Here is a 259016-nt window from a genome sequence, read left to right on the forward strand (position 1 = left end):
CGTCAAATTACCAATAGTTACTACCCCTGGGGGATGACGACAAAAGATTTGAGGGGTATAGTCATCACAAGAATCTATAGGTATAAATAGATAGAGGCAGACTGCATTCTCATCGTATTTCTCATCATACTCCAACAAACGTTGATTTATCAAACGAAGAGCCACTAAGTTCGTGAACCAAAATGGTGTACACTCTATTGCGATATCTACAGGAACCCAATCCAAGGCTACGCGTTTTCGAAAGAGCGAGCACCTTCACTCAAGGCGGACAATGGCAGTCTATAGAAAGGATTGAAAACTGGCCGGAGTTTGCTGATCTCAAAAGGAAGTTCCTAGGCCGACTGGATAGACCGATTGAGCCCGATTCCCTCACAAAAGTGGCCGAGCAAAGTGGCTTCAACAGCATTTACGATGAAAATGGTCTGGCGCAACTTCACGGCACAACAATTGTAATACCGGTGGGCAAGGCTCTGCCTGAGGACACTTTCATCAGGCCTGGTGGTGAAATTAGCGTTGACCAACCTGATCTTCGCCCTGATTGGGGTGCAACTATGGAAACCGCATCCGGCGGTCGTCGGCCCATCGTATGTGGAGATACAAAACTTGGTTGGAATGTACACGCAGCTGCGAGAATAGTTGGTAGTAACCGACATGGATACGAGGATGTAGAAGGACGTCACCTCGTCCTCCCATTGGAGCAACTTCAACATTATTGCCTGGGTTTCGACGTACCCTTTGGTTTTATCCTAACGGAAGAGTACATAGTATGTTGTCATTTCATACTGTCGCCTGAATCGAAACGTTCTCCGCGGCCAAAAAGGACTCAAAGGGGTTATCATCAACACGCGCGAATTCAGTCCACTTCAACGGCATCGAGCGGATTAGAGAGTAGCTTTAGTGATATGTCTTTTGAACCCGCATTGACCGATCGCCACGTCGGACGAGTGAAAATTTCGATCGATCCATGGAGCCCATCTGCGAACGATGGAAGCTTCCAGATGAAGCTTTCTCTGTGGCTGCTAGTCATGGAAGCGCGAAATCATAACGGTTTGCGGACAGTTGATGATGACCACAGCGATTATGGCCCAAGTCACGAAGCACCTGAAAGCAAGGGCAAGAGAAGGAGGGAAACTGGAAGAAATATCAGATAATGGTGCGGCCTACAGGGTCAGGTCCAGCTTTCACACTGTAGCCCAAATCAGTGTTGTGTTGGTAGTAGTAGTAGTACTAGTAAATTCATTATGCCCGGAGGCATCAAGCCTAAAGGGCAGCTATACGCTATTTGCTTCTCCATTGCATACATTGTAGTCATGCTCTCATTTCGAAAGGAAAAGCTGCACCAGCTGCAAAGCCCTCTCTAGCCCATACTCGATGTAGTTTCGTGAACCACTTCCCTGAGTAGCGATTTACCAAGATACTTCTCATATTAATGCCGAAGTAGCTGACTTCCTCGCTCGCGGCAACTCCAGATAGCAGACGAAGGACTGGCGAATTGACATGCGATTGAACTGGTAGGGCAGGTGAGTACTGGTGAGCGAAATCCAGCGAGTATCGGTCGGTAATAGATAGGCAGGTCGGTTGTTCGAAGGCTCGTCGATGTTGTAAAGTTGTCAATGTGTTCTTTTGAGAGTTTCCCACCACGTCTTCCTAATCAATAAAGATTTGTCCACCGGATTCGACTTGGAAAGTTCTCAGCTTTAGCCAGACCCTGCAGTCCAACTTACTGACGCCCCTCACCCCGAGGTGACTTTCTACGAGGGAGTCGGAGGGACACTGTCGTAAACCGATGATTCGTAATCGTCTAGATCAGAGTAAACTCGTCACTTACGGCGGTTAAATGGTATTCTGATAACAAAAGGGCAGGTTGCCTAAGTAATAAACAAGAGGGCCTAAGTTAAATAGACCTATGAGTAATAGAATACTCAAGGTTAAACAGTTAATTCAAGACGATAGAGTAAAACTAAATACAAGGTAAATGAGCGTCCTTATATACCCTATCCATCTTATTGCCTTCATACCCTTGGGTATACTTGGTAATAGTCCCATCATACCGTAGGGTATGCCTGGTATCACTCCTATCATACCAATGCCCTGTTGGGTATGATACCCTAACCCTAGCATGCGGGTGCTTCCGGTATTCGGAGCGCTCTGAGCGCCCAGCGTACTCAACGCACTAAGATCATCCCTGTCCGGATAATCTATTTTCCTGCATACTTATTGGCTGTGGTCCAACGATTCTCTGACAGACACCTGCCCAGTTAAAAAGGTGCGTACCACAGAGCGGTGAGTGACTAGTCGTTGCGCTAAACCTAATACAAATCGAGGCCCAACCTCCAGTTCGCGACCTTGTTTAATTAGACTTTCCGCATGTATACATGTTTAAATAGAGCCCTCCACCCACAGATACCTCCTCTAATTTGATCGGATGCCCACACAAACTCTTCCTTTGATAGCATGGAAATGCAGGATTCGCCCGAGACAAGCTCCTGGCGACAGGAGTTTCTCAGTAAATTTACAGCAATACCAGCGTCGGAAACAACATTCTCATTACCAGAGCAAGGAGGCCTTGAATCATATCAGTACAATGCACTTCAATTCAAAGGAGGAATCAGGGTGAATAAAAAGCATCCAATTTCTGTGTGGCGAGCTACAGCAGATAACCGACTATTTGCGATTAAACAAGTGAGTATCGAAAATAACGAACCACGAGAAGAGTACTGAGAATATACTACCTTAGTTCCAGCCAGTCAGTGATCAGGAGGTCATGAGATTGATTAAAACTTATCGTGAAGCTTTCCCGGAGATTCTGAATGAATCTATTTTGGACCGAGTGAGGCAGGATTACGATCCATTCATCTTGGAAAAACGAGCTTATGAGAGAATATATCAAGCCTCAAAAGGCTCCAAGGCATACTTCCCTGAATGTTATGACTGCCCGGATAAGAGAATTCTTGTTATTGAATACTTACGACCGTCTCTCACGTCACGTTGCATTAGCTCCAATTCAGTCCCTGCTTACTTTAGCAAGGATTTAGAACTTTTGCGAAAGGAGAACACACACAATAACCTTTCGACCTTAGAGAAGAGATGGTACGAATCCCTGTTCATTGATCGTCTCAAGCGACTAACGGCACTACATTCGATCGGAATCACACACGGGGACATTAAAGAGGATCATTTCCGCCTACCAGGTGACTTTCATGACACCGTTCTCTTTGATTTTTCTCGTGCATATACGATTACATCAGAAAGGCCGTATCTGGTGCAGGGCTATGTGATCGATAGCAGATATGCATCGAGATGGGCAACATGGCGAAGTATGCAAAGACTCGTTGAGATGGAGAGGGGCTGGCTTCGAGCTCTGATAATCACACGGTAAATCTATCGTAACCTCTTTCTTTCCCGGTTAAAAGAGTATCTGAAATGCTGAATCTTGCGCCTTCTAGTATAAAAGAGAACGCTTTCAAGTCGAGATACGATCTCAATGACGAAGACAGTCTTGCAAAATCCCCATCTGCTGAAAGGGAACTGATCGCGATGAGAATATACCGAGTACCAGCAGGTTAGTATTCTGAAATCAAATCTTGCATGTTACTGACGTCTCGCGTTCAGAATTTGCTTTTCCATCGCTCGCCTCCATTCTACCGTTCTTGGAAGAAGCATCAACCGGCAAGCCGCAAACTTGGCTGATTTCCATGGCAGTTTCTCTTGAGGATTACGTCGCGCTTTGGATCAAGTCACATGGCAGTGGTGGTTCATACTTGATCGCCATGGCTTCCGATTCTGGAGAGAACACATCTTATAATTCGCCACAGGGTACTTTCAAGACCGAGAGCGAGAAATACTATTTGTTTCTTATTCCAAGAAGTTGGCTGGAGGTGTTGAAAGTTTCTCGAGAATTTGCAACGAGAATCTTAATGACGCGGTTTGGAAAGAGGGCATGGACGGTTGATCGAGAGACATCCTTCGGAGAGCATTAGCCAAATCTAACTGACTTCAGCTCGGATCGTAGAAGAAAGCCCAACCTATCATGTCTTTATTCTGGAAATATCAACTATGCATACACTTCCTATTTCCACGTAAGCACCTGACACTTTTGTTTCAGTCAGTTGGAGTCCACAGTATCCTATCAAAAACATTAACGCACTGTTTCACAATTTAAATTTCTGTAAATGCACTTCCATCTTTACTCAATTCATTCTTCATAATTTTGGTTCCTGTCCATAGCTACTGATAGGGCGAGTTCAAATAAGAGAATTCAACTTACTATGTATGTATTTGATATCTCAGGCGATGGTGTGGCACTAGGATAGACTCAAGGAGCAACTACTATGTAAGCGTAATTCTTGGATCAAATAACAATCCCCTTGATATGAGATGAGCTACGTGCTATCTTCCTATGCTTGCGCGTATGCAACACAGGAGGTGAAGCCTGTCGCTTTGTAACAGATGTGATAGTTGCCTGCTGCAAATCAATTGCCATCACTCGCTGTCGTTCAGCGTTCCATACTAGATTGGACTGTCGAATGTCATCATGACGGACGCCAGACTGAGCTAATGTCTGTAGTGTTTTGTCCGTCTCTTTCTTGATGTCAACACCTTCAGGCCAGGTATTGTAGCATAAACTCGTTCCAGCCCACGACATCAACAACATCTTCGTCACTTTTGCCATACTGACAAGGGGATATGGCCGAGTAAGAGCTATGCTGCCAAGACAGACCGGGATATTCTTCCCTTGTAAAGGCACAAGATGTGAGTATACCTTCATTTCATGAGCCAAGTCGCGCTCATTCGCTTTCTGCACGCCTTTGGCAACAAATGTGTATCCATATTCGGTCAGAGTGACTTTAAAAAGCACACCCACATCTCCAAAAAAACCTTTCCTATCTAGACATTCGCAACTTTGATCAAGGCTCCGATCAAGCTGCTTTCGAAGAAGACAACAAAGATCATCTTTGGTAATCGGGTGCTTCCCGCGAGCAGAGCTCCGCTTGTGCATGGAAAAGTTGGGGCAGCTCACGTCCAGCGGCGATTTTTGAACAAGGCCGAGCAAACAAGCCTGTGTGCAATATTCCCCGACGGAACGTTCAGTTCGTTTCCGTGGAGACCGTCGACGCTCGTTCTGTGATCGGGATTGCTGGTCCGGCTGGGACCTAGATTGTCTTTGAGAGGCACCATAATCACTGTCATTCGGGTCATCGTTCTCTCCACTACTTTCACTTGTTTCTCCGCCATATGTTTGAGGCTGCAGGGAGATGTTTTGGTGTAATGCCGGATTAGGAACCAGGGGCCACTGATAAATGCCGCAATTTTCAGCCTGTACAATCCAATCACGGGGCATCTCTCTTGCGCGCAGTGCCAGGAGCGCAAAGGTCGCTAATTGAGTCGCTGGCGCATACTGAGCTTCAGATTCACGAGCTTGTCTAGTTAAATCCACGGGAATGAAATGAAAATATAACCTCTGTTGTGCGAACTCGTCAACTCTAAGGAGAATTAGAGTCCGGCCCGACGTTATGTATCCAAAGAGTAGGCCACTTTGGATCATATAATGAAACGCCTGGCAAAGAATCTGTGCCACAAGCTCCTTCGCTTTATCCTGTTCGGAATTGGTCGTTCCCGACTGCTTTCGCCAGAGCACCTCCAGGAACAGGTTTTTGGATGCAGTGTCAAGAACTTGTCTGATTTCTTCGTCCGGTACCTTGTGCGCTGCTTTATACTCTCCAACACAGACCCGACGCAGACCTCCTTCTTCCTCACAGATACCCCAGCGGTCGGGAATGGGCTGGCTTTTCTTGCGTTCTGGAGATCTCCTTTTGCTAGGAGATCTACGTTCGATCTCTGTCTCAGGATCTCGATACTCCAGGCTATAAGCATTATTCTGGAAACAGAACTTCTCCGGCCGATTCGTCAGGTCGTAATAAGCTCTCACGATACGCTCGGCTGGTTTCTCGATCGCACTTCGGACAAATGGTCGGATATCCTGCTCGTCCTTTCGGCTGGTAGGCGAGAGTTCGCGCTGAACGCCAAGTATGTCTGTTTCGGAAGGAAAAAGAGATCTGCTCGAGAAAACCGAACTGATTTCAATGAAGGTTCGCTCAAGTTGTTTCTCAAAATCGTCCCACCGACATAGCTCCAAAGGGTAAAACTTCTCATTCACGGCCGTCACAGACCCTGATGCTGAATTGACTGGGTTGGACTCGACTAATAAGGTTGTCACAAGGCGCTGTTGGATAAGCCTGAGATATTGTTCAAGAGTTGTAGGGGCCTGTTTTGCCTCTGCTCGATTGGCGCGCTCTCGCTCCTCAGCAAGCATTTGTTCTGCATGTTCTCGTTCCTCAGCAAGCTTTTGTTCTGCATGTTCTCGCTCCTCGGCAAGTTTTCGTTCTGCTCGGTCGGCATGTTCTCGCTCTCGATTGGCACGCTCTCGTTCTCTGTCAGCACGTTCTCTCTCTTCTGCGAGTTGACGAAGTAACTCTTCCACATATGATGAAGCCATGTGTCGTATAGTGATAATGTTCGAAATGAGTTTTGGGAAGCATGCGCCAATTACATCGGGTATGATCATTTCAAATACTGTCAAAGTAACGCTAGACCTAGTTTGGTAAATTTAACTCCGGGTATAGGAAATATAGATTTTCCGTGCCGGTAGAGCTCCATAGTCGTCGCACTGGTGGACATTGAGCTTGACACCCGCCTCCCTAATAAGGATAGCATTCCTAGGACTGGCTAATATACGATATCGCTCTGCTCTGAGATTCCTCACTTAACGGGCTGGAGTTTGTGCGTTTGTCTTGGGTTCACGTTTGCGGCTTCGGTTATACTTCTGCATAGCGTTCCACTCAACAGATGCCTGGAGCCCGCTTACAATATCCATGTTCAACCGTTCCGAGCTCAGCACGGTATCCCATGACCCAATATCTAATCCATTGGCTAGTCGTCTGAAGCTCCAGACCACTCGAGTGCCACAACTCCAGCCATCGCGCTGTTGCGGTGTAGGCTACACAGGTCAGTGGTGAATCTACAAGATAAATGGAAGTGAGACGCTTACCGCTTCGGTATATTTGTATCCTAGATCGCCAAATTCATCCTATGTCATCATCAGCAAATGCATTCACCCACTTACGGAGAGACTAACCTCGACCAGAGCCGCGATTCGTGTCTTCTTCGTGCCATTTATAGCGGTCAGTGGTGCTTGTGAGTCGTAATGTCGAATGGCTTTTTCACTGTCGTTGACCTCGAGCAGCGTGAAATGTGAATTGTCGTGGTTTACGGGACAGTAGAATATGAGAGGTCTACTGTTGTCTCTCCGGAACATTGCGATCTTTCCCGCCCAAACCTGAAAAGGCCGCTTGATCGATCGCATCTGGCCATGTCTTCCGATGCTGTCTAATGGAATGCTCTCGCCAAATCTGACAAAATCCGGTCGGTCCGAAATACGCATGGCTGCCATGATGGCCCAAGAATCGAGCCATTCCCCTGCCCGGAGTCGCGCGAATAAATCGATCGAGAGTTCCACACTTCCATTGATTGTAATCGTGTCATTTACATCCAGTTTCCGCTTGTTGAACAATTGTGTGCTGACCTGACCGGTTAGTCGGTCGACCGCCTTGCTTAGAGTGACTGCGGAAGTTGAGCCCTGTGGAGCATTAGTTCAACCCTAACCCTAGAGGAGCTATATGCGGGAGTCTCACAGATTCTGATTGATGTTTTGCTTTCATCTCTTGCAATTCATCCTCGGAGACAATATCATTCTCTCTCAAAGCTCCGTACAACGCTTCCGGATCCGTGCAGCCTTTGTGGACCAGTTGTTCCACCTGTGGAGTAAGAATCCGAAACAGTGCCAATCGTTGTGTATCTGCCTTGAAGTCTCGGACTAGCTGGTTGAACTGGGGTCCCGTTCTCTTAGTATAATCCCTAAGTGCATGGTAAGCATAGCAAATAAACTGGTTCGTTGAATCTTACCAGATCTTAGAGCTAATCAGGATCCCTAGTCCGATCTTTTCGACAAGCTCGCGCAATCTCTTTCCCCTGGAGCACTGGTTGGTAATGGTCTTTCTACTCAGCAAGCTATGCTCCCGGGTGATGCGGTCCAGCACATGTGTTGCTGCTCCCTTCTCACCCACAGGTTTGTTTTCCATGGTACAGACTGTGCGCTTTGCGTGTTCAATCTGCTCATCGTACCACTTCGAGGCGCCTATATATTCCAGCATGTTAAGTACGGAACATCGCCGATTTGTGGCAGATCCCCTCTCCAGCACCTCCATCCACATCCTCCCGTCCGACCATTGATGGGCAGTTGAGTCCCTGATCGGCTCCTGAGTGGTGTGAAGACTTTGCAGGATCCTTCGATGGACAGTACGTGGCAGATCGGTTTGATACCTGTTGAGCAGGTGGACGATGTTGACCATCTGGTGGACGGTATCCAGAAAGGACATACTCTCAGTAGGATCCTGTTCAGGCACAGGTGGCGACTCTGCTCGCTGCCCGGTGGGATCCATGGACATCGTGTTACAGTGAATGGTGTCGCTTTTGGCGGCATTGTCTTCATCCATGGCAAGCGTCGTCGAGTGAACGTCTGGCTTGCTCTCATGCTTAGACGCGGATCTGAGTTCAGCGGTGTCAACACAAATCATAGAATCCAGTGCATTCTCGGTTTCCGGGCTTTCGCTCTCGGGAATTGGACTCTCCGGAGTCATAGGCCCATCAACTGCGTTTTTATCGTCGGTACGTTGCTTCTTCCTTGGAACTAATTGCACCGCGTGACTCGGCCGATAAGACGGATCTTGTCTCCGTTTTCGTTTCGAAGGTAAGCGAGGAGACGGGTCTGGAATGTTTTCTCGTATTGCCGCAGCGATGGCTTGCGCAACGGCCGGTGCCTCTTGGCAAAGTTGGTGGATAAGGTCGCGAAACTATTCTATCAGCTCGCTTCTCCTGTGATGATGGTCCAAATCATACCTCGGACACGCTCTCTATGTCCTTCGTTTCTGGCTTGACCGGCATGTCGGCCAGCTCTCGGAGCTTTTCAGAAAGCTCAAGGAGCGAACATCTCCTTTGGCTCGGGGGAATTGTTGGTCGTGGGCTGGAGACAACGGAATCCATGATGAACGCTTTGAGAGTGATCAATGGTGGTAAAGAAATCAAGGAAGAGAAGGTAGAAGTGCGGATGGAGGCCTCTTTATAGCTGTACAGCCCAGGATTTCAGCATCCTAGGATGCCGAAACCTAAGTCCTGCCTGCGCAGCCACAGCCCGCCAGTGATTCAACTATTGGCACAATGATATGGATCGGTGAAAGAGAACCAATAGAGACTCACTATCAGGTTATGCCAGCACGCTTTGGGCATGGGGTGATGATGTAGAGGCCAGGGATGTGGTGGGCCAGTCCAATGATTCCAACCATTGAGAGACTTCACCTCCACATCTTTCTGCTTCATCGCCCTGCTGTGATAGGAACTTGAGCTTCATTGTGCCGCGGCTGAGAATGTGTCTGCATATGATACAAACCAGGATTTTGGCATCCTGGGATGCTGAAACCCAAGCCGTGTCTGGAGCTACAACCAATCATAGATCAAGCTAAACCACACGGCAAGGCAGGTCGGTAGAAGTGGCTCGCTATCAGGTTATGCCAGTACGCTTCGGGCTTGGGCTAGTCGTGATTCAAGGACCACTTCAGTGCAGATTCTGCTTACTCAGAGACATGGCGGATCACATATATGATTGTACATACCCAATCATTGATGAAGGAATCAGCTGCGCCCTTCTTCGCCTTTATCGTCCTCCTGTGTTAAATAGAACTCACAACAACTAAGAAACATGGTGAATCCAATGTACAGCGACGGCTATAGAATGCGTCCGCATACGAAGCTGGCAGGCTCCGCATGGGAGTACCAGCAGGAAATGGAGCATGGCGCAGTCGGAGGTTGATGGCGCTATTAGCACAGCAGGTTTACCCATATAAGTATCTGCTCTCGATGTCGCGGCGACAAAAGCGATCGATGAGGATAATTGCCACCTGTCCAAGCTGTTCCTTGGAAGGAGGTATGCCTTTTTGGGGCGCCAACCAGCACAAAGGTACAATTAGAGAAATGAAACAGACGAATTCCAGTTCTAGGACTATGAAATTATCGCCAATCAGGTGAGCGATCCTATTACAAATGGTGACAGCTTTAATTGGAGGTTTAATATCAATTCTAGACACCGCTCTTAGTGCTGAATATAGTATGTCTTCGTTAACTAGCATGCCCTTTGTCGACATGATTTGGATGGCCACATTGTTGAGAAGGTTGGCCTTGCACATGATCGCCCTACATCTGTGAATGTGTGCGATGCCACTCCTCCTCTGCGTCGGTATATGCCAGGCCAAGAATCTTCAGCTGGTCATCATCTGCTTGATCATAACCATACTCCCTGGCAATATCGTCCTCGAGATGGACCCAGTGAAACCGCAGCCAGTCTACAGGAAATTTCCTCATATCCCATATCCTTCACATGGTTTTTGCGCTTGATAGATGTGAAGAATATTATAACCATGCAGCTTCTTATTGTTGGCTTCGTTCTTGACATCGGTAGCCAGACGCCGAACGTCTTCCGGCGAGAAACCTAATACTCGACAGAAGGGGGCTAAGCTGAGTGTTTCTACACTCTCTAAAATCGCGAGGTTATACCATCTGCCCACCTCTTTTTCATGCTCATCTGTATGCCAAGGATTCATGGGTAACCCGACTACTTGATGATTGATGTTGATAAACCCCTGATTTTCTAAGGCAGATACTGTTTCCCTAACGCTATGGCCAATAGGTCGCCACGACATCTCCATAGCCTTTTGAAGCCATCGGTACCACTTATGCATGGATGTATACTCCAAAGAGCCATCCTCACATCGGGGTGTGAAGTCAATCTCGACTTGTTCAAACCAGCCACCCGGTCGTAGATGCATGAATACTCTGCGATATAACGAGGACCAACTGCTGACACTGCCACAACCCATTTGCATATGGATCACATCCCAATGATCTTCACCTAGAGCCCATTGATCCTCAAAGTCACGGGGCGCATAGAAGTCACAATTTCGGGGGCGATTAAATGGTTGAATCTTTGTAAGATCCACTCCGACCACGAAAGCCTCTGGATATTTGTTAGCGACATCGATAGCCCATATTCCAGTGCCGCAGCCAAGATCGAGCACTCGTGCATTGGAAGGGTGAGGAGCATATAGCAACCCATCGCCTATCCTGGCTTCAGTGATGACTTTGTGTAGCAAATCAAGGCGATCCTGTTCTTGCTCGTCGCACGGCCACATATAGATTCCTCTGCGATATCCGTGGTATGTGCGTCCATTCTCTGTATGTGGCGGGTGTTGTTCAGGAAGACTTTTCTCGTGTCATGTTAGCAATCGGCAAAAAACTCTAAGTAACAATTTCGATAGCGGGGTTATGTACATATGGTTGCAAGAGCGACCCGATATTTTATCCTCCATTACAGACGAACTTCCTGTGGAGAAATTCATGCACAACAAGGCGAGAAAAAGTGATGTTCAAGATCGTCTAGGATGATTTATCCGAAATAAGACCAATGAAACAGCAGGCTTATTATACGTATGGCGCATAACAGAGTGCGAGCTACCTTGACCTTGCATGTAACCACGTGAAAATAATAGACCGTGGGAAGTATCGGCATTTCGTTGGTTTAGTTACCGGAGATTATCATCCATTGGTCAGCAGGTCCTTAAACTATAACTACTAGTATGATGGGACCGATTCGGCGAAGAAATGTTGATTGGTTATTTCAAGTTCTAGCCCGTGGACGATCGACTAAGGTTGATTGAAAAAGATGGTATATGACATCGCCGACCAATCGGGTGGGTTTCCAGATGCATCAAGCATGGCTACCAGGGTGACCTTCAGGGATCTAGAAACAAAGAACCAAATTTGAATCTGGGTCCATCAGTCATTATTTATCAATCATGTACGGAGGTGGGCACCAAAAGGGATGGGAATACGCTAAATTCTAGCGTATAAACTAGCCTTTTTTGTAGTAATTTGATGTTTTCTTTTACAGAGCTAAGCTATAGGAGGTTTAGAACAAGATAAATGGACAAATAGGAGAGATTTTGTCTGTAATAAGTTGGAATAAAATATGATACACATTTCTAGTGCCTTTTAGCGCGCTTAGCGTATTCCCGTCACTTTTGGTGCCCACCTCCGTACAATGTACTCTTTTTGCTCCGATTTCTTTGTTGTAAGCTGGCAGTCTAGCCCCACTTTTCACTCCCAACCAGTTCAAATCTTGGCATCATGCAGCGGCTAGTAGAAATAGGGAGCGATGGCTGTGCAATCATAGGTTAGTCGAGGCTAGATTGAGAAGCAATGCATGCAATAGGTGCTATTAACACTGTGAGCGCTATCTTGGCACCGATCCGGATCTGTCAGGATCGAAACAGTTCGGACTGGATCCGTTTGTAAACGAATTAGTCTCCTTCCCAATCATCCGTCTTCTACCAGGCAGATTGGTCGTGTTTCTCCTAGTGCTGTGTGCCGGCAAACCATTTCGTAATGACATATAAAAGGATCAATACCCTCTAACCTGATCTATGAAGTCGCAAATGGTGGCTGCGATCTTCAAAGACAATACACAATGTTTTTCTTGTGGGTCATAACCAGCATTTTGCATATTTCACTAGCATGTGCTACTCACCACAAGCACCGCCATAGAGCGCTTGCACAACCGTCAACTGTAACTTCAACTGTAACCCGTGGAGTCGCGGTTGCCATTCCCACGAACCCCGGTTCCAGTGTTCCCTTTGATATCGGGATCGACGGGTATGCTACTCCACAACTTTGTTTGAGCATGATATTGAATTAGGCAGCCCGATGGGCATCATTGAGATAGGCTCGCCCGCGCAAACAATTGACGTCCAGTTTGATACCACCTTCAATGGAGTGCTCGTTCGGTCTACCCGTGAGAATCCCACTGACATAGATGGCATCCTTGTATATAACAGCAGCGGCTCCAGGTCATGGGGTTATATTTACAATTCTATCCCTGAGAATACATACACGCAGACATTTGAGGATGATGCCTATGCTATAGCGTTCGCTGGCACGGAAACATTCAATATTGGCGGCAAACTCTATTCGGATATCGCATTTGGCCAACTTGAACAATATTATCCGAATACGAGTGGACAGGCTATTCCCTTTGGCGGAACTAGTGGGATCATTGGCCTCAACTACAACTCGATGCAGCAGCCATTGTTTCCAAGTTTCATGTATGCCATTCAAGATCAGCTAATGGGTACGTCTCAAATTAAGGCTTTCGTGAGCATTCATTGACGTTACGCCTAGAATGGAAATGCTCCCTTAACTCATCCCGTGAATGGCAAAACGGTACTTGGATCCTTGGAAGTCTGGAAAGTCTGGATGACCGTGCTGCTATCGCATGGGCGGATCGGAATATTGATCAGCCTACCTGGAGTGTTAATGTTTCAGCAGTATCCGCTGGCAGTCGAAAGAATCCTCCAATCAGCACCTGGTCCGCCACAGTCTCAACGGCAGAGCAGTCCCTTGTTTGGCCGCAAAAGCTCCTAGACTGGTACTTCTCAGGCATTGATTCTACATGGTCTGCTTTTGATAACACGTATCGCTATCCGTGCAACGCGAGCCTACCTGATTTCATATTTAGCATTGGAAATGGGACATTCACCATTCCTGGTACTTATATGCCGTACCAGCGTGATCCAACCAGCACTACTTGCATCTCTATCATCACAGGGGACAACTCTACAGACTCGAGTCATGAGTACACCTTCGGTTCCTGGTGGGCCCAACTAGGTGTGCTGATTCTTGACTACGAACATAGCCAGGTGGGCTTTATGAACAAGTCGACACCATTGCCGAAGTTTACCACAGCCGCCCTTGACATTATTGCAATGAATTAGTTTGTTACAGTGCTTATTAAATAGAAAAACAGGTAGGGTTGAGTCACAATATCATATAACCAATTCAATTTCTCTTGGCTAGCCAGTACATTTCCTCCCTTTGTGTCTCCGATTACCACTTCCAGTTCCAAGCATGATATCCGATCCTACAGATTGTCCTTGCTAATACTCGAGGAGGATTCTCCAAGGCCGAATGGGCCAAGTGTCGCGCGAGGATAGGGGCCGAGAGCATGTCCTGTTTAGCCCGAAAGAAGAGTTCATGTTTCATGGTCAATCAGTTAGAAATTTTCACAATATATATCGTGTAGCCTCCATCCAATCTAACAATATTAACGGATGGGAGACAATCATTGATTCTATAATCGATCTATCCTTACGAAGCCCACATCATGAATGTGGATTTGCGAGAAACCTTCCAGCCGCTTAGTCTCCACCAGACCCAGTGGGTAATGTTGAATTAACCACTGCACCAAAAAGACGTCGGTTACAGGGTAAACCCTCAACCCATCCAACAGGTAACTAAAATCGACTTCATATCAATAACACCTTTCTTGGCGTAGATGGAATGGAATAGCCCGGAAGTGTAATTATTGCCTGGCACTGCATTCGGGATTGTAACTACTTGAAAAGGGAGCGAATATCAATGCTCAGGGTGGATTCTATGGCAATGCTCTCTAGGCTGCCGCTGCTGCTGGATATCCTAAGATCGTCCAACAACTCCTCAAAAATGGAGCCAATATCAATGCTCAGGGTGGAAACTATGGCAATGCTCTCCAGGCATCTGCTGAAGGAGGACATCTTGAAGTTATTCAGCTATTACTGGAAAAGGGAGCGGATGTCAATACTCTAGGTGGGTTCTGTGGTAATGCTATCCAGGCTGTTTCCTAAGGAGGATGTCATAAATTGTACAAGGAAGACGTGGTAATGCTCTCCACGCTGCTGCATCATGATGTTTTGCAATTATCACTACTAGAAAAATAAACAAATGCTCACACTCAAGACTGGTAGAGATCTTTATATACATATATCTATCTAAAAATTTTACTCGGGAACATAACGATCTGGAATTTGTCGTGACTGCCGTAGGCTATATTGGCGACTGGGAGTTGAATTCTCAATATCTTGTCGAGATTTCTCTGCAGCAACCCTTGGTTGGCTAGTTCTCGGCTTCCTGCGACCTTTCGTTTGACTCTTATGCCGCTTATCCTTTAAAGCCGTACAGTATCGTACTTGAAGAGCGCTTTTCGTTCTTCCACGAAAATGCGCCGCAATACGTGACCATGGAAGCTTTTCGACCTCTTTGAGTTGTATTATCAGTTTGTCTTCTTCGGGAGTGTACTCGTTGCCCTTCGACGATACGGGCATTTCCACAAGCTGGGAGACTTCGTTGTCTTCCATAAAGCCGTCTTCATCTGGGGTTAAGCGCTCTTCGTGAGATGATTTGTCAGTTTGTGGTGGTGTATATCTCTCTTTAAATGAACAGCTCCATGTATACCCACAAGGGTTGAGTTCCCGAGTGAATATGCCTTCAATGTTAATAACTTGAAGGTCAGACATGCTGGTCCACTGATCCCGCTCGTTAGCCTGCTTCTGAAATGCGGCCAAACAATCAGACCAGGCAGGGCTAAGGGCGGTCGAGCCTTGAGCCTCTGTGAACCAGCAGCAATACTCAGCTCGGCCCAAGGACACTTTACGGAGAAGACGACCATCAATACGGATTGTCTCTGAACTGGTCGAATTCTGCACCATGGATTCAAGACTTGGCCGACTCTGTAACGATGCTGTTGAATGATCTCGTTCCTGCAGTCTTCCTCGACGCTGGCGACAAGGATGTGTGCCAGCGTCAGCCCGCCTCTGTCTTTTTGCTGGACGAGGTTCCGACTCGAGGTTTGTTATCTGGTCTCCTGCATGACTGTGCTCATGGTAGTCACTATCCTCTGAATCATCGCTTTCTGTACTCTGGGCTGAGGGCGAACCACGCGAGTGCCGACGAGCACGAGATGTGTTGCTGGATCGGGAATTTCGACCAGGGACTGTAACTGATAGACGTTCAGATGTTGCCCTTACTAAAGTGGACTGCGTCGGTTGTGAGTTATTTAGCTGACGCTTTTTTCTTAATGCTGATGTTCGACTATCAGTCTGCTGGAATTGGGTCGGTGGAAAGGCTATCGCCCTATTTCCATGGGCTGGAGAGATTTGGTGTACAGTTGGCTGATAATCCTTGTCCTCCAAAATAGTGATAGTCGGATAAGTAGGGCACATTGGGTCAAGAACTGGAATAGTGTGGATGGGACTGATTGACACTTGATCAAAGGAGTCCGCATCAGACCATTGGGCCGGGAAAGTGGATTTATTTGCAACATCAGGTGGCATTTCCTGTACTGGACTCTCTGGGATGGTGCTACCAGGTTGCTCGCTGTGTGAATGATGATATGGAGCATCCAATTCTGGAGACCATACTGCCGCTAAATCTTCAGCTGTCGGCATTTCCGTGCCATTTGTAAGTCCGGCTATGCCCTGCTCTCCATCGACATAGTAGTTGTTGCAAGATCCCTCATCTTCTAGAGCGACATGTCAGTTTCAGTACACTAGCATTCAAGGAGGCCACGCTTACTATTCTGGGATTCATTCCGAGATCCATTCTGACAAATCATGGTGTCACAGACGCCATGTTCCTTGTAGGTTTCATCAGAATCGATAGGTACGGCTACTGCCGGCTGATGAAAGTCATCGGATTGAGTCTGAGTGTGCGCCGTGTTAAGGTAGATATGAGGAATAGAAGAATGGTTCTCTTTAATAAGAAGGCTTGGGGACGCAGCCTGCACAGTCGATGTGTGGGGGCAAATAGTGAGAGGGTGAGACATAGAAGAAATCATGTGCGATTGAAATGAAGATATTCCATGAGGAATGGCTGGTGACTTGGGCAGCTTTTTAGGCTCACGATGCTGGTACATGACCATATTGTCAAGTGAGATGCCTGCCATAGCTGGAGCTGCAAAGATAGTGAATAACGGAAGAGAAGAGACCGGTTACTTATAATAATAAGGGTTTGTCGCGTTCTCTGGTGGCCTCACTGAGATTTATATAGGCGATCTGGGAAAAGCCTGATATTATGAACGCCAATATATGCCAATTTCGGTAATGCCATAATAGGAAAGAGAGGGAAGAAACAAATCCAACTTGTAAGACTAGCTTCCCTAGGGTCTGTCATCAAATCTGCACAGACAGGCTGGGTAATTCCTTGAATAGGAAGGAGACCGATTTGGATTATTCCATATAAATATATCGCGCAGTTCAGCCCAATCCGGATGTTCTGTTGACCACCCTGTTGTGCCCCAGCAGCGGTGGTGGAAGTCATTTCGGCCAGCAGTCATCAGCGATGTAGTTCTGATTGCGGGATTTTTCTTATTGGTAGAGAGATCCAACTGGGACTGCGCAAAGATCGAGAATGAGGTTCCATAGTCCTAGCATAGCCCCAAACACTGAACCTTCACATTGTAGCTGAAGGGGATGGTGATGGATCTTGAATCAGTGGATCTATGAGCATACTGAATGCAACCGTGGCGCAGTGTAGAAGGCCCTTGACCCAACAAGCTCGTCTTCCACTTCGTAATTTTCCGCCAAAATGACGAGGCAGAGCGCCAGCAAGGTGACTGGCGTGTTCCTCCACCCTTGTAAAGATACCCATCTCATATGTTAATCACGTCCATGCTAATTAAACCAGGATGCTCAGATAAAGCAAACGAGTAGGACACTATCGTTTAGCGCAGTCTCATGGACAGAATTGCCCCGTTGATGACGACATACAGATAGAAATGTCCTAGATGCAACACTGGCGGAATGCCACAGGCTCTTCAAAGCCAGCTTTTCAGCTCAGTGGATGTAAGGAGCCACCATCATGCATAGTTTCATACTTGCATTCGGACATCACCGTCAGAAATCAATTCATGCGCTCTATCCGCCTGAATATTGATCAATTGGATGCCTAATATTAGTTAGTCGTGGAATACCAGTTTGGGTGGGGCTTCAAATCGACCTTCCTTGAATTATGGTTGGTAATACAGCCGGTCTGAGCCCCTCGGAATGGCTTTGGATGGACAGAAAGAGGCAATACTCAATCTAACTCATATGATCCTTGCACCGCTAAAATCGTCATGTAACCAGTTCAATCCTCATTGAGCCACATATGACGAAGCCTGGTGCATACACTGGAATAGGATGACGCTTCCATCCAATCAGCTGGAAACTCGCACTGCTGGGAAAGTGGAATGCACTCGAGAGAATTCAGAATTCCATCTGCGCCGTGGCCTGCTGGACGTTGTGGCTCATCGTATCCTATATTATGCCCGATGAGGAGAAGATACGCGATCTGTAATGGCGTCTTTCCCCACTGCAATACGCGCAAGTCCATAGGGACTACCCAGGACCCAGTGTTTAGCTGAAAGGCAGACACTCAGGATGCGGTGAAATGGATGCGAAGCTCAACACAAGAAGAAACACATCCTCCAACCACTACCTCAGATAGAAATTGTAATGTAGGATAAGCTCACTCAAATTTTGAGACTCTCTATCTTGTGGGTGTACTCTCTGAAGCGTCAATCAAGAGGGAATGGAGAGAAAAGAATCATGAAATGTAACAGTGGCACGATCCACCAGCGCAGCCAAGGACTAATTTTTCAGCTGTGAGACGGCTCACGGGCCGCTAGTGAGGCCCAAGGCTGCGCAAATTATTGAGGTAGAGAAAAATAGGGATGCACACGAGCGGCGGTCGTTGAGCGACGCACTCGAGGTTTATATAGTCGTCGAGACGAGCGTCACACGCGCTATCCTCCATTAGGACGGGCACAATGAGTCTAAACCCAAATTGGATCCGCTAAACCCGAAATTGAAGCGCACTAGTCCCAAGGTGGCGATCCCGAAGAACTAGCCGATTTTGGACGCGCCGGTACAAATTGAAAATCTACTAACCTTTAATATAGAAGATATATTTAATAATATCCTTCTAGGGAGACTCATCTACTGGCTTCGGACACAAGGATGGCTAAATAATCTAATACTCTAGATTGTCTCTTTCATCACAGAAAGAACCATACAGATCTAATTTAATAATGAACTTAACCCTTATATAGATATATTATGTGGCCTTCTCTAAGGCTCCTCTATCTTCCCTATTCTCTTTATGCTCTACATTGCACTACTCTTTCATATAGATAACCCTAGAACTAGATTTGGATATGCAGATGATGGAGCGACCCTAGCAATCTCCCTATCCCTTATAACTAACTACTAGATACTGAGCAAATCTCTATAGGAGGCAATTAAATAGAGCACTGATAAAGAAATTACTTTCACACTAAATAAATATGAACTCATGCATTTCTTCTAATATTAAGCAGACCAAGACCCTACAATAACCCCCCTAGTCTCAATAGGCTCAGTCACAGTCACTAAAGCAACCAACTGTTTATATCTATGCTAGCTAGGGATCCTCTTCAATAAAAAGCTCTCCTTCTACTAGTGTTGGTTTGTGGGAGCAATCGAGTGTGTGTGTGTGTGTATATATTTAACGGCCGTGGTTCGTGACTCGCACGCTTCCCACCGATCCCTACTGGGACATAGGCCGCCGAGGGGTAAGCCTCGGGTTTCGGGTCCTATCAGATTTATGTACAAATAAGAGACTTTTTGGCGCATTTCCATAGCTGCCGTGGTCTTACAGGGAGGTCCACTTTGAGTGGGTTTTAGGTATTTGCCAGCTGCAATGGTCCGTCTACACTCCATGACCTATTACTCCACCACTATTATAACTGAACAGTAAGTTTTGCAGAGAGGGAAAGAAAGAAGAGAAGAGAAAGAAAGAAGGAGGAGAGAAAGAAAGAAGGAGAAGAGAAAGAAAGAAGGAGAAGAGAAAGAAAGAAGGAGAAGAGAAATATAAAGGAAGAGTAGGGCTGTCTTAGCTAGGTGCTAAGGAGAGGTTGGCGAGGGCAGATATCCTCAAAGAAGTGGGTCTCTGCTAGCCATGTGGCTAGCTTTTGTGCTCCTTTAGCAGTGCCTAAGAGAAAAGAGATGACCTTAGAAGGGGGCCCAGGAGGCCGAGGGGCTCGTCTCTTAGCTATATGACAGAAGAAGAAGTACAGAGGTGCTTTTTGTGCTCCGCATCGGCAGAGAAGATAAGTGTTATTATGGTTGAAGCATTCATGGTAGTCTGTAAAGTCTCCATGACCAGTACGGGCCACAATAATATGGCCAAGGTCAAGTCAGTTGAGTTAAAGCTCCCTAGGGCGCTTAGGGGAAGTGGTTATTTCTAGATCTTGATAGCTCTGTGGTGCCATCTTCTCCCATTGTGACTGAGCAGCGGATAGGGATTAAGTCTTGGCGTATCTCTTTAGCGAGGTGTATGAGGATTTGTGAGGAGCAGGAGGGATTGAGGCAGCTCCCTCTTTAGTAGCGAGATCAGCCGCTTTGTTCTCAGGGATTTTAGCGTGTCTAGGGACCCATCGGATTTAGATAGATCCACTTTTAGTGTGAGGAAGCCTTTTGCGAAGTGGCCATGCGGCTACAAGGGTGCGGAAGGATTCAAAGATTTCTTGGGAAGATCCTGTAGAGGGAGATAGAAGACGTATAGTAACTTCCAGGTTATCAAGGCAGATCCATAGGTTGGTAGCAAATTGAGCTGTTGGGTACACTATTGCTGCTTGAGTGCCAGCTAGAGCTGCTTCTGCTTCTGCGTCGAAGACCTCTTTCCTGTGTCCATATAAGAGTGAAGAGCGGAGGAACTGATAGTGTGCTTGGAGTCTAATATAGCCACCCCCTGCACGTCCGTCTGCTAGCCTAGATCTATCTGAAAAGATTACAATATCTGAGCTAGGGATGGTATGTTGAAAAGCCATGAAATTAGCCGCTGCCTGTTCCTTAGTGCGTCCCATGGGAGCTCCTATTCGAGCTTGAGCATTCCCACGAGGCTCGCGAGGGTGCCAGGGAGCGTATTGGAGAGGGTTTATCTGTTCAGAGTTTGGGAGGGCCAGGTAGGAGCAATCGAGATGCCTCACTCCGACGCACTGAGCCGCTGTCGGAACGTTGGTTTACTAGAGCGATGACTAAGCGAAGGCGAGCACTAAACAATACGTATAAGGAACTAGGTCTATTTTCCGGCACTCCTCTAAAACCCCTATCTAGGAGTATTGAACCTGTTTTTATATACAAGATTCCATAGAAGTGATATCACCAAAAGTCGACACTTGTGCAAATCGAACTTTCTAGAGATAGGCTGTAAAGTTGATTTGTAATGTTCAATATCGCGTCGGAATGTGATGCCAATTCTCGAAATTTCTTGATACGCAAATCTTGTCCTATTCCCAAATTGGTTTAGTTCATTCTGAGTTCCAACAGCCGCAGGGCGTCACGTGACCTCGTCTAGGATAGAGGGATGTAAGACCGCGTCGGGGCGTGAGTTAGATAGCAACAATCACACACATTTTGAACCCATACAGAATTGCAGTACCTGCTAACCATTCATGCACGTACGTACATTAACGTGTACACGTGCTTTATGCACCCACAACTAGTATGTTTAAGAAATAATATCTAAAGCGCTCACTATAGCTAGTATCCTCCACTCGCTTGGAAACATGGTCCATAGAATAAGGCCACATCTCCTCCAATAGGCCATATCAGCCTGTGTCCTCCACAAAGCCTACTTCAGTGTAGAGATGTGATAGCCAGGCTGCACCCATCCTCATTCCCGCCCTCAGGCAGACACTCCCCCAATCTTAAACCTAGTAAACAAACATCTAATAGACCTATCTACTGTTATTCTAATGGAAGCAAGGGCGGTTCTATCTATTTTCCGCACTACCCAGTTACTTATCCTACACTAAGAGTTAGGGTTTTACTCTCCTAAGATTAAGCTAGATTAAATTGCCCTCACTGCATCTACACACCTAAGCCACCTAGACCTATATCACCCTCTTCAAAGATGAGCCAGAGCTATAACCCAAATAGGCCACCTAACTAGCCGCTTCGCTCGCTGAGTGCTCGCATGTGACAGAGCCACCTCCGTCCCGGCTCCGTACCAGGTCAAAGGTGAAGCCATTCCCGTCGTAGGGCTGCAGCCCTACGGGTTGCCAGATAGGGAACCGCCAGAGCGGTACTGTATTTAGCAAGGTGCCACGCACAGAGATTATATAGATCTCTGTGGCTGGATCGAGAGCTTGTTTCCTTCCTTTCTTTTTCTCTCCATGTCAAATATTCTCGTGTACGTGTACCTCATTGTATGTAGCTCAGCTCAGCAATACAGTAAGATTGACCCTTTCACACGCACTCCCTAGTATAGAAAAGATCAACCCACTGCTTCACCCACCCTGGAGTACAAAAGAACCTAGAGAAACAGTCTTAATATAGGTGGGTGCTCCATCCAGCCTCACAAGAGAAGAAGCGGCAGATAACTTCTAAATATTCCTGCAATCTATCCTAGATAATAATATTATAATTTACTTAGATAGAACTAAATTAGAAAACAGGGAAATAGGCAGCAGCTTTGTTAGTTTCTAAGCTGGCTCCCAATTCTTATGAGACTCAATACCTCTCAGGTCCAACAAAGAAGTCTTTAACATAGAAGCAGAAGCTGCTCTTGCTAGATTGAAAGCCATAATGGCAAACTCAAGAGCCCAACACGCACCAAATCTATAGATATGCCTTGATAATCTTGAGGTCGCTATTTAACTCCTCTTCTTATCCATTAGCTCCTCCCAAGCTGTCTTCAAGTCATTCAATATACTTGCCACCATCCGGCCATCAAGGAGGAGACTTCCCCAAATTAAGAGTGAGATTGTCTGAATCTACTGGGTTCCTGGACATGCAGATATCCCTAGAAATGAAGTAGTAGACCTCACCACTAAAGAGGGCGTGGAGAGAACTGTCCCCATCTCTTAACTATAGTCATATACAGTACTTAAGCAACATACTAGATTATAAACCACATCAAGAGCACAGGCATATTGGCAGTCAGCTGCTCTGCAGGTCTATCAAGACCTTAAAATTACTAACTTCTCAAGACATCCAGTAGAGCTCCAGCTTCCTCACTATATCTTAGGATGAATCCTCGCAGCACACATAAAGTATAGAGACTTCACAGACTATCACAAATAGTTTAACCACATGGATGTCTACCTCTTGTGCCAATATGGTGTAAGAAAGTCCCTAATCCACTTCATTTTCTACCTGATTGCAAAAAGAAAAGCTCCTAGATTCCCTAGACATCCTTTGGAAGTCATCCTATTCCTCCTAGGCACTCTAAAGGGAGCCATCAGACTAGCCAAATGGCTAACAGAGACCCAATTCTTTAAGGATATCTGCCCTCAACGCTCCCCCCTTAGCACATAGGCTAAGAGACATATAGTTACCTATTTTTCCTTTGTTTTCCTTTGTCTCCTTTTTCTCTCTCTTTCAAGTTGAATTTGTGTTGAACAGGATAGATTCGGTCATGGGAAGTAGGTGGACCACTGCAGCTGGCAGCAGCACCCAGCCTCTACATGTAGAGGTTAACTATCTGACCACGGCAGCCATGTAAGTGCGCCAAAGAGTCACATCTTGTATATAAATCTTGACACCCAGGGCTTACCCCCTGGCGGCCTTTGTCCCACTAGGGAATGGGTAGGCAGTGATTCATCACGACCTACGGCCGTTAAACAATGACACACACACGCTTTTGGGGACTAGTCACAATATTAGGAATCAAGATAGCTTCATATTGTCAGGCTCATTAGGCCGCTTCGCGTTCGCGCCTTACTACCGTCTATGCTTCATGATAAGGACCGTAGTAAAACCAACAGTTAGGGAATTATCACGGGACCACCGCCATACAGGTAGACGTCGGTACCGCATTGGGCCTAGCGTGATCGTAGCAAGGACATCAACCTCGTGTCAGATAATCCGGCTTTCAAACGAGGCAGAAAGATCGACTGTTCAATCTTACAGGTCTAAAAGGCACCTTTAGGCATATATCTGGGCACCTAGATTTCAGCCCAATATTTACCCCTCCTGATAGCTCACAAATCACCCCGCCAAAGGTGTCTATAAAGGACCCGGCTTTGAAACCTGATGGAGAGAGATACAGAACTTAACACATACAATCTTGCTAGTCACTTCTTTTCTTTGATCCTAGTAAAACACTTTGTAGGATTGGCCTGGAATAAACCCACCAATCCGACACCTTGCACGCCACGGATCTCAGATAGTTAGTTAGACTTCTCAATATCACTCTCTCTAGCCCATCATCAGGTTATGCGCCTGGATTTCTTTTGAACAGGTCGTTTCAATACGATTCCTCAACCTCTGATCACGGATCAACACCCTTTTCAAACAACCAAGTCCCTATCAGCATGACTGTGGGAGAAGGTGACCAGAACAATGGCCAACAAGGCTCATCTCGACAGACAGACTGAAACGGCCAAACAGGTCAACAAGGTAATGTCATAAATACAGGAGTGGTGAATCATCCTACAGTAATAGATCAAGCCACAGAGATCCTAAAGGACGGCCAAAGCATCACTTTGACGCCAATCCAAGTCCTACAAGGAGCAGATGATTACAATCGATGGTATCAAGCCGTACGACGCGAGCTCTTAGGAAACAATCTACTTGACCTTATCGATAAGAGCATCCCACGACCTCATGTTGGGTCAGCTTACTACAAAATCTAGAAGAAGCTATCACTTAAAGTGGCAGGTTGGCTTTCTGCAATGCTTAGTCGAGATGTTGGCACAAAAGTCCAAACCATAACTGTCAATGTTGATTATGCAGATGATCTATTGGCAGCAATTCGAACTATTTGTAAGGGAGAAGCTGATTCACAAGCCAGTTGGCGAGCTTGGACAGACTTCAGAAAATGCAACAGACATTAATATGCAACTTGTGAGATATATATCCATGCCCTCCATGCAAAGCATAGCAATACTGAATGCGACAGTTTTGATATTTAGCCATGTCAACTCATTATTACTCTCCTTCATTCCATTGAGATGGATCTCCCTACATGGGTCACACTCAAGATAGAGTAATACAAGGACGTGAAGAGCAAAAATATGGATGATTTTTATCAGTTATATTCTAAGGTATTAGAAAAATGCCAAGGTCTCAAATTCAGTATAGATAACGCTACAAATAACTTCAATCCTCTCACACCAGCAACTCCAAAGTCAACTGATGGGAGAGAGGATAAGAAGAGGAAGGAGTGAGACCCAGATACCCCCAATAAGAAAAAGTGGAATGCCCTAAAGCTAGGAGTGTTAGTGAAGGAGTAGCTTAAGAAGCTATGCAAATGGAGAAATAGAGACGACAACTGCGGATACTATAGTATAAAGGGCCATGGTTGCTCAAAGTACTCTTATCTTGCAGATTCACCTCCACCAAATTAGTATCTAAAATTAGATTTATAGTGTTACAAAGATAGAGCGGCACTAAAATAATAAGAGACTAAAAATGATAAAGACACTGCAATAAAAACATCTATAACTATGAATGTCTCGTCTTTTGCACTTTCATCTAATTTCTTTATGTGTGGGTGCATCTGCACTAGTACTAGTACGATAGGCTTCCTAACTTGGAATATGGGTTCAATTGGGTAGTCTTAAGTTGTCTGTCTTTCCTATCTTTGACCCCGACGCGTAAGGGATTCCTGGTGTAGTGTTGGATATTTGATACGCTAATCCCAATCAGGATGTCATTACTAATCATGATTCCTCGGAATAACGACATATCCGTGAGAACATGAGAGCCAAACTCAAGCCTACATTTTGGAGTCAGGATTGTCATTTATCCCGTAAATCCGTGATACTTTGCCACTATGATGTGTATATAAAGAGGATCAAGATGTGTAGTTAGCTATGTTTTAGAAGACGTGCAAATCAGAGTCAATTATTCCTCACCCAAATTGTACAACTCATATCAGAGCCTAACCCCGTTCGGACTAGTACCCAAAGATTCCAATATGTAGCCTTCATCACGTGATTTCAATCACGTGATGTCAGTTATCCAGATCTCGACTGCATCCTCGCATCCAACATTATGCCACATTCAAGATTTTCGAGTTGATAGGCGACTTCCTTATAATTATTCATATCAAACAGTCGGAGGCTCAAAATCCTCAACCCTCTCTACCACCTAGCTCCCAGGAGTGCAGCCTTTGACGCGTCTCAACGCGCCCGGCAACACCATGGCGCGTAAAGGCCCTGGTACAGACGGCCCTCTACAGACAGCCCTTCTAGAATCCATGTCTGCAGCCATAACAAGAGCTTCTGAAGGACAGAAGATCTTCAGCCCCATAGCTGCATTCCTTGATAAACACCACAGCCAAACCACCAGCCTTGCTCCTCACCTACTAAGAGCCCTCACCGCCCTAAGTGATGACCTCGCCTCGGTAGCTCAACAACATTTCAACGCCTATATTAGCAGTATCTCAATGATCTCTATTCTACCTGCCCTGTCTCCTTCCCCTTCCTCTTCCCCCATCCTAAATCCCTTACCCCCTTCATCCCCTCCCTCACGTCCCCCCTCAGGTCTTAACCAGTCAACTTATGCAACTATTACCCAATATGCCCCGGTCAAATCAACCCCCACTACTCACTCTAAATCCCTAGTTAAAAAGCCTATGCCTCTGGTGAAACAACCCCTTCCTGACAACCGGCTCTTCGTACGCCTCCCAGCTGACCATGCAGCTAGAAAAATAGAAGCCTACGCCATCTACTCTAGCCTACGGTCTCAACTAAACTCAAACAGTGCAGTGCTAAAAGAAGTTCAAGCCACAAAGACTGGCTTCACACTATGCCCCTCATCTCCAGAAGCCCTCCTAGCTCTTGAGGCCTAAAAAGAGACTATCTCTGCATTCTTTGTTAACTGCCAGATAGAACGCAGCTCCCAATGGGTCTCATACCGAGTCACCAATGTGCCAAGGAAAATTGGCCAAATCTTGGATGGCCGATACTCTCTAATCCCTATCAATCCTACACTACTATCCTTAGAAATTAGCGAAACTACTGGGCTCAAGCCTATATCTATTAGCGAGACCACTATAAGTGCCGCCAACCCTAATACTCTTTCCTCAAGCTGGTTTGTCAACTTCCCAGAAGGCACGAAATCATCACTGCCTATCCAACTACGTCTTTTTGGCACTATCACCAATGCCTATCATCTCTCTAAGAGAACAACAGTTATCCAATGCACACAATGCTGGAAATAGCATAACACACGATCCTGTGCCCGCCCCTCTCAATGCCGGCTCTGCGGCTCCTTAGAGCATACTGAAGAGGGCCATGTCAACCGCTGCACAGCCCTAGAGCCTCATCAGTGCCCTCCCAGATGCATACACTACCATAGATCACATCCAGCTAATTTCCCAGAATGCCTCCTGCACCCTAAAGGCAACACTAAACATACTAAAGCTCAATAAGTAGAGATCCGCAAATCCTGCGCTATAAACCTCGCAAAAGCTCGAACTGAAGGAGGATGTAGCTCTCAGCTTTCCATTAGCACACAAGAAACATCTATGGCATTAGATAAGATGCTAACTTAGCCTCCAACCCACAAGATTATCTCTCCTTTCCGTTCAGTAACCCCCCCACCTCGCGCCCCAACTAAAGATCCTCCAATTACAGCTCGCGCAGTCCACTTTATAACACCTCAATTACAAAACTGGTTCGCCTCTCTTCTTGAACAGGAACTATAATCTATCACTATCCAACTTAGAAGGCGCCTCTCAAAATCCTACAGCTAAATGTAGGGCACGCGCTAGATGCACATGAAATAGCTCTCACATTGGCATACACAAGTGATATTAATATTATCCTAATCCAAGAACTATATACTTTCAAAGATCTTAGTCGACAGATCACTAAAAAACACCCATCATATGAATGCTTCTCTCCAACTGACAGTTGGGCGATAAGTGGCCAACCACGAGTCCTCACCTATATTTAAAAGAAGAAAGGTATTCGGACCTCCCAGCTCCGCCCCTTCACAACTGACACTAAAGAGGCCTCGGATCTCCTGTTCCTTCAGATTTTCTCACCCACAGGAAAGTCTGCTCTGATAGTCAACATCTATAACACCCTAGCAGGCTCCATCAGAGCAGGTGAAGCCGCAAAAGCTCTCACAACCCTGCCAGAGGCGTATCTCCCTCAAGCAACAATACTTGCAGGCAATCTCAACCTACTACACAATAGATGGTAGCCCTCGCTACATCACAGCCCCACACCTTTCGCAGAGCCATTTATTAACTGGCTGGATCTCCAGGGTCTAGTACTCATTTCCGACATAGACTGTCCCACACATGAAAGGGGTAACGTGTTAGACCTCAGTTTTGCCTCAAGCCCTCTAGCACTCGCAGGAGCCAAAGCTAGCATAGCGAGCCACTTAGATGCAATCTCAGATCATCAACCACTAATTACCACTGTTCCATGGGATCAGAGATACAAGGAAACAGCTCAGAAACTGAGATTTGACACACTAGATCACACTTCCTTCCTTTCGCTCCTCGCCTCTAATCTTGCTGGCACCGAGAGCTCAGCCGCGACAGAAGAAGATCTTAATGCTTTTGCTGAAAAACTAACATCTGCAATTCAAAGAGCATATAGAGGCTCTGCTAAGAGGACCATGACACAAGGCATAGGATAACTATGGTGGAACGAAGACTGTAAGAAAGCTTTACACAATTACTGCTTAGGCCTCTGCTCAAAGACAGACTTCCGCAGGATAACTAGATGGTCTCAACAACAATTTTGGCGAGAGAAGCTCTCTATGGTAACACAAATGAAGGATGTTTTTGACATGAGCAAATAGCATAAGTCTACAGGCATCTTCTAAAGCCCTCCACTAAAAGATCTGCTAAGGCCTAACAGCCTCCCAGTAGTTACTGTACACGAGAAACAAGACATACTAGTCCGCAATCTTCTCCAGAACTCGGCAGAGGCAGAAGACATACCTCTGGACTCCCCAACAGTGCCTTCCACTAGTCTCTACTTCCCAGATATATCGATGCTACAAGTGGAGGAGTCAGTACTTCAGGCAGGAAACACAGCCCCTGGCGCAGATGAAATCCCAACCTGCATACTCAAAGTAGCCTGGCCTCTGATCAAAGATAAGGTACTAATGCTATATCAAGGGTGCCTAAAGATTGGTCATCATTCTAAATGCTTTTAATATGCAATCTTAGCAATCATCCAGAAACTAAAAAAGACTGATTAGTCTTCACCTAGATTATACAGACCAATTGCTCTCCTATCAGTACTTGGCAAAGGACTGGAGCGCTTGATGGCACGGAATATAGCATGGATCTCTATACATTATAAAGTATTAGCAAGGCAATAATTTGGGGCTCTCCCACTAAGATCTGCAACTGACCTGACCACATGCCTAACACATGATGTTAAACAAGCACTAAATCAAGGCATGACTACCTCACTCCTTACCCTAGATGTCAAAGGCGCCTTTGATTCCGTACTTCCTGGCAGACTGATCCGCAGACTACGCGAGCAGGGCTGGCCTACCAATCTCGTTCTCTGGATTGCCTCCTTCGCTACTGGAAGATCAGTTCAGATCCGACTCGATGGAGAGATCGGCCCCTCAATAGACATTACCTGCGGTCTTCCACAAGGATCCCCAGTATCTAGCATTCTTTTCATGCTCTACATAGCGCCTCTATTCTGTCTAGGAAACCTAAGGAACAGATTTGGTTACGTGGACGACGCAGCCAACCTGGTAATCTCAACTTCTCTTACTACTAATTGCAAAGCCTTATCAGACTCACTTCAAGAAGCCTTTAATTGGGGCGCTACAGAAGGCATTACATTTGCACCAGATAAATATGAGCTTCTTCACTTCTCCCAATATAAAGCAGACCAGGACCCAACCTGCACACCTTCAGTGAAAGCTGGATCTATTACAATATTAGAAAACACTAAACAGCTATATCTACAATAGCTAGGAATTCTCTTTAACAAAAAGCTAACGTTTAAATGGCATATTAGAGAAACAGCATCTAAAGCCCTCACTGTAGCTAACGCTCTTCGCTCTCTAGGGAATACTGTTCGAGGAGTCAAACCTAATTTACTACAGCAGGCTATATCAGCCTGTGTACTCCATAAAGCATACTATGGCGCAGAAACCTGGTGGCCAGGACATACTCGCCCTGGACCTTCCTAGATTTCAAACCGAGTTGGAGAACATCTTGAGAAACTAACTAAAGTAATACTAACAGGCGTAAGAGCAGTCCTTCCAGTCTTCCGCACAACCCCAAAGCCAGTCCTTTATCGAGAGTCTGGATTCTCTCCACCAGAAATCGAACTAGATCGAATAGCCCTCCTTGCAACTGTCCGCCTATAGCGTCTCAACCCTTATCACCCACTTCGAAGACGCGCAGAACAGATCGCTAGTAATGGCCGACAAATCAGCCGATTTGCCCGCCGTATACTGGCCCTCCCAAACTCTGAACAGATAAACCCTCTCTAATACGCTCCCTGGTACCCTCGTGAGCCTCGTGGGAATACTCAAGCTTAAATAGGAGCTCCCATGGGACGCACTAAGGAACAGGCAGTGGCTAATTTCATGGCTTTTCAATGTACCATCCCTAGCTCAGATATTGTAATCTTTTCAGATGGATCTAGGCTAGCAGACGGACGTGCAGGAGGTAGCTATATTAGACTTCAAGCACACCATCAGTTCCTCCGCTCCTCACTCTCATACGGACACGGGAAAGAGATCTTCAATGTAGAAGCAGAAGCAGCTTTAGCTAGCGCTCAAGCAGTAATAGCGTACCCAATAGCTTAATTTGCTATCAACCTATGGATCTGCCTTGACAACCTAGAAGTTGCCATACGCCTTCTATCTCCCTCTACAGGATCTTCCCAAGAAATCTTTAAATCCTTCCGCACCCTTGCAGCTGCCTGGCCACTTCGCAAAAGGCTTCCTCACACTAAAAGCAGATCTATCTAAATCCGATGGGTCCCTAGACACGCTAAAATCCCTGAGAACAAAGTGGCTGATCTCGCTGCCAAAGAGGGAGCTGCCTCAATCCCTCCTGCTCCTTACAAATCCTCATACGCCTCGCTAAAGAGATACGCCAAGACTCAATCCCTATCCGCTGCTCAGTCACAATGGGAGAAGGTGGCACCACAGAGCTATTAAGATCTAGAAATAACCACTTCCCCTAAGCGCTCTGGGGAGCTTCAACTTAACCGACTTGACCTTGGCCATATTATTATAGCCCGTACTGGTTATGGAGACTTTGCAGACTACTATGAATGCTTCAACCATGATAATGCTTATCTTCTCTGCTGATGTGGAGCATAAAAAGCACCTCTGCACTTTTTCTTCTGTCATATAGCTAAGAGATGAGCCCCTTAGCCTTCTGGGCCCCCCTCTGAGGTTATCTCTCTTCTCTTAGGCACTGCTAAAGGAGCACAAAAGCTAGCTACATGGCTAGCAGAGACCCACTTCTTTGAGGATATCTGCCCTCGCCAACCTCTCCTTAGCACCTAGCTAAGACAGTCCTACTCTTCCTTTATATTTCTCCTCCTTCTTTCTTTCTTTCTCTTCTCTTCTTTCTTTCCCTCTCTGCAAAACTTACTGTTCAGTTATAATAGTGGTGGAGTAATAGGTCATGGAGTGTAGGCGGACCATTGCAGCTAGCAAATACCTAAAACCTACTCAAAGTGGACCTTCCTGTAAGACCATGGCAGCTATGGAAATGCGCCAAAGAGTCTCTTATTTGTACATAAATCTGATAGGACCCAAAACCCGAGGCTTACCCCTCGGCGGCCTATGTCCCAGCAGGGATCGGTGGGAAGCGTGCGAGTCACGAACCACGGCCGTTAAATATACACACACACACACACACATCCAACATTATGCCAAGCTTACGCACAAGGAACTCTTGCACAGATAGACGAACTCCCTACAATTGTTTATATCAAACAGTCAGAGGCCCAAACTCCTCACCCCTCTCTACCACCTAGCCACCAGAAGTGCGGCCTTTGACGCGTCTCAACGCGTCCGGCAACACTATGGCGCGTAAAGGCCCTGGTACAGATGGCCCTCTACAGACAGCCCTACTGGAATCGACGTCCGCAGCCACGACAAGAGCTTCTGAAGGACAGAAGATCTTCAGCCCTATAGCTGCATTCCTTGATAAACACCGCAGCCAAACCACTGGCCTGGCCCCTCACCTACTGAGAGCCCTTACCACTCTAAGCGATGACCTCGCCTCAGTAGCTCAATGACATTTTAGTGCCTATATCAGCGGTATCTCGACAACCTCTATTCTACCTGCCCTGTCCCCTTCCCCCTTCCCCTTCCCCTACTCCAAATTCCTTACCCCCTTCACCCCCTCCCTCACGTCCCCTCTCAGGTCTTGAACAGTCGACTTATGCGACTATTACCCAATATGCCCCGGTCAAATCAACTCCTACTACTCACTCCAAAGCCTATATTAAAAAGTCTATGTCTCTAGTGAAACAACCCCCTCCTGACAACCAGCTTTTCATACGCCTCCCAGCTGACCATGCAGCTAGAAAAATAGAAGCCTACGCTATCTACTTTAGCCTACAGTCTCAACTAAACTTAAACAGTTCAGCACTAAAAGAAGTTCAAGCTATAAAGACTGGTTTTGCACTATGTCCCTCATCCCCAGAAGCCCTCTTAACCCTTGAGGCCTAAAAAGAGATTATCTCTGCATTCTTTGTTAACTGCTAGATAGAATGTAGCTCCCGATGGGTCTCGTACTGAGTCACCAATGTGCCAAGGAAAGTTGGCCAAATCTTGGACGGTCAATACTCTCTAATCCCTGTCAATCCTACACTTCTGTCCTCAGAAATAAGCGAAACTACAGGGCTTAAGCCCACATCTATTAGCAAGACCACTTTAAGCGCTGTCAACCCTGATACTCTCTTCTTAAGCTGGTTTGTGAACTTCCTAGAAGGCATGAAAATACCACTATCTATCCAACTATATCTTTTTAGTACTATCACCAATGCTCGTCACTTCCCTAAGAAAATAACAGTTATTTAATGCACATGATGCTAGAAATGGTATAATGCAAGATCCTGTGCCTGCTCCTCTCGATACCAGCTATATAGCTCCTCAGAGCATACTGAAAAGGGCCATGCCAATCGCTGCACAGCCCTGGAACCTTATCAATGCCCTTCTAGATGCATACACTGTTATAGACCACATCTAGCTAATTTCTCAGAATACCTCCTGCGCCCTAGAGGCAATACTAAACATACTAAAGCTCAACAAATAGAGATCCGCAAATCCTGCGCTACAAACCTCGCAAAAGCTCAAACTGAAGGAGGATGTAGCCCTTAGCTCTTCATAGGCATACAAGAAACACCTATGGCAATAGATGAGGTGCCATCTCAGCCTTTAACCCATGAGATTATCTCTCCTTTCCGCTCAGTAACCCCCCCACCTCGCGCCTTAACTAAAGATTCTCCAATTATAGCTCGTGCAGTCCACTTTATAACCTCTTAACCACAAAACCAGTTTGCCTCTCTTCTTGAACAGGAGCTATAATCTATCACTATCCAACTCAAAAGGCGCCTCTTAAAATCCTACAGTTAAATGTAGGGCACGCGCCAGATGCACATGAAATAGCTCTTACATTGGCATACACTAGCAACATTGATATTATCCTAATCCAAGAACCATATACATTCAAAGATCTTAGCCAATAGATTACTAAAAAACACCTATCATATGAATGCTTCTCCCCAACTGACAGTTGGGCGGTAAGTGGCTGACTATAAGTCCTCACCTATATTTGAAAGAAGAAAGGCATTCGGACCTCCCAACTGCACCCTTTCACAACTGATACTAAAGAGGCCTCGGATCTCCTATTCCTATAGATTTTTTCGCCCACAGGAAAGTCTGCTTTGATAGTTAATATCTATAATGCCCTAGCAGGCTCCATCAGAGCAGGCAAAGCCGCGAAAGCTCTTACAACCCTGCCAGAGGTATATTTCCCTCAAGCAACGATACTTGCAGGCAATCTTAACCTACTACATAACAGATGGCAGCCCTTGCTACATCGCAGCCCCACACCTTCTGCAGAGCTGTTCATTAACTGGCTGGACCTCCAGGGTCTAGTACTCATCTCTAACATAGACTGTCCCACACATGAAAGGGGTAACATGTTAGACCTCAGTTTCGCCTCAAGCCCTCTAACACTCGCGGGAGCTAAAACTAGCATAGCGAGCCACTTAGATGCAACCTCAGATCATCAACCACTAATCACCACTGTACCATAGGATCAGAGATACAAGGAAATAGCTCAGAAACTGAGATTTAACACACTAGACCACACCTTCTTCCTCTCGCTCCTCGCCTCTAATCTCGCTGGCACCGAGAGCTCAGCCGCAACAGAAGAAGATCTTAATGCCCTTGCTGAAAAACTGACATCTGCAATTCAAGGAGCATATAGAGGCTCTGCTAAGAGGACCATGACATAAAGTATAGGACAACTATAGTAGAATAAAGACTGCAAGAAAGCTTTACACAATTATTGCTTAGGCCTCTGCTCAAAGACAGACTTCCGCAGGATAACTAGATGGTCTTAACGACAATTTTGGCAAGAGAAGCTCTCTATAGTAACATAAATGAAGGATGTTTTTGACATAAGCAAATGGCATAAGTCTACAGGCATCTTCCAAAGCCCTCCTCTGAAAGATCCGCTAAGGCCCAACAGCCTCCCAGCAGTTACTGTACACGAGAAATAAGACGTACTAGTCCGCAATCTTCTCTAGAACTCGGCAGAGGCAGGAGACATACCTCTAGACTCCCCAACAGTCCCTTCCACTAGTCTCTACTTCCCAGACATATCAATGCTACAAGTGGAGGAGTCAGTACTTCAGGCAGGAAACACAGCCCCTGGCGCAGATGAAATCCCAACCTGCATACTCAAAGTAGTATGGCCTCTGATCAAAGATAAGATACTAATACTATATTAAGGGTGCCTAAAGATTGGTTATCATCCTAAATGCTTTCGACACGCAATCTTAGTAATCATCCAGAAACCAAAAAAGACTGATTGGTCTTCACCTAGTTCATACAGATTAATCGCTCTCCTATCAGTACTTGGCAAAGGACTGGAGCGCTTGGTAGCACGGAATATGATATAGATCTCTATATACTATAAAGTATTAGCAAGGCAACAATTTGGGGCTCTCCCACTAAGATCTGCAACTGACCTAACCACATGCCTAACACATGATGTCGAACAAGCACTAAATCAAGGCATGACTGCCTCACTCCTTACCCTAGATGTCAAAGGCGTCTTTGATTCTGTGCTTCCTAGCAGACTGATCCACAGACTACGCGAGCAGGGCTGGCCTACCAATCTCATTCTCTGGATTGCCTCCTTCGCTACTGGAAGATCAGTTCAGATCCAACTCGATAGAGAGATCGGCCCCTCAACAGACATTGCCTGCGGTCTTCCACAAGGATCCCCAGTATCTGGCATTCTTTTCATACTCTACATAGCGCCTCTATTCCATCTAGGAAACCCAAGGAACAGGTTTGGTTACGCGGATGACGCAGCTAACCTAGCAATCTCAACATCTCTTACTACTAATTGCGAAGCCTTATCAGACTCACTTCAAGAAGCTCTTAATTAGAACACTGCAGAGGGCATTACATTTGCACCAGATAAATATGAGCTTCTTCACTTCTCCCAATATAAAGTAGACCAGGACCCAACCCACACACCTTTAGTGAAAGCTGGATCTATTACAATATCAGAAAACACTAAACGGCTATATCTACAATGGCTAGGAATCCTCTTTGACAAAAAGCTAACGTTTAAATGGCACGTTAGAGAAATAGCATCTAAAGCCCTCACTGTAGCTAATGCTCTTCACTCTCTAGGGAATACTGTTCGAGGAGTTAAACCTGATTTACTACAGCAGGCTATATCAGCCTGTGTACTCCATAAAGCATACTATGGCGCAGAAATCTGGTGGCCAGGACGTACTCGCCCTGGACCTTCCCAGATTTCAAACCGAGTTGGAGAACATCTTGCGAAACTATACTAACAGGCGCAAGAGCAGTCCTTCCAGTCTTCCGCACAACCCCAAAGCCAGTCCTTTATCGAGAATCTGGATTCTCTCCACCAGAAATCGAACTAGATCGAATAGCCCTCCTTGCAACTGTCCGCCTACGGCGCCTCGACCCTTATCACCCACTTCGAAGACGCGCAGAACAGATCACTAGTAACGGCCGACAAACCAGCTAATTTACCCGCTATACACTGGCCCTCTCAAACTCTGAACAGATAAACCCTCTCCAATATGCTCCCTGGCACTCTCGCGAGCCTTGTGGGAATGCTCAAGCTCAAATAGGAGCTCCTATGAGACGCACTAAGGAACAGGCAGCGGCTAATTTCATGGCTTTTCAACATACCATCCCTAGCTCAGATATTGTAATCTTTTCAGATGGATCTAGGCTAGCAGACAGACATGCAGGGGGTGGCTATATTAGACTCCAAGCACACTATCAGTTCCTCCACTCTTCACTCTTATATGGACATGGGAAAGAGGTCTTCAACGCAGAAGCAGAAGCAGCTCTAGCTGGCGCTTAAATAGTAATAGCATACCCAACAGCTCAATTTGCTACTAATCTATGTGTCGGAACGTGAATATCAAACCCTACACGTTTTGGCACCGGATATAGTTAGTCTGACGCGGCACGTGCGTGCCGCGTATATCTAGCTAGCTATCCCCGTCCCCCTCGTTCTTGGGGACAAGTCACAATATTAGGAATCAAGATATCTTCATATTGTCAGGCTCATTAGGCCGCTTCGTGTTCGCGCCTTACTACCGTCTATGCTTCGTGATACGGACCGTAGTTAAACCAACACTATGGATCTATCTTGATAACCTAGAAGTTGCTGTATGCCTTCTATCTTCCTCTACAGGATCTTCCTAAGAAATCTTTGAATCCTTCCGCACTCTTATAGCCACATGGCCACTTCGCAAAAGGCTTCCTCACACCAAAAGCAGATCTATCCAAATCCGATGGGTCCCTGGACACGCTAAAATCCCTGAGAACGAAGCAGCTAATCTCACTGCTAAAGAGGGAGCTGCCTCAATCCCTCCTACTCCTCACAAATCCTCATACGCCTCGCTAAAGAGATACGCCAAGACTCAATCCCTATCCGCTGCTCAGTCACAATGGGAGAAGATGGCACCACAGAGCTATCAAGATCTAGAAATAACCACTTCCCCTAAGCGCCCTGGGGAGCTTCAACTCAACCGACTTAACCTTGGCTATATTATTGCGGCCCATACTAGTCATGGAGACTTTACAGACTACCATGAATGCTTCAACCATGATAACGCTTATTTTCTCTGCCGATGTGGAGCATGAAAAGCATCTCTGCACTTCTTCTTCTGTCATATAGCTAAGAGACAAGCCCCTTAGCCTCCTAGGCCCCCTTCTGAGGTCATCTCTTTTCTTTTAGGCACTGCTAAAGGAGTACAAAAGCTAGCTACATGGCTAGCAGAGACCCACTTCTTTGAGGATATCTGCCCTCGCCAACCTCTCCTTAGCACCTAGCTAAGACAGCCCTACTCTTCCTTTATATTTCTCTTCTCCTTCTTTCTTTCTCTTCTCCTTCTTTCTTTCTCTTCTCCTTCTTTCTTTCTCTTCTCCTTCTTTCTTTCTCTTCTCCTTCTTTCTTTCTCTTCTCTTCTTTCTTTCCCTCTCTGCAAAACTTACTGTTCAGTTATAATAGTGGTGGAGTAATAGGTCATGGAGTGTAGGCGGACCATTGCAGCTGGCAAATACCTAAAACCCACTCAAAGTGGACCTCCCTGTAAGACCACGGCAGCTATGGAAATGCGCCAAAGAGTCTCTTATTTGTACACAAACCTGATAGGACCCGAAACCCGAGGCTTACCCCTCGGCGGCCTATGTCCCAGTAGGGATCGGTGGGAAGCGTGCGAGTCACGAACCACGGCCGTTAAATATACACACACACACACACACACACACACACATCCAACATTATGCCAAATATTGATAGCGCAGCTATTGATACTAAAGCGTTTGTAGAGCATGTTGAATAACCAATCAACAAAGAGAATATGCCTAAATTAAAAGCCTTAGCAATGGCACTCTCAGCGACCACACTAGAAAGCCTTATTAGAAAGTTTGTTACTAACTCTGGCGCTAGACACAGCATGGTTAGAGATTTTGCAAGCTGGGTAGAAATCTATAAATATAAAGACGACAATGAAGCCTATACATACGAATGCAGCAATAGCATGGAGATAAAGGCTACGGGATATAGCACAACACTTATATAATTCGACAACAGTGAGGATAGACCAGCTGAGCTTTTAACTCGCATATACTATGTACCTGGATTAAAATACAACCTTTGGGCATGCGAGCGAGCAAAGGATGAGAGCAAAGTATGGTATTGCAGTAAAGACTACACTATATGAAGAATGAATGATGATTCAGTTATTGGCCATACTATAGTTGTAGAAGGCGTCCCAATTCTCAGAACCATGATAACTGGGAAAGAGCTTCAATTTGGAGCGCTTAATCTATCTATAATCTCAGTAGAGTTGCAACATCAACAACTTGGCCATGCTAGCGACGTGATTTATAAGGGCACAGCTCAGGCTTATAATCTTGAAGCGATCAAAGAAAAGATTAAGCACTGTGAATCCTGTAGACTTGGGAAATTGAAATATATTATGTCCCACGATCTGCTGCCAAAAGCATTAAAAGCTAGATAGATTGTCTATGTCGATGTTTAGCACATAAAGCTAACAGAATTTAATAAGTACAACTACTTCATAGTATTTCTTGACAACAAAATGTGTATACCAGATGTTTGTTTCTATGTCATAAAAGGTGAAGCTTTGGATAAGTGTATTGACTACTGCATAGAGTTCAAAAATCAGACAGGGAGTTGGCCAGTGATTATTACAAAAAATTAAGGGCGAGAATTCTTTAGATTTATTAAATAGTCTAAAGAAAATTAAACTAGCATCCAATTTAGAGAATCTCCAATATGAACCCCTGAACCAAATAGACTAATTAAATGGCTTCAGTTTTACCTTGCTTAAATTACAAAAGTAATAATGATTGATGCAGGGCTACCTAAATATTTATAGCTATTTATAGTGGAGACAGTGTGTTATATAGTGACACGCCTTATCAAGCCAGGATAGGAGAAGGCGTCTATACAATAATAGCGTGAGAAATTGGGATTTCCAAATCCTATTCCCCATCTTGAATATTTGCATGTATGGGGTTACAAAGCCTACATGCACATACCAGAGGAAGATTGTGTAAAGGCACGCAAGATGCTACCAAAAGCTGAGATTAGATATCTCATGGGCTACATGGGCGATCACAGTCATATTTACAAGATTTAATTTCCAGCAACAGGAGACGTCAAATTTTCACAAGACGTCACTTTTTAGGAAGGTCTAGAAGATAGCATAATTAATGAGATCGAGGACCCGACACCTACTACGATAAAGGTTGAGATGTCAAAACTACTCACAATCATCTTCCATAAAGATCCTATCGAGAAGAATCAGAAATATATCATAATCACTAATAAGAATCTCATAATTGAAGATATCTTAAACAGCAATTATTATGACTTCGAACAGAACGCGTACATGACAGGCAGAGCAGAAACTCTGAGCACAACCCCAGAGCAAACTCATGAGTAAGATCACGCGGATGAGAGTAATTAAGAAGAATTTTTTAATGCAGAAGCGGAGGGGTCAGTCGATGCTACAATGGAAGAGGCTCTTGAGATAATTTAGAAGAAAATCTCACAATAAAAAGCTCTCATCAAGGAGCAAGCTCAAATCATGAACAACGAACAAGCCTTGGTTGATGGCATCACGAGTCTGGAAACCGTATATGAGTCGATCGAGCACAATGATACCAAGTGGTCAGCGACGTTGGAGTGAAGATTTTCCTCACTTATTGCATCAAGAACGGCCTCAAAATCTTCCAAGCAGACATTCTTACTACGTATTTACACGCGATGCTGCAGCAATGCTAGGTCCTTATAGAATAACTAAAAAGTGTCGATATTATTGACGGAATGGTTTGCTCTTTACTAAAAGCACTATATAGCCTATGTGGATTGGCAGTCCTATGGTATGACATTATAAGTTCAAAATTAAAAGAATTAAGTTACAAACTAATTAACAAGGAATTATGCATCTTCATATAGGAAAGCGACAGCATGGCCATTGCACTCTATATCAATAATAATCTTATTATAGGTAAGTGCGAGGCACAAATCGATAGAATTCTTGACACTTTCGACAAGGCATGAGGAGTTAAGCAAATTAGTGAACCAAAGCGTTTTCTTGACATCAATGTTCACTACGAGAAGAATATAATTAAATTGGAATAACCAGACTATGTTGATGGCATTCTCAACTATTTTAGCATGGTGGATTCCTATCCCCGCTCCCTATCCTTAGAACCCAAATTTACTCTAGAATCAAATAACCTAAAAGCTACTAATGATAAGAAAGAAAAGTTTATAAAGATCACAGGATTGGCTAACTGGTTAACATCAAAAACTAGACCTAATATCATGTTTACCATATGCTATTTACAGCATAAGTAACACGATCCCACAAAGTACGACTATGTCGCTAGAAAGGGAGTGCTATGCTATTTAAAAGACATCAAAAAGTATAATATCATGTTAAACAAAGACCCTAGCAAAGGACTCAAGGTGTACATCAATTCCTCATACGCTGATTACCCTAATGGTAAATCCACTGAGGGATTTATCATTTTCTATGCTAGATTACCGATCTTATAGAACTCTTCAAAGCAAACCCTCGTCGCCCTGTCATCGACCGTATCTGAATACTTGGGAGTAGGAAGTGGGATAAGACAAGGATTATAGATACAAAATATACTGATAAGCCTAGGATTGGTGAAGAAAGGAGAACCCTTAGTTGTTTACACTGATAGCAATAACGCGATGACGGCGTCACACAAACCCGGTACTGCTTAAGCAGTGAGATGGCTACACATCCATTACCACTTTGTGAAGGATTTAATCGACAAAGGGGAGGTTATTCTTAAGAGAATCGACACAAAGGAAAACCCCGCAGACGGATTTACAAAGGCGCTCACGACGGAGCTATTCGACAAATTCCGGAATCAAATTGGAGTGGAGGCATGTTGATTTTTCATGGTTGTGAGGTTTACGAGATTTTCTCAACACCAAGTTGTGCCTCCCGAGTTTCCTTTCTATGTGTACTTTAACTTCATTTTCATTATGCCGCGTCTACGGGGGGGGGGGTCACGGGACCACCGCCATACAGGTAGACATCGGTACCGCATTGGGCCTAGCGTGATCGTAGCAAGGACATCAACCTCGCACGCCACGGATCTCAGATAGTTAGTTAGACTTCTCAATATCACTCTCTCTAGCCCATCATCAAATTACATATATTTAGATTCACGGGACTGCCCGTCATACAGGTAGACGTCGGTACCGCATTGGGCCTAGCGTGATCGTAGCGAGGACATCAACCTCGCATACCACGGATCTCAGATACCTAGACTTCTCAATATCACCCTCTCTCTCTAGCCCATCATCATAGATCATGGGGAATGACCGGGAATTGAGCACAATTCCCGTGCCGAGCACATATAAGAAAACCATTTTTCTGTGAAAGACAAAACAGAGAGAACGGGATACATACAATCTTGCTAGTCATTTTCTTCTTTACATCCCTGTAAGATACTATTCAGGATTGACCTGGAGCAAACCCAACAATCCGACAGGACTTAGTTCGAGACTCTGTCGGATTAGTAGGTTTATTCCAGGCCAATCCTGAAGAGGGTTTTACTGGGATGAAAAGAAAAGAAGTGACTAGCAAGATAGTATATGTTTTTTTGTTCTCTGTCTCTCTATCCATCAGGTTTCAAAGCCGGGTCTTTTATAGACACTTTTGGCGGGGTGATTTGTGAGTCATCAAGAGGGGTAAATTTTGGGCTGAAATCTAGGTGCGCAGACATATGCCCTAAGGTGCCTTTTTAGACCTGTAAGATCGAACGTCGGATCTCTCTGCCTCGTTTCTAATCTGGATTATTTGACAGACTCCGAGTGACTTGTGTCGTTCGTATTGAGATTCGCAGTATGTCCAAGATTCTTCGTGAACTTCGTATACATTTACCTAGGTAGAAAGGATGTCGGCTATGTTGACGCCAATGCTGACATGATTATGACTATGACAGGTCGACCTATATTTTGTAGGGGACTAGTAATCCTGTGACATTCATATGGCGAACTCTAATTGACGAAATTACTAGATTAAGTAGAAATTCGTCAACGACTGTGGAAACCCTACCAAGTACGATGAAGCAAACCTTCCTACTAGAAATAATGTGGTTTCTTGCGATTATCTAGTTAAACAGTGGTGTCTCGAGAGATAAATCAAAAGTAGTAGTACAACTGTACAGTAGTAGATCGCGAAAGGAAGACCGCTCTACATCCGCTATATCAGCTTGGATCATTGGATGACTTTGATAGGGAACAGAAGAGCATCTGATTTCTTAATACTAAAATAGATCAATGTATTAGAAGTGCCCTTTATCACTAAATCGAACTCACTTCTGGATATATTGTTTTGGGTCCTGAGAGGCCTTCCATTCGTCATAGACAGGCTCTACTGCATACCCATCTACTCGGCTAGAGCACTCTAGACCGATTTAACTAGGCATACTTAATTCAGCTTGCTCCGTCTTTAGAGCGCATCAAGAGCAGACTACTTTGGAATCATGAAAATGTCTCTATTCTCTATTTAATCTGGTTCCACCTCTCCTTTCTCGTTTACACATAGCTCAACGCTTATTGAAGTTCAGGTATCGTGCCTAGCAGTACTGTTAGTTGGTTTGTAATTAAACATATAAGATAGTTTACTCACCCCGAGGGAAAGAATGACGATGTTGCTGACGATGAAACAAGCAAAAATACCCAAATCTCTCCAGCGATTATCATAACTCAAGTCAAAGGCTTCATAAAATTGATCTCCAACCTTGTAAGCACAGTATTGACAAGTGTTTGTTGCATTGTTGACAAGGTAGCCCGGAGCGCCCGCTGCAAAGTAAGGAGCCATGTATTCACCACAAGTTTGACCATCAGGCGCAGAAAAGGTATTGAGTTCCGAATTTTTGCAGACGACTTCACGATCATGTAGCTCCGTCACCACCATACCACCAATTAGTCGGGTGAATGGGTCAAGTTGATACAACCATGCTCTCCAGAACTTGGGAATCTGAGGTTTAGGAATGGCCACACCACAAAACAGCGCAAAGGTGATGATCAGAGGGGGATTGAGTTGGGCGGAGATATATGAACTTGGCGTGATTGCTGCAACCATCTGACCCAATGTGACTGCGAAGAACTCAGTGATAAGAACCATGAGAAACTGATATCCGGCACGGTCTGAAGCACTCTGAAAGCCTGGGATATAGTAAATTGGCAAGAAGAAAGCTACTGTGCAGAGTAGACTGTACGGAACTTCTGCCACTACCATAGCAATTGCAAACGCAAGTGATTTATAGGTCTTCGATGCAGACTCCCGATAAGAAATCAGTCGTGAGAGCTCATACTTGGGCTCCACTTGTTGGATGATGATGGCCGGAATGACGGTTATCTGGAACAAAACGAAAACACGGTACTGAAGAGAAGACCGTGAATCGTCTAACTGGAGAAACATCAGACCGGTGAGAAGTGCAATAACCGCGTGGACAAATAACCTGGTAAATCCGTAATTCGGTGATCGCCAGAAGGACAAGTTCGTCCGTCGAACGACAGTTTTGATCTGATACCAGGTAGGCGTTGCGTACTCAACCTCTTGAGAAGAGCTCTCACTTGATCTATTCTGTGCCGCACGTTCATTCTTCATTTTCGTAATATCTTCCTTGATTTGAGCCAGTTCGGGAGATTCACGCCATATATCATCCCAATCACGATCTCCAATTCGAGGAGTTTGGCCAGCACCGATAGCATCAAGCATCCATTCAGCGGGATTTGCGTTTGGAGGACATTGGGCCCCGTTGCGCCGGAAATAATCGATCAGGACACGACTGTCTTCACCAATGTCGCCAAAGTAAACGCAATTGCCGCCCCTCTGTAATAGAAGCAATCGGTCAAAGCTTGAAAACAAGGCCGAGTTAGGTTGGTGAATTGTGCACAGAATAGCTTGACCAGCTGCGGCTAATTTGCGCAGGAAGCGTACGATATTGAAGGCAGACTGGCTGTCAAGACCTGACGTGGGCTCATCCAAAAACAGCAAAAGCTCAGGTTTGGCGGCGAGTTCCACACCAATGGTCACTCGTTTACGTTCCTCCACAGATAAACCAATTTCTGGAAATCCAATAACCGCATCTGCTAATATCTCTAATTCCAATAGAGATATGATTTCCTCAACGTAAGCATGTTTCTCTTCTAACGGCACGTGATAAGGTTGACGAAGTTCAGCGGAGAAGCGCAACGCTTCCCGTACGGTCTGAGTAGGCTCGTGCACATCTTGCTGTTCTGCGTAAGAGGTACCACGCTGGAAAGATGCTCCAGGCTTGTGGCCATCAACTAGAATATCTCCCGTGATAACGCCAATACTCTTTCGAGCAGCCAACACGTCCAATAGTGTTGTTTTTCCGGCCCCAGATGGTCCCATTAAAGCGGTCAGCTTGCCCGGCTGGACATAGCCATAGACCGAGTTCAGCAATTGACGGGTGCCAGATGGTACTGGTACATCGTAATTAATGCCCTCCCAGGTTAGAACTGCTTTTGAGGTAATATTCAAATTTGAGGAAGAATCGACTGCCTCCTTATTCTGACGTCTCTGCTTTTTAGCAATCAATTCCTCGTTCAGCTTCTTCCGCTCGGCGTTCTCTTTCTGATAGAAGGTAATAGTTCTACCGCCTGCACCCCAGTTCACGGATTCTCCCAAATAAGCATTGGTGAACAAGAAGAAAGCAATCAATACCACAATGATTCCAAAGTTACGCCAAAGATCTCCGGTCTCGTAACTGAAGCCGGCACTGAGATAGGCGGAACCTGAAATGATGTTTGAACCCGGGGAACTTCCTTGGAGAGTACATGTTTGATGAGCGATGTCACCATAAGAGGGTACTAGAGACGAGGTGGAACAAGTCAAAGTAATTCGTTTGAACTCGTTCACCATCAAAGCGGCAAATCCTAAACCGAGGGCGTTGATGTAAAAGATCCAGCGCAACCAGACTTGCTCACTTTGATACTGGATTAGATAGCCAGCGGTAAGAACATACAGTGTAATGATGACGGCTGCAAATTTCATCGCATAGTCAAAATCAGGGCACAGACAACCAATTGTTCGGAAGAACAAAGTCATGGAGAGATATCCGGTTATGATGATGAGGACGAATGTGAAGAAGGCTCCGGCGTCGAGGACTAGACCGCACATGAAGTAGACAATAATACTAAAAACCAATATTTGCACGGCAGCAAAAGCAGTATCGACCAGGATTTGGGCGATCCATAAAGCACTTGGACGGTGGAATGTATAGGCTTTATGCTTGTTCACAATTGGACGGCCAAGCATAGTTGAACCTAGCTCTGCGAAAGCTTGGAAAGCGTTGAAAAGTAGCGATATGAACAACAGTCCACCTCGAGTGAATGCGCCCGAACTGTTAGTTGGCAATTTGTACCAAACGGTTCCTAAAACAATAGCCGTGATAATAGATGTAGACCAAGAGACAGTCAAAGAGAATTTGTCCTGCCACTTTACAAGAAACTGGCGTTTCATCAGGGCCCAAATCTGAAGATAGAAGGGGATCGAGTAGACTGAAGATTTAGGGGTGTGCTTTCGTTTGGCTTCCTGGTGAGCAAGCTCGAATTCTTCGTAAACATGCTTTTCTTCTTGGATTTGTGTACGATATGCTGCAATTTCCTGGTCAAGCAATGCGCGGTACTTGGACCCATCGAAAGCCTTTACCAAAGCATCCGGCGTGGACGGCACATTGTCAGAGTTGCGGCCATCTTGGTATTCCCTTTCAAACGGGTCAGTGCAACTGGTCAAATAATCAGGCGTTGTCTGTCGAGGTTTCAGCATAAAACCAAGTCCTTCAAAATAGGCTCTTGCTTCAGTCGTAGGTCCAAAGAAGACTTGGCGGCCTTCGTCAATGACCATGACTTTGTCAAATTGTTCATAGATATTTTCCGACGCCTGGTACAAAGAGACGAATGTCGTTGTTTTGTAGACGTTGGTCATGATCCGTAGAGATTTTGAGAAATCCAGGGCAGTAGATGCGTCCAAACCTCGAGTTGTATTGTCCCAAGCTAAGACGGTGCCAGAAGTGATCATCATTTCTGCGATACTCACTCGTTTACGCTCGCCTCCAGAGACACCTCGAACGAATGCATTGCCGACAACTGTGTTTACTGTATGTTCAATGTTGAACATCTTCAACAACATCTGTATGACCTTTTCCTTGAACTCCTTTTTCGACACACCGGCAGGTCTCTTGCCCGGCGTTTTGGTGTCGAGGGCGAATGCAAGTGTCTGGCCAACAGTTAGGGTTGGATGGTGGACATCATCTTCTTGGTTGTAAACAGCTTCACCGCGAAACCGTTTTGCAAAGGTGCTGCTATCAAATGGTCCGTATGATACCGCACCATCAAACGATGTGTAACCATAGCGTTGATTCGTAATGACTTTCAAGAACGTAGTACAACCAGAGCCGGGCCGACCTAGAACCAATACCATTTCTCCAGGCTTAAGCACGCCTCGGAAATTGTGAAGAATGTCCACTTCCACGCCTTGCTTTTGCAACCCAAGAAGGGATTTTATTGTAGCATACACGTTGAAAAAGCCGATTACGACATCTGGAAACGTCTGTACGAATGTCTTGACTCCGCCGAATCCTCGTACTGTGAGACCATCCCAGATGACACCTACATTTTCGGTCAGTTTGCGTCGATACATTTCACAACTCCAATGTTGATAACCTACCAATATGCTTTGGTCTGATTCCAGCATCGTTCTCGGCAGCTTTAGATCCATGGAGAGATGTCTCTAAGTCCCAAAGTTCGTCGGATGATGCGTTTGAGATACCAGTCTTCTCAAGGTCGTGCACGGAGGCGCATTTCGAACGCTGCGACGCCTGTTTCGACAATCGCCTCGCTTGCTGGGAGATGTTGGAGAACTGTTGATTGAGCTCTGCAAAATCCCTCTCTGCACGCTCGACATCAACGCCGGATTGGATTCGTGAGAGACCGGTAGGGTTGGAGGTTCTCACTTGTTCACGGCCATCTTCATAGGTAACCTCAGTAAGCACACTCTCATCTTCCTTGGTCCAGAATTCAGTGTGGATAGCGGGTGACGACATTATGCCTGTTGGATGAGATCCCAGCACAGGCGCAAAGTATGGTCTGATTCTGTCTGATATATTAATATCCAGGCGAATCTGCAGATTAGATAATTATGATTATTTCCGGGATCTGAATAAAATCAGGGTAACTGCACAGCACCTAGAACCATTTGCACAGCAGTGAAGAAAAAAAGGAGAAGGAAGAAGAAAAGGGGACGACAGTCGGGGACTACCTGCTTTAGCAACACTTTCCCCAAATGGCAGTATCTACCTCCTTTCTTCTCCGCCAAAACGGCGGCCCCATCAGATAAAGTCTACGGTATCACTGTCAAGGTGTCAGAGGGAATGCACTCTATACAGTGCACTCTAGTCTCTAGCAAGATTCAAATTACTAATCCAATTGCGACGCGCGAGGCGTAATGACCAATTGATTACAAACCAACAAGAGCTGATAATAATGGCTTGATATATACTGCGTGATTAAATCCGTCCCCTAATGCGCTCCATTTGCGGGACAAGCTACCTCGAACTTTTTGTTCTGCCATGTGTAGATGTAGTTTTGCTTCATTTGAGGTCACACCGTGCTGCGCCCTGCAAGTGTATCTTAGAGTATGCTGGGTCACCGAACTACGTAGAAAGAGGATGAACTCCGTGGTGGCATTATCATTTGATGATATCTTATAGACCATCAAAATCAATTTATTACATGTCTGTGTAGCAAAATGGCTCCTTCCGCATCTCCTCTTTTTCAGCTAACTAGAGATGAGCGCCCGAAAATTTTAACTCTGCGCGCAGTAAATATGAAATATACAAATATTGCAAAACACCTATGGGTTTCTATACGTCAGGTCCAACTAGCCTGATACATTGCTCGAAGAAAACCACCACTATCCCCTGAGAATAAACGGAAACGACTTCCCCGGGCACAGTAGCACCTTACCTGGTCTCCTAGTCAATGGGAAGCTATACTACGTATGGCCCGATGAAAAATGGGAAATCTAGGTCGCCATACATGTACGTGGCTTACTCGCCGAAAGGATGAGGTTTCCCATGAAGACTGTATTATTGAGCGGCGCCCACATAAGATAGGATGGATGTTTTGGGGCTCATTTCATGGAACTACTAAAGGCCCTATGGTATTCTTGGAGAAGCAATGGGGTACAATCAATGCCCAAAGCTATATTCAACATATAGTTCCTCTTATAACAGAGTATACCCATCACCATCCTTATCTTCAACTAATACAGGATGGTGCTCCAGACCATGGTGCTCAATGTACTATACAAGAGCTTGAGAAAGGCGGAGTCCATATGGTTAGATGGCCGCCTTTCTCTCCTGATCTCAATCTAATTGAAATGGTGTGGAATTGGATGAAGAATTATCTTCAGGTTAATTTTCCTGAAAATATGACACTATTAGAGCTTAGGGCAGCCATTAGAGAGACCTGGGACGCTATTCCAGCTGATTTTCTGCAAGATCTACTGAAATCTATGCCTGAAAGTTGCTGTGCAATTATTGAGCCAGGTGGTGGTCATACTAAATCCTGATATCAATGTGCGTGGGATTATTATTTAGTGCGTGTATATAAACATCAAATTCATCTCTACCTAATAAAGAAGTGATATCCGGTGGAGCTTACTAACGTTACTTACTCAAGATACCAGTACGGAGTAGTCTCTTGTTCAATCCTGGCTTGGCACATCATGATGCGACAAGGCAGAAACGCAGCTGAATAGGACCGAGGTGACATGTCGTGTACGAATCTACGTGGGAATCCTTTCCGATCTCTGCTTGTCTCTCCCTCTGAATCGGCCCTTTTCAATGTGTCTTAGCACTTTGTTTCGAGATGTACCCATCCGTTTCCTGAGCAATAACTCTGTTTAGTCGGATTTAGGTCGTTAAAGGCGAATTCCATTACTATCTCCTTGGGATCCATCGTTATGCCCGATCAGGCAGGTATTATCACAAATATCCTTCAAATCCCGAACTGAATGATGGCCTTGCTGGGCAGTCCAACACGAAGCAAAATGATGACTGTGGGACTATTAGATGTGCTGTGATTGGTCAGATCGGAAACTACCTCTAGCGTGGTTTTTAGATTCCAGCCATCTGAACTAGGGCCTCGGCACTTTTAACATTATTTCAAACTCAATCTGGACCAGTCGTCTTGTTCGTTCGGCTGAGCGGCATTTCTTCTGCTGCCTGCGCAAGCAATCGACCTAAAAGATCTCGATACCGGGGGATAGATTGCTCCTCCGTCTCGAACCCATCGCATATCCATCTTGGGCAGTAATATTGGAAATACAATCTGGCGTTGATATGACTGTTTCCTCCGAAACATTCAGTAAGAAAGATACGTGCCCACATCATTTTGCCCTCCATTCTTTACTGTACTCCTTACTGAATATATATAAAACCGTGTGACCGAAATAGACCCATCTCTTCTGTCACCCAAGACTCAACTAACAGGCTGGGCCCCCCTAGGTAATATCAAATCACACCTTGGCCAAGGCATTCGAGTTGTTCTTCTTGATCCAGAGGCTTTTTGGGCAAATTAGTAATGATCTTTAGTCCCACTTCGAAGTTTTAAAAAGCAAACTGGTCATCGTCGTGAGGTTGTAACTTATATGATACTGAGCACTTTGTCGGGTGGGCCCGACGATTGATTAATTATCCATGACACGATGGCTTTAGCTTCTCTTCCTGCAGGTGGCATAAGCCATAATTTAGGCCGCTGGACGAAAATATGGACGTACACCGACGAAACAACATAGATACATACCTCAGTAGCGCGTAGAAGCAAACTTTATAAGGATGCACAAAACCCTCCAAGAGTCGAGACAGATTCGTCTACAACCACGAATTACACATATACGCAACGTTTCACAAACTACGCAGTCCCACCGAGTCAATCATGTCTACTACTTTGAAGAGACCTACCGCCCTCCAGCTTGGGGAGCGAGTCCTGGTCACCGGCGCAAACAGCTATCTTGCTTCGAACATCATTGATCTTCTTCTATCCCTAGGATATTTTGTACGAGGCACAATCCGTGCTGAGAAGCCCTGGCTTGATGAGTACTTTACTTCAAAATATGGCGTTGGAAAGTTCGAAAGCGTTATCGTCCCTGATGTAACTCACAAAGAATCCTTGGTGAAGGTATTGGGTGATATTAGTGGGGTGATGCACGTGGTATGGAATAGCCTTAACTTGGACAAATAATAACATCGCTGCAAATACATATGGTAAACTAACGTCTTTCCTCTAGGCTTCGGATTTGTCTTTTAGTGCAGACGCAGACAAGGTCATCAATGGCGTTGTCAAGGCCACTCAGTCTGTTTTAGAAGCAGCTGCCGACCAGAAATCCGTCAAAAGATTCGTTCTTACTTCATCTTCCGCGGCGGCTACACTTCCAAAAGTTAATGTCGAGGGGAACATCGTCGATGAGAGTGAGTCCTATATGTTCTCTCACTACCACACCACGTCGCTTAGATTAATAAATGCAGATTCCTGGAACGACGAAGTTGTCAAACTTGCCTGGGATGAGAAAGCCGACCCTCGCAAACCTGCTTACGTCTACGCCGCTTCCAAGACAGAAGGTGAACGATTCGCTTTCAAATGGGTTAAAGAGCACAATCCTCATTTCACTCTGAACACTGTTCTCCCGAATCTCGCTGTAAGTGCTGCGCTATAGCTACCATATATCTATCTACCCGTGCCCACTCGCACCACCCCTACGCCGGGGCTACACAGTGGTTGGTGCGAGTAAGCATGGGTATCTTTTTTTCTGTTTCTGACAGGAGTAGATGGGACCTTTCCTTTCTCCTGATTTCAACGGCTCCTCCGGACAACTTGTGGTTGATCTACTACGTGGTAATCACACGATAATGATGGCTGCGGGACCTCGTAAATCTCCCAAAAATCTCTCAGCTCTTGGACCTATGTTAACTGACAACCCCCAGAATACTATGTCAACGTCCAAGACGTAGCACGTCTCCACGCCATAGCTCTTCTTGATCCAGAACTCAAATCTGACCGATTATTCGCGTTCGCCGGTACTTTTAACTGGACTGAAATTATTGATATTCTACGTAAACTTCGTCCCAACATCAATCTCCCAACGCCCCCTAAAAACGAAGGCCGGGATCTAAGTGTGATCAAACCTGCAAAAAGAGCAGAGGAGTTGATTAAGACGTGGTTTGACCGACCTGGTTGGGCTTCTTTAGAGCAAACTCTCAAGGAAGCGGTTGATAGTGCCGGTCTTTAAATTTAGCGGTAGCCCTGGAGAATATATTTGCTCTGTATGAAAACCTTTAGTGAGTGGTACAGGTTGGAAGTGTCTTGCTAAACCCTAGATGTTAAGCGCGCTTTTGGTTTAGCCGGGTCCTGGATCACGAAACACAGGATTGCGGCAAGGGCAGTCCAACTGCCCTACGTGGTGAGCCTGGAAATATTGAAGTTATTCCTAATATTACGACCGGTTCTAAAAGGAGGAGGAGAAGGATAATTGCATGCAAGTAAAGGGCATATCCCCAGGCAGGAGAAACGGAATAACTAATATTCCGGTGCTGATACTCAACACCTGGGGATTCCCGTACACAGGCGCCTTTGACGCTGTTCTCCCTAGTAGACGGATCTGCAGATTACGCGAGCAAAGCTGGCCTACAATCTTGTTCTCTGGATTGCCTCCTTTGCCACTGAGCGATTAGTCCAGATCCGACTTAATGGAGAAACTGGCCCCTTAATAGATATTGCGTAAGGTTTACCACAAGGATTTCTAGTCTCTGGTATTCTTTTCATACTCTACATAGCGCCCCTATTCTGTCTAGGACACCCAAGGACCAGATTTGGCTAGGCTGACGATGTAGCTGACCTGGCAATCTCTCTGTCTCTTACTACCAACTGCCAAGCCCAACCAGACTCTTTTCAAGAAGCTCTCGACTGGGGCGCTTTTGAGGGTATCACATTTGCACTAGATAAATATAAGCTTCTTTATTTTTCCTGACATAGAGCAGATTAGAGCCCAAACTGCACGCTCTTAGTGATAGTAAGATCAATTATAATCTTAGAAAATATTGAATGTCCATATCTACGCTGGCTAGGAATTCTCGTTGATAAAAAATTTAACTTTTAAGTGGCATTAATTTGCATGGGAATAGACATTTCTGTTTCAGACCATGACTCACACTCACTCATAGGCAACAACGTTACTATTTTGTGACCTTTGTTGGTGATGTTTAATCTTATCGAATAAAAAGTCTCTGATTTACTATCTCATCCATTCGATGTCCAGCTATCTGACATGATACAAAGTTTAGTTCATTTAGTTCGCTGTCCTCGAGCAGTGAATGGGTCTTCTCGGTATGGGCTTCTTCGTTTATATATTCGGGAATGGTCGTTTGCTCCGCCGTTCTTTTCTTAAGATAGATTAGATATATTCTCCACAACTACGATGAACCTAGATAAGAACAAGCTACGCTGACTCGAAGAGCGCTTAAACACGGAGCTCCCTCGCTATAAGCTACTGCTTTTATATATTCTGGTATGGCCATTTCCAGCAGATGTAAAGAGATGCTGTTTTATGGGATAGGCAAGATACCGTACCTTGAATACTACAAGCTTTAGATAAAAACAAGGACGTCAGTGTGAATGGCTATGAGCGCTCCTTATAAGTAATCTGCAGACTGAAGACTGAGTTGTCCTGTGCTGTTAAATGTTTCTATCTTAATTACTATACAGCTTCATCGTCAGCCGACCATATCCGAAGTTTCGCATCGATATTGGCTCGATGGAAGATGGCAAACGTATAGAAGGACCCGTCGTGCTTAAGCCAGCAAATAATGGCGACAGCGATTGTACCGTGGGCCAAATGGACACACAAAGCGACCGATTTGGCCACGTCGAGAGGAGGTCAGTAATGAGTCTCTAAAGACACCATGGCTCCGCTAATGACCTTTGAACTCCAGGCTTAAAAGCCGCCATATCCAGTTTATGGCTCTCGGTAAGTAAATGAGCAATCAATAGAAGAAACAAGCTAATAGACTTCTCGCTAGGTGGTGCCATTGGAACTAGTCTTTTCCTCGGAATCGGCTCTTCCCTATCGACAGCAGGCCCTGCAAACCCTCTACTAGGCTTCACCATCTCCGGTCTCGCGGTTTGCGGCATGATGCTTTCGCTCGGCGAAATGACTACTTGGCTACCAATACCGGGTGCTATTCCGACATTTTGTTCTCGCTATGTTGACGAGGCTCTGGGATTTGCCGTAGGCTGGAATGTGTGTTCGTCCCGACACTCCTATGTCTCTCATTTGACTGACTAATTGTTCCTCAGAATTGGTACTTTGCTTCGATTGTTGTATGTTTGGAAATCAGTGCTGCCTCTGTCGTGATAGACTACTGGCCTGGTGCCCAAGGAATTTCTGTAAGAAAGTGCTCTCTTCATAGGGGCGAAGGTTCTAGGCTAATAACTTCAGCCGGCTGTGTGGATTACCATCATCATCATATTCATCCTTGTCCTCAATGTCTCTGCTGTTGGAATCTTTGGCGAGGCCGAGTTTGTGTTTACTTCCATCAAGCTGATTGCCATCATTGGTCTCATTATTTTATCGGTAATCGTTATGGCAGGCGGTGCTTCAAATCACGAAGCTATTGGGTTCAAGTATTGGAACAATCCTGGAGGTGAGTCGACTAATATTGAAATAGGGTCGACTTTAGCCAACTAACTGACCTACTAGCTATGAACGAATTATCTCCGGCTACTGGAGCTGAAGGCTGTTTCCTCGCCTTTTTCAGCGTCCTGGTTTATGCATGCTTCACCTACGCCGGGGTTGAAATGCTTGCAGCCGCCGGGGGCGAAACCCAAAACCCTCGAGTTAACATGCCCATCGCATTCCGCAGAGTCGCCTACCGTATAGTGGGATTTTACGTCCTCGGCACGTTGTTTGTTGGCTGCATTGTGGCTAGTAACGACCCCAATCTCCTCACCGCATTAGCTCATAATGCCAGTGGTGCAGCTGAATCGCCCTGGGTAATCGGGATTCAAAACGCGGGAATAACAGTCCTCCCTAGTATTATTAACGCTGTCATTTTGACTTCGGCCGTCTCCTCCGCCAATGCAATGCTATATACTGGTAGCCGATACCTCTATTCTCTTGCCCGGGTCGGTCAGGCACCAAGGGTTCTTCTGTACTGTATTAAGAAGTGAGTTTTATACGCATGGATGTTGGTGTTGCCACTGACCCTCGAATCCAGAGGGTGCCACTGTGGTGTTTACTTGTTACAGCTTCTATCTCACTATTAACGTATATGACTGTTTCAGTCGCTGGTTCAACTGTCTTTCTCTGGGTATGAATAGTACCCATCCAGGAAGAATAGCCCAACAAATCGCGATGCTTGTTACTGACCTCGAAAGTGCTTTCTACATTTCTTGGAAGCTTCTCAAGCGAACAAAAGTGCATCCACTAGAGGATGTAGATTTAGTCACCGGAAAAGCAGAGATAGATGCTCTGGATGGTGATTTGGGAACAGAACATCCCAAAACCCTGGCTGCAAGATTGGTCAAGTTCATATAATGTCAACCGGGAGAGGCATGTGTCTACTAAGTAGTTAAACTAAAAGCAGCGCTGTAACCGCCAAAATAAAACAAGGGCTATTTATGTATAATTAAATATGAGCATGATGTAGTTAGTATTTTTATTTTGGTTGTATGATAGTTTTAATCTATTCTATAAGAAAACAAATAGGATTCAGGCAACGTGTGATTATTTCATTTTCAATTGAAATAAAAGATGGTTATAGCAGGCTCATCCCTAGGTATACATGTTTTGTACTCCCTGGATGGAGCAAAAAACTACGTTGACGTAGTAGTCTTCAACAGATGAAGAAAATACCAGGGGACAGGTTTACGGAAGTTCTCCTAATGAACAATAAACTTCAAGATTCCATCCACCAATTGGTACGTCTTTATTAAAGACTGCGGATTGCATCCGCCATATCTCCCATTGATCTGAACCGAAAGTCTAGTGATAGCTGACCCTGGACTTGTGATAATTCCCCGCCCATCGCATTCGGTTTTCTCTCTATCCAGCAAGTACTCAGCCCTAACTTGTGGGCTGGAGTCAGGTCATGAATCAAAGCGTATGCGGTATGTAATATCTTCTCCTTCGGAACTTGAAGGCCCTTTTCGCAATGTTGTACGAGATACTGAAAGTTGTTTAAATCTGGCTTGTAGGACCCGATTTCTTCGGCAATGTAGATGGCATCGAATTTGAAACCAGCAAGCGGACCAGCAAGCGTCTTGCTGAATGATTCTTTGTCAACATTGGATAAGATGACCAGCTTGAAATGTTTCTGAAGTTCGAGCAGTGCTGCGAGAGTGTCGGGAAATACCGACCAGGACCCAATACTGGCTCCAAAAGCTGCACTCTCCTTGTCGGTGACTGTTTCCCTGAGTCCCCACTCAGACGCCAACTCTTCATATACCTTGGATAATATAGATGCGTATTTCAGGGTTGGGAAAGCTTTCTGAACGCGACCCTCGTGATACATATAACGCCGCAAGATTGTAATCTTGTCATCTCTCAATGAATTTTGATTGCCTAAGCGATCAATTAATGGTTTTAAGCCTTGGAATATCCCGCTCTCCCAGTCGACGAGGGTGCCGTAGCAGTCAAACGAGAGTAAGTCGTATGTATCCAGAGGTCGCGCCATGTCGATTTGTGACTTGTAGATGTGGCTGTAGGTAGTGGCTGTAATTATCCTTGGAACTCTCGTATATATACACTATGCCCATAGATATAGGCATAGAGACAGACATAGACATAGACATGGACGTTGACATAAAGATTTTAGCTATTGCCACTTCCGGACAGCAGGGAAGCGCATGCCGACGGGACTAACCTAATATGAAATGCTGATTGAACAAGCGGGGGTGTGGGACCTAACCAATCACAACTTGCTCCCTTTTTGGCCTGGTTGGTTATTTCAACAACCTCTGCCACTATCATCTCATATAGATATCATCCTTCACCTCTCGTCGGTATAGACTTCCTGTTGCCCTTTATGCCATTTGATCATGCCGCGACGAAGACGGGACCGAACGTTTACTGTAAGATTTCCGTTCACATCATTCGTATTACGTATTGACTGACTTGACCAGGGCTGCTGGAGATGCAGGGCGAGGAAGGTCAAGGCGAGTTGTCACCCTCCCAATTTGCTAATCCTGGCTACTGCAGCTAATACAGACTATAGTGCGATGAGCAGCAGCCAAATTGTCGCGCTTGCCAGCGGCTTGGCCAGCCATGCGATGGTTATGGAGCCAAACTAGTCTGGATAGAAGATGAGGGCCAGCCATACAGGTCCGATGGCCGTCGGTACATTGACTGCGGTTCGTTCTTATCTATCATTTCTTCCTTTCCGTACAGTTGAGTGACTTGCTGACGCGTCTATTACAGATGCCACATGGGCAGGTCATGCAATTCTTGACTCCGGTTTAGTGGACCAACTCATAGATGGCTGCGATCCCGAGTGCGCCGAAAGCAGCAGCAGCCAGCCGACACTGGGACTGCCTAAATCCAGCCCATTCGGCTGCTTTCGCGCGTCGGCGAAGAATGCGGATCATCCATTTGGCTTGCTGTCCAATGCATATAGACTATTGACCATTGATCCTACGGACCCATTCAGCTCGAGCAGCGAGGCTCGATATATTTTCTATCATTACACTAGTCATGTATCCACCATCATGATTCCGCTTTTTCATCCCCGTAATCCCTGGTATTTTTACTATCCAGCAGTAGCGCGTTGCTACGAAACATCCGAGCAAAAGGCGCTTTACAATGCAATGCTGTCACATGCAGCTTACAACTTGGCTGGACTAGCCAGCTTGCCAGACAAGATGTTTTTACTTGCAACTGAATATTACACAAACGCAATTGTACAGCTGAAATCCAGCCTGCAGCGAGAGAATCCGGACTATGGTGGAACACTGGCGACTATTTTAACTTTGTGCATGGCGGAGGTGAGTCATAATTCATAAGATATACGCGTATCAATGACGTACTCATTCACACAAAAAAGGTGTATAGCGGGAGACCTGGAACTTGGAGGCTACACCTCAGTGGTGCCTGGACGCTACTTTGTGAACATAGCGAAAAACAGCCCTGGACTGAGTCGGATTTTGCCTGCTGCTCGACGCAGAGCCTGTGTATCACCAAAGTGATCTCTGATACCGGGAAGGGCCTTAAGGGGACTTCTGGGATTGAAGACTCTTGGACGAGGATACCCTTTTTAGATGAGATACTATTCGGTAGCCCTGACAACTTCAGCACATCCATCATGGACGACGATGATGCCGAGCGTTCCCTGGTTTCCCGTGTCTCCTCTACACCTGAATTCGGATTCACTATTGGGTCTACAAAGTCTCTGCTGGCGTGCATTTCGTCTATCACCATCGCTGGTAGGAAGATGAGGACGAAAGCTTTGCACAGTCAACAAGAAGCCGATTTGCTAGATGAAATACTCTCCAAGATCTTTTCGTGTCTGGACAAATGCAAAGAAGAGATCGCATATAATATCTGTGACTCGGAAATTGGAAGTTTTGATGATGATCAATCTCGGATCCTCTCAAACCACCAACGACAGGCTTTTATTTCTGCAACATACATCTACCTTTACAGAGTTCTATTCGACCTCCCGCCATACAGCGTAAGGCAATACGTGTCTGAAGTTTTGTTACGAATATCGGCTTTTCATTCTGCAAGCCACGGAAATCTCTCAATCTGGCCTGCATTCATTGCTGCAGTTGAAGTTTACGCACCAGAGGACATGGCTCTCGCACGGAATTGGTTGCATCACACCACCATGTTTGGGATTGGTAGTAGAGTCTGTGTCCGTAGGCTGGTGGAAGAGGTCTGGAAGAGGCGAGATGAAGCGGCTGCTGAGTTGGGAATTGACAAGGGCTTGATATCAATTGACTGGCGAGCAGTCATGGAAGAACTGGACATGGATATACTCCTTATATAAATACCTTGCAGAAAAACAAAAAGAAAAAGCCACATGATTCTCACTTTTGCAGGGTGTTTGACATCTCCCGTGCCCACTTCGGCTCTATGAACAGAGCTTCCGCCTCGACAAATACAGTGCTCTCTTCGGGATCCTGTATGGTTGCCTTGACCCACGCTTTGCGACCCTCCACCTTTTCGATCTTTGCAGCAACCAGCACCATACTGTCGACGGGTATCGGTGCCCGATAGCTGATATCCAGTTTGACTGTTACTCCGACACCATTCGCAAATCTGGCGAAGCAGACACGACCCATACACTCATCCAGTAGCACAGCAGAGAGGCCACCATGGCATATACCAGCGTGGCCAGCTAATTGGGACCCGAGATGATAAAATGCTAGCAGTTCTCCCTTCTCGTTAGACGTGGCAACGTAAGGTGGACATGAAATTTTCCCTGGTCCTGCCAGAGTCGTAAACGTGAGTTGGTCTGCCTGGTTTTCGGGCGCAGTGGCGAGGACACCGCGGAACTGCTTGCAATCTGGGAACGCTAGGAGTCTCTGCAAAGCTGGGCTGTTGATGGCCGTTGCAGCCATGCTTGCTTCTAGATCGGTTGTCATGTGTGAAATCCTTCCAAAAGGTCGGTTACTCAGCTGTATGCCTAATATAATGAGAGGTTTCGCAGAAAATTACATTTATACCATGTCGTCCGGCCACTTAAGTAGCATTGGTAGATCGGTATAGCCTGCCGTCGTTTACCTGCATTACAAGCCATTCGCAGGATAGATTGAGTAATTATTAAATATCCAAATATTATTATTATAAACCACCTTAGTTATACAGATTATACTTTGAAAATCACGACTTCTTGATGGTACCGTGGATGACACCGCGAATGGCGTCTGTACTTCGGTATAAGTTGCCATGGAGCCAAAGTAGGCCCACAAATCACAATACAGTGTCAGCGGCAAAACGAGGTAGCCGGATAGATAGTCAACTGTCTACATACTGCAGTCATCAGCACTAAGTGGACCTTTGGAGCGTGGATCATGCTCGGTATAAACTGACTACTTAATATAACTACATAGTATGTCTATCTTGCTTGCTATCATATATAAATACCAACAATGTGACCTTTACGCGAGTCAACGTCCGAAGAAGACACAACATACTCAACATGGACGCAAACCCCGTTCTCGTTTCTCACCCAGCAGTGGGCATAGTGCGACTCACCCTTAATCGCCCCAAAGCCCTAAACGCAATTAGCGTTGACTTGCTAGACGGGCTCACCGCATCTCTGAGGGAACATGGAAGCGCTCGCGTCATCATACTCGAAGGTGCGGGAGACCGTTCGTTCTGTGCCGGGGAGGACCTGAAACAGACACTCGCTCCGAAAACAGGCTCGGCCGAAGAGCTGCGCGAAGCATTCCAAAAGCTGCAGGATATCACACGGCTGACATCATCTGCTTCGGCTATTGTAGTAGCAGCAGTACAAGGATACGCCATCGGTGGTGGTGCCGAGATCGCGCTGGCAGCCGACTTTGTTATTGGCGGTCCTAATGCTCAGTTCAAGTTTCCAGAGGCAACTATCGGCCATGCAGTCACCGGCGGCATCTCCTTGCGGCTTGTTCCTATGGTAGGGCTTCTCAAGGCGAAACAACTCCTTATGTTGGGTAATTTTACTGGCGCCGAAGAAGCCCTGAGTATTGGTCTTCTTACAGAAATTGCAGAAGATCCTAAGCAACGAGCTCTAGAGCTGGCGCTGGAGTTAGCAACGAGGCCTGGAATTGCGGCAACAAATTCCAAAACCTCGCTAGAAAGAGCGGTTTTTCCAAATATGGAAAATGTACTTCATGATGAAGTCAATGTTGCTAGCTACTGCTTTGCACAGAGTGCCGCTGCTGACGCCTTCAGTAATTTTGCTAGCAGGAAAGTAACTCTGACCAAGACAAATGGAGCGCATGAAGCTATCAAGTCTGGCGGATTCTCCCGCAATGCTACCGAGGAGATTGTCGCCAAGCTTCGGGCTGTCAAAGACATCAACACTGCGTTCAAAAACGCCCTTGATACCATGCCCGATCGAACTTTTCTCCGCTTTGGAGGCCACGATTTATCTTTTAAGGAGTTCGATGTATCCGTTTCAGCGTTAGCAGGAGGCCTGCGAGAGCGAGGAGTTGGTCCGGGAGATCGAGTCCTCGTCATGATGAGGAACAGCGTAGAGATGGTTCACACGTGGATAGCAACAAACCGGCTTGGAGCCACCTGGGTGCCTGTGAATGTGGAACTCAAGTCCGTCACACTTCAACATGTTGTACAAGCTGCAGATCCAAAGCTCGCCATCGTTGACGCTGAATTTTTCCAAGATATCCAATTAACCAACGTCCTTAAGCAGGAGGACATCTATGTCCAAGGAGGAACCGACCCTCATAGTCTTACAGATCTCTATGACTTCGACAAGGCCATTTCGGAGGCCGTTGAAGTGGCACCATCTACCACGTCCGCTTTCCTGTACACAAGCGGAACAACAGGCCGCTCCAAGCCATGCGTATTGTCTCATAGCTATTTTATCCATCAAGCCTCGCTTCTCATAGAGAGCTTTGGAATCCACGGAGAGGACGTGCTGTATTGTCCTTTTCCATTATTTCACGCAGACGCAACCGCGCTCACAGTCATACCTGCCATCCTCCTAGGTGCAGTAGCAGCACTCTCGACACGCTTCAGTGCGAGCCGATTCTGGGATGAGATCAGGGCAACAAGGGCTACTGTGTACGATTTCATGGGCGCCACTCTGGCGTTGACATACAAGCAGCCGGCGAGTCCCAAAGACTTGGATCACAGCGTTCGACTTGCCTGGGGAGTGCCAATTCCATCTTTTGCTGAAGATTACGAGCGTCGCTTCGGTCATCCTCTTTATACTCTTTATGGCAGTGTTGAAGCTAGTTTACCCATAACTCAAAGGGGCGCTCGTGTACCAGGATCGTGCGGAACCATTAACAAGGGGTTTCAGATCAGAATCGCAGACGAAAATGATGAGCCGGTACTGAATGGCACGGCGGGCCAGCTGTTACTACGCAGTGACTATCCTGGTGCATTTTTTGATGGCTATTTCAATAACCACGCTGCAAATGAGGCTGCCTTTAAGAATCTTTGGCTTCACTCTGGCGACTTGGCCTCGATTGACGATGATGGTAATGTATATTTTGTCGGCCGCTTAAAGGATGTCATTCGCAGACGTGGAGAGAACATCAACGCGGCGGACCTCGAAGAGGAATTCCTGCGACACCCAGCAGTAAAAACCGCGGCTGCGTTTGCAATTCCCAGTACTTTAGGCTCCGGTACCGAAGACGATGTGAAAGTTGCCATCCAGTTGTGTGAAGGTGCTGAAGTTGATGAGACTGCTTTGTGGGCATGGTCGACTGAGAATATGGCACGCTTCCAAGTCCCAAGTGTCATCGAGATTGTGCAGGAGATCAAGAAGACGCCGACTGGAAAACTGGACAAGTCGACCCTCAGTCCGGAAGGTGGTCAGCGTTTTGATATTCGGAGTATCCGTGGCTAGTGTTTTTCATAGAAAATAATTGTTTGAAGCAAGCAACTCAGTCGTGATACTTTCCTCTGAAGCTCATTACTCACCATTTCGCAGTATCACTCCCTTTCGCGGATATTGTGTAAAGGGCCCCTCATTTCATGTCGTCTTGCAAATAGACCATCGATAAGTTGCTGAAGGAGAAAGTAGTCTTCGCGTGACTATTTTTATATTCAAATCTTGCTGATACCCCTTGTACTTCATATATAGAAGTCGTTCACGAATAAGCTAAATCAAAGACCGTCGCAATTTATACTAGTAGTGATTTACACTAGATGAATGTCTGAGTGTTTATGTATAAGCAATATGTAAGGACTACGCACTAGCAAATAACTGAAGTACACAGCTAACCATGCTTGACACAACGATGGCTGGTGTAAGAGTGGGGCCATACAGAGGTCGTACGGAATTTTAATTACAATATTACTGATTGTTACCATGTCCGCGAGATTTGGTTGGTCTAGGACTTAACTTGATCTACGATTCCCCCGTCGCGGCCGCTGTTCAGCCCGTGTCGCAGTGCCATCAAACCCAGCACGGCCAGCATCCAATCCCGAGCCACACGTTGTTCAAGATCTGCCATGTTACTCTTGTTGTAACTACCCGTTGTCTGAGCTGCAGAGATATCCTATGTCACCGTCTGAGACTACTACACGAGAGCTGTAGATAGGTTAGGGAATTACATATATTAACGTAATCGGCAAGCGAACCGTCATTTTTCCCGGAACCCGCGCTCTATTCTATTTATTAGATCTCAACGCGTCAATATGCCACCAATTCGCAATAAAACAAAAAATATATAGCTGAGCAAGAAGGCCGAATATTATTAGCTATTTCTGATTTACAAAATGGACGAATTTTACGTGTGGCTCAAGCTGCAAGGATTTACAATATACCCCGGACGACTCTACAAGATAGATTAAACGGCATTCAACAAAGATCTCAAGTACGCGCCAACAACCATAAATTAACTCGATTTGAGAAAGAATCACTTGTCAAATGAGTGCTTGATCTAGATAAACGTGGATTACCCCCTCCCCCCCCGGGCACTCTCTCGTACGAGAGATGGCTAATCATCTTCTCTCACAACACGGAAATCAACAGGTTGGAGAGAAATGGGTATCTAATCTTGTTAAACGTCGGCCAGAGATTGAATCAAAATTCTCACGGAAATATAACTATGAACGAGCCAAATGCGAAGATCCGAAGATAATCCGAGAACCTTTTGATCGCGTACGAGAGGTTATCTCAGAGTATGGAATCTTACCAGAAGATATCTATAATTTTGATGAGACTGGCTTTGCTATGGGACTCTGTGCGACTGCAAAGGTTATAACCGGAAGAGATCGATATGCTCGGCCGAAGCTATTACAGCCTGGCAATCGAGAATGGGTGACTGCAATTGAGGCGACTAATTCAACTGGATGGGCCTTGCCTTCGTATACTATTTTCAAGGCAAAGAGATATGCTCAATTAGGCTGGGTTGAGGATCTTCCAGATGATTGGAGAATCAATATCAGTGACAATGGATGGACAACAGATGAGATTGGATTAGAATGGCTTCAAACCCATTTTATTCCTCTTATTAATGGCCGTACTTTGGGAACATATCGAATGCTGATTCTTGATGGCCATGGAAGTCATTTGACTCCTGAATTTGATCGTACATGTACTGAGAATAATATTATTCCAGTCTGTATGCCTCTTCATTCCTCACATCTTTCACGGCCTCTTGATGTTGGCTGTTTTGCTGTTTGAAAGAAACATTATGGACAGCTTGTTGAGCAGCGAATGAGGCTTGGATTCAATCATATAGATTAAATCGACTTTCTTACCGCATTTCCAAAGGCTCGTACGATGGCATACAAAGCTCAAACTATTCGGAATAGCTTCGCAGCAACCGGATTAATACCTTTCAATCCAGATTGTTATGAGCTGACCTCATGAGTATGTTTGGGTGAAGCCCTCACGGATATTGACAACAGCGCTATCTGCCGGATCCCGGCAAACCCGAATATGAAGCTATTCCCAGATCCCGCATGCTTGCGCAACATCACCTATCCGGAGTCGTACGATGTCCGGAGTCATACGATATCAGGCAACCCCGGGTTCCCGGAAGAAGCATGTTGGAAGCCCCTAATTCCCCTTGCCCATATAAAATTGTATGCGTGTGAAGAACCTGTTGTTTCCTTTCTCTTTCCTTTTCTCATGTTATGTTTTCTATTCAAGTATGCCCTTATAGTGAGCATTAGGCGGGACTAGCCCGTAACACAGATCGAGTTATTCAACGGCTTACTATTCAATTGAAGACTCCAACCCCCCCCCCTACAAGTCGACCAAGCAATACACAATCATCTTGCTTACAAACACCTCAAAATATACGTCAATTTACACGTCAATCGACTACAATTAAGAGAGGTATAAGTGAGCTTACAGGAAGCCCAAATCAAGTGATTGATCAAGCCATTATGCGGGTGTCAAATGCCTATGAAATGACTACAAATGATCTTTTACTCCAGGCCATTAAAATCGCGAGATTTATTCTGATGTGTATGTATGAGGGCTGTTAGAGCATGTTACAATAATGGAAAGTCACTCGTCCGCAGTCGAGTGGTTTGTATGGGTGCAGTAATTCACTGAATCCTGTCCTTGATGTAGGGTCAGTTATAAATACATGTAAGCAATGAGAGGTATTAGTTGGACTTGGCGCGAACCTGGAGACCGCAAGGATGGATTATATGTAAGAGTGCATTTGAGCTATAGCATTGTAGACAATGATAAAAATTAGAGGTCTAATAGTATTAGTCTATTGGTTTCTAAAACTTCTCTTGAGTTCAAGACTTACAACATAACAATACCTACGAGCTTGATTAAATTGGCATCAACACTCTTATGAGCGAGTAACCGAGTTTAATGTAACTTACATGGTCACAATGAGATCACAACAATGGCCTCTCTTTATTCTCTTTGCTATTCTATTTTCCAGCTTGTACAGCCTGTGTATCGCGGCTAAATCTTTACACAATGACAATTTCTACCCTAGGCTCTCCCACTCTCTCAGTTCTAGGAGTGTGTTAAGACGGGATGATAGTCATACCTACAACAAGACCTCGCCTTGCGACAATAGGGCCTGCTGCGGCAAGTCTGGCTTCTGTGGGTATAGTTCTACATACTGCGGTACATCTGGAACATCTCCCAATGATCTGTCCTGGAATAATTGCGACGCCCACGCCGAGTGTGGCAAGGATTTAGTCTCTGGCAATAGAACCTGTCCGTTAAATGTCTATTGCAGCCAGTATGGTTTCTGTGGAGCTGGCTGCCAAAATGGGTGCAATATACCCGGCTCGGGGCAACAAACAGCAGCACGCAGAACAGAATTATTGGCTACTATGAGTCTTCGGCAAATAGAAAACAATGCATGGGCATAAATATTAACCAGATCCCAATTGAGAATTTGACTCACCTGAACTGTACGTTGCTTGCGTCTGATGCTCCTGGATTTCTCACCCCCGTATGTTTCTGCCACAGGGACCAACTGAAGGAACTGTGATAAACTATAGATGCATTTGGGTATATCACCCCGGGAACGTACGAGATTGGCGCAATGTCCGGTGTAGATGCCTCGACTTTTTTTGATTTCATAGCCTTGAAGTCCAAGAATAGTGACCTAAAGGTAAGTATATCTCTTGGAGGCTGGACCTTCAGCGACAACGACACCACCACCCAGCCAGTGTTTGGAGATATAGTATCTACGCATGACAAGCGGCAGACGTAGTAGTATACAATCATGCAGAAATCCTTGCCACACAGTAAATACTGCAGGCTGGTTTGCATGGTCCCGGTACGGCTGCGCAACCCATCGTCTTTTCGGATGAACCTTCGGTTGGTTCCCTCTCGCCATCTCCAATCGTGTCCCTTGCTGTTACTTCTATATAGTCGTTGTGGTGGAAATTGGAAGAGTGACAGCCTGGGTGAGGGGCTGGGGTGGGGTAATTTGGCTATCTTAAGCAGTTTATTATTTGCGAATGCTTTCGCAAATTTCGTTTCGCAAATTAGTAGCATCATAGTGACGCTGTAACAAAGTTACGAGGGACTACACACTTAAAGAAGATAGCCTCTGAGCCGGTCTATCAATCTTAACTCACTAGGTGTTGGGAACCCTAGTTCAATGAAGTCTTAAGTGCAAATACCAAGACATTATACCAAGACATTACGCCAAACCAGGAAAAGCATGGGGCTTTTGGGAGGAATGGTCAGAAACACACAAATTGCATGTATCTAGCGCACTAGTGCCCTACGGTATAGGGTTAACCCCTCCAGGCGTAATAAATCATCATCATCATCATAGACAATCTCTATCAAGCAAATAGGGCTCTCTTGATTTGCTGGTACAGCCTCGTAGCGTTACCTCCACCACGCGATATCATTCAGCAGGACGACGTGTGTGTTGGGAGATCACCCTTCATCAAGAGTCAGTTGTTCGTGAAAGATTCCTAGGTAGCTAGGTTAAAGGCGAAGAGGGCCGGAGGCGAGATGGAGGAAGATCCGGCCGTAACGACGTGCGTAGGACGCGTCGTAGTGTCGTCAACTAGAGCTCGAGAAGCTCTGGAAGGCGCTGACGGCACCGACGCCACTGCTGCAACTAGGAAGACGACATTAAAAGCAAAGCCAACTGTAGTGAGGAAGCCTGCTAGTTAGATTGAGGAGAGACAGTGCTCCCAGGACGAAAACCAAGTGATGCTTAGAAAGATGTGTCAGTACTTGGAGGGCACCTATCAGGAGGTTAAAAGTTTAAAAGAAATGCTCAGCAGATAAGAGAAAATCATCCAAGAATATAACGACATAATTAAGGAACTGCAGGCCTAATGGAAGGAATCTAAAGTCAGTATGTGGAAGATTGTAAGTAACCCTAGGTGCAACTAGATACTGTCACGAAAACTCCAATCAATACAGCTCTGATGTAGGCCAAATCACAGCCGTCATTCATAGATATAACCACTAGCCAATCTGGTCACCAGCAGGGTATGTGCACACCTAGGCCCTTTAGGCCCCCTAGTGCCCCCTACATTGGCTAATATACTATTTTGCACAATCGATATGTCTTGTCAGACAAGAAGATAGTGCCAAGGCGTAGATAGCTAATGTTAGGTAGATGATCGAAAAAGAGATATAGGGAAATGAAGGAATGGAGACCTGGCTCTATGTAGTAGTAATTAAGGATATAAAGAACGCTAACCAGTCAAAATTATTTGCAGACAGGAGGATAAGATCTAGCATGTCAAAAAGGCTGCTTAAAAGCTAAATATACTGTTCAATTACAGTGGTGTTGGAATAATAGGTCATGGAGCGTAGGAGGACCATTGCAGCTGGTAAATATCCAAAGCCCACTTAGAAGGGAATCTTCCTGTATGACCATGGCAGCTATGAAAATGCGCCAAAGAGTCTCTTATCTGTATATATAAATCTGAGATAGATCTTGAAGCCCAAGGTTTACCCCTCAGCGGCCTTTTTCCCAACAGGGAACGGTGGGAAACGTGCGTGTCACGAACCACGGCCGTTAAATAGAAACACACACTCTCACACACCCACACCCTCGGTATGGTTAGCTTCTGCGTACATATTTGCATCACTGATGCATGGCATGACAGAGGACTCCGAAACTTGCAGTAGTCTCTGATATGCATACTAAGTACGCCATGCTAGCGTCGAAATTTCAAACTGCTCCTCTCGAAGTAAGTACTCAATCAAGTCTGGTGCTTAATAGAAAATGATCAAAAACTTGCTTATATGGCTGTTGGCTTATATTTAGTACTCTACCAAATATTAGAATGTTGGATTGGGGTATTGTATGACTGCAAATCTCATGTAGCCACAGAGGTTGCTGTCGAGTCTATACAATGTCGATCCCCATTTCTCCTTACAACTTGCAGAGAGCTTTCATTCGAAAATCAACATACCTCGCACACGATGCATATGGCGTTCAATTCAGGCAATGTGGGCATGCGAGACACCAGCACTATTTTATTACTCCGGTCTATTGTGTCATAGTAAGCATCCATGAATTCGGTAGAGAGGGTAGATCTATATCATGTAGATCGAAGCTTCATCTCGTACTCTCGCGGAATTTCCACAAAGTCAGACCAAGGAAACTCTTTTGAGCCAAAATCTACCCCGGCAGCAATCGCAACCCTTTTAGAAGTTTCTGTATCCAGATATATCGGATCATCCTCTTTTTGTTTGAGCCACAAGGAGCTGATGGTAAAGGCCACAAATGGTTTTATCACCGCAGAGAGTTTAATCGGGCATGCTGGATTCTGAGGAAGCGTTTCAGCCACGACAATCGGCAATAAATGAGGAATCCCGCTTTTCTGCTTCTGATTTTCTCGAAGATGCCATTGTGTAATGTTATCATGATAGTGATCATCGTCGCCCTAGTTGTCCCTGTCACCCACTTTCGGTGGTTGCGTGCGAAACCGGATTTGCGTGTGTACGACGTCGTGGCCTCCAGTCTGGACGGCTAGATTTTGATACATGATTGGAACGTCGAGCGCCCATCCTCGACTCTCGCCAGTTGTGGTGGCTTCCCGAATACCTGCACTGGGGTGATAAACGTGACTTGCGGATCATTGACGGGATTGGACGATGTTGGATCTTGCAATGTCGAAGGCAGAACTGGCGGATTTGGAGAGATAATGCTCATTCAAGACTCTTAGCTATTCATTGAAATCAATATCATTCACCTGCAACTCCTTTTCGCTGGCACTTGGTTAGTACCGATGGACGTGGCGCAAGCTGTGACCAATACCAGAATTCGGCCGCTTGAGCAAGCCTTACGGGCCCAGAGACCTAGCTTCGTGGAAGTTTTGTGTTTGAACATCATTGGATCCTTTAATCCAGAATACAGGGACCAGAGCTCTGCAGGCATTTCCGTTCAATATTCCGCTTCACTCCGTATTGAGGACAATGATGCCTCCTTGGCTGCTGCCTTTGACACTTTGTCATGGCAACTCTTGGGTGATTCGAGCAAAGTGCTACATTATATCGAAACGAACATTCCAAGAGAACTTCCTGGCACCTATAGGACTGGGATCAAAATCGCCAAACTGCAGAATTCAGGGGATACCTCCTCAGAAGCAAAGATCACAGAGTGCTTCACCATTCTTCGAGAGTTTTTGGAAATCCAGGATATTACAGGCCAATTAAACACTGTGGACTATGCACTTAATATCGTCAACAATAAACCCTTTCTGGGAGCAGAGATGCTCACAGTGTTGGGCATCTGGGTTATCTCCATCAGAATAGGAACTCCGTTTACATACACGGATTTTAGATCCGCCTTCTCGAGCAGGGTCCTCTCGACGTGAGCTGGCGGATTAGATCTTGGAGGATTGTACAATATGTAAATTATGTATCGGGAGGACTTGTCGTTTTGCGCCCGAACAGTTGTTGGGAGCTGCTTGAGTGCCCCGAACTTGTGTTATATGGACTTTATTATACAACACGTTGATTATTTTCCGATGAATAAAGAGCACTTATTGGATAATGCAAGACGACCAGCTTCCATTCCCGACCATACTGTACTTGTCAATCTTGCGAAACAAAACATGATGCTCTTCAAAGCTCGTATCCCATGTCTCTGTAATAGGCTTCCAGAATGCTCTACTTGCGAGCACGGGGTCGTCCTCTTCGAATTTCGCATCCGATGAGTCCTCGATATCAAGACCATGGATACCGTCTATTTTCTGCAGACGTAGGAGAAAATGTCGATTTTGCCTCGCCTTAAATTCAGTCTCTAGATGTGGTATGTCCCACTGTAGACATGCGATCCAGCGCTTATCGTCATTTTTTTCTGTTGATGATGATCCAGATTCAACCCAGGCACTACTCCAATGCCCCGCAGCAGTGCCAATCCTGTGCGATAAAGGGATTTCATCTTCCGGAGGAGGGATATAATGAGATCCATGGCGAGGGTCACCATGAGCCAAAGCTCGAAACACATCGACTATCCTCTGTTTGATTCCTGGATCAGCTGCGTAAGCGCTGGCTGGAATTCGGAATGAAGTGATTGTAACATGGGCGCCATCGTCTCGAGTCAAATGAAGGCCCGATAGGGACGATTCGAGAACTAGAGACACTGGTGGAATGTCTCCTCTTAGATGGGCATTCAGAGGCGATAGATACCGGAATGCTTTCTCCGGGTTGATGGAGTTGATGCCCCCTTGCCATGCTATTTAAATGAATACTAATCAAATCAACCGACGGAAACTTATTTCTTACTTATCAGAACATCAACGAAGGATTCATCCTCTACCCAACGCCCCCAAGACAACTCCTCGAGTGCTTCGTCCTTGCACAAATTGCGAAAGGCTTCATTCAAGACATGTTCAACGGGCGCGTTCGGAGTTAAGCGATATGTCAATAACTGCGAAAATGACCTCGACATGATTTCGGATATCGGTTAATTCACACAAGATTCGACAAATTCTACGAGATTTGTACGGTCGAGGGATAATGTCGTGGTGGACGTGGAATTAAGTTGAACGAAGGAAAATCGTTGTCTGACAAGGCAACGAAATATGTTAAAAGGAAGACGCTCAGGCACTGCTGACTCCAGGGTTGATCACTGTCAGCAGTGCGTACCGTTCCCCCAAAATTGTGCAAAGATCGAGTCATGTTGTAAAGTTCAGGATAAAAATTCGATCGTCTTCATTTAATTTTCCCAAAGTAAATCCTTTGTTTCACGTTTTATATTAAAGTAGGGACAATGTTTTGGCCCCCATGATGCTATTATTAGGGTTATATTCAGCTTGACAGGGATCACAAACTGCTATGTTCCCCACAATATGCATACCTTACTCATCTTAAGCCCCCCATAGTGAGTGATGTAGAGCAGGAGATTGGTAAAATTTGTTTATGGCGGCGCATAAGGCGTCGATTCAAAGACCAACCTTATTTTTCGCCTGAGCACTCTATCAACTCAGTAACAGACTGGAAGACTCATACCCAACTCTGAATCATACAGGAAAAGGACTTGACTGCATCTCAAGGAGGTAAACCTAATATAACAGGCAATGCCTTCTATTTTTAAATATTGAAGAGTGAATCTCATTTTGCACCTAACCCTCACTGAACCTATCACATACTAATACTACATCAATTCAGTCACAATCAGTGGCATTATACAGTCTACCGCATATGGCGTGACCACTTTTTGGTCCTCAAGTAATCAAACGCTCAAGACTGTTTCGTCCCAGTTTCGCTCCAATCGATATCGCTCAAAGTCACTGCCATAGCGAAATTACGGTAATTATCAGCATTTGATACCGCTTTTCCAGCATAATCTGGGTTGACAGCCATCATGAGTGAGCCGTCAAACCCATAGGCTTTGACTTTACTTCCGTTGTCCATGGTGATGACAACGTCAATGACTAAAACGTTGGTTAGAATTTTCGCCCCTTCGGCATTGAAGATACAAACGTAGACTTACTGTTCTGTCCAATAAAGTGCATCATCTCATGTAGGAAGACTCCTCCCGGAACTTGTTGCGAGTCAAGCGATGTTCCTACAGCGAGCGAAGACTGGCTCGAAATACGATCCGATAGTGTTTTGCCGTTGAATGCACCCGCGCACATCATAATAAGACTGGCCTGCCACCAAGTAATACCATCCGGTCGACTGAGTTGCTGGCCCTTTGAATTGTATGGCGTGCAGATACTTGATCCGTACTGTCCTGAACTGTCGTACTCAATGTCAGGGATCAAAACGGAGAAGTACGGATTCCAGCTGAATCCTGGTTGAGCCGGAGCTGATACGCAGATCAAGTCAGCCTTGATAACTGAAAATTAAGAGGCTTCTTACTGATTCCTGGAAGAGGGTCATCGGGAGGTGTTTGACCGACATCTCCCAATTTATTTGCGTATTTCCATCCAGCATCGGTGCACATCAGCCTTGCACGAGTCGAAGTAGAACCGCCGAGGATATTCAAAACGTTTTGATAGTTGCCTGTATCGAAGTTAATTCTCAATTCATGCATCCTGGTTTCTTGATACAACGGATTTACTAACTCAGAGCAGTCTGCAGCGTATCCTGCCCACTAGTAATCCAAATCTTATTCAAAAAACTAATCTGTCGATAGTTCACTCCCCAAGAAGTGAACGCAGTCTCGACCAAAGTCTTGTCTGCATTCTTGAGTCCACCATTCAGCATTTTCTGAATAGCCGTAATGGCATTCTGAGCCAGAGTTTTGGCATCGTTGACCATTGTGTCAACATCGTAACCATCACAGTTTCCGCCCTGGGGAGATGGGATAGTTGACCAAACACCGCCAACTGGGCCTGCAGCGGTTGCTGGAGAAGTGGCTGTAGTCGTAGTAGCAATCGCTAGGGAGGAATATGGGATGGTCATGGAAATGGCCGATAACAGGAAGCAACTATTGAAGAGCTTCATTTTGGCTGAATAGAGAGAGAAGAATGCAATTTTTGCTGAGGAATAGTCCAGAGATTGAAAAGAGTGACAAGGCGAACGATATTTTTCGGGAACGAACGGCGACTCGAGGGATATGAAAGACAACAGAAGGTCTTCTTGACTTATACCGGACTAATATGACAGCTTTCACAATGTCTCTGGATGGATCTAAATCCCAGATTCAAAGTTTTTTAGATAACAGGCATCTGAGCGTTATATTGCTCCTGGTTATGCTGATCAATGTCAGAATCGGCATCCTTGAATGAACTTTCATAAAAAGGGCCGAATAAAAACTTAATTCATTCATTTAACAAATAAAATCAGTAAGTCAAATTAAACCTCATAATCATTCTTATAATAGAAGATTTTTGATTGTATGAGTCCCAGCAATCTAGCCCTAAAACATCTTGAAGCGGCCCCCAGTTGAGGGTGGCTTCACATTTGCTGAATCCATCCCGGCCACGGTCTGAGCACCTAGTCCATAGTTGTCAGCAAATAAACACTGATATGCAAGGAGCAATCTGTTCCTCCTATTAAATTTCTTTATAACTCGTGTTTTTATATTAGGAAAAGTTTCAGACCTACAAGCACTGGAAATGTGGCCCCGCGTGTTATGGAGACAGGTCATAAGGTTCACATAGGTAGTTTCAGGAGTGAATGTATACTATTTTGGCATTATCAGATATCATGACCATACCGATGATATTCAAGAATTCTCAGGTTGTGGGTAGTATTTCTAGAAGCTCACCCATCTTCTTCCAACCGATTTTCACTCTCTTTCGGTCGCTCATTCCTTCCTTCGTTATCTTTATGCGGCAGCCGACGTTTTGTCGAGATGTTGCACATATCACTCTTTCAAGGCTTGCTAGTATGGCTCTTAGCCGTGACCAGCGCAACTGCTGCATCAAGCTCTTCTAGTGCTGCTGTCTCTACGAGAATCCCTAGCTCTTCAGTCTCCACTCCTGCTCCATCTCAGTCTGTTGTGTCAAGCTCGGGCACAACCTCTACACTCCTTTCTTCCAGTATGTCAACTAGCTCGAGCTCTAGATCCAACTCTTCTGCTGTTGTTCCGAAATCCAGTTCGACCACATCCAGTTCTGTGTCGAGCTCTACGATCTCTTCCTCTACTTCGCTGGTTGCTTCTGCAACTCCGACTAGCTCGTCCAGTACTAGGTTAGGTCAATTATATGAAAAGTTATGATTGTTATTAACATTTCAAAGCTCTTCCAGCACGAGTCAGAGCTCTACAGCTGTGATCAGCTCTTCTCGGCCTATCGTCCCTTCGTCTACATCGTCATCAAGCTCTTCTGCTTCGACGACTACACAACCCGGCTCTTCTCAGCCGATCACACCAAACACAAGCCAGACATCTACCTCAAGGTATTTAAGATATTCCCTCAAGATCAAGATTTGATTATTGACACGTTCTTCATCGGCAGTTTTCAGACTTCTTCTGCATCCTCGACCTCAGCATCTGCGACTTCGACCACGCCCTCCAGTTCTTCTAGCATTTCAAGTGCCCCAGTTACCTCATCATCCAGTAGTCCAGTGGCTGTACTAGCATCGACAAGCTATGTCGTTACCTCAGGGTCGTCTACCATCACACCTGTATTCCAACAAACGACATACTCGCAATACTCAACTTTATCCAGTACCCTAACTTCTAGCACTACAGAGTCTAATGGTCACGTCGTCCCCCTTATCATCTGGCCCGGTGGACTAGGATGGACTTGTATCCTCTTCTGTGGCGGTGGTGGAGGTGGTGGTGCCGTTTTCGGGGGAGATATTCCTTTTCCAACTGCTCCTCCTGAAGATCCAAATGCCACTCCAACCAACACAGATACACAGCCAACATCGACAACACAGTCCAGCTCATCCAGCAGTTCCTCGAGCTCGTCTAGCTCCTCAAGTTCCTCCGGAACCTTTTCGATTTCCGTCTACCCTTCTGGCATTGCGGATAGTTTTGACTACGTGAGTGCAGACGGTTCGATATCATCCTATCTGGCAAAGATCCGTAGCGCTATTAGCAGCATGGATAATGGAAGCTCCTCCGTGGCAGTCCAATCTTCAAGTTTCACAACATCGGCGTCACCGAGTCCTTCTATTCCGGTTACTACACCAACTTCTACCACTATGCCTGTCTCTTCCACTTCGCCCGCGTCTACTACTGGTACACCATCACCATCTAGCACGCCTGTAGTCTCCACGTCTGCATCGTCAACACCAGCACCAATCTGTAGCGAGGGTAACAACTCACTTATGGGATTCAATAATGACCCTTCCTCTTGGTGTTTCTGTGGAGGACGTGGGCCATTTTCGACAATTCCGTCAGCGACTACCTCATATTGTGCCTTTTCGACATTGCCCACGGAAACTATTTCGCTGACTTCTATATCGACATCCATTGATACTACGTGCTCGATTACTACGTAAGTCTGACCAAAGGGTTTCTCTTAGTTTCAAGATCATATTTGAATGTTGATCTAAGTGCTAACTTCTTCGGTAGAGGCACATTCACTGTTCCTGGCTCTGCAAGCACTACCATAGATACCTATTGCCAATGTGGCGAGACTATGGCAGGCATTGCAACGACCACCAGTGGCAGTGTTGTACTTGCAGGCTGCGAGGTTGGGACTCCCATGCCCATAGTCTCTACAGTCTCAACAATCCCACCGCCCCCATACCAAACCGGCACTTGCGACCTGCACATCTTTGAAGCATCCGAAAGCTACCAAGATCCATTATATGTACAGTTCAACATCACTGATGGTGCTAACAATCTCCTCACCAGCCAAGACTTCCAATTGAAATGGGGTGATAATGCTACAGTTTCAGCCACAGACTCAAAATTACCATATGATATTGATGTTGAATTTTTCAGGTCGGCTTCAGAATCGAAAGTGAAGAGAGTAGGGTTTCCTCCTCCAGTCACCGTGAACTGGGAGAATTGGATTCTGGCTATTACGGCTGGGGGCACCTCCTGGACCGACAAAGACATTGACTCATCGAAACTGCCGTATTGCAGCGTCGGGAAATGGGACAATGGGGACTTCTGGGATTGGCTGGATAGCGTAATTACCCTCGGTGGTGATGAGCACTTGCCGGTGAGTTAATAATCGGATCGTTCTGGATTTTTTTGAGAATTTGGCTGATGAATGGTGTAGAATCGGCAAATGGACTGCCATTGGACGTGCTAAGTCACTCCAATAACCTTCCTATTTGGGTAAACCGTTGATAATTTGAATAGTCTAATACATGTAGTCCACAGTCTGGCCCCTTGCAAACTGCACATGCACCACGTGAATGAACCATTACATGTAAGGTCCAGATCATGTATATTGACATAATTTACTTCTCGAATGCCTGTTGAACATTCCGTGTGCAATAATGGCGGTCATCTTCGGTATATCCGGATGTACGTGCCGTGAAATCGTGCAGGAAATCCTAGTTGATATTTGATTAAAACATTTCGTGGCGTCCACATACGTAATTCTACTAATTCAAAGCTCCAGTGATCTACAAAATGTTCTCCAAATTGATCATTTAGGCTAAATCTTTTTGATCTTTTTTCATTTTCAGTTTATAAGGAGAGGCTTGTGCTTGGGCTCGGAGCATCTCCGAACCCCGCAACTGAATCCCTAGGTCATAATAATGGCAGCTATGAAGCCCGAAAAACTGCGTTGAATTACAAACCCTAGAAAAGTCTTCCAACTTGGATAATCAGGTTATTGACCTCAAAGTTATCAGTCCATTGCGTGCATCATCGGACCCTTTCCGGCCAGCACAAGTTATTTCCTAGTTAGGCATTTCCTGAAGTCTGTGTACATTGAGTCTTGGAGCTTGTTTATTCAAGGCATGGCTCTCTCCGCACCCCGCTTGCGGATCCCCCGGCTTTAGCTTATATTAAGTCACTTCATGCCCCAATTACGTACAAAAGGAATCAATTCTAACTGCCAATAGTGAAGTGTTGTATGTGGAGAGACATGCACGCCAATGTCAACTGGTGGCAACCAGGTTTAATCAGGCTAAAATGAAGAGATTAATTTATCCAAGCTGAACTAGAGGTAGAGTGCAAGATATTATTATCCGTGAAGATCAGCAGATGGCGTAAAGTATGGGGAACCTTGGGAGTAAGCAATAGCTGCGGCAGTTATAGCAAGGGCATGGTTTGAAAGTGACACAGCAGTAGACTAAATAGTATAAATACCGCCATGTATTCACATGCCGGTGACACAAAATCTCAGTTCATCCTTCGTTCTCGTTGGTGAATACGGCCTCTCATCATGGTCTACACCGTGCAATATTTGGCTGTCGTTGCGGCTGTACTCCCTAGTGCAGTATTGGCTCAGAACAACCAGTCTTATGCCAATTACTCCTCCCAATCCCAACCGGATCTCTACCCCCAGACTCTGGCAACTCTGAACCTCTCCTTCCCGGACTGCATCAATGGACCACTCAAAGACAACATCGTATGCAATACATCGGTGAACTATGTCGAGCGAGCCGAAGGGTTGATTTCGCTCTTCACCCTCGAAGAATTGATCAACAACACCCAGAACAGTGCCCCTGGAGTTCCTCGACTGGGTCTACCACCATATCAAGTATGGAGTGAAGGCTTACATGGACTTGACCGAGCCAACTGGGCAAAGTCCGGCGAGGAATGGAAATGGGCAACATCGTTCCCAATGCCGATACTGTCTATGGCTGCTCTCAACCGCACACTTATCAATCAGATCGCTAGTATTATTGCTACCCAGGCTCGCGCATTCAATAACGTTGGTCGTTACGGACTTGATGCTTATGCGCCAAACATCAATGGCTTTCGTAGTCCGCTTTGGGGTCGTGGTCAAGAGACTCCTGGTGAAGATGCGGGTTTCCTTTCCTCTTCCTACGCATACGAATACATCACCGGCTTGCAGGGCGGGGTTGATCCTGAGCACCTCAAGATCGTAGCAACTGCAAAACATTTCGCTGGATACGACCTTGAAAACTGGAACAATAATTCCCGCCTAGGTTTTGATGCCAGCATCACTCAACAGGATTTGGCTGAATACTATACTCCTCAATTTTTGGCAGCTTCTCGTTATGCCAAGGCGCGCAGTTTTATGTGCTCGTACAATTCTGTCAATGGAGTTCCTAGCTGCTCTAGTAGCTTCCTTTTGCAAACTTTGCTAAGAGAGAACTGGGATTTCCCCGACTACGGCTACGTTTCGTCAGACTGTGATGCTGCTTATAACGTTTTCAACCCTCACGGTTACGCTATTAACATATCTGCTGCTGCTGCAGATTCTTTGAGAGCTGGAACTGATATTGACTGTGGCCAAACTTATCCTTGGTATCTGAATCAATCTTTTATTGAAGGTTCCGTCACTCGGGGTGAGATTGAGCGTTCCCTGATTCGATTGTATTCCAATCTTGTCAAGCTTGGTTACTTTGACGGAAACCAGAGCGAGTACCGACAGCTAGGCTGGAATGATGTTGTAGCCACTGATGCTTGGAACATCTCCTACGAGGCAGCTGTTGAGGGTATAGTGCTGCTCAAGAATGACGGAGTATTGCCGCTCTCCGAAAAATTGAAGAGTGTCGCTGTTATTGGGCCTTGGGCAAACGCAACTCAACAGTTGCAAGGCAATTACTTCGGGCCTGCACCATATCTGATCACCCCCTTGCAAGCTGCTAGAGACGCTGGATATAAGGTCAACTATGCATTCGGTACCAATATATTGGGTAACACGACGGATGGGTTTGCAGCAGCCTTGAGCGCCGCGAAAAAGTCAGACGTTATCATTTATCTTGGTGGAATCGACAACACCATCGAAGCTGAAGGTACCGATCGTATGAATGTCACTTGGCCTGGAAATCAACTTGATCTCATTCAACAACTCAGTCAGACTGGAAAGCCGCTGGTTGTGTTGCAAATGGGTGGTGGCCAGGTCGATTCTTCATCACTCAAGAGCAACAACAACGTTAATGCTCTTGTCTGGGGTGGATATCCCGGTCAATCTGGTGGCAAGGCCATTTTCGATATCCTGTCAGGCAAGCGTGCCCCAGCGGGTCGTCTTGTGACCACACAATACCCTGCAGAGTATGCAACTCAGTTCCCCGCCACAGACATGAATCTCAGACCGGATGGTAAGTCCAATCCTGGTCAGACGTACATCTGGTATACAGGCAAGCCTGTGTATGAATTCGGCTATGCTTTGTTCTATACCACCTTCAAGGAAACCGCAGAGAAGCTGGCTTCATCATCCTTCGACATCTCTGATATCATCGCCTCACCCCGTTCATCGAGTTATGCATACAGCGAGCTTGTGCCATTCGTCAATGTGACTGCAACAATCAAGAATACAGGCAAGACCGCATCTCCGTATACAGCCATGCTGTTCGCGAATACCACCAATGCCGGTCCAACTCCTTATCCCAATAAATGGCTTGTCGGGTATGATAGGTTACCAAGCATCGAACCCGGGAAGTCAACGGAGCTTGTCATTCCTGTGCCTATTGGTGCAATTTCTCGTGTGGATGAGAACGGTAATAGAATTGTATATCCTGGTGATTATCAGTTGGCGTTGAATGTGGACCGTTCGGTTGTGTGGGATATCAAGTTGACTGGTAATGCGGTGACGATTGAGAATTGGCCGTTGGATGAGCAGGAGATTAAGCCTGATCACAAGTAATTGGATGTATTAGGTTACTAATATCACATAATCTTAGACTGAGATAGTAAAACCATTTCTTGATCCTTGTGCAGAATTGTCCAGTAACACATAGCTCAAGTACATTGAACCACTTAATACAGACTTGATTTTCTTTGTCCATATCATGAAGTCCCAATCTCTCGAACCTTATACTCAAATAATCCATTCGACTCAACCGCATTCCGATCCCTTACTTTCATTGCCGTCGTCATTCCAGCCACGGGGACTTTGACCTCAAAATACCTCCCATCCGCTGGCGCATCACCTGCTATCCGGTATGGAAAAGGGACGTATTCAGGCATCAGTCCCACTTGGCTCAGAACCGTACCCTGATCCCATGCAATATGCTCATGATACAACCTATCTCCTCGGATATTGACTATGGCGGTCATTGGGATTTCCAGCTTTTTACCTGTTTCAGGTATACCGGGGATGCTACCATCTCACCCATTAGTACAGATAGAAGCAATGACGAAGAAGAAGCATACAGCCAATCTATTTCACGGTTATGAGTGACTTTATAAATGAATTCGTCAACCACCCTGTCAATTCCAACGGTGCGACTAATAACTTCTAGCTCAGCATCTGCCGGATTCGAGAAAATGAAATGATTTGTGTAGAAATGTGTGAGTTTCTCCCGGCCAACTCCCCCCGTCATCTAGTCATAAGTTAGCTTACATTTTAATCTCAAGCGTTTGAGAGGTTATAAAACTTACAGTCGGAATATGATTAACATACGGCTCCTGCACCATCGTACTCATCGTCCACTGGACCGAACGATTCTCAAACTCGAAATATGTATGCTCATCCCAGATCTGTTCCAGATCAAAGTACGGACCATTCATCAATGGCTTGAAAAAGGTCAAATTCCGCGTGTGTGATAAAGCTTCTAGCGAGTAGGAAAAGTCGTCTTGGAATGGGAGCGCAAATGAAGACGATTTTGCGCTTGGATAGGTGTAAAGCCGGTTTGGAGGTATATTTTTGTTCTCCGTTGTGGAATATGATGGCTTGCCGGTTAGATGTATTAGGCATGGAATAGGGGATGCTGAAAGAGGGGATTTATCGTCTGGGCTGGCATAGATGACGGCGCCGGAAATCTCAGTTGTAGATGATAACAATGGAGCTACGAGATCCCACAGGCGACCATTGTAAACTTAACGCTCGTCAGCGTGTACAGTATTGTGATTTGGAACAGTCAACGTCCTCACCGACTATACCAACTTTTTCCTTGGGCACACAATCCTCTGATCGAAAAATAGCCTGAGTCGCACGCTGAAGAATGCCCTCGGAGGACATTGCCCTTTCCTGTATCTCAACCACTACATAGCTCTCCTCAGCCCACTTGATAAGTGGCGAGGGGACACCATTAATTATTGACAGATTTGATTGAGGGGCATCCGGTACGATCAATATCATACCAGGCCCAGTTCCTCGTCGAGATAGAGGTTGTAACATCGAAACTCCAGAGCTTACCTCCGTACAACGAGGGGATGGGAGGGGGGGTGGAGGCTTGCTGGTATCAACGTACATTGTGTTTGATCTCGTGTCTGATAAGTTGTGAGTGAGCAAGACGTAGTAATTAAAGGAGAGGAAAAGCCATGATTCTGAGAAGATTGAACCTGTTAGGTAGAAATGTGCCAGGAGATAAGACCCTTCGGAACAGATCCGATAATCAGCTAGAGATTTTTCTACGGCTAAGTTACCGGTACTTCCCCGGGGTAAATTGACACGCATGCAGTTTAGCGTTAAGGCGGGTAAGTTCTGAGAAGGTACTTGGTGCCAGGTAATATTAATCTACATAGAGCATCGCAGTCTCCGTTTCTCATATTAGATCATTATCAATTCCTATCTATCATTGAATACATTCAACACTGGATTTATAATGATATAAAGGAAAAGATGTCGCGTCTAAATAGGTTCATCTCTAGGTTCAATCAACACCTCATTAACAGCAACATGTGCTGGTTGCGACAGCGCATAAACAATCGAGTTTGCAACATCAGCAGGGTCCAGAATCTGTGCTCCGGTTGGCTCGCCGTACTTTTTGATAGCTTCGGCGTCTGTGGACATGTTGAGTAGGTCGGTGGCAGTGTTTCCTGGCTGCACACTGGTAACGCGTAGTCCTTTACCAGCAGTTTCAAGGCGTAATGATTGTAAAGTTGCCTCAACGAAGAATTTGCTGGCAGAGTATACGCCCAGACCGGGGAACACTTTTCGCCCTGCGTCCGATGAGATAGCGATGATATGGCCGCTGCCACGGGATAGCATTCCCGGCACAGTACTTGATAGACAATGCAATAGACCCTTGCAATTCACATCAACGGTACGTTCCCACTCCTCGGTCTGCACATTCGCCATCATGGTGAAGTACATAACACCCGCGCAGGAAACAAGGATATCAACTGGTCCAAGCTCGTCGGTCGCCGCGCGAACGAGCTCTTCAACCTGCTTCTTTTCCGTTACATCCGTCGGCCGTATGATACTCTTGGCCTCAGACGTACCGAATTTGCGCTGCACAGCCTCCAAAGCTTCCAGACGTCTCGCACCAAGTGCGACATGGCAACCTCGCTCAACCAATGCTGTAGCAACAGCAGCTCCAATGCCAGATGATGCGCCAGTGATCACTGCAACGCGGCCGTACAATGGCGAACTATTGGCGGACTTTCTAGTCATAGCGACACCTTTTCGGGGAGCTCGTGGTAACCAGCCTCTAGCAAACCAATGACGAGTATAGGTACTGAGCAACGCAGTATCAACCTTGGGTCTCTCGACTGCAATTCGGAAGGGTCTTGTTTTGCTATTATTCAAGACTACAATCCCGTTTAGAAAATCGACGGTCGGCATGCCACTTCGAAGGATATCCACAGTAAAGGCGCCGTCCCCACCTTTTCCAATACCCCGCCTCTCATTCCACAGTTTGATCCATTCATCCCATCCCACTGGTTTTGTTGGATAGCCCAATTGCTCGAGTTGCTCAAAAACCGATCTTATGGTAATGGGATCGGGATCTCCCAAGTGAAATATAGTCTGTTGAGGAGCTATCTGAGTGGCAAGATGTATGATCGACTTGCTGACAAAGTCCACAGGAGTCATTTCAGCTCGCCAACCATCCACGTCTGGTGCATACCCCAGTCTAATTGACTCCACAATTATTGCAGACAGTAAATCCCAGGCATTGGAGGCCCCTGTGGTGCTGTGTCCACTAATAGTTCCCGCTCGATGGATTTTCACCGGTAATCCACGACGGCCAGCTTCCAAAACAAGTTGTTCAGCTACCCACTTTGTTTGTCCGTAACCATCTGGAAGTTTTTCAGGCACCTCTTCGACAGGCAAGATAGTATCTTCCGACCAGCCTTCTTTGCCCGATGGGGGCAACACTCCGTTCGTAGATACATATTGCAAGGTAGCGCCACTTTTGCATGCGAGACGAATTATCTCTCTTGTCCCTTCAACGTTGGCTTTTTGTAGAGCAGCGTATGGATATACTAAGTTCACAGTAGCTGCCGCATGGACGATCACCTGCACACGAGAAGCCAGATCGTCGAATTCTTCGTGGGAAAGACCGAAACAATCCAAAGATAAATTTCCAGGAAGTATTTCTACTCTTTCCATGATCGAGTCGCGCCACAACCCTAGGTCCAAAAGGTTCTTACGTATTCTGGCAACAGCTTCCGGTTGGCCCTCAAGGGTCGGTTCGCCGAAACGCACCAGACAGATGATTTGTGCATTCGTGCTCTCAATCAGATCATTGAGAAGAAAAGCGCCAAGAAATCCAGTTACTCCCGTCAGGAGCACGGTATCTGCCTTATCAATGGGACATAGATTGACGTTGTGAGGCCTAATGTCGTCTTCTAACGTGGAGTCTTTTCGTAGGATGGAAGGAAGCTCTGCCTGGATCGCCGCACTGTGCCCGTCTCTTGCTGCGCGAACTGCTGTGAGATGACCAGCTAAAGTGGGGACTTCAGCCAATCGTGCAATGGGTACTCGAAACCCGTAATTCTTGGAGAGTCTTGAGGACAAGTCCGCGAGCATCAAAGACTGTCCGCCTAAATCGAAGAAGTTGTCCTCTGGTTTAAGACTGCTCTGTGGTACCTTGAGAATCGTAGCCCAAAACGCAGCAACATCTTTGAAGCTGACCGAATCCGAGATTTCTCGTTTATGGTTACCATTGACTTGAGCAGGATTTGGCGGCGGTGGAAGACTCTTAACGTCTACTTTACCGGAGACTTCGTTGGTGGGCAAAGCATCCATCTCAACCCAGAGTGTTGGAATCATATAATGTGCAAGATAGGGGGCGAGTGCACGACGTGCTTCCGGACTCCGTCCTAATTCATCGATGGCGATAGGCGGGCGATCCTGTGAGGCTTCGCGGTCGCGGACCACATACGCAACCAATTGTCGCTCCAATCCCTCGCCATGAGCAACGACGCTGCAATTGCAAGCAGCGAAGTGCTTCAAGATCTCACTCTCAACCTTACCTGGTACAACCGAATAGCCGCGCAACTTAATCATTGTGCCAACTCGACCGCTGATTTCGAGTACGCCAGACGGTAAAATACGCGCTCGGTCGCCCGTCTTGTACATGCGAGCACCTGGTGTCGTGTCGTAAGGGTTAGGGGAGAAGGCTTCTGCCGTTGTTTCAGGACGGTTGATATATCCCCAAGCCAACATGGATCCGCCAATGAAGAGCTCTCCGACTTCGTTAGTGGTAATTCTTTTACCTTGTTCATCCAGAATATAGGTGTGCTCGGGGTCCATAGGTGGTCCTACAGGACAGTAAAGAGAATCCTTGTCGTACATTTCGCGAATATCGCCACAAGCAATCTCGTGAGTCTCACATGCGCTGTAGCAGTTGAGTAGGCGTGTGTGAGGAAGCGCTTTCATTGACCGTCCAGCGAGATCTGTGGTGACGACTTCACCATTGAACCAGAGAGTACGCAGTTCTGGCAGGCGAGATTTGATATCTGGGTTAGAAGCAAGCACGGTCGCAAGAAGAGTGGGCGTCATTAGAGTCTCCGTAACACGCTTGGCGGCAAGTAAATCGACTAGGGCAGCAGGATCGTAGCTGACTTCGTCCGGCACCACGACGACAGTGGCTCCTCGTAGCAATGGGCGTATAATCTCCCAAATGAAGAACACATTGCAGGCCACACGGTCGCCTGGCTTGACATCTTGTACGAGGAACCGCAGGTTATATGATAGCACAGGAGCTCGATGTGGGTTTGCGATTCCCTTGGGTTTACCCGTTGTTCCTGATGAGTATGACACAAAAGCCAGTCGATCCAAGTCGTCATCCGCCGGCAAAGGACCAGAGTCTTTGGCGTTGCCGTTCAGCTCGGTAGAAAGCTGCTGCTGATCGAGACATATCACGGATACCTGTTTAACAACCTTGGATCGTTCGGTAGAGTGCGTTATCACAACCGCCGGTTTTGCATCTTCGATCACGTCGGAGAGAAGGTCTGGAGGGTAAGCCAACTCGAGGGCAAGGAAGGCACCACCTGCGCGCAGAATGGCCAGACAGGCAATCACATAATGGGCGCATCGCGGAAGGAGTACCCCGGCCTGCACGTTGCGACCAACGCCGTAGCCGCGCAGACGCCCAGCGAGCGCGTCTACCTCGGCATCCAGCCGGGCATAAGTGTATGTAGCGTCGCCATCCTCCAGGGCTACGGCATCGGGACTGACTGCAACTTGCTTGATGAAAAGAGCCGAGAGGTCTTTGGTGGTATCGATCACAGGTAATCCTTTCGTCATTGTGGGTGTATTTCGTTCTTTGGCATCCACTATCTACAATGGAACACTGGCATGGATCTGTGGTAATAATTTACCAGATACGATAGGAATCACGGTATTGGGGAACGATAGCGTGATAAGTATATATGAGGCCCGGCGGACTAGAAAACAGGGTCGCGAAATGCGATTCTGGCGGCTACAGTTAAAACAATTGCTCTCTGATAGGTGAGATACGTGGCATGGCAGTCGACGAAGCCGGTCTGAAAATAGACAACCAAGTTGTAGGTTTGACTAAGAGAAATGCCGACGACAAATCAGACGTTCTTGAGAGCTGTACTCGGACACTGCGGAGAGTCCTATGACCAGTAAAAGGAATGATGGAGAAGGAAAAAGAAAGGTGAAAGCTTGTCTACACAGCAGAGAGAGTAGAGGGGCAAACCAGATGAAAACTTTGTGGAACGATGAAGCGATAAGGCGATAAAGCTTAGGTGCCTTGGTGCCTTGAGGAATCTTGAAATAAACAGAGCCCCGTGCAGTTCCAGAAACATCCAGACTGGCTGATTCTCTGTGCACTAGACTGTAGACGGCTAGATTGTGATAGAAATATAAAATGTTGAGCCAATCACAAACCCGGAAATTTGTACGGTCAGGAACATTTTAAGCGCTTTGCCCATATAGGACTAGCCTGCCATGTTTTCTGTTGAGTCTCCGAAGTTACTCTGTACTATGTATGACCCCATTTGCATGTGATTTCAAGATCTAGTCTGCAGGATGCCTGTAGCGATAAGAGGCATTCTTCTTAAGACCAGATGAAGCAAGCCAAGACAAACTGCTCAGTGCGTTAGGTTTGACTCTGATCTCTTGATCCCATACATCTCTCGCTGGCCCAGCCTGAGTTAGCCGAATTTCTTCAGCCTTGCTCCTGCTATTCCCAGCAAAGCAATTTTTTGATGTCGCGTGACGCGGCTTGTTCGTTAACCCTTGCTTTTTCTTCTGCCCCCAATCTCACTTTGTCTATGACCCTCAAATTCTACATTCAACGTAGCAGCAATGAGTCTGGAACTGCTTAATATGTATCGACGAGAAATTGTACGTATTGGTCTCTGCCAATTGACGTCGTCGTCCATTGTGCTGAGCGATATTCGGAGGAGACATGAAAAATGAACTTTTCCAGACATTCTCAATTACCACACAGCCTGGGACGTCGAAACATGTATCCCGATCGCTTTTGTTGATTATGGGAGTTCAGTAAATTGTAAATTGATCGAGACTCATTTCTTGCATGCCCTAAGGCTTGTACGGAGTACATGGTGGCCATAAGTCACTGATCTTTGTAGATTTAAGGTTGGGACTAGGGATCGAGGGTAACCGATGATTCCCGAAGTCCAACGGTTGAATCATCTTGCTTTGCTCACCGTGACTGACGAGTCGTAGGTAACTCAAGCTGGAATAAGGTTTAATCCAAACCTGGGGTACTAGACGGGAATCAGGAAGATAAGATTTTTCGCATACCTAGGTACTAGGTAGAGCAGTTGAACGACTCACTATCCACCTCACCACGTGTGTAGGTGTGCATGACCTGGCTACTTGACAACTTGACAAGGGTCCTTGGAATAACCGCTCCTGCGCGATCCTGTAGTTTGTACGGAATATATATGCGTAATAGATGCGCACAGATCTGTTACTGCTCTCCTGATAAGGATCTTATCTGAAACAGTACTATGTAGGAATTGAATGATAGACGTGATCTAACAGGTGATATCCCCTTTCGGGCAGCTCCGAGCAATGGCTTAAACAGGATCAGCGTTGCATGACCAGAGGAAAGGAAGGGATCCTGAAAGCAATGGCTCAAATTCGTACCGATCTTGTCTGAACTATTGATGCTCATGAGGTATTTTGCTCAAATGAAACGTCATACTCTGTACGTAAAAGTCTAATTGTCAGTTAGTCGACAGATAAGGAAGGATTCCAGAAAAAGTCTAATTGATTACTCGAAATGGCATGCTAACTTAGCTAAGCTAAGCCCTCGTGGCTGAATGATCTACAACGGCACAATCTGATGATAGTAACGTGCTGTCATATGGAATTTCCATGGCTACTCCTGCCATATCCCCCGGCTCGCGTGCCTTGTAGCCTCATTCATGACCTGCACTCACCCCGTACTTTTGCGCGTTTTATTACGTACTCGTTACTCCGTACTCCGCATTGAGCACGGAGTAAACAGCGGCCATCACACTCTTACAAGCGATTATCAAGCGGGGGAATCCGATGCTACGTCGTTAGTCATTGCATGCTGTCAGTATCAGCAAAGCGAACGTAACGAGATAAAATCTCCAACAGGTATGATGAGATGCCGCCAATCAGATCGCGTGAAACTGCTCGATTAGGGCTTAGGGCATCCCGTTTGGCCCCGTACCTTCCGATTTGTTCGCAAAAGGCAAGGGCGATCCTGGGATCGGCGCCGGAGTGGGCCGCCAACCAATTTTTGCGGTATTCTGATTGGTTCAAATAAAATCAAGAAAGATAAGTGGGCCGGGCTGCACAACGCCACCAAACTCTTATTAGCAATCATGGATGCGGTACCTCGAACCAAGCCAATCAGCCAGTAGCTGTTACGCAATGGGTGGACCTCCTTCCTGCCTGCAATGTCTGGAGGATGAACTTCGCTCCGAAGCCGCTCATCTCTTTTGGTGACGAATACTTATGCCTGCTCTTTCGCTCGTCCTACCTTCTCTTCCTCAACTCACTCGCCTCGTCTTACACCCAACTCCCCAGGGAGATCAGACAAAAGACACCATGTCTTCCCAAGACAACATCTCCACCGACTATGAGGCCAGCAAGGCCTCACAGCCTTGGCCCGAAAAGGGCGAAAAGGACGTTCAATCCAACGTCCCCTACGATCAAGAAGTCGGGGAGATGACAGAGGAGGAACGTCGTGGCCACGCCAAATATAACCGTCTCGGTTGGAAGCGTCTTACCGTCGTGCTTCTAGTCGAGGCTATTGCACTGGGAAGTTTGTCCATTCCTTCGTCTTTCGCTACCCTCGGAATGGTAGCAGGTGTCATCTGCTGTATTGGCCTCGGTCTCGTCGCTATTTACACGAGTTACGTTGTTGGCCAGGTTAAGCTCAAATTCCCTCATGTCGCCCACTACCCCGATGCTGGCCGTCTGATGTTTGGTCGATTTGGATACGAGTTGGTCAACGTTATGATGATACTGATCCTTGTATTCCTGGTTGGCTCTCACTGTCTAACCGGCACCATTGCCTGGATGAACATCACCAGCAGCGGTGTCTGCTCTATTGTATGGGCTGTTGTCTCGGCTGTTATCTTGTTCCTTCTGGCGCTGCCTCCCAGTTTCGCCGAGGTCGCCATTCTCGGATATGTCGATTTCGCTTCCATCATCATTGCCATCGGTATCACTATCATCGGTACCGGAGTCGAGGCACACAATGCTCCAGGTGGACTGTCTGCTGTTAATTGGTCCGCGTGGCCGAAGGAAGGCACTACTTTCACCGAGGCTTTCATTGCGGTCTCCAACATCATCTTCGCCTACAGTTTTGCCATGTGCCAGTTTTCATTCATGGACGAGATGCACACTCCTAAAGATTTCGTCAAGTCTATCTGGTCTTTGGGAGTTATAGAAATGATCATCTACACCTTGACCGGAGCCCTGGTTTACGCCTTTGTTGGACAAGATGTCAAGAGTCCCGCACTCCTATCGGCTGGTCACCTACTCAGCAAGGTAGCTTTCGGCCTCGCCCTGCCGGTCATTTTCATCAGTGGTTCCATTAACGGCACTGTCGTCGGTCGCTTGATCCACGGCCGCATCTATAAAAACTCACCGACCCGATTCATCAACACGAAAATGGGCTGGATTACATGGGCTGCGTTGATTGCAGTCATTACGATCTTTGCATTCATCATCGCCGAAGTCATTCCATTCTTCTCGGATTTGTTGTCTATCATGTCTGCGCTCTTTATTTCGGGATTCAGCTTCTACTTCCCCGCGCTGATGTGGTTTATATTGATCCGAGAAGGAAAATGGTATTCTTCTAAGAATCTGTTTTTGTCTATTGTCAACGGCATCACATTCATCATTGGTGCTATAACACTGGTTGCTGGCACTTATGCCAGTGTCGACGATATAGTAAGTTTTCTCTCTTCTCTCTACATTCTTCCTGCGATCAGCTTCTAACAACTTACAGATAAACAACTATAAGAGCGGTTCTGTCAGAGGTGTTTTTTCGTGCGCCAGTCCTGAATAAGCGATCTTTCAGAATAGCATTTCATGCATAGACCACCGTCAGGAATCGTCTCAGTTCAACGATAGCGCATTCAATGTACTGTTATGATTGGGAGGGGTCCCATTTCATGTTCCATATATCCTGTTTTGGCTACGTACAAGCGATGGTGTATAAGAATTTTGTATATATTATTTCCAACATGAGCATTGCATTGCATTTCCTCTTCCGGCCGTGTCCTAAATCCCTCATCACCCGTTTAATGCCTCAAGTAACCGATAAGATCGACATACACGTACGTAGCATTCTACTAGCGCCATGTCAACGCCGACTCTGAGCGAGATTAAACTAGCGGATGTGCCGTCGGTGGCGTCCCCGCTGTCATACATCTATACGAGGGTGGGGGAGATAAGCATTTCGTACATGACTCGTGAGGTAGGATTGATGACATAGCTTTATCTCTTTGTTTAACTATGCGTTTCAGTCTTTGTCCAGATCCGGATAATGGTGAAGGCAGGTTGCTTACTGGACTGGGTTATTCTGTGTCGGAATAGGAGTTACGAGTCAAGTGTGTATTTCTTTTGGCCTACTACGTATGCAAAAGACCTTGGATGCATTTGCTTACTGACTACGTATGGGTGCGGAATACGAGTGTTGTCCAATTCCGGTGTCTCTAGGTACATAGAGCATATGCCTTGATGCTCATTCCGACAAGTACATACAATGAACTCCGAAACAATGCAGAAAATGATTACTGTACTCAACTCTCGCTTACTTTATTCCGGGCTACATTACAATTGAATATACGGAGTTGCATCAGTCAAAGTTAACGTTATGGCTGTGGTTATGGCTGTGGTTAGGGCTAACCTTAGTTAGATGTGCATGTATCACGAAGATGCTTCAATTCATGGTTGATACTAGCTAATGCATCGCTCTCTGATTCTGTAACGTCAATCCTCTCAGAGTGCTCTTAAGTCCCCCAACTGTGATTTCTCCAAGGACAAAACTCCCACAGCGTCACAGCAATGATCTCAGATACAAGGTCGTCGTATGTAAATACTGAGTCTTGCTGATTCGTGCGATATTGGTTAATACACATGACGATATCAGATAATTCATTCCACAAAGTGCGATTCTCATTAGAAAATTGGATGCACTGAACGGATTGTCCGTAGCCGAGACGATGATCCCTGAAATTGTACGCAAAAGCGCAAAGTGAGATTCTCCATTATTTTGCTAGCAGACTTCCGGTAGCTGTCCATATTGAAACGTCTTTGATCGGTATCTAGAACTTTGCCATCAGGAGGGAATGCCACTGCTCGAACCTGACCAGAATGGCCTTCAAGGGTCTGCAGCCAAGTGTCAGTAGCTGGATCCTAGGGCTCGACTGTCTAATCACGGGACTCTCTTTTTGGACCACCCATTAGAAGCAAGTGCTCAGCTAATAGTGAATTTTGTTGGCAGTGTGTTTAACTCATCCCATAGAGGTAACAGCATCTCAGCTAGGTATAGGTCAGGCTTTTCGAGCAGATTGTCACAGAGCGCTTCTACAGTAACATCACTGGTGTTATGCTTCGTCGGCCACCCCACACGATTCAGAGGTGTTTTGACACTACCAGATAGCCGTAGATTGGAGCGAATATTTTTAATTGACCGTTCAGTGCAGCCGGCAGCTTCAGGCTTCAGCTATCTGGGATGCGGTGAATGGCTCACCACTAATTATCAAATCTCGAATGAGTTCGAGTTTGCAACAGACTAGCCTTAATGCCATGGTAAGTAGGAATTCCACTGATGTTTAGAAGGTTGGTGATATTCTCCTACGCTACGCAAGAAGGATGAGGAGCGTTGAGTAGATACTCTGCCTACATAATACCAAACGTGTAATTTATAAAGGAGTTCCGTCATGTCATGATAGTATTTGGTATTTATTATACGGCTGAACATTCTAGAACAGAAAATTAATGGAGCTTGACCGCATACAGTGCATTGCAAAGTCAGTCTCCCTCATGGACACATTCTCTCAGACAGTCTGCAGTCCCTTCATCTCAACATTGAAAACATCACAAACATAATACACCGGAATCATGACACCGAGACTAGCCGTATCGCAACTCATCCTCACTTGTGACATGTTAGTTAGCACTGCATCCCAGATAGCTGACGCTGCCAACTGTAGTGACCGGTCAATTAAAAATATTTGCTCCAATCTACGGCTATCTGGCAGTGTCAAAGCACCTCTGAATCGTGTGGGTCGCTGACGAAGCATTACACCAGTAATGCTAGAAGCGCTTTGTGATCATCTGCTTGAAAAGCCCGACTTATACATAGATGAGATGATATTATTTATATGGGATGAGTTCGACACTCTTACAACGTGTTTATATATGATGATGCTACTGGCTGGGCAAACAGTCCATATATAGGTAATATTTGAGATAGTCATATTGATGACAACACTGGACTATATAGCTCATTCGGTAAAGCCTGAGCGTCCAGAGGGATAGACATCACAGCACTAGATGTGGAGATTCTTTGTATAAATCCAAAGAAACAATGCATCGCGCCCCATCTGAGGATGTTATAGTTATCTGTGGACACACTGGTGCCGTATTGCGACACCGGCCTTTCCCTACAAGAACATGAGATGAAGGTACTAGGAGCAGCCAAGAGCCCTCAGCTGTTCTTCCCATGCTTACTTTCTTGCAAAAAAAAATTTTGTTTTGTTTTCTTTTTAACCAAAGTCTTTGTCCATGATTGAGATACTGACACAGCTGCTGTGTGACTGTGCTGTTTGTGACTTCATAGAAAGACTACTGGCATCGAGCAAAGATTCCTATTTCTCTAAACTGAGATCTGGCTCGTCGAAGATATCCTCGACTTTCAAGCCAACAGTCGAAGAGAGGAATGCTTGCTGTTCGAATAGGAAGGGACAATGCGATAATTACTAGATATTTATGCTTGAGATCCTACTAGCAGTAGATAAGATAAAGGTCTTTCGTAAATCACTCACAAGTATTCTTCTGGAACAGCAGGATGACGCTTCCCAGATTTACGCACTGCAGTTCTAAGCTGAGGTAGACCAGTTTCACAAGTCAAGGATGTGATGAATCCAGTCAGTAAATACGGGAACACCTGGCGACTATTTTGACTTGACCACTGAAGGAGGAAGAGATTGACTAAGAACTCAGATTGATATATTTCTCGCCTGCTCTTCCAAGGGTACGAAACAAAGCCCGGAAGTTTCCTTCTCGATTGTTTGGAAAGTTTAGCAATGATTGTTTTATCCGAGATGGGCTGATTCTTTGGAGGTTGTATCAGACCTTAAAGAGGTTTGGAATTTACAATAGATTATCAATTTTGACTGAAAGAATTGTATATCAATAAAGAAGATCCACCAACGCCATCATGCTAACAGCTATGTACAAGTCTAGTCAAAGCATTACCAAGCCGTATGTCCTCCATCAATCACCAGGGATGCACCTGTCATGAAACTACTCGCTTCACTCAATAAGAAAAGAGCCGCACCTCGAAACTCCTCCGGGTTGGCCAAGCGACCCATCATGTTCTCTGACTGCCATAGTTCCTTTGTCTCGGGCTCTTTGTCAAAGACCATTTGAACCATCGGTGTCATAATATGTCCTGGACAGAGACAATTGACACGAATACCACCTTCACCCTTTTCGTTGACTGTGCCTCATTCCATCGCTAGACTGCGCGTAAGTTGAATGACGGCGGCTTTCGAGGAATTGTAAACGGGCGAAGCCATCCCCTTATTCGCAATAAAACCACCCATACTCGCCACTAGTAAGATAGCTCCCCGACAGCGATATTTCATCATCTGTTTCGCGGCTTCCGTTGCACAGATAAACACACCGGTATAGTTTATACTCATAACCTCATCAACTTCCTTTGGCGTATGCTCCACAGCTTTATCAACATGATTCACACCGGCAGCACATAATATACCGTCAAACCTCTTATTCAACTCTCCAATCTCCCCAAATGTCTTTGCCACATTCTCCGCATCCCTTACGCCGATACGTCGATAATGCAACGAACCCCCAACAGCTGGATTTGCGCGTTTTTGAGCTTTGCGGAATTCATCATCGGGTTCCGGTAGACGATCGACGCAGTGGATTTGAGCGTCTTCTTCGACGAGGGCTTCGGCCATGGCGAGACCGAGACCGCGGCGGCCGCCGGTTACGACGAAGACTTTGCCTTGGAGGTCGAATTCCCGGAAGCGTTGGTGGGTGTTTGTTTTGGTTTCGGGGGGGAGGCGTTTCTTGGATGTGTGCTTCTGATAGGGGTGAGATTTTTTTCCGGGGGCCATTTTGTATATTGAATGAAACGGTTCTCTGTTTGTGTGATTCGTGTAGTTATGAAAATGTATAGTAGGTAGATAGATAGTAGTACTTCATGGACAAGTCTCGACACGGAAAGCGAAGTGTTTGTATTTATACATCTAGGAACCAACATCAAGCTGCTGCTACCTAAAATCATCAGTAAGAAACTCCATATGATTGCTCGCTATTCTCGTCCATCGCTACAAGAGCTCGACAATGCAAAAGCCGAAACGTCACTGTGGACACACCCGACGGCTATGAGCATCAGATGTTGATGTATGACATCATGTATCGTGAATGTGTATTGAACTATTGAACTAGAATCTTGAAAGAAGTCACGATTAGTAGAGGCTATTGGCAGGATGAAGCTGAGTATGCTCTGTCGTGGGATGTAATATCATTGAATTTGTGGACCAATCACAGCGCGTGGTTCATGTACTACGATCATCATGCGCTAATCCCTATTAGGGATGATTTATCGCTTATGTAATATCTCGGGCCTTTCTCCCGTCCAATGTGTTTCTATCTGAGGCTACATTCGTGTGGCTAATTGTATCATACGTTTTATGGTTTTTCGTAATGATATACTCCGTATTCAGGTGATATATCGAGATTGCAGGAAATCTCTGCCAGATATACGTAATAGTGATATACAAGTGGCTAATTACTGACACATGTCTCTTGTAGCTATCTACTAGGTTAGCGACGAGTACTACGGTAGCTACTACGTAGCTAGATATCATGTCAACTCGCAAACTCAGCCGTGCAAGCAACACCGCACCAGAGCTCAGTCCTGAGCTTGGCACCCCCGTAATCCATCCCCGGTATCATGAAGGGCAGAAAGTGCGATATAAAGATGTTACAGGTTAGCTAACTCTCGGACCTGTCGCTGAAGTATGCCACTAATTGTATCCACATCCAGAACGCTATGGAACCGATACAAGTATCGGCAGAGTCAAGACTGTGTTGAAGGATGTAACGCCTCCCGTTGGGAGAGAAGAAGTGCGATATGAGGTTTGTCCAGACAAATGTGTTTAAATTCCATGTTTTAATGGTATATATGCAGATTGAGAATGAGCGGAGAGGCACAAAAACAGCGATTTATGAGAGAGATATTGTCGAGTTGGCAATATAGCGCCGCTTGGCGAGTAAATGTGACTACGAATTTAAATATGGATATCTCCTTAACACATCTCAAGTTCCTCTAGGTATTGGAGCCGCGGGGAGGAAGGTTAATATTCATCCATATTTGGTCGTGTCTATTAACCATGTGTTGGTATTTTGCAAAAGGCACTACAATCGCTGCTCCTCACTGTGACACAGAAAAACTAAATGAAATCCTGCTCTTGCCGAGTTTCTGATGACAATTCTATACTAATCGTCCGGTGGATATCGTCACCTAGACTCTGAGCATTATTCCCAGTCCACTCATTACCTGCGGATTGCCTCAGTATGTTGTGGTTGAACCTCTTCTGAGATCGACACGAAGTATCACCGCTACAATAACAATCACAGGATGAACAAATGCCATTGTTGCTTGTATGTCCCCCAGCTCGGTAGCGTTGATACGTTTTGAAGGCTTGGTCTAAGATCTTGGATATGTGGTGCGTGCCACGGAGGAGTACTTGGATGAAACCCGGTATCACAGGGAAACAAGTACAATGAATGATTGATTCAAACTCCGCAACACTAGCTCTCAAAGTCAGCAAGCCGCCGAGTTTGCAAGGCTGGGGATTTACATGCGTCCATAAGGCAAGTTGTGCAATAGAATAAGTAGAGTCTGTCGAACTAATTGCCCGAACGTTGAAGACTAGTCGATCAATCTAAGAAGCGACAGCACTAAATAAATTAAGGATCGGGAGGGTCTCGTTCGTGGTGTATATGGGATCATGTTGGTAAAAGGGGTTCTCAACTTACATAGTACCTGCTAGGAAAATGGCAGAGATGCCGAATTTGTGCTTCAAGCCCAACTGTAGACGCCATATGGCCCAGATTGGCAGAATAAATATGACCAGGTCCGAAACCAGACTGAAAGTTCTAGAGAGAAGAGTCTCAAGGGAACGATTGACACAGTGTCCACTTGTCGTCGAGGGTTGTCATATGTTTGACAATGGTACACACTCGAGTAGAATTGCAAAGATCATCAAGGAATAGAACCTCCACCTATGTAGATGAGTGCCTCTTCAGCACCACGAAAATAAATATGATTATGCTTTGCATAAAATCCGAACTGAAAGCTATTTATAAAAGCATGATATGTAGGAAAATACCACTTTCATACAGAATATAGGAACACTAGACATATACATGGTATGAACTACGACTCAATATGCCCTCAAACTGTATACTGCAATCCATGGATCGATAAGTGAGCACTTAAAGAGATCTTCATGTTGGATATGAATCCCATTATGATGTTACCATAAGAATTACATGCTCTAATGAGCCTAGTTTCATAAAGTGATAGTAATTCATTCTACTTGCAGTAGTTAACAGGAAATTGATGGAAAATTAGGTACTATGGTCTGATAAGGCCATTGCTTGGTAACGGTGAAAAATCAATCCTTTACAGACACCACATGGACACAAAACTATGTGCAATAGATGCCTCACAGACTAAAATACATACATCATTCATTCTACTCTAGACCAAGTGAGGCGACACGATTTGAGGGTCGATTGATAACGGCTCTTCAAGAATAGAAGGATGGGCAAGTAGTCCATAAACCTGAATCATGACAGTGCATCAAGCCAGAGCCGAATTTGATTAGCATCGATGGACTTTATATGATTAGTATGACCGCCGCCAAGGAGATTTTGCTGAGAGTACTTGTGCGACGGACCCCGATCAGATAGCAAATCAAAGAAGCTCAACAAAGGAAGAGACGGTAAGACTTGCAAGCTGTCCTGCTCCTCCTTCTCTCGAGCTTTCACAGCTGCAATCCAATCTTTCAAGGGTGCAGCACCAGCGGACTGGCCACACCAGCTCTGGATCACGGGCACAGCTTCTGACCACGGCATGGGAGCTGGATGTACCAAATTGTGGAATAGGATCGCCTCCTTCGAATGGCGATCTTGATGCAGTAGCGAATTGACAATTTCGGCCACACTATTCACGGGTAACCAATCAATGTCCATCAAGTCAGATGGCACCATCTGTAAGGACTTGGAGGTTTCCAACAGTCCTGTCAGCGCATCTTTCTCTGCCCATATGATTTCACCGGTGGTGGCTGTTGGAGGTGCAATCTGTCCTACTCGTAATATACTTGTAGTGACTTTAGACTTGGCGCTGGCAATGCAGAGGAGGTTCTCAGCCACATGTTTGGACTCGCCGTATCCAGTTTGCATTGCTTCATTTGGGTCTGTGATTCTGCCTTCGGGCACTAGTTTTGCTTCAGCTGACGACTGTGGAGAAAAGATCCCAGAAGCCGACACTGAGGAGATAAAAAAGATACGTGGACATCGTTTCGAATTTGCTGCGAGTTGAATAGTATTCATAAGGCCACTAAAGCTGTCCTTAAAGGAGCCAACAGGAAGCACGAAGTTGACCTGCCATGCAGAATGCAGGATCACATCACATTCGTTGTTCAGGTCACTATAGACCTTATCAGCCAGCCCAAACCTAGGCTGAGTGAAGTCGATCTGGAAGAAATGTATTTTGTCCTGCCACTCCTTGTTTTTGAATAATTGTTCAGTGGAAGGATGAGTTGCCCATGTCTTATGCGCCGTGGCGCTACGATTCAAGCAGATGATCCGCCCAATTCTCGGGTCTTGCGCAAGCAACAGAAGCATGTACTGGCCCAAATAACCCGTTGAGCCTATAAGCACCACATTCATTTGCTCCTGAAAGTTCGTTTCCCCTGATTCCAAGGCACTAGAGCCAACCGGCAGAGACTGTTCATAGTGGCTGAGGAGGTCTCGTGTTCTAGAAACTCTGTCAATGTTCTCGGGATAGGTGCCTTCATTCAGCCAACTGAGTAGTACGGTGGCTAGTTCGTTAATCGATGAGTAGGTATAGATCATCTCGAGTGTTATCCAAGTCGAAGGTTTTCCTAGATTGAGTGATTCAAGAGCCGCTTTCAGTTGAGTGACCGTTTCGAGAGACTTAACTGAGTCCAACCCCTGAGTGTACAAGTTCGATGAGTCGTCAACTGCCACTCCGTCCAAAACGTTCTCGATGATCGAACGAATCAAAGCTTTCACGTCATCAAGACGGAATGCAGTTGGCTTCAATAGGAAAGATTGGACTGGCTGGACTGGCTGTTTGGGAGACCCTCTGAATAAGTTATTCAACTCTTCTTGATATGCTTCCAATGTCAACTTGCGCACGACGGTGCCCTTTCCCGCCCGGATGAAGGGCTTATCGTCCTTGGCAATAAATATCATCGACCTGGATACTCGGCCTGGGCCTGCAATGTCTGAGTTTAAATGTCGGATACTAGGCCAAAGGGTATCTTCTGGATTGGGACCTAGATTATGGTCTGGTTGAAGCTCAACGAGGAGGGCTACTCGTGCCTGGGATTCGCCGGCAACCAAGGCACCGGCGACACCAGGAATGGCTTGAACTCCAAGTTCTAGCGGAACCGGGTTGAGCTTCTCTCCTGTAGCAAGAACAATTATATCATCTCTTCGAGAATAAAATTTCCAGAGTCCAGGCTTATTTGGGTGAGGAAGAAACAAATCCTTGGTGCGATACTCGCGGACCCCGGGAAAGTTGTGGTTCAGGAGTGAAAAATTCTCTGTCTCATCGCTGGCATGAATGACAAGCTCAAACGTATTTTCCCCTGCTTTTTGTAATTCAATATTTTCCGAGGGATGAAATTCTATATATTGCCAGTCTTCTTTCAGTGGAAAAAGCTGTCGTATTTGGCCTGTCTCGGTAGAACCAAAGAACTGACACAATGCAACATGTTGGATGAGCTCGTTTCCAATTGACTCAGGCAATGGACCACCCGCATAACAGAGTATATCTAGGCTTTTGAGCAATTCCGGGCCGTCTGGCTCATTGTATAGATCTGCCACGGTCATGGGGGGTAGAAAGCACCCTTTGACGTTCAAGCAGCGTAGAACCTGTGCCACCAGTCCACCGCTTGGTAATCTTGTTGCAGGCCCGAAGATTGGTATTGTGTTGGTGAAAATGGGAACCATGATATTATTCAGGAAGCCTGCCATATGAAACGGTGGAAAGGGCACATAGAGATAACTGCCTGGAGGGAAATCCCACGTTGTCAAGTCATGATTCTGCCGCCCTGGGACAGTCGGGAAATTGCGATCATTGTCAATAACTGCAAGACTCCCATTAGTCATTGTAACAGGCTTGGGTATTCCTGTCGACCCAGAAGAATGCAGAATGACAATGGGTTCTTGCCGGACTTGGTCAAAGTTGACAGAATATGGTACAGATGCGCACTGGGCCTTCAGAAGCTCATCAAGCGAAGGAAATTCCAGAACTTGCAAGGTCTTGGAGGCTTTCTGAAGTGCTTGTGCACTTGCTGCAATATCTGGTGACTCCGGCGAGTAACATAATTTTGTACATTGTGTCTGTTCAAGAAGCGATAGATTCGTTACCGAACTATTTCGGGGGGATGGAAGGAAAACCTGTTACGTACAGTCAGCAAAAGGGCTGGTAATGCCACGCTGCCCATTGTGGACTTACCTTCAAGCGAATTCTGACAGCAGCGTAGAATATGATATTGTATCTTATGTCCGGAAGTCCCATATAAGACACCGTTTCATTAGGAGAGAATTGGCCGAATTTAGTTTTGAGCCACTGAGCCGTGTAGTCAACAGCGGTTTGTACTTGTTTGTAATTCACTTCATAGAAACCATCCTGCAGATTGGACGACCGAGGGAGCAAACAGAAAACCTGCTCTGGATGAGAATGGGCTTTCTCCTCAAGTGTAGCCACCAACAAGCGATGACCGTATTGAGTACTCATTTTGTGGATAACTGGAGCTTCTATGCTTACGCTCAAGAAAAAAAAAAATCTGAATTAACACTTTGGGCTTCTTCTAAAATTCCTGGGAGTGATAGAACCTAAGTTCGAAGTATGTATGTTAAGCAAAGACTGTTTACCATTTCCAACCTGTAAGGTACGTAACGGTGAGAAATGAGCAGTGTACCTACTTAGAGAATGGAGAGGGTCGGCATGTATTTTTTGTTCTCACAATAGTAAGTCTGCTCTAGGTAGGCAACAGTGAAGACATGAATCAGTTTGACCTATCATGCTACCCCTCATTGTGGTCCAATTTAGAACCTATATCATTCTGTGTTACGTGGCAATTAATGAAAAACATATCTTTGGCCGACAGCCTTCAGGGAAATTTTGAGTCATTTGATGTGACATGTGGAATGAATGAATGGACGGACATAGATAGGTATGGGCACAGTCTCCGTCCAATACCCAAACACCTTCTGCATGCAGTCCTTTTAGCATGAGCTCTGTAAGTAGAAGCTCAGATTGTGTAACGCTGGGAGCAGATAAAGGAGGCCAATCCATAAACACCAAATTTTAAATGTGGTTTTGTGTGCTCTTTCATTGAGTTCGTCTGCGATGTACAATCTCCTCACAATCACAGCTGCAGTTGCAATGACTGGTACCGAGCTCAAAGATGACACTCCAATTGTAGTTGCAGCACTGAGAGACACTACAGAAACGGAAATGACAATTGTGATTCTCGCACATCTTTCACCCATGGCGATAGGAACAGTTCGTCGACCTCGCTTCAAGTCCCCGGACATATCATACAAATCCATGGCGTGGATGCCAGTCGTCACCGCAAAAAAAATAAGACTCAGCCAGATGCAAGCGAGTTTCGAATACTTCAGGGTAAATTTGTGGAGCGCAGCTTGAATGGCACCGAGAAGGAAACTTATGTAACCGCCCGCGTTGAGACAATTTCGAAAATACCATTGATCGCCCAACCGCATATCATTGTAAGCAAAAGTTAGGATCTGAATGCATACGCTGGGTACTATTCCACCAGTCATGGCACTGATAACCAATAACAAGGGGCGAAGGGCACAATGCAGCAACTTGCTTTGCGGCTGCGAGATTCTCTGAGACGGCAATGGCCGCCACGGCTTGTTTTCCGCATCTTCCTGGATGGCAGCATCCTGTATCTGATTTGAAATATTGAAAAATAGTAGGTGGAACCAAACCCACAGAAATACTACATGCGTTCTTCCCAGAATTTCGAGTAGTAGAAAGTCGGAGCTAAAGGGGATCCCCGTGAGAGCTAGTACTGAACCGCAGACAACATTTGGTATGAGAATCGAAAAGCAGTCATCTGCGGTGAATAGCCATAACGTGGTAAAATAGGACTTGATGACATAGAAGGCTGACAAAGGTGACCAACTATCGTTGATAAGGTCCATGGTCATGGGGTTGTGTGTATATAGACCTAGAGAAAGTCGCAGCAGTTCGGACGCCTGAGTATAGAACTCTGACCCAATCTTTATATGTTTCTGAACCACTGAGCTGCTTCAATAGCTTTAAAATCTCCACCTGTGGTTCAGAATCGGAGATACCTACTACGCTCCGAAGTGTAGCATATGATGGTTCACACCATTTCTGCTGCAGTCAATGCATGCTTATCTCCTTGGCGGGGCGCCTTAACAGCGTGTATTGACTTTCACCGATAGATTATATTCTCTCAAATTTATTAACTTAACCGGTTAATCCCTGTAATGCGTTGATTTCTTCTACGAAGCTGTCGAAATGGCTACTCAAGCAAGTCTTGCAAGCAGATGTATTGCCTTTTCACTAGGCATCTTAATTCATCGTCATATCTTTGCTTATGGAGAATGGCATCTATGTGCAACAGCCATTATGAGAATCCATATTCTCACATGGATCAGTATCTATCTGATAGATTGCTATCACATGCGTCATGTTGAAGCTATACAAGACAGCTCGCTCATAGCACTCTGTTACGCTGTGGGCCTGTTTGGTAGTATGGCTGTTTACCGAGCCTTATTTCATCCTCTTCAAGAATATCCTGGCCCATTAGCTGCGCGCTTAACCAAGTTATGGCACGTTTCCAAATGTCTAGACTCCAGGAATCACCTTTTAATGGACGAGATGCACAAGAAATACGGTGACTTCGTCCGCACAGGTATGAAAGGGAATGGTTAAAATGATCCAATGCTCTGACTACAGTTCCAGGTCCCAATGAGTTGACTATTTTCCATCCTGAGACTCTTGCCACAATCTATGAAGGGATCAACAACCCTTTCAATAAACCTGCATGGTACGATAACCTGCGCCCATACACGGGATTGAATACTCATCGAAGCAAATATGTACACAAACATCGCCGTCGAATCTGGGACCATGCCTTCACCACATCTGGTAGGTTCTGATCTGAATGTTGTCAATCTTCGTGACTTTTTAGCTGATTGTGATGCAACCTTGGAAAGCTTTGAAATCATATCAGGAGGCGTTGAAGAGTATATCAAATTCGCTCGACGAAGTTATCATGAAACGAGTGGGACAGCCTATAGTTATCAATGATCCCTTCTACTGGGCTTCGTGGGATTTGATGGGACAACTCGGATTCTCCAAGTCGTTCGGAATGCTTCAAGGGCAAAAATGGCACTTTGCAATACAGATGCTCCGCAAAGGCTTGGAATTCGTTGGACCGTTCACCCCAGCTCCATGGCTCGTTCGAATTGCCCTTGATTTACGTCCTCTACCATCGGTTCGTAATTTCCTGAAGATGGAGGACTGGTGCGCCAGAGAGATGGATAAACGTATCAAGGTAAGATCCCCACCAATTGCGACATACAAAGAGATTGGCTAAGTGAAATCTTTTGATAGTCCACTGAAAAGACTGTAGACGTACGATTCTCTCAATGTAACCCCGATTTGAAACCTGCGGATTAACTTTTCGTTGCATCAGATTTCGAGCCACCTGGTCGCGTGGTCTGTGGACCATGATCGCCTGCAAAAAGATCTTCATACTTTATACGGGGATTCAATTGCAATAATTATTGCCGGAAGCGATACAGTGGCACACACACTTATCTACGTCTTCTACCATCTCGCCAGAGATCCGTCGCAGCTTACAAAACTGCGAGAGGAACAAGCAGGCATCGATCTTCAGGATCTCCGTCAACTGCAGGGCCTCCCTCATCTCAACGGCATTATAAATGAGGTTTTACGCCTTCATCCAGCGGTACCAACGGGTGGCTTCCGCGAGACGCCTCCTGAAGGCGCGGAAATAGGAGGCCGATGGATTCCGGGAAATACTCTGATTTGTGCTCCACGCTGGACTATTAGTAGACGTAAGTCGATCCAACCCAAGTGTTTATTCCAATATTTGCTAACTTAAAGATGGCACCTGACAATCCAGTCGAAGCCTGCTTTGTGCAGCCTCTGGAATTTATACCGGAGAGATGGTACAGCAAGCCAGAAATGATCCTAAACAAGAAAGCATTCAGCCCCTTTGCTTCAGGTAGGATTGCTGTTTTAGACCTATCCAAACAAGACGCTGATTGATTCAGGCCCCTACTACTGTATTGGCAAGAACCTTGCATATATGGAATTGACATATATCATCTCCTTGCTGGCTTCCAAGTATGATGTCCAGTTTGCTCCTGGCGAGGATGGCAGACAAGTGGTGGAAGATTTGCAGGATCAGTTTACGGCTGCGCCGGGTAAGCTACGCCTGGTGTTCCACCAGCGAAATACCTGCTGAGTTCATAGAACATTTGAGAGAGACATGTTTCTAAGGACGTGGGGTGATGCATGCTACACAGGTGGATTGATGACTTATAACTTAGCCAATACTGTAGTTTTACAAAATGACATCGAGTAAATTGATGTTGACGGACGGATGCGTTTCGAGCCGCGAAATCAATACAAAGTCCCCCTGCTAACATGAACCCTGTAGGTGCCATATGCACACTTCTGACACCAGCGGTTATGGCGGGACTCTCGAATGTTAAAATGCTCATCAATAATAACCTCATCGTATGTGCATTTCATCTGGCTGGACGGGGCACATGGATCTCGATACTGCTGTTGTTTGCGCTCAAGTTCGTAATTTTTTTGCCACTCTTTTCGCGCCGCGCGTGGTCTTCGATTGCTGCCAGTAAGCTCTGCTGTCGAAGTACCTCACAGAAAAACACGAGGAAGTGCCAAAAACTTTGAAAATACCGGACCCGTGATGCCGTACGCGGATTAGGCGTTGCTTTATGTAAGCGGCCATCGAGCCATCTGTGATTGATGGGGAAAGACAACAGATTCAAACATGTTCATTGGAATACAGGGACCATATTCATTGAGCAACGGATGGATTCAAACTGCCGACTTGTCGCAGGCAATTCAAAGTTCTAGGATAGTAAGGAGCATAATCGACAGGGCTTCTGGGTTGGTGGAATACGCCGGCTGAGCAACATTGTGGTAACAACTGATAAGACTTTTCAGCTACTGGCAGGCCTGTTCTGCTATTACATGGATTTGTAGCTAATTTTCAAGGTAGGAGCTGACCCAGTCCTCAAAGACAGCAAGGTATATATATTGTAGTCAGGGCCAGTAAGATCGTGATGCGAGGGCAATTGTGTTTGCTGGTAATGGAGCAATTTTTGCTGCGGCTGGAAATCCAAACGGTGCAGAGCGTTGGCGTCTGTTAACGCCTTCAAGCCACTGATCTAGATCCGGTAATGAACATGTTCAAAGACCGGTCCGTTAAACTTAATAATCTTCGACTCATTTACACGCCTCTGTAAAGTAGCACATTATTTCCAACTTAAGGACAGTCCACTAAATGTGAGGCTGCCAAGCATATTTACGATATGAGCGACTCTTTCCGTCGCATTGTATAATCATCAGGACCCAAATCCGCGCTTTTTTGAAGCTTCCCACCAACCAACGCCCGAGGCTGCTCTGTCGATAAGATTGAGAAGAAAGTTCCTTGATTACATTAGCTAGATGCAAGAGGAGGTCCCCTTGAAGCATCTACATCAGCGACGGCGGATATATATGCAAAGGTCTACAGCCATGAGCAAGATGGAGCACGCCATAAAATTACCCAAAACAGTTCCGCTAAGTTAGTTCTACATATCTACATTATCGGATTTATTGATTAGGCGCATAAAAGGTCTCAGTGCTCCAGTCCCTCTTAACAGTCTGCAAACATCTGCATGTTCATAGGACGCCGCAAGGCGAAGAGCAGTCCGGCCATCATTTGTTATTGCCTTAACTGAAGCGCGTTGCTTGAGAAGTAGACTAACCACTACCCGCCTGCCGTATCGAGCTGCGACGTGAAGAGGAGTCCAGCCATCATTCGTTCTCGCTTCAATTGCAGGGTGCTGTTTAGGAAGTACTCCAAATACCTTAGCGCGGCCATCCTGCACTGCAAGGTGGAGGGTAGTCCATCCATTCTCCGTTCTTGCGTTTATTGATGCACCTCGGCTAAGGAGTAGTTTGACCACGTCCGGGTGTGTGTTCTCTAATGTAAGGTCAAGGGCTGTCAACCCATCATTTGCCTTGGAGTCGATCGCAGCTCCTCGGTCAAGAAGCGTTTTGACTATCTCTAAATATCCACCTGCTGCGGCGATATGGAGCGCAGTCTGATTAGCGTAATCTACAGCCGTAATTTTAGCCCCTCGGTGAAGAAGTAGTCTGACTACCTCTACATAACCGTAATCTGCTGCAATATGGGGTGCAGTCCCATCAGGTCTTGATTCCGCTTCAATTGTAGCCCTTCGGTGAAGAAGCAGTCTAACAACCTCTAAATATCCACTTTGTACTGCAAAATGGAGTGTCGTCCGGTTGGCGTGATCTGCCGCTGTAATTTCTGCTCCTCGGTCAAGGAGTAGTCTGATGACCTTCAGGTGCTTATGCTATACTGCTTCATGGAGAGCAGTCCGCTTGTCGTAATCTGCCACTGTAATTTCTGCTCCGCGGTCAACGAGCAATCTAACAACTTCTAAACACCCATGTTTTGCTGCTTGATGGAGTACAGTCTGGCCAGCATGATCTTTTGATGTGATTGCGGCCCTTCGGTCAAGGAGCAGTCTAACCACCTCTAAATAGCCATATTTTGCCGCAATGTGGAGTGCTGCTCGATTGAAACTCATTTCCGCATTAGTTGCAGCTCCGTAGTCGAGAAGTAGTCTGACCACCTCAACATGTCCTTGCTTGGCGGCGATCTGGAGTACATTCCAGTGATATTTCGTGTCCTCTTCAACCTTCCCTCTGTTAAGGACCATTCTGGCCTCCATACGTCCACGCCCTGCTGGAAAGGAAGAAAGGCACCTTTGAGATTTGATGCAGCTGAGTAGCGTCAACAAGAAATTCGACGTTATCGCGCCGTCAATCGCATGAAGTAGCGATTAGGAAACGTCAAAGTTCGTTTGAAACAAAAGGCGCAGAATGGGAAATCCTAACTTTGGAGGCTCATTCCCTTCACATAAAGAATGCTCCATTTGAAGCTCACAGTCCCAACACATGGCGTCTCTCGGTAACGAATTACAACTTCGCACGTGTAAGTAACCTGTAAGGCATTCAATGCAATAACCGCCCAAGGCTTGCTCTACACTGACATCTTAACCACAATCTACTATTTCCGATTGGTTGATGCAGATTCGGTCACCTTTCTGCTAGGATATGGAAAGAAATAATTGGATCGGTTGTCTTGATGCGTTATGAACCCCCTCACTTAGCACCGTTGCGTGGTTACACTTATGCCTAGCACACCTGATGGCAGTTGTTGGGAATGATTCGGTTACAATCTTTTATCGCCGTCTACTCGCCGACCCTATCTTACAACCAACTCGCCTACGTAGGTAGACTGGCCTGGTCTTGATTCTGGGCATCACTCTTCCAAGTGCGCTCCATTTTGAGCTACGCATTAAGCCCTGCTGACCGAATCTAGCTCTATATCGACTATACCGAGTGGTTTGTCCAGTTAAGAGAAACAGCCACGAAGCTTGCAGGGATATCCCAGCCAAATAGAGCATCATGGTAGATGCTGTGGCTCTTTGGGGCACAATTGGTACTTGGCTGGCTGTCGGCCTAGCTTTATTAGCTTTGATTGGTATCGTCGGGCCGCTTCTGGTCTTCCGGGCAGCCCTGACTGATCGGAATCGAGCCCTAAACAGTCTACATGATCGAAATGGGGACTACATCTCGAGAGGAATTGACTGCTGAGGGATACGGCTCTTCCACCGAGCAAAGGTGCCTGCACTCTCTCCGTCTTATATAATAGGAGAGGTTACAATACCCTACGCGGACAAGCCATGGATATTCAATAACATTAAGGGTACAACTTGTCGTGCAAGTTGGGCCGGATCCTGCCGCTTGGTCGAATGTTACACGTTCCTGGAGGTATGAAGCCTTCCTACCTCAGTGATATTATCAATATTCACTCACTGTAGCAAAATGACATCATGCAAGTCCTCGGAAACGCCAGCAGAGGAGACCTCGATATCAGACATTGCCATACTCGGCTGCCGTTGAGTCGGTGCTGGATTCTAGTGATTGGACTGTTAGGCAGGTATACTGACCAGTTTGAAGAAATCGGAGAGCATCCCAGATTCCTACGGTATCTGGAGGAGGAAGAGCAAACTGACTTCTCCGGGAGCGATTGCGGGTTTTAAGCCGCAAGTGATGCAGCGACCGAAGAAACTGACGACCATGAAATATCTTTGCGAACAGCAATTAGAGGCTTAACTGGCTCGTTCCGCAAAATCAGAACTACCATTATCTCCGAGGGGGAGATTGGACTTGAGCGTACGCTCCTCTTTTAACGCCGGAACCCTACTGAAAGAGAGATGCAATCTGAGCGAGAAGCCATTCCCTTGAGTTATCAATTTTGGCTTGCAATGGCATTTCTTCCTCTCCCAAAAAAGTCCCGAAATCGGCTCTCGGTCGCTTGCTTGAAGGATGTCTTTCTGGACTTTGAGGATGTTCGGCTGCGGCGCTATGAGGACCAATATAGAAACAGAATTCGTCACGATCCCAGCGACGGCTTAACTGACGGCTCCGAAAATGATGCGAGAGACAAACCTAGTAAAGAACAGTATGATGAACAAGAGCTGCCTGACGGAGGCGATACTGAAATGGAAGCAAGTGGACCTAGAAACCCGCCGCCAAAATCGACCTCACCGTCCTCGGCCTCGGCTTCTCTTTCTTCAAAATGGTCATTCCCAGAATCGATAATTGACAGCGACACCAGGCCTCCAAAACAACACTTCAGCAGCGGCGGCGGAGATCACTGGAGTCATAAAGGTGATCTACAGTTGTTCGAGCTATCACCTGTTAGATATGGTCCTACAACATTGCGATTGGCCATGGAAGCATTGCGACTTACTGATACCGAGATGCTATCGTTCCAACCGCCAATGTTGGGAGATGACACGACAACAGATGACGACCCTCAACATTTGCTCGCACGCAAACAGGATATTCACGCGCTCGTGTGAGGCTTTCTGGAGATTCGGTGGAGCCCGTTGGGATATTTGATCATGGATGAGACCACCTACTGGTGGAAGAAACTCCTAGGAGACACCATGAAATTACTGACGCCTGCACGTCTCATAGATATTAAATGCGTGTTCGGGAATCCCCAGGTGTTGAGTATCAGCACCGGAATATTAGTTATTCCGTTTCACCTACCCAGCACACTGGGGATATCCCCTTTAGGAACCCGTCATAATATTCGAATAACATCAATATTATCAAGGTCATGGGCTCTTTGGAATAGCCTTACTGCGTAATTCTGTGCTTCGTGTTATCCGGACGTAGTTAAACCAACTTTAAATTATATAAAAGATTTTTTCTATCTTAGTTATTGTTGGTTGCTTCGTGCAATCGAGATGCCTGGCACTGGTATGCAGCAAGGAGAGGTCACGTATGGCTTACACGTGACCTCGTCAAGCAAGGACTATATAGACCGCGTCAGGGCCTCATTAAGACAGATAGACACAACAGAACACAGAACCCAAGAATCACCTATTGAGATTGACTCAAGTGCTTCGTACGTACGCATATGCACCTTAGTGCACCCACAGTTATATTATTAATTTAGACCTCTAAAGAAAATTTCCTATTTTAGTTATCCAGGGCGCATCCCTTTCCAACCACCGTTGACCGATTCCTCGTCGTAGTGTACAACTTCTGTGCGATCAAACTCTTTTGATATTTATTAGAGAAGCTCAAATATAATAATATACGGAAACTCAATCTACCCTTTCCCGCCCACGTAATCTCGTCAACAATCACACCACAACCCTCCAATCCTTCCCTTGATTAACCACGTAAGTAATCTTGCTAGGCTTAACCCTATCAACGCGTTCCCCTCCGCTGTCACAAACCCAAAAAAACACCAAAAAACAACCAAAAAAAAAAAAAAAAGAAAACGAAAGGGAGACCCCCAAGAAAAGGGCACATCTCAAATCAATTTATCATCGATCCAAGTGGATAAGTCGGATTTAAATCCCGTCCAATACGTATGCCAGGTAATTGGATGCGGGGGAACGAACCGTTTTTCGGAGGTTTGTGCCATGCCGACAACACGGACTTTGTTGGCTTTGTTGGAGAGTTGGTAGGTTGAGTTGAAAGGTTTGAAGAGGGGTGGGGAAGGATTTTATTTGTTTCTTTTCGTCTAAAGAGGGGTTTGATTTTCTAATTTCTTAAACTTCATATATACATATCTGCATCCATCGGCAGGAGTGCCGAAATGAGACGTCATCTACGATTCTCTGAATGAGATGGTATGGAGTCAAGAATATCCGCCACCACGCTTGGACAACGTGACAACCACGCAAGAGAAATTCTCGACTACCGAAGAACAATATTATTGGCAACATGAGGACGAGGGAGAGTATCGAACGCGTATTGGAATGGCTATCGTCGTCACCGCCGGAATCCACATCTATCCTCCTCCCGCGAGACGCATCGTCCTCGACCTCTCCGTCGCCGTCGTCAGTCCTCCTGCACAGCCCTCCCATTCAATCCACCGCTGTCGGCGTGGCTTGCAAAGCATGCAATGAACGGAACACGAAGTGCGACGGCCAACGACCGCGGTGCTCGCATTGTTTGCATGAGCAGCTGATGTGCTTTTATATCGGGCCAGGGCGGAAACACCGGCAACAGTCATAAAACCGTGGCAGAATAACTCACCTAGCCACAAATCGACTCGTATGCAGGTGGTGGGTTTACAGGAGCAACTGGTTTGAGCTCGTCGCTTGATAGAGAATATGTGGAGGGCGACCGTGACCATGCGAATTCTGTATCAATAGTAGAAGATGTTTCTGACGGTTGCCGAGACGAGGTCTCAGGGAACGGCGGCGGCAAGAGCCGAGAGCTGTTGAAATGGTCCGAGTCGGTCGCCAGGTTATTCGTTTCCGAGTATTCAGGAACTGAGAGACCGTATAAATGCGTTTGCGACGTTCGGACACAGAATGGTGTTTCGGCAGTGAGCCGACAAACAGTCGTCTTTCTGCTGTCTTGCGGATTTGGGATGGTGATGTCGATAAGGAACTGCAATATGGTCAGCTATCTCCATTCTCCAGGGTGGGTGGAGGGGTACACTATAGCACACCATTATTGTATGAGTGGCTGTAACCTTCTTGAAATGCACATCAGGGTGCAACCTCAGCTGCGCATTTGGCTCGTTCAGCAAAGGGACACTCCCGGCAATCACTGTCACGTCGGACTCTTGATCAAGTCTCAGCGATGGCGTTTCCCTGAACTTGCCCGTCGACAGATCATTGCATTTTGTTTTAAGCAACAACATCTTTCGCAGTTGCGACTGCCTCCCCGGAATACCTGGAAACTGGATCTTTTGTGCCAAGTATACTTGCACAGCAAGATACATGATATCCGAGCATCCAATGCGAATAGAAATCGGGATATTCCCACCGATAGCTGCCCCTTTATCCGCCAACTCGACATTATACAGGATTTGTTTATTCCAAATTCGTGACAAACTGATTTGGCTCGCCTCGTGGAGATAGAATTCGTCGTGCGGACAATGAACAACAGCGACTTCTTGACTCGGTGAGCTCTGCGGTCGATGACCGGAAATATTAGCTACGGCCTGAATATCGTAACTGAGTTTGCAACCTCCGACATCAAATGTCTCGGGAAGGGTTTCGTTGAGGGTAAGTTCAAAGTTGTATACGTAATGGCCTGGTTGGAGGATTGGCCAGAGTTTCGCGTCCCGTTGGATGACATGTACTAGAGACGATGAACGGGCTTCGAGCCGGGGAACAAGCCATGTTTGATCTATTACACGTTCTTTGTCATAGAAGCCTGCCACAATTAGTCGTCGCCCTTTGCACATTGCATATTGCATATATACACATACGTCCAAACTTGTGAACCTTATTCAACCCGGTGAATCGGATAGATAAATCTCGAAGTTGCACATGCTTCGAAACATCCAACTTGACACATCCTCGCAATACCGACGGCGTGCATAGAGACGCGTTGACAAAGATGGCCTGTTCCAGGAGGGAAATCGACGTCGACAGACCGGATTGCGAAGACGGTAGAAGTAAACTTTTGATCTTCCGATGCTTTCTCTCCTGCACCGACGCCATAAGAAACGGTCTTGGCTCGGCTGTAAATTTTCTTTCCCTGTACAATCCAATTCGTGAAGCTATTCCTTTGTAAAGGAAAGTCGGCAGGAAGTTGTTATCAGTGTGATGATTTCAGAGGGAAAGAGAGTGAAAGACAACAGAGGATCCCCAAATGACTTCATCGGATCGACCGGCTTTAATTTTTGTCCAGCTGGTGGGGGGACGTCGATCATCCTTTCCTGGTTGGGACATTACTTTTGCTGATGTAATGATACGAGATAAACAGTTGCTTCTAGCCTCTAAGTTGGTTGATAGCAGAATGGATCGTAAACGGAACGGAACAGTTGATTGTCAAGAAAATTTATTTAGTCAGGGGCAACACACATGTTAAGCTTCTTTGAAGCCAAAAATCAAGAGGCATTGTTTGCCTGGTTTTTAAGGCTGGTTCCACTCATGATCTGCCCCGCATAACTTAATCTCATTGGTCATGATCGATCTATCGAGATCCACTAGATATCATTTGGAGAGGCTTACGTCAGCTTGGCTTCTCCAAGAGTCCAAACGAAGAAACGAGGGCTTTTGTCGGAACTCAAACGTAATACCATTTCACCAAAAAGGACGCCCTTAAAGGGAATTTGGTATTTTTGAGGTATTTGCGAACCGTTCTGTATTCTGCTAGTCACGTGATTTTATTTCCAACAGGCTTAGAGCATCACGTGATATTAAGCAGAATACATCATAGCAATGTCATGACTTGAGACATCAAGGCTGTGTCCATTAGCCAATCAGAGTCAGCGTTGATGACGTTCTATATCGACACTCGATCAGATAGCTTCAACAGCCAATGACTCCCCGACTGCAGGACACAATGTGAAGCTCGTCTTGTGAATCATAGCATAGCATAGCATAGCATGATGTCATGCATCGTCTACGACATCGTCATAGATCATAGCCAGCTGGCTTCAACTTGAATTCGAGACACGACAGCAAGGTATATAAGGACCCAAACTTTCACTCCTCAGTCCTCCACCTCTTCTCCATCACAATCACAGACACAACCACAGTCATCGAGAAGTATCTACAAAGGAAAATCCACAATCACTACAACCATGTCAAACATCGTGCACAAGGTCAAGGACGCCGTGACCAACCATCACGACAAGCCTAGCCACTCCACCAACGCAGGTCCTCACGACTCCAACGTTGCCAACAAGGTTGACCCTCGTGTCGACAGCGACCGAGGTGAGTTCCCCCCCCCCTCCCCTTCCCCCCGGGGTCCCACCCCCAATCACTGTTACAAGATTCTAACTCTTTAGACCACCGCGCCGGCTACTCTGCAGCTGGTACCGGCAACACCACCGCTGGCACAGGCATTTCCTCCGGCACTGGTACCACTGGAACCTCCTACGGAGCCGGCACCAGCGGTTACGACAGCACCAACACCACCGCCTCTGGCCCTCACGGCTCCAACCTCGCCAACAAGGCCGACCCCCGCGTCGACAGTGACCGCGGCCAATACGGCACCACCGGCGGTGTGACTGCTGGCGGCGCCTACAACAGCAACCCCAGCTCCACCAATGCCGGTCCTCACAGCTCCAACCTTGCCAACAAGGCTGACCCTCGCGTTGACTCTGATCTCGACAACCGCGCTCGTCACCAGAATCTGGGCAGCAACACTGCCCCGGCTGGCAGCAGCTATACTACCCCTGGCAGCGGCGGAGCACAGCAGACTGCTGGCCCTCATGATTCCAACATTGCCAACAAGCTTGATCCTCGTGTTGATTCGGACCTGGACAACAGCCGCACTGTTGGTGGAAATGCTACTCGATACTAGAAAGCTTACTCTAGTGGACCTTTTATGATCTTTTATGATTCCCTTTTGTTATGAATGTATTCTAGATACCAGATTGCAATAATCAATCAGTTGTACTGAAGTTGTACTGAGACATCCCGTCAAAACTTTTACCTTAAAAACACCTACATAAGAAAGTGATTTGTAAAGAGGTTGTGCCGTAAGGGAATAATTTTGACTGTACGTAGGAACCGAGATGTAAGTCTACTAAGGGTTGCGGGGAATGGAGAGAGTTCAGCATAACCATGGCTCCCGTTTCCATTTGTTGGATAAAGTCGGGAATGGATCACAGATCGAAGCTTCTATGCACACATTCGGTGGAGCTATACATAATTATGATGCCTCTTACATGTCGCATGGTCGGATAGCCATCCGATATTGATTACATCGAATCAATTCGAAGCAAAGACAATTCTAATAATGCCCTATATTGAAGCTTGATTTGACGTAGCTATGCCAATCATCGGTTCATAACGTGGCGAATATACCAATTCGGTAATGTAGATGTCTGATGTCTGGTCTAGACTGATCACATCTACCTCTTCTTCGTACAAGTCCACGCAGCTAGTGGATTATCGATGTCAGTCCCTTTGTCGCTCAAGGGATGGATGATCGAACAGTGACCAAATGCATGCTTCATAGTCTAAGACTACTGTAAGTTGTGACAATGACTGACCGAAGCAGAACAATGAAGTATGCCAAGTATTCATATTGTATGTCATCAGCTTCGTCGAGCTGATTCCTGAGGCAGAGGAGTACAATCTCGGGTATATAAAGGTGCTTCTATCCCCCTGAGAAGTACTCTCTGCATCACAATCAATCAAGCAATCCCATCAAGAAAATTAAACCTTAAAACAGAACCCTAAAACAGAACCTCGAACAAACCAAGCACACATACAAAATGGCCGACAACTCCAACCCAGGCAACTTCTCCAACCGCTCTCGCGAAGAAGTCCAACAAATCGGCAAAAAGGGCGGACAATCAAGCCACTCCGGCGGTTTCGCCAGTATGGATCCTCAGAAGCAGGTCCGTGCTTCTCCCTTTTGAATTCCCATGATGAATCCAGGCTGACGATGGTATAGCATGATATTGCTTCCATGGGCGGAAAAGCATCTGGCGGATCATTCAAGCCCGGTGATCCCAAGGCTCGTGAAGCTGGTCGGAAAGGCGGCTCCCGAACTGGCGGTGGTCAGGAGGAGGATCTTGATTATCCTGAGGAGTAATCAGCTCTTTGAAGGATTGGCAAATGTGTTATGAATGTCTTTAAATATGTATATTAAACGAGACTTGTTAATGGAAATCCAAGACATACGATATTGAAAGAAACTCTTCTTTCTGATTTGTGTGTATCCCTAACATGACTAGTCATACATACTTGTAACTACCGTGTAACCCTAGGGTTTTCCCAAGGAGACAGGATCCTCGCTTCATCGTGGAGCAGGATTTTCGTTTACCATGTGTCGAATGCATGATGCATGGATCGAGGTTGGCCTCTCTCTGTCCATCTAATTACTTGAGTTTTTCAGAGTCTTCCCTGGTCATGTCAAGATAATAGGAACTTTGGTGCCCGGAGTGGCTCAGGCCCTAATTCGACGCTATCACCACCACTAAACCGATCTGCAGCCAAGCCACACACAGTTCGGCCTTCTGCAACGATGACTGATCTTTATCTCGTGTGAAGCGGCTGAGAGATTAAAGAACCAATGAGCCTAGATTTTGGGCTTGCGCGATGAAACCTGCTTTACACGAGGTGCGACCCGTTCGAAGATAAGACCCTGTCGTCAATCTTTCGGTCGTCAACTCCCATCGCTGTTGTTTTCACGTTTCTATTACGGCAGACTCGTCGCCGAAATGGCTGTTTCGCAATTGAACTAGATTGAGACAACAGAGGATTAGAGCTTCCGAAAGGTCAACAATCAGAGCTACTAAGATGGATAAAAGACCAGCCAAATTCTCCTGTTGGCCCACAACGCGACGGTCAAAATTGTTATGCATCATCATCTGCACAGTCACTGTTATCGCACTCGCGATCGGATTAGGTGTTGGATTAGGCGTCGGCTTGAAGCATCGTCACCACCCGCCAAAAGTCACCGCGACCGCATTCTGTTCTAATGCGGACGGATCATTCAGAGTCGCCAATCTCAGTGTTCCTGTGCAACAACATCCAGCAGCAAGCTCGCCATTATTAACGTCGCCCAGAAAGAATTATTTGAATATAACAGCATGGAATCTCACCGTCGACGACACACCATCCGGCTACAAACAAGTCGTTGCCGGGTTCGGCGCAACAGTGACAGACGCCACAGTCTCGACATTCAACTCGCAACCAAACGCGACACAATACGATATCCTTCGGAAACTCGTGACCAGCGCAGGCGCAAATTTCACATTAATGAGACATACGATCGGATCGAGTGATTTGTCGTCCGAAGCATATACATACGACGATAATCGTGGGAAGACAGATAATGATTTATCGAATTTCTCGTTGGGGTCGCAGGGGACCGCGATGGCGCAGTTATTAGCACAGATGAAGCAGTTAAATAACGACATACAAATCGTCGGATCGCCGTGGAGTCCACCGGGATGGATGAAGATTAATGGAGAGCTTTACGGAAATACGACTGATAATAATCTAGATGATGGGTACGGGAGCAGCCGTGGTCTGGGGAGTACCGGCCATACTCACGCGTTTGCGCAGTACTTTGTCAAGTATATACAGGCGTATGCGAATCTGGGGGTGCCTATCGATGCGATCAGCATTCAGAACGAGCCGCTGAATAGTCAAGCGGGATATCCGACTATGTATATTGAGGCTGATGAGTCGGGGAAGTTGATTAATGAGTACGTTGGGCCGGCGTTGAAAAATGCGAATCTGAGTACCACTGTTTGGGCTCTGGATGATAATACAGGTAAATCCCCCTTCCTGAACGCAATTGTAGAGTACTAATTGAATAGATGACGCCGACTATGCGTACACCGTCATGGACTATGCAGCAAACTACATCGACGCAGTGGCCTGGCACTGCTACGCCTCGAGTCTAAACTGGACAGTTCTGACAGAATTCCACAACCAATACCCGAATATCAGCCAATACATGACCGAATGCTGGACACCAAACAATCTCAGCTGGACGCACGTCGTCAATTTCACAATGGGACCACTCCAGAACTGGGCAAATGGTATTACCGCCTGGACGCTGGGGACGAACGACAACGCCGGTCCTCATCTCGATTCAGGCGGTTGCTCGACATGCGATGGAATAGTCAGCGTCAATAGTACCGGCACCAGGAACAGTGCAAACAGCAACAGCACAGATTACACATTCAACTTTTCATACTATGTCATGGCACAATTCAGCAAATTCATTCCGTCCGGTGCACGAATCTTACAAACTCAGGGCAGCGCAGTGGATAGTAACGGCGACGGGATCCAGGCAATCGCAAGTCTGAATCCTGATGGATCTAGGACGGTGGTGATTGAGAATATGTTTGGGAATGATGTTAATGTAACGGTTTGGTTGGGAAGTGATGGGTCGGCTTGGATGGGGAATGTGCCGAATTCGAGTGTGACGACGTGGGTTTTACCTTGATTTGTTTTATCGAGTGGATCAAGTTAGGGCATTGTATATGGTTATGATAGATAGCTTAGAGAGAATTCATGTGTACATTTCTTTCTGGAGGACGCATAGAAATGTAGTCGCCTAAATCAAACTATCTTCTGATACGTAGCTGATGTCAAGCTACCAACATTCAGCCATACAAATAAGACGCATGGAGATATCCAAGAATAGCGCACAGTTATTGTTGTTGATCTCGTAAATAATTTAGTTGCCTTACAAAAATAGACGGTGTAGCCAATCACCACGCCGCATTATAATGATGCCTGGGGCATGATGTTGGTTTGAGCCGCAGGGGAAAGCATTGTAGAGTTGTTGATGCAATCGAGTTTTATTAGTTGTCGTTTGAGGTTTGAATATATTATTTTATTCGTCATTAGATATTTCGAAGAGTTATGGTTAATCTAAAAATAGATGTGTGTATGGGTTTGGGGACGATGAAGATGTTATTTAAAAGGCTATAAGGTCTGTCGAACATATGAAAAAGAACAATTGCAAGATTCAGATCAATACAGATAGGAATCATTACTTTAATGCTTGGTTTACTGCATTTGTATTGTTGTTTCTGGAAACACCATGAAAATGCATCTCATCACACTTATGGTGCCGTTACTGGCATCAATCCAGACCGTCCATGCTATACCACTCGAAACACCTGCTCCAACTTCGCTATCCATTTCAACATCGCTGCTCAAGACTTCTATACCAACTATATCTCCTAATACTTTGGCCCGGCGAGACACCACTTCCTCTGCGTCTACAACCCAGATGGATTCCTCTCCCATCCAAACCCTAGAAGCAACCGATTCATGCACACCAACTATCGCCCCCGACAAAAATGGTTACGTTCCTCCAACAGAGTGTAACGCTCTGTACAACTATTACCCGTCTTTTGCCACTGCAGTGGCTTTCAGCGTATTGTTCGGAATTATCCTGGTGACACACATTGTGCAAATGTTTGTGTATAAGACTGGATTTGTTTGGGTTATCGTCATGGGTATTGCCTGGGAGTTTGGTGGATATTTGGTGCGCGCTTTTAGCACAAAGCATCAGCAGAGTGAGGGTATGGTCACTGTATCGCAGATTTTGATTTTATTGGCGCCGTTATGTATGCTTTCCCCTTCTTAAATCCTTAGGATGGTTAGGGCTGAGTGATTCTAGGGGTTAACGCATTCGATTACATGATCCTCGCACGAATGATATGGTTCTTCATCCCCGAGAAACGCATCTGGTTCTTCAAACCTTCTCTTCTAGCAACAATATTCGTCTGTCTCGATTTCGGCTCTTTTGTCGTTCAAGCTATTGGCGGCATGATGGCGACTCCCGGAGCCGGTGCATCTACAATCCAGACTGGTCTGCATATATACATGGGCGGAATTGGTGTACAGCAATTTTTCATTTGCTGCTTTTTGGTGTTGGCGGTTCAGTTTCATCGGGAGATGCATCATTTGGAGCGGCTAGGTGTTTTGTCCGGTGAGAAGAGGAGGTGGAAGGGATTGCTGTATAGTCTGTATTTCAGTCTGATTGCTATCACTGTGCGGATTATTTATCGGTTGATTGAGTTCACGTCCGGGGTTGGGCTCAATAATCCAGTCACCACGCATGAATGGTTCATGTATGCATTTGATGCATTCCCCATGTTGCTCGCTGGGGGTGTATGGTGTGCCCTCTACCCGGGGAAGATTTTGACAGGACCAGATGCAAAGTTACCGTCCAGTGGACTAGGACGAATTCTGTGCTGCGGTTATTGTTGTTGTTGCTGCTGTCGAAGAGGACGGAAGAAGAAGGTGGCTGTTTCGCGGGGTAGTGAGCGTCAGGAGTTGGAGGAATTGAGACTGGAGGAATATCATTGGGTTAATCGGGAGTCTTATACAAGTGCCTCGTCGAATTGGGAGCCAAATAAGAATATGGCGTATGAGCCGTATCGATCGCAGGGTTTATGATTCATTTTTTTCTGTTTCTTGATTTGCTTCTTGTGGCTTTCAAATTTTGATTGAGAAGACGTTGCATATCACTCCAGAATAGCAGGCCATACCTCTTTAAAAAATATCCATTTGTATTCAGCTGATAGACCAATATGATGACTACCAAGACACAAATCTTCTTGCTTATGTACTTAGATTAGGACTTAGGTATTTCAAATCGGAAGTATCCGACAAGGGTCCAGAAACCCATCCTATACCTGACACGGTCCCCTACAACAACCAATGAACACCCAACACGAGCAATACTTAGAAGAATAACTCAGGAACAGGATCTAGTCATCTGAATGAGGCTCAATTACCCACCAGATCATCAACAAACATTGGACGTCGCAAAGTTGCACTGACAAGTCGGTTGCGAGTCAGTTGCGAGTCAGTTGCGAGGCTCCACTTTTTAATTCCTAGCCCTAATTCGCCTAAAAGGGAATTGTATCGAACAACTATAAACTCCTTATGCACCACATGGCAGATAACCTTTTCTGACCGATGTGGTATTTGTTTCAATTTAAGAAATCCTGAATGAGGTACGATGTTGGCATCTGCATCGTCGTTTGGTAGCGGGTCGGACCATGGAGGCACGCGACAGCGTCGGCAAGTTGATAAGAAGAAACCATCTACAGAAATAGCAAAGCCGCCGAACGAGAAGTCGAATATCGAGAAAATCAGACGCAGAAAATACCGTCCGGTCTGGAAACGACTCGCTAATTTCGGTCTCAAACATCGCTGGCCAATCCCATTGATTCCCCTCCTCGTACTCATACTCACATACCTCCTCAACCCAACAGAGTCAGACATCGTTCATCACTTCATATTCCTATCTTACAAGAACAACAACCAATACGGCAAAGGATTAAGGGACATCGCTTTCGTCCTCTTCTACACAATCGTCCTTTCCTTCACTCGCGAACTCATCATGCATGAATTCCTGCGCCCATTATCCCTCTACTACGGAATAACATCAAAACGCAAACAAGACCGTTTCATGGAACAAATGTACACAGTCATCTACTTCGGCCTCATGGGTCCTTTAGGACTATACATTATGCGCTATAGCGCCCCTGAAGTATGGTATTTCAATACGTCAGGGATGTATGCATCTTTTCCCCATCTAACTCTCGACGCATCTTTCAAAGCATACTATCTATTCCAAGCGGCATATTGGGGTCAACAGGCTCTCGTCATGATTCTGAGGTTGGAGAAGCCGAGAAAGGATTTCAAGGAGCTTGTGATACATCATGTTGTTACGTTGGCGTTGATCGCGTTGAGTTATCGGTTTCATTTTACACGTATAGGGATTGCGGTTTATGTTACGCATGATATTAGTGACTTTTTTCTTGCTGTAAGTATCCTCTGAAGATTTTGGCTTCGTGAAACTGATTTTGTGGCTATAGATTAGCAAATCTCTGCACTACACAAACAGTCCCCTTGTCGCACCGGCGTTTGGTATCTGCATAATCGTCTGGGTATACCTACGGCACTACCTTAACCTACGAATTTTGATCTCTCTCCTTCCTGGCGGCGCATTCCAGACTGTGGGACCGTACGAACTCAACTGGGAGATGGAGCAGTATAAATGTTGGATATCGAATGTCATTACTTTTGGGTTGTTGGCGTGTTTACAGGCGTTGAATCTCTTTTGGTTGTATTGTTTGGGGAGAAGTGCGTATCGGTTTGTCGTGCATAGGGTTGCGAGGGATGATAGGTCCGAGGATGAGGATGAAGTTGGATATGGGGATCATTGAGGGAATGAAATTGTGCCTTGTATAATGCTTAATGATAATAGAAGTATATGGATATATTCAGTTAATATTAATGTATAATTTCTCTTCGAAATTTGGTTTGGCCTTATACCAGTTAGGCAAATGGGGAGTATGTCTGCATTTGAATGAAACAAGAATTTATTAGTCTATGGTGTATGTCGTGTCACTATTTTGAACGTCACTCATCATATCAATTCTAGGTACAATGGTACATTAATCCCTGTGATCGAATCATTTCGCCTTTCCATTCTGTCCCCTAATCCGATCCTCTCTCTCAACAATAGCTAGTGGCAATCCTCGGAATAAGCCAAAGAAGATAAACGGCGCCCACTTCCAGCGAAACGGGTTCCCGATACTCACAAAGCAGTACCAATAAATCAGTTCTGCATAGGTAAAAAAGTCGAAGGCTCCTGTAGGCGCATATCTCTTCACAACCCGGGTAAAGTCGATCCAGAGTTTCATCAGTCCCTCACGAGGACGTGTTAAGGGATCAACAAGGAACATCAACAAGAATCGAGTATATATACCGATATGGTAGTTGCCCACGGTGCCGATAGCATTCACATATGTACTGTTAGTTGCACAGATGGTTGGATCCTGAGGTGGGAATACCTGCAAATACCAATTGGGAGGCTCGTAGTTCTTCTCAAAGACATATTTCGGAAGGAAAGCGAGATACGGTCGTTTGTATCCAGTGGCCATGATGATGACATCTCCATTGACTACTGATTCATGGCCTGGGCCACCCTTCGGAACACCCTTGGCACGATGATTGAACAGGATCCCTTCATTTTTGCAGGCAAGGATATCACCTCGCAACCAGCGAGCTTTTCCAGCGCGGATCTGATTGAAAAGTTCTGAGTTTACCATAGGTGTATCTGTGTATAGCCCCTTTTCGGAGGGTGAAATGTCCTGCAAGTCTCGGTAAAAGAATTTGCGCAACAGCCATTCAGGAAGCCATGAAAACGATGTTTCTCCGCCGAAAATATTCAGCGATAGCAATATGTCGACAAAAACATTTCGAGGAATAATCCACTTATCAGATCGCGACAGAACATCAATCTCGGCAGCATTGTTTCGAACAGCGAACTCCAAGGCTTCAACTGCACTTGCTCCACCGCCAATGATGAGTACTTTCTTGCCCTTGACATTTTTACCATCCGGCTCTGAAGAATGGAAGGTCGGGCCGCTGAATTGCTCATGGTCGGGAAGACGAGGCATCTGAGGATCTCCACATGAGCCCACTGCTGCAATGATACCGTCGAAAGTGCCGTGTTCTGCTTCGTTGTCATTGATGATCCATTGTCCGGACGAGTTCTTTTTCACGGATGTGATGGGAGTATCAAAGACTGTCTTTTTGTCGAGTCCGTATCTCTTCCATACGGAGGCAATTTGCTGTTTGATGTTTTCTTGCGTAGGATATGCTGTGTCCCATTTCACAGATGGGTGGAAACGGAACATGATTGAATGGATTTGCAACGCAGAGGTCGAATTCACTCTCTGGAATAGATGTAAGCGTCTCCATTTCATTCTAAGCATCCAGAACTATTTAATCCTTACGCTCCAAATACCGCCCAGTCCCTTCTCTCTAGACCTAGCCTCGAAAATTTTCACGTCAAATCCATGACCAACACAATGAGCTGCAGAGGATACTCCAGTCAGACCGGCTCCAATAATGGCGACTCTGGGTCGGTGTAGTCTCTGTGTTGGCGGAGGAGGTGCCGGTGCAAATATCCAGTTCAGAACTTGCTGGATGACAAGGTAAACAAAGTTCAATGGCTGATGGATGGCGAAGGTGATGATTGATCTGGCATGGCTGATAGTTTCCTCCATTGCGACGCGCCTCAGAAGGAAGAGGAATTGTAAGCAACAATCTGAGAGTATGTCTAAAAGCATAATTGATTTTCTCCGAATGTAGAAAATGAAGCTATTTATCGTCGTTCCCATCGATGACGTATCTGCATGTGATTGCGGGTATGGCCACAAATCTCAGGCAGACCTTTAACTATTATTGTTCTGGACATAAAACGAGACCCGCTTCGTGCCTTGTTTGGGAGACAAGGATCGATGATTAATTGTTAGCTGAAGGATGCAGCAGATGTCAATTGCATTTCGTAGTGACATATGTATGTAGATGGTAATCCGGAAGAAGATATAAACGAGATGAAATTGTTGACATGTGATAATGAACCGGATACGACACTCTATAGTTCAACTGCGTTTTGCAAAGCGATAAACGTCTTATAAGAAAAGTGTAATCAAATTAACGTATAGTAGGAAAGACTAAATGCAGATTTAACAACAATTGTTGAATTGTGGCATAAAAAGTCCCCTGAGGGATTCGAATCCGCGACCTTGCCGTTCTGGGGTGTTGATGTGGTGCAGCGGTAAAAGTCGCTGAGTGTGACCGACCCGAAAATAAAATAAACCAACCTCAGCAACTTCATCGACGAGACAGACAAACACAACATTGACAACATCCCTACAAAAGCAATGATAGGATCTTGAAGTCGACGGATTTTGCGACTGATCAATATGCGCTCATATTATCGCGTCGCCCTGCCCCCCATCCGATCGCGTTCCCGTTAAACCTACGACAGCTTTACACACAGCGCGCCCACGATGGCAACTCCAATGCTCGACCAGTTCCTAGCTAGCATAGCAGATCTGGTCTCCAAACGACAGGGCGATAATCTCCAAGATTACCTTCAGGTCGTACCGGAACAGATGCGAGATGGCTACCGACACATGGCTCTGGAGTTACAAAAAGCTTATCCGAAGGGACCGGGCGATGAACGCTTATTAAAACGGTGTGAAGCTTTAGTTCCTAAAACTGCAGACGGAACAACATGGCCTGCGTTTCCTCTATTTATCCGGTCTTACCTCGCATACTTGAGGGACGGCAATGTCTCCAATTTGTTAGAAGCATATAAAGCTCTGAGCGCTCTTTTGAAGTGAGTATACACCCTTACTGTATGAATAGAAGCTCTATTGACCGTGTCAAGTCAATGTCTGCAGGCCCTCGGAGACAGCCAGATGGGTGCCATCGTTCTGCGCACCGTCGTCTACTTGTCGCAGATCGTCGCCAGTCTTGCCATGACACTTGAAAAGAACCCCCAGTTGCTGGCTCAACTCCGACTTGATCGACCACAGGATGCCTTTGAACGAACAAGTCTAGTAGAAGATGCTGCCAATGTTGTGCGAGAGGGATTTATCAAATGTTTATCTGATCGTGGCGGTGCCGCTGGTCCAAAAGCTAGGCCAGAAGGAAAGCGCGCCGGAATATACCTGATGGCTAACCATTGCCTGAAACTGCTCCACAAAGTAAGACCATCATCTGTCAAATGAAGGCTCTTTGCTAATAGAATGCAGTGTGGAAAACTTAGAAGCGCAGATACAATTTTCAAGAGTATCTCTGCCCAATCACCTCCGCTCGAATATTATCCCGCAGCGCACCGGGTCACCTACCTCTACTATCTTGGTCGGTACCTATTTGCAAATAACAGCTTCTACCTCGCTCGAAATGCGCTGCAGGAAGCTTACAACCAGTGTCATGTGCAGTGCCTCAAGCAAAAGCGACTGATCCTCATATACCTAATATCGTGCAACGTCATTATGGGACGATTTCCTTCTCTCCAGCTACTACAGAAACCTGAGGCCCAGGGTCTCTATGATATCTTCTATCCCGTGTGTTTGATCATTCGGTCAGGTGACTATCTAGCTTTTAGAAAACATTTTGACGCTGGTAGTCCTACAGGGCAATGGTTCTTGCGAAAGAGTATGTTATACCAGATGCGAAACCGCTGTGAACTTCTCGTATGGCGGTCCTTGGTGCGAAAAGTATTCCTTCTTGGTGGTTTTCATGGAGACCCCTCCGCCCAACGTGGCCCTCCACCGATCTTACATTTGAGCAAAGTTGAGACGGCCGTCCGATTGTTGCAAGCTCGTCACGGAGTGAAAGTTTCTCTCGACATTTCGACCTCGAAGTCGTCAGGAACGAACATTATTACTATTCGTTTGCCCGCTGATAGCGACTACGATGGCATAGCCGGTCTTGTATCCAAAACATCTGATCCCGACGTTGACGACTATCTGTTCGCGCAGAGTTATTACGACGAGAATGGAGAATTAATTGAGAACCCCGGTGGACAGATTGTTCCAGGTCCTGAATATGATGAATATGCCGACCCATTAGACGATCTAGTCCCAGATATTCATGGAGGCTATACCGAAACCGAACATGTATCAAGGCTCCTGCAGGAGATCGAATCTATCGTGGCTTCCTTAATTAAACAGAATTTACTTGGTGGTTACTTGACGCACAATCCGGCACGATTTGTCATCCCTGGAGCCAAACACGTCGGCGCTATGGCAAAGGGATTCCCCAATATTTGGCAAACTATCAGCAGTCAGCAGCACAGTTACGGCGAGGATGTGCCAGCCTGGATTATCGCAAAACAACCACTGCCGACACAGTCAGCATTTCCTGCTGGTGCTCCTGGTGGTGGGCGCGTCATCAATCTCAAGGGTGCAAAGGCGGTTGGATCGTGATGTATTATCTTCTTGGCTGTTACTTGCATGCTCTAAGCACCGGCGTTGAATTTTTTATATCGATATGTTCCAATCTTATACCCTGCGCCGGATTTTCTGTTGGCGAGTCTGATTTTTATAGCCTCGGCAGCATGGCCCATAGCGTAACCTAGATCGCCTTAAGCTCGTACAGATCTCCCCGCATTAATTGTTTCAATATTGCTCGTACGCCACCCAATGCTAAGCACTAGTTCATGGCTCAGTCTATCGTTGAGTAATCGATTGTCTCGCCATGATGAATAATGCCAAGTCTCAGGCACTGAAATGCAGGCACTGCAATGTCATTGGATTCGGCACGCGGCGGTGCGCTTCCCCCACAGTCATGCTGAGTCAGGCTCTTATGCGTTGTGACAACACTCTTCTTCATTCCTTGAAGACATTTTATTATTGTGATTATTCCTTCATTGACGTTTTTGATACAGTTTCTATTCTTTTTGCGCATTATACCCACGATCAGTTCTTGTCCCTTTCCCGGCGCACTTTGAGCTTTCCCCGCACGTTACTTCGACGTCCCGCCTCGAGACGCAAGACGCTCTGCGACGATGAGCTCAGCACCGGAGAACGATGAGGGGCTTACAATCACATATTCGTCCGGTCAAGAGGGAGCTCCGGATCTCCGTCTGATTCATTATAACGATGTGTACCATGTTGAGTGCGTTGCCCAGTGTGTTCCGTTCATGAAAGCATTATAGCCATGCTAGCATGGGGATAGCTTGTACGAGGACCCTAGCTGATGATTCTGTGTAGGTCTGGCTCGTCCGATCCCATCGGCGGCGTTGAACGATTCCAGACCGTTATGAACCAATACCGATCCGCTCCTCGGTACAGCGGTCTCTCCGAAGTAATCACTCTATTTTCCGGGGATGTTTTCAACCCAAGTTTGGAGAGCACAGTTACAAAGGGACAGCATATGGTACCCTTTTTGAATAAGATTGGGACAGATGTTGCTTGCATTGGAGTATGTATATCATCCGATCAGTCTGGGATTGGGTCGTTCACCTGCTGACTCGAGGTAAGAATCATGATTTAGATTTCGGCGTCGCGCAGTTTCGACATTTACGAAGTCAATGCAAGTTCCCTTGGTTGTTGGCTAATGTCATTGATCCGGCGCTTGGAGATGATGTGCCACTCGCAAACTGCGAAAAGACAGTTATGTTGACTTCGTCAAATGGTATAAAGATAGGTGTTATTGGATTGGGTGAGCGAGAGTGGTGAGTATATGGCCTCCTAACTTCATTATCCGGAGGCTGATTTGGCGATGAACAGGTTAGGCACGATCAATTCTCTTCCACCTGATCTTATATATAAATCTGCTTCTCAGACTGCCATCGAGCTAGTCCCCAAACTGCGTGAACAAGGCGCTGAGATTGTGATTGCGCTTACTCATCAGCGCGAACCCAACGATATCAAGCTAGCCGAGAAAGTACCTGCGGGTTTTATTGATATTATCCTTGGTGGTCATGACCACTTCTACGCACATTCTGTCATTAATGGTACTCACGTTTTGCGTTCGGGCACTGATTTCAGACAATTAAGTTACATAGAAGCCTTTCGCAAACCAAACTCAAAAGGTTGGGACTTTAACATTACTCGTCGCGAGATTGTCCGCTCTATTCCACCCGATTCTGAGATCGGAGTCCTCGTTGACAAACTTACCTCCACACTCAAGGCCAAATTGGAGAAACCTGTTGGATATACTGCATCCGCACTGGATGGACGATTCACGACTGTGAGAACGCGTGAATCGAATCTGGGCAACTTTATATGCGATTTGATGCGTTTCTATTACCATGCGGATTGCGCTATAATGGCCGGCGGTACTATACGTGGTGATCAAGTCTATCCGCCAGGTCTGTTACGACTCAAAGATGTGTTGAACTGTTTTCCTTTTGAGGACCCTGTCGTTGTTCTCAAAGTAACCGGCCGAGAAGTGGTTGAGGCGCTGGAAAATGGTGTTAGCCAGTTGCCTGCTCTGGAGGGTCGTTTCCCTCAGGTGTCAAACATCACATTTGAGTACACTGCGTCTTCACCACCAGGCAGTCGCATTAACTGGGTGAAACTCGGGGGTGAACCGATTAATTATAAGCAACACTACACTCTTGCAACACGAGGGTACATGGCTCGCGGCAAAGACGGTTATACCTCTCTATTAGTACAATCAGAAGGCGGCGAGATCGAAGAACTCGTTAGCGAAGAGAACGGAATGTTGATTTCTGCTATCTTACGACAGTACTTTTTAAGTTTGAAGGTTATGGGAAAATGGAGACGAATGAGTAAATCGTTGCACAAGCATTGGGACGGCGTTCATTCGCGGCTACATGCTCAGATAGGAGGGAGCTGGATCAAAACTCCGTCTCCAGCTGTTGAGAGGAAGGAGCCAAATATGTCAAGTCATTTCCCTGCTAATTCCGCCGCGTTCAAGACAACCACAACGACGACAACAACAGTGGAATACCGTATCCAGCATACTCATTTGAAACACAAACCACGTCCCCATCTCAGGCGGTATGGCCGGTACTATGAACCGCATCGCCATCATGCTCATGACGATACTAGTACCAAGCAAAAATCAGAAACGTCTCTTTCCGCATCCTATCCATCCTCGGATGATTCATCGGCTACCAAACACTCTATTGACTCACACCTAGACTCAGACTCAGACTCCGAGCCTGAAATTCTCGTCTCCTCGCACGAAGAAAGGAATTATGTGACAACAACAGCGAAAACACCCGCCGAAGAGGAACAGCGGATACGATTAGCGAGAAAAGTCCTCAAGAAATGGATGCGAATTGCTGGCGTACATGGCAAAACGGGAGTTGTGGAGGAAGCAGGTGAAGAGTTTACGCCGTCATGGACATGGGGCATTGCGCCGAGATGTGAAGGAAGGATTCTGGTAAGGACGAGGGTTGTCGAGGATGGTGGTGTGGGACTTGGAGAGGGGAAGAGGACGGAGAATATCAATGATGGGATGGTGCCTATCTGATAGATCGACTAGAAGAATGAAAGACTATGTCTAGCTAGAGGCCACGCATGAATATATGAAGTTGTGGAACAGTTTCATACCCAAAAATATATATTGTATGGCACGGTTAGCTGATTCTATTATACTGAACTCTCTCCAAGACAGTGACCTACAGCCCGGAGGACCCCAAAATGAGCTATATTGACAGCTCACGTTCCTTCTGCAGTCGGTATTTCTCACTCTGTAGTCGACAGTTCTCCTTCTATAGTCGGTGATTCGTACTTCTTCATCATCCTATTTGTCTCATCAGCTATGCGTAGTATAGTAATTGCCTCTTCTGAGACTTGTCTCGGCATATCCTGGTGGTATAAATTTGCCTCAGTCACATAGGCTTCCAGACGACCTTGAATGCAAGCCATATGCAATATCATAGGATCATATTTGTATTGAATGGCCACTCTGTATGCCTCTTGGAGATCGGCATTTACTCTAGAGTCCTCTAGTCCCGTGTCAAGCAGTGTAGTCAAACGATAGTCCCATGCAGCTTGTTTGAATAAAGAATTTCGCGCTATCTCTCTCCAGTCCCGTCTAGGGTTAAGAGATATTGCATGTTGCAAGCGCCAGACGCTCTCTTCGGAACCAGTTGCTTGGTTTTTAATGAAATTAGTGAGATTATCGTAGAAAATGACCTGTGTATGTTGTCTAGGTGGTCGTTGGGGCCATTGTAGTCCCTCTAGCATCTTCTCCTTTATATGGGCAAGGTCTCGTATGCCCACAAAGCTCCCAGAACCGATACCCCGGCTTTCAGAGCAGACTGGGTAATATGCTATACGGAGACATCTCACATAATAGTCCGTGCAGCAGGTGGCGTAACCCAATTCATACCAGGCGTCAACCATGCGGTGGCCAGGTCTCAAAGCCCACTCTGGTTTTGGCTGAATTCGCCATACATTCATGCCAAAGACGAAATAAAGGTATCGTCTAGTTTGGCCAGTACCTTGGTGAAACTCATCTTCTCCAAAACAACATTCTGCTTGATAATACCACAAGTCATGGTCCGGCTTCTCGCTAACACAAGCAAGTGGGATCTCTTTTGATGGCATTCTTGTTCGAACTTCAGACGCAAATCTGTCCTCCAAGCACCATTGGCCAATTTCTTCAGCTGTAAGTTTGAACAGGTCGGAGAGTAATTCCTGATGGAGTCTCATTAGCTGCTTGACTGATGCGGCATTCGCACCACACTGGTTGAAAAGATATCGCTGCCATACTCTAGTATCATATGGGATCATTTTTAGGTCCATGGCTTCCTTGAACATGCGGGCATATTCCACAGGTGGAAGATCCTGAGTTGGATTCGCGTTGGAAGCCATTCTTCATACCCCGCAAGATTCAATTTTTCAATCAGAAATTGTGTGATATGGGCTGACTTGAGATCCCGAGATGATGTGGAGAGTTGACCGTGTTCAGGTAAGTTGATGAAATAGTGTCACTATTTCTCCTGACGATGCAAGTCATGGAAAAAGTATTTCTTGAGATCAGAATCTCCTACTTACGTGCAACAAGGGCTACTCCACAGCATGATGTCTCGAGGACTGTAACTACTAAACTATATACCAAGCTAAAGAATACGCGGAACTTGCCAATAACAATAAGGGCTTCTTGGAAGTTGCAATCTAAAGTTCAGGTATGCACCGGAGATTACCAGCTGGATTCAGGCATTGCCGGACGTCTCCTGCATAAGAACTATAGGTCCTTAGCCATTATATCTTAGTGGAGATGTAATATATTGATGAAGCAGATCCAAAGGCTGAAAAGATACATACATAACTCGAAGGGAAGCCTTTATTGAACCCTAAGACAACAGGTATATGTTTTTTGGGTAGCGTAGAAGCATAAGTGTATGTAATTAAACCTTCCGACAGCTCAAGTTTCCCCTGTTTCTAGCTTCAGCGCCATGCTACATTCTAGAAAGCACTAGAAGACATTAGACATCTTGGTCAAGTCAAGCGTGTAGGACGTTGGTTTCATTCTCCATGTTAGAAAACCGTAGATTAGATAATCGTATCTTTTTGCGACTTTGGCAGGATCCGTTTTTAGCAAAGAGGCTCTATGAAAACAGTCCACAACCTGGTCGTGCCATTTGATTATGTAGAAGCCAGCTCTCCGTGGATCCTTCTCTGTATTTTTCTGGCTTTATCAAGCGGTCTCTGACCTATCGCAGATATTTTAGTACATCATTTTGATCTTTAAGTATGGCTATGGATTGATCATAGAACGCATTTTCTTTGCAGCATCAATTTCGTAATTAAAGAGTAAATCCCAATAAATATCCACCAGCTTTAGGACATAATCAGGATGCGTGTGCCTCCTCAACCCAGTATTTTCCCTGTTAAAAAGGAACCGACGCCAGACCCTGAAGTCACATGGGATCATCTTAAGCCATATGGCTTCCATGTGGCCTCTTCCATATAAGTTCCATTGGCTCCATGCGATTGGTCTGGGATTGAACCAGTCTCCAGGTTGCGATTCTACATGTGGTAGTTGACAATAATAAAGGTGTAGTAAAGACTGATTTGATGTTGTAAAGAGTAAGGCTGTAAAGACTGCATATTGTCTATGTCCAAAGCTCAAATAACGAAGCCTTTGACCTCCTTATATGCTTGCGCCAAGCCTACTGAATTGATAGTGACCCTCCCTATACGTAAGTCAAGGGAATCCAGTATCTATCTCGTCATTTTAAAAGAGAAAAGATGGATATGATGAGGTTTTAGCAGGCCGGAGATTGATTCGCGATTGTGATGAGTTGAAGGTCTCCTAGTTTCTTGAGTGTTGACTCAGGGCGCAACCAGGAAATATCAATATGGAATAAGTTGAAAATACCAGCTCAATACCATATAGTCAGTCACTCCCGGGAATGATCGTATTTTTTGAAAGACGCCGATCAATTCGATGATGTCCTCTCCATCGAATTGAGTAAAGTAGAATCCATCATAAACTCTGGGGTCGCATGGGAACATTCCCATCCATAGAGCTTCATGAAGCTTGATGACATATTTGTTAACTGTTAGGCCAGGAACAATTCCTCTGGACATTGTTCGGTTCATCACGGGACAATTGACCGATTGATAACAGAAACATGTAGTAAAGATAGATTCAATTATAGTAAGATTATAATGACTATGTGCTGTCCACATTCAAGGCGCAAACAAGGAAGCCAATGACCTCCTTATATGCTTCTGCCAAGCCTATTGAATTGACTCTTTCACATTATGACTAGCTATATGTGAGTCAAGTGTCTATTTTATCACTGTTCAAAGAGAATAAGAAGAATATAATACAGCAGTTTTAGTGGACTGTAGAGATTGATTCATGACTATAATTGATTGAGTTAAAGGTCTCCGAGTTCCCGGGTATTGACTCACTGTGCAATATCAGATACGGATAAGATATGTAAATGCACATTAAAGGTGTAGAAATAGATACCTGTGGTTGTTCTAAGTATTAGCTCTCGGTACAATATCAGATGAATAAAAAATGGGTGGGTACCCCCTCGAATGCATGGAGTCATAGCCCTCCGATTAATCTAAGCTCTGACTCAAAGTCAGTTCAGACTTGGGGAAAGATAGATAAGTGCACATCAAATGCATAGAGAAATAGGTCCCTGATTGATCCAGGCCAGCAGATCTCCATCAAATCCAGGAGGCTCATATTACTGACTCAGTCCGAGCAGTGAGAACATAACTAATACCTGCATTATTAGTAAAATGGTACAAATATTGAAGTTGAGGAACACTTTGGATATCTTGTCTATCTGTATAACTATCCGTCTTTATAGGGTTAGGGCCATTTCCATCCGTGCCCTGAAGACAAAATACTGCATAGACCTTTGATTCAATAAAACAACTTCATTTCAATAATCATTACATGTATAGATTTTTGATTCATTTTGAATAAATCATTTGGGGTATAAATAGAAAGAACAAAGAATAGCAAGGAGAACCGAAAAGAGTCCTGATCAATGGATAGGACCGTAATGATATCATCAGAATAAGGAGAAAGAATAGAGAGGTGTATTATACAGGTTAGTCATAATATGAGAGTCATGGAATCATAAGATGGAGAGGAGATAGAACGAGTTCATTGTCCAGGTTGCTCAGTCACAGTCCATCGTCTTTTCAAAGCTGGCTCACGCGACTGCGCAATGGCAGCACCGCCCCATAGACCAAGTTGTGATTTTGGCTGTTCTGGAATACGGTCCTTGTCATTTTGCTGGTGCTCCTGGGTTTTGGGTGTTGATGGCTTAGCAATAGTCACTGTTTGCGGGGTTGAGTTATTTGTTTGGGCGTTCCGTTGCTCGAATTCATAATTTGGGATCTCGTCTATACTGTTTTCCTTTTCTTTGGATGCACCCCATAGACCGGATGTGCTACGAGTTGGATAGTGATGATGTCCGGCACTTGTTGTTGCGGATCTTTGGAGGCCACGTGGGCGGGCAGACTTATTGCTGTCTAAGTGATTAATCGTGGCTCTGAGAGGGTTCGATCCAGTGCGGTGTCGGTAGCTGAATATCGATCTCGATCTTTCAAGGGTGGTGGGGCTCGGCAGTTGTGGAATAGATAAAGGATTCGATGTTACGCGAAGATGTTCCGTCGATGCCACCAAAGAGAGGTCGTAGATGTGATAAAGGGGGATAGTGGATGGTAAAGAGTTGTTATCAGACTGACCGTTAGTTATAGTGTCGATTGATCGGTGGTTCGAGGCTTTTGTCTTGAAAATGTCTTTACGTACTGCCATAGTCAAGGACGCCATGGCCACATCAATTAGGACCGGCTGGTTTGTCAACGCTCCGATCAGAGCATTGCAGCCCGCTCCGTGAGTAACAATGATCAGTACGGTATCAGTGTCATCTTCATCATGATGATGATGGTGGTGGTGGTGGTGATGATGATGATGATGGTGATGATGGTGATGATGGTAATGGGATTTGTCCGGTCTCTCATGACTGTACCAGTCTATCATTTTCAGCAACCCGTTCCGAAATCGTTTATGCATTGCACTCCACTCTTCGTCGTACTCTCCGCCGTCACCCCAGTTTTGCGGATCCTTCATGCTATCCCATTGATAATCCACGTCAACACAAGCATCCCGTGCATGGGCAACGTAGCCCGTCGGTATTGGTTCTGAGGGCGATATAGCATAGGATGGGACTGGTGGTATGTATCCAGCGGAACAATCCTCGCGGGAATGCGATGGGGATCGTGAAAGCACATCTCTAATTGTGATTGGTTTAAGTGGACGGCTAAGCCGATTGCCATCCTCGCTCCTTGACTGACCTTCACTAGGCAAAGCATCTGCAAGTGAAGACATGCCAAAACTTGGAGTCTCATTGGGCGTCTCTGTTGATGGGGTTGTCTGGTTACTCCTCCATCCACCGGGGAAGTGTCCAGAGAAAGAGCTGCTGCCGACATTATTCGCACGGTGAATGAATTCCCCGCGTTTCAAGAGCTCCGCTTTGGCACTCGCTACCATCATAACTGATCCCGGAGGAGGCGTAATTTGATCAAAATAGTCTGGTGAAAGCCATTCTCCCAGAAACGCATCAATGCGAAGGAGCGTACGCGGAGCGACCTTGGTGCGTTTACCATGGTGGACTCGATCCTTCCCATTATGTCTAACCAACTGGTCTGACGATGATGGTGTCGATGATCGTATCGGTGTCCCCATAGGTGATATTTCTTCAGACGCCGGAGTAGTAACCGGGGTCTGATCAAAGGAATTCTCATTCTCGGCTCGATAAAACTGGCTCATACCAGCACTGATCGCAATGGAAGTCTGTATACATCGGAGAAACGGGGAGGAGTGTATAATGACTTTGTGTTTTCGTACTTTCTTGTGTACTTTTACGTGAATTCCCTCGGATGACGCTGTGCTCTCAGCCGTGGAACTGCTCGCCAATGATGTCGAGCTATTCGTTGCCGGTATCGTCTCGTCTTGCACCGCATCTTCTCTCGCTTTCAACAGACTAGCTATCCGTGCACCCAGCGCACGTCCTTGTATCCAGCCGCCGTATGTCAAAGGAGGGTCGTACGGTGTCGGAGAAGTCAGATGCCATTCCTTGTCGACAGCGTCGAGTCGCGCGCCGTGCCTGTCAATGCAATTAGTAATAGATCGGTGTCGTGCATCGCACTATTAGTACCTAGCTATGATAACAACGGCAGGCGGTTTGCCTATTTTAGCATCCTGTGGCATCTCCATTCTAGCGTCCATGGGATTGGTATAGCTAGCTATTCAGCTCAAGCTGTCAAGGTGGCCTTTGTTTCGTGTATAAAAAACGTGGGGTAGCTGCAGTTGCAGTCAGTGACGTAGTATTAGCTGTCAGTCATCCCTTCGGCTTCGAGGCACCAGCTTCAGCAACCTTTTGAAGGTCACAACGTGGTTCATTTAGAGAAAATGATGATCAAAGGATACCGTTGGTGGTCTGTGTCGTTGAGCTGCTTCTTTGAAATTTTTTGAAACTCTCGAAGCGGCAGGAGCATAACTTCCGAGGCCCCACGGCGGAGACACAGCTGAGGTAAGCCTGAGAAATTAGGCTGCTGCCATTCCCCGGCGACAAATGTAACCTCGCTGGACTCCGCGTGGTCTGACCACTGCCGCTGTATGGCTTTGCAACTATGTACAAGACAAGTTCAGGGCGGAGGGCAATTATAACGCATACACAGTACGACATGCGAGTCATCAGTGCTACACATGAAGTATGCTACGTGTCTACTGGAACAGTTTCACATCGGCGCACTGGCTTCTTGGCGTGTTGCTAGGGTATTTGCGCCATCGAGACGTGCATGCATAAATAGCAATCTGCTCTAATCACTGACTAGAGCTCGATATAGTCAAACCTTCTCGACTTGAGTGAACTCTAAAATCGGAACATTATCAGAGTAAACAGATCGTCGCAGATGCCTCATATCAACCGAAATACCCTCTCACCGTCCTAACCAGGAAATGTTGGATCCATGCCTAGACACTTGTCTCCCTCTCGGCCCAATGAGTCAACTCAGTTGCAGTCCTTCAGCTGGAAAGCTTGGAAAGAAGCGTCGTCGCTGGAAGGAGTGAAGCAGTGGTTGGGGTCTGCCCAAGTCAGTTTGACAGAGTTTCCGCCGCACTGCGCGTCTTCGTATGCTAGAACTACTTCTGGTCAGTTTCTCTCCGATCGAGGTTTGGGGTAGGGATACGGACTGTTACATCCTTTCTTGATCACATTACCAGAAATGGCCTTGACTGGCTTGCCGCCGGGGGGGGCATTGTGACAAGCATCCTTTTCAAAGATGGGCAGCGGGCCAGAACGGATAGTGCAGTTGCGGTCATCATAGAGGTTGATGTAGTTGTCTGGTCCTGCCAGGGCCAAAACAGCGAGGCCGAGGGCATAAAGGACGGAAAGCTTGAATGACTTCATTCTTGGGTTTGATAGTGTCTGGATGCAACAGAGAGCTGCTGATGATCAGTACCATGAAAGACTGAAACAATCCACAAGAAAGGATACTCAACACACTTACATTTGTCCAGCAAATAAGCAATGTGTGAAGAGTATCCTTGAATAGATGCTGTGAGAGGGAGATTGACAAGAAGAGAGGGCATGATGCCTATATTTATATTCTCAACAGGAGAACATGTCGGAGTCATATAGGGCACCGAGATCTTGGAGGATGAAAGGAGCTGCGCCCGGTCTTCCACCGGGCGTTCATACTCAGGGCGTTCTTTCCATATTGGGAATATTGGGATTTTTCGACTTCATGGTATCAAGGGCACCAGTGGTAGATATTCGATGGGGCAAGAAATGAATTGCACGACATAACTGTTGATTGTAGCAGCTTCAAGGGACTGACGCCGGCCTTGATATAAGCCCCGGCATAATTACGCTTTCATCTCTACTGTACATCTTTGCAGCCATATCATTCATATCCAGCATCAATCAAGGAGTGTAGCAAATGTTTGAAACTTGTATACTACCGCACTAATCCACTCTGGGGCAAAAAACGGTAAGACGGACTGCTATTGGCTGATTCTGGGACGATGACCCGGGTGGGTCCTTTCGATGAGACATTCTGTCAACCGCGGCCTCTCATTGGCCAGATCTGCTGCCTGTCATCGAGTTTCGCTCTGCTCCTATCTGGGAAGTCCACCTGATCTCATCTTTCCTACATTATTCTTCACGTCATCTTCCAGCATACTCATCCCTGCGGACTCATTCCAACGACTCCTAGGCTCGAGTGGCATCTATCAATCTTTCCACTTCGTACATACGATCGCTCTCGCTTTCACGTTCGCTTCCGCTCTTCCCGGGATCTTGCTTGTCGACGTGCTGGTCGTTAATCGCCGGAATACCGTCGTTATTCTTAGCATCGACTCATCTTTCGACTCATTCGACCGTCGTTGTCATATTTGCGACATCTACCTACTATCGTTTATTGCATATTCTTAGCGATTTGGCTGACAGGGATATCGAGAGGAGAAATACTCAAAAGAGACAGTGATCTGGATGGCGTAACCGCCGACGCTCCACAAACGAGACCAGAAAGTACTAAAGACGAAGGAGAGAGGTGCCGTAGTGTCGGACTCGTCTCCCTCACAAACCAATATTGAATATGTGGCTGCGATCTCCCATCTCGCTGCTGTTAGCAGCGTGCATGTGCTTACCATATGCAAATGCTGACACATATCTATCATCAACATCGTTGTCAACATGTCAAGACGACTCTCTGATCACTGCGAGCTTGTTTGACGTCACGTTCTTTCCTGGAAATGATACAATATACTATGATATCCATGCAAACGCTTCGGTTACAGGCAACGTTTCATTGACGGTACAAGTCATTGCGTACGGCTACTACCTCCAGCCGATCCATGTTGATCCCTGTGATGGTTCGTCGTTGTCGACGAATTTCTGTCCCATTGAAACTGCCGGAGAACCAATCGATCTTCAAGCCTCGAGTCCAGTACCTGCTGATATCGTGACTAGAGTTCCTGGTAGGAAACACTTCATTCTGTACAAATTTTTTACGTTTACTAATAAAATGCAAAGGAATCGCTTATACTGTTCCGGATTTGGACGGAAAAATTCGCATTCTCATTGATTCAACCGACCAAAATACCACAGTCGCATGCTTGGAAGCCGAACTTACAAACGGCAAAACTGTGTATCAGAAGGCTGTGGGATGGACATTGGCCGTCATTGCAGGTCTGGCATTGACAGCGTCTGCTATCGCGTCGGGTCTTGGCTTTTCGAACACTGCTGCCCACGTTGCCGCGAATGCACTGTCGCTCTTTTCATTCTTCCAAGCTCAGGCCATGTACGGAATGACTTCGGTATCCATGCCGCCGATCGTAGAAGCGTGGACCCAGAATTTCCAGTGGAGCATGGGCATCATCCGCGTGGGCTTTCTACAGACTCTGGGCACTTGGTACCAGCAAGCAACAGGTGGCACGCCGTCAACGTTACTCGCCAGCCTATCTGTGCAATCCGTCAGCGTTCAAAAACGATCCCTTGACTTGGCCAAGCGAGCGCTGCACACATTGACTGCCCGCGCAGACAACACTATGTACTCGGGTAATATCGTTCTCAAAGGCATTTTGCGGGTTGGTTTCCGGGCAAAGATCGAATCCAGCAATATCTTTATGACCGGGTTGATATTTCTGGCTGCTTTCTTTATCATCGTGATACTTCTTATCTTGGTGTTCAAGCTGTATATCAAACTTGCTATCAAGTGGGGATGGATGCCTCCTAGTGGATTTCAAGATTTCCGCAACGGATGGACCAGTGTCATGCGCGGAATTCTGTTCCGCCTTGTAAGTTCTATGCTCCACCAAGCAAGTCGCTTTATAACTTACTGACCTTGTTGTAGATTATTATCGCATATCCTCAGATGGTTGTGCTTTGTCTCTGGGAACTCACACGCCGTGACTCTGCTGCCGAAGCAGTCCTGGCCGTTCTTATGCTCGTCTCAATGACCGCAACTCTTGTATGGGCTGCTCTGAATGTGGTCCGACTTGCCAAGCGCTCAGTAGCAATGCACCAAAATCCAGCCTACATTCTTTACTCCAACCCCAAGTTCCTTCACACTTGGGGATTTTTATATGTCTCATATCGCGCCACGGCCTATTACTGGGTATTTCCTACGTTGTTCTATATCTTCGCCAAAGGCGCATTCATCGGTCTCTCACAAAAATCGCCAATCACTCTGACTATTGGTTTGCTGATCATTGAAACGACACAACTCATCTTCGCCTCCATTTTCAGACCATGGATGGACAAGAAGACAAACACATTCAACATCGCCATTTGCGCCGTCCATTTCGTCAACGCTGTGTTCTTACTCATGTTCACCAGCGTCTTTGATCAACCCGTACGTCCCTTCCCTCCCCTTCCCTCTAACCATTCAATCCCACTAATACATCATCCAGCCAATCGTAAACTCCGTCATGGGCGTCGTGCTAGTCCTCTACAACGCCATCTTCGCCCTTGTCCTATTACTAATGGTGCTTATATCCGCATTCTACGCAATCTTCTCCAAGAATCCAGATTTGCGCTACGAGCCTGTCCGAGATGATCGAGGTTCATTCATACGATCACAAACTCAACTTGATGCGCATAAGGAGTTGGATGCGCTCGGTGCCACAGCGAGAGGAGAGGAGAAGTTGATATATTGATCTATAAAGCAAAGTCTTTTATAATCATTTATTCTTTGGTTTTGTCTTGTCTTGGTTGATCATTGGGGTCAATTTGTGGTGATATATTCGGAGTTTTGTTTATCTCTTTTCTCGCTTGAGGGAAACGTATTTGACATTTGATTTGTCGAGGGCGTTTATAGTGATGGGCCAGCTTAGTGTATTGTTTATAGTTACTACCTATTATTGTACATATTCCATTTGTAAGAATTCTATGAGTCGGTGTTTCATCTTCTGTTGTAAAAACGCTCTTTCTTTTTTCTGTTTTCTGTTTTGGGGGGGAGGGGAATTGAGAATTAGACTAGCAAGTAAATCTCGACCGAATGGATTCGATTCATATCATATAACCATTAATTAATGCTTCGTTATTATATACAGAACAACCAATAGACTATTATAGAAGTCGCTGTCTGTCGTAACCATTTCTCCGAGCTCAACTATCAAAGGAATGACTCATTAATCACATAAACGGTATTAGTAAAACTCAACTTCATAATCATAAAGACGTAATAACCCCAAGTGATATTCAGTCGTCATTTTCCGGCGTGCTTTTTGCAAATCATAAATTCGATTAAAGAACGAGGAGAGCAGCAATACCAACTGCACCGGCAACGCCGCTACCAACAGTGGCCATTGCAGCTGCCGCGCCGTGGGATGTACTGCTGCTGGCAGTTGCGCCTGATGCAAGGGAGGTAGCCGAGCTACCGCCGCCAGTACTAGGAGCAGTTGTTGCACTACCTGCAGTTCCAGTATGAGTGGTGGTACCTTCAGCACTGGCAGCAGAACCGGTTGTTAAAGTACCTGATCCACTGACGGCGGTATAAAGAGTGGTGCTGCCAATTGTGCTGGTGGATGTTGAAGAGCCAGAAGAAATCGTTGTCTCTACAGGTTCAGTGGTGTATGGGCTGGATGAAGCGCCAGTGGCGGTGGCACCTGTTCCAGAGACAGAACTGTACAGGGTGGAGCTTCCGACGGTGCTAGTGATAGTACTAGATCCAGAGGTGAAGGTCGTCAAAACTTCTTCCGTGGTGTAAGGAGTTGAGCTAGCACCGGTCTCGCTAGCACCCTATATCCAAAGTTAGTTTGATTCGACACGTGATTGGTATGCTACATACTGTGCCTGAAGCTGTGCCTGATCCAGTGCCTGAGGAGTCGGTTCCTGTAGTAGTAGCAGGTCGGGTGGTAGACCCGGATCCAGATGATGCAGCTAATTGTACAGTCAGTCAAGGCTATCACATTAAGAGACGAAGTCTTACCGGCAGATGCGCAAATAGATGCCGCATATGACTGGACATCTTGCACGTTGTCGTCGGGGCAAGCCTCAACAGTGCAATCGTGGATACCGTAGTTGAAGTCCTGGTTGTTACAGAGACAGGCCAAGTCGTTGGCCTCGCAGCCCAATGACGAAGCTAGACCGACGACGTTGTTGTAGCACATTTGCTACGACTGTTAGTGGACGCGTGTTTTGTTATTGTTTCACGGAAGACTTACAGCGCAAGAGGTAATGTTGACAGCAGCGACAGAAGTCGCGAAGACAACTGTGGACAGAGCGACGGCCTTCATGGTGAGAAGTAAGTGGACGAGGGTGAATATTATCGAATGAATGTGATTGTATGTGTGAAAATACTGAGATTGTAAAACTGCTGGGGTCAAGATTGAGGATGAGACGAGCGCAAAGAGGTGTCGTGAAGAAAGAAAAAAACAAAACAAGGAAGAAAAAGGTCGAGTCTTTATGCACAACAGGCAAGAAGCAAATGGTGCTGGCGGGGAAGGAGGTCTCCTTCCCGAGAAGGGAAATAAATGCCCAGGGCAGTCCCGTGATATTGACTTTCCTTTTTTTTCTTCTCCTCCTGCTTTACTCTATACAGGCTGTCCGTCCCTTGAAAGCCACAGCTACATCCCCGTCTTCATGGATATCATCGATGCTAGTCCTTAGTGTGCGTTTATTTTGGGTATCTGACCAGTCGATGTGTGCTCAATTGTGATCTATCAGCCACACTTGTCAACAAGCCTTTACTGCCCACTCCGACCATGATCGAGTCCTGCATACTTCCACTACAGAATTTGGCCCTTTGTGTTTGAGCGGTGCCAATCCCACCATTCGGTGAATGATCGAAAATTTGGTCTACGTCTCAGCTGCATGAAGCTACAGCTCCAGCCTACTCGTCGCTTGATTTTACCAGACTATTATCTCCCCACCTGATGGCAAAAGCCACAGAAGCTCGAGTCAAGCTGGATATCCATACTTGGCGCCAGTGGATTTTACTAGATGCTAGCGTCAGGATGCGCTACGGACTACGTATTCTGTGCCACAAAGGACGAGATGACGACGGCGTACGGAGTACAGAGCATCGGAGCAAAACAAGGTGACTTTCGCTGCCTGACTCTATCGAGTTTTCTGGATTCGAAGTCTTTTCTTAGTTTTTACCGATCTGCAGAGAGCTAATGGCGCACTTTTCTCCACACTTGAATTGGCTCGCTATACATCATTGTGCATGGAGCTAGTCAGCTGTTGCGGAGCAACTCTTGTCTGGATCTCAAAGCAAATCCCGGTTCTCGATAACAACCGACGTCGTGCAAGTTACGTAGTACACCGCCAGAGGTGCTTGACAACTGGAAACATGGCTTGGAGTACAAATAATAGGACCTAACACTGCAATGATTCTCGATTAAGGAACTTTCCGGCCCCTTGCAGGCAGCATATCCTTCCTTCGAAATAGGACCATATGCTTAGCCATAAACTGGAGGACTGCTCAATCTCCCTGCGTGGCCATGTGCGTCTGAGTGATCAAGACCAACTTCGTGGCTTGACGCACAATTCCCACGAGTCGTAAAGATGGTGTAACTGTGTGATGTGGAGCCTGGAATACAGTTTGGAGGCTAGGGCGAGGCGATTCAGTGTTGGGTGGGTGATCGCTTGGCGCCACCTCATCGCAGGAGCTAATGCGTTACCGAAGCCACCCACATCCTGGGCTGGTGTCGTAGGCTAAAGCAGCTAAAACAACCCTAGCTTGGTGATCGAAGAACTTTCATTGGTGCAGATCAAAACGAAACTCTGAAGTTGCAGCTTTTTGAACTTCTGTGTTCAGTATATACCGAAAACAAGACTGACTACATGACACCGGAGAATTGCATACACATTTACCTCAAGCTAGTGATGGTGTTAATGGAATTTCAACACTCTACCTTCGTTGGTGACTACTTTCGGAGAAAATATTTCAGGAACGAGGAACTTGTGACTACATCTGATCAGTTCTTTGAGTCAGTCTTAAAAAAGACTCCGTGTTTCAAGACAATCGAATTCATCAATGGAACAGAGTTGGTCTTGTATCTCTTTTTCCATACTCCGCATTTGGCATGAAAATGCCTCGATCTGGCTATGAACATGATCAATCATTTCGGCCGAACCTGGACTCCAAGAATGGATTTAACACAACAGACGACAGTGAACAAGCGTGCAACTGCCTTGTTGTCAAGAGAAACAAGCATATTAATGGGATAGCGCACTCGTCTAGAAAGAGAGTCTACTGGTATCTATTCAATAACAATGGCCATCAGGGTTGGCAATCCCAGATCTTCAGTTTGACTCTTTCAGTAAGAACAATAGGCCTTGTTCAGTCTGTATCTATTCGCTGATAATGAATGCTTTATTGCGAGTTCTATGTTCTATCATGTCAGAAACGGCTTCTCAGATCACAAAACCATTGTTATGCATGCGGACTTCGCCGGTAGAGAAGGTTCTCAGATGCCATTCATAAAGAAGTTGATAAACAGCGACTGTTGACATAGCTAATTACTCACAGATTCAAGAAAACGATGCACTGCATTTTCGAAAAGTTCAAAATAATCAACAACTGTAAATCACCAAGTGTCTTCTTTTTCCTTCTCGTAATATTGCTTTACCTTTACAAGAAACACACCATTACCGACACATGAATATAATGGCCTCACAGGATAACTCAACATCACAGCCAACAAGCCAGAATCTAACCCAACCAGCCACACCAGTGCGACTGCATAATCGAGAATTCAAAGCCTGGCTAGTTGAAAAATATAATAAATGCAATGTCGAGTTTCCATTTTTGAAATCCATTCACCCGAACTATAAAGATCCCGCCGAGATTGATAGTCAAATCGTCAATCTATCCGATCTCGATGATCCGCCTGCAGATTTTCAAATTGCCTATCTGATCAACCGGAATCCGGCGATGCCGGCTGCTATTGCCCTAGTAGCTCATCATTTCTGGAACATAAACGCGGAGAAAGCACTTAAAAATTCGGAGGACAGAATTGCGGCATTCAGAAAGTTGGCCTTCAATCAAGACGAACGATTCAGAATCAGGAATGTCCACGAGCTCTCTCAGCTGTCACGCGATGCTGGACCGAGATTATTGAAACCCGAAATCCTCCGTAGGCTAGGGAAGCTGCCTATTAGTCGTCACTATCCGGACTTTTCAGAAGGGACCGATTGGGAAGAACAACGGACACGTCCTGTATTTCCTCCGGAGAATGACGGTGAAAATGTCGGAGATTCAGATGGGGGTAGCTCTGGCAATTTGACCTTGGAGGAATTGCCCCCTAATCTGAAAATTGTTCGGGAATGCCTAGAGAGGCTTTTGGTTCAATTGAGGTATCAGGGGCTTGCAGTGGCTTCGAAAGGGATTGATGCCACCGGGTTCCATGCCCTTGATGATACTTCTGAAGGTAGCCGTAGGAGGCGCTTACCACTTCGAAAGATACCCTTGGCACTTGACATCAAACACAATGTTGACCACAATAACTTCAACCCTTCTCGTATGCTATATGATTCTCGAGAGCGAGGCCCTGTCCATAACTCCAATGAAGTTATTGCTAAATCGAAATACGACTGCATAGCCATGGCTGCCAAATTCCTTGACGTTGGTATCACTGAAATCGATATCGAGAATCTCCAGGAGAGTGGTATACAAGAAACGCAAAGCCATCGACTTTTCGTACATCTGGTAAGAACTGACTGGAAACAAGAAGATAATGCTAGCACAAGACAGTCCTTTCATCGGTTTTTTGATAGCCTTGGGGCACAAAGTTTCAAAGACCTCTTGCACAAGTCGACTTTTTTGCGCGGGCAATTTAGTCACACTGCCTCCCCAGTTGTCAGATGTGCGAGTAATCATGAGACTACTCTGGTTAGGGCCACCAACTCCTTAGTTTGGCTTGAATCCTCAACTATCGATGACGGCCCTGCCGGTGCCACCATGCAAAAAATCTTGCAAACGCTCTTCTTGCAGTCGGTAAATCCTCCAGCACCCGCGGGTCAGCGCCAAGGTGACCATTGTGCTGTTGATAATTGCAAGAGCAAGCTGGTTGGAACGGGTATCTGCCAATCCATGCCCCTGCGCATAGCGGTCAGCTTGCCCCCACGGATCTCGCCTACAGATCATACTAGCAACAATATCAGGATCAACTACCACGATGAGAAAGAAGGTAAGGAGGACGTTGCGGTATATCGCTGGCTAGGCGGCATCTACGCTAATTCGGATAACGAGTATTCGGAAACTACTCGTTATCGGGTCTACTGGACTGATTCACTGCGGGGCGAGAAACCTAGAGGAACTATCTCGATGTATGATCCATTTCAAGCTGATGGTCAAGTGATTGAGGGGGTGCCTCCGTCTCATCAAAATGAGCCTATTCCGGGGGAGTGGTGGAAAGACACTTTCAAGCCAGTGATATTCTATGAACGCATTTTCAATCCCGACCTTAATGATATCACCCTCGCTGCTGCTGTGCTCGGCGATATAAAGACTGCTTCAGATGAAGGCCGGTATATCCTTCAGCTTCCAAGCTGCGATTGGGCCTTTCCTTCGTCATCCACGGACGATTCGGACAATCAGGGTGACTCTGCACCTTCAAATAGTAATCTTCCTTCGACATCCAATAATGGCACGTCAGGGCTTCCACAATTTCAAGGTGCAGAAGCATTTGCAGGTGCAAGCTTTGATGCACTTCTCAACAGTTCAGACAACAGCGGTGATACTCAAATGCAAGACGTAGTGGATTATGGCGACAATGATTACATCCAAGTCACTGGAAACACAGGGGCTGCAGAGAATGAATATACTGTGAATCAGCACGGTGGTCCGGTGCAGTCAATGATCCCAGTCTCACCAAGAAATGATGTGGGATTTGTGGCATATGACAGTAGTATGCAACAATCGGCACCTGATCAACCTAGGAGAATACTTGAACAGCAGTATACTAACCCATCAGCCACAAGCAACCATATAATGGGTCGCAATCCTCTCAATTCACGCAATATCGATATCTCAAGTCAAGGCCCACACCAATATATTCTTGATCAGATCAATAATGGCCATGTGCAGAACTTTCATTCTCAGAACCTACAGGCAACTTCCCCGATGGGATTACTTCAGCCCCACGATATGCATAATTTCCACTCGACAAATCCCTCTTTTGGCAACGGTATCTCCTCCAATACTGCGGAGGGTATGGAATTTCTACAGGGATCACCTCCAACGCCAGACATCTTTTCCGATGTACACCAACAAAATGGAAGTTACGGAGAAGATAACGATTCTAACTACGGATTAGATGGCCTCAGATATGGATTTTATTAATCACACAACCAACATCAAAACGGGAACTTGTTTAGATGAGTTGTCGGATTTTCTATATCAAACAATGCCTGTTGAAGGTATCGACTTGGGTTTATGTTGAAGGACTAACTATAAGATGGTCTGCATGATTATTTATCCTCTTAATTATTGGGTTTGGCGCTTTATCTCGTTTTCTCTTGTTCTTGTCACGTTTTTCAGCCGGGAGTTCAGTAGGTAGATTTATTTAGTGTCTATACATAATCATTGCATAATTGAGACTGTACGCGTTTGAGGATGCATGGATATTCGAATCACATTTTAGTCGTAGTATAAGCATGTGCAAGTCTACTCCGATTGTATAAAGTATCAAGGTCGTAGAAAGGACCAGGAGATCCCTAAATAAAGAATATTGAAAGCTGCCTGGGACGTCTACATATTTACCAATCTATCTACAATCCAACTGTCGGAACGTGAATATCAAACCTAGCGCGTTTCGGCACTGGATATCAGTTAGTCTAACGCGGCACGTGCGTGCCGCGTTTATATGTAGCTAGCTATTCCCCGTCCCCCTTACTCTTGGGGGGCAGTCATCAATATCAGGAATTCTATACCATATTGATCAGGCTCGTCAGCTTGTCGGAATAGCTGTTCTACGTGACTAGTGCTAGCGACCTAGACGTAGATAAACCGACACCAACTATTTGAGCTCCCTCATAGAGCACCTTAATCTCCAAGAATGTCAGAAGTCTCGACTTAGCTATGGCCGTAAACTAAACCCTTGACTCGACATACTATTGATAGAGGCACTGGATAGGGGGAGGGGAAAATAAAAAGGATTAAATCTACTGAAAATAAAAACCTATTCGTCGGATCCAAAATTGCGGTTTGATAGAAGTGTATAATTGGCGTAGGTCATAGTAACTGGGGTGACACTGTAAATGCCAAGGTGGCTGACCAGGCTATAGCTCCCTGCAATGCGCAAGTTGCGCAGCAATGGTGCTAGTTAATAGAAAATATAGTATTAGTGAGGTGCAAAAATAATTTCAGCCTATACGATGAGAACCAATTTGCTCAGTGAGATATTCAAGTTTGCTATTGCAATGTAGATTGGATGCTTTAAGTAATGAGCTTCACAAGGCTCAGCGGGCATTCAATGGCTCGGCTTGAATAAGGTGCGTTTCTATACTGGTTATTTCAACATGCACATTAAAATATCTAGAAATGGACATATAAAAGTATTAGAAGTCACATCAATATCAAGAAGCGTATGTATCATATCGCTCTTAGGGTTTGAAGGGTCACCTGATAAATGGTCAAGCCCCCTTCCCCGCGTTTTTTCCACCTCCACCTTCCTTCCCCATGTTTTTATCCCATTCTTCTCTTCTTCCTCATCCCAACCTCCTACCTAGGTATTTACTGCTGAATTTCTTCATCTGAGGAACGCACTTCCCAATGGATCTATTAATTAGATCACCTCTATTGTCTCTATCGTCTATTCTTTGCTCTCTTCTATTGATCTATATCTCGAACGCGAAACGCCTCCCACCGATATATGGGGCGTAATGCGAGTAGCCTACAACTTCGCCTTGGCTACGACTTGCTGCCTCTGTTCCTCTGACTTGAGAGGTCCTGTAGGTGCTGAACTCTTCTTGGGCGCAGAAACATAGCCTCCAAGGACATTGTCGGTGTTCGTCACATTACCATTCTCGTCGCGCTTGATTCCAAGCTCGAGTAATTTCGCAAACACGTCAGCGAAGTGTTGGAAGAAGACTTCCTTATCATCCGCATACTTCTGAACCCATGGTCGAAACCCTGGGTCCGAGATCAACGCCATGTCGGTGGGTAGCATCATTAACGGCTCCTCCTTCTCGTCTTCAGGTGCGTCGGGATCGCTATAACTGAACTGCTTGACTCCATTTGATAGCGTTCGCGGTTTCCAATCGAGATTCAATAACAACCTGAAGAACTGGTTCGAGAATCGAGTGGGGTTGTTCACCCAAGGACCCTCAAACCCGCTTCGATCAATATGGCCCCGTCCTAGGTTGTGTGCGCCCGCTAGCGCGACAATTTCCTGATCGTTGAAACCCATGCGATAGAAGATGTGACGCAAATGATCGGCTCCCTGAGCTGCATCTGGTAAACGACCACGTGGAGGAAGCTTGCTGTCATCAACATAATCCGTCCGTCCAGGCAACCACTTCACATCCGGACCACCCAACTCCTTCAGAGCCACGACACCAGCCAGCGTCCAGAGATCAGCATATGTAATCCACGGGTGTCGTTCCTTCACCGGTTCGAGAAATGCGCGCGCAATTTGAAGTCCTGCATTCGCTGGGTCGCCGCCCTCTGCTTCGTATCGCATACCGGCTCCGTTTGATCCGCCCGTGTCTGTTTCTGCATCGTACGTGCCCGCTGAGTGCCTGATTGTGAAACATGCTCGTTAGCAAACTCGGTTACGCATCTCACATGAGGTGGCAAAGAATCCGCATAATGAAACAGGAAAATATAAACCCGACGAAGAAGCAAAACTCACCACGCTAAACGAACAAACACAGGTCCTGCGCTACCATCGTCATAACCAGGCTTCTCCAGCTGAGCAGCTATGTCCTTACGCACTGCGGCGTAGTCGCCCGGTTGACTGACCATCCTGGTGTTCCTTTCGGCCGAAAACAAATAAAACCTCGGGCCTGGTCTTGCAAATCTGGTCCTGTTTCACTTGTATACTATCGTTATAAAATCGGTATTTCCCAAGTCGCAGGATATAGAGAATGAGGATGGTTCGGAGGGAGAGGGCGAGAGCAGTGAAATGTTTTTTGATGGTATTCAGCATCTTGCGAAACACTCATTGGATCCGCATCTTTCACTCCTGTTGCCTCATGGTTACCAATGAGAAGCGTTGATTTGATAAAGAACCTTTCGCCGATTCGCTGCTTGGATCCACCACGAAGATAGAGATTCTTATCATTACCCGATGGGGGACTTGCCGAGGTAAATCGCGGTAGTCCTGTTGTGCGTCTGCTGTTGAATATTAAAAAAAGGACATTACCACGTGGATTTGCGCAACGATTTTCCTGTCTCATTTTGAAGTATTCGCAAGTGAGCCCCATTCGGGCAATAAAACGGGAAACAGCTTCCGTTTTCTGATGAGATCCAACGATCTTTATTGGAGTCGTTGGAGATGCAGTGTAATTCGTTAGAATAGCAGGAATAACGTGTCCGTGCTGCAGGAATGACCTGAAAGAGAGTATATATGGTATGTATATTCCACCTGGCAAAACCGTAGCGCCGAGCAGAGAAAGTGATACAGGATATCCCAATTTCACCTTTTTAGGTTCTACAACACTAGTTGTGTATCCTACAACAGCTTTCTGTGCACACAAGACAACTTCGGCGACACAAAGCGCGACATTTAAAGGAATTCTAGAGCGGCCTCCTCGCCACAGGGCATCGATGACACGGTTTCATAACTTGTCAACTAATACCAACGACGAATGCACTCGTTTGTAGGATTTGGATTCATGGTATGCGGTTTTATGAGCTGTCATATCCATACTCGCAAATGTTACACATGTATCGAAATTGCAGAAGAAAGAGCTTGGACAGCTCAGATTACATAAAGTGAATACAAATCCCTCATTTCGTTTTGGTTTCTCTCCTCAGATCACCACCGCAAAGAAGAATCGTTTTCGACCTGAACTACAGAATGGCGATTCGTCTGTCAAAGAGAATTCGTCTCCGATTAATAATACTGATTTCGACGTCATTCTTCGTTGTGGAAATAGCCGGTAATGTCTTCATCATTCATTGAATCAACGCAGAGTATAGAATAGGGTTACTCATCTAGCCACGTTTACCAGTCGGGTTCTATACACACTCCTTGGCCTTGATTGCTGACGCATTCCATTATGCAAGTTGATAATTTCATGATTATAAGGTATATAACGTCTTGCTGAGATATCTCTAGCTGAACGACCTCATCGGATTTGTTATTGCACTGGTTGCTTTAGAGGTATATTGACGCATCTCAGTGACATTCAACGCAGGCGTTGACTTGAGAGGGAATACAGTTGACTGAAAGCACTCAATCTCCGCCGACGTGGCTATCTTTTGGATGGCAGCGAGCACAAATTCTCGGCGCATTCTTTAATGGGGTCTTTTTATTTGCTCTTGGGGTTAGCACAGCCTTGCAGTCCATCGAAAAATTCATTTTCATGCACAACGGTACGTGAAAATAGATAGCTACGGGCAAGGATGCCGACTATGGCTAACTCGGACTGGAACCAGACATTACACGCCCGGAAAACATATTGATAGTGGCTTGCATCGGTTTGGTGTTAAATATTTGCAGTGTCATACTTATCCATGGTGTGCTTGTTGCGTTCTTATTTCCAATGGGCAGTACTCATTTTCTACTGGGACAGATCATGGTCACAATCATACACATCCTAGCGATGGACGGACAAGTAATGATCTCTTGACTCATGATCATTCAGAAACGGTGATCCTACCAGTCCTCAAACACTCATTACCAGTACTAACCATAGTGCAATCAACTTTAGATAGGAGACGTCAAGTCCAGTCACGACCTCAACTCCCTCGGTGTCTTGATACATCTGCTCGGAGATGCGCTCAACAATATCGGCGTCATGGTTTCTGCGCTTGTTATCTGGTTGACAAAGCATGAGGGCCGGTTTTACGCAGACCCGGCAGCTAGCATGCTTATTGCATGTATGATTATGTTGACTTCCGCCCCGCTAGGTATGTTAAACTCTACCGTTGTCTAAATGTAGCTTTATGTGTGTAGTTGACAAATGTGTTCTGCTCTCGTGTCATTATCGCTAACATAATACACACCCATTAGCCCTAAGTTCCGGTCGTATCCTTATACAGAGTCTTCCAACGAACGTCAACTGCGAAGACGTGAACAGAATTTTGACCTCTGTGAGCTTTTATTTTATGAGAACTTATTCCGTGTTTTGAGCTAAGTGATATAGGTACCTGGTGTCCTCGCAGTACATGACCTCCGCCTCTGGCGCCTCAATCATCACAAGAATATCGCTTCGGTACATGTCCTTATCGACGGTCAAACGAGTATGCGTGAATGTTCCAGCATAATGAAATCGATCAGACAGCGCCTACATGCACTCGGTGTACATTCGATTACGATACAGCCGGAGGTTGTGAGAGCATCTTATGTTGTCACTGGAGTTGCAGGAGACAATGAAGGAGTAGTACCGGAATATGGGAAATGAATATTTGCAACTTAAGAACAATGATGAGAGCAGAGAGTGAGGACTTATGAAAAGAAGTGGATGGTGGTTAGACTCAACTCAAGGTAACAAGGTATAGCCATTTCCTGTGCCAATTCCATCAGTTTCATTTGACTATGGCTCAACAGATCATGCTCCCTTTCACATTGGTGTTCACCTGGGCAGACATGTGCAAGGAGGCGAGGATGTACCTAAGTAATTGTTGACCGGTCAAAGATATACTGAACATCCGAAACATTCAACAAAAATACCAAGCCGTTGAGTTGATCATTTGCAAGCAATTCCATTCAGTTATTAGCGAACATAATTAAATTACATAATGATAAAATCTCTTCAGGAGTGACTAGGACATTTACCGATGGCCATCACTCCCTATTATCTAGGATTGTATGACCATATTCACCTGCTGACATGCTGTTTAAAACGGTGCACTTGATCCATCGACGTCCATGCATCCTTGAGTAGGTGAGGGAGGAGGAGAGGTCATGACCGTATCAGCAACGTCTTGGGTCTGATCACCTTGGCTACTTTGCAATCCTTGTCCTGCAACATTGGTGCCAGTCATCGTCGATTCGGAACTTTCCTTAACAGAATGCTTGGGGGAAGTCCGAAAACAACTTTTCATGGATTTCATTTCGGGGTAAGCAGTAGACGAGTCCGAATCGATGGGATTCTCATCGTCACTGTGATCTCCATTTCCTTGCTCTTCGCCTCTCTCTCTTCGTAATTTTGCATCAAGTCTCTTCGCTCTCTTTCTCTCGGCTCTTGCCTGCTTCTTGTAACGCTCCATACTCCGCAATGCCCATAGTAGCACCTCTTCATTATCGGAACGTTCGTCCTTGTAGATGTCGTTTAGGACTTGGTCGAAACCGAGTGTGTGTGTTGAGTCTAACACGCCAAGTTTCACATAGTGACCGACGGCCCAGATGCAGCCTTCAATGTCTTGAGCGATGGAGTTGATGAGGTTGATTTTCGCTTGGGTGGATAAGCTTGCGATGTTATGTGGCTTCTTGCTATTGTTGAGGCGGAGGAGGGAGAAGCCCGGTTTGGGAGTGGCAGGACGTGGCATCTTGATGTTGACTTGGTCTGTCTTGGTGATGATTTTGGGCATTGATGATTGTTCTGGTGGAAGTCGCAGAACGTAGCGTTATCGATGGGAATAACAAATGTAGCTATGACAGATATTGTGGTGATGAGTTTTGAAAGTGTCTTGATGGGGAATCTTGCTTGATTTATATGCCAGATCTGATGAGTTGCTCTTTCACATTGGCTCTATTGTTTATAGCCATAATAAGCGCAAAATAAAATTTCTTACAATGCAAACATACAATGAGTTTGATATGTCTTCTTTCTCGTCGGAGCTTTATTTTGGAAACAATGGACAACATCTGAAGAGATTACTCCAACCAAAGATCTATATACCGTAGTGTCCGTACAAATAAAGGCATATTGCATGTCTAAGGCATTCATTGCTGGTACTTCCAAGTTTTGCATATAGAACTGGTTGATAGTATAACTTTCACGTATAACTTGTTATTCCAAGCCTGTCTCAAGGTTAAGATCAAAGATGCTTTTCTTAATCATCTCTTGGTTATCCTGTCTAAATAATGAAGCACACATTGCATTTAAAGATCCTTGTTATTCCAGCCCTATGAAGTGTATATTTGACTTGAGGATGATAAATGAATAAATGTTAAAGGTCAATGGATGATTGTGTACCTTGCCAGCTGCCAACCCTCGGTTGACTTAGGGCTTGGCCATCACGGGACCATGACTGCCTATTCTGGATATTCATGGATGACGATTGACGGAAGACGTACAACCTGAAAATGAAATGGGCTGGATGTTAACTTAGTAGTAGTCTTTTAGTAATGAGAACGTCGAGTTTAATGTTTACAACATGTCGGTACAATTAGAGGCCATACCTTCCGAGGTTATATCCCGACCATATATGTGTACTTAGATAGTGAACAATTATACTATATACATAATTCCCTATCTACACAACCTCGGAAGGTATTGGATTAACGCAAACATAGAAGGACGAATAATTTGAGGACGTACCGATAAGAGACATTTAGAATATACGTCCTTTTATACAAACTATCTCGAAGCGAAAGGATTCGAGCAAAAAGTGTTCAGAAACAAGTCACACCGAGAGCGACAGGAAACTGGGAAGCGTACAAATAGAGAATGAAGCGTCGGAGTTCACTTCGGAGTTGGAGTTCAACCAACAGTCTGCAGTGAATGTCCGTCTGTGATTAGCCCAGTTGAGACTGAGCGATACCACCTTCCGAATTGCGATTAGAAAGCCTAGAGCTAGCGATAATTTGAAAGCGACGACTTCCAGTCAGCCTGTGACTATTCTAACCTTGAATCCCTATCTCCAGGCAGAAGAATACAATCACACACCAAGATATAGGGTGGACCAAAAATAATTGATTGCAAGATTTGCAATTCAACTACCTGTATCGCTTCAGCAGACAGAAATACTCAGAGCTCCAAAATGCGTGTCCGTGTGGATCAAGAAATTAACCCTAGGCTGCCACTTCGGTCAATGGCGAGGGTACGGCAATCCGCAACTGCCGATACAAATCTGATAGGATTGAAAGCTTCAATCCTGATACCCGGCCGTGGAGAGCCTATCGAAAATGGCGCACTCATAATTGACGGTCCGAAAATCGCCTGGGTTGGTCAACAATCCGCGATTCCAACCAAATATCAAGACGTTGATTTTGAGTACCTTCCTGTCCTAATGCCAGGTCTCTGGGACTGTCATACACATTTCATGGGACTGAGTGACGAAAGCGACACCATGCAAGCTGTATTCGGCTCTGCTGCACTAGCAGGTGCAATAGCTGCCAAGGAGCTCGAGACTGCGTTAATGGCTGGCTTCACCACGATCCGCGAAGTAGGCGGAGTAGCAGGAGAGATCTATCCCGCAATTAAAAATGGCACTATTGTTGGGCCGAATGTATACTCTAGTATCGGTGTTTTGGGAATAACTGGCGGTCACTCGGACGTGCACAATGTACCCATTGAAGCTGTTATTGCCAAACGAAATGAGGGGACATTTGTAGTTTGCGATGGTGTTTCGGACTGTATCAAAACTGTCCGGATGATGGTTCGCAGAGGTGCGACACTTATCAAGATTTGCGCAACTGGCGGTGTGGGCTCCCTGCTCGATGACCCTGAGGATGCCCAGTTTTCACCGGAAGAGATAAAAGCGATTGTAGACGAGGCGGCGCGCTCGAAAAGAATAGTTGCGGCACATTGTCATGGGAAAGAAGGTATAATGAATGCTCTACATGCCGGCGTCCACACAATTGAGCATGGCAGCTACCTGGACGAAGAAGTTGCTGCATTGATGAAGGAAAAGAAGGCTCTGTTCGTTTCGACTAGATTGATTATTGAAGAGGGCCTTAAGAATCCGAAACTATGGCCACCAAGTAGCTACCGGAAGCTGACCAAAATTAGCGAAGCGCATAAAAAAGCTTACGCATTGGCTGTCAAGTCAGGGGTCAAAATTGTACTGGGCACAGATTGGACAGCTGGTGAAAATGGAAAGGAACTTGCCTATGCAGTTGAAGCTGGCATGTCGCCATTAGAGGCTATTGAAGCTTCCACGGCTCGGTGTCCGGAGACGCTGGGCTCCCATTTTGCACCTTTGTCGGGCCAGTTGAAGGAAGGGTACGGTGCGGATGTGATAGCTGTGGCCAGTAATCCTCTAGATGACATTAAGGTTCTGGGAGAGCCGAAGAATATCACGCATGTTTGGAAAGGGGGGAAATTGTATAAAGGGACTCTTTAAGAGCTATCTATACACGCGAACGATTTTTTACAGCCAAGCTCAGTGCAGTATACATTCTCATCAGCTCCATAAATCAATCCTCGTAAAAATGAGTCACAAACGGATCATACGTCGCATTTCCATACGCATCTCCTCCATAACTAAGATAACCTGCTACCAAATCCGGCGATATACCGTGAGTAATCTCTGCCGCATTTCCCATAATCCAGACAGCTTGCATGCCCAATATCATATGTTGTAGAATATGGCAATGTAACATCCAGACACTATCAAGTCAGCGGAGTAATAAAGAGAAAGAACATCCACTTACCCCGGATCAGTCACTTCCGACCTCCATGCCCCCATCCCTGATTGGTATAATTGTGGCCGCCTCCGCGCTCTGGATCATTATACTTAAACAATATGCTCGTGTCCCGAGCAATCGGGCGATATACCTTTAGCTTCTCCTCGTTCGACGTGGCGTTATAAACACCTGGACCACTTCCCATGTCTTATACGTGAGCACCATGGAAGTGGAATGGATGTGCATCATATCCGCTGAAATTCCCAGCCGGCTCATTCACGAGAATAATATCGATCACTTCTCCCATCTTAGCTGCATAAACGTTGAGCTCAGGGTCCCATCCGTCATTTTGAAAAGCAATGTCGTAGTTTGGAATGGCTTTTCCCCCCTGTTCATAAATGCTCACAGATAAGGAGTATCGACAGTTAGCGTAGTGTCATTGTATGGAGTATCTCCTGTGTGTTCGTTCGTTTCGGTCCAGGTGCGATTATTGATGGTCCAGAATAGACCAGATGTGACAGCCAATTGAGCGGCACTCATGGTTACTTGACGAGTTACTTTATCAGAGCTTGGAAACCCATTTGATTTAAGGGCTCAAGGGTATATTCCATCCAGTCCTGTAAGGAATATGGAATTGACACGGGATGTTGGCCCGGAGGCGATGACGGCGCTGCGCTAGCTGACTGGTTCGAGGTGTAGGACAAAAGCGCATAAAAAGTACTGTTTTCTTCACGATATCTACTCTCAATCTGCACCCAAAAATCAGTTTTGCCAAGGACTTTTAGTTCATCCTCTGTCTTAGTACGGAGTAAGAAGTCGTATCGCTGTCCGCCACCCATTTGGATAATATCCGTACTTGCTGGTTGCGTATAATAGGAGTCTGCGGCGACAATGGTGAGATTTCGATGATCTTCAAGAGTGAAAACTAACGGACTCAATGCCACACCTCCGATTGCTCGGAATCTATATGTCTTGTTCGGTTCCACTTGGATAATTTCAGGGTGGCATGTATCGTTGGAGCTTGACGGAGGTGCATTATCAGGAAGCTTTCCAAATGCATCTGTTTCATTCCCGAGGAGCGCCGGAAATCCGTTTCCGTTGACTAGTATTGATTCTGCTTCTCCGGGCCTGAGAATAAGAGGCACAAGACAGTGAGAAGGCTTCGTGAACAGGCTATCAAAAAGCAGGATTGTACTAACCAACCCTGGAGCCGTTTCAAAGGAGCGGTTAGCGCATCTTCGACTGCCTTGTCCGTGTTATTAAACAGCTCGGAAAAGGATATCATTCTGTCCTCGTCATAATCATATGGCACCTCTCCATCCGCCTCCTCCACAATCAGGGGCCCAGAAGCGGTTACTGCTTGAAATCCGACATGAAAGTGATAGAAGGATGAGCCAGCTGCACCAATTTCAGGTCTGAGTTCGTAGTCAAAGAAATTTTGAGCCTTGATGATGTTAGTGTTTCGTTCATGGTGTTGGACGCGATGTAGTCTCACCTTGATAAGCCACTGGCTTGCTTGAGGCGTTCCATCGGAATATGGAGCGACAAACTGACTTAGAACCGTGCCAGTGCTGTGGAATGTTAGAAGGAAATTACATTTATTGGACTTAGAAAATCCATGCTCGTACCATAGTGGTATTGTCGTGTAACAGATCATTGTATACCCTAACCCAGGTTGTCTGATTCTCTTTCAGATATATAGCAGGTCCAGGGACGGTTCCTAAGATTGGATGCATTAGCACTAGTTGATATCAAAGCCCAGCAGAAGAGTCAACTATTGGGAAACAAACCATTGACTACAGCTGAAAGCCGTGTCCTACACGCAACGGTAATGTTCTCGCTAGCGATCCTTAAGATGTAATGAGGCTCAAACTGCTGTCATTCCTGACCTGGCGTATTGCTATGGCCAATGGCAAGTTAGCCAGGAGAGTATACCACAAGCGGGGGGAAGAGATAGTCATTTTTGCAGGCGCTCCTGATCCTGGATACAGCCTTCTTCAGTCTGATATTCTAAGGATGAAATGAGTATGGCGGAAAAAATTGGAGTTCCATCTCATTCCAAGGCTGGAATCTCGAGCTTCCATTTATATACCTAGCCATGAGACAGACAGAATAAGTCTTCATGCAACATGGTGAAATCGTACCCATATCCTTGTTAGTTATTGTCTCAGAGATTTTCAGGGGAAAAAGAAACAATGGAACCGGCCGTTAGGATTTCGAGTCGTATTGCACTCCGTGGACATGTAGATATTACCCTTGCGTTTTTCCTTCATGACTGGGATTCGCGACCTATCAGTGCATTTAGACCTGTTGGTACCAATGTTGGTCTCGGTCATTTTAAAAAGTCGGTTGGACTGGGACGCGCGCGCTGGCGCTAGCCTGCGTAGACCTGAATGGAACACTGAAATGCTAGTATACGATCTATCCTAAAAATCGCGCGCGGGGGGGTTGGTTATTGACGTGCGTTTTCTAGGCCTAGATATCTAGTCAATACTGATGAGCGCTTCCCTTGATGATTGCTTCGTTCCAAATATTTGAGATATCTCCTAGCACAGTCAGCTCCTAGGAGAATCAGTAAACAGAAATTTTTAATTTGTTGAATAAATATCCCGAGGTGCGCCGCTAGTTTGGCAATCGGGTGGCCAATCAGAGAGATTAAGCTAGTGTTTGCTTAAGATCTTACACGAGAGCACACGTGCTTGAGGCTGGATGTTCGGTTGTATTCCTAATAGCATTGCCTTCCAGTTGTTTGTTAGCAGTGCCTCCTTTCACATTGGATTGGTAGTCTCTGCTGGATAGACTTGTGGGTTGGGTTTGGGGTCATTATAACCCTTGCATTGCCAAAGCGCTGACCATAATTCTCAGGCATACTATAGTTATATGTAGAAAACTGAAGCTGACCTGATTCTTGGATAGGATTCAAAGGAAGAAGATAAGTCGTTTCACGATTATGTACTGTTTGTTGACCTTGAAGCAACCTGTCAACTGTATATTACGGCTAGGCCTGACATGGAATATGCAGCATAAAACCCACATGTTACGAAGCCAACTTGCAGGAGTGTTAGTGCTATTTAGAGAAAGCGTGTACTAAATGAGCTACCATCCTGGCCTGTCATTCACGACAGGATACGGAGGCGGTAGCTAAACAGACGGAATCCTTGTCCTCCGGGGAAATTTTGCAGAATGAGGTTAAGTAAGAACGGGCCACTGGAAGGTCCAAGTCAAATATTTTACGGAATGTCAGAATGTCGGAACGTTGGTTGGCTAGATGACTAATCGAAGGCGAATACTAAACAGTGTATATGCATGGAACTAGGTCTATTCTTTGGCACTCTCTCTGAGCACAGTTATCTAGGAATCTTAGACCTGCTTTTATATATAAACCCCTATAGAAGTGATATCACTAAAAATCGACACTTGTGCAAACCAAAGTTTCTAGAGATAGGCTATAAAATTGATTTGTAATGCTCAATATCGTGTCGGTATATGATGCCAATTCTCGAAACTTCTTGATACGCAAATCTTGTCCTATTCCCAATTCCTATCCAAAATTGGCTTAGCTCATTCTAAGTTCCAACACAATACAGAAGTCGAACTACGGAACGGTTCGCAAATACCATAAAAATACCAGAATCCCTTGAAGGGCGTTTTTTTTAGTGAAATATTATTACGTTTAAGTTCCGACATTTTTCCCCAGAGAGGATTAAGGGCCTTCCATAGGTATACCAGAAGGCTTGGCAAAAGGGTAGAAGAAGGGTATATTGCAAGGAGAGCAACGATTGGATATACCGCAAGCATTCCACGGATACACCATCGCACGCATAGGGATGGTAGAAGGATTGGTCTATATAAACACGCTCATTACCATGTATTTAGTCTTGTTCTTCATTGCTCTTTCATAAGTCACTTTAATACTACAGTAAGAGTCAACAAGGCATTCTAACTCGTACAGGCACCAGGCTCTGGTGCCTGTATGGGGGATCTCTTCTACCTTTGTTGTATTCACTCTTGTTAAGAATACCCTCTCTTATAATACTTCATACTCCCCTTACCATTGTTTACTCGTGTTAAGTGGAACATGTGTGTGGTTCAACCCTTTTCAACGTATCTCGACACACATCTGTACAACGAATATCCTAGGTGGATCCAGGTCCGTGACATCTGCATTATGTTTTTGTATGGACATCTGTGTCCGAGTTTTCTTTCCTTAGATAGACATATCAACCCTACGCGTTTCGGCACCGGATATTAGTTAGTCCGACGTGGGTATCTAGCTAGCTATCCCCGGTCCCCCTACTCTTGGGGATCAGTCACAATATTAGGAATCAACATAGCTTCATATTGTCAGGTTTGTTAAGCCGCTCCGTGCTCGCGCCTTACTACCGTATATGCTTCGTAATACGGACCGTAGTAAAACCAACAGACACACAATATATACAATTCCACGTCCCACTCATGTTTACAGTACAACCACATTCAGGCGGATCAACCTTTTTCCGTGGGCTGTCCGATATTTTGCGTGACGCGTTCCTCAACTTCACAAGCTCGTGTAACAATCCATAAGATGGCCCCTGACAAGAACGATTCGCATAGATTCAACACGCTGTTTCTAAGGCCAAGGCGAGTACAAAAAATGCCTTGACTTTTACGCAGTCGTTCTCAAAAAGCCACATGGAAAAAGCCACGGCCTAATGAAGCTTAATACCCACTTTCAATCAATCTGATAAAAATTTTTAGCTTTGTGTAAGCCATCCGGGTGAGAGCATACGTAAAGCTGAGTCGGTTACTTTTATCCGACGTCACGACATATTTGTTGGGCATGGATATCCGTAGAATTGATAGATATGCGATATAATCCATTGTGTATATTTATATTGACATAATTCATTCGCCGCAGAATCTGGTAAGAAATGATTCAATTCTATCTCAGGCTTCGCATCAGATGGCTATTGGGACAGTAGCAATTAGCAGGAATCTGTCAAGAATGCAATGAGCCGGATTTGTTCCGGCTAGGTCAAAGAATTCTCTATACGACAAAGACCAACAAATCCACCGCGTGATAATTGTTGGCAGCAATCAAAGTCCATGCTGAAAATCACTCGTGCCCAGGCCATATGGAGTGTTTTTTATCAGATTGAGCCTTGGAAGCGCCACAGTTTGCAGTGGGATTACAGATACGAGTCATATCCTTGTACATACGCCTGTAATATTGAATAATCCCATAGGTATAGCAGTATCAAACAGTATGGTACACAAACTGTAATCTATTTTCCGCGTGGCCGACAATCGGAATGAAACGTTGGCTTTCATTGTCCAATCAGAATGCCCTCTGATTAGATGGTTGCGTTGATTCTTTCTTTTTTATCAGATCCGCTTTCGACACTAACAAAGTTATCTGATCCGGCCATTTTCCCCTCTTGCCTGCAGACTAAAAGAATTCTCTTCTCTCGGTATTAACTTGTCTCGAAGAACATTCGTTCTAGACCTGTTATCCCTCTTACGGAGTAGTGCTGATGCGCTGTACTGCGTATATATATTCTTAACGCATGTCCCATCACTAGCCTCTTTTTTCGTCAAGAATTTTTTCTCGTGGTGTGTTACATCGGCTTGGTTTCGATCGTCCTTTTCCGCAGTTCCTGAAAAGCGGACAGCCTTCACCATCAACATGGGTGTTCTGGACAATATTCGTGGTCGTGACACTTCTCGGGTCAACGCTGCTGCACACCAGGCCGATACAACTGAGGTTCCCGCTGATGAGAAATACCCAGGCCATGCCCAGGATATACCGACTAGCGACTCCGACACTTTGAGCTTGAAGGCTCGAAACGAGAAGGAGATCCAGGAGCACCCGGACCAAATCACTGCCAATGCAGACATTGGTGTTCAAAAGGCAGAAGCCACTGCTCTTATCTGGACTAAGAAGACCGTTTATGCCGTTTATGCATGGTGAGCATTTACTTTCTCTCTGTCCATGACATCAACCTATAACTAATCCCGATAGGATTTGGGTCTGCTTCTTCATGCTGGCTTTCCAATCAGCTATAGGCAACAACCTACTTTACATTGCCTATGCCGACTTTGCTCAAGCCCCTGCTGTGTCTACCGCTAGCATCTTAGCTAGCGTCATCGGTGGTGTGCTCAAACTCCCTATCGGTAAGACCCTCAACCTAGTGGGCCGTGCTGAAGGCCTTTTATTCTTTGTCGTCATCTACGTTTTGGGCATCGTATTGCTCGCCTCGTGCAACGGTCCAAGTGCTTATGCAGCTGGTTATGTGCTGTACTGGATTGGCTACGATGCCATCTACCTCATCCTCGACGTCTTCATGGCAGATACATCAGGTTTGCGTAACCGTGCTTTTGCCTTTGGATTCGCCAGCACCCCTTTCATTTGCACGGCATTCACTGGCTCATTGGCTGCTCAGTCTTTTGTTAGAACCAGCGGATGGAGATGGGGTTACGGCGTATTTGCCATCATCATGCCTTTTGTATTTGTCCCATTGGCAATTGTGTTCAAGTTCTACGAGCGCAAAGCTGCGAAACTAGGTCTGTTCAAAAGAGAGGATAGCGGTCGTACGGCAATGCAGTCAATTTATCATTATTTTCACGAGTTTGACGGTACGTTTCATCCACGGATGTCCTCGGGCATCGAGAATCCACGCTAATATATCCCTGCTAGTGGTGGGCGCCTTCATTCTCATGGCAGCGTTTGTTCTGTTCTTACTCCCATTCAGTCTGGAGACATCCAACCGCATCACGTACGATAGCGCCGCTTTTATTGCCATGGTTGTTTTCGGAGTATTGCTATTCCCTGTCTTTGCTGTCTGGGAAGCATACTTTGCGCGAACGCAATTCATCCGCTGGGAACTATTCAAGAACCGCACCGTCCTCGGTGCGTGTATCTGCGCCGCGACTGTTAACTTTTCCTTCTACTGCTGGGACTTGTACTACTACTACTTTGTTATGGTGGTGTACAACCTTGATATTTCCATGACCGGCTACATGACACAGATCTACAACGTCGGATCGTGCTTTTGGGGTCCCGTTTTCGGTGTGTACGTCCGATACACAAAGGAATTCAAAAAGGCCTGTTTCTTTTTCGGAATCCCACTTTTACTGCTCGGGGCAGGCTTAATGATTCACTTCCGCGGCCAAGATGGATCTATCAACTATGTTATCATGTGCCAAATCTTTATCGCTTTCTCTGGTGGTACTCTGGTCATTGGTGAAGACATGGCTGTTATGGCGGCCTCTGATCGCATGGGTGTGCCCATGATGCTCTCACTCATTGGGCTCGCCAGTAGTATTGGTGCATCTATTGGATCGGCCGTTTCTAGTGCCATATACGCTCGCACATTCCCAGCGGGTCTTCTCCAGGCTCTGCCGGAGGATGAAAAAGTCAATGCTACATCCATTTATCTCGGTGGATATGCAAGCCAGATCCTGTACCCTGTCGGAAGTCCAACACGCGATGCTATCGATTACGCCTGGGGGTACAGTCAGAAATACGGCGCTATTGCTGCTACTTGTGTAGCTGTCTTGTTGATTCCTGCAGTTGGAATGTGGAAGAACTACCGTGTTGACAAAAAACAGAACAAGGGAACTCTTTTTTAGGTTTATCTTCTGTTGGTTTGGATAGTTGAGTGGAATCAGGAACCATGTTGTATAGATCGTGTCATATTCCTGATATACATGCACACATCAAAATAATGCGACCTCGCTAATGAACTAGATTATTGTTGAATGAAACAATCATGTAATACTATCCATTGATCAGATTCCCATCCTGTATCAAGCATACATGGCCACCATGAATAAAGTGGACGGCCTACAGACCATTATAAGTAGGTTCAATTAAGCATTGACATGGGGTTGCACAACACATTCCTGCAACCTTACTCATGTGAGTGCCACAAGCTGTCAGGGATGTATCCATGAACTTCGAGACCTGTACAGGACATGAATATCATTTCATTAGAAATATCTCGGCGTGACCATGATAATAAAACACATATATCAAGACCTAAATCTTGCGTATCACGGCCCACTCTCGTCAGATGCAACCCTAACAACAACCTTTCCCCTAGCCCTATTCGACCTCAACTTCTCAAATGCTTTGACAGCATCATCAAATTCAAACACACTATCAATAACCGGCTTCACTCTACCCTCACGCATCCAATCCGCAATCTGTTTCAGATCTTCAAACCGATTCTTGAAGAAAACTAATTGATACGGTCGCTGTCCGCCACCTAGCACCCGCGGAGTGACGAAGCGCCCTACAGTGGAAAAATGAGACTCATTCCCAACCTGTGCGAAGATTTTGCCGGGAAGTAGGAAATTGTGGCTTTCACGGTAGAGATTGTCGGGTTTTCCGATCATGTCTAGGGCTAGACTGAATAAGGGTCCTCGTTTGCGGAGGTAGTCGACCACATCGACTGAAGTATAGTCGAGGACTTCATCGGCACCAATGTCTTTTAAAAGCGAAGCGTTGCGCGTGGAACATGTGGCTGTAACATGACAACCCAACGCTTTTGCGATTTGGATTGCATAGGTACCGACACCACCAGAACCGCCGTTAATGAATACGTGATCGCCGGCTTGGACTCGGTCCTTGATAACTTGTATGGCAGTCTGACCCGCTATACCCACCGTCGCGGCATCAATCACATCCACCCCCTCAGGAACAGGAACAACCAATCGCCCATCAGCAACAGTATACTCCGCCAACGCACCATGCTGTCGCGGTAAAGGCAAACATCCAAAAACGACCTGCCCTAGTTTAACATTCGTAACCTTGGAACCAGTGGCAATCACTCGTCCACTGAAATCCATACCCGGCGATGCCGGCGTTGAGACTACGCATTTATATAGTAGACCCAATCCCTCGGGGACTTTGTAGTCTGCTGGATTGAGGGACGTGGCGAAGACTCTGATGAGAACTTCATGGGGTCTTAATGATTGGCCTGGTCGGTAGGCCGTGTCTGATTTGGAGAGGTTTTTTTCCAGGCCGCCGGTTGTGCTGGTCCAAAGCCAGGCGGACATAATGGAAGGGATTGTGGAGGTGTTATTGGTCATGATAGCCACAAGTGTAAATCGGAGATTCACAGAGAAGAAAGAGGTATGGTATACTGAGAGAGGGATTCGAGTAACTCATAGAAGTCGATGTATGTTAAGTCACTGGCTGGCTTGAGTTGATATGATACAGAGGTGAGACTCCAATCAAAGAGATGGAGACGTATGCACGGACCACCTGAGATCGATCGGCTAAGTACGAGAAGTTATAAACACGATGCAACTCTCTCAAGTCCTCTTCTTTCGTGATTATTCAGAGGATAAAGTCCTTACTATATATGTCTACACAAAAGGAAACAGATGTTCTTGATGAATTTTGCTGATGTAATGGGTTCAGGCCACAAGGCACAAATGCACAAGCCTCCTCCAAAAAGCTTAGCGCGCTTTCCCAGGAGGACCGAGGTACACAATGACATCATGTTCGTGAACCCCCTCAAAAGATCTCCAGGATCTTCTACCAGCAGACGAACTCCTCTTTCTCCCATGTCTAGCATGGATTTATGCTTATATATGTTTGCTATGTGATATTGTACTTACATATTTTGATTGTGCTGTTCAACATACGCTATCTGTATAAGATTTTCTCATCTTACAACATCGCATGATACCTAGCGCATCTGGTCTTCGCTAGGAGCAATCGCGACATGCCTCTGACTACAGCTTGCGTCGGGGTCAGTGTGATCCCGACAGTATTATCGACATGGTTTTCTCATGTGAGTTTCCTCTTCCTGATAGTTTGATCGATTGAGAGGTTGCGAGGTTGCAGCATATCTAACTAACGGGATATAGTACCTCGACAGAAAAACCCGACACCTAAAACCCACCGCTCACATATCCTACGATGAAGGTCTCAATGTCGTCCGAGCATTTCTAAAACATGCTGCGCATCATACCGTTGAGGATTTACAGTCATTCACCGCGCAAAAAATTCCATCACCGACATGGGTCAAAGTCAAGGAACAAGTTGTCCCAAACGAACACCTATCCAAAGCCGCTGATCACGTCAATGCGCAATTGGGTGAGAGGGGAATTAAACGCGTTGGGGGAAAGACATGGTGGCAATGGCGCGTTCAGCAGGGAGACTTAAAATGCGAATGGATTGAGATGAAGAGCGACTATCGGGCGAGGAGACAAGCGAACGGGCATTGTAAGCGGGTCATGTTGTATGTGCACGGTGGTGCGTACTTTTTCGGTAGTTTGGAGACGCATAGGTATCAGATGCAGCGCCATGCGCGGAAACTCAAGGCTCGTGTTTTTGCTCGGTATGTGATTGTTCCCAACTCATATGACTGATTACTAACTTGTATGTAGTAAGTACTCTTTCGAACGCTGAAGATCGATAAGCTCACCTAACTGATGGTATAGCTGCATATCGTTTATCGCCGCAATTTCCATTTCCTTGTGGATTGCAAGACTGCCTGGCAGCATATCTTTATCTACTCACTATGCAAGACCCAACAGAGATCATTTTGGCTGGTGACTCCGCTGGTGGTGGCATGGTCCTTGCGTAAGTTCTCTTGATTCTTTTCATGTAAAATTATCTAACGGTACTAGTATGCTAGTCATCCTTCGTGACCAGGGTATTCCACTACCCGCCGGCGCGATTCTCATCTCTCCATGGGCAGACCTGACACACTCCTTTCCATCTGTCGCAAAAGCAAGCAACCTGGATTACATCCCCGAGCATGGCTTTATGCATCGTCCTTCCCGCAGCTGGCCACCACCGAACTCGGACGATTTGGCATATATGTATCAGGATGCCCATAACAAAGAGGCACTGAATCACAAAGTCGAGAATCATCAACAAACAAATGGAGCCCAGAAGACAAACGATGACCAACAAACTGCAATTCAAGGATTTGCCGTGCGAGAAGGAGATATCAAAACCGCCGACCATACATATCCTGGCCTGCACACTGGTATTGATCGAGTCACAACGGCGGATATCGGAACGATTCAAGCAGACAATGTGGTCGTGCAAATGGAAGACAATACCGTCGTTGAAATCAAGGATCAGATTCAAATGTATGCTCCGAATCAGATGCTGACGCATCCACTAGTATCACCGGTGTTGCAACCTTCTCTTGGCGGTTTGCCGCCATTGCTGATATTGACTGGTGGTGGGGAACTGCTTCGGGATGAGCAGATCTACCTGGCACACAAGGCAGCAGACCCAATGGCTTACCTTCCGGCTGATATCTTTCTGGACGAACATGATCCTGATAGAACGATAATACACAAGTATGGACCAACGAACGTACAGTTACAAGTCTGGGATGATCTATGCCATGTGGCTCCTACTTTGAGTTGGACAAGACCGGCGAAGTTCATGTATCGATCAATTGCACAATTCGGTGCATGGGCTTTGGCACATGCTCAACACGAGGACATTGATATTCCTGAAGATGACGCTTCTTCCATCTCGAGTGAATCGTCTTCAACCTCGGACAATGAAGAGCCGACAGCATCTGTAGGAGTAGCAGGAGACCCCTTGCCACCTTTCCGAAAACACATGATCCGACAAAGAGTTGATAGACACGGCATGGTATACCATCTAGATCCACCTTCCTCCTTGCCAGCTCTTCAACAACCGCGTGAAAAAGTCGGCGCCTTAAATCCTCCAATCGTCAAGAAATGGTTGAGCGCGAAGAAAGCGTGGGACGAGCGGTTTGCGAAGGAGAAACTTACCGTCCAACGTCGTCGGCTCAAAGAATTTGAAAAGGGATATCTTGGATTTGATGGTGAACTTCCTCCTGCATGCTCTATGGCTAGTAGACGTATGGAGGAGGATCTTGCTCCTGCCAAAGTACGCAAGAGCTACGGTATGATGATGTGGTCCCTTCTTGGTAGTAAACACGACAAGGAGATTATCACAAGGGAAGCAAAGGAAGACACTATCCCGCATGTCAGCAATGTACCATCGGAAGGTAAGGAGGGTCAGGGTGATACGGACATCGTCGCGCAGAAGACGAGGACATCACGAAAGAGAAGCATCTCAAAACCAGATCGTGGTAAATTGGCTCCTCCCCCTGCGGATGAACGTTCTCGAAGTCGACCTAGGAATCGATCACGGATTGTCAGTGATGCCGGCCAAGCGAAGGAACTCGAGGTCGATCATTCTTCACACCCAGCATTGAGGTCAGGCACATCTACACCTGTGATACTGATTCCTGGAGTTGATACCAATGACGATTCCCAATCTGGAAATAAAACAACGGACAACGCAAGTACAATGACACTCCTCAACGCTGACGGTGTTCTCACCACGACAGATGCATCAACCATGAAATCTTCTGACCTGCACTCTCTATCATTAAGCGAACAAAACGGCAGTGCCACGGCTACGATATCCGACAGTGGGCCTTATACTCCGAGCATAATAACCACGGATGCCGCGCCGGATTTCACGATGAACGAATCAAACGCTAGTACAATCGCTCTTCGACATGTTCCTTATATTTTGAAAAAGGAGCAAGAGCACGATGCCGAAAAGAGCGAAGTTGAAATTCAGACGAGATCGAGCACAGTAGACGAAGTTTCGCCACATGCCGAATGCGACACTACCAACGGAGAAACACCCAACGCTAGCGCATATGAGGCTAAAGAGGCGTTTCCATTCTCGGAGAAGGAGGAGAGACCTCAGATGCCTGATCGGGAGGAGTTTGTGACTGCTGAAGAGATTCAGTCTTGATATATCCCCACGTTCGAATTCGTTCGTCCATGCACATTTCTAATTTCGTTTTTTGGATTAATTTACACGATATCCCCTAGCGAGTAGCTGTTAGTCTTGCGATTCTGATGTTTATCTGAAATTGTGTACATGCATCGTCGATGATACTCGTTTCTTTTCATTAAGTAAAATTACAGCTAGAATATGAGGACCTGTAAAATCGACTCTGAAAATGACCGCTACTGAGGCCTCTTACAGCGTCATTTCCACCCGTAACTCCTAGTGGGAAGCCGCCGCTTTAACGTCTCATATAGGATCCTGAGAACCGGAAAATATAAACAAGAGGTGGAAATTGGAGACTAGACTCTAAGTCTGGTACAGTGAAAAGACGCATCTCGGCTGTGCAAGGCAGGTCTCGGCGATATAGAGTCACGTTGCCGCTTGACCTCGGTGGTAACAGTTCGACAGCATGATTTCCATCTGTAGTGACGTCTAGTTGCAGCTTCAAGCCTTTGGGAGACACCTTGCTAAAAGTGCTCCTTACTGCTGCCTTGAAGCTATTCTTACTGAAGCTCTAGATAGTTGTTGAAAATTGCAACTTTCTCCTTATTGAGCCTCACGCCTCTTCCTGATATCAACATAGTGCTAGGTGCACGCGAGGATATTTCTTGCGTCGAGGTTTGTTGGGCTCGTGCGCCTTCCTAAAAGAGTTGTCACCTAGGATAACAGCAACTGTTTTGTGAGGTAACAAGGTGTGGAGTCGGATTTTTTACCGCCTTCCTAATCTATTTAAACAGTCCCCCATCTGTAATTGTTACTTGTAATTACATGTTGGTAAGTCATGTGACAGACCTGGTGTGTCGGAACTTAAACGTAATACCATTTCACCAAAAATGACGCTAAAGGAATTCTGGTATTTTTGTGGTATTTGCGAACCGTTCCGTAGTACTCCTTCTGTATTCTGCTAGTCACGTGATTTTGGTTCCAACATGGTGATCTCATCGCAGCCAACCTCGACTCCTCGCTTTTCCTTCTCATCGCCCTTAGTAAGCCTTGAACTGGAATGACAGTATTGTAAGAATCAATATCCTGTTGGAGAAACATACATACACTCTGAAATGAAGATGAACCTAGATACAATACTAACAATCCGCGAGACTTGCCAAAACGAAGTTGAGATTACTGCTATCTGCTCTCAAGATAGAGTGATTTGTGATTTTGAATGCTCAGGATTAAGGGATTTGAAGATATCTCAAGGATTTCCCACACAACAATGGCAGACCCATTGATCTCAAACCCCTCATTTCCACCACCTTCGTCCACGATATCTCCTTCCCTCCGCTCACCGTCTTCCGCTTCCTTTTCTTCCTCTTCCTCTTCCTCACGCCCTTTCACTTCGCACTCTGACTATTTACCCTCCGATTGCGAGAAACATAGTTGCTGGAACTTTTCTTCGGCCCAGAGACCGTTGCGTATCCGCGTGACCATGGGACCCTGCAGTTGGAAGTACTGCTCCTGCCGACAGGGGACCTGCGTCACAGTCTTTCCTAATGAAGTCCAAAACTGTGGTTGTGGACATGCTATGGCTGACCACGAAGACTATGGTAAGTTACTCTTCCTATTGATATACGCTGCGTCTAATTTTGCCGCCCTACAGCCACACAAGAGCCTACGGTCACACCAGCCACTACGAAAGTCCTCCCAGCGCGGATCTTTAAAGAACCAAGTGAGTAACTGTTTATTGAGATGTGCCCTAGAATAAAACTAATGCATATAGGTCTTGTATTTCCCATCGCTGAGCGTACAGAGCTTGTGGAGGAAATTTTCGTATGCCTGATAAGATTCCCCATAGTCAGGATAAACGGTACCCCCGCTTCAGGCAAGACTACTTTGATGAAACTTATGACCAAGCATCTTTTGAAAAATAAAGAGGACCATAAACCAATTTATGTTCTGATTGGTTGGGAATACCAACGCGTTAAGGATGCCAGTGGATGGGCTAAATACTTGGAGGAACAGACGGGGATAAATGGCTTTGAATGGATAAGTCATTCTGGTTATTTATTTCTCGACGAAGCTCAAGAATCTTATCAGGATACTGAGTTGTGGGCTGGACTTTTCAAGGATCTTGACACAAGTTCGAATTGTCGAATCCTGCTCTTTACTTCTTACGGATCCCCAGATAGCATATATGAAGGATTCGATAAGCCAACATTCAGAAAAACCCCAATGACGTTCGATCCAGCGCAACAGATATCCCTAAATCCCGACTATTCTGTGGTTCCGGACTACAATCCGGTTGGTCTGCTTCTGGGTGAAGGCGAAAGCATGAAACTTATCGGAGATTTCATGAAGAGCCGCCACTCGTCAGTTTTCACTGGATCTATAACAGAAGATTTTAAGCATGGTGTCTGGTAGGTCACCCAAGGCCATGTAGGACTGATCACATCATTCTGCGATATTCTAGGATGGTCAATGGTACGTTTTATCCTGAGTTTCAAGCTATTTATTCAGCACCGATTAGTTGACGTATCTATCTTGATGCTTCCTATATTAGAGCCTTCGTCCATATAGACATTCTGATCTTCACTGGAAAACAATTACCGACGTTGTTTTCAGAGACCCTGTTGAGTTGTTCAGAATGATCAGTGGTTCTCCATTTTCAAGAGGCCTCCCTAGAAGCCGCCATTTGCAGGACCCTGTTGTCGCTAGGGTTCTTAAACAAGCCATCATATCAAGTAACGGACTCATCCAGTCATCGTTTGCTCAGGGAAGTCCAGAAGCGCAGGCGCTTCAATATATATGGAGCAATGGTTGGCTGCATGCACAACGCATTGGAGGAGACGACACCTAATACGTTTTCGCTACAGAATTTCACAAATGGTAATTTGATGGTCTCTGAAGTATTTTATTTTGCTTCTAATATAATAGTGTAGGTTTTGCGCTTGTGTGTTTACTCCGGCATATGGTGATACACAGCCATTGCCATACCAATCTCCGCTACATCTCGCTGAGGAGGTAGTGAGAAGATTTAGTCCCCTCCAACTCTCGGAACCCGAACGATCTATCAACCGTGATATATCACCACTAGAGGATCAGTACGGTAAGGAGTTCTAGCGCTGTATTGACGATGTTTTGAAGGGTCGTATGGTTGTATCACCAGAATTTGCGATTAGTCACAAAACTCAAAGTGGCAATCTTGATTTCTTCATACTAGATATGACATGGGGTATTGAACTCTTGAGGGACAATGATCGGATCTCAGAGCATCTGACTCGATTCGCGCCCGGGGGACAGTACTACCCTCTAGTGCAGAAGTGCAATATGAACCAGTGGATTGTCTTGAATTGCATAAACAAACGTCCTTTCAAAAAACGATCAGGTATTCTACCACGTCACTCTTTTTCACAGCCTATACAGCCAAACCAATGTCTTCTTAGAATACCTGGGTCGACTTTACCATGTTGTTTTCAATACTAGCGATTTCAGATCCGTCGAAATCCTGCGTGCAGACCTTGAGCTTGAGTCAGCGTTCTCTTTATTGGAGGATCACTCTCATTCTCTCATTCATTTTTATCATTAGCTAAACGATCAGGTATTCTCCCGCGCCACTCTTCATAACCTATCAAATGTCTTCCTTAGAATATCTCGGTCGATTTTACCACATTGTTTTCACTACTAGCTATTTCCAAATCCATCGAAATCCTGCATTCAGATCTCGATCTTGAGTCAGCGTTCTCTTTATTGGAGAGCCACTCTCATTTTTATCGTAAGCTCATTCCTTAGTTGAGGTTTCTAATGAATAACATTTTTGCAAGTCATCTGCGTACTGCCTCTCTTAGTAGTTATTCAACCTCTATATGTCGACAACAGGAGTGGGTAGCACGCCTTGCGTGACATGAAAAGGCCAACCGCAAGCAGGAATTCATAGGTCCTCAGTTTATACGATTAATCAGGTTAATATAATACAATATATATCATAATTTACACCCACTCTAAACCAACCTCCCTCGCAATCTTCTCCGCTATATTCATAAATGCTTTTCTTCGTGCGCTATCTTTATCGCCTTCCTCCGCCACGACAGTCGGCATACCCCGGTCCGCATCTTCGCATACTCGCGCATCAAGGGGTATATTACCCAAAAACTCAATACCCAATCTTTTGCATTGCGCCACAACACCAGTATCTTGACCGCTTTCACTGCCGTGCGTGTGCGGGTGTGAAAATATCTTCGTCTCATGTCCGCAATTCGGGCAGGCGAAGAAAGCCATATTCTGCACCATTCCCAAAACGGGGACGTCCATCTTTCGAAACATGCCGAATCCGCGGACTGCGTCACGGAGAGCGATGTCCTGAGGCGTTGAGACGATAACCGCGCCGTCGAGAATGATTTCTTGGCCGATAGTTAGTTGGACGTCGCCTGTTCCTGGCGGGAGGTCTAGAATTAGAATGTCTAAGGGACCCCAGGATACGGAATGGAGGAGTTGCTGCATCGCTTTTGTTACCATTAGGCCGCGCCAGCTGATTGGGGTTGTGTCCATGGGTGGGCGATTAGATTCGTGGTCGGAAGAGGAGGCTTGAGGGAGGAGATAGCCCATCGACATGGATTTTAGGCCGTAGTTAGTTAATGGAATGAGGCAATTCTTGCTATCGAGACGAGGTTCGCTGTGGAGGTTTAATAGAGTGGGTATAGAAGGTCCGAAGATGTCGGTGTCGAGGATACCGGTGCGAATGCCTCGACGAGCTAGAGCAAGCGCTAGATTTACTGCACGGTATCAATATAAACCATTCCGTTCAGTTGAACTACACGCACCAGCAATAGTCGACTTTCCAACCCCGCCTTTGGCTGAGGACACTGCGACGACTTTTGCGACATCAGGAATTCTGCGTTTTTGCGGAAGACCGCGGCGGCTTTTGAATGTGGGAGGGGTTCCTGATTTTGGGAGTCCCTAATATCAAGAACATCGGATTAGTATAATTCATCGTCAGGACAAAAAGATGAGGATTTGGACGTACTAAAGGGTTCTCATGTTGTAGAGTGCGGACAGTGGAAAAGAGACGCCGCAGGCGCATTCTTTCTTATCCTATATTCAAGAAGGATTGCAAGATAGAAGCACAGTTCAAAAGCAATAGTCCTGCTATTGAATTGAGGCTCTGTATAATATCTGAACAAGGTTATGAAGTCACGATTGTGAGCTCGTCCTGTCCGGCAACACTTTCCCTCTTAACCAGAGCGGCCCCACCTGCTAGGAAATTTTCCCCGAGTTCCAAATTCTTAGCTCCGCATCTTCAAAAAAAGTTTTGATACGACAGAAATTTTGATCATTGCGCAACTATCACGGAATACTGTAAAGAGATTTACAATGACAGTGAAGAAATCTTCTTTCAGAAGTCTTGCGGATCAGCTTGCTGATTTAGAGGATCCTACACCGAAAGGTTTGTTCTGTGGCATCGTGCAGAAAAAAAAACGCTTACACTCGCTAACGCTACCTGCGTAGATTTTGACCCCGAGGATCCAGATAACGGACTCGAAAATAGCGAAGACGAGTCCGGGTCTGAGGCCGATGAGGACGCTGGACGTGAGCACTATGAGAAAGTCGGGTAAGTAAAGGACGGTCTTAGAAGATGTAAAGTAGCTGCTGATAGTGTGCCAATAGCAAGAGCAAACTTCGAAAACCGGAAACTGTTACACTCGGGAAAGAATATGCTGGATCACGTGTAAGTAGAGACGCTTTGGAGAGCGACGGTGACGGCGAAAATCCTTTTCAACGAGACCTTGACGAGGACGAAGAGGACGAATCGGAAGAATCCGATGAAAAAGAGGTTGAGGAAATAAGTGGATCAGAAGAGGAGGAGGAGTATGACGACGGCGAGGATGAGGATGAGGATGAGGACGATATCGAGGACGATATCGAGGACGACGATGAATCAGAAGTCAAGGAGACGAATAAGGATTCATTGTCAGATGAACGTGCGGAATTGAGACGGTTGATGGCCACCGACCAAAAATCAGTCGCTGCAGCAATTTCCCAAGCAGCAAAAGCCGACGCAGCCAAAGGTTTTGCTGTCAAGCAACAACGCGTCGCCTTTGATGCTTTGTTAAATGCCAGAATTAAACTACAGAAAGGCTTCACTGCTATCATCAACTCGTCCGATATATCATGGGAAACCGAGGAAGAAAACACCGACGCTATAAAATCGGCAGAATCAGCTGCCTTGGCTCTGTGGTCAACGTTGGAAGCGTTGCGATTAACTCTTGCGAATGTCCAGACAAAGGATAGTTCAAAAAAGCGCAAGCGACCAGGCCCAGTCACCAATACTACCTCTACCGAGTCCCTGTGGCAGCGTATGCAGGATTTGGAATCTGATTCTCAGGCCCATCGTCGAGCCGTCCTCGAAAAATGGAACCACAAAGTTCGCGGCACGAATACTAGCCTCCCCAATGCGAAAGGCAAACTCCTTGCGAACTCTGACAACTCCATTACTGCCGTGCTTGAGGCTCATGTTGCTACGGAGCTGGGCGAAAAAACCACCAAGAAACAGCGCACTGGCGAATCATCTGACTCTATCTACGATGACACAGTCTTCTATCAAACCCTTCTACGGGACTTGGTAGAGCAGCGAATGTCTTCTTCAGATGCCGTTACCAATGGGCTCGACTCTCTACATTTACAAATTCCCACACATCCCACTTCCGGCATGCGGAAGGACAAGGCCCGCAAGGATGTCGACACCAAGGCGTCCAAAGGTCGGAAAATGCGGTACAATGTCCATGAGAAGCTTCAGAATTTCATGGCACCGGAAGATCGTAGCACCTGGAGCGATAGAGCACGAGACGAGTTCTTTGCTTCCTTGCTCGGCAAGACTGCTAGCGGTTTGCTCGGAGAAGCGGATGGAGATGAAGAAATGAATGGTGTCAATGGGACAGCGTCAGATGAGGAGGATCTGGAGGAAGGTGGTCTGAAGCTGTTTAGAAGTTGAGATGTCGTGTACATGTTAGGCGTTGTATGGTAAATTAGCATTAGTTGTACCCCGTCAAGTATATCTGAGCGTGTTGAACAACAGCGGCAGAAATTGACAGACTGCCATGCTGTCTGTACCTTTATATGAATAAATTGCCTCAGAATATTCCTCGAAAGGAATTATTGTCGAGTTGCTCTCAAAGAAGTAATCCGGGCGGCGTCCAACAACAAGTTTCCGTATTCGGCTAGCGTGCTTCCTCCGTTCGCCATCAAATTCATCCTCACAGCCAAACTAAAGTTCGTTCATCAACAAGAACTGTCCCTCATCCTTCCCCTTACGGCCTCGCTCATTCATTCCTCTCTTCTCATACCCCTTATTCCGCCTTCTCTATCGATACTTTTGGTTGTTCAAATCCAAGACCAGCACATAGCGTTGTTACCTTTTGTCCTAGATCTCACCCATGGCTTCAGTAAGTTGTTCTGAGCTCCGCAAACCCCTTGTCCATGACCGCATTGCGCCGTAGCGAGAGAAGCAAATTCCAGCTTTACCTGAAATGACTTTTGCTTCTCATATTATATTTTAGCAATTCACTGACGATGGTTTTGCCTGTTTTTAGCCCCGCCCTCCTCACAACTTCGGTATCTCGAGTCCTCTTCCTAACGGTGCTGCGCCAAGTGGTCCCGTCCCAGGCGCAACTCCCCTTCTCCCAAATAATGGCCGAATCATCCAAAACGGGCCTGTGAGGGTTCTCTGTGTTGCCGATGTCAGAGGTATGATTGTTTGTGATTGCTTCAGCTGGAGCAAGAAATCATAGCTAGCTCGAACTAGCTATGGCGATCTCGTCAACATTCAAAGTGTGCTGACGTAGCTGTCTCACTAGGAAATTTGAAGTCTCTGAATGAGCTCGCTAAGCAGGCCCGCGCTGACCATATCATCCACACCGGCGATTTTGGATTTTATGATGATACCTCACTGGAGAGAATCGTTGACAAGTGAGTGCTTGAAACGGGTGGCGTTTGATACAGCCTTATTTTGTCTTGCTAACCCCTCGCGTCCAGGACCTTGAAACATGTCGTTCAGTACTCTCCTCTTCTGCCCGACCACGTGAAGCGTTCCATTGCTCAAATTCCTCCACAGCAGCCAGTCAAGGCTAGGTTCACCCCCGACCAGCTCCCACTTTCCGAACTTCCTCAGCTCTTGGACAAGCGACTCACCCTGGACGTGCCTGTTTATACTGTATGGGGTGCCTGTGAGGATGTCAGGGTTCTGGAAAAGTTCCGTTCTGGCGAATATAAAGTCGATAACCTTCACATTATCGACGAAGCGAACTCTAGGCTTCTCGATATTGGCGGAATCCGGCTTCGTTTGTTGGGTCTTGGCGGTGCTGTTGTCATGCATAAACTGTTCGATAATGGCGAGGGCAAGACAACTATTGCCGGTGGCCAGGGTACTATGTGGACTACTCTACTACAAATGGGCGAGCTCGTTGACACCGCCAACCGTGTTTACGACCCCTCCGAGACTCGTGTCTTCGTCACTCACGCTTCTCCAGCCCGTGAGGGTATGTTGAACCAGCTTTCAGTTACGTTGAAGGCCGACTTTTCGATATCTGCCGGTCTCCACTTCCGATATGGCTCATCGTACAATGAATTCTCCGTCAATCCTACGCTCGACCATTACCGTGGCAAGCTGGCAGCATCCAAAGCGTCTTTCAATGATGTTTGGGATACTGTCCGTAGCGAAGTGGAGTCCGCCATCTCTTCAAATGAGGCCCAGAAAACTCTTTTGGATAATGCACTAGACATTGTTGATAGGATGCCTTCTGTAGCAAACGGCGGTAATCCATTCGGTGGCCCCGTTGCTGCCACCAATGCCGGAGGACAGGTGGACGAGAGTGCATTTAAGAACATGTGGAACTTCAACTTAGCTGATGCTGCTTTTGGTTACCTCGTGCTTGAAATCGACAACGGCCGAATCGGTACTGAAATGCGTGCTCAGGGTTTCAATTTCTCTCATAGGACAGGAAAGCCAAGCACAGCAGCTCCCGCTGCCACTCAACTCGGCGGTGGAGCGGGTGCTCCTCAGTTCGGTCAAGCTCCTCCAGCTGCTCGCGGTGCGCCGTTCCAAGCTGCTCAGGCTAAGCCTCAGGCACCTCCGGCCACGACAGTTTCCCCAGCTCCCGTCATCCCGAAGCCGGCTACTCCTCAACCTAGCGCTTCAGAGAAAGAGACCAACGGAAACAAGGAGACGGAAAAGCCTTCTGAATCTCCAGTCCTTAAAGGAGAGAAGAAGCAGAGCAATGGATTATTCATTTCCAACGTTGAGAACGAGCAGGCAGCACGTGACCTATTCCCTGAAGAGGATCAAAGTAAAATCGTCAAGGTTGAGAAATGGGGCAAGTTCGGTCATGTTGTGACTTTCGGTACACCCGAAGAGGCCAAGGCAGCATTAGACCGACAGCCTATTGAGCACAAAAAGCCCACCCCACAAGGTCAACCCCGTAAGCCCAACGTCAAGTTTTTTGAGGACCGAGGCTCTCGCCGTGAAGGAAATGCAGGTACATGGCAAGCTAGCTCTCGCGGAGGCGCCTCTGCACCAACACGAGGCGGATACCAGAGCGGTGCCAGCGATAGTGAAACCGGACGTGGGCGTGGAGGCTTTGGTCGGGGCCGTGGTGGTCGCGGATCTGACCGTGGAGGACGAGGTCGTGGAGGACGCGGTGGATTCAACCGATCCGGTGATTCACCAGCAACCGAAAAGCCTGCTGCTGCATCTACCGGCGGCGAGTCTTGAATGAATCATTTTCCTTTCCTCTTGTAACGACATGCTATTACTTTTACTTTTTACCCTTCGTGTTTCGACTTACTACTTACTTAGTTTCATTAGAAAAATGTGGGCTTATTCCCGAAATTTCTTGACTGATTCCCCTTGTACTTCCCTTTTTTTACTCCAAAAACCTCTGTTTTCTTCATTCTACTTGTCTCTTAATTTTATTTTTCTTTTTGAGCGACACCCTCCAATGTATGTGTCTAACTACCCAACCTGATAACCTACATTCTTCTAAAGATATTCTTTTTCGGTACCTAGGTATATTTGAGTAAATGGATATCAGATTTTGAGTCTGTAGAGACAGGGATCAGTCGGGATAGGTACATATTGCACATTGATACGAGCAGAGAAGGTAAGAGACCCCAGGACCACTTAGGGCTTACGACTTCCATGGATGCTGTCAGACTAGGAATAGAAATGATCATATTCAGATAACAAACTGTACAATTCATATATTGACGAACTCGGATATACATCTTATATTAATACCAAGAACAACTTCCTTCACGCCATCAGTTTGTTCGTGTGTCAAGAATGTAAGTCATGGAATGCATAAGAACCTGATACCAAAAGCAGAACCAATAATAAAAAGAAAAGACTAAGTAGATATAGGTAGATATACCACCAAACGATCGACACCGAATCCAATATCTTTTTCGCCATACCATACCATTTCTCCATTTTCGATGCGTCCTCTGTTATGGAGAGGAGATGAGACATATTCAAAACGACAAACCAAACGTCAATGGCGTAAATGGGCCCGAACACAAAAGCACGAGGGGAATAAATTGTAAAAGTCAGACATGCTTCTTCGTATCAATGGACTAGTGAGACTGCATTTCGTTTCCTGCACGCCCGACAATGTCATCTACATCCTTCCTATAAACGACAACGCCACCCTCGGAACAGCGTGCCTTGGTACGTAGCTCCGTACAAAGTGAGTCGATGTCGATTTCGCCGTTGCGGAACTTCTCCATAGATTGTAGACGGTCCCTACGATAGAGTCAGCAAGTTGTCCGCGAAAACCAGTACCAAAAAAGTACATACCATATATTGGTGCATGACATAATCTGAGTCTTGTCCTCTCCGGGAACCACCTCGTCCTCGTCATCTGGCTTCTGGCCAGATGGTGCATTATCCTTTTTGGCTACGCCAGGGTCCTTAGGATCAGTGACCTCGCTAGGGTCGGCAAACGGGCTACCCAAATCAGGCAACGGGAAAGCGTCGTTGAAGAACGCTCCAAAGTCCTGTGACAAAACGGCGTCCTGTGGCTCGCGGTAGTCATTGAATAGCACGGGGTCGAATGAACCACCATTCTGTTGAGCCAACCAGTCGAATGAGAGAGATTGATCTGCTGCAGCGGGTTGCAATTGGCCTAGTAATTGTGTATTGTCATTATTCTTATTCAAGACCGCCGGCATCGGATTGTTGATATTGCCACAGGCCATGCCCAGCTTCTCACAGAAGGATTTCTCACCATCAATGCCGCCATATCTTGTAGTCGCTTCGTTGCCATAAAAGTCAAACGAACTATCACCCGGCTTTCCAACATTAGGCGAGTTCAAGCTCGGCTCCGGCGAGGTACCAATCGAAGAAGACTGGCCATGCTGAGAATCTGAGGAGGCACTTGGAGAATCAGTGTTTGATGCTGCCGAACTAGCACTTAGCTGAGTGGCATAAGCGGATTGCCCATTAGTCAAGCCGTTGACTTTTGCGGCTTTGGATAGATTCTTGCTGTTCAATGAGTTGCGGCCATAATCGGACGCTTGAGCCGTTGGTGACACCCCTGTCGATGAGGGAGAGTTGGAATTTTGCTTGTTCTGTCCATTGTTGCTGAACATATGTTTTCCGGGCAAGTCACCGAATTTAGGGAAGTCGAAGTAAAAGTCATTGTTGTTAAGATTCGAAAGATTGCGTGAGTTCATACTACTCATGGCGGCCATAGTTGACAAGCCGTTTCCTCCACTGAGCCAGGAAATTCGTTTGCGATATTCTTTAAGCTCTACCTGCAACCGCTCAACTTGAGCTCGAAGGAGACCGTTCTCCTGGTTGGCATTCTGTGAAGCTTTCTCTAGTTCCTCGACCTTGGTTTCGAGGTCCTTGAGATGTTTCTCTTTGCGCTCACGGAATGCACGCTGGGCAGCACGATTCTGAGCTTTCCGTTTCTGCACAAATCAGTTTGTGTCCGATTAAAGTAAGGGAACCATAAATATTGAACATACAGTAGTAGGCTCAGATGTGAGTGGCTTCCGGCCGGGTTTCTTAGCGGCCTTGTCTTTATCATCACTTTCGCGTCTCTTCTTTCCATTGCTGGCATCCTCTTCATTCCCGCCCAATGACTTTCTCTTATCGCCGGACTCACGACCGTCAAAGTCAGGAAGGTCGCCAATAAGTTGATCGGCACCTTGAAAATCAAAATCAACATCGGGATCAAAATCGAGGAATGGGCTTTCGTCACTGCCGAAGCCCAAATGGCCGGAGCCGGGTGCGTCTTGCAGAAGGGGTGACTCGAAGTAAGTAGACGATGCTGGATCAAAGCCATTGCTATTAGATGGAGTGGTCTCGTTGGAAGAAGATTGAGTTCGTGAGCGGTTTTTTGTGCCCTCGTTCTCAACTTGCTTCTGAGAAGCGTTGTTGGAGTTGAGAGCAGCCATTAGCAGATTCTGCTGCTCAGGGGACAGATAAAGGTTCTGCTGGTAGATGGAATTGAAGTCGGTCATGATGAAAGATTGATTGAGGAGATGCTAGGCGTCAAAAAGAAATGATAAATCAATTGGAATGACCGCCGATAGACTGTCAACTAGGATACGTTTTTGTATGTCGGGCTTCCCGCCCGTGGCTTCGGCACGTATGTTACTAACAATCGACTACGGTTGAGTCGATGGTGGATTGACCTGTCAATCGACGTGCCAGGTTCACGCACTGAACACCTGAGCTGTAGCGTTCCGGTTGTTCTATTGAGAGAACTGGTCAGTGGATGGTTGGTTCAACACTCCCGGCATGTCTTGATGGAAGAACGAGCAATCTCAATGACATTAAACAGAGAGCTGCAATGTCTTTTCTTTTGGACAAAACATCTTTATCAAGGCAGCGATAAGAATAGCAACAAAGATTTCCTGCATAGATTGATGTCGCCGACCACCAACAATGACATGGACAACGGCATCTAAAGACACTTTGCCAGAACGGCAGCACTATCAGGAGTGGCTTACCAGTTGATGAAGTCGATGCTGAAAGTCAATCAAGTTGCAAAATCTCAAGACGCCAGTCGCCAGAATAGTTGGCGAGAAGAACTGACGCGAAGAAAAAAATGATGATTGACGTACAGATTGTCAGATTGTCAGATTGTCAATGACTGATGGTTGAGAATTTGGGGCGGGGCGCGGAAGGAAGGACTGAGGCGGATGCGGATGCGGATGACTAAGGCAGGAATTCTAGAAGATACGCAGAGGGGTATATAAGGCAGCACTCGGCGCAGCGTGAGAGATGAGAATAGAGGACACGAACTGAAGAGTCAGAGAGTAGAGAAGGCGATGCTTGGGAGGCAAATGACAGCGTTGGGGGCGTGCGGGCAGGAATGGCTGTCGGGACTGTGGCCTGATAGACTTAGCCTGAAAGCCTCAAGTCGCAGGCAACAAGGCCGCAACATCTGGTTAGCCTTAACTCCGGATGCTTAAAGCGGCGCCGGTATCGCCGCAAATGGCGAGTGCATGTCTGGATTGACCAATCAGGACGGCGCAATAGGTCGTGTGGTTCCGTCGGCAGTCAGCTGCTTATAAATCCGGATCTCTGTTCTTTGGCGTTCTGGCCGCGAATCACGGCTTTCTCTGGAAAATAGCTCATTCTGGTCATTTTCTCAATATGGTCTAGCGTACCTCACACACCAATGGGGGACTTCCTTGCTGGGCTTCACTCGTATCAAAACTATCAAAGCATCTCGGATGTTCTCCGGGCAATCAATCCTCGGTGAGTCAGACTACGGAGATACGAATGTGTACTATGTATGGCCATTCTTCACTCTATGACTCTTGTGAAGATGATGCGAATCAGGGACTAGGATACTTCCCAAATGGGACTAGTGACGTACTCGAGGGGCCAATTGGGTCTTCGGTCTACTACGTACTGTTCCATGTTCAGGCTCCACTGATGGCTTCGAAGCAGAGGCGTACATAAAATCCTGAAATGATGCTGATTGAACAAGCTCAAATCCACTTGCGGTTCCTGCAGAACAGGATGAAATCCCAGTTGAATGGAACATTACTTGCAGAGCAGCGCAGTTCATATCAAAAATTAGCTTGGAATCAAGTTTTGATAGAGGCGAGAACAATGATGATCTGGCACCGGCATATTTGCACTGCATGCACTGTTTGTACGGTTTGTATGGTTTGTACGGTTTGTATTAGTGGCATCACGTGCCTCGCAGTGCTCGTTCTTTCCCCATCAAGATTCAATGAATCTCGCCAGTGAGAGCAGAACAATCCCCGCATTGATTACAAGTAGAGGATAGCCAGCATTTCATTTGCGATAACCTGCGGTGATATCATCAAGCGAATCTTAGCGCGGCCCAGCTTTCTGAGACTTTCTCACACTTCTTATTGCCCCATGGCGTCCGATGTGGCGGCCCTCGAGGCAGAGGTGAAAGAATTCAAATTACAGGTAAGCCTCAGCATATCGCGTCTGGTTCGATAAGCTAACCAAAGCAGCTCGAAACCGTTCAATCGGGCTTGCAGGTAGATCCCGATAATGCGGAGCTTCAGAGCCTAAAGACTGAATTAGAAGAATTCATCCACTTGACAGAAGCATCCATCGCCGAACTCAAGCCTGCCACACCTATACCGTCACAACAACCCATCAAAGAGAAATGGTCTAGAGAAAACCATCCAGCTTTTCAATCTGGACATCGCAAAGCCGCCGATTCTGCCCCTCCCGACGAACCTGCGGCGCCTGCTTCGTTTTCTGTGAACGACAGCGTCCTTGCGCGGTGGAAATCAGGGGACGGATCATATTATCCAGCGCGGATAACTTCTATTACTGGATCATCCAGTAATCCCGTGTATATCGTCTCGTTCAAGTCGTATGGCACGACAGAGACTTTGTCGGCGAGAGATATCAAGCCTATTTCAAGTGGAGCTGATTCGCGGAAACGCAAAGCTGATGGAACCCCAGGCACACCTTCATCGCAGCAATCCACGCCGCAACATACCGGTATTATCTCGGCTGCAGCTGATATCAATCCCACTCTTGCCGATCAAGCCCGCAGCGAGCCTAGCAAAGTTAGCGATGGACCGGCACGACCGAACAAGGTACCGCGAAAGGTGAAGGCTAACAAGGAGCTGGAGGCTGGGAAGTCGAAATGGCAAGATTTTACGAGCAAATCAAAGTTCGGAAAGGTGGCAAAGAAGGAGAGCATGTTCCGCACACCGGAGGGTGTCAATGCTAGGGGTATGTCAGGATTCGGATCCGGATATATTCTACAGTGCATTGCTGACATTATTTATAGTTGGATTTGTTGGCTCCGGTCAAGCGATGCGAAAGGACCCCACACGCAGTCGTCACATTTACCAGCAAGCCGATGAAGAAGGATACTGAGTTGACAGAAGGTGGACCGGGCAGGCTAGGACTATTCTTGCATTATCATTACTCCAGAGCGATGCTTTCTTCTTGTGTCATATTCTGCTATTTCTGTTTGATCTCATGGCTAACTTTGGTGTTAGTGGCGCAGGCGTTTCATAGTTATCAATATGAATTCTGCATGACTGGATAGTATTCATACTTGTTTAGCCGTTTGTGGTGTCGAGTGCCGCTTGACGGTCGATGTTTTGTCGTGGCATAGAGCTCGGTCAATACTGTAGGTATATCCGGTCTCGTAGTTTGGTCATGCTAGTTGCATGCATCTCGGCTCTGAGCATAGCTTGACGCACTTCAGGCATACTAGACCATGTATTCTGTGAGAGGAGACCATCCATCCGGACGCGCGTCTTGGATAGAAGCCCCTTATATAGAAATGTCCTCCAAATGTAGCTCCTCAATCAATATCGTTATTATCCGACAAAACAAGCCTATCCCTCTGCTTCCATCCAGCGATATTCATCGTACTCTGGCCATTCCCTCCCTGGATATCTTGAACATTGCCAACCACAACACCACCGCCACCGCCACCACCATTCCCAGCCTTTCCCTCCCTTTCTTCCATACCGGATTTGAATAAATACCCCAACTTCAACTCCCGTATCATCCACCGATACACCACTCCATTCTCGTCGCTATAATACCGCACCGGACGCCAGAAGATGGTATTCAGAATCGTTCTCGAGTACTGCCGAAATATGGGGAGTAGATCATCGGGAAATGCGTCAAGGAGGGATTTGAGGGTGTAGATGTTGTTTAAATGGGTCATTATGAGGAGTTGCAGTTCGAGTGGGAGAGTGAGGAGATGATTATGGCGGGCTTGGAAGGCCATTCGTTCGTCTTTTTGGTTTGGTAGGTTAATGGTGGGTGTTGTTTAAGTTGAGGGCTGGCGTGGATGCCCAGGATGGCGTTAGTTGGCCCTCCATTTGTGAAGCGTTAGGAGGGACATTTGGTTGGTGTTGATATTGTCGTCGAGGTGTGTGTTGTTCAGGGATAAGATGAATCTCGGGCGAAAAGTGCCGATTCCAATGGAGCAACGTGATTGGTCAGAATGCTTCTCTATTGTGATCTTTCATCTTGTCAGACTTGGACGATTCAGATTTTATGACAACTAAGTTATCTGAAATTGATGCACTTGAGACTCGACTGTATGCTGATTTATGTAAGTCTAAAGACTGGTGGTCATATTTATACAGTGTACCTCAAACCTCACAGCTTGCAATAACAAATTGGGTATAACTTGAACTCGCAACACAAGCACTTGAGCAAAACCAATCATAACATCTTGTCACTACTCATTAACCCTCTCCACCAAACAAGCAGTCCCATAAGCGCATATCTGCGAAAACCCTCCCATATCAACAACATCAAACCTGACCGCAATCAACGCATTCCCACCCCTAGATATACACTCCCCCACCATCCTCTCCACCGCCTCATTGCGAGCTGTATAAAGCAATTTGGTGAAAACGCGAATCTCGCCGCCGACTATGGAGCGTGCGACACCGCCTAGACCGGCACCCCAGTTGCGGGAGCGGACTGTTAGGCCGTAGACTGTGCCGAGGACGCGGGTGACTTTGTGGCCTGGGAGGTCGTTCATGGTGCTTGTTATGACGCCGTGGGTGTCGGTGAAGCAGGAGAACATTTCGTTTTCCGGGATGGTGTTGTTGTCTTTGTCTTTGTCTTTGTCTTTGCCGGCCATTTTATCTCTCTTTTCCAAGGTTGGTTTCCGAGAGACTTCTATTGAGTGATAGCAGTGGAGGCCACGATATTGGGATTCTTCATAACTTGTAATCAAAGAACGCTGCGTACGTATTATGCAAATATATACCTCCTCCATACCAAAAATCACTCATCTCATACTTTAAACCGCGCAGTGAGGCTATGTATATTAGATCCATCATATATCGTATTCACGCAGCGCTTATTGGCGACCATGTTTCCAAGGTTGTGCCTGGGACGCTCGAGTCCCTGGAAAAGGTAAATTAGTGACGATTGAGTACTCCGTAGAAGGCTGTGTGAAGAATGAGCCAATAATCTTCTTTTCGTATTACTTGGCATTATCTACACCGTGAATTGCTTTCTTAGGTATGCGAAAGTTGTGTAATTTTGAAGATATTAATGAAGCCCCTAATCGCAGCGGCGTCCACCGGGTGGGGTCTTGAGTGTTACAGGCCAGTCCCGCCTTATGAATTTCTTATAGGTTCATTCTCGAGTAGATAACGTACATGAGGGAAAAGAAGGAAAGGAAAGAGAATGAACAGCTTCCACTCAAACGTGCAAATTTATATGCAAAGGATGAGTGGAGCTGTTCCGACTCGGTTAGTTCAAACACGGGATTGGAGAACGGGTTTCGGGTGTTGGGGATAGCTTCATGTTCGGGTATGGTAGATTCGGGTAGGTTATGTGCGTAATAGGGAATAGCGGCTTGTGGCTCGGGTTCATCTTCACCCAGCGATACCCCTTCTTCTACTCCTACCACCAGCGCTACCGCTGCTCCGACCCCTACAACCACCACTACCCCCGCCAGCGCCAGAGCCTACTGAGACTACACCACCTCCTCCACCGGCTCCGACACCTGCTACTCCCACGACTACAGCAACTCCACCTACACCGCCCTCAGCTCCTGCATCTACTGCATCTCCTACTGCAACCGGTCCCGTTTACCCCGGCGCCGTTTCAAGCTGCAAGAACTACGTCCTTGTCGTGTCTGGTGACTACTCCTTCAGCCACAATGAGTAAACACATGGTTGCATGCTCTAAGCCTCTCGGCATAGCAAACATGTCCTCCGTAGGCTGAATTCGAAACCATACCAGTCTCACAATCGAACGTGTTCATCCATGTGCCGAAATTCGCTCAGATTTTATGCAAGGAGCTGAATTACAGAGTCACGGGATACATCCCTGCACTGTGCAGGGATTTGGTCTCGTGAGGGCGTAGCCCGAACCATCGATATTGGGGTCAGCCATTAACATGAGGCTGCCCAGTGGAGAGTTACTCTAAGTAGCTTTGGAGAAGAAAGATCAACAAGAGCTTGTCAACGGAGTTAAAGTTAATTCTTTAATCCTTGTATATACGGCTTGGTGGTTAGGGCTAGCTACCGTCCTTACTCTTTTTGAAGCCTACATCGAACCCTGCGATATTAGGATGTCTATTCAATAACTTGATCATGTAGGAGATCGGGTGGTAGGTATGAATATAAAAGAAGCTATATTTTTGACTACCTATTCAGACACGCTCCTTTTCTCTACTTGAAATATAGTCTTGCCGCTCTCGAGCCCAGCCAGGACGAACGACAGACAGAGGCAACGGCTCTTTGGAGGTTGAAAGCCACATATCTGGATCCAATGTGCGAATTTTTGCTTTCTGTGGAAGACTCAACCCATCCTTTTTGGGAGCACCTTCTGACTCCAATCTATTCAATGCCTCCAGTCGGGCTGGATCAGCTGTCTTCCGCAATAATTCCCAGAACTCTTGATCTGACAAAGTCCATAAAGCTTCTTCCTTTATATTCTCTTTTCTGATCAGGTCCCCTATCACCTGACCAGTTCTTCTATACAATTCCACGTTACCAAGGTCTGAATAGACCTTTCTGTCACTTTCCAGATATGCTCTTGCCAGCGTCAAGGCTAAATGCTCATCTCCTAACACGAGTAGTCTACGTGAAGAAGCCGCGTCCGGAAATACTTTCAAACATTCAAAAATCCGTTGTGCATCTTCAAGCGTAAGTGTACCGAACGCAACAGAGTCTCGTAGCGCGTAATCAAGCCGATCAGCACAGAGATGTGGCGATGGCATCTCCACAAGAGGGAAAAGATCCTCATTCAGCGCCCTCAAATCCGCAAATCCATGCCTTGTGAGAACCTGCGGTAATGAACTCATTGTCTTGATGTATCGTTCCTTGTGAACTTCATGGAAACTTTCCTCTCCGGGTTTTGATAATGCCCAATCCACTACATGGCTGAGTGCGGTATGACTGATATCATGTAAAAGGGCGGCAACCTGTTCTTCGAGGCCCCCACCAACTTTGCGTACGAGTAGGAATGCGCCTACAGAGTGCTCGAAGCGGGTGACTTTGGGGGTTAGGCCTAGTAGACCTGTCACGCCGTGTTGGCAGATACCCGTCAATCGGAGGAGGGTTGGGGAATGAAGTAGTTCGACTAATATGGACTCTGAAACTTGATGTTCGCCGTAGAGGGCATCTCGAATAATAACTGTCTCCTCAGAGACTGATTCGAGGGTTTGGAAGATCCCTACATTCAATGGTGGATTGGAGGCGGTCATTGTGTTGAAGATACTGTCGTCTCTGTCTTGTGGGGTTCGAATGCCCCTCTTCCTTTGTCCAGGCGGCTTTTCGATCCTTGCTAATTCTAGAAGGGGAAATCGTAGCAGCGGGTGGCGCAGCGAGGCACGTAAGAGTTTCACTGCATTGTTGCAAGAAATTCGTCTAGCAAGCGTCAAAGAAGTTAATCTGCACATGCGGGGCCGTATCGGGTCAGTCCTAGGCAGCTATGGGTCAACAAGGTACTATGCGTCTATGCTCTGTAGACAATCAATCAGCTATTGTAGAGAATCAATGGTCTCAACACAACGATGGCATTTATAGGTATAAATCAAATCGTCTCTACATGTACCACAACTAAGGATGTGATTGACCCTAACCCTAAGTATAAGTTAGGGCATGGTCAGATATGTCCTCAGATCATTAGGAGATACTACGGATGAGCAGATGCACAAGACAACCAGCTGGGCGGTTTTGACTTAAAGATAGAGTGGTACATCCTTTCATGCCAGATATTGACAAAGACGACCTACGTTTCCCGAACAACTGGTCCAGGAATGCTGGCATGACAGTAGGAGTACTCTTCTGCTAGAGTCAAGCAACCATGTGGTAGCAGGTCATTTTAAACGCCCCATATATTATACATAGTGTTCATTTTCTCACAAGGAACAGAAGAGTTGATGTACTCCTGTTTATGAGGCGGGATTCGGCATGTATGTAGTATATTGAATGTGGTGGTTGTTGCGTTCAATGAAGGGATTCAGGACTTCACAGATGGGATAAGATGCATGCTTATTGAAGATAAAGATTGGTAGTCCACATTTCATAGCTAGACATAAGGTCACTTCATGCTGCTCTGGTAACGTGCTGTGTACGAAGATAGGGCCCGCATTCCGATCTTAACCCTAACTCTATGGATGGTTCATCGACGATTTAATGAGTATGTAAACAACCTTTGCTTGCCAGGTGAAAGATATAAACGTGCCTACACCCCACTTGTCTGACGTTGAAATTCTTCTCTCGAAATACGTATCACTTATCATCAACCTTGTTCTTTCAGTATCCTCTATCCCTAATCTCATCAAGACGAAAAGGCGCTCAGTACTTCAAAACGTAAGTTATACCCACCACAATTGAAATTGACCAAACAGATCTAGGTTTATCGCACTATAATTATTCGTCATGTATTCCAAATCATTTTCTAGGATGTTTCTCGCCCTGTTCGCCTTCTTGGTAGTTTCAGTGAATGCTTTGCCCAGGGTATGTCCATCACCATCTACTGCCAGAAGCAAAACCTCTAAAGAATAAGTAGGTCCTCCACGCAAAAGTAACACCGACACCGACAACGCCATTAGTATCACCTAGTCTGCATCCTAGCAGTCAAATGATGAGTTCAATGGTTGCTATGACTCCATCAACACATCCGACAAACCATGCTATCCCCAACGCTCCTATCGCTGAGTTTGAGGATGTTAGCACGACATCTACAACATCTACGGCGGCATCATTATCGGCTAGTGCTATTGCTACCACGGAATCTTTGACTTCGGCCCTTGGCCTTTTGTCGAGTTTGACGGGGTTGCTGTCATCCCTCACAGAGTTGTTGGGTTTGGCATAATGTCTCCGTTATTAAGGGAGTTGGAAGGGTTGGATTATCTATACAGATTCAAGGTCATGAAAAGGATCCACCGGAAAGAATTGAAGACGTTGGAGTTTATCATGGTTTTTTCGAGGGGACATTGTCGTTGCTGTTGAAACTCGGCGTTATAGCCACTCCTGTAATTTAGGTCATTAATACCCCGTTGTCAACCTCTTATATCAGCGAATCGGAAAGGTTGATTAGCCCTCACTGTATTTTTGTTATGTTCAATAGTCTCAACATGAGCTGCCACTTTGCCAGCGGAGGGCTATTCCGAGAGTCAAAATGACATCACGTCACTCTATAAATACTGAAAACGCCTTAATAGCAATCACATAAATATGCTTCCGTTTGTATCTCTGCTATTCATGAAGTTATTTAGTGAAAGTTAATTGTAACTGTTGACCATGTCGCGAAACATCTGCGTTACCACGGCCGAGGGCAACACCGGCTTCCTCATCACGAAACTCCTCCTCACAGAACCCAGCTTCAAAAAGAACGTTAACCAAGTCACAGCATTGGCCATAAACGCCCAAGCTCCCTATGTCCAAGAACTCAAAAAACTCGGCGCAGTAATAGCTCAACACAAACCGGGGCGTGTGAGGGATACCGCGAAAGTTCTCCAAGATACAAAAGCGGATACATTGATGCTGATTCCGCCGGCACACGTGAACAAGATTGATATTACATTGGAAATTCTCGAAGCTGCTAAGAGAGTCAATATCGGGAATGTCTGTTTGCTCAGTGCGGCGGGTTGTGATATGGCAGATCGGGATGCGCAGCCAAGATTGAGGGAGTTTATTGATTTGGAGGTAGCGTTGATGAAGCTGAAGGGTGATCCCAGTACGAGGACAGGGTATTCTCCTTGCATCATCAGGTTTGTTTGCGTTGCCATAAGCATCCAAGTGTATGCATTGACTATTTTAGGCCGGGTTTCTATGCGGAGAATCTTCTTTTGTACACACCTCAAGCTCAGCAGGAAGGGTTATTGCCAATTCCCATTGGCAAGGACCACAAGTTCCCTCCTATCGCCTTGAAAGTGAGCTTCCTTTTGTGTATACTTTCCTATGTTAAGACCGGAAGTTAATGTAGTTCAGGATGTTGCCGACTTGGCTGCTCATGTCCTCACCGGTAAAGGGAAGCATGGCTTCAGTGATCAGCATCGAGGTCAACTCATGACCATGACAGGTTTGTCCTTCACTTCCCCGAAGCCTATTGCAAGACTTAATTGGGTGAATAGGACCTATGTTAGTCAGCGGTGACGAACTAGCTCAGATAGCCAGCAATACACTTGGTGTCAGGTTGGTATTTGACGATGTATCCGGGTAAACAACACTTTCGCACGTCTTTATGGTACGTGATGACTGACAGCAGAACAGAAACGAGGCCCGCCGTCTCCTCCGGTTTCAAACCAGCCAGGACGAGGCTGAAAGACAGTATCTGCTCGAATACTACTCTCTCGTGCGCGAGGGAAAAACTAATTATATATCCACCAACTGCTTCCATGATGTCACGGGCTCACATCCAATTGAGCCGCCGCAGTTTTTTGAGACTTATAAGGATCAGTTTATGCCCAAGATGGCTGTACAGAGGATAGCTGATGGAGTGTAGGCGAGTCTATCTTCTTGGGTCAATACCCTGATATGTGTATGTAGTTGACACCGTACATTTGTCTAAAGGGTAGCTGCATTGAACACTTCTCATAGGAAAGCCTGGTCTGAATGCTCGTATGTCCGTCCTGGGAGTAGAATGTAGGCGACTTGGAGACACGTTTAAATTTCGCGGGGAGAAGACATTCCCCGCACTCGGCTTTCCTTATTCATAAGCCAGAAAGTCCAACCGTAGACTTATCTGCTTGCATCAACTCATTATCATAATTCGTCAAGAGTAGTGGAAATATTCGACATAAGGTCCGTTTTGATATTCCCAGTCAAACACTGCGTGTGATCAGCACTCTCCGTATCAGCCGTTTCCAGTCCGACAATTCGAAGCCGAGCTTGTTTGATATATCTTCCTCCTCGTTTCTGGGTCGTGAAATTTCTTCCCAACAGACAATGACAGCTACGATAGAAAATACGGTGGCAGAGATTCCTCTTCCGCCAGTACCAGACATCATCTCGAAAATGCCATGGATGCAACTAGGAAATTTCGAGATTGCTTCCTCGAAAACCCCACCACCAAAGCCATATCCTGCGCAAAGCACGCCGGCTGAGAGAGCCGCAGCGAGGTTTGGAGTACATGGGAACGCAGTTTGTATGAGTATTTCCCCTTATGAACATATCGTATCGCACTTACTAAAATGTATACAGTGACCGGCGGCGCTGGCATGCTGGCTCTGACTTCAGCTCGAGCTTTACTTGAACATGGTCTCACTGGACTTGCACTTTTCGACCTACCAAGCGCAATAGAAAAGAGTAAAGATGCAATCGAAGCATTAAGGACGGAATTTCCGTCAGCGAAGATCATCACACAAGCCTGCGATGTGACGGATGAAAAGGGTATGATAGCGGCCACTCAATCTGCAAAGTTCCAATTGGGCGAGCTCAACATACTATGCTGCTTTGCCGGGATGGTCGGTTGTGTCCCCTCTGCGGAGCAATCTGTGGATCATTGGAGGAAGATTATTGACGTCAACACAACTGGTTGCTGGATTGCTGCACAGGCTGTTGGGAGGTGTGTTACTTTGAGTCACCTGAGCGATGTCCACCAATTGGATTTATTGGGATACGCAACAAAAAAGCACACAGTACTGCATACTGACGTGAGGACATAGGGAGATGATAACCGGTAAACACGGGGGGAAAATCATTTTCATTGCATCAATTTCCGGTCACCGTGTGAACTATCCACAGCCCCAAGCCGCTTATAATACCTCAAAAGCCGCATTACTACATATGAAGAACAGTCTGGCAGCGGAGTGGACGCGTTATGGTATCCATGTCAATACCATTTCCCCCGGTTATATGGACACAGTTCTCAACGAAGGTGATGACTTGGCGCCATGGAGGCAGATCTGGGCAGAACGAAACCCCATGCGTCGTATGGGTGCACCGGAAGAGCTCACTGGGCCAGTCGTTCTATTGTGTAGCGATATTGGCGGAAGTTATATCAATGGCGCCGATATCGTGGTAGATGGAGGCGGGCTGGTTTTTTGAGCGAAAGGTCTAGATTTCCTTGCAGTTAGAACGCTGATCTAAATAACATGTGAGGACGACATGGCTGGATTGACTAAGAGTTTACATCACTGCCTAGCCGCTTCAGCAAGTTAGACTATGAGTTAGCCGGCCCTGGTTCCAAAGACGGTGTAACATGTTACTTAACATGTTACACGTCCCATAGTCAAAGGCTCCTTGCGTCGGCGCCGTTGGCTGCTTCGTTAGAAGGGAGCAGCTTATTCGTTCTGGCCAGAAAGCTATGTAGGGTATCTCGTACCAGTCTGGTAGAACACGTGGCGCCACTGCGAATCAGACACTGTTGGGAACTGCATTGTAGGCTGACCAGTGGAAATGAGTCGAGGACTGATGGCCTGATGGTATCCGACCGAGGATGTACGTCTAGGATATCGCAGTCACTATCGTATCGAAGCGATTGCTCAGTGACGCTTGCATTGGGTTTGTAACAAGCTATTAAGGTACAATCAGACAATATCTTATAAGGAAATGGATACGGAAGATGAAGGTGTAGAAAGAATGAGAGTGTGAAGTGATCGGAGCTTAGCTGCTGATGTCATAGTCTAGTGTGCCTTAGCCGCCAGGCACCCGAGCTTCCATCAGCGTCACCTGCTCATCAAAATAATAATCGTCTTCCTCAACGAACTTGCTTGCCGGCCACCAAACTATCCTTAACACATTGATTGTCCGTTGCATTTCTCGGCTTTATCACTACTTTACTTTTTGAATACTAGTACAAGCTTTTGATCTGGATTATAGCCGTATCCACCCCGCCATCCGGTCGTGTGGATCGATTCCTGCTAAACTAACGGCTTTCGCGACTCCACAACTGTCGCTCGTCAAGATTGTTCTCGCTCACTTCGCCTCGTTCGGTCATCTTTTCAAGATAATCGCAATTACCTTCGCAAGATAAAGGCTTAACGCGCCATTCGTCAAGTATAATTGGAAGGACGTTATAGGAGACTTGTTTGGCGACGGCCAGTACCGGGCTTGGTCACGAGCCACCGGCTGGACAGTATGAGAAGCCTGCAGAGAATCGCTGCGGGCTTGCTCTGTAGCATGCTATTTTTCGTGGTCGCGGCACAGGGAGAGACCACTATACATGAACCTGGTCGATGTGCTATTCGCGGCCACTGCGGGAAAAAGAACATATTTGGCGGGGAATTGCCCTGTCCCGATAATGGGCTTGCGCGCGACCCAGACGACGCAGTGAGAGAAAAATTGGTCTCGCTATGCGGAAGCAAGTGGTCTGAAGGGTCTGTATGCTGCGAGGAGGAACAGGTAAGCGTCATATTCCGGGGGGGTTTTCCCGTGCTCACTGACGGACCTGTCTGAATAGGTCGATGCATTGAAAAAGAACCTGAAACTTGCAGAGGGTATCATTGCCTCGTGTCCCGCATGTGTCGATAATTTCTTCAACATGTTTTGTACTTTCACATGTTCCCCGGACCAGTCGTTATTCATCAACGTCACGCAAACCGAGCCGAAGGGAGACAAATATCTGGTCACGGAAATAGACAATCTCTGGTCGGAAGAATACCAGAGTGGTTTCTATGACAGTTGCAAAAATGTTAAGAACGGCGCATCTGGAGGAAAAGCAATGGATTTCATTGGAGGAGGTGCCAAAAATTATACGCAGTTCATGAAGTTCCTAGGCGACAAGAAGCTTCTCGGTAGCCCCTTCCAAATCAATTACGAAACGGAACCTCGATACCCAGATGCTCAGGGTATGGAAGCCCTGCCACTTGTTCCAAAGGCTTGCAATGATTCAGATCCGGCCTATCGATGCTCTTGTGTGGATTGTCCCTCAGTATGCCCGACGTTACCGGAGGTGAAATCGCAGAGCCGTTGTCATGTCGGACTTATGCCGTGCATGTCATTCGCTGTCATTATCATCTACTCAGTATTCCTCTCTCTCGTTGTATCTATATCGAGCTACGTGGCCTACCGAGAACGACGGTATCGCAAACCCGAGCGGGTAAGACTATTACAGGATCCCGTACAAAGTGATGAAGAGGACGATGGTGAAATTGTTCGTGGTGCTGCTTATGTAGACACACCGCATAAGCACTACAAGCTGAATGGTATATTCGACAAAGCCTTTAACCGACTGGGAAGTAAATGCTCCCGCTTTCCTATGATTACTATCTCTGTTAGTATTGTCATTGTCGGGCTCCTTAGCTTGGGCTGGCTTCGATTTGCTGTAGAGACAGACCCTGTTCGTCTCTGGGTTAGTCCTACTTCCGACGCAGCTCAAGAAAAAGAGTTCTTTGATGAGAACTTTGGCCCTTTCTATCGTGCCGAGCAAGCATTTTTGGTCAACGATACCGGACCTGTGTTGAGCTACGATACTTTGAGCTGGTGGTTTGATGTTGAAAGCCGCGTTCGTCGCATGATTTCTCTAAAGCAGGGACTGACTCTGGATGATGTTTGCTTTAAGCCGACGGGCGATGCTTGTGTGGTACAATCATTGACCGGTTATTATGGCGGCTCGTCTGCTGGTGTCACACCTAGGAACTGGCAAAAAAAGCTCTCACACTGTACCGAATCTCCCGGTGATGTTAGCTGTCTTCCAGACTTCAAACAACCTCTACAACCTACTATGATTCTTGGCGGCTATGAGGGCACAAATAATGTCCTCGATGCAAACGCTATTGTTGTTACCTGGGTGGTAAATAACCATGCACCAGGAACAGAGGGTGAAAGTAGAGCAATCGACTGGGAAGACAGTTTGAACCAAGTCTTGGAGGTCGTTCATGAAGAAGCCCGCGAGCGCGGTCTTCGTTTATCTTTCAATACCGAGAGCAGCTTGGAGCAGGAGTTGAACAAATCAAGTAACACCGATGCAAAAATTGTGGTTATCAGCTATGTGATCATGTTCATCTATGCGTCTCTGGCGTTGGGATCCGGAGCGTTAACTCTTCGGTCGCTGTTGACTAACCCATCAAACGTACTGGTTCAATCCAAGTTTACCCTAGCCATTGTTGGAATCGTGATTGTTTTGATGTCCGTTTCCTCTTCGGTTGGATTGTTCTCCGCCCTTGGCATCAAAGTGACTCTTATTATCGCAGAGGTCATTCCGTTCCTGGTGCTTGCCGTTGGAGTCGACAATATTTTCCTGATTGTTCACGAATTTGACCGTGTGAACATCAGCCACCCAGATGAGGAGATTGACGAGCGCGTTGGCCGTGCACTTGGCCGCATGGGACCTAGTATCCTTTTATCGGCGATTACTGAAACGGTTGCTTTTGCTATGGGTATATTCGTCGGCATGCCAGCTGTGAAAAACTTTGCTGCTTATGCCGCTGGTGCCGTTTTCATGAACGCCATCCTTCAGGTTACCATGTTTATCGCTGTTCTTGCACTCAACCAGAGGCGAGTTGAAAGTTTGCGTGCGGACTGTTTTCCTTGCTTTACCGTACGCCGAGCAACATCGTCTGGTTTGCCGGACGGAGTAGCGTATGATGATATGGCTGGAGAAAGCTTCTTGCAAAGATTTATCCGCCGTATCTACGCTCCAACTCTTCTAGACCGGAGAGCAAAGGCTGCTGTTATAGTCATCTTTCTTGGAATATTCACAGCCGGACTGGCCTTGATTCCTGAAGTCAAGCTGGGTCTTGACCAACGTATTGCACTTCCAAGAGACTCTCATCTCATACAATATTTCGATGATCTCGACGAATACTTTCAAACTGGTCCTCCAGTGTATTTTGTCACACGTGGAGTCAACATAACCGAAAGATCTCACCAGCGACAAGTTTGCGGGCGATTTTCTACTTGCGAAGAGTACTCGCTCCCTTTCGTGCTGGAACAAGAGTCCAAACGCCCCAACGTTTCCTATATATCTGGAGCTACTGCTAGTTGGTTGGATGACTTCTTTTACTGGCTGAATCCCCAACAGAATTGCTGCAAAGAAAATGGGAAAGTCTGCTTTGAAGATCGTACGCCACCTTGGAATATTACCTTATCAGGTATGCCTGAAGGACAGGAGTTTGTCCACTATGTTGAGAAGTGGATTGAATCCCCTACAGACGAATCATGTCCTCTTGGAGGAAAAGCTCCGTATAGCAACGCGGTTGTGATAGATAACCATCGCTTTACCATTAACGCCAGTCATTTCCGAACAAGCCACACGCCCTTGAAGAGTCAGACTGATTTCATCAACGCGCAGGCATCTGCTCGACGTATCTCGGGTTACCTATCCAAGGAACACAACATTGATATCTTCCCCTACTCGAAGTTCTATATTTTCTTTGATCAATACTCCTCTATCGTTCGTCTCACCGGGACTCTGCTTGGTACGGCCGTCGGTATCATCTTTGTTGTCAGTTCAGCGTTACTGGGATCTGTGGCTACCGGTGCAGTTGTTACCACGACCGTCGTCATGATAGTCGTTGACATCATAGGAACCATGGCCATTGTGGGTGTATCACTCAATGCAGTTTCGCTTGTCAACCTAGTGATTTGCGTCGGTATCGGAGTCGAATTCTGCGCCCATATTGCTCGTGCATTCATGTTCCCGTCGCGTAACTTGCTAGATAGAAGCCCAAAGTTGCGTGGTAAGGATGCCCGAGCCTGGACAGCACTCATCAATGTCGGAGGCAGCGTCTTCAGCGGCATCACTATCACGAAATTGTTGGGTGTCTGTGTACTTGCTTTTACGCGAAGCAAGATTTTTGAGATCTACTATTTCCGTATTTGGTTGGCTCTTGTGATTTTTGCCGCGTCCCATGCCTTGATTTTCCTCCCTGTTGCTCTGAGTTATTTTGGTGGAGAAGGTGAGCATCATATCTTCCTAGTATACGTCTTCCACACTAACCGGATCATTTAGGCTACGTGGACCCAGAGTCAGATGGTGGCTTGGAAGACAATCTCGCCGCTCGCGGCTATCGATCACTACTAATGAACGACGAGTATGACTCCGAAGAAGAGGATTGAGATCGTACTCGGGGTCTACATAACGGAGTTTCATGCTACAATATGTGTAACGTAAAGAGAATATCGTGGATGTTCAGCTACTCTGGTGGAGTTTTGATTTGATGGAGTTTGGTTTTTAAGATCGCCAGATTTTTGATTAGCCAGAATAGTAGATGGTATGTCTATCCATTTTGTATGTACGAGGAATGGGCGTATAAATAATATTTGAGCAATATAAAGCATTTATCCAGGAATGGGAAGATAGTTGTAATGCACTTTCGTCTTTGCGTAGGTGAATTCTCAGCGAGCGGTTTTACTATATCAGGACCTGCTCCTGTATCATTCGGGTCAAAACAGAAAGTTCATTTTCACACCCATGGATCCAGGATCATAGTCATCATCGCCTCCACGTATCATCAATACTAGCACTTAAGCCCTGACAGCCCGTAGGCACAGTATAGCTACGATTCGGGTCACTCTCCCACGTAATACTGCCATCAGTATTCTTAATGATGAACTTATACTGAAACGACTCGCCAGCCGGCAGATCCACGGTGACCGTCCATAGAGGATTAGAAGATGTATATTGACTCGCCGACATCAGCACGGCGCTGGACGTGCTCCACGAACCGAGTTGACTAATCGAGCCGGAAAGGTAAACTTCCTGACCATATGTGGTCGTGACGGTCTCCTGGAATGTGACTGCAACAGTTGATGCGGCTGTACACTCTGGACTCCTATCGCCATTGCACAACGAGCTACCGGAGACAGAAGACCAGGGTAAGAACGCCCTCGGCTCTCCGGAGGCCATGGGCACGGCGATAATGCCACTCGAACTAACGGTGACGTTTATGCAGGTGTATAGTTCGGTAAGGAGAGTGCCGGATGAGTAGCCGCTACCGCTGAGGGAGAGGATGTATGAACTCCCGCTGGAGCCGAGGTTGGAGAGAATGGTGATTAGTTGTAGGCCTGATGTACCTTTGCGCATTGCGATTGTGTTGGAGTCTTGGTATATAGGTATATTCTTTTGTCTTGCTGTTAGTACAAAAACCTACAGCCAGCTCAGGGTTGAGAAGATGAAGCTTACTTTATAAGTCAGAAAACCCGAATCCTTGCCCATGGCCAGTGTGCGAATGGTGTTTGATGTTGCAGTATGTGTGTATAGTTGTGCAGTGGTCGAGTAGTCAGATGGCCAGAGAGCTTCGCGGTTGAGGGGAACGTTTCCTCCACTAAAGTGCTGTTCTTGTCCATAGTACAGGATTGGGATACCGTCTGTGAGGAAGATGAAAGAGATAACATTCTTCGCTTCTGAGTAGTCGCTAGTGTAACTATATAGATATCATACTATAAGAATCATACGGCCATCCCCGAGGATGAGAGGAGAATACTCACGATGCGAATCTAGGATTGTCATGATTCTCAATGAAGTTCCCGAGGAGAGTTGTGTCGGCACAGTCGGATTTGACAGTGTTGATCATGTCATATAGATTGCTAATGCTGCCGCTGGAGGATTCAAAAGCGTAGAGCAATTGCCAGTAACTATATGATACTCCTATTAGCAGTCTCAATGTTAACCAGGGTATGTGAGTGGCAACTTACATCGGATAGTTCAACACTCCGCTAAGGTAATTCTGATAGGGGCATACATATGCTGGATCACCGTCGTCTACTTCTCCGATACAGTAAACGCCAGCAGAATCCTCGAAATCGGGAAAGAAGTCTTCTTGAATGTGCGCTGCAGAGTCGATACGGAGTCCGTCGACTAAATTAGACAGTCAGTACAAGTGCCTAATTGTGGTCTAGAGCAAGACCGGGGGAATCATACTGGAATAATTAGCAACAAATGACTTCGCCCAGGAGTTCCAAGTGTCTTTGACGTATGTTTGAGTAGTGTTAAGATCCGGTAGAGAGACATAGGTGTCTCCTTCCCAGCAGTCCTCGACGTCTGTCTGGTTATTATAGTTGGTAATCAGACAGTAGGGATGGTAGTAACTTTCTGATGGAAATGGGTTGAAGATACTATAGTCGACGCTGGTGCCGGGCCCATCATATGCCTAGATACTTTCTGTCAGATACTCTGTCCGATTTCACCCACTAAAGAAGCATGAGTCGTACCATATTGTTTACCACGATGTCAACCATCAGGTACATTCCTCGAGAATGTAGCGCATTGGAGAGTGCAAGTAAATCTGAGGAGGAACCGTAATGGGCGTTGACCTCGTAACTAGAACGAAGTCAGAATCAGGTGAATGTTGTAAGAATCAAGACCATAGGTTGAAAGGTTTACCTACGCATTCTGCTGCCAATAACCATGGTAAGCTTCGCCATCCTGAGTGTCGCCTTCAAAGTTCTCGGTGACTGGCGTTATCCAGATGGCTGTAAATCCCATACCCTGGATATAGTCGAGCTGTTCATGTCTCAATAATAACATTTAACGTCTAATACGACATGGAATTACATACATGATTGATCACCCCCTGCCAGCTACCGCCACAGTATAGCTATTGACCTCATCAGTGTAATAGTTAAAGGAGGAAGTACTCAGACCTACCCCGTCAGCAACATCGCAAGAAGCCGTGGTCGAGTTACTAGTCAATCCAAAGCGATCCGTAAGCAAGAAGTAGATGGATTGACTGCGCCATTGGCCCGCAGACAATCCCAGTGTCATACTAGCAAGAATACTCCACACCAGAGAAACGTTGGATAGCTTCATAGTAGCGGATGTCGTACGTCTATTATTGGGAGTACGTGAGGTTTGGATACTCAAACACAACAGACATCTCCTACTTGCCGAAGAGAAGCATATCTTGGTCTTTTTATCTATTCGACTAAAAATTTGACTGAGAGCCGGATGTCGGCTTTTCCTTACTTACTCCGCAATCTGGGGGACGCGAAAGTATGCATACCGGTAGAAAAGCCCTATGTAGGCAGATCCAATGGACTAGGTATGGAGGTAGGGGTTTAGGTAAAGAACAGATACAAGGAGTACTATAAACGAATTTTCATTTGCAACTACGCGGTCAGTTGACGCTTTCTGGTGCCTGCGTGTCCCAAGCTAGCTCATAAATAGAATAGCTTATTCGAAAATCCTGAAGAGAGTACGTGGATTGCAATCAATTTTAGCAGACATAAGCAATGTGGCGTCAAGCCTCGTCTCACCTGGTGTCGGTGAAGGACGGTAGATGATAACAAGCTAGTTTTTCATGGCGGACAACTCGACGAAACAGGTTCGTCCTCTCAGAGTCAAATCTCCACACACGGACAATTACCGGACATAGACCATTCCCTTTGTAGTATTATATTTCACTTGACTAAGTGGCTTCAATACACCATAGACCGGGTCCCAGAACGAATCCGCTGAGGAAGCTGAGGGTCACATTGACTCGGAGGTTTTCCTCTCCACTACAAAGTATAGCGCAGACACTAGGAAGAGAGATAACAGATAGAATGGAAACCATCAATGCGTACGCGGTGTCACCTTGGACAGATCGACTGCAGGTGAGAGGCGAATGTGACAGAGAGAAAGCCATCGGAATCGCCAACAGTGCAGAAGGTATCCTAATCGCCACCAGCTCGTCCGCCAAGGGTGACATGGTAGGCATGGGAGGCAGCATTAAGGACACCTAGGTCAACATTGCAGATGATGTACTGACTAGCTACACTGCAATGCTATTAAGACGAACAGAACAGAACCCATACACAGCTAAGCTGGAAGCAATAGCTACAGAATTGAAATGTATTCTGCCATGGGTCTTCAGTAGACAAGTGACAATCCTCAGCAGCAATTGATCTATATTAGCTGCTATTGGACAACCGCGCCAACAGTCTAACCAAAGCGTGATTCAACAGATATATATAATGGCCCAGCTTCTTCGGGGAAGGGAAAATGTGATCAGCCTACTTTGGGTCCCAGCATATACTGATTCTGCATTAAGATTGAAGGCGAAAATGGCCACTTAAAGATCAACAAAAGAAGAATGTGAACCAGAAAAGCAACCGTACCAGGCTAAATCTACCGCAGTGAGACTTGCTATCACCAAACAACGATATACGAGAGCCCTTCCAGATGGAGTGGGTAACTACTCAAAGACCATTGACTCAGCCTTGCCAGGAAAGCACATCAATAGCATATATGATGGGCTGAAGCGGAAAGAAGCTATAGTTCTGGCGCAACTCCAGACAGGAATGACTAGGCTTAACAGTTACCTGAATAGGATAGGAGCCGTAGAGTCAGACCTCTGCGCTTGTGGCCAGGCAAGCGAGACTATAGAGCACTTTCTATTCCGCTGTATAAAGTGGGTAGGAATGAGAGAAGGCATGCTATAGTGTACAGAAATGAGAAGAGGGAGTCTGTCTTTTTACCTTGGAGGAAAGGCACAATCTGATCCTGAGCGATGGCGACCAGATATTAAAGTGGTACGAATGACAATTAGATATACAATATCAACAGGAAGACTTGACACAGAGCAGGAACAGGAGCCAAGTCAATCACTGCAAAGCTAGCACTAACTAACTATTCCCACCCTCACATACGATAGACACCGCTGTAGCCGCCGAGGATAGGACGCTATACACTTAAGAAGACAGCCTTTAAGCCGGTCTATCAATTCTTTTTAACAAGATGTTGTGAACCACAGGCCAAGGAGGCCTTAACTCCGGATACCAAGATAAATACGTTGAAGCAGGAAAAGCAGGGGCTTGTAGGAGGAGAGGTCGGAAACACATGAATTGTATATATCTAGAGCACTATCATAGTGCCCTATAGGGTTAGCCCGTCCGGGCATAATAAATCATCATCATCATCACCATAAACCGGGTTTTCTTTCTCTGGGTATAGCACCAATTCAACCGCTCCCGTTCTCAAGGCAGTCTCACGTCAAATATGACTGCGTGACCTTTTTGGCTGACTGGTCTGTATATATTTCAACAACGGAACACCTATCATTCATGCCTTGGTATATGTCCATGAATATTTACCATGTCTCGCTGGGTCGGGCCAGGTTCTGTGATTCTTTCACCAAACCTTTCAAGGTTGGAAAGCGTTATACTAGAGCATGCCCCTTCCAAGCCTAGCCTTATAGCCCTATCTCCACTTCAACCATAAATGTACAACTTTTGTAGCGTCGAATTTATCCTTCGATCTTTCGGCGATATGCCATGGAAGTACGTATCCCCGTTGATTCGCCACAACTCGTATCCCCTGCTTTTGGAAACTCTGTGGTATATTGTGTGTCCGAAAACCCAAGCCTTGACTCCACTAGACGTTAATATCTGTGAGAGTACTTTAGTTCCAAATGCAGAGCTCCAGGGATTATTTGGATGCTCCGGGCTGGATGTATCCTGGAAGGACGGGGCATGATACTGCCTTTTCTTCTGTGTCTTGTTCTTGTTTTGTATGGATTCTAACTCGCTCAACAGCCAAGAAAGGTCTGCCTTATAATTCTCATTATGCTCTTCAACCGTTCAGTCTTCAATCTTCTTGAAATCTTGAATTTTAGTTGAAACAATATCCCGTGCTGCATCTGGGACTTTTGACCAGAGTGTGCAACCAAGCACAGTAACATGGGATTCAGGTATATCGTAACGACCCCAGTGGAGCAGGATCAAAAAGCCATTTAGAGATGGCTCCTGCTCGAGCTGCTTAGCTTTCTGTAGCCCTGCCGCAAAAGTGTCATTATAGAACTCATCAAAGGCACATCACGGCCCTGGTGATGAGTAATAGATTCGATACTACCAGTCGTATCACGTTTATCATATAGATATCTCTCTAAAGTGGCGTGGAACCTGAAATTCACATCATACGGTAACGGGTATCTATTACAAGGCCCTATCTGGGCCATATGATGGCAACAGTCCCCGCCCAGCATTATAAAAGTATCACCAACATAAACATCGCTAAAACGAGAAGTTATCCTAGCCAATGCTGAGAGGTGGCCTACCGCATGACCGGCTGTATATAAAAGATATAACGAGCAATCACCGAAGAGGTCGTGAGCTGGATGGCCATTAATATCCAGAGGAAAGTCTGTTATCTTGACGGTCATCTCATCCCAAGTAGTCAGACTCCAAGATTGGGATTCGAGAATTCGAAAGAAATCCAGTACAAAGGTTTTAGTGAAACCTGGCCTTGTTATCACTGATGTCGAAGGCGGGAATTTCGACATATCGCCAACATGATCCCAATGCCAGTGACTCAAAACCACGCTGTTGATGCCTTCAAGGACAATATTGTTTTCTTCAAAATCTTCCGGGACATCCTTTTTCACTTCGGCTGTCCAGCCAGCCTCACGCATGCGATCTGCGACAACAGGCGAAAGATTGTCCCAGTCTTTGCGGACTTCAAGGTCAAACAATATCCGTTTTCCTGATGGATGTCCAACGAAATACGAAAAGCTAGGCACTTTGTCAAGTGTTTTTAGACCAAGAATGGTCGGTTTTGCAAATCGTGACATTGGAAATTTGGAATGCTGCCAAGAAAAGCAGTGCAGATGAACGTGACCTTTACGGCCACACTTCCTTTCGGAATTGTGATGCTGCCACTCATGCTGTCAACGATAGATCGCGAATAAAACCATTTCACCACCATGGCAAGTTGGGAAGACTGTAAATCAAAGCAGATTGCAAGGATCTCTAATAGAAGTTGTCGAGATCTCCAACTATTGGCTTACAACCGATAGCAACTATGAAGTCAACGTCACTTCTACAAAAGAATATTCCCTACACAGTGAGTGAACGACTACTTCATTGGGCACGGAGCTACTAATTCAGCTGTCAATAGTTTCACGACCCCACGCTCTTGGATAATCGGCCTTATGTGGGTGGAACCTGGAATAACCACAATGAACGAAAGACATTCGAAGTAGAAGGTATGCCTCGTCTTGTCGTGAATTTTCTCTAGGCTTCCAGCAAAGGGGAAACAACCCATGAAGGTAACAGAACTCGTCTAGATCCCACCGATCAACAAATCTTGGCCCATATTATAGATTGCAATGCATCGGACTACAGCGCTGCTATCGAGATAGCTCACAAGACATTTCCTTCCTACAAAACCCTCTCCCCTAAAATACGGGGTAAACTTCTACGAAATTGGTCACGGCAAGTATCAGAATCTGCCCAAGATCTGGCAGCTATCTGTACTCTTGAATTGGGCAAACCATTCAAAGAGTCGCTTCGAGCTGTGGACTATGCTGTAACGTTCCTCGACTGGTTCGCCAATCTTGCCGAACAAGGCTGTGGGATGAGTCCATTCCAAGCTCTGCTGCTGCTGAAGGACGGGCGACTAGAATCTGGACCATTCGTCAACCAGTCGGTGTCGTCTGCGCTATTACACCCTAACAATTCTGGTGTGCTCAAGAAAATTGCACCGGCTCTGGCAGTCGGATGCACAGTTGTACATAAGCCGGCGCCAGAGACACCACTGTGTGCCATAACTCTCGCAAAAACCTGCGAAAGAGCCGGGTTTCCTGCAGGTGCTTATAACATGTTACCAAGTTCACCGAAAAACGCGTCGTCAATTGGTTCTCTCTTCTCCTCACATTCTCTGGTACGCCATGTAACATTCACGGGCTCAATTAGTGTCGGGAAATTTCTGGCTGAGAAGTGCGGAGCGAATCTGAAAAAGATGACCATGTAACTCAGGGGATATGCGCCCTTCATAGTGTTTGAGGACGCCGAGATAGATTTGGCTGTAAAATGTGAGTGTGTTCTGTTTGTTGTCTACACAAGCGCAAGGAGCTGGCAATCTAACCTCCGAGAACATAATGAAATACAGCGCTATTGGCATGTAAATTTGCTTCTGCTGGGCAAGTATGCATCTATGCCCATCGAGTATTCGTACACAGATCCATATTAGACAATTTCGTCCAGAAACTGCTCGAGGCGATTCAAAAGAATGTACGCCTAGGAAATCCGTGGGATGATGGAACGACTCTGGGACCTCTCTACGCAACCAACGGTGCTGAAAAAGTCCATAGACTGGTCCAAGACGCTGTAGAAAAAGGTGCTCACCTGTGTACCCCAGATATCTATCAAGAGGGATCCGCTTTTTATCACTTCGATTCTCGGTGATATGACAGAACATTTTCGACGCAGCAGTCTTTCCGAAATTCATCGACTTGACATTGAAATTGCTTTGTTGAACTGGATTAATGACCTTCCAGAGCCTCTTCACCTCTATGACCGCAAAACACGGACCCTTAATCCATATGAGTTCAAGATTCGGCACTTCATGTTCCATACTTTGTAGCGCTGATAATCTTCTATCGTTCTGAGACATCAGGTCACCCATTCTCCCTCACAAGCCTCCTAGCTGCCTCATTTGTCTCTGGAATCTCCGAAGAATACATATCCTGGGGCGATGTATCATTCCTTGCTTCCGCTTCTATATTTTACCTGCTGGTGGCCAGTTTGATACAATTATCCTCCTATCGATACTCTCATTTCAAACAGAATGCCGAAAACGAAATTCTGATAGCCCGTACAACTTTCAACGAGCTTTCGAAGCGCTTTCCTACAGCACATGGCGCAAAACGAATTTTCGAGAACCTCTTGTGTAAATCTCGTCAAATGGCTCCTGCGACCCAAACATTCCCCATGATTTTGTCTCCATTTCAACAGCAATTGTTCGCGCCTTTTGGTCCAGATCTTTGTCCTTCCTGGACTGTGTTATTTGGCTCCAGCGATGTGTCTGATGGGTTGCACCAATCTGCGTCGATGCAAAATGACAAACCAGTTCGCCGCTTGGAAAACAGTCGTATGCTAGATCTGAATGCTGGACAGGTATCGCATACCCCATGATATGACCTCCGATCTAACCCTTAACGCGCACGCCGAAAGAGCTCAAGAAGGTAGCAGCAATAATATGAAGTTTGTGCAACCCGCAGAAGATATAAGTGACTTGACATGTTCATCCTGCGCGCATATAATTCACCAATCCAGGTCCCTTCTTACTTCACCTTGCAGACGGTTTTGCAACTTATCATATGAATTTAGTACACACCATGTTACGGCCAGTTGCTCTCGGGCTTCGGGTATTTCCTCTCAAGATCGAGAATTTACAAAATGGCGCTGACCTGAACGACCGCTAGCCATTTTCTTTTACTCTTAGAGAATCTGAGCACAAAGCGATGAGTCTCTAGAAAGATGGCATGTGTCTAGCTAAGTGGTGAGGTCGAGGGTTGATATCAATACCTCGCCTAGAACGGGCTAGTCCCATTATGGCATCCAGGCAGGAGTCTACATGCATCAGGTGATATCCTGCCACAAAGTTGATCTCAGTAGTGGTCTCATCTTGGTGAACCTGTCTTTTTAAGAGGATCGGATATGGTTCAACCATGATAACAAGATTAGAAGAACCTATTCTTGTTTTGCGGACAGACTGGTCAGGGAAGTAGATTGAGATGGTTAATCAACCATACTACATAAGGAAATTTGCATCTGAGCTTCTCGGTTGGGAGCCGACATTCCGCGTGTGCTGGCCAGTTTCAGGGTTTAACAGTACCAGCTGACAGCCTGAGAGAAACTCAATGGTTGCTATTAACCGGAGCTAGCTATTCAGTAGCATGCGCGGGGTATAATAGTTGCTGTGAAGAACCTTGGAACAAAGGGCATGGTTTTGCGGCGAGTAAACCACAGACCTCTGACTACTAGTCAGCACATGGACTATTACGTGAAGTCAAAGAATCTCTGTACTCCAAACTCGCCGAGGCGTCTAAATTCTGGCCCCATTTGTGGAGGCGAGGCTGGAAATTTAGCCAACGAAATACTGGGCACTAGTGAATTGTCATGACAAGCTCGGCAATGGGAGATGTGTTCTATGCCGAAAATGCCACTGCTATCGTATCATGAGATGGTAAGCGCTTTGCTACTGGTACTTAGCCAGCCAGCTGCTTCACCGACTGACTCGGGGAGCCACAGCACAGAAGCCATCCTGCTAATTACTCCCAAAGTGACGGAGGAAAGGATCTTACAAGACCGGCTATATACGTTCGACACACGCTTTAGGAAGTACACCCCGTACTCCGTCCTCAGCACTCTATTATTGCGGGGAACTCGTTTCCCCAGAATGGGTAAATGGACCAGTCTGGGTATGATTGACTCCCCCCTTATTTGCTAGTATCCAGTGTCCACTCGCCGCCCCGATGCACTTGGCGGCCCGAGATGCACGGGCACGGTTAACCTAAATATTAAGTGGTCAATCGATTGGAGAAGGTTTCAGTCCCTTACTCCCTTCGACTCGCTTGAGCGAGATAAGCCTTCCTGTTCTCTGCGCAGCTGTCACCGCAAATTCCCCCGGTTCCTGTCCCATTTCCCCAGATTGTCGCGTGGCAAGAGCAGCTTTAGCCTGAATTTGGGGCGACAGCAAGAATCAAAGATATTCATTTGTTGATTCACACTGCTTTATCCAGCAGCAAGGTATAGTCACCCCATGGCCTGTCGCTATTGGCTATTAAATATACAAAAAAAGCAGCCGCCACATGGTGTGTATCTTGCCCGGGTATATTAGAGATGGAAGGATTTAGCCGCGGCTTTTGAAATGTAGGATTCAAATAGAAGCCTCATCTCGAGTGTCGGGGATTCTCTTCATCTTGTACACCCTCCACGAGTCAGATATCGCTGTCTTAATCTTGAGTCCTCAACACGAAGGCTTAGCTTGCAAGAAACGGTTCGCTCGACCTGCAAGTGATTATGGGAAAAGACACCTTTGAGCTCGCTGGCCGCGAGTGGCCCAAAGTAACATGGTGGAAGATGAAGGGGATGCGATTTGTGTATCTCACTTTGTGGGCTGCTATGATTACATCGGCTACAAACGGTAAGGAGTCTGATTGTGAGATCACAGAGACGGAACAGAATTGCTAACTAGTTGGTTTAGGTTACGACGGTTCTTTGATGAATGGTCTGGAGGCAATGGACTCTTGGAAAGCGTGTAAGTTATACTTTTTGTTTTGCCTTTCGCAGACGGAAGATATGGACTGACAATTTTCAGCCTACCACTATCCTTCCAGCAGTACTCTAGGTTTACTGACAGCAGCTATGTCAATTGGATCAATGTTGGCAATCCCAGTGGTTCCCTATGTTGCTGATGTTCTGGGAAGGCGAGCTGGCGTTGTCATTGGCTGCGTGATCATGTTGTTTGGGGTCGCCATGGTCTCCATCGGATACCGTGTTGCTCTCTTTGTCGTGGGACGTATTATCCTCGGATTTGGTCTTGGTATTGCTCAGGTAACAAAGTAATGGTCTCAAATGATAGACGTCTAGAGAGCTAATAGTTCGCACAGGAATGCTCTCCTCTTCTAGTGGCTGAGCTCGTCCATCCGCAACACCGAGCAATCTACAGTACCATCTACAACTCGCTTTGGTATATCGGTAGCTTAATTGGCGCATGCGTTGCCCTGGGTATGTTGTCCAAGAGGTATCCAGGTTTTATAGCGTGTTAATGATTATGTATAGGTACAAATCACATCCAACACAGTGCGTGGTCCTGGCGTGTACCTTGTCTTTTGCAGGGTATTCCGTCCATCTGCCAGCTTGTTTTTATCTGGTAAGAATGTATTAAGCACAACAGATGCGAACATACACTAACAGTCTACCTTATAGGACTGTACCAGAGTCTCCTCGTTGGCTTATTTCGAAGGGTAAACATGCTAAAGCGAAGCGGGTCCTGGCTTATGTCCATGCTCAAGGCGATGAAGACGATGAGCTGGTGAATGTCGAGTTTGAGGAGATTCAGCAGACTATCGCCCTGGAGAAGGAGTTTGAAGGTAACTCTTGGTCTGAACTATGGTCGACTCCTGGAAACCGACACCGCTCTATCATTTTGATCTCTATTGGTTTCTTCTCACAATGGTCTGGTAATGGTATTGTTTCTTACTTCCTGCCTCAGGTATGTTACAATTATTGTCATTCGAAAGTGACTGGCAACAGCTAATCAGTATAGGTCCTCAAACTCATCGGAATCACGAACAGCAACACTGTCCTGACTATCAACTCAATCCTCAATGCTGTCAACGTCGTTTCGGCCACCGGTATATGCTTCTTTGTCGACAAGTTCGGTCGACGCAAACTTTTCCTGACCTCCTGCGCTGGCATGATTTCCTGCTTTGTTGCCACTACTATTGCCCTGGCTCGTTTCCAAATAGACCACGACGCTGGCAAGGGCACAAACCAGAACGCCGCAAATACAGTTATTGTTTTCATATTCTTGTTCTACATCTCCTACAATATCGGCTTCAGCGGTATGCTTGTATCTTACTCTTCTGAGATTCTGCCTTATCGCCTCCGTGCCAAGGGTCTCACTCTCATGTTCTTCTGCGTTGATTTGAGTTTGTGGTTCAATCAATACGTGAACCCAATTGCTCTCGATGCTATCCACTGGAAGTACTACATCGTATATTGTGTGTGGTTGGTGTTTGAGACTCTTGTTGTTTGGAAATTCTATATCGAAACCAAGGAGACACCTTTGGAAGAGATTGCTAGATTCTTTGATGGCGACGGAGCTATTGTTGGAGGTGGTGCTGCTACGGAAAAGACTCGTCAGCTGGCTAGCACTTTGGACGGTCCTGAAGCTCATGACTCCGAGAAAGTCATCGCAACGCAGACTGAGATTGTGGGATGAGGTGAAATTGTCCTTTCAACGGTGGAGTCTTGGCTGGGCCAGGGTATCTTTATGACCTCGGGGTGATCTGTGAATCCTGAATATTGAAGCTACAATGCTGAATGGATACGTATACCTGTCTATATAATGCCCTAACTTATAATGCCTCTTTCTCACGTAATTATATACGATATCCTTATTCCTAAAGTACCTAGGTATCCCTATGCATAGATGCAGACTATATTCATATTAAGTAGGTATGAAAATTTGGAATCCCTTATAAATTTTAAGGCACAATACAGTCTTTCAAGAATCTTTCCTGTCAACGGGCATAAAAATGCGCATATTTAGCTTCGTAATGCAGAGCGGTACTTCTGTTTTTATCCCGAGCGACTCTATATCCAGAGTCGTACGACAAAAGAGATAGGATATACCCGGCACTCCATCGCAAGACAGACTAAACAACTCCATTGGCAGGATTCGTCAAGCAATAATCTAAGTGATATGTCCGGATTTCCCGCCTTAAGTCCTATCAGACAGATTCAGTATCAGTAGAAATCCACTTATACCCAGACATTATAAAAGAAAGGTAGCAAGAGTTGGGGAAGAAACCGCCCACGGGAATAGGTGGCTAGTACTACCGTCGCTGAAAATTGCAAACGTCGAGATAAACACGCAAATTTGCGTTCCTCTATCAAGAGCAGCGGATATAATGTACTCTATATTAGTCGATCCTAAGAGCGAATGAGCGTTCGTAGCCGGTAAAATGATCATGATAAAAAACTCGATACTTATTCATATTCCTACCAACAACTTCGACTTGCACCATTCTATTTCAACTTGTTTCATTACTATCCCCACCAGCCATCGGAAGACAATATACAACTGACAACTGACAAGCTTGACATACCTGTGATTGCGTGAGACGGAGTTTTCCGTTTGTTATCCATGGATACCCGGCAGTAGCATGCCACTATTGACTCCTGGGATACACTTGCAGATTGAGTCGGATAGGAAAAAGGGTCCATTCATTTTGAATGTGCGGCGGAGACATTTCAAGTATCAATGGTACCACTTGATTATGGAAAGTTGATAACCATCTGGGCAGGTTTGACCCCTCCTTATTCTTTGCAGTATGACAAGGCTATACATCGCGTGTTATCTAAACCCTGGTCCATTCAGGAAGGTTAGTGAGAACTCAAGAGACGACAACTATCATTCCCCAAAGAGATGCCTAGAGAGACATGCTGGTAATTGACGTGATATGAACGTTGATCGTGTGGATAAAGCCCTCAGAAAAAACTTCGGTATTCGAGGTTTACTGAATCGCCGCGGAGCTAGATGTAGTCGTAACGAGCTATAGACCGATACGCCCCGACGACAGTACATCTTGGCCCAGTTGCTAATCGGTGGATGGGTGGAGAAGAATGCCCATCGATATGTTGAAGAGGCATATCTTGACTTGACAGGCGAGGAGCTCTTGATCTGGATCGGTAGGCACAGAAAGAGTTACTGGTATGTTTAAGGAGTCGCGATTAGCCTAGTTGTGATGTTTGCTAAGTTCTTGCGGGTCTCAGGAAAATTTCTCATAGAACATACGTACCCTAATGTGAGTGAAGACAGTGTTAGGGTATTAGGGTTAGGGTATAAAAGAGGGGGAAAACATGTCCCAAAAAGGAAAAGTGCGGGGTGGAGAGGCGTGTGCTGCTTTGATTGGCTGAATGAGCTCTCTACATTAACGCTATTCCCAATTGGGTTTGATAGCTGGTGGGACGACGGCAAAAAAAAATTCACCTTTTTTTCTCCTCTCCTCTCCATTAAGTGCAAAATCAAAATACACATTTCTTTTTTTTGTCTCTTGTTTTCTCTTGCTTTTCTTTATGCTCCTTTTGCTCTCAAAGAGATTTGAGGAGACTGCAGAAGTTTTTGGTGTTTGCAGCAAGTCTGTTAGCTTGTGGCCCCGCATCACAGGTTTTCTTCTTTCTTGAGAAATTGTTCACGACGCTTTGCGTCAAAATAGGGGTTAGAAAGAAGAAGGCAGAAGATACAGTTACACAAATCAGTTGCCTACCATGGATCAACAGAGATTTCTGCAGCAACTGCAAATCATCCTTAACCGTAAGAGCATCTTCTTACTTGGACTGATCGCATAAGACTAACGAGTCATGTTGCAGCTTCCACTGGTGACTTGAAGGAAGCCACCAGTGTCCTTCAAAAAGAGTTCTACAACAAACCCGAATCATTCCTTTTCCTCCTCCAATTAGCCACCTCTCACGACAGTGATGATCTTCGTCAGTTGGCTGCCGTTGAGGCCCGAGGCCTTGTAGGCAAGTTCTGGCTCAAGGTCCCTCAGAACCAGAAGCCTCAAATTCGGGAACAATTACTCCGAGGAACCATGAGCAGCAGCTCCGAGCTTGTTCGTCACGCTATTGCCCGTATTGTTTCCTCGGTAGCCAAGATCGATCTTCAGGACGGCGAGTGGGCCGATCTGCCCAACTTCTTGCTTCAGGCTGCCCAGAGCGGAAACAAAGAGGAGAGGGCGATTGGTGTCTACATCTTCTTCACTATCCTCGAGTCTTTGGGTGAAGGGTTCGAAGATAAGTTCCAGGACTTATTCACTCTCTTCAGCAAGACCATCCGTGACCCCGAGAGCGCCGAGGTCCGCATCAATACTCTTTTGGCTTTGAGCAAGCTTGCAATGCATCTCGACTCGGATGAGGACGAGGTCCCTGTCAAGGCCTTCCAGCAAGTTTTCCCAGACATGGTCCGTGTCCTCAAGGATGCTATCGACACCACTGACGAGGACCGTATCATGCAAGCCTTTGAGGTCTTCCAAACCTTGCTCGGATGTGATCCGGCATTGATGAACGTCCACATGAATGATCTAATTACTTTCATGAACGAAGTTTCCGCAAACACACAGCTGGCTGAAGATACCCGAACTCAAGCCATTAGCTTCCTTATGCAGTGCGTCAAATACCGCAAGCTCAAGGTTCAGGGTCTTCGTGTTGGTGAACAGCTTACCCGCACCGCTCTTCACATTGTGACTGAACTCGATGACGACGACGATGAAGACGAGATTACTCCCGCTCGCTCTGCCCTTGGCCTTCTCGACATGCTTGCTCAGAGCTTGCCTCCAAGCCAGGTCGTTGTACCACTTCTCCAGGCTCTTGGCCAATACTTCAACAGCGAAAACCCAGACTATCGTCGTGCCGGTATCCTGGCTTTGGGTATGTGCGTTGAGGGTGCCCCCGACTTTATCAGCAGTCAGTTCGGTGAAATATTCCCAATTGTCCTTCATCTTCTCAGCGACAAGGAACCCAAGGTTCGCCAGGCTACTTTGCACGGTGTTGCCCGTCTTGCAGATGATCTCGCAGAAGATGTTGGTAAGGAGCATGCCAAGCTCATGCCTCTTTTGGTGCAGAACCTCGCTAGCGCCATGGAAAACTACAAGGGCGAGGAAAGCGGCCCCACTGTTAATATTATGAAAGCTGCTGTCAGCTCCATTGATGCTGTCGTTGACGGGCTCGATGAGAAGGATATCGTCCCTTACCAGGATGAGCTTGTTCCCCTCTTGCACAAGCTCTTCCAACACCCTGATTTCAAGATTAAGGGTCTCACTGCTAGCGCCATTGGATCTCTCGCGTCTTCTGCGGGTGAGGCTTTCCTCCCTTACTTTGAAAAATCCATGCACCTTATGCAGGAATATGCCACCAAGAAGGAAAGCGAGGAGGAGCTTGACCTCCGTGCTAGCATTATTGATGCTATGGGTGAGATGTCCGCTGCAGCCGGTCCTCAACACTACCAACCTTATGTTGAGCCTCTTATGCGTGCTAGCGAAGAAGCCCTTCACCTTGACCACTCTCGTCTCAAGGAAAGCACCTATATGCTGTGGGGATCCATTTCCAAGGTTTACGGAGAGGACTTCAAGCCTTTCCTTGATGGTGTTTTTAAGGGCTTGAGCGCTTGTATCGAACAGGAGGAAGCCGATCTTGAGGTTGAACTTGGTGACGCCGCTAAGGACCTCGTTGGTCAGGAAGTTACTATTGGAGGTCGCAAGGTGAAGGTTGCCGAAGCCTCCGATGATGAGGATGGTGACATTGAGGATATTGACCTTGACGATGAGGATGACTGGGAAGACTTCACTACCGTTACACCTTTGGCTCTCGAGAAGGAGATTGCTGTCGAGGTTATTGGCGACTTGATCAGCCACACCAAGGGTGCCTATCTCCCTTACTTTGAAAAGACCATTGAGTTGGTTCTTCCCCTTACCGAGCATCCTTATGAGGGTGTCCGCAAGAGCACCATCAGCACTTTGCACCGTGCGTACGCCACCTTGTTCTCCTTAGCTGAGGAGAATGGCCAAATGCCAAAGTGGCAGCCTGGTCTTCCCCTCAAAGTCCAGCTTCCAGTTGAGGTCCAAAAGTTCGCTGAGATTTTGATGACTGCCACCATTAAGATGTGGGGTGAAGAAAGTGACCCGTATGTATTTTTTTTTTCTTTCTTGATATTTCCCTTCTTATACCGGACTGGCACAAAAAGACTGTTCTACATGATGACAACACCGTTACCCAGCTCACTCAGACATGCTATATAAAGCATGATTGCTGTTAACAACGTATTCCAACGTAACCTGATTTTGGTCATGTTATTTACACTTCACTCACAAAGTCCCTTTCGGATGTATGCTAATCAGACCTCATATATAGGGCTACCGTTGGCGATCTCTGTGGCAACCTTGCCGAAAACCTTCGTTACACTGGTCCTGCACTGGTTGCCAATGAGAATGTCTTGACCAATGTTGTCCAACAAGTAACTGACCTCATTACTAAGAAGCACGCCTGCCAGCAGGAATTCGCTGAAGATGAAGAGCTCCAAGAATCCGTCGAGGAGACTTCCGAGTTCGACTGGATTGTTATTGACCGTGCCCTTGACGTGGTTTCGGGGCTAGCTGCCGCTCTTGGCCCTGACTTCCCCCAGCTCTGGAAGATCTTCGAGAAGAGCGTCCTCCGATTTGTTAGCAGCTCTGAAAATATTGAGCGCGCTACTGCCGTTGGAACCCTCGCCGAAGTCATCACTGGAATGAAGGATGCCGTCACTCCGTTGACCGGCCGTTTCTTGCCGTTACTCTTGAAGCGTCTTGACGATGAGGACCCTCAGACAAAGTCCAACGCTGCCTATGCCACTGGGCGTTTGATTGAGGCCACAAACGATGCTTCTATCGTCTCTCATTTCCCCACCATTCTTCAAAAGCTTGAACCCTGCCTCCAGCAACAGGTGTCTCGTCTGCCGGACAATGCTACAGGTTGCTTGTCTCGCATGATCTTGAAGCAGCACGATAAGGTTCCAATTGCCGATGTGCTCCCTGCTATTGTCAGCATTCTTCCGTTGAAGAACGATTACGAGGAGAACGAGCCCTTGTACAAGATGATTGCACAGCTCTGTAAGCTCCTCTTCATCATGAGTTTGCTATCCCTAACATCTACTAATACTGTGTTTAGACAAATGGGAGGATCCTACCGTCCGTAATCTCACTCCTCAACTTCTTCCCATCTTCCAGGCCGTTCTCTCCGACGACGAGCAATTGGAAGAGGAGCGCCGCAAGGAGGTGATGGAACTTGTCTCATGGCTCAACAAATAAACAATCGGTTTACTTCAGCCATCATGAGAACACCAAACACCAAAACAAAAAAAAACTCCCCCATTGACGATTTGTTAACGACGGATAGATTTAATGATCACCAAAGGAATGAAGAAAGGAGGAAGTAGTAGAATATCAGAGATACCCCGGGATTTTGATGACGAGCGACATGATTACCAAAATGGTTTGGAAGCGAGGAAAACTGGCTCCGATTGAACTTGAATGACTCAAAGAAACTCGGAGGGTATATTCATTTCAGTTGGGCGAGTGGACTAGGGTTTATACTGTGTTGGTTACTTTTATTTTCCCTTTGTTTATACATAAATAGCTCTTTCCCTTTGCCCACTATGTATCTTGTTCAATGTAAGCGTTGACATCAGATGGTACATAGACAGTTATGAACCCCTTTGGACATAGCCTTTTGCATTGATAAGCTCTGGTTCCAACTGAGTACTTATTCACAAGCTGAAGTATTAGGCCTTTCTCAGCCGAGCTCCAAACTTGTAAAAGACAAATGGTAACGGAGCCATGACGATGGCAATAAAACCGAGCAATGAATTGCCCCAACCGAGTCCCAAAGATCCATACAGAGATGGTCCGGCCAATGGAAGGAGAGCTCCCGTTACACTCCTTAAAATGACATTTGCAGATGTCGCCGAAGCAGCGTAGATGGGGTAACTGTCGACAATGTATGTGCTAATAGGTAGAAAAAGCCCTACAATACCGAATCCAAATGGCACTAGTGATATAATGGTAGATGCCCAGTGCAAGTTGTAGTCAGAACTCCAGCCGTACCAGAATAGTGAGAGGGGAAGAAGTAGTCCAAAAGGTATGCTCAAAATGAGGCGCATTTCCGGTGTGAAGGTGCCCTGGTTGGCCTGTGCAAGTTGGATTACAAGTTTGTCTGAGTATATTGTGAACAGTAGCCAGGCGAGTACATTGCCTAGGCCCAGGGAAATGTACGGAAACCCGGTCTCGCCAGTGTTGAATCCATATTTGTCCTCGAAGACCGTTGGGATGGTTGTGTAAAGCAGGTAGACAAGTCCAAAAACAAAAGAAATATACAGTGATAAAGTTAGAACGATTGGAGAGAAAACAATCAGATTTAGGGGTCTCAGTAAGTTTGTCCGGAGAATCTGCATTTCACTTTGCTGTCCTGAATCGTTATAGCAGCTCGCGAGGTCATCTCGGCCGAGCTCCTTACGTAGAAAGGCCGTTCTCTGCTCAATTATGACCTTGTGACATGTTTCTCTGGTACAGACAGCAATTAGCAGGGTGACTGGGCTAGCTGCAGCGAGCACAATCCAAAAATCCCAGCGCCAGCCGATATATTGAGTCACGAAGCCTCCAAGCAGGGGGCCGACGACAGGGCCTTACGAGGGATCAGCACCCATGCGATTCGTGTGACTGAATAGGCTTACCGAATAGCGGCCCGAGATTCCACATCCCTATTGCAAAGCCCCTATTATCAGGTCGAAACATGTCTCCGATGATGCTACCCCCGAGCGACTAACGTAACACGTTAGTAACTAACATCAATTACACTGAGAAGGGATATATATACCAAGCAGGCGGCACCGCCGACTCCGCTAAAGAACCGCGAAACAATCAGGATTTCAATGTTAGGAGCTAATGCACATCCAATCTGCCATAAACAGAAAAAGGCATTTGCTACACATAGGACCATCTTACGCCCATGTATCTCGGAAAGCGGACCAATAAATATAGGGCCAACAACATATCCCAAAAGATAGATGGTTACAGTCATTGATCCGAGAGTCGAATTTTCGTTGCCAAAGTCGGCATCCATGATGTTGATAGCAGGCGAGAGGATCGAGGTCGCGAATGGGGTCAGCAGCGTGATGGCAGACAGGAGCCATATCCATGTCCATTTTTGCAACCTGGAAAAATTGAAAGGCATCGCGGGGTCAATCTCACTCTGCCAACCCACGGTTCCTTTGTCAAGGTCGGTGACTGGAAGTGGTTCGTAACGAATTCCGCCGTTTCTCCTCTCTTGTTCAACGCGTACAGCTTGCGAAACTTGGCCGACAGCTCGTTGGTCAAAACCTACTTTCTATTTCTGCGTGTTAGATATCCATGGAATACGTTTGGAATACTCAAAATCGCACATTGTCCAATTCGAGATTTCTTATCTGATTGATGACCTCTTCCTTCTCTTCATCCCTGATCACACTCGGCGTTCTTTCAACAACATGTGATGAAGATTTTGCTTTACCAGCCATCTCAACATCATTAGAATCCATAGATGCTTATTTAGAGTAAGATGTAAGACGAGGCTCGGATGTCCTAGCGTGGGAGTATGGGCTTATATGGTCGAGATAGAAGACAGAAAATTTGAATTAGGCACCTGTAATCAGAGCGAGGTGCGACAACAAAGGTCTAGAGAATGTATGGTACCGCTAATATAAGTTAGAGATCTACAGATAAGAAGATCACACGCTTGCAAATTACTAGTACATAGGTTGATACAGACATGGGCGAACAAAGAACATGATGCGGACTACCTTGCTAGTCATATTATTCCTTGCTAGCCTCTAGATCACCTCTGTGATACCAGGCCGTAATAGCAGAATAATATCGTTAATTAATTGAACAGAGCGTGCTGGCAATAGGGGATGTTAATCTAAAGCCAACAGGTCTTCTACTTACCTCTTAAGAAAGGGTTGGAGTGTCGGTGAACGGGTACGACTTCGAGATTTAAATCTGCGCGCTGCTGCTGTAGTTGATTTAGCGAGAGAAAATAGACCACCAATCAGGCCTTATATACGCATCAAAGTGGATTTAGATGGTGCCAGCACCATATCCGAGATAGCCATAAGATAATGCTGAAGCCTGACAATAAATCACTCCATCGTCTCTTCAACTACCACTCTCTCCATCATGAGATTTCATTTCCAATATCGCCAAGATGTGGGAAACAATAAACAAAATCATGTACCATATTCACTTTGGGCCACATCAGCGCAAAGTGGAGAGATATCTTGATGAAGCAACCACTGGTACTGTACTCACCTTCAAAGGCATAAGTATTGGATATCATACTGACAGCAGGAGCTTAGACTCGGTACTGAATGATCTTGGGCAAGTTCTAAGATTAAAGGCCTCAGAAGTCGGACAGCTGTCGTCAATATTTCAATCGCACTGTTTTACCGATGGCGAGCAACGATGTCAGTAATCTGAGCGCCTAGGTTTGGTTATGACAACCACTAACAGAAAATAGATTGGACTGAAGAAAGTCTCAAACATCATATTAAGATCAACCATCCCGGCATCGCCACCACCGAGCATACAAACAGCCTCCTCTGGCGATGCTTTCATTTCTATGCCTACCACCCATTTCCTCGTCATGACATGCATCAAATTGATGAAAGTGTATTCCAGCGTGCGGTTATCCTCCTTGCTGTTCAAGGGACAGATTTCCTTGGCACCCAAGACGGAGGAGATTACTTCTGGCGGAACGATACTGATTTCTTCTATGATGCTGACTTCAGGCGAATTCTAAGAAGTATTAACCCTGCGTTTCCTGAACATAAATCTCAACCGACATCGCAAATATCTGTGGTTAATAATGTTATGGGCGTATTAGCTACAACTCAACCTTACGCGGTGACCCTCGCACCGTCGCCGGATCTTTTAGAATCTGCAGCTCGGAGATTACTTGACAGTGTTCCAGGAGGGAATAGACTACGGTATAGGCTATATGCCGACGATTTCTCGGGCCTTGTTACATTACTATTGCAATTGAGAATATGCAGCCAAAAATGGGGGATGACCCTCCATTATGGCGAATTTTTCCAATCATCAAAGTTGCTAGATCTATAACGAATGGAGTTTTCGTGCACGGCAGTCTCAACTCTAATACGTATAGCGAAGTGATGGATGTTCTGGTTAGTGGATAGCAACACTTCTGTTATTACGGCTCTGACCTCTTTTCCAGCCAAATCTGCGGATACAATTCTACCAACTGTGGACAGTGCTTTTTCAGCCAATAAAGACAAGAAGGACCTCTATCCAACGCGTCTCTAGCAGCCGGCTTTATATCAAGTGAAATTCTCCAGACAATCTCACTGTTTATACCTCAAGCATCAGTATCCGATCAGTCCCCTCTGACATTTCACATGCTTACCCAGCAACAAGAAGACATCTGATGATTTGACAATAATACGTCTCGTTAACGCTCTTTGGAATAACGCAAAACATCCACATGTTGTCATCTTTGTTAATGACATCTCATCTAGTGTATTTGGCGCATACTTCCCTAGGCCCCTATCAGCAGAATGCAAGATTGGTCGAGGCCATCTCCTCTTTCAGATAGCACCACAATTTTGTCTCCTTCTTTCGACTAGCCAGTCAATTCCTCTCCCCGATCTTATCAAAGTCCATGATTCATTAAACCCTTTACTGCAAGGTGATATTTCGGCATATAATATGTCGCCATCTGCGCCATATAGAATTGGAGTGCCGGACAGCGAAGCGAACAGCGCTGGTCTATGGATAGACCCAAATACCAAATCTGTTCAGCTAGTCAAACCGCTTACAAACAATGGCGAATATATGCGAAATGTCAGGGGAGGGGGACAATGAACCTGGGAGGGAGAAAATCGATCGACTTTACATCCTCCGAGTGTCCACTTCAAAAATGGATTCAAAGCTTTCTTTGCAGAAGGATATCGAGGCTAAGTATCGTGCTCCCTCTGATCAGACAGATAATCTGATTCAAGGAGTAGAACTTCAGACGAGAATTCAGGGCTTTGGGTCATCTTGTTAGAATTGCCATAGGTGGGGTAACAATGTAAAAAGTATCCCGACCAGAAATTCTCTTCCGATACTTCTCGTCAGTTCTCTTAGACGCAGTAAACAATGGCAGTCTCATTCGAGTCTCTTCCAATAATCGATTTTCAGGCTCTGCAGAGCGATGCAACAAAGTCAGAAGCTCTCGCAGACTTGAAAAACGCGTTATTCCATGTGGGCTTCTTATACCTCGCTAACACTGGACTGGAGGTAAGTTTTAAGAAAAATCCAGGACACAAATTCAGATCTATAACTAATATTTAATACGTAGTCAATTATCGAAGAAACACATAATGCGTTACCACAAATATTTGACCTTCCTGAAAGCGACAAACAAAGATGTAGCATGCTCAATTCTCCTTCATTTCTTGGGTACACTGGCCTAGGTGCTGAAACTACGGCACGAAAGACGGACTTGAGAGAGGTATCTAGTGCCTTGCAGCATGCCGGGCGAGAGAATAGCATTGACTTATCAAAAATAGCAATTTGATTTTGGCAGCCCAGTCAAGTCGGTGTGGAAGGAAGGCGACCTGCCCTGGCAACGCCTCGAGGGACCTTCTCAGGTTTGTGATGCAGTTATACCATCCCAACATCGGACACTCCAATGTTAACATTCTTAAAGTTTCCCAATGAAGAAGTCAACAAACTCGTGACACGATACACCTCTGAGTTATCAGTGCTCTCGGGAACATTTCTCCGAGCGGTAGCAGAGTGTCTCTCATTACCATCCGGCACGTTCGAGACTTTCCTAGGCAAAATGCACCGGTTGAAATTCGTCAAATACCCGCGTTCCGAACCTGGATCTCAAGGGGTAGGTCCACACAAGGATTCTACTGGTCTTTTCACCTTTCTTTCCCAAGACTCAGTTGGGGGGCTGGAAGTTCTTAACAGGGCTGGGCAATGGATTAGTGCACCGTATATAAAAGGGACTCTTGTGGTAAATGTTCAGCAGGGATTTGAAGCTATCACGGGAGGACTATGTCCCGCAACGACTCATCGGGTCCTTGTATGTTCCATCATGATTGTTCTCCATACGTCTCACATAGAGGTTCCAGGATACTGACATTTCAAAGGCACCTACCACGACCACGCGCTACAGTATACCATTTTTCCAGGCTGTCAGGTTAGACCTCACTTTGAAATTCCTCGAGGAAGCAGCAGTGGACATTGTCCATCGCATTCCAACCCAGAATGTAGCGAACGCCCAACAGGTCACGATACCCAGCGAATTCATGTCGCCTTTGTTTTCATGCGTAAGTTATTGGTGTCACTCGGTTCAGAAAATCTACTAATCCGAATAGTTCGGTGAAGCTCAATTGAGGAACCGCATAATGAGCCATCCGGACGTCGGCAAGAGATGGTATCTGGAGCTTTACGAAAAGTATTCCCGACAGACGCTAGCCTAGCTGCTGATATAACCAGATCAAGGCCTTGAAAGCTGTTATACAAAAGAATGTACGGCTATTGTACACGATCCGTATATGTAATTATGCCAATACATTTAAATAGGCTTTCCCACAAACAATGTTCTCTACAGGCGATATTGGTGGCTGAATACTGTAATTTTAGGGCGATGAACGGAAATAATCTTGGATATTGTTAGGGGGTTAGGGCTAGGGCTATGTCGATCAGGCCAAGATAGCGGCCGTGTTGACGTCATGTAGCTGTTGTTTATTTTTCTTGGATTCTCTTCTTCCATGATGTTTCTCGTCAATATATAATCAGTTGTTGAAGAACAAGACATATTTAAACCTCGCAGTGGTACGTATATCGAGTGGATAGAGGTATTTTCAAAGTCGAATCTTCAGCTGACTTGACGATATTCTCCTGCAGGATAGAATAAGCCGGCCTGGATATCGATCAGCAGGTTAACCTAGGGATATACTTAACATGGCTGCTCCAGCACTCGCACTTCCCGTGAACCATACGCTCCCGATATCCTCGTCATCGTCGTCGTCATCTTCAGTCAAGGGTGGGGTGAAAGGCATCAAGAAGCTGTGCTTTGGCTGCGATTGCGGCGATACAGAATGTGACTGCTGTATAATTCCTTGCAGTGTGATGTGAGGAGGTCTATCAACACGTGGAGAAGTCGGCATTTGTCATCCGGTATACAGCAAGTCCCACAGGCATATACCGATGCATCCGACGACAGGCGCTTTTCCATATGAAATTGGCTTCGAATTTTTTATGAATTTGATTGGCGAGTTTTCCTTAATTTTAGCGAGCATCAAACGAGAATAAGCGACAATATACGAGACATGAACCCTGATTTAAAATGCGGAGGTACGATTTCAAATCATTTTTCGGCTTTCGTCTTTCCTCACTCGCTTGTCATTGCCTTGAACATGCCGTTTCCTGTATTAATTGGACAGTCCTAAGAGTCAATTTCTGGCAACTTCTCCAATTCATTCTTCTGGGTCCAAAATAGCTGGCTGGCATTTCTCCCACTCCGATGCCGTTTCCGGTCCCTCCCACCCGGCAACAGTGGAGCATGAGAAACATCATAACCGGAACTTGAATATATGCAAGTATTCTTTACGTAACCGTTCATGAGAAGAAGTCGAAAAGACATGAATATCGATGACCTATTGGTAAGCGAATATCCATTATGTGGAACATTTCACTGTTTCACAATGGAAATCCCACAGGGGACCCTGGTTGAAGAATCGGAAAATTGAATAATCATGACATCGTAAAAGAAGCTTATCAATCATCATCTAAAACCTTTTTTTGTGAACTTTCGGGGATGCCGAATGAGTATAAATATAGGCCTTGAAAAGCGTTTCTATGTAGCTATGCACTCTGACAAATATCACTGCCTCTGTTCATCAGCCAAACTTACATCGAAACTGGTAACAAGGAATTCGGCGATAAACCCACCCGCGTAGAAGATGGTAGCCAAGACGATCAAGCAGTGGACCGTTACCGGGGACAAAAAAGGCTTCGACGAGCTCAAGCTGGAGGTTGTTGACTTCCCCAAATGTGGTGAGAACGAAGTGGTGGTTAAGCTGAATGCAGCATCGCTGAACTACCGCGATCTTATCATTCCACAAGTAAGTTCCGGTTTATAGAAGACAAATATGATGACAAGGAAAGTTAACTTAGTCAGGGCAAATATCCCTTCCCACTCGGCCTTCCAGTCGTGGCATGCTCTGATGGTGCGGGGGAAGTTGTCGAAGTCGGATCGAAAGTGAGGCAATGGAAGAAAGGTGACAAGGTCGTGACACTTTTCAACCAGGGTCATCAGTATGGACCCATGACTACCCTCGCGTCAAAGACAGGACTTGGCGGCGTCCTGGACGGCACGCTCAGAGAATACGGGGTGTTTAATGAGAATGGCCTTGTTCGCCAGCCCAATAATCTAAGTGCGATTGAGGCTAGTACCCTTTCCTGTGCTGCATTGACAGCATGGAATGCGCTGTATGGTTCAAAACCGTTGAAACCTGGCCAGACTGTTCTGGTTCTTGGCACTGGAGGTGTTTCGATGTTTGGTCTCCAGGTAAGTAGTATATCGAAATTTCTCGTAAAACATATCAGGTATGACATATACTAACGCTGGTTCTGTGGTATAGTTTGCCAGAGCAGCCGGCGCAAAAGTCATCGCGACAACCTCATCAGACGCAAAAGCCGAAAAGTTGCGAAAACTCGGAGCAGACCACGTTATCAACTACAAGACGGACCCGAACTGGGGAGAAACCGCCCGCAAGCTCTCCATGAATGGTGAAGGTGTCGACCACATTCTCGAGGTCGGAGGACCAGCCACATTGAAGCAAACGGTCAAAGCGATCAAATACGAAGGCATCCTTAGCATCATTGGATTTGTTGGTGGTGAAAATAATGTAGAGGTTCCACAGATTGTGGATGCTCTATCCAACATCTGCACCTTTAGAGGTGTCTATGTTGGTTCTAAGGAGCAGATGGAAGATATGGTGAATGCTATCGAGGCTAATGATATTCACCCGGTGGTTGATGATGAAGTTTTTGAGTTTGAGAAGGCTAAGGAGGCATATCATTACCAGGTGAGTAAACTTCATCTCCACTTCACGTGAATCATATAGATTGACTGACTATGCAACAGTGGGATCAAAGGCATTTTGGAAAGGTCGTGATCAAGATCTAAAAGACAAACACTATGACGAGCTGGCAAATATAATAATAAGTTGCACTTTCCTTGTTCATAGACGCAAATTATGATGCTCAATTTTTCTATAATTGAAACTACCTATTCAAAATACGGATTAGTATTCTCATTTCAAATGTCCTCCCAACTATGTAGGTCAAAACACATATCTTCTCAAACTACCCCGAAACACAACCTCGGTACCTAGCTAACTAACCTTGAGACAATCAGCGGCTAAAATCAGAGGTTATCCCATCAAGTAAAGAGGAGAGGGAACACACTTGTCAAATAAAAAGCTGTCTGAATTGCAGCATAGCGGACTCCTCAAGATGCGGTTCTTGTGCTTCTATGACATGGGCACAAATACTCAAGTAGGCAGTTGACTTTAGGGCTCTTGCCGATACTATATAGTCAAGATTTGGCGATATCGGGAATAGTATCAGCAAAACTAAGGCCTCGCCGATATTTGCCTATATTATATAGGCAAAGATTTACTTGCGAATCGAGCTTGGATCATTGTTTCCGAGCGGTACTGTGAAGCTGACTGATCGAAATATTACCTTGCCATTGCATATATACTTCCGAAGTGCCAGACGAATAAGTGCAGAACAACTCATATTTGCATTTCCCCTCTTCCTACAACCTATATAAACAGGCTCCATCTCTTAATTCTCAACGTTTTTCTAGTCTTCGCCGTAATCTCTTAATACTTTGTCACTTTCACTGTGAGAAACGAAAAAGCTAGAAACTCAGAAAGGCTCGGATAGCCGAAAGACCCAATGGTACAATGGTTCAACATCCGTGGATGTATCTCCGTAAATTGACCATCACCAACCATTTTCTCGTCGTAAGTAAGCTCTCTGAAGTTATAGGTATTTAAAACCATTCTAACATTTTGGTTGGCCCTACCAAACGCAGCATCGTTGCCCTGGTGATTGGGAACAAACATTACGGCCTTCCAGAATCTTTTCTTCGAAAATATTCCCAATTTCCGCTGCGATCATCCTTTTCTCCAACTATTATATTACATTATATTCATGAGGATGCCGGCTATAAGTTACTTTGGTGCATTTCTTATACTCAGGGGGATATCTGTTGGATTGTACATAACAATCTCTAGCAGTATTTCTCAGCGTATCAAACTATATATGTAAAATATATGGAATCCATGATCCGTACTGTAGTTCTTGTTGTGTCTTCTGAGTACAATAAAAGTGAGAGATGTCGTAAATACACACTACCCGTAGCTCTGACCACCGACACCTACCTGCACATCGCTTCCATTCATAATTGCATTTTCCGGTCACAGAGGGATTTGAAACATCAGCAAACTGAGCCTGCCTGCGGGATTTGCAGACGACCAATCTTCGCCACGACAATGATCGTATCAAGACGGTCAAGGGCGGACTACTAAAAGACTTACAAATGAATCCTCGCTATACTGATTTCCAACTATGGCGCTATGAGGAAGAGAGTTAACTGCTTTGGATAAAAGGAGACCCTGGGAAGGGTAAAACGATGCTCTTGTGTGGAACCGTCGATGAGTAGAGTAAATCCGCTCTTAAAACCACTGCTATCTCCTTTTCCTGCTAGACTACTGACGTATGGAACCCGCCACTGCGGCAATTCGCAGCCTGATCTTTATGGTGGCTGACCCGCAGCCATTCCTTATATCCTATATATCGCGACAGTACGAGAAGGCTGTGAAGCAGGTTTTCGAGGGTGTCAATGCGTGGACAAATGCTCAGCGTCCTCGGGCATTCGCTATTAAAGACCACCCATTTAATCATGGATGCTCTTGACGAATGTTCTTCTAGTATTCCTTTATCCTCTACCTACTCACGAAGCCCAGGAATGAAATCCGTCTAGATGCATGTCCCAAGACAAGATTATTGTCTTTTGGCTACTGAACATTGGGGCCAATTAAATGAATGAGTGATGTTTATTGATGACCTTACGCAGTCAAGATGGAAAATGTGTATAGTTTGGCCACAACTTACGCGTAAACGTGTTAGACCCTAGCGTCAGAGAGGGCCAAACTAGGATAGTGGAGGGGACCGTTGTGGAACTGACAGAGACAGCAGACCTGGCGAGCCTATCTGGAACTGATGGTTGAGCTTGTATAAAACCGACCGATGCATTCGTTGTGAAATACACCCTAAATGCCTCTGATGCCCATCTGCCCAGGGCCTAAATCTGGTCATTCAAAATCCCACTATTGTAGACATGGTGCGCTGCACCATTTCGAAACTGTGGCGTGAGTAGCCATCCGTCCGCAGTCCAAGTGCTTTCAGCTTATTCGATAAGACAGAGAGGAATTTGTTGGAAGTAAATGGTCATCTATAGAAGGAGAACAATGGAGCGTCGACTGGGCATGCTCTATCTCCTATCTTGCCAAGGATGATCTGTACTCCTTCATGGTAGCAATCCATCTTACTTTACTTGAGTGTGAGTTGTATATGGTCTAGTGAGTCTAGTGCGGGATAGAATCTAATGTCTAAATGTGTCAGCTTTGTCGACAAGAAGATTGAGTATATGCCGAGGTCTTCTCTCTTGTAGGTGAATTCTCCAATACGGAGAAATCCAGCAAATTGCCACCCGGCAAGCTGTCGCGAAGTTCAGGTCGTCTATGAGATTTGCAGTCATGTCTAAGGGATGTAACGGAAGTATAGCAAGGCCAGATAATAGTTTTGTAATGGCCTCACGTGAAATGGGCTTTCTAACCCGTACTTTGGTTGTTGGGGTAAGCTTCTCGCGCTGTCGATGAGGCCCAGAAGTGTTTGTTATCAAAGAGCTTATCGTCAAGGAAATTGTCAACATGGTAGGCTCGGAGAGCAGCTAAATCTGACAACGCGGTATCTGGTTTGATTGCTTTTTGGTTAGAATTACTAAGGAGTTGGGAGGTTAACCACAAGATCAACAATTATTTTGACGCTGGCCATGCTGGTAGCTTTTGTAGCGTGCAGTGTCTCCCGTAGTTATGCTGGATGGAGAGGCAGACGGAGCATGTATTAGTGCTGAGCCCATTCCAGAGAAATTTTAAATGGCCTGCACTGAGCTGATAAGCTCGTGAAGAGAACCACGCTAACAGAAGCAGTAGCTTCAAGCGCAAAAAAGGTCTAGAAAGTTGAAACGGGCGTTAATCAGAGTAACTAACATGGATTATGCCTTGATCATAGCCTCGTCTTTTCCTATATCACTCTGTATTAAGCCTGTTGGTGTCCATATCGGGTATGTCACTAATCCTCCTTGTGCCCGGATTTGGGTGTTCATGTGTACACTGTACAGTTAGGTGAAAAATGTATCCCGAGGTGTCGTTAATAAGGGCACGGATAAGTACGTAAAAAGTAAAACTTAATTGAGAAACATTGGGGTATATCGCCAACGATCAGAGGAAGGATTCAGGAGCTCGCCCCTCTTCTCCGGGTCTATGGAGGGACGATCTTATCGCCGTCCAATTGTGTGTGTGTGTGTGTGTGTATATTTAACGGCCGTGGTTCGTGACTCGCACGCTTCCCACCGATCCCTGCTGGGACATAGGCCGCCGAGGGGTAAGCCTCGGGTTTCGGGTCCTATCAGATTTATGTACAAATAAGAGACTCTTTGGCGCATTTCCATATCGCCGTCCAATTAAATACAGGATTTAGCTTACTATGTGAGAAGGGGAGCCGTGCAGAAAATCCACGCTAAAACATAGTAAGTGGAAACAAGGGTCTCTAGGGGACATTTGACAATGCGACAATCGTAGCTGGTAGTTCCAGTCAGCCAAGATGTAATGGAACTGGCTAGTGAAGGAATGATCATCGTTGGTTCCATCAGTCTACGGCTGCATTTTCTCCCAGTACCTAGGCATTTTCGACTCAACTGAGGGGAACCCACGGAGACCTAGTAGATGAGGGGGTATAAATCACCCAATATGGCCAAGGTATCAGTAAGCCAAGTGTGATAGACAGCAAATAAGGCGCATAATACGTATGTTTCCTAGATCTAGGGCCAACAATTCAGGGGAATGAGCCTTGATGCAAGTCCCTTTTCCGGGTCTATAACTGCCGTCTGCCCCCATAACTTAGGAAACATTCTGCTACAGTCAATCATTGCATATCTGCCCTGCGTGGATTGACTATGATACAGCAATCATAATGTATACCACACCACACCTCTCCAAAGTCCTCACCCTATCCACTCTTGCATTATCCATCATAACGAGAGCGGATATATGTTCAACCGTCCAAACCGAAACAAACGCCGTCCAAAAACCTCTGTCAATCGCCTACGAGTCCGAACTCCAAAACTACTGGTCCGAAGCCTGCTCTGCTCTTCGCCCAACATGCATCGTCTTCCCGACCAGCGCCGAAGAAGTTTCCGAAATAATCACATCATTGCATGGAACTGATGACCTGTTTCAAATCAAGTCCGGGGGTCATATGCCCAATAATGGATTTTCGAGTATTCAGGGAGGATTACTGATCGCGACGAAGGAGTTGAATAATGGGGTTGCGTATGATGCAGAGACGCAGACGGCCAAGATTGGGCCGGGACTTACATGGGCTGAGGCTCAGAGTGGGCTTGAGGGGACGGGGAGGACGGTTGTTGGTGGGAGATTGGGTGGTGTTGGTGTTGGGGGGTATATCCTTGGCTGTACGATACCCTGTCCGATATTTAGAGAGTGCATGACTGATAATTAGGAGGCGGACTGAGTTTCTTGAGCTCTCAATACGGCTGGGCGGCGAATAATGTAGTCGACTTTGAGGTTGTTTTGGCTAATGGAACAGTCACCCATGCCAATAATTCAACCAACACAGGTACGTCGCATCAGGCTACGTACAGCAAGAGAGGAACTCATAAAACGTCCAGATCTATTCGCCGCTCTAAAAGGGGGCGGAAACAACTTCGGCATCGTCACGCAATACACCCTCCAAACACAACCCATCTCGGATCAGGTAAGGAGCTACGCTATCCTCACACAATACCCATACTAAACGCAGCAGGTCTGGGGAGGCGTCCTAACATTCTCATACGACAAATCCACAAAACTACTCCAAGCGATCCGCGACTTCACCGAATACTACCCAGACGATAAGGCGGCTATCATACCTACCTGCGAGCACACGGCGCTTTTCACAGAGTGGTTTGTATTTGTGTTCTACGATGGTCCCACGCCTCCAGATGGAATCTTCAGTAACTTCACGAATCTTGGGGCGGATTTGAATACGGCCAAGACGTGGGATTCTTATCATGATTTGGTATGTTTACGTATAGGCCGTGTGTATGGAATGGGGACTGATAAAATGGACACAGCTTCAAGATAATGATAATTATGATTTGCAGTAAGTCAATCTTACTCAACTCACGTTGAGAGCAAGGGTTCTAAATTTTGCAGTGGACAACGCTACGGCATCGCAACCGAGACAACACCTCTACCAAACGCAACCGTTGGACTGGAGGTCATGACAACTCTATTCGAAACATTCTACAACGTTACGTCCGAAGTACTCCTCGACACAGGGGTAATCGGCACAATCGCATTTCAACCTATGCCACGCACCATCACTAGTAAAGCGATTGCCTTGGGCGGAGTACGTTGCCCCCCTTTCTTTGAACATCCTCCCCTCTAACCTTGTTTGACAGGACCTCCTGTCCTTCCCCTCCACAACAGACTACTTAATCATGGAACTCGATATTTCCCACTCTTTCGCCTCTGACGACGATACCACCGAAGCCGCGCTACAACAGCTCTATACAGCACTAGATAATCACATCCAAAACTTCATTAGTCAAGGGATATTACCAGATGTGTATAGACCACTATTCATGAACGATGCACACGGAACACAGGATTATTGGGGCAGGATAAGTACGGTGGAGATGGCGCGGGGTGTTAGAGAGAAGTATGATCCGGAATTGTTTTGGCAGAAGAGGACTAGTGGGGGGTTTAGGCTTGGATGATGTTGGCTCCAACCCTAAGGTCGGTGGGCGTAAGAGTGACTTCGTGTTATAATCTGTACATAGGCATATATAGTATATATGACTAGCATAATGCGTAATTGAAGGGTGAAGTGAAGATGGGTCGATTGTTTGCTGTGGTCGAGATAAACCCTTTTTCTCACATGCTATTTCCAGCCCTAATCGATTGCCATTTTAGGCATTATTTGAAACTCCTCTTTTGGACTTTGCTACCCGACACCTGGTTATCTCGTTCGTTATCCTGCAGAAATCTCACATCGAAAATAGAAGGGCTCAATTTCTACAAATTGAATATTAAGTAAAGTACATATTACAGGTTCTATACGTTGTAACCAACTGACCCAAATCAAGTCATCTACTCGCAAGTATCATCAGGAGGTGTGGTGTCACTCTCCTTCTTCAGCAACCACAAATAATCACCAATCGAGCCATCGTCACCACGGATAAACTCCCACTTGACAGCAGTCTCGTTAAAGACAGTCATCTTGCTGAAACCGAAATGTGTCTGGTCAAGTAACGCGGTGATGTTCTGAATCTTCTGGTTGGCGCTCAATGTGCTGTGGCTTTCAATGTTTCCTGCCATGCCGTTGACAATGTGGGTCATGGATTGGCCGGGGCTAGTGTAGTAAGTGTTGTTGTTGACAATGGCAGACTGTAGCACCTTGCCGTCTGCGGTGAGAGGGAACAAACGTTCGTACCAGTGGATGTGACTATGCCCGTGTTAGTCAGATGACCTGGAATTAAGATGTTTGCAAACATACCCAGAAAGATAAGCATCGACGCCATGCTCCAGCAACAGTTCTTGGAAAGCGTTCTTGACATTGGTCATGTAAGACGAAAATGCAGAAGAGTACATGGGACGGTGAGACATGACGAAAACCCACGGAGTCAGGGAACGGTCAACCTTCTCCAGGTCAGCCTTGAGCCACTGGTACTGCTCATAAGCCTTGTTATCTTTGTAGTTGCCACCATCAATACGACCAAATGGACCGCCATCGGTGATGTAAGTCTCGTTTGCCTTAGGGTGAGTCTCGTTGCCTTTAAGATCGCGAACGAAGGGCCATTCGGGGCTATAAGCAAAATCGGTTTCACCGTCGAGGGTGATGAAGTGGGCTAGACCGTAGTCAAAGGAATACCAGAAGTTGCCAACACCACCAGTCTCTTTACCAGGGCCATAGAAGCGGTGTTGGTAAGCAGTGAAGTTTCTACAGAGGATGTCAGCACCCTGTTGCATACCTCTTGCATCAATTAGGATGGATTGTTTACCTCTGGGAAGGAGGGCAGCTGTAGTACGTCAGAGCCGTCTTAGCAGCAGTGCTATTAGTCTGATTGCTATTCAGCAATGCGGTCAGAGGGTTACCAGGACCATCGAATTCGGCACAGGCGGCTTCATGGTTTCCGACAACAGTCATATAGGGAACCTTGGTAGTGACGTTCAAGAGCCATTGCTGCCAGAGATCCCAGTTGGACTCGTACAGCACGCTCATGTCACCACCTTGAGGACCGCCCTGATTGGGGATCTCACCAGCAGGCAGAGGTGTCTTGTACTCATCAGGGATGGGACCACCGCCTGGGAGCTCGGTGCTGGTTCCGTTGTAGCACACCGGCCAGTCATCCGCACAGGGTAGGATGCCAGAGTACCAATCATCAGCATAACTCAAATCACCACCGTGCCAAGCAAAGACAGCACCGTCATCAACAGCTTTGGTCAAGTGCTTGAAAGTACCGCCAGCGTTGGTGTAACCCATGTCATTCAAGACCGCAAGAGAGAACTCGCCGGGGGTACCTGCTGGACGAGAGGTGGTGAAGCTGAGCACATCGGACTCGGTTGTGCCATTGGCGGCAGTGATCTTGTAGTAGTACTTGGTGCTGGGCAGCAAGTCATGGAGCTGGACTTCGTGAAAGAACTGGCTGCATTGAGTGACGGCGGCGACAGCAGAGCAGGGAGGAGTTCGGTCATAGCTGTTTACATACACCGTTAGCTATATCGACCAGATCTTTCAGAGCTACGTACGTGTGAGAATAACCATAGGCGGTCTGATGCAACTTCTTGGGATCAGTGCCGTATTTAATCTTGGGGGCCTCTCCCAATCCGAACGGCGTCTGGTAATGAATGTTGATCCCCTTCGGCAGAAAAGCCAAGGAGATGACGTTGACGTTGTTAGTGGGGTTCTTGTGCTTGGGCTGGACAGCAGGAGCCTCGACTAGACGAGGGAAACCTTTGCCATTGCCATTGATGCTTGGATCAACCCAGTCACCGACGGGGACTGCAGGACCAGTGTAAGGATAGGCCTCATCGACGACGGGGACGGCGTGAACAGCAGTAAAAGTCGTGGCCGACAAAGCGGCGAGCACGGATGCAGCGGTGGTCTTCATGATGCTTAACGAGGGACTTCAACGAGTGACTGAGACGACGCTGACCGTTAAAACACGTCTTTGGAGGAAACAGAGGGGATATATACGATTGTCAAGCCAATCTCGCTACTGCAGGGTTTGTGGCCATCGGAGGACTCCGTGAATGCGTAAATTAAAGCACTCTAAGATACCTCCCGAGTTGAGTCTGTACCTGGCCAGTTGCAGCGGAAGGGAGATGCCCATGGTCGCATCGTGCCTCAGGCCCGATAAACATGTGATAGGCAATCGACCTCTGATTGGCCCGATGCAGTCAAGGACGCAATTCGAGAATTCCAGCTCTTTTCCGTATTGAGATTAGCACCTCTCCATACGCGGATCCAGCTAGACTGTTTCGGGCATCTGCGTAGCACTGGCTTGACAGACGGCGATCCGATAGGCAGAAGTGACATGCTGCTAGCAAGCGTTCAGGAAAAAATAAACGAGGGCGAACTTACAATGCATGGAACAAGTATTTCAATATTGTTGAGGATGATAGCTGATATTATGTCCGAATAGAAAAAGAAGAGAAGAGAAGAGAAGGAAAGGTACATGTGGGGTGAATTGGCAATCAAAGGAAGGTTCGCTCGGGCCGGAAAGCCAGCCAAGAAAGAAAGGCGCCCCAGGGCCTTAGCCAATCAGGATGCGTTGATTGATCATCCACTAAGCACGGTGATTGGCTGGCGAGTCAGTTACCCACCTGCCAAGCTATACCTTATTTAGTCTTGGCGGTGAGCACAAATCTTGAATCATCGTCTTTGATCTGACCAGACTCAGTCGCTGTTGAATAACTGCAATATGCCTCCTCGCAAAGGCGGAAAAATCATTCTGCATCGTCCAACGGAAGCAGAAATCCGCGAAACAGAACAGGATGATGAGAATACCTGGTCTCCGTTACAGATTGCCTCAGGCGATGGCAACTACGAAGAGGTACGCCAACTGATCGAATCAGCGGCGTCGGTAGATAGTAAGCAGACGCAGAAAGAGGTTATCAACGAGTCACCGCACGGCTGGTACGGTCAGACTGCGTTACAAGCCGCCTCTGCCAATGGGCATTTAGCTATTGTGAATTTGTTGCTGGATGCTGGTGCTGAAGTCGATGCTCCAGGCGGAAATAATGGCGGTCGCACCGCCCTTACCCTTGCTGCCATCAACGGCCATTTGGCCATTGTTGAACGGCTGATGGACGCTGGCGCTGATGTGAATATCGCGCCACATAGATATTACGGCAGGACGCCTTTACAGGGAGCCGCCGAAAACGGGCATGTTGACATTGTCAAGCTGCTACTCAGCAAAGGCGCCAACATCAATGCTCCCGTGGCGCATACCGCGGGTGTCACCGCCTTAACTGGTGCAGCTGCCGGTGGACATGTCGACTTGATCGATTTGTTTATCGAGAAAGGGGCAAATATCAACCCCCCGATGAGTCGGTACAAGGGGTTAACTCCTCTCCAGGCTGCTGCTTACCACGGCCATATTGATGCCGTCGAACGACTAATTACTGCTGGCGCGGATGTGAATGTAGGAGGCTCTCACTACAATGGTTACACGGCACTGGCAGCCGCTGCTGAGCAGGGTCATAGCGAGATTGTTGAAAGGCTGCTTGCAACTGGGGCTAATGTTCTACAGAGATCAGGAAATAAGAATTGGACAGCACATCAGTTTGCATACTTTGTTGGTCAACAGGAAATTGCAGAGCGGTTATGGAGACTGGAGAGAAATGCAACGCCTCAATCTGATTAACACTGAATGAGTCGACTATGGATGAGCAACTTTCATCACAGTTCGTGTATTTCTGCGTGTACGATGTCATATTCAATACATGAGAATCGACTCAAACTATCCACTAAGACTACATCTCAATCGATGACTTAACCAGACGCAATAGCCTTGAGCTGCGATAAATCACCATTGAAAACATCCGAATCACCTCCATACGCATAGCTATCCGCATTCTGCCAGATAGTCTCATAGCCCCAGCCACCGGGGATAGTGCCAGGAGAGCTAGCATACCTGGCCAAAACGAGAGGGCAAGTGGAACTGAACGCGGTTGAGTCACCGGTACAAGTGGTCCACCAATCATTCGTGGTATAGATCAAAGGGTAGACACCCTCAGAGGCATGATATGTATCGACAAAGTCACTGATCCAGCTCACCATTTCGCTGGCCGAGAGACCGTAGCAAGTGGCACCGCTGGGGTTGTATTCGATATCCAGCATGCCTGGGAGAGTGATACCGTCGCCGGACCAGCCGCCGCCGTGGGAAATGAAATATTGTGCTTGAGTTGCGCCGGAACTCCTGTCCGGGTGAGCAAAGTGATAGCCGCCGCGGATGAAGCCTGCGTTTGTGGCTCCTTCGTAGTGGCTGGAGAAAGTTGAGTCGGTATAAGTTGTGCCTTCAGTTGCCTATCATACCATGAGTTCAGAGCTTCAACTACAGTACTTGGGGTAGCGGAACATACCTTGATGATGACAAAGCGGGCACCGGAGCTGTATGCAGAGCTGAAGTCGACGTTGGGTTGATAGCTGCTGATATCGAAACCCTGGACGGTAGCCTTTGCAATGCCAACGAGGGAAGCCGAGACGGCTAGTGTAGATACAAATGCATTCATTTTGATGGATTGGTCTTTGTAGGATATATGGATACTTTGCGTCTCTACAATATGGTCATTCTCAAGGTGACTTCCTTTTCCATTTATACCTTTCCATACCCCCAATAACCTACTTAGGTGGGTAGCCCATGCGCTCTGCCAAACCCGCAATTCGAGTCCCCATCTCCGATGAAATCTACAATCTATGGGGTGACTAGGATAGACAGGTCACAAATTCAACGCCATCTCTCTATAAAGAAACATTTCGCGAGGAATACTAAATGTCAAGACCTAATTATCAGTGTCGGAAACGCTGATCGACAACGCCACTCGCTTGCGCATGTAACAGAAGATCAACTCTGTTTGGTTTAGCATGCAATCATATGGACCACAGCCATGTACCTTAGATTTTCCAAGGGAAACGAGAAACCAACCATTTCGGCATATGGGAGGGGTATCAGCATAGATTAAAAGTGAAGATCGCTCTAGGGCTCAAACTGTATAACCTAGAGTACTAAGGTTTAAAGATAGACTCCACTTCGAAGTCGATGCAGAGGGTTATGCTTAAACATGATCAATTCAGCCACGGGGTCATATTCCACCTGAAAATCGTGGAGATCATTAGAGAAATACGAGACGATCGTCTCGTACACTAACAAAATGGCAATAAACATCGTTTCGATTTATGTCATAGAGCCAAAGTATACGAGGTACATTCATGATTGAAGCAATTCGGGATTCAATTATACTCCGTATTCTCAAGAATCACCTCAAACACGAAACGTCAAACAGAGTCCTTCAATAATGAAATCTGCCTTGGCAAAACATCATTGTCGATTCGATAATATTTTCTGGATACTTCAGGGGGCCAAACTTAATCTATTCTGTATCCGGAAGGTAGATAAGAAAATATATTTACTTACCCTTTAGAGGTAAAGTGAAGTTGCAGTTCTGGTGGCGTTCTCGAAATTGAAGATAGGGAATATCTGCATGGCCTGGCAGTAACCTGCAAGGCCCATTACTTATATCGGCGTGTAGGTCGGCGTAGTAGTATCTGTCGGAGACGAGTCGGCGTATATGGCGGTTACTTTTCTTTTTATTCTTTATATTTCGGGGTTTGAAGAAATGATGATCTCGGTCACAGTTCCAGTGCATATGCAGGCAATGTACTTGTTCAAATTGTATCATGAATGGCATACAGTGCAACGTATTACTACTACGTAGTCTACGTACTTTAAAGTCCGGAAAGTAGATGATGCGAAAGGTCCCGTTGCATATACCAAGGTAATACCTAGGTGACTATACGTACCAGATTTCTTTTGCCGAATGGGGGTTTCCATTCTCAGCTGCCGGCGCTTTTGTGAGGGCTCTCGCTGTCAGCCTCACTGAGTAAATTTCAGTCCGGGCTCACGCTAACCCTGCGGATCTTCGCCATAGTTTTCCTCGTAATTCTTAAGCTAATTTGTGTCAATCTCACCTTTTAGTTCTACCAATCTAGTGACGTACTACGTAAGTTAGTCCTATGGTGTATTTCGGTATGATAGTTTCGTGTGAGCAGAGGCCCTGTCCCATACTATGTAGAATACCTAGCACGATATTTTGTGTATTAGGTTGATTATTTATAATGCAATCGTCCTATTGTTGAATAGCTGCGCCTTTACATAGAAGACTGGTGTGTAACTCGAAGACTCAGGTGCTATGAAGGACGACTTGGGACCTTAAGTCGGATTTCGCATATCGTATTGACATCATCTTCATCACTATGTTTCTTTCTCTGCATGGCTTCTGCTGTGGCATCTCTTCCAGTCGTCTTCCAGCTCGGGAACAAATGGAGCCGCTCACATGGGAGAAAGGCATCAAGTAGGACTAGTCAATATCCGTGTTGGGAGGGGCCTATAATCATACCCTCTTGAGGTAACACGCTGGCCGACCAAAACTACTGCAACCAGCACAAAAAGTGCTCCTGATATATCCTATGCTTTATGTCTATGACTTTTTGGTTGCTCTAGAATGGAATGTTGCACACACGTTTTTACAGGACTTTCCATCTAAGATATCTATGATTGGATCAAGGCCGCTCCCTCTAACCCCAATGCGCGTCATCGATGCTGCTCGGAAACAGGGGCATACAGTTGAAATGCATCTGATTGAACGATACGCTGACCGGGTGGAGTGCTCTGTGGATTCTGTGAATAAATTGGGAGGTTATGAGAATATCACCCACGAGGTGAGAGATGCAGCCGATCCTGGACATCTGACGGCCTTTGATGCCATATATGTAGCTATCCTAGTAGGCGAGACCGAAAAACAAAAAGAGCATTTGTTGCTAGGTATCTTGAAGCTGATGAAACGAGGAGCTGTTGTGATCAAGAGGGGATCTCGAGATTCAAAAGGATTAATCTATCCCGTGCCTCAATATTTTCTGCGAGCCTACTTCTCAACATCTTAACTTACATGCAACTCTGCATACGCGATATATCGCCACTTTCCGAGCAAAGAGCCTCTTGTATGAGATCGCGCAAGTATCCGCGGAGCTTTTGCTCGCGCCTTCACACTGACCGCTGAAGGAAATCCAAGTCATTAGCCAAGAGGAGGAAAAAAACTATATTCGCGTTGAATTCACTGAATGTCGAACCATCCGATGCCTGCATCCACGATATCATTAATGGGCAAAACCTCAGCCGTATACAGAGGCTCTTTGTGCACCAGATGGGTCATTCTCCTTTTCTGAGCTAGACTGTGTATCCAGTCGGCTAGCCCATCGACTTCAACAGCAAGGAGTGCGTCCCGGAGAACTCATCCCTTTGGGCATGGATCGCAGTGCATTGACAGTCATCACCATGATTGCAGTGCTGAAAACCGGTAGTGCTTTTATTCCATTAGAGGTTGCCAGCCCCATTGGCCATAATCTGGAGATTGTGAAACAGTTCGGAGCAAAGAGTCTCTTAATATCAGAGATCTAGACCACAAAAGGTTGGCCAGCTGAGATATCCGCCTTGGTCAGTTTGAATAAGATTCGCAGTACACCATTACTAGATGCTGGAACGCTCCCATGCGTGGATCGCCAATCGCCTGCAAAATGCAATTTTAATCGCACAGGCATCTCTTCCTGAGTCCTATCAGGGCAAACTCCTTCTTGGTATCCAATCACGACATCAATTTGACATATCCCGTTTCCAAAAGACATGGACCATGGTTATCTGCAACAATCCTATTTTCGGACAGTGTTTGTCCCTCGTCGTACGGATGTATACGACCAGGTAGTGCTGAACAGCAACATCATCGGTAGTCGGATTGCACAGGTAGAGAGTATTTTCACCAGCAATTTAGCCCGAATGACCTCAAGTTGGAAGGTCCTTCAACCTCACAACAATGCTCACTGTTACGTACAATGGCAACTACGCTACCTGCTTACTTGAAATCAATCATGCCCTCATCAATCATGTCTCCCAACATTTATTGTGTTATCTCTCTGAGATATACACTGGTTCAATTGATACCGCGTTTGCAACCCCACAAGTGAATTATAACCTCTTTATCGAACATCTTGCCCAACACGATTCATTGACGTCCATAAACTACTGGTGTGTGGCATTCCCCAGTACGCTGCACAACTCTCTTACATATCCATCATCTAATCTAAGTGACAGTCGAAAATTGTGACACTCGCCAATATCCCTCTCGGAACCAGCAAAATCAGCACTTGTGTCATCTATCCATACGCCATCTGCCATTCTTCGGCTCTGTTGGGCGTTGGCTCTCCAAAGGCAAACAGGTTCGCAGAATCCACAGTTTGGCCACGTAGTCTCCGGATGCGATGTCTCAATTGCGAATACCGAGTCAGGACGAATAGCTGGTCCCTTATTGAATATCTTACCCTGCACAATAGATCTTGACGTACTGTTCATAGCTGATCACATAGCCAAGCAAAAGCTGCAGGATCTTCTCGAATATATTCAAACACAATACGTCCGTAGTTTCCCCCACCAGCATTGGTTTTTTACCTATGCTACCGAGGTGCGCGAACAACTGAAGCTGTCAGAACCACCAACTCGTCTGTTTTTCGATGCGGTTGTGAACTTCCGCCGTCACGCCTCTCAGCCGGAAACAAGCTCTCTTGAATTTACAACAGTGGGGGAGAATGATCCATTTGATGTAATTTCCCCCTTTCCATTGAAATGAATAGTGCCCGCTGACAAATTGAAGCATGATGTCGTACTCGAAATAGACCATGAGGGGACCAAGTTCATGATCAAACTAGCCTCTTGGGAAAATCGAGTTAGTGAGGGTATGGAGAGTGAATTGGTAAGATGGTTTGAGGAGAGTGTTGAACATGTGTGTGTATAATTGGCATAGACGCCCTACATGTGTCACATCCAGCAAGTATACGGAAAGGGGACGTGATGTGAAAATTGAAAGTGAGAGGCAGCAGTTATCTATGTCTATTTAACAGGATAATCTAGTCCTTTGTAAATATCAGTCTTGCTGAGCTGTTAATATCTGGTCTACCGTAACAGGGAGCTGCCGACAGCAGCAATAAAGAATAAACCACCAGCAATGTCGAAAATCAAGCCTGACGCCGCGCCTCCAGTGTTTAACCCATATTTAAATGCCATAGCAAGGAGAGGGACGTCAAGAGAGTGGCAGAAATTCGAATAACTGCTAGTGCAGAATAGAATGGGGCGACCTCAACTGGTTGGACTAACGATGTCCCATATGACTGAATGGAAAACGGGTATACCAATGAAAAGGTGAAAAGAACAAGTGCTGTTTATCATCAGTAAAGAATATGTCAAATAACATGGGAGTAAACATACACACAACCAAGAGAACTGGTCCAGAGGCCACTCCTAGAAGAATGGGGCCTAGGACACCAAACAAAGAGCTTCCTCGTGCAACCCATAGATCTATTATTGGTGGTGAATGGAGCATTTCTTCGAGGACCCTACTGAGAAGTGGTAATAACAACAAATAGAGCGTCATGCTGACCAACGCCTTGGCTAAAATCAGGTAGTTTGCCTATCATAAATCACGTCCCGAGTCAGCAAAAGGAGATTGAAAAGGTACACAGAATACATACCTTGGCTAAGCTCCATTCAAATCGCTTGGAGACATACTGAACCAAAAGGTCAATCGTATCCCTAGCCCACATGGTAGAGATATAACAAACTGTCACCAACCAGATGGCCTTTGTCTGGAAAGGTGCACAGCTTCTCCTGAGAGACTTCACCCAATTAGCAAAGCCTGCCTTATCTGACACTTCAGTCGAATGTCTGCCTTCAACCGGATCGCAGTTATTCTCACTCTCCACTCTTTCCGGGAGTCTAGTATCAGGTAGGAGACCGAAAATTACCATATTGGCAACCTGCAGCGGAAAGGCACACAGTAATGGGATGTACACGCCCTGCCAATCCACCAACATGGACCCAACAGCAGGGGCCACCAGTTCAGCAATAAGCGTCATGACAGCGATGTTAAAGAATGCCTGCGCACGATTCTTTTCGGTAACCACATCTACCAGAAGAGCATGAATAATCGCAGACATGACCATTTCTCCTCCACCGATCGACCGAAGAAGCGGGGACGCATAGACTAGGGAAAGCGGCAGAGTGTAGTTGAAGAAGCAAACCGCGACAATCCATGCGTCTGCAAGAATCTGGCCCGAGATTGCTAGGGTCAACACAAGCGAACGGCCCTTGGTGTTGGCTATATTACCAAATGGGAGTGCCACGAGAAGCGCTGTACATGGGAAATTCAAATCAGCGAAAAAACAACAAAACAAAACAAAAAAAAAAAAAAAAAAAAGACGATAGCCGCTGCTAGACCAGTCTAATCACGCACCGCATACACTCTCGCTAACTTTGAGCCATGTTTGCGTTGTGACGAGCTCTTCCTGGATCGAATTTACCTTGCACATGTGCTCTGGTATGTCTCTCAGCGTGTTTGTTGAAGCGTAGTATTTCTGGCATATAATTGACTCGAAGAGCTTAGTTCTGGGCATGGTGCGCAGGATTTGAGCCGAATCAAAGAGTAGGCCGCCGACATAGCAGATGATGCATATTCGCGTTGCGTTCCATATTGACTTTTTTTGGTAAGGTTGTTGCGGTCGCTCTTCAAGAAGAGGGCTCTGTTCTGTGTAGGCCATATTAGAACGCGATAGCAGTGCTCAGCGTTAAGGGTACTCTATCGCAACCTCGTCAGCACGAGTTTTATCACCATTATGACAGAGGATTGAGGAAGGGAATTTGGAATGCGCAACATTCAATGGCCGCGCGTATTGTCATATGGGTCTATTCCGTTCTTTATCTTAAGCTTATCCCGAAATCTATCCCGAACCGCGTTGACTCTATTCCGAGTTCGGGATGTTTCAGCCGATGAAACAGCTGGAACTATATCAGGGCAGAAAACTGCGTCTCGAGGGTTGCTTGGTTATATAGGGGTAGTTCACTATGGGCGGTAACCATAAATCATGTGGAAGTCAGATTTACTCGTACGAGCCTTAATAGTAATGTAGCTGCCAGTTTTATTATAGGTTTATATCAGGTAGAGAGGGATGACTTCAAACTATTATTTTATTTGATGAGTATGAGGGTTTGTTATGGCTTAGGTGACTAGGCTACAGGGAGTCAGGGACGACGTGATTGATGATACAGACACGTATGTACCAATAGCTTCAATTTCTCTATTTACAGAATCAAGCCCTAGTTTTCCCTTTTAGCATCTTTGACAGCTTATCCAAAGAGCAGTTAGCACTGGATTGTACGAGCCCAATAGCCTCGACAGCTTCAGATAGAGAAAGGCCACTTTTCGTACAAGAGTAGATCTCATTAATAATAACTTTTCTCCTTGGAAACATCATACAATCCGTAAAATCTATTATCTATCTAGCACCCCATTGATTCTCGATAGATTGGACTGACGGATTGCCGTGTAAGCTATAATACCACTCCTCCCAAACCTCTCGCACAGTTTTGATCGTACGAGATAGTTAAGAAGTAGGCATAGTTGTCATTGATCCAGCCCTAGCCCCAGATATTGATTGAAGCGGGGATAGGGCTGGAGAATCAACTACTGTAGATGCCTGAATAGCTTGTTCTAGCGATGGGAATGGACTTACTTCTGTCTTAGCCTTCTGGCTTTTCCAATTTGCTCGTATGAGGAAAGAAATCTTGCCAGATACCAAATCATCCATCTACCTTGTCATTGATTGCATGGACTTGTGTAATCCATGGAAATTAGAGGCTAGAGATTGATGTAGATTGTCTCCTATATTTGATATGTGCTCTGCTATCACTGGAATTGTCTGTCGAAGCTGGATCTCGTACGGGGTTGAGCTCGCACAAACAGACTCTTTAAGTTGCTGAGAGAAGCGTGTGTAATCTGCTCGCTGGAATAGTTTATGCCTCCATATTGGATGACTAGGAATCTCCATCTGAAGGAACACAGAGCCTTGAAGAATGGTCATACAAAGCTGATGTAAAAGGCTTGAGGAATCCTTGAGCAGCTAGATCTCTTTGATCACATTTCTGTGTCCCTTCTTGTACAAACTGAGGAAGAGGAGGAAGTTGAAAGTTTGCACCTTCTATAGAGATTAAGGAATTATACTAAGGCCAAACCACTCCAGCCATGAATCTACCCAGGGCCAAAGAGCTCATATGAGGCTATCTGATGAATCGAAGCTCTAGGAAGAAATAATTGTCTTGATCTCTAGGATTGAATCCAGCAAGTGTACGAAGAAAAGGCCGAGGCAGTTCAGAGAGGTAGCAGTTACTCATAATGTCTGAATTCCAGTGGCTACTCTCCTAATTGAAGCCTCATCCGCACCTTTCAATTCAGCATGACGAGCTCAATTCTGTCAGCGACAGTAGTGGTATGACTGGCATCTTTTTAAAGGGGCTGATATCAACAAGCCCCTTTCGTACGAAAGATCCAATTGAAGTGGACAAATGAGGTCTTCAATGCAATAGGATTGTCAACTAAAAAGAAAACTCGTACTGGACGATCTGGTAGAGGAACCGGTTCATGTAGAATCTCCCACCGATAAAAGAGATAGAAGGCAGTTTGACTAACAGTACAGAGTAAAGGCTCCTTGTGTCTCATTACTCCTATATACTCAATTCGTCCGAGCTGATTAGTCTTTCCATTGCGTTTAAGCATGACCATAGGCCAGTAAGGATTTGGCCCTTCGTCCATTTTGATAGTGAACAAATCAGGAAGCTGTAATTCACGCCTATCTTCACCTCGAAGGAGCATAGTATGATAAATAAGAAATCAATAGCCGTACGAAGATAGGATTCCTGAGCTTGAGACTTTCGGCTTTTCTGTTCTTGCTCTGCGCAACCACTCTAGTAGTATCGTACGAGTATTCGAATATCTTCTTGAGAATATCCATCTTGTAGGGTATTGCTACCTTGATCGTTGTACTCGACTTTCCTTTTAATAGCCTCTTTCATTTAGTGATCTTCCGGAAGACTCCGAAGTAGATGGCCTCCAGGATATTGTATGAATTCATAATCATAAATTTCTGAAAGTTATAGAGATCAAGTAGGGCCGCACAATATCTCTTGATAGATGAGTAACCAAGAGTTTGTACGACCTAGTCTCCATCTTCATTTGTACGAGCCCTCCAGTAATGAGAGGTATGAGTCTTTCAATCAAAAACATGTTTTCCGATGAAATAGACCATCTTCTGCTTAGAAATAAGAGAGCCATCTGGCAAGTCCTCCTTTCTGTAGCATTCAAACCACTCCTGCTGTGGTTTTCATACGATTTACTAGTATTAACTGGGCGGTTGTGCTGGATTTAATTAGCAAGTCTCTAATTATATAATATGACCCTTAAATAACCACGCTGGGTTCTTTTGGGGGTGGGTTGTAACTCGGCATGTAACTAGGGGGTGGACAACTCTCATTGTGACTGCGATGGGCGAATGGCAGGGCCGTCTACTGTATGGTACAGGTTGTATATAGTTATAACTGTGATGGAATGTCAACAAGGAACGGATGACACATCATCGTAAGACAAAGCATGTTGTTAGTTTCGGGTAAAGTATGTCTCTGAAGGGAAAGTTCAATGGTGTCGGTTGATCCAGTTGAAAGGTGCCAACTTTTTAAAAGCGAGGTCGCCATGGGGGTCAAGTAGCTCATTGACTCAGTGAACCAGAGTGCTCACCTTCAGCCCACTGAGCATGTTTCCTAGCATATGCGAAGCTCACTGATCTGGTCAACGCGCTCTGGGCGCGCTCAGTTCTACTCTGAGTAAAAGCGGCGAGGGGGTGAGCACTAAAACGGAAGGGGAAAGTCGAGAAGCGCCAAAGGAAATCCGGTACGTAAGTACCACATTATCAATGAATATTCTATAAAAGATAGCAAACGGCTCATAACGAGAGGGAATATTGGAAGAAATGGCCTGAAGAACGCTCCAAAAGTGTGGGTAATACGAAAAGAATACATCAACAAATCACCCATCATATTTCAACATGCAAAACATTAATGCCATGTTGACGGCCCAAAAGTTTCACCATGAGCCAACTTTTTCCATGGCGTACCGAGTCCATCGGCCGTTTTTGCATATACAGCGTTTCCCCACCAGTCCAACTTTCCGCCGGGGAGGATGATGCAGAGAAATATAATGACTGTTGAGACAGCGACGCCGCAGTCGAGTGCTGATGCGAGGATATAATCTATACATCATCTTGTTAGTCTCATGAATTGGTGTTAGAGGAGGTTCAGAGGGACTCACTATATTTAGACCACCAAGCCCCCTTACGACGTTTAACAAAGCCATTGAAAATAGCATTAAATGCAAACCACGACGAAAAATTAATACCAGTCGCAGGCGGCACAAGACTCATACCGCCAAACACTACAGGCCAAGCAATGTAGTTGAAAAATTTCCATTTCCGGCCTAAGGTCCACGTCAAAATGACAGCTAGGGGGCCGACGAGGAAGAACCAGAGCAAATTGCCATATATCTGATGAGGGGAGTAGCTACGGCCAGGTCCTAGAGCGCCCCAGATGAGTGAGGAAGAGTATGTAACGGTTCCATGAGGACAGGTGTATCCGCCGGATTGTTTGGGGGTGCAGACATTTTCAACGCCCTCGAGGACACCGATTGTGAGGCCGGATTGGACTAGAGCTCCGACTAAAGTGGCGATTCCTTGGGCGAAGAAGACTGTTCGAGGAGGAATGTGGAAGTAATGGCCGAGTTTTTGATCAGCAATGAACCTGCAGCTTTTAGTACAAGGCAAAACGTCAATGTGGGATTGGAAGGACCTACTCTAACCCCTGCGCAACGCCGGCATAGCCAAGAAATTTGAAAGACATGTTGGCGATAGGTGAGCCCAAGAAAGCATAACCACCAATAAACTCTGTAATGAGGTTGATTTCATTGGTGCTTATGTTGGTCAAGGCTTTGATAATCCCGATGGGTAAGAAATAGACAAGAGGCAACAAGAAACCCAAAAGAACAGCCCAAACAGGAAGACCAGTGTGCCAGACTTCGTTAACAATAATACTCAACACCCACATTAGCAGAGTAATAGAAGCGAACCACCACCAAGGCACCTGTCGATATGTCTCGTTGATACGAGCATGGATATCCTTCTTGCCTTTGCCTTTCCAAATACCCCATATTTCCTTGCCGTGGTAGAGGGCAATATGAACAAATATTCCAGTCAGGTTGGCAAAGGCGATACCATAAGTGAGGGCATAACCTGCAGGAAGGAACATGGGCGAATAATTTTCGTATTTCTCGACATTGACAGTGGCGTCGTGATTCATGATTCTGGATGTGTTGTATGGTTTTCCGGTGTTGTCGAATGTATTGGAGCTCATCATGGGCAGATAAGCAGAATACCAAGTGTTGGTGTAGTAGATGATGGGACAAATCAACCAGTAGAAAAACACGAAACCAAAGATAACGTTGACCCCAGCCCAGAAAGGGGTCAATAGGGGATTGGCATTTGCATAAACAACCTGAGCCCAGTCAAATGTCAAAACAGACATTCCCAACCCGCTCACCTGCCCAAAGAGCTGGTTGACCACGACATTATGGGGCACAATCCAACAGATAAAGCTGAAATAACTCAAAGCTTTGAACAAAAATCCAGGCAGGAAATACCAAGCAAACCCAATGCTAAACACGATAAGGAAGAATTTCCGGCGAGATATAGTCCAGCCATCCGCGAGAGCGTTTGTGCGGGAATGAAGCGCTACCAAGAGCGCAGAGTTGGATAGCACACTGGGCCAGATCATGGCAGCAGGTTGAACGAGCCATCGTTGAAACAAACCCGCAAGACCAAAACCAAAAAGTTGAGTTGCAATTGTGAATAAGATACCGAATCCGGGGTTGTTTCCGAGATTGTAGAATTTGACCATTGCTTCGATGACCTGAGTGGCTGATGCAGATCCGAATGAGACATTGGCCATGATGGTGATGAGGGCATGCTCTTTGACATTGAAGTGACGATCGGGATTTAGAATACCGATGGGCATCACACGAGCCCAGGCGACACCGACAGGATATGCGAGCAATTGACCGACAAATGCGGAGATGGTGACACTAGGTTGGCGCAGACTGAACAATTGATTCAAAACACTTCCAATCTTTTGATCTATTAGCTTTAATGCAACTTGTCTTCTCGGATTTCAGCGAAATAAATAATACTTACGATTGTGAACAAAAGACCAATGACCCACATGCGCACTGTATTAGTAGGCGTAGCTGGATCATCTTTGGTGGGCACAACAGCGCGCACTTCTGGGTAAGGAGAATTGTCTGCATCATAATCGAGGACTTTGCGAGCCTCATCATCATCAATGATCGCCTCGTCGCTGCTGCTGCTGCTCTCGTAGTACTTATCTGTGGGCAAGTTCGCAGCATGACTCATGTATTTCTAGATGCACAGACAAAGAAATTATGTCAATCAAAGGCTTTGTTCTTGTATTTTCCGCAGCAAGCTCATAGAGCAATTCGCCCAAGTCACTCTGCAACACCAAGAACGTAAACGACATGTACATACCTCATTTGCAAGTCCCAGGATTTCTTTTTCTTGTCCTTGGGACGTCACAATCGGCTGCTGAGCGATCTTCTCCTCCATTGTTGGCCAGTTGGTTCAGATGCTGTCAGACATCAGAATAGCTTCGTTCCACCTCTACCTCCTGTTTCCAGTGTATATATAAAGTTATATATATGTACGAAAAGGAATAGAATACGAAAAAAGGAGGGTTACAGTCAACTCATTCGGAAAGCAGGGGGTTGGAGAAACAAATTGGCAAAAAGGAACACCACCAGGCGCATTTATAACGCGGCACAGCTCTAGGTATCGCGCGAGTGCGTAGATTAATAGTAGCGGCTGGTATAAAACGGTGAACCTGCAAAAAACAACACTTTCAATGGTTGCTTGTCTAGATTTTGTATGAATTAACGAACTACAAATTATGGATAGATTATTGATAACAGCCAAGTCTCTTCCGTTCTAGCCTGCTCGAGTCGAAGGTGCATTGTGGCGTATCGAACTCGTTCAGAAAGGAGACGGTATGATACGGTAATCAGATGAATGTACCAGTAATAACCAAGATGGTACAGGATCCGGCCCACAAGGTCTTCAGAAGGAAGTATGTATTGTGGGTCTTAATGCATCTTATTGTCGTAATTGGATGAAGACAAATCTCGAACCTGAAGGATTCGTTCTAAACCAGACTAAATGCGGACGTTACGATTCGCCACCCAATGGCCGTTGTCAATATAGACTACATTTGCTCCACTCGGATTACAGCGGGCTAAAAGCGGGTCCTTATGCAGATGCAATGCTCCACTGGTGGATACCAAACTAACTCCTGACTAGGCCGAATATGTATTAGTTTATAACAGTCGTTAAGCTGGAATCACATGATCTCCCTAGAGTTTATGCATGGTATCGATGCCTCAGGCCAAATCGCCATTCATGAAACGGGCTAGAATTTTCATTTCGACTTGAAACAATCACTGTGAAACCATAGTCCGTACGGGCTGCAGACTTGAGTAATGAGATCCTTCGAGTTACATATCGATTGATTGAACAGCACAAGATCGACTCCGTACATATGTAGAGAACGGAGCACACCCATGTAACAATAAACGTTGACAACTCAGCATCTCATCTCATGCCCGCAATTCCTTGCCTAACCTTGGAAGGAAGCCCGTGTCCCGGCACAATCGGATTTATTCATCCAACGGCATACGCAGACATAAATGACATGCATGATGTGCATTGGCGGCGATACCCATGTCTGGATTATTTTGTTGTCTATCGCCCGTGCCTCTTTCCTGCTTTCAAGGCCTAGCACCAACTCTTTAGAGACTTTGCTCCGGGCGTTAACCACGCAGGGCCATGCGGCATTATGCACGTCTTTACTCGAGATATTCAGAAGTTACCATGTATGGGTGTTGCCAGCGGCTGTCGCCGCATCTGTTGTAAATGATCTTCGGGGTCAATGGATACCTCGGTTTTAGGCTTGGATAGATAAGCTTGTTCTTGAGAATCTTGACTCTACGTATCTTATCAGAATGTCCAAATATTTGGGTTAGGGCCTCGGTTCGATGTCCGAGTGCTATCACATCAATGATCATGAATTCCTACACACCACTTCAAAGCATATAAGTTATCTACTGCATGGTTGCGGACAGGGTGGGAGCAGGATTCACTTCGTGGAGGATTTTCTGGGCATGAATTGAAACATATGCAGCAAGATGTTCAATGCAAGTACGTAGCACTTCGTATTCACTATTCAGCCCAGAACTTACTGCTCAGACCCAAACCCCACGGGCAGCCGGTCCGTTCCCATTGTTGGTCATCATCTAAAAAAAAAAAAAGAAAAAAAAATTGAGAAGGCCGTGCCGATTCGTGTCCCTTCGGGATCAAGTTTTCATTGTTAGATATTACCGAATATGGTAAAAAAATATATTTGATCTAAGAATTCGAAACGAATGAAACACCACTGGAAGCTGCCTGTGCACATCAGGCGGCAAAACCCGCGGTCTTTTCTCATTCTATCTTACGATTTGGATGGATCTTTCGGCATTCCGATCGACCAATCCGAAAATTTTAATTGGCGTCGAAGATGAAGATTGAGAAAAGTTAAGTTTAACGTTTACTATCATATCGGGAAAGGATAACTACCAAGATAACAACCAACCCTAACCTTTTCCATTTGACCTGACTCAGGGGCAGCAGGCACATATTACTGTACATAGCAATAAGCACATAGAGTCACAATATAGACAACGAATAACCTGGTATGATTATGAAGCGCGGGGTCAAAGAACAACAAGACCGAGGGAAGTGGGCTGCTGAATGGAGTTTGCTGGATTTTTCGGTAACGCTTCGCGGAGCGGCGGGTAGAGCCGACGCAGCATAGGGACTGGGCTTTTGGGTAGTATATAGGGCCGCATTGTGGCAAGTTGAGGGATCTGTGGGAGGATTGATATGGATTATTCGACCTGTGTTCATATATAAAACCTATTTGCAGCTATATACTCGTTCTTGGAGGCATATATAGAAGCCGTTTCGGTACGGTAGCTGGGTGGCCAATTTATATCTAGGTAGCCCTCGAAGAAAGATTTTTATATTGAAAGGGACGGCAGAGGTACTTTGCCAGGGGCAATTATTAGGATTTCACTACGAGAAGACGACATTCGGAATACGTTCCCGGTCGATTTGCAACGGTTAAAGGTCATCACACATGGCTGTTAAGCCTGTCATGCCAACTGAGGGCACAGCTACAACTCTCAATGAGAGCAGCGAAACAACGCCTTTCGCTCAACGACCCATTATAATCCTTGGAGCAGGTATCATCGGCTGTGCTGCAGCTTACCAATTACTCCAGAATGGCTTTCAGGTTACCCTGGTAGGCGAGTATCTACCGGGGGACAAGAGTATATTATATGCTTCGGCTTGGGCGGGAGCTGCATGGCACGCTGCGGCCGGTCTGGACGGAGATCAGAAGTATATTCAGGCTGTTACACATCGATATCTATTGAAGATGGCTCTGGATGACCCGTCATCGGGAGTTTGTATGGTTAAGGGGAAGGAGTATGTTGAGCAGGCGCCGGGGAAAAATTCATCAGCATGGGGGAAGACGGTGTTGAATAATGTATGCCATCCCTCTATTACTTCATTCTTCATGAAGTTAAGAGTCAACTAACGGAGTATACAGTTCCACACACTCAAACCAGGCGAATACCCCTCAAATTTCGCCACCGCCTGGGAATACGACTGCCTCGTAGTCGACCCAACCCTACACATGCCCTGGATCGGCGCCAAAGTCGAGGCTCTAGGTGGTCGATTCGTGCGTCAAAGAGTCTCTTCCCTAGGGGACCTGTATAACATGTACCCTGAATCAAGCATCTTCATTAATGCTAGTGGTTGGGGTAGTAGGGATTTAACTGATGTTCTGGACCCGAAATGCTTCCCGGACAGAGGACAGAATGTGCTTTTGAAAAGTACAAAGTCTGACACGATGTATTTCCGGAACGGAAAGGAGTATACGTATATCATTCCGAGGCCGTTGTCGGGACATCTTATTTTGGGTGGTCATAATTCAAGGGATAATCTGTACGTCTCGCTCAAGCACTAAGAAGACAATGGGATTAACAAGATAAAACAGGAGCGGAGAACCAGACCTAGACGTCGCTCGAGACGAAATTCGACGCGCCCATATCCTCGCCCCTGACCTTGTGCCCGCCGAACCCGCTGAGACAGACGTCAGCTATATAATTGGTATTCGACCCGCAAGAGACGGCGGATTCCGACTCGATTCACAAAATATTGGAAACAGGATTGTGCTGTCGGCCTATGGGTTTGCCGGGGGCGGTTATGCGTTCAGTTATGGCATTGGAGATGCCTTGGTTAAGATGGTGCAGCAGGCGGAATTCGATAATGTGATATTGCCGGAATAAGGATCGACCTCTACAACTGTCAGTCATGGCGTGTGACAAAGATTGAAAGATTCGGGAGGGTCATTCGAAAGCATATTTACCTCTTGTGTTTAAGTTGACTTCCGCAGATTATGTACTAACATCTCATAGACGTACGTGTTTTTGGCTTAGAGGTACTCATAGGCGGTCTAAATTTAGCAATGATGATCATGGCACATCAAATTATGTCTTCAGATTTAATACTGATCTTATTAATGGAGGACAACGTCGCGCGGAGTATGTGTACTTCATCAAAAAGAGTGATGTTGGTATAACTAGGTATTGAACCACGCATTGAGTGCTGCAAAGTCGGCTGGGTTTTTTTCAAAGAGTTCGTGGTTAGTTAAATTTTTATGTTTAGGGCCGGAAATGCAATCTTTTGCTCTCATGACGTTGACATATGTCAGTAGAAGTGCTTCTTCGCGAATCGTCTAGGCTTGAAAGAAGCCCTGAGATTCGGCACAAGACACGCTACCATCCCACGGCTCGGGATCGATTTCCCGGTAGGCAACGGTGAAATTCATGTCTCTGTCTTGCTCTCTGTTGTATCAACGTTGGGATTATCTGAGCTGCTGAATGGATAATTTTGCTGAGACAGGATTGACACATGATTGTAAGTTCACATCAAGTAAGCGTCATGCCAAGCCCAGAGTCTGCGTATATTTCAAACGGACTACGAATCATCCCAACACCCTAGAGGCGAGTCATCATTATGACCTTCGCAGGCCGTCATGCTTTTTTGCACTGTATTAGTGACAGGGCTGTGTGTTCCTACCGCATGACACAATAGAGCAGAAATTCCTCGATAATTGCTTTATTCAAATTTCAACCTCGATGTGTTTTCCCTTTGTCGCTGTCTGTGTGGTTTTGAATATATTAGGTTTTCTCATAGGTTCTTTAGCACTGCTATCCCCCATTTTTTCCATTGGGATGTATCTGAAATGTGGTTGTGAAGTCGGCTTAGTGGACGAAAGCGTGGAGGTCGGTGGTGGTGTTGCGTTACGTTGCGCTTGGGCTCGGTCAATTTGATCCTGAATAAGTTTTTCTTCCCTCCTCTGCTCAGCGGCGTCGGCATTACTTTTGCTTTGTATTCGCTGCTCGAAGAAGAGCCTCCGGCGAACGGTCAATTCATGCAATATGCAACCCGTCATCTTTTTCTTCAACGCGACAGGGTCCTTCTTTTCCAAGCTATTTCACAAATTCCGTCAATGGGTCCCATCGTGTACAGTTCATATGCACGTGTTGTTTATCGGCAATGTACGTCTGGTAGAAGCGATTCGCATGTACGTTCTTCTCCCGGTGACTCGTCCGTAACAGGGTAAGAAAGGCCGTCTGAAATTGTCGCGAATAATCAATGACAGTCTCCTTTACGTCAGTGATGCTCCCCATTCGACGCACATGGGCCTCGGAAAGCGTGTGTTGTTTAAAGGCATTCTGATCTCGGCAATGTTTTTTGGCAGGGGGTACAGTTCCAGCCCAAGCACCCTAGGCCGGCCATCTTCATCCTCCTATCGACATGTCTCGTGGATTCCGCATCGTGTGGCATGTTGCAGGTATTTCTGTTTTTGAATTCGCTGATGTAAAGGGTAAGGTGTCGTCAAATGCTTGATTCAAAGTGGCCAACATCAACACGTGATTCCTGGAAGTATGTGCCCTAACCCTGCTACAATCGACTTCTCGGTTAGTTCGGCCCCTTCCGGAACATCCCCCTAACCCTGAAAGAGATAATGCTGTGTAACAAAGTCCACGAGGTAGCCTGTCATTAAAAATACATACCACGGCCCACATGTACTAGTATTTTTATTTTACGTACTAAGTAGAAACAATAATAATAGCTATGATGGTTAGCACCCACGGGTGACGGCGGCATGTTGGACTACCATGCAGCTAGAATATGCGCAGTGCTCTGGAATTGGTTACTGTCCATCCTTCCAGCGAAGATCCTTGTCAAATGGACAACGATGGCTTGCTAGCGATGGCTTGCTAGCGAACTTTAAATACTACGGAAGTACGCACTCAAATACTCAGTTAATATATTTGACCCCGTAGTATGGATGATACGGTGTATGTAACAATGTGGTGCGTGTGTATACGCGCAATACGATATGGTATGTTCAGCGATAATACGGTAATTTGCGGCCAGTACTCCGTACATAAGTGGGTATCTGCAGCCAATTAGAGCGCAGTCCAGCACATCGCAGATCCCTCAGTAGTCTCGGTCAGCCTCATGGGAGGTGCGCCACCATGAACCACTTTCAGAACGAGAGACCATTCTTCGCTTCACACCCGTTGAGTGTTCCAACGGTTGCTTCTGGCAGTTACCAACGTGGCCAAGCACCCTTTTCTCTGGCTTGTGTTTCACAGCTCCTTCGAATCTCGCCGGACACCGATTTACGGTCGTGATACAGCATATTTTCAAGGCCAACGCGACTCGCCAGTAAACTCATTCGTCTATCGGCAAGACGTCTTCCCCGTTCCCCACAGATCTCCGGACAAGCCTAGTGTGTCGAAGAGCTCGACATAATGACTTGGGCCAGATCGTAATCTCGTCGGATCGTGATTTTGGACAGCCCGCGTGATCGAGTTCCATATGCGCGGAGGCACGGCATTGGTGGCAGATTGAGGGCGCGGCGATTAACGAATATACAAAATACATCATGACAAATACAGCCGCCGCTGGTAGACGCACCTCGGACAAGGGGGCTAACTTTCGTGGTCAGTTGGGTCGGTTTCGTCTGAATCCCACAGTATCCTCTTCCCAGATACCGACGTCGTCGCCGTCGTCGCAATCGCAACCGCAATTGAGTAATGGCCTCCATACCCCCGTCGTGTCTCAGCGACCAGAACCGAGTGCAAGTTCAGTATCGTCCACGAGTACTGCTACCATAAGACGACGGGCGTCGAGATCGGATAGTCCAGATGCCGCGGGAAACGATCGGGATGGTCCCGTTAATAAAAGTAAACGAGTCTCGACGGCGTGCGAGTTTTGTCGGAAAAGGAAGAAGAAATGTGATTTTCGATATCCGAATTGTTCGGCTTGCACCCGCGCCGGTGTGGTGTGCACCGTACTTACTCTTGGACAATCCGTTGCGCACCAACCGGTGCCTAGAGATCAGATAGAGAATCTCGAGAAACGAGTGGAATGGCTGGAGGAGTTACTGCGGACACAGGCAAACATAGACGTGACTGGAAAGTCAACAGGGTCTGTGGTTGAATATCCCCAGGCTGATTCACCTGCTGCAGAGCAATGGTTTAATGTTCCAGTCATGCTTGCACAACCACGAGCCGGAATCGGCTTGACTGCGGCTGTGGACGACACGTCTGACAGCGCCAACAGCACAAATAGCCCAACGACGTTGTCCTCGATGGATGGTGGACAACTGCCGAATATTTCAGAGATATTTCGCGATAAGTTAGAAAATAGACGAAGTATTGTTCCCCGACCGGCGTCCTCGTCGGTAATCCCACCCGTGCGTCGGCTTTCGTCATGGGACGAAGCGGAGCAATTGGTGAATAGATATTTCGAAGGAGTAGGGATGCAATACCCATTTCTGCACAAAACTGAATTCATGCGGGGCATGAGAGCGATCTATCAAAACAAGTCTGTTCCACCTGATGTACAGAATTCATACCACATCACTATGGCAGTGGCTCTTTTAACTACTACCAACGACATCCAACAGGCCGCTGCGTTTTACGGCATTGCCAGGGAAACATTGACCCCCACACTGCAAAATGAGGATCGGGTATCATTGCAAGCACTTCTAAGTCTGGCATTGTATTCCCTCTCATCTCCCGCGGGGCCTAGTATCTGGCAAGTGCTGGGTACGGCAATGAGACTCGCCACCAGCCTAGGCTTGCATAAGGCGCGGCCAGCATCGACGTCGACCAAAGACATGGTTGAGCATGAAATGGACAAACGTGCCTTCTGGAGTCTCTATAACCTCGATCGACTGATCTCTGTCACACTTAGTCGGCCGTTAGGGCTATCAGACGATGATATTACAATAAACACACCTGTGGAGTATGATGAAAACTGGGTTGAAGCACCTAGAAACTGCCAGATGTCGATATCCGTCCAGGTGGTCAAGTTGCGCCGAATCTATTCGAGGATATATCGATGCTGTCAGTCTTTTCTCTGACATACTATTTGAAACTAGGTCGCTAACTAATATAACAGTTTACAACCCACATACCAAACCCACTGGGGATGTGGCCCCTCTCTTACAGGGATTTCGACAAGAACTCGACGAATGGCGCACTTCTGCACCCGTGATCCAGACCTGCCTGCATTACTCAACGGCCTATTACGACTTTCTTTACTACACCACTTTGCTACTCCTCTATCGCCCGTCCGTTTTGATGCCGCACCCGGACAGTAATTCTATTATGGGATGCGGCGAGGCTAGTATCCGCATTATTCAGTCGTACTGGGACAACTATTCCGCTAATAAGATCAAATGGCTTTGGATTACGCTGTGCCACGTTTACTCTGCCGGTGTCACGATGCTATGGTGCCTAGAGCAAGATATCCGAGCCGTTCGACGGGGTATGTCACCGATATGGGCCAATCCACAGGTTTACTCATCTCTTGAGTTCGTTCACACTCTCCTCGACGAATTCTGCGCAAAACGCAAAGGCGCAGACCGATTAAGCATTCAATTCAAGACTCAAAGCCAACAAGTCACGCGACGCATGTTGCAAGCTACAGCAGACCAGCAGCAGCAACAGCAGCAGGCTCTCGAATCTGTTGTGCAGCAGCAATTGCAACAACCTATCTTTATGCCGACTACCGTTGATCCGGGGATGATCGTTCATCCAATGTTTTATAGCTATCAATGGGCTGGACAGGAAATTGCGTCTTTCTATGGCTTATAGTCTGTTCTGTTCTTCTTATTCTTGCCATTTTATATTAATAGATAGGAGGGATGAATAGGTTTGCAGTTGGTTTTTTTTTTTGTTTATATCACGATGTCCAAGCATATCGGCGAATCAGCGTTTTCAGCTTTTGAGATACCAACATTTATGTGGACTGGCGAGAGAGGATCATGAATCAAATGTCTCGTGCTTCTTTGTTCATATTGTATATAGTACATACGTACATATCCTGGAGATAATGAACATATGCAATATATCATAGTGGTGAAGATAGCAGGCGTAATGGATGATTCGCAAAGGTATGAGATTATCCATTGACAAGACTAGGACATCACATCGACCCACGATCGAGATGTTTACCTCCACTACGAAAGGCAATCGTTGGATTCGATTTCTCATTGCGTTATTTTATTCCCACATTCCATCAAATATGGTGGATTTGTCATCTCTAAAGTACTCTGGCAAGGTCCACCCGCGCGTTTCCCCGCAATGAGGTCTTCGGGAGAGGATTGTATCTCTGCATTGAAAACTTATCTACCATTTTGGACTATATCTACCTTCTCCACATTCCGATGTCTATTCTTCATACATATGGTGAGAGCAAACCATACGCAATTCCTCATCAGTACAAAACAGTTTGATTGTCGTGTCAAACCATATGATACGTCTCTCGCGGTGCATACAACGACTCACCGATATCGGTCTTATCAACTCCAAATTTCTTTACAGCAACCACGACAAGAGGAAAAATGTCGTCTCCAATCAAAGTCGCCATCCTAGACGACTATCAAAACATCGCAACCCCCAAATTCGCACATCTGGTAGATGCCAACAAAATCTCCGTGACTCTGTTCCCGCAAACTCTCAATGTCCGGAATGACAGTGAACGAGAAGCGCAAATCAAACGGCTGCAACCGTTTGAAGTAATATCGACAATGAGAGAGCGAAGTCTGTTTAATAGTGATGTGCTCAGCTCCCTGCCGAATTTGAAATTATTGTTGACCACCGGAAAACGGAATTTCTCAATTGATCATGAATTTGCCGCAACCAAAGGGACTGTCGTCGCGGGTACGGACCGAGTAGCGCAGGATGGTGGTACTGGTGGACCTGATCCAACCACGCAGCAAACGTGGGCTATGATCTTGGGACTCTCGAAACACATTGCTCGTGACGACGCGGCGCTCAAAATGGATAAGTCATACTGGCAAGGAGACAGCCTTGCAACACACCTCCCCGGTAAGACGTTGGGGTTGCTCGGATTGGGGAGATTGGGAATTGCAACGGCAAAGATTGCGTTGTTGGCGTTTGGTATGCGCGTTGTGGCGTGGAGTTCGAGTCTGACGCAGGAAAGGGCTGATGAAACTGCCGCTGAGGTCGGGTTACCGGCTGGAAGTATACAAGTCACAGCATCAAAACTGGATTTGATGAGAATTGCGGATATTGTGTCGTTGCATTATGTGCTTTCGGAGCGGAGTCGGGGATTGATTGGAAGAGAAGAATTGGCTGCTATGAAACCCAAGGCATTGCTGATCAATACATCTCGAGGGCCGTTGGTTGATGAACAGGCATTGCTGGAGACACTCAAGGCTGGTAGGATTCGGGGTGCGGCGCTCGATGTATTTGATGTTGAGCCCTTGCCCGCGGAGAGTGAATGGAGGACGACGGAGTGGGGGAAGAATGGACGTAGTGAGGTGTTACTCTCGCCACATATGGGATACGGTGTTGAAGAGTATATTGAGGGCATGTATGATCAGGTTGTGGATAATTTGGAGAGGTATTTGGACGGGAGGGAGTTGTTGGTGAGGTATAATTGATCATATGTTCTCTAAGATTCGGAAATCGTAGGTAACTGTAGAACTAACCCTACTATTATTCTCTTCTTCCTTCCAAGGTTATTGCCGGGATGCCATTGAGTTGAATTCTACTATGGTCTACCCAGGTAACTTCGTTAGTACGGTGGAACCGACAGGGGTTTACACCGCTTTCCTATTCCATATGAAGCTACACCTACCATCTGGCTTGCCATCTACTATCTAGCTTGTTATCTACCACCTAGCTTACTACCAAGATGTCTGTTATCGAGCCTGAGCCTGAGCCTACCCCCAAGCCTGCAACTGAGCCTGAGCCTGCCGCCGAGCTTGCCGCCGAGCGTGCCATCGAGCCTACCACCGAGCCTACCACACCTCAAAAGGAATATGCTATACGCCTAACTCGTGATGATCGCATCCGAATTCAAACCCTGCGAGAAGCTGGACTTACCTATCAGCAAATGTTGGTTTAACTACGGTCCGTATCACGAAGCATAGACGGTAGTAAGGCGCGAACACGAAGCGGCCTAATGAGCCTGACAATATGAAGATATCTTGATTCCTAATATTGTGACTTGTCCCCAAGAACGAGGGGGACGGGGATAGCTAGCTAGATATACACGGCACGCACGTGCCGCGTTAGACTAACTATATCCGGTGCCAAAACGTGTAGGGTTTGATATTCACGTTCCGACAGAAAGATATCCTGAGGATGATGAATTATCTTATGATTTACTTAGGCAAGCAGTACGAGCTGCGTGGGATGCAGTACCAGATAGCTTTCTTGCTAAGCTTATTGATGGCATGCAGGCTCGCTGTCAAGCAGTAATAGATGCAGAGGGAGGGCCCATTCCATATTAGCTAGTACAATTTAGGATTAATTCAATGGCAAAATATTTGAAGTTGATAGGCTGGTATATGTGATCCGTGCACCATACTAACGAAGTTACCTGGGTAGACCATAGTATTGTTTGTTCTTGTTGGAGCTCGGTTACGCTAGGATGGATACGGAATATAGGCAAATAATAAGAACTTAGAGTTGAGAATTTCTATGTATTGATGCACCCTCTCTAATACAAAACTTGTCAGGAATGTTGACCTCTTTTATATGTGAGGTCCTGTACAAACTAGATCATGAGATGACATCCAGTCGAACCTTCTAGATATAGCCATATAGAGCTGATTGGATGTCTATATCTCGTCAGTATGTGAACCTAGTTCTCGAAATTTCTTCATGTTAGTAGTATGATGGATTCCCAATTAGGGATAGCGTATTGCGTTCCAACACACCCCCCCAGGAAGGAAAGCTTGAAGCTTTTATTCCTGCAGTAAATGTGCTATATCCACTAATCCCTGGTGTTTTCTCCAATTCACAAAGATCTGGCCCTTGAGCAACTTTGTAAGGCCATCTGCAACCATTCTCTTGGTGTCGACCCATTGAATATGAAGTCGCTTGCTCTGAATCTCTTGGCGGAGCCAGTGGTGATAGATGTCGATATGGCGTAGACTTGTGTGGAAATTGGGTTCTGGACTCGTCAGTAGGCGTATGGTTTGAGTATTGTCACATTGAATAGATAGTTCATGCTCTGGCTTGAAGCCGATTGCTTCAAAGACACGTTTCCAGATATACAATCGCTTTGCGGCTTCAGTTGCTGCTCTTAGTTCCGCTTCGGTGGTAGAGGTTGTTACATATCTTTGTTTTGT

The 259016-nt window shown here is 46.1% G+C and overlaps 95 protein-coding genes across 95 annotated transcripts in view, besides 34 other annotated features; 53 read left to right on the forward strand and 42 right to left on the reverse strand.

Moving 5' to 3' along the window:
• Window positions 1-182: 182 nt before the first annotated feature.
• Window positions 183-885, forward strand: TSTA_081890 (uncharacterized protein; the record flags this gene model as incomplete). The annotated part of the gene is made up of 2 exons (XM_002477874.1): window positions 183-728; window positions 766-885. The coding sequence occupies 2 exons, from the start codon at window positions 183-185 to the stop codon at window positions 883-885; spliced, it is 666 nt and encodes a 221-aa protein (XP_002477919.1).
• Window positions 886-4351: 3466 nt separating this feature from the next.
• On the reverse strand, window positions 4352-6496 carry TSTA_081900 (uncharacterized protein; the record flags this gene model as incomplete). The annotated part of the gene is made up of 2 exons (XM_002477875.1): window positions 4352-5423; window positions 5460-6496. The coding sequence occupies 2 exons, from the start codon at window positions 6494-6496 to the stop codon at window positions 4352-4354; spliced, it is 2109 nt and encodes a 702-aa protein (XP_002477920.1).
• Window positions 6497-6763: 267 nt separating this feature from the next.
• Window positions 6764-9099, reverse strand: TSTA_081910 (uncharacterized protein; the record flags this gene model as incomplete). The annotated part of the gene is made up of 6 exons (XM_002477876.1): window positions 6764-6997; window positions 7049-7087; window positions 7136-7636; window positions 7692-7914; window positions 7963-8909; window positions 8956-9099. The coding sequence occupies 6 exons, from the start codon at window positions 9097-9099 to the stop codon at window positions 6764-6766; spliced, it is 2088 nt and encodes a 695-aa protein (XP_002477921.1).
• A 1203-nt stretch (window positions 9100-10302) lies between these two features.
• Window positions 10303-11474, reverse strand: TSTA_081920 (uncharacterized protein; the record flags this gene model as incomplete). Its single annotated transcript, XM_002477877.1, has 3 exons — window positions 10303-10451; window positions 10526-11367; window positions 11437-11474. 3 exons carry the CDS (start codon window positions 11472-11474, stop codon window positions 10303-10305), a joined length of 1029 nt encoding a protein of 342 aa, XP_002477922.1.
• A 1205-nt stretch (window positions 11475-12679) lies between these two features.
• Window positions 12680-13934, forward strand: TSTA_081930 (penicillopepsin, putative; the record flags this gene model as incomplete). Its single annotated transcript, XM_002477878.1, has 3 exons — window positions 12680-12816; window positions 12864-13291; window positions 13342-13934. Exons 2-3 carry the CDS (start codon window positions 12868-12870, stop codon window positions 13932-13934), a joined length of 1017 nt encoding a protein of 338 aa, XP_002477923.1. The 5' UTR covers window positions 12680-12816; window positions 12864-12867.
• A 643-nt stretch (window positions 13935-14577) lies between these two features.
• Window positions 14578-14822, forward strand: TSTA_081940 (uncharacterized protein; the record flags this gene model as incomplete). The annotated part of the gene is made up of 2 exons (XM_002477879.1): window positions 14578-14586; window positions 14613-14822. The coding sequence occupies 2 exons, from the start codon at window positions 14578-14580 to the stop codon at window positions 14820-14822; spliced, it is 219 nt and encodes a 72-aa protein (XP_002477924.1).
• A 105-nt stretch (window positions 14823-14927) lies between these two features.
• On the reverse strand, window positions 14928-16894 carry TSTA_081950 (uncharacterized protein; the record flags this gene model as incomplete). The annotated part of the gene is made up of 2 exons (XM_002477880.1): window positions 14928-16495; window positions 16549-16894. The coding sequence occupies 2 exons, from the start codon at window positions 16892-16894 to the stop codon at window positions 14976-14978; spliced, it is 1866 nt and encodes a 621-aa protein (XP_002477925.1). The 3' UTR covers window positions 14928-14975.
• Window positions 16895-18894: 2000 nt separating this feature from the next.
• Window positions 18895-19446: a mobile genetic element.
• A 312-nt stretch (window positions 19447-19758) lies between these two features.
• Window positions 19759-19873: a sequence feature (GA-rich).
• Window positions 19874-20047: 174 nt separating this feature from the next.
• Window positions 20048-20950: a mobile genetic element.
• Window positions 20951-22385: 1435 nt separating this feature from the next.
• Window positions 22386-22835: a mobile genetic element.
• A 2862-nt stretch (window positions 22836-25697) lies between these two features.
• Window positions 25698-26793, forward strand: TSTA_081960 (uncharacterized protein; the record flags this gene model as incomplete). The annotated part of the gene is made up of 2 exons (XM_002477881.1): window positions 25698-25778; window positions 26095-26793. 2 exons carry the CDS (start codon window positions 25698-25700, stop codon window positions 26791-26793), a joined length of 780 nt encoding a protein of 259 aa, XP_002477926.1.
• Window positions 26794-27752: 959 nt separating this feature from the next.
• Window positions 27753-31220: a mobile genetic element.
• TSTA_081970 (uncharacterized protein) lies at window positions 29373-29903 on the forward strand (the record flags this gene model as incomplete). The annotated part of the gene is made up of 2 exons (XM_002477882.1): window positions 29373-29565; window positions 29635-29903. 2 exons carry the CDS (start codon window positions 29373-29375, stop codon window positions 29901-29903), a joined length of 462 nt encoding a protein of 153 aa, XP_002477927.1.
• Window positions 31221-31494: 274 nt separating the features above from the next.
• Window positions 31495-31535: a microsatellite.
• Window positions 31536-31984: 449 nt separating this feature from the next.
• On the forward strand, window positions 31985-32636 carry TSTA_081980 (uncharacterized protein; the record flags this gene model as incomplete). The annotated part of the gene is made up of 2 exons (XM_002477883.1): window positions 31985-32188; window positions 32340-32636. The coding sequence occupies 2 exons, from the start codon at window positions 31985-31987 to the stop codon at window positions 32634-32636; spliced, it is 501 nt and encodes a 166-aa protein (XP_002477928.1).
• Window positions 32250-32326: a sequence feature (C-rich).
• Window positions 32637-33607: 971 nt separating the features above from the next.
• Window positions 33608-35953: a mobile genetic element.
• A 62-nt stretch (window positions 35954-36015) lies between these two features.
• Window positions 36016-36549: a mobile genetic element.
• Window positions 36550-36965: 416 nt separating this feature from the next.
• Window positions 36966-37373: a mobile genetic element.
• A 174-nt stretch (window positions 37374-37547) lies between these two features.
• Window positions 37548-37681: a sequence feature (CT-rich).
• A 265-nt stretch (window positions 37682-37946) lies between these two features.
• Window positions 37947-37975: a microsatellite.
• Window positions 37976-38050: 75 nt separating this feature from the next.
• Window positions 38051-39424: a mobile genetic element.
• Window positions 39425-39890: 466 nt separating this feature from the next.
• On the forward strand, window positions 39891-40296 carry TSTA_081990 (uncharacterized protein; the record flags this gene model as incomplete). The annotated part of the gene is made up of 3 exons (XM_002477884.1): window positions 39891-40017; window positions 40092-40115; window positions 40244-40296. The coding sequence occupies 3 exons, from the start codon at window positions 39891-39893 to the stop codon at window positions 40294-40296; spliced, it is 204 nt and encodes a 67-aa protein (XP_002477929.1).
• Window positions 39919-41157: a mobile genetic element.
• A 1693-nt stretch (window positions 41158-42850) lies between these two features.
• TSTA_082000 (uncharacterized protein) lies at window positions 42851-47363 on the reverse strand (the record flags this gene model as incomplete). The annotated part of the gene is made up of 2 exons (XM_002477885.1): window positions 42851-46929; window positions 46988-47363. 2 exons carry the CDS (start codon window positions 47361-47363, stop codon window positions 42851-42853), a joined length of 4455 nt encoding a protein of 1484 aa, XP_002477930.1.
• An 821-nt stretch (window positions 47364-48184) lies between these two features.
• Window positions 48185-48886: a mobile genetic element.
• Window positions 48440-48742: a mobile genetic element.
• Window positions 48887-50199: 1313 nt separating the features above from the next.
• Window positions 50200-51610, forward strand: TSTA_082010 (NAD dependent epimerase/dehydratase, putative; the record flags this gene model as incomplete). The annotated part of the gene is made up of 5 exons (XM_002477886.1): window positions 50200-50535; window positions 50612-50792; window positions 50850-51019; window positions 51150-51249; window positions 51306-51610. The coding sequence occupies exons 1-5, from the start codon at window positions 50260-50262 to the stop codon at window positions 51608-51610; spliced, it is 1032 nt and encodes a 343-aa protein (XP_002477931.1). The 5' UTR covers window positions 50200-50259.
• Window positions 51611-52009: 399 nt separating this feature from the next.
• Window positions 52010-52474: a mobile genetic element.
• Window positions 52475-53131: 657 nt separating this feature from the next.
• Window positions 53132-54913, forward strand: TSTA_082020 (arginine permease, putative; the record flags this gene model as incomplete). The annotated part of the gene is made up of 7 exons (XM_002477887.1): window positions 53132-53253; window positions 53310-53344; window positions 53397-53617; window positions 53674-53763; window positions 53816-54020; window positions 54077-54542; window positions 54625-54913. 7 exons carry the CDS (start codon window positions 53132-53134, stop codon window positions 54911-54913), a joined length of 1428 nt encoding a protein of 475 aa, XP_002477932.1.
• Window positions 54914-55307: 394 nt separating this feature from the next.
• Window positions 55308-56169, reverse strand: TSTA_082030 (haloalkanoic acid dehalogenase, putative; the record flags this gene model as incomplete). Its single annotated transcript, XM_002477888.1, has 2 exons — window positions 55308-56076; window positions 56156-56169. 2 exons carry the CDS (start codon window positions 56167-56169, stop codon window positions 55308-55310), a joined length of 783 nt encoding a protein of 260 aa, XP_002477933.1.
• A 246-nt stretch (window positions 56170-56415) lies between these two features.
• TSTA_082040 (uncharacterized protein) lies at window positions 56416-58361 on the forward strand (the record flags this gene model as incomplete). The annotated part of the gene is made up of 4 exons (XM_002477889.1): window positions 56416-56448; window positions 56592-56727; window positions 56795-57357; window positions 57417-58361. 4 exons carry the CDS (start codon window positions 56416-56418, stop codon window positions 58359-58361), a joined length of 1677 nt encoding a protein of 558 aa, XP_002477934.1.
• TSTA_082050 (uncharacterized protein) lies at window positions 58190-58959 on the reverse strand (the record flags this gene model as incomplete). The annotated part of the gene is made up of 2 exons (XM_002477890.1): window positions 58190-58334; window positions 58406-58959. The coding sequence occupies 2 exons, from the start codon at window positions 58957-58959 to the stop codon at window positions 58190-58192; spliced, it is 699 nt and encodes a 232-aa protein (XP_002477935.1).
• A 557-nt stretch (window positions 58960-59516) lies between these two features.
• On the forward strand, window positions 59517-61898 carry TSTA_082060 (coenzyme A synthetase, putative; the record flags this gene model as incomplete). The annotated part of the gene is made up of 1 exon (XM_002477891.1): window positions 59517-61898. The coding sequence occupies one exon, from the start codon at window positions 59517-59519 to the stop codon at window positions 61896-61898; it is 2382 nt and encodes a 793-aa protein (XP_002477936.1).
• Window positions 61899-62736: 838 nt separating this feature from the next.
• Window positions 62737-62955: a mobile genetic element.
• A 17-nt stretch (window positions 62956-62972) lies between these two features.
• Window positions 62973-63851: a mobile genetic element.
• Window positions 62991-63834, forward strand: TSTA_082070 (uncharacterized protein; the record flags this gene model as incomplete). The annotated part of the gene is made up of 2 exons (XM_002477892.1): window positions 62991-63621; window positions 63815-63834. The coding sequence occupies 2 exons, from the start codon at window positions 62991-62993 to the stop codon at window positions 63832-63834; spliced, it is 651 nt and encodes a 216-aa protein (XP_002477937.1).
• A 757-nt stretch (window positions 63852-64608) lies between the features above and the next one.
• TSTA_082080 (uncharacterized protein) lies at window positions 64609-66623 on the forward strand (the record flags this gene model as incomplete). The annotated part of the gene is made up of 8 exons (XM_002477893.1): window positions 64609-64665; window positions 65033-65195; window positions 65222-65395; window positions 65486-65598; window positions 65748-65807; window positions 66040-66098; window positions 66296-66365; window positions 66423-66623. 8 exons carry the CDS (start codon window positions 64609-64611, stop codon window positions 66621-66623), a joined length of 897 nt encoding a protein of 298 aa, XP_002477938.1.
• Window positions 66624-69457: 2834 nt separating this feature from the next.
• TSTA_082090 (uncharacterized protein) lies at window positions 69458-70368 on the reverse strand (the record flags this gene model as incomplete). Its single annotated transcript, XM_002477894.1, has 2 exons — window positions 69458-70152; window positions 70203-70368. The coding sequence occupies 2 exons, from the start codon at window positions 70366-70368 to the stop codon at window positions 69458-69460; spliced, it is 861 nt and encodes a 286-aa protein (XP_002477939.1).
• A 791-nt stretch (window positions 70369-71159) lies between these two features.
• On the reverse strand, window positions 71160-72371 carry TSTA_082100 (uncharacterized protein; the record flags this gene model as incomplete). Its single annotated transcript, XM_002477895.1, has 4 exons — window positions 71160-71353; window positions 71413-71730; window positions 71784-71927; window positions 71990-72371. 4 exons carry the CDS (start codon window positions 72369-72371, stop codon window positions 71160-71162), a joined length of 1038 nt encoding a protein of 345 aa, XP_002477940.1.
• Window positions 72372-73224: 853 nt separating this feature from the next.
• TSTA_082110 (mucin-1 precursor, putative) lies at window positions 73225-75502 on the forward strand (the record flags this gene model as incomplete). Its single annotated transcript, XM_002477896.1, has 3 exons — window positions 73225-73555; window positions 73585-74818; window positions 74896-75502. The coding sequence occupies 3 exons, from the start codon at window positions 73225-73227 to the stop codon at window positions 75500-75502; spliced, it is 2172 nt and encodes a 723-aa protein (XP_002477941.1).
• Window positions 75503-76672: 1170 nt separating this feature from the next.
• TSTA_082120 (beta-xylosidase XylA) lies at window positions 76673-79066 on the forward strand (the record flags this gene model as incomplete). Its single annotated transcript, XM_002477897.1, has 1 exon — window positions 76673-79066. One exon carries the CDS (start codon window positions 76673-76675, stop codon window positions 79064-79066), a length of 2394 nt encoding a protein of 797 aa, XP_002477942.1.
• A 143-nt stretch (window positions 79067-79209) lies between these two features.
• TSTA_082130 (uncharacterized protein) lies at window positions 79210-80617 on the reverse strand (the record flags this gene model as incomplete). The annotated part of the gene is made up of 4 exons (XM_002477898.1): window positions 79210-79522; window positions 79576-79745; window positions 79804-80240; window positions 80296-80617. The coding sequence occupies 4 exons, from the start codon at window positions 80615-80617 to the stop codon at window positions 79210-79212; spliced, it is 1242 nt and encodes a 413-aa protein (XP_002477943.1).
• A 378-nt stretch (window positions 80618-80995) lies between these two features.
• On the reverse strand, window positions 80996-84841 carry TSTA_082140 (NRPS-like enzyme, putative; the record flags this gene model as incomplete). Its single annotated transcript, XM_002477899.1, has 1 exon — window positions 80996-84841. The coding sequence occupies one exon, from the start codon at window positions 84839-84841 to the stop codon at window positions 80996-80998; it is 3846 nt and encodes a 1281-aa protein (XP_002477944.1).
• Window positions 84842-87616: 2775 nt separating this feature from the next.
• On the forward strand, window positions 87617-89087 carry TSTA_082150 (amino acid transporter, putative; the record flags this gene model as incomplete). The annotated part of the gene is made up of 2 exons (XM_002477900.1): window positions 87617-88969; window positions 89028-89087. The coding sequence occupies 2 exons, from the start codon at window positions 87617-87619 to the stop codon at window positions 89085-89087; spliced, it is 1413 nt and encodes a 470-aa protein (XP_002477945.1).
• A 1383-nt stretch (window positions 89088-90470) lies between these two features.
• Window positions 90471-90740: a mobile genetic element.
• On the reverse strand, window positions 90501-91194 carry TSTA_082160 (uncharacterized protein; the record flags this gene model as incomplete). The annotated part of the gene is made up of 2 exons (XM_002477901.1): window positions 90501-90749; window positions 91141-91194. 2 exons carry the CDS (start codon window positions 91192-91194, stop codon window positions 90501-90503), a joined length of 303 nt encoding a protein of 100 aa, XP_002477946.1.
• Window positions 91148-91423: a mobile genetic element.
• Window positions 91424-92502: 1079 nt separating this feature from the next.
• On the reverse strand, window positions 92503-93393 carry TSTA_082170 (short-chain dehydrogenase, putative; the record flags this gene model as incomplete). Its single annotated transcript, XM_002477902.1, has 2 exons — window positions 92503-92750; window positions 92775-93393. The coding sequence occupies 2 exons, from the start codon at window positions 93391-93393 to the stop codon at window positions 92503-92505; spliced, it is 867 nt and encodes a 288-aa protein (XP_002477947.1).
• Window positions 93394-94147: 754 nt separating this feature from the next.
• Window positions 94148-94444, forward strand: TSTA_082180 (uncharacterized protein; the record flags this gene model as incomplete). Its single annotated transcript, XM_002477903.1, has 2 exons — window positions 94148-94271; window positions 94329-94444. The coding sequence occupies 2 exons, from the start codon at window positions 94148-94150 to the stop codon at window positions 94442-94444; spliced, it is 240 nt and encodes a 79-aa protein (XP_002477948.1).
• A 1695-nt stretch (window positions 94445-96139) lies between these two features.
• TSTA_082190 (NRPS-like enzyme, putative) lies at window positions 96140-99344 on the reverse strand (the record flags this gene model as incomplete). Its single annotated transcript, XM_002477904.1, has 2 exons — window positions 96140-99004; window positions 99063-99344. 2 exons carry the CDS (start codon window positions 99342-99344, stop codon window positions 96140-96142), a joined length of 3147 nt encoding a protein of 1048 aa, XP_002477949.1.
• A 491-nt stretch (window positions 99345-99835) lies between these two features.
• TSTA_082200 (uncharacterized protein) lies at window positions 99836-100783 on the reverse strand (the record flags this gene model as incomplete). The annotated part of the gene is made up of 2 exons (XM_002477905.1): window positions 99836-100522; window positions 100580-100783. 2 exons carry the CDS (start codon window positions 100781-100783, stop codon window positions 99836-99838), a joined length of 891 nt encoding a protein of 296 aa, XP_002477950.1.
• A 343-nt stretch (window positions 100784-101126) lies between these two features.
• Window positions 101127-103107, forward strand: TSTA_082210 (benzoate 4-monooxygenase cytochrome P450, putative; the record flags this gene model as incomplete). The annotated part of the gene is made up of 6 exons (XM_002477906.1): window positions 101127-101523; window positions 101574-101759; window positions 101828-102168; window positions 102310-102694; window positions 102763-102864; window positions 102914-103107. The coding sequence occupies 6 exons, from the start codon at window positions 101127-101129 to the stop codon at window positions 103105-103107; spliced, it is 1605 nt and encodes a 534-aa protein (XP_002477951.1).
• Window positions 103108-103265: 158 nt separating this feature from the next.
• Window positions 103266-103620, reverse strand: TSTA_082220 (uncharacterized protein; the record flags this gene model as incomplete). The annotated part of the gene is made up of 2 exons (XM_002477907.1): window positions 103266-103488; window positions 103526-103620. The coding sequence occupies 2 exons, from the start codon at window positions 103618-103620 to the stop codon at window positions 103266-103268; spliced, it is 318 nt and encodes a 105-aa protein (XP_002477952.1).
• An 847-nt stretch (window positions 103621-104467) lies between these two features.
• Window positions 104468-105625, reverse strand: TSTA_082230 (ankyrin repeat-containing protein, putative; the record flags this gene model as incomplete). Its single annotated transcript, XM_002477908.1, has 2 exons — window positions 104468-105233; window positions 105351-105625. The coding sequence occupies 2 exons, from the start codon at window positions 105623-105625 to the stop codon at window positions 104468-104470; spliced, it is 1041 nt and encodes a 346-aa protein (XP_002477953.1).
• Window positions 105626-108732: 3107 nt separating this feature from the next.
• Window positions 108733-108780: a sequence feature (A-rich).
• A 758-nt stretch (window positions 108781-109538) lies between these two features.
• Window positions 109539-110962, reverse strand: TSTA_082240 (arrestin domain containing protein, putative; the record flags this gene model as incomplete). The annotated part of the gene is made up of 3 exons (XM_002477909.1): window positions 109539-109898; window positions 109960-110672; window positions 110728-110962. 3 exons carry the CDS (start codon window positions 110960-110962, stop codon window positions 109539-109541), a joined length of 1308 nt encoding a protein of 435 aa, XP_002477954.1.
• An 869-nt stretch (window positions 110963-111831) lies between these two features.
• Window positions 111832-111854: a microsatellite.
• Window positions 111855-111989: 135 nt separating this feature from the next.
• TSTA_082250 (cell surface protein, putative) lies at window positions 111990-112775 on the forward strand (the record flags this gene model as incomplete). Its single annotated transcript, XM_002477910.1, has 2 exons — window positions 111990-112183; window positions 112258-112775. Exons 1-2 carry the CDS (start codon window positions 112051-112053, stop codon window positions 112773-112775), a joined length of 651 nt encoding a protein of 216 aa, XP_002477955.1. The 5' UTR covers window positions 111990-112050.
• A 919-nt stretch (window positions 112776-113694) lies between these two features.
• Window positions 113695-114017, forward strand: TSTA_082260 (conidiation-specific protein (Con-10), putative; the record flags this gene model as incomplete). The annotated part of the gene is made up of 2 exons (XM_002477911.1): window positions 113695-113820; window positions 113877-114017. The coding sequence occupies 2 exons, from the start codon at window positions 113695-113697 to the stop codon at window positions 114015-114017; spliced, it is 267 nt and encodes an 88-aa protein (XP_002477956.1).
• Window positions 114018-114724: 707 nt separating this feature from the next.
• Window positions 114725-116387, forward strand: TSTA_082270 (glucosylceramidase, putative; the record flags this gene model as incomplete). Its single annotated transcript, XM_002477912.1, has 2 exons — window positions 114725-115706; window positions 115753-116387. The coding sequence occupies 2 exons, from the start codon at window positions 114725-114727 to the stop codon at window positions 116385-116387; spliced, it is 1617 nt and encodes a 538-aa protein (XP_002477957.1).
• Window positions 116388-116990: 603 nt separating this feature from the next.
• TSTA_082280 (RTA1 domain protein) lies at window positions 116991-118357 on the forward strand (the record flags this gene model as incomplete). The annotated part of the gene is made up of 2 exons (XM_002477913.1): window positions 116991-117522; window positions 117576-118357. 2 exons carry the CDS (start codon window positions 116991-116993, stop codon window positions 118355-118357), a joined length of 1314 nt encoding a protein of 437 aa, XP_002477958.1.
• A 568-nt stretch (window positions 118358-118925) lies between these two features.
• Window positions 118926-120138, forward strand: TSTA_082290 (longevity assurance factor, putative; the record flags this gene model as incomplete). The annotated part of the gene is made up of 2 exons (XM_002477914.1): window positions 118926-119735; window positions 119788-120138. 2 exons carry the CDS (start codon window positions 118926-118928, stop codon window positions 120136-120138), a joined length of 1161 nt encoding a protein of 386 aa, XP_002477959.1.
• A 249-nt stretch (window positions 120139-120387) lies between these two features.
• On the reverse strand, window positions 120388-121989 carry TSTA_082300 (flavin-binding monooxygenase-like protein; the record flags this gene model as incomplete). Its single annotated transcript, XM_002477915.1, has 2 exons — window positions 120388-121656; window positions 121717-121989. The coding sequence occupies 2 exons, from the start codon at window positions 121987-121989 to the stop codon at window positions 120388-120390; spliced, it is 1542 nt and encodes a 513-aa protein (XP_002477960.1).
• A 789-nt stretch (window positions 121990-122778) lies between these two features.
• On the forward strand, window positions 122779-124707 carry TSTA_082310 (uncharacterized protein; the record flags this gene model as incomplete). Its single annotated transcript, XM_002477916.1, has 3 exons — window positions 122779-123110; window positions 123162-123480; window positions 123529-124707. The coding sequence occupies 3 exons, from the start codon at window positions 122779-122781 to the stop codon at window positions 124705-124707; spliced, it is 1830 nt and encodes a 609-aa protein (XP_002477961.1).
• A 581-nt stretch (window positions 124708-125288) lies between these two features.
• Window positions 125289-127843, forward strand: TSTA_082320 (5'-nucleotidase, putative; the record flags this gene model as incomplete). Its single annotated transcript, XM_002477917.1, has 5 exons — window positions 125289-125398; window positions 125494-125704; window positions 125764-125957; window positions 126013-127717; window positions 127802-127843. The coding sequence occupies 5 exons, from the start codon at window positions 125289-125291 to the stop codon at window positions 127841-127843; spliced, it is 2262 nt and encodes a 753-aa protein (XP_002477962.1).
• Window positions 127844-127944: 101 nt separating this feature from the next.
• TSTA_082330 (uncharacterized protein) lies at window positions 127945-129078 on the reverse strand (the record flags this gene model as incomplete). The annotated part of the gene is made up of 2 exons (XM_002477918.1): window positions 127945-128949; window positions 128977-129078. The coding sequence occupies 2 exons, from the start codon at window positions 129076-129078 to the stop codon at window positions 127945-127947; spliced, it is 1107 nt and encodes a 368-aa protein (XP_002477963.1).
• Window positions 129079-131845: 2767 nt separating this feature from the next.
• Window positions 131846-133963, reverse strand: TSTA_082340 (uncharacterized protein; the record flags this gene model as incomplete). Its single annotated transcript, XM_002477919.1, has 2 exons — window positions 131846-133853; window positions 133905-133963. The coding sequence occupies 2 exons, from the start codon at window positions 133961-133963 to the stop codon at window positions 131846-131848; spliced, it is 2067 nt and encodes a 688-aa protein (XP_002477964.1).
• Window positions 132620-132688: a microsatellite.
• Window positions 133964-134759: 796 nt separating the features above from the next.
• On the reverse strand, window positions 134760-135158 carry TSTA_082350 (uncharacterized protein; the record flags this gene model as incomplete). Its single annotated transcript, XM_002477920.1, has 2 exons — window positions 134760-134890; window positions 134942-135158. 2 exons carry the CDS (start codon window positions 135156-135158, stop codon window positions 134760-134762), a joined length of 348 nt encoding a protein of 115 aa, XP_002477965.1.
• A 1189-nt stretch (window positions 135159-136347) lies between these two features.
• On the forward strand, window positions 136348-138409 carry TSTA_082360 (flavin carrier protein 2 precursor, putative; the record flags this gene model as incomplete). Its single annotated transcript, XM_002477921.1, has 4 exons — window positions 136348-136729; window positions 136785-137548; window positions 137605-138105; window positions 138164-138409. 4 exons carry the CDS (start codon window positions 136348-136350, stop codon window positions 138407-138409), a joined length of 1893 nt encoding a protein of 630 aa, XP_002477966.1.
• A 589-nt stretch (window positions 138410-138998) lies between these two features.
• TSTA_082370 (CFEM domain protein) lies at window positions 138999-139990 on the reverse strand (the record flags this gene model as incomplete). Its single annotated transcript, XM_002477922.1, has 4 exons — window positions 138999-139493; window positions 139543-139634; window positions 139684-139867; window positions 139919-139990. 4 exons carry the CDS (start codon window positions 139988-139990, stop codon window positions 138999-139001), a joined length of 843 nt encoding a protein of 280 aa, XP_002477967.1.
• Window positions 139991-142368: 2378 nt separating this feature from the next.
• Window positions 142369-145044, forward strand: TSTA_082380 (uncharacterized protein; the record flags this gene model as incomplete). Its single annotated transcript, XM_002477923.1, has 2 exons — window positions 142369-143409; window positions 143455-145044. The coding sequence occupies 2 exons, from the start codon at window positions 142369-142371 to the stop codon at window positions 145042-145044; spliced, it is 2631 nt and encodes an 876-aa protein (XP_002477968.1).
• Window positions 145045-146596: 1552 nt separating this feature from the next.
• Window positions 146597-147669, reverse strand: TSTA_082390 (cytochrome c peroxidase, putative; the record flags this gene model as incomplete). The annotated part of the gene is made up of 2 exons (XM_002477924.1): window positions 146597-147443; window positions 147557-147669. 2 exons carry the CDS (start codon window positions 147667-147669, stop codon window positions 146597-146599), a joined length of 960 nt encoding a protein of 319 aa, XP_002477969.1.
• Window positions 147670-148726: 1057 nt separating this feature from the next.
• On the forward strand, window positions 148727-150275 carry TSTA_082400 (cation efflux protein/ zinc transporter, putative; the record flags this gene model as incomplete). The annotated part of the gene is made up of 8 exons (XM_002477925.1): window positions 148727-148808; window positions 148881-148930; window positions 148988-149032; window positions 149091-149244; window positions 149308-149486; window positions 149583-149781; window positions 149885-149964; window positions 150018-150275. 8 exons carry the CDS (start codon window positions 148727-148729, stop codon window positions 150273-150275), a joined length of 1047 nt encoding a protein of 348 aa, XP_002477970.1.
• A 436-nt stretch (window positions 150276-150711) lies between these two features.
• On the reverse strand, window positions 150712-151404 carry TSTA_082410 (uncharacterized protein; the record flags this gene model as incomplete). The annotated part of the gene is made up of 2 exons (XM_002477926.1): window positions 150712-150836; window positions 150912-151404. 2 exons carry the CDS (start codon window positions 151402-151404, stop codon window positions 150712-150714), a joined length of 618 nt encoding a protein of 205 aa, XP_002477971.1.
• A 1395-nt stretch (window positions 151405-152799) lies between these two features.
• On the forward strand, window positions 152800-154104 carry TSTA_082420 (uncharacterized protein; the record flags this gene model as incomplete). Its single annotated transcript, XM_002477927.1, has 2 exons — window positions 152800-152809; window positions 152897-154104. 2 exons carry the CDS (start codon window positions 152800-152802, stop codon window positions 154102-154104), a joined length of 1218 nt encoding a protein of 405 aa, XP_002477972.1.
• Window positions 154105-154177: 73 nt separating this feature from the next.
• On the reverse strand, window positions 154178-154592 carry TSTA_082430 (uncharacterized protein; the record flags this gene model as incomplete). Its single annotated transcript, XM_002477928.1, has 2 exons — window positions 154178-154370; window positions 154429-154592. 2 exons carry the CDS (start codon window positions 154590-154592, stop codon window positions 154178-154180), a joined length of 357 nt encoding a protein of 118 aa, XP_002477973.1.
• A 3-nt stretch (window positions 154593-154595) lies between these two features.
• On the reverse strand, window positions 154596-154927 carry TSTA_082440 (uncharacterized protein; the record flags this gene model as incomplete). Its single annotated transcript, XM_002477929.1, has 2 exons — window positions 154596-154775; window positions 154811-154927. 2 exons carry the CDS (start codon window positions 154925-154927, stop codon window positions 154596-154598), a joined length of 297 nt encoding a protein of 98 aa, XP_002477974.1.
• A 14-nt stretch (window positions 154928-154941) lies between these two features.
• On the reverse strand, window positions 154942-156348 carry TSTA_082450 (multicopper oxidase, putative; the record flags this gene model as incomplete). Its single annotated transcript, XM_002477930.1, has 6 exons — window positions 154942-155489; window positions 155591-155831; window positions 155883-155936; window positions 156016-156107; window positions 156178-156253; window positions 156277-156348. The coding sequence occupies 6 exons, from the start codon at window positions 156346-156348 to the stop codon at window positions 154942-154944; spliced, it is 1083 nt and encodes a 360-aa protein (XP_002477975.1).
• Window positions 156349-160052: 3704 nt separating this feature from the next.
• TSTA_082460 (siderochrome-iron transporter, putative) lies at window positions 160053-161998 on the forward strand (the record flags this gene model as incomplete). Its single annotated transcript, XM_002477931.1, has 3 exons — window positions 160053-160333; window positions 160389-161002; window positions 161064-161998. 3 exons carry the CDS (start codon window positions 160053-160055, stop codon window positions 161996-161998), a joined length of 1830 nt encoding a protein of 609 aa, XP_002477976.1.
• Window positions 161999-162279: 281 nt separating this feature from the next.
• TSTA_082470 (zinc alcohol dehydrogenase, putative) lies at window positions 162280-163429 on the reverse strand (the record flags this gene model as incomplete). Its single annotated transcript, XM_002477932.1, has 2 exons — window positions 162280-162332; window positions 162433-163429. The coding sequence occupies 2 exons, from the start codon at window positions 163427-163429 to the stop codon at window positions 162280-162282; spliced, it is 1050 nt and encodes a 349-aa protein (XP_002477977.1).
• A 674-nt stretch (window positions 163430-164103) lies between these two features.
• TSTA_082480 (lipase/esterase family protein) lies at window positions 164104-167150 on the forward strand (the record flags this gene model as incomplete). Its single annotated transcript, XM_002477933.1, has 4 exons — window positions 164104-164172; window positions 164249-164654; window positions 164825-164966; window positions 165014-167150. 4 exons carry the CDS (start codon window positions 164104-164106, stop codon window positions 167148-167150), a joined length of 2754 nt encoding a protein of 917 aa, XP_002477978.1.
• Window positions 167151-168402: 1252 nt separating this feature from the next.
• TSTA_082490 (uncharacterized protein) lies at window positions 168403-169547 on the forward strand (the record flags this gene model as incomplete). The annotated part of the gene is made up of 2 exons (XM_002477934.1): window positions 168403-168733; window positions 168907-169547. The coding sequence occupies 2 exons, from the start codon at window positions 168403-168405 to the stop codon at window positions 169545-169547; spliced, it is 972 nt and encodes a 323-aa protein (XP_002477979.1).
• Window positions 169548-171113: 1566 nt separating this feature from the next.
• On the reverse strand, window positions 171114-172203 carry TSTA_082500 (nucleotide binding protein, putative; the record flags this gene model as incomplete). The annotated part of the gene is made up of 3 exons (XM_002477935.1): window positions 171114-171895; window positions 171944-172079; window positions 172147-172203. 3 exons carry the CDS (start codon window positions 172201-172203, stop codon window positions 171114-171116), a joined length of 975 nt encoding a protein of 324 aa, XP_002477980.1.
• Window positions 172204-172493: 290 nt separating this feature from the next.
• On the forward strand, window positions 172494-174111 carry TSTA_082510 (vesicle-mediated transport protein Bfr2/Che-1, putative; the record flags this gene model as incomplete). Its single annotated transcript, XM_002477936.1, has 3 exons — window positions 172494-172566; window positions 172629-172731; window positions 172788-174111. 3 exons carry the CDS (start codon window positions 172494-172496, stop codon window positions 174109-174111), a joined length of 1500 nt encoding a protein of 499 aa, XP_002477981.1.
• Window positions 172909-173027: a sequence feature (GA-rich).
• Window positions 172991-173057: a microsatellite.
• Window positions 174112-174553: 442 nt separating the features above from the next.
• Window positions 174554-176886, forward strand: TSTA_082520 (uncharacterized protein; the record flags this gene model as incomplete). Its single annotated transcript, XM_002477937.1, has 4 exons — window positions 174554-174562; window positions 174710-174863; window positions 174974-175085; window positions 175152-176886. 4 exons carry the CDS (start codon window positions 174554-174556, stop codon window positions 176884-176886), a joined length of 2010 nt encoding a protein of 669 aa, XP_002477982.1.
• An 860-nt stretch (window positions 176887-177746) lies between these two features.
• On the reverse strand, window positions 177747-179642 carry TSTA_082530 (bZIP transcription factor AP-1/Yap1, putative; the record flags this gene model as incomplete). Its single annotated transcript, XM_002477938.1, has 3 exons — window positions 177747-177915; window positions 177970-179087; window positions 179145-179642. 3 exons carry the CDS (start codon window positions 179640-179642, stop codon window positions 177747-177749), a joined length of 1785 nt encoding a protein of 594 aa, XP_002477983.1.
• Window positions 179643-181524: 1882 nt separating this feature from the next.
• TSTA_082540 (uncharacterized protein) lies at window positions 181525-182511 on the forward strand (the record flags this gene model as incomplete). The annotated part of the gene is made up of 3 exons (XM_002477939.1): window positions 181525-181578; window positions 181626-182364; window positions 182423-182511. 3 exons carry the CDS (start codon window positions 181525-181527, stop codon window positions 182509-182511), a joined length of 882 nt encoding a protein of 293 aa, XP_002477984.1.
• Window positions 182512-182947: 436 nt separating this feature from the next.
• Window positions 182948-183319, reverse strand: TSTA_082550 (uncharacterized protein; the record flags this gene model as incomplete). Its single annotated transcript, XM_002477940.1, has 2 exons — window positions 182948-183104; window positions 183135-183319. 2 exons carry the CDS (start codon window positions 183317-183319, stop codon window positions 182948-182950), a joined length of 342 nt encoding a protein of 113 aa, XP_002477985.1.
• Window positions 183320-183841: 522 nt separating this feature from the next.
• TSTA_082560 (DUF74 domain protein) lies at window positions 183842-184488 on the reverse strand (the record flags this gene model as incomplete). The annotated part of the gene is made up of 2 exons (XM_002477941.1): window positions 183842-184354; window positions 184414-184488. 2 exons carry the CDS (start codon window positions 184486-184488, stop codon window positions 183842-183844), a joined length of 588 nt encoding a protein of 195 aa, XP_002477986.1.
• Window positions 184489-184778: 290 nt separating this feature from the next.
• On the forward strand, window positions 184779-185292 carry TSTA_082570 (uncharacterized protein; the record flags this gene model as incomplete). Its single annotated transcript, XM_002477942.1, has 2 exons — window positions 184779-184871; window positions 184975-185292. 2 exons carry the CDS (start codon window positions 184779-184781, stop codon window positions 185290-185292), a joined length of 411 nt encoding a protein of 136 aa, XP_002477987.1.
• Window positions 185020-185168: a microsatellite.
• Window positions 185293-185779: 487 nt separating the features above from the next.
• Window positions 185780-187400, reverse strand: TSTA_082580 (uncharacterized protein; the record flags this gene model as incomplete). Its single annotated transcript, XM_002477943.1, has 2 exons — window positions 185780-186975; window positions 187367-187400. The coding sequence occupies 2 exons, from the start codon at window positions 187398-187400 to the stop codon at window positions 185780-185782; spliced, it is 1230 nt and encodes a 409-aa protein (XP_002477988.1).
• Window positions 187401-188039: 639 nt separating this feature from the next.
• Window positions 188040-188451, forward strand: TSTA_082590 (uncharacterized protein; the record flags this gene model as incomplete). Its single annotated transcript, XM_002477944.1, has 2 exons — window positions 188040-188093; window positions 188146-188451. 2 exons carry the CDS (start codon window positions 188040-188042, stop codon window positions 188449-188451), a joined length of 360 nt encoding a protein of 119 aa, XP_002477989.1.
• A 428-nt stretch (window positions 188452-188879) lies between these two features.
• TSTA_082600 (uncharacterized protein) lies at window positions 188880-190086 on the forward strand (the record flags this gene model as incomplete). Its single annotated transcript, XM_002477945.1, has 5 exons — window positions 188880-189349; window positions 189400-189511; window positions 189570-189660; window positions 189713-189797; window positions 189852-190086. 5 exons carry the CDS (start codon window positions 188880-188882, stop codon window positions 190081-190083), a joined length of 990 nt encoding a protein of 329 aa, XP_002477990.1. The 3' UTR covers window positions 190084-190086.
• A 440-nt stretch (window positions 190087-190526) lies between these two features.
• TSTA_082610 (oxidoreductase, short chain dehydrogenase/reductase family) lies at window positions 190527-191627 on the forward strand (the record flags this gene model as incomplete). The annotated part of the gene is made up of 3 exons (XM_002477946.1): window positions 190527-190725; window positions 190782-191145; window positions 191246-191627. 3 exons carry the CDS (start codon window positions 190527-190529, stop codon window positions 191625-191627), a joined length of 945 nt encoding a protein of 314 aa, XP_002477991.1.
• A 1032-nt stretch (window positions 191628-192659) lies between these two features.
• TSTA_082620 (patched sphingolipid transporter (Ncr1), putative) lies at window positions 192660-196580 on the forward strand (the record flags this gene model as incomplete). The annotated part of the gene is made up of 3 exons (XM_002477947.1): window positions 192660-192923; window positions 192982-196420; window positions 196474-196580. The coding sequence occupies 3 exons, from the start codon at window positions 192660-192662 to the stop codon at window positions 196578-196580; spliced, it is 3810 nt and encodes a 1269-aa protein (XP_002477992.1).
• Window positions 196581-196956: 376 nt separating this feature from the next.
• Window positions 196957-199272, reverse strand: TSTA_082630 (alpha-amylase, putative; the record flags this gene model as incomplete). Its single annotated transcript, XM_002477948.1, has 9 exons — window positions 196957-197583; window positions 197647-197887; window positions 197952-198098; window positions 198159-198321; window positions 198385-198613; window positions 198675-198783; window positions 198851-198966; window positions 199022-199060; window positions 199111-199272. The coding sequence occupies 9 exons, from the start codon at window positions 199270-199272 to the stop codon at window positions 196957-196959; spliced, it is 1833 nt and encodes a 610-aa protein (XP_002477993.1).
• A 734-nt stretch (window positions 199273-200006) lies between these two features.
• TSTA_082640 (uncharacterized protein) lies at window positions 200007-200186 on the forward strand (the record flags this gene model as incomplete). Its single annotated transcript, XM_002477949.1, has 2 exons — window positions 200007-200023; window positions 200078-200186. The coding sequence occupies 2 exons, from the start codon at window positions 200007-200009 to the stop codon at window positions 200184-200186; spliced, it is 126 nt and encodes a 41-aa protein (XP_002477994.1).
• Window positions 200187-200255: 69 nt separating this feature from the next.
• Window positions 200256-200849: a mobile genetic element.
• Window positions 200850-202022: 1173 nt separating this feature from the next.
• TSTA_082650 (uncharacterized protein) lies at window positions 202023-203011 on the reverse strand (the record flags this gene model as incomplete). The annotated part of the gene is made up of 2 exons (XM_002477950.1): window positions 202023-202216; window positions 202243-203011. 2 exons carry the CDS (start codon window positions 203009-203011, stop codon window positions 202023-202025), a joined length of 963 nt encoding a protein of 320 aa, XP_002477995.1.
• A 230-nt stretch (window positions 203012-203241) lies between these two features.
• Window positions 203242-204478, forward strand: TSTA_082660 (succinate semialdehyde dehydrogenase, putative; the record flags this gene model as incomplete). Its single annotated transcript, XM_002477951.1, has 4 exons — window positions 203242-203283; window positions 203338-203425; window positions 203543-204188; window positions 204412-204478. The coding sequence occupies 4 exons, from the start codon at window positions 203242-203244 to the stop codon at window positions 204476-204478; spliced, it is 843 nt and encodes a 280-aa protein (XP_002477996.1).
• Window positions 204479-207245: 2767 nt separating this feature from the next.
• TSTA_082670 (hexose transporter protein) lies at window positions 207246-209172 on the forward strand (the record flags this gene model as incomplete). Its single annotated transcript, XM_002477952.1, has 7 exons — window positions 207246-207369; window positions 207430-207483; window positions 207544-207779; window positions 207836-207953; window positions 208008-208098; window positions 208155-208440; window positions 208495-209172. The coding sequence occupies 7 exons, from the start codon at window positions 207246-207248 to the stop codon at window positions 209170-209172; spliced, it is 1587 nt and encodes a 528-aa protein (XP_002477997.1).
• A 2051-nt stretch (window positions 209173-211223) lies between these two features.
• On the forward strand, window positions 211224-214792 carry TSTA_082680 (importin beta-4 subunit, putative; the record flags this gene model as incomplete). The annotated part of the gene is made up of 4 exons (XM_002477953.1): window positions 211224-211269; window positions 211326-213633; window positions 213861-214594; window positions 214653-214792. The coding sequence occupies 4 exons, from the start codon at window positions 211224-211226 to the stop codon at window positions 214790-214792; spliced, it is 3228 nt and encodes a 1075-aa protein (XP_002477998.1).
• Window positions 214793-215265: 473 nt separating this feature from the next.
• Window positions 215266-217035, reverse strand: TSTA_082690 (bicyclomycin resistance protein, putative; the record flags this gene model as incomplete). Its single annotated transcript, XM_002477954.1, has 4 exons — window positions 215266-216164; window positions 216214-216301; window positions 216357-216866; window positions 216922-217035. The coding sequence occupies 4 exons, from the start codon at window positions 217033-217035 to the stop codon at window positions 215266-215268; spliced, it is 1611 nt and encodes a 536-aa protein (XP_002477999.1).
• Window positions 217036-217745: 710 nt separating this feature from the next.
• Window positions 217746-218635, forward strand: TSTA_082700 (uncharacterized protein; the record flags this gene model as incomplete). The annotated part of the gene is made up of 2 exons (XM_002477955.1): window positions 217746-217980; window positions 218034-218635. The coding sequence occupies 2 exons, from the start codon at window positions 217746-217748 to the stop codon at window positions 218633-218635; spliced, it is 837 nt and encodes a 278-aa protein (XP_002478000.1).
• Window positions 218636-219673: 1038 nt separating this feature from the next.
• On the forward strand, window positions 219674-221010 carry TSTA_082710 (oxidoreductase, 2OG-Fe(II) oxygenase family, putative; the record flags this gene model as incomplete). Its single annotated transcript, XM_002477956.1, has 6 exons — window positions 219674-219814; window positions 219876-220028; window positions 220087-220167; window positions 220227-220610; window positions 220678-220857; window positions 220906-221010. 6 exons carry the CDS (start codon window positions 219674-219676, stop codon window positions 221008-221010), a joined length of 1044 nt encoding a protein of 347 aa, XP_002478001.1.
• Window positions 221011-222495: 1485 nt separating this feature from the next.
• TSTA_082720 (zinc-containing alcohol dehydrogenase, putative) lies at window positions 222496-223724 on the forward strand (the record flags this gene model as incomplete). Its single annotated transcript, XM_002477957.1, has 4 exons — window positions 222496-222657; window positions 222714-223103; window positions 223177-223623; window positions 223683-223724. 4 exons carry the CDS (start codon window positions 222496-222498, stop codon window positions 223722-223724), a joined length of 1041 nt encoding a protein of 346 aa, XP_002478002.1.
• A 3459-nt stretch (window positions 223725-227183) lies between these two features.
• Window positions 227184-227204: a microsatellite.
• Window positions 227205-227863: 659 nt separating this feature from the next.
• Window positions 227864-229670, forward strand: TSTA_082730 (FAD dependent oxidoreductase, putative; the record flags this gene model as incomplete). The annotated part of the gene is made up of 7 exons (XM_002477958.1): window positions 227864-228362; window positions 228413-228526; window positions 228579-228664; window positions 228713-228967; window positions 229023-229051; window positions 229105-229300; window positions 229353-229670. 7 exons carry the CDS (start codon window positions 227864-227866, stop codon window positions 229668-229670), a joined length of 1497 nt encoding a protein of 498 aa, XP_002478003.1.
• A 373-nt stretch (window positions 229671-230043) lies between these two features.
• TSTA_082740 (acid phosphatase AphA) lies at window positions 230044-232064 on the reverse strand (the record flags this gene model as incomplete). The annotated part of the gene is made up of 4 exons (XM_002477959.1): window positions 230044-230398; window positions 230450-230893; window positions 230955-231650; window positions 231703-232064. 4 exons carry the CDS (start codon window positions 232062-232064, stop codon window positions 230044-230046), a joined length of 1857 nt encoding a protein of 618 aa, XP_002478004.1.
• Window positions 232065-232599: 535 nt separating this feature from the next.
• Window positions 232600-232627: a microsatellite.
• Window positions 232628-232631: 4 nt separating this feature from the next.
• On the forward strand, window positions 232632-233822 carry TSTA_082750 (ankyrin repeat-containing protein, putative; the record flags this gene model as incomplete). Its single annotated transcript, XM_002477960.1, has 2 exons — window positions 232632-232766; window positions 232851-233822. 2 exons carry the CDS (start codon window positions 232632-232634, stop codon window positions 233820-233822), a joined length of 1107 nt encoding a protein of 368 aa, XP_002478005.1.
• A 128-nt stretch (window positions 233823-233950) lies between these two features.
• Window positions 233951-234690, reverse strand: TSTA_082760 (N,O-diacetyl muramidase, putative; the record flags this gene model as incomplete). Its single annotated transcript, XM_002477961.1, has 2 exons — window positions 233951-234484; window positions 234541-234690. 2 exons carry the CDS (start codon window positions 234688-234690, stop codon window positions 233951-233953), a joined length of 684 nt encoding a protein of 227 aa, XP_002478006.1.
• A 2071-nt stretch (window positions 234691-236761) lies between these two features.
• TSTA_082770 (uncharacterized protein) lies at window positions 236762-237118 on the forward strand (the record flags this gene model as incomplete). The annotated part of the gene is made up of 2 exons (XM_002477962.1): window positions 236762-236873; window positions 237000-237118. The coding sequence occupies 2 exons, from the start codon at window positions 236762-236764 to the stop codon at window positions 237116-237118; spliced, it is 231 nt and encodes a 76-aa protein (XP_002478007.1).
• A 2056-nt stretch (window positions 237119-239174) lies between these two features.
• TSTA_082780 (uncharacterized protein) lies at window positions 239175-240814 on the reverse strand (the record flags this gene model as incomplete). The annotated part of the gene is made up of 5 exons (XM_002477963.1): window positions 239175-239331; window positions 239376-239436; window positions 239487-239688; window positions 239750-240408; window positions 240511-240814. The coding sequence occupies 5 exons, from the start codon at window positions 240812-240814 to the stop codon at window positions 239175-239177; spliced, it is 1383 nt and encodes a 460-aa protein (XP_002478008.1).
• Window positions 240435-240474: a microsatellite.
• A 3326-nt stretch (window positions 240815-244140) lies between the features above and the next one.
• Window positions 244141-246559, reverse strand: TSTA_082790 (small oligopeptide transporter, OPT family; the record flags this gene model as incomplete). Its single annotated transcript, XM_002477964.1, has 4 exons — window positions 244141-244351; window positions 244411-244895; window positions 244948-246275; window positions 246341-246559. The coding sequence occupies 4 exons, from the start codon at window positions 246557-246559 to the stop codon at window positions 244158-244160; spliced, it is 2226 nt and encodes a 741-aa protein (XP_002478009.1). The 3' UTR covers window positions 244141-244157.
• A 1951-nt stretch (window positions 246560-248510) lies between these two features.
• Window positions 248511-248533: a microsatellite.
• Window positions 248534-249392: 859 nt separating this feature from the next.
• On the forward strand, window positions 249393-250608 carry TSTA_082800 (FAD dependent oxidoreductase superfamily; the record flags this gene model as incomplete). Its single annotated transcript, XM_002477965.1, has 3 exons — window positions 249393-249803; window positions 249867-250264; window positions 250317-250608. 3 exons carry the CDS (start codon window positions 249393-249395, stop codon window positions 250606-250608), a joined length of 1101 nt encoding a protein of 366 aa, XP_002478010.1.
• Window positions 250609-253283: 2675 nt separating this feature from the next.
• Window positions 253284-255504, forward strand: TSTA_082810 (C6 transcription factor, putative; the record flags this gene model as incomplete). Its single annotated transcript, XM_002477966.1, has 2 exons — window positions 253284-254751; window positions 254807-255504. The coding sequence occupies 2 exons, from the start codon at window positions 253284-253286 to the stop codon at window positions 255502-255504; spliced, it is 2166 nt and encodes a 721-aa protein (XP_002478011.1).
• A 749-nt stretch (window positions 255505-256253) lies between these two features.
• TSTA_082820 (D-isomer specific 2-hydroxyacid dehydrogenase family protein) lies at window positions 256254-257785 on the forward strand (the record flags this gene model as incomplete). Its single annotated transcript, XM_002477967.1, has 2 exons — window positions 256254-257303; window positions 257561-257785. 2 exons carry the CDS (start codon window positions 256254-256256, stop codon window positions 257783-257785), a joined length of 1275 nt encoding a protein of 424 aa, XP_002478012.1.
• Window positions 257786-258041: 256 nt separating this feature from the next.
• Window positions 258042-258170: a mobile genetic element.
• A 459-nt stretch (window positions 258171-258629) lies between these two features.
• TSTA_082830 (uncharacterized protein) overlaps window positions 258630-259016 on the reverse strand; it is a gene marked incomplete at both ends in the record, with an annotated part of 6067 nt that continues 5680 nt past the window's right edge. The window contains one exon of the mRNA XM_002477968.1: window positions 258630-259005. Within this exon, the coding sequence (XP_002478013.1) occupies window positions 258630-259005 (376 nt within the window). The remainder of the gene's footprint in view (window positions 259006-259016) is intronic.
• Window positions 258651-259016: a mobile genetic element.

Source organism: Talaromyces stipitatus, genomic scaffold, assembly GCF_000003125.1.
Source record: "Talaromyces stipitatus ATCC 10500 scf_1105507295527 genomic scaffold, whole genome shotgun sequence".
Classification (NCBI taxonomy): Eukaryota; Fungi; Ascomycota; class Eurotiomycetes; order Eurotiales; family Trichocomaceae; genus Talaromyces; species Talaromyces stipitatus.